This window comes from Xyrauchen texanus, chromosome 26 (assembly GCF_025860055.1).
Source record: "Xyrauchen texanus isolate HMW12.3.18 chromosome 26, RBS_HiC_50CHRs, whole genome shotgun sequence".
NCBI lineage: Eukaryota > Metazoa > Chordata > Actinopteri > Cypriniformes > Catostomidae > Xyrauchen > Xyrauchen texanus.
Window position 1 is genome coordinate 16,778,115 of NC_068301.1, and position 204,073 is coordinate 16,982,187.

The 204,073-nt window shown below is 39.0% G+C and overlaps 9 protein-coding genes and 1 non-coding gene across 12 annotated transcripts; 3 read left to right on the forward strand and 7 right to left on the reverse strand.

Annotated features, from left to right (window-relative positions):
* Positions 1-6,346: 6,346 nt before the first annotated feature.
* On the reverse strand, positions 6,347-66,420 carry LOC127619735 (syndecan-3-like). Its single transcript, XM_052092704.1, has 5 exons — positions 66,148-66,420; positions 26,256-26,349; positions 12,380-13,032; positions 11,205-11,436; positions 6,347-8,120 (listed from the first exon to the last, which is right to left on the reverse strand). Exons 1-5 carry the CDS (start codon positions 66,199-66,201, stop codon positions 7,954-7,956), a joined length of 1,200 nt encoding a protein of 399 aa, XP_051948664.1. The 5' UTR covers positions 66,202-66,420; the 3' UTR covers positions 6,347-7,953.
* Positions 66,421-71,461: 5,041 nt separating this feature from the next.
* Positions 71,462-112,291, reverse strand: LOC127619726 (pumilio homolog 1-like). 2 transcript variants are annotated; one of them, XM_052092683.1, is made up of 22 exons: positions 112,186-112,291; positions 97,834-98,147; positions 97,168-97,236; positions 96,108-96,213; positions 94,576-94,763; positions 94,272-94,441; positions 93,860-94,103; positions 90,553-90,646; positions 90,338-90,439; positions 86,721-86,863; positions 86,449-86,587; positions 86,059-86,184; positions 82,888-83,178; positions 82,419-82,655; positions 81,123-81,390; positions 78,088-78,217; positions 77,589-77,723; positions 77,340-77,477; positions 76,706-76,831; positions 73,511-73,632; positions 72,998-73,190; positions 71,462-72,829 (listed from the first exon to the last, which is right to left on the reverse strand). In XM_052092683.1, exons 2-22 carry the CDS (start codon positions 98,134-98,136, stop codon positions 72,698-72,700), a joined length of 3,456 nt encoding a protein of 1,151 aa, XP_051948643.1. In that variant the 5' UTR covers positions 98,137-98,147; positions 112,186-112,291; the 3' UTR covers positions 71,462-72,697. The 2 variants fall into 2 exon arrangements, with proteins under 2 accessions (XP_051948643.1, XP_051948644.1); XM_052092684.1 differs by lacking the exons at positions 97,168-97,236; positions 97,834-98,147; positions 112,186-112,291 and adding an exon at positions 95,844-95,942.
* Positions 76,966-77,101, reverse strand: LOC127620463 (small nucleolar RNA SNORA5). Its single transcript, XR_007967736.1, has one exon. It is a non-coding gene; the product is annotated as a small nucleolar RNA SNORA5 (small nucleolar RNA).
* A 4,159-nt stretch (positions 112,292-116,450) lies between the features above and the next one.
* Positions 116,451-123,165, reverse strand: nkain1 (sodium/potassium transporting ATPase interacting 1). 2 transcript variants are annotated; one of them, XM_052092710.1, is made up of 8 exons: positions 122,489-123,165; positions 121,080-121,217; positions 120,406-120,486; positions 118,649-118,846; positions 118,463-118,523; positions 118,286-118,367; positions 117,964-118,029; positions 116,451-117,235 (listed from the first exon to the last, which is right to left on the reverse strand). In XM_052092710.1, exons 1-7 carry the CDS (start codon positions 122,540-122,542, stop codon positions 117,999-118,001), a joined length of 645 nt encoding a protein of 214 aa, XP_051948670.1. In that variant the 5' UTR covers positions 122,543-123,165; the 3' UTR covers positions 116,451-117,235; positions 117,964-117,998. The 2 variants fall into 2 exon arrangements, with proteins under 2 accessions (XP_051948670.1, XP_051948671.1); XM_052092711.1 differs by lacking the exon at positions 117,964-118,029.
* A 240-nt stretch (positions 123,166-123,405) lies between these two features.
* LOC127619737 (U5 small nuclear ribonucleoprotein 40 kDa protein) lies at positions 123,406-128,423 on the reverse strand. Its single transcript, XM_052092706.1, has 10 exons — positions 128,193-128,423; positions 127,864-127,993; positions 127,158-127,251; positions 126,858-127,023; positions 126,170-126,292; positions 125,960-126,080; positions 125,671-125,753; positions 125,336-125,397; positions 123,735-123,838; positions 123,406-123,578 (listed from the first exon to the last, which is right to left on the reverse strand). Exons 1-10 carry the CDS (start codon positions 128,301-128,303, stop codon positions 123,529-123,531), a joined length of 1,044 nt encoding a protein of 347 aa, XP_051948666.1. The 5' UTR covers positions 128,304-128,423; the 3' UTR covers positions 123,406-123,528.
* A 543-nt stretch (positions 128,424-128,966) lies between these two features.
* Positions 128,967-133,013, forward strand: zcchc17 (zinc finger, CCHC domain containing 17). The gene is made up of 8 exons (XM_052092708.1): positions 128,967-129,186; positions 129,632-129,712; positions 129,818-129,875; positions 130,035-130,135; positions 130,305-130,396; positions 130,500-130,600; positions 131,009-131,124; positions 131,341-133,013. Exons 2-8 carry the CDS (start codon positions 129,638-129,640, stop codon positions 131,491-131,493), a joined length of 696 nt encoding a protein of 231 aa, XP_051948668.1. The 5' UTR covers positions 128,967-129,186; positions 129,632-129,637; the 3' UTR covers positions 131,494-133,013.
* Positions 133,014-133,181: 168 nt separating this feature from the next.
* Positions 133,182-135,677, reverse strand: LOC127619741 (fatty acid-binding protein, heart-like). Its single transcript, XM_052092712.1, has 4 exons — positions 135,510-135,677; positions 133,988-134,160; positions 133,523-133,624; positions 133,182-133,427 (listed from the first exon to the last, which is right to left on the reverse strand). Exons 1-4 carry the CDS (start codon positions 135,580-135,582, stop codon positions 133,374-133,376), a joined length of 402 nt encoding a protein of 133 aa, XP_051948672.1. The 5' UTR covers positions 135,583-135,677; the 3' UTR covers positions 133,182-133,373.
* A 5,586-nt stretch (positions 135,678-141,263) lies between these two features.
* On the forward strand, positions 141,264-148,429 carry LOC127619489 (serine/threonine-protein kinase DCLK3-like). The gene is given in 6 exon segments (XM_052092330.1): positions 141,264-141,327; positions 142,797-143,652; positions 143,749-144,322; positions 147,392-147,524; positions 147,711-147,878; positions 147,969-148,429. Coding segments are annotated over 6 exon segments (2,256 nt in total).
* A 6,789-nt stretch (positions 148,430-155,218) lies between these two features.
* Positions 155,219-167,162, forward strand: LOC127619736 (zinc finger TRAF-type-containing protein 1-like). Its single transcript, XM_052092705.1, has 5 exons — positions 155,219-155,616; positions 155,708-156,133; positions 161,972-162,210; positions 162,519-162,730; positions 164,743-167,162. Exons 2-5 carry the CDS (start codon positions 155,828-155,830, stop codon positions 165,132-165,134), a joined length of 1,149 nt encoding a protein of 382 aa, XP_051948665.1. The 5' UTR covers positions 155,219-155,616; positions 155,708-155,827; the 3' UTR covers positions 165,135-167,162.
* An 8,114-nt stretch (positions 167,163-175,276) lies between these two features.
* LOC127619728 (cAMP-regulated phosphoprotein 21-like) lies at positions 175,277-199,717 on the reverse strand. Its single transcript, XM_052092688.1, has 21 exons — positions 199,598-199,717; positions 197,561-199,174; positions 194,999-195,328; positions 194,611-194,655; positions 193,790-193,858; positions 192,214-192,331; positions 190,150-190,228; positions 190,008-190,067; positions 189,780-189,917; positions 189,603-189,702; positions 189,380-189,481; positions 189,258-189,295; positions 187,230-187,286; positions 186,946-187,106; positions 185,152-185,262; positions 183,840-183,991; positions 183,462-183,542; positions 180,551-180,784; positions 180,395-180,473; positions 175,742-175,857; positions 175,277-175,640 (listed from the first exon to the last, which is right to left on the reverse strand). The coding sequence occupies exons 3-21, from the start codon at positions 195,131-195,133 to the stop codon at positions 175,425-175,427; spliced, it is 2,091 nt and encodes a 696-aa protein (XP_051948648.1). The 5' UTR covers positions 195,134-195,328; positions 197,561-199,174; positions 199,598-199,717; the 3' UTR covers positions 175,277-175,424.
* Positions 199,718-204,073: the final 4,356 nt, after the last annotated feature.

Here is a 204,073-nt window from a genome sequence, read left to right on the forward strand (position 1 = left end):
ATGATCAATGGATAAAGTATACTATAATATCTTGGTGTCAAAAGACCTCAAGATGGTGTATGTTTAATTTAGAAGTTGGCGACCAGTTTTCTTCTTTGCACTTAACCGTTTTTATCCTTTTTTTTTTTTCTCTAAGCAGCTTCTGGCACAGGAGATTAAAGGTCAAGTTGAGTGCATTGCATTTATGGGATGCAGTATTCAGCAGCAAGCTCTGTTGTATTAATGCACTTTTTGGCCAATGTATTAGGTCATCCAGGTTTTCTGTGCATAGAGAAAGTATAGAGTACAGAACACATACTCCAGAAATAGTCAGAATAGTATGGTAGAATGCTTTTTCAAACATAGCCTATAAATCCTTAGCCAATGAAGTCACAGCAGCTACAGAGGTAACCAGTCAGGATTTTATTTAGAATAGAGTGGCATATTAGTGACAGAACTTTGCCTCTTTATACACAAATAAAAAATAAAAAAATTAAAACAAATTCTTTAAAAAATGAGTATGTATAAAAGCACGCTGGGCGACCATTAGACCAGGACCATGCTGGTCTGTGATTGGCACACAGACACAGGAAGGCCCGCCTCATATTTGGCTATGAATAGAAAGAGTGACAGGTTACAGGTAGAAACGAGTAGAAAAGACAGCAATGCAAACTCAAAGTTCCACTGACATCCATAACATTATCACACAGTGACCTCCAAACATACCCGAGTGGACAGGTGCATGGTTGTTGTTGGGAGGTGGGTGCTTCACAAGGACGTGTGTATGTGTTGGTCACATGTAAAGATTAGACTGTAGGACAGGTGTGGTGAAAGCTGTGAGCAATTTGGTCTAAATATTAACCTCCAGCATTAAAAGCTTGAAAATGCCTATTTATCTTTATATTATAAAAAGGAATCTTTCATTAAACAATCATTATGTCTTCATACCTGAATTTCATACTAATTGTAGGCTTGTTAAGCACAAAAGCATTTGATTAACATTATTCAAGTCTATATTCCAATTAGACACTAATGATTGCTGGGGTTTTGTAAGTACTTGAAGTAACAGTGATAGGGTCAGTTTTCGAAACAACTGAAGACAAATTCTGAACTAAATAATGGAACCATTAGGACAAGACTATTGGGTTTCTCAGTGTCCAGAAAACTAACTCTTAATATAGCATTTTATTCAAAGGTGTGCAGGTCATGAATTCCTCTAGGTCCTAATTAGAGGCTCTATGCTGTGAGGTAATAGAGATTCTCATGAAACTGGTCAAGAAAATGCCCTGGTCATATTTAACCCTAAATTAATAAAAAATATATACATTTTGCAGAAAGAACGAAGCCTACATTAAAGTCTATAAAGATTTATTGAATTGTGACATTATTTTCAGGACACTTCAACACAATGTAACCCCCAATTCTCATTACCGTAACGTGTCCGGAGGTTTCACTTTTACCATTATTTTCAATGATGATTCTTATTAATGCAACACCATCATTGTTTTACTGAATTAAAGTAAAAAAAGATGCTGTTGTACAATGATTTGTAAAAATTTAACTCAGCGAAAAAATTAAAGTATCAAGGGAGTACTACTATGAAGTATAAATACTTTGCAATTAAATAAGATTAAATGTTTCAATTATCATAATGACCATTGTTTTTCGCATTGCTGTAATGAGAATATCAATAACAATCTCTTTTGCATTGCAGTAATGATATCAAAATAACGCAAATTTTTCCATATTGCGTTAATAAGAGTATCATAATGACCATCTTTCTCGCAATGCAGTAATGAGAATATCACAATAACCATATTTTTTACATTATGATAATGAGAGAATTATAATGACTATCTTTTCTCGCATTGTGTAATGAGAATATCACAATAACCATATTTTTTCTAGATTGCGTTAATAAGAGTATCATAATGACCATCTTTCTCGCATTGCAGTAATGAGAATATCACAATGACCATATTTCTTTGCATTGCGGTAATGAGAATATCATAACTACCATCTTTTTCACGTTACAGTAATGAGAGAATTATGATGACTATCTTTTTTTTGCATTGTAGTAATGAGAATTTCATAACCATATTTTTTGCATTGCGGTAATGAGAATATCAGAACAACTATCTTTTCTCGCATTGTGTAATGAAAATATCACAATAACCATATTTCTAACTGGATTGCGTTAATAAGAGTATCATTATGACCACTTTCTCACATTGCAGTAATGAGAATATCACAATAACCATATTTTTTTGCACTTGGGTAATGAGAATATCATAACTACCATCTTTTTTTGCATTGCGGTAATGAGAATATCAGAACAACCATCTTTTCTTGCGTTGCGGTAATGAGAATATTATAACAACCAACTTTATTCTCATTGTGGTAATGAGAGAATAATAATGACTATCTTATATCACATTGCAGTAATTAAAATGTTACAATGAACATCTTTATTTGCATTGTAGTAATATCACAATGACCATCTTTTTTATATTGCAAATCTTAATGATCCTCTTTTCTCGCATTATGATAATGTCAATTTCATAATAATCATCTTTTTTCACATTGCGGTAAAAAGAGCACCATAATTACAATCTTTCAATCAGGTAATGATAATTTCACAATGTCCTTTTTTTTCACATTGTGGTAATGAAAAATCAGGGGGAAAATCTGCAAAACTAATGAAAATATTTTCACAATGTTTAAAAAAATCAGAAATGGCCCTAAAATAGACTATTTTCTATATGCAAAATATAATTTATTTTTTGCTATGATTTTAGAGTAAAATAGGACCAGGACATTTTCTTGACATGTTTTGTGAGAAACACCCAATATGCTTTTAAGTGTTTGTGCAATTGTGTCATAGAGTGACTTAAGTGTGGGGTGAAGGGAATATATCCCCACAATGGAAGAACTGCTTGGGTTTAAACAAGCAATGCATTTAAACAAGCAAATACTCACATATACACTCTTACACTCAAAGAACATGATCATACAGCTTAGAGAGTACAATATTCAAGCTACAAGTACAGTTGCACAGGTGTGACATTACAATCTTAGATTGAAGCACAACCACCCCATATGAATGCAACCCTACCTCAGATTTCCCCCACCACCCCTAAATGATCAAATAAAACTGTGGATTCTTTAATGTTCTCTAGTACACACACTTACTTAACTGATTTATTATGCTCAAGTGTGCCTTATGGGTAGATCTCTCACGTAAATACCGAGGAGCCATGAAAATGTACTTTTACAGACATCACCCTGAGAAACAAATGCCGTCCGAATAGGGCTCTATTTATAAACATATAGCTGAGGGTAAAGCTGACCTAACACTAAATATGACATCAAATAGCTTCCTACTATATCACTAATCATGCATTTAGAATGCATGGTAATGGAGTTGCGCTTGTTAGGCCTATATGGAAAATTAATAAATCCAGACTGTGTCCCAAGTATTTGCGTTCAAATATGTTTGGAATTACGCTAAAGTGAACATGAGGGAACCGTGCTGCAAACATTTACAGTGTACATTTTCACATACGGAGCAAGCCAAAATTCTTACGAAGAGCAATTAAACGAATCAAGAAACTGTAGGGACAAGATTGTTAATCTTGTTGTTTCATCACCCGCATCACCTCAGTTGCGCCGCTTTCTCTCTCCTAAGCGCATGAAGGGGATAGTTCAAATGAAATTTGAGGAGCTATAGTAAAAATTATTTTCTTTTGATTTATCGATCAAAATGACGGACATAATTTGGAATTATCTGTCAGTGTTGAAAAAGTTGAGGTGGAAATTAAACCTTTTAAATAAGATAACCCGGCAACTTTTCTGGGACTACTTGAACCGTATAAACGATTAGTTATGCAAGCACTATGTATAAATGTATTTAGTAAACGTTTCTACATTAAAATGTGATATATTACATTGCTGCCATAATAATATACCGTATTTCGTTTTTCTTTCCTTTCAACTTAAAGAGTTCCCACTAACTCGACGTAATTTTATTATTTAAAAAAATAAATTGTTACCAAATCCTGCGACTTTCGAAGTGTCCATTACCGCCAGAGCTGTTACCAAACGCATCGCAAACGTAGGCCTACGGCACTTAGCAGTGGTCAAAAAAGATTTCCAAAACGGCTTTGAGTATAAACTCAGAGATGTGGATTCGGATGGAAATTAAATTAGGCTACTACACGACCTTGGTGTTTGTCAAAAACAGTAGGTCATTTGGCCGGTAATTTTCTCGCTGGATGTGGGAGAAAAACAGACATTTTGTATTCGGATAAATACAAAATACAATAAAACCAGACAACGCCCTTAAAATGCTGGAATTACATCACGTCCCAATGTAAAATAATTGCAGTCGGAATAGGGCTGGAGAGTTTTATAAATGTCTTTTACAGTGTGAAAGTACATATTGAGGATTCACTGGTTTTTAAGTCTATGTGACTAAGCACACAGCCCATCCCAAATGCTATACATTACTGTTACATGTTTAAATATTTAAAATGATATGTACTAATTGTCAATTTTCGCTCACTTATTGAGCTACAGCTTTGAGTAACGCGACGTCACACCTCATGACATCTCACATACAGGTGAAACTCGAAAAATTAGAATATCGTGCAAAAGTTCATTAATTTCAGTAATTCAACTTAAAAGGTGAAACTAATATATTATATAGACTCATTACAAGCAAAGTAAGATATTTCAAGCCTTTATTTGATATAATTTTGATGATTATGGCTTACAGCTTATGAAAACCCCAAATTCAGAATCTCAGAAAATTAGAATATTACATGAAATCAATAAAAAAGGATTTTAAATACAGAAATGTCGGCCCTCTGAAAAGTATAATCATGCATATGTACTCAGTACTTGGTTTGGGCCCCTTTTGCATTAATTACTGCCTCAATGCGGCGTGGCATGGATGCTATCAGCCTGTGGCACTGCTGAGGTGTTATGGAAGACCAAGATGCTTCAATAGCGGCCTTCAGCTCTTCTGCATTGTTTGGTCTCATGTCTCTCATCTTTCTCTTGGCAATGCCCCATAGATTCTCTGTGGGGTTCAGGTCAGGCGAGTTTGCTGGCCAATCAAGCACAGTAATACCATGGTCATTGAACCAGGTTTTGGTACTTTTGGCAGTGTGGGCAGGTGCCAAGTCCTGCTGGAAAATGAGGTCAGCATCTCCATAAAGCTTGTCTGCTGAAGGAAGCATGAAGTGCTCTAAAATGTCCCGGTAGACGGCTGCGTTGACTCTGGACTTAATAAAGCACAGTGGACCAACCACCAGCCAATGACATGGCTCCCCAAACCAACACAGACTGTGGAAACTTCACACAGGACTTCAAGCATCTTGGATTGTGTGCCTCTCCATTCTTCTTCCAGACTCTGGGACCTTGGTTTCCAAATGAGATGCAAAATTTGCTCTCATCAGAAAATAGGACTTTGGACCACTGAGCAACAGACCAGTTCTTTTTTTCTTTAGCCCAGGTAAGACGTTTGACATTTGAAGCCCATGTCCAGGACCCGCCTGTGTGTGGTGGCTCTTGATGCAGTAACTCCAGCCTCAGTCCACTCCTTGTGAAGCTCCCCACACATTTGAATGGCCTTTTCCTGACAATCCTCTCCAGGCTACGGTCATCCCTGCTGCTTGTGCACCTTTTTCTTCCACACTTTTCCCTTCCACTTAACTTTCTATTAATGTGCTTTGATACAGCACTTTGAGAACATCCAACTTCTTTTGCAATTACCTTTTGAGGCTTTTCCTCCTTGTGGAGGGTATCAATGATGATTTTCTGCACAACTGTCAGGTCAGCAGTCTTCCCCATGATTGTGAATTCAACTGAACCAGACCGAGAGACCATTTAAAGGCTCAGGAACCCTTTGCAGGTGTTTTGGATTAATTAGCTGATTAGAGTGTGACACTTTGAGACTACAATACTGAACCTTTTCACAATATTCTAATTTTCTGAGATTCTGAATTTGGGGTTTTCATAAGCTGTAAGCCATAATCATCAAAATTATATCAAATAAAGGCTTGAAATATCTTACTTTGCTTGTAATGAGTCTATATAATATATTAGTTTCACCTTTTAAGTTGAATTACTGAAATTAATGAACTTTTGCACGATATTCTAATTTTTCGAGTTTCACCTGTACATTCTGAGCACATCAACTACAGAGTCAGGTGACAACACATGAGTGTTCTGTCGTTGATAGCTTGTTATTGCTAATTAATGCATTTCTAGTCATTTTGCTTGAATAAAATAGATGTATCACAAGCCATAACATATTTAAAAAAAAAAAAAAACACTGAGAAAAAAAAAACACACGCAATTATTTTTGTCCTTCCTGCTTCATTAAAGGTTTTCAGCTCAGATACCTTGGTTAGATATTTCCTCTGGACCATTAAGTTTAATGTTTGCCTTGCATCTGTTAACCACAGCGATTATGCTCCAACATAAACCTAATCTCACAAGTACCATATCAACAACTTCCTACATCTAATCTGAAAGAATGCTTGAGCTGACTAAATGACAGTCCATCATAAAGATTTTGTGTGTGACATTTGTGAGAAAATGTGCCATTCTGTGTTTCGGAGTGCATTTTGACAGTGGGATCAATTAACCTTGCGAGTCTGTCAAAACAAAAACCAGAGACTTGAACTAATGACCTTTAAAATACAATCCACAGAGGGAAAGGTTTATGCATTTCACTGGGCTGATTTCTCTGGGTTCAGCTGACAAAAATAGTTCACAATGTAGATTGCAATGGCAATGTGTAGGTGTTTGGGTGGAAATCAATAGCATGTGTGCAATTTATTAGTACAATAGCATGGTTAAAAGCATGATAAAACAAAAAGTTGAATTGATATTTGCACTGATAAAACCTTACTGCACAGGCTAAATAGACTATGAATATTATGATCATCATTTTCCTTCCATTCAGAGCTGCTGATATATTATTGATTATTACTATTGATTACTAAAGTCTTTATACAGAGCAGAGGAGAAGCTAGTCCTCTGAATCTATGCATGCACTCCCTCACAGCAAATCTGCAGTGTTTTTATGTGCTGTGTTAAACATTGTACATGTATTGGGCTCTCTGTTCTAAACAGACGGTACGAGGCCTGTCGTGCTGACACAGACTCTCACCAGCGGAGGGATTCAGTCTTTGCGTGTGAGTGTGCATTTGTGCACGTATGTGTGTGTATCTAGGCTCAGGTCATAAGGGCACCTTAGACATCATCACACGCACAGGCGCAAATATACACGCACACAGATACACATTATTCTCTGGTCGCGCTCGGTCTGTAGCACCAGGGAATTGGAAGGCACCACACAATGCTGGATCACTGACCTTGGTTACTGAGAGCATTTCGAGTAAGCTCTAAAATTCCTCATCTCCGTCTCTCTCCTTTTCTCAAGCAACTCTAATTTTCTCCCTCCCTCCATGACCCCGTCTTCATTTTCTCTCCCTTATTTTTTCATGCTTTTTATTTTGCTCCCACGTTTTCAGTCTGAGAGGAATACTGTGCAGAAACAAATAAGAAATGCAGTGTCTTTACAAAAAGTTTCTGGTCATAATTTCATAGAACAACGATCCTAAACATATCAATAATAACATGTTTTTAAAAAAGCTTTTTTTTCCCTCTGTGTATGTCTAGACTCACCCCCCTTCATTTGCCCTGTCCCACCCAAAACCCCACCTAAAGTCACTTCCGTTTTTTTAACGTTGATCTTTTCAGTTTTTTTTTCCTTTTCTTTTTTTTTTTTTGGAAAAAAGAAAGTTCTGAGTCCGTGGAGTGAGAGGCACTCTCATGGGGAAACCAGGGAAGAAAGTGATCAAAGGAAAAGGGTGAGAGATGAAAGGGAGAAGAGAGGGAGGGGGATCTGATAAAGAGGGGAGAAGGTTGGAGAGATGGAGGGGAGCAAATGTATGGTTGTTAGGCGTAGAATTCCTCTTGCTTGTCTGGTTTCTGGTAGGTGACAGTGGCTTGTTTAGGCTCCTCAAGTGTGTAGCTTCCTTCATCTTTCTTTTTCATCCTGTAGATGAGCAACATGACAAGGAATGCGGCGAAGAGCGCCCCGACTACACCTCCAACAATCACAGCTAGAGAAAGAACGAGAGAGACATTAATAAAAACAGACCAACAAATAGAGACACATAGACACTTAATCAAGGAAGGGAAGGGTTTAACTCTGTATGAAACTAAAGCTTAACTTCTCTGTGAGAGTGAAATGCAAAGTACAAGCTAAAATTAAACTAATTTCAAGCTATAGCCTGCCACTCCTACTTTTTTACCTATGACCAGGAAGTCTGTAAACACAAAGGCAAACAGTCCTCCAATCAGAACAGCTGAGGAGAGAGAGACAGCATATCAGATAACAGGGAGAGAAACTAGAGGGGAGATGGTGACAGAGTAGAAGTTAAACGTGAGCAGGGAAGAGAGACCAAGAGCAGAAGACTCTGTTCTCCAAAGAGACAGCTAAAATGAAGTTCAATGGCGGCTACTGCTTTGAGATTGTAGGAGCTAAGCTGTTCTCTCAACAGATAATCTAATCAGAAAACTACTACTCATCATTCACTGACTTTCATGCCATCTCATATCTGTATGACTTTCTTCTGCAGAACACAAACATTTTTAGAAGAATATTTCAGCTCTGTATGTCCATACAATGCAAGTGAATGGTGGCCTGAACTTTGAAGCACCAAAAAGCATATAAAGGCAGCAAAAAAGTAATCCGACTCCAATTTTTTAATCCATATCTTCAGAACCGATATGATAGGTGTGAGTGAGAAATGGATCAATTTCAGATTTAAGTCCTTTTTTACTATAAATCTCCACTCTCACTTTCAAATTCTAAAAGTTAAAGTGGAGATACAGTATATGGTAAAAAACATTGATCGGTTTCTCACCTAAAGTGGTTGCATTGCTTCAGAATACATAGATTTAACCACTAGTCATATGGATTACTTTTTTGCTGCTTTTATATGCTTTTTGGTGCTTCAAAGTTCAGGCCACCATTCAGTTGCATTGTATTGACCAACAGAGCTGAAATATTCTAAACATCAGCATTTGTACTCAGCAGAAGACAGAAACTCATTCACAACTGGGATGACATGAGGGTGAGTAAATTATGAGAATTTTCATTTTTGCGGGAACTTTTAAAATAACAACTAACTTTGCATTGATATGCAGTAATGGTGTTTTTGGAAAGAGCTCAAACTGAATGACTTAATGTAGTTTAATTCAAAATGAGGTAAACTGGTTATATTAACATAACTATTGCGATGATGTGTCATGCCATTTATATGAAGATGCCACAGGAGTGTAAGGCCTGTTTCACACCACATGCATAAGCAGCGTGTTGCTGCGTAGTAGAAGTGTAGCTGCAAGTAGAGATTTGCTTTCTGCTGAACTCTGCAGAAAACATATTGAAAAATGTATTATAAGCCTATTTTTAAGTATTTAAAAATACAATCATATTTGAAGCAATATACTATAAATGGAGGAAATTACTGTGCCCGTTTAAAAAAAAAAAAAAAAAAAAAAAAGATATCTGTCAGGCTTGATGTGAGTTACACATGCAGTGAAAGGCACAAAAACAGCACTTTCTCTATAGAATCCAGACAATTAAGAAGTTTATAGCTCAATTTTGGGGTCTGGGTTCCATTCTGTGTAGATTAATTACCATATTCATGTAAATTATAGAACTATGCAATAATGCTGTAGAGTTTACAGTTATGTGCAATCTAATCTTACAACCAACAGGCAGACAGACCTGGTTATATGTACAAAAATACAAAATACAGACAGAAACAAGACAAATAAACAGAGAGGTTCACAATCTGAAAGAAAATATGGTCCCGGTACTTTCCCCTTAGTAACTTTATTGATGATAATTCTTAAGATGAATCGCACACCCGAGGAGAATTTTTCCTCTTGCATTCTCACACACAAACGGAATCCCTGTAATGACGTCATCTAGAGTCGATCCATTTTTCTTCTGACGTTTGCACGCGCGATTCAATAGCAACAACAAAACGGACAACACAGATGTAGGACGCCACGACCGGAGTTACACTTTTATTAGATAAAAGTATTTACAACAACAACAAAATAAATAAATAAAAAACGCGACATGAGGTAATGCGATTATCAAACCAAAAGGGCTGCGACTTCAGTAAATAAATAAATGGTCTGCACGCACTGCTCGTAGCGCTTACGGTATGTGTGCAGCTCTGTTCTCTGGACACATCCTCAAAAGGACTTATGCTCAGCTCATTAGACAGATGTTACATTTCCAGCACTCTAGATGAATTAATTGCTAATTTTCCATGTTTCCAAATATGATTGGTTGCTAAAAGATACTATCCTAAATCTAAAGCAACCCCATAACAGCAGGTTTTGTGGACAGATGACTGAATGAGAACATTTCTTTGAGGTAAACGGCCACTGTGAACTCAACTACAAACTAGCGTCTTCCCTTATTTTCCGTCAAAATAAAAGCTTCTCGAATAATATTTAGAATAATTAGAATAATAATAAATATTATTAGTTGTAGTAGAAGTATACTTATTATAAAAATATCTTATTATTGTGTGAAAAGTGGTCTATGACCCTATCACAAGTGGACAAAAACAGGTACACAGTAAAGAGACACAAAGTGAAAGTTATGTGAATATTTTTCCCCCTCTATGTTTCACTGTATTTAATATTATTTGTTTTTTAGTCTATTTTAATTTTAAGAGGACTCAAATTTGAACAGCCTTTCTGAAACAGTATTTTTACTGACAGAAGAGCATGTTTTTCCATGACCTTTGGTAAAAAAAAGACTTGCTATTTTTTTTTTATTATTAATATTAACATTATAATTTTTTTTTAATGTTAATAATCACATACTACTTCAAATCGCTATCGCAATATTTTTCAAAATAATTGAAATTCGATTTTTGTACCTACCCTGGAGTAGGAGCTAAAAAAGCCTCTCTAAATGACTATAGAACTATAGTTCCTCATGTGCGAAAACAACAAAAAATAAAGAGTAAAAAAACCTAAAATGGATTTTAATCCCTGCAGTGGGAAAGGACCTAAACGGTAGGTCCACAGACAGTGATTAGAAAAAAAGTTGGGAGGGACTGAAATGGGTTTTTGGAAGGGAATTCATTTTTAAATTTGACAAGGGGCCTCACCTATCAAAACCTCCTTCCTCTCCAGGATGTTCTTCTGTGGAAGCTGAGCGGCAGAACTTCCAGTTGTATCCAACTCGTTGCCAGTCAGATCTGGTTCTGCTGCCACACCAGGCGCCCCTTTGCCTCGCCCAACCTCGTTGCCTTGGCGACCATCATCCTCACGGATTTCAAAATCACCGCTTGGGTCTGCTCCTGCAACTTCATTATTTACAGTCTCAGCTGGTGTTTGTGTCTAAATGAGGAAGGAAAAAATACGATGACCTTTCACAACTGAAAAATAGATTACGTACAAGTACACAGAAGATTTCCAGGCAAGAGCGACAAAAACTGCTGACTGACTTTTTCGAAGTTCTTAGTTTTATTATATAATAATATATCTGGTTTATGAATAAATCTTGAAACTAGCAAACCAAATTATTATCCTGATTAAAGTGTTATTAAATTAACAAAAAGAAAAATTGTCAGTCATAATTTACTCACCTCCATGTTTTTCCAAACCTGTATGACTTGTTTTTCCATAGAGCAATGTGGTGTTAGGCAAAATAAGCTTCAATCACCATGTACGTGTTTGTTACAAGATGAGGGTGATAAATGATTAAATGTTTATACTGTATATCCAAAAATGTTGCACATATTTAAATTTATGACAAACTTGCAATAGTGGCAAGTTTTGTTGCAAATTTGTGGCAATGTTTGCCAGAAATTGGCCACAAGAATTTGCTAGAACAATATATTTGCATAGATTTAAACATATTGGGGAAAGTTTATATTTCATGTGCTGTAACGGTTAACCATTTCTTTAAAGTTTTCACCATTTTAATTACCTTTTAGCTTTCACTGCACAAAGACAAATGTAAAGTAGAAATACTGAATGTAGTCTCTTATTTAACATTGTTATAAAAATGTATATGCAATCATAATACAAGAAAAGTATTTTCATATGAGGTATTGCATGTCAAACTGCATGGCACTTCTATCAACGCTTTTCCCCACATATATTTAATGCGCATGTATACTGTACAAGAGAATACACATTCACTCTGTATGATGCAGATGGGTATGAGTACACACTTATGGAATGGAACTATCAATGTCAATTGCAACAACGTAATAGCACTTGTACAAATTGTAGATCCCCATATTATATTACTGCTGTTCTTTGAGTAGTATCTAACCTGTACTGTAGAGGTCATCACTGAACGAGAGCCGCTCTCAGCTCTACTGGGGGTGGGGGTGGTCTGTGGTTGTTGTGGCCGTACAGGGGCAGTACTGGGAGTGGTTGGGGCAGGACGTAATCTGGTTGGCTTGGCAGTGGTTGAGGCAACGGTGGTGGGTAGAACTTCGGTGGTTGTTATTTCATCTGTTGTGGTCTCTGTGGTGCTGGTTGGCTCCAACATGGTAATTTCTGTAGTAATGAACAGATCCTCCTGTTCTTCTGTGGTGAAGAGATCCTCCAAGTCACTAGAGGCCACTGTAGTTTCACCCAGAGTTGTAGAGGAATCCATTGCCACCAAGGGAACTTCAGTAAGTCGCGGTGTGACGGTAGCCTTTGATTTCTCTTCTTCTTTTTCTCTTTCCTGCACTGTACCGGCTTCCCATTTCCTTTCTTTCCCAGATTCTCTTTCTCGCTCTTCTAGTTTGCTCTCTCTGTCCACCTCTTGCCCCATATTCCCCTCTCGTTCTACCTCAGGTGGAGGTGGGCTACTGGGCTCTGCAGCTGGGGAGGCCGATGGGGCTGGGCCAGTGGCCTGTGTTGTGGAAAGTGGGAGGGGCTCCTCTGTAGTGACAGATACACCTGCTTCAGTTGGCCAAACATCCATATCTGGAACTGGAAACAAGTGGGAGATCAATACCTGCAGCCATTTTAGATAGTAGTGTTAATGTAACATCTGATAGCTAACACAAGCGCAGGGTTGGGAGGGTTACTTTTTAAATGTAATCTGTTACCAAAACAGATTACTTAGTGAAAATGTAATCAGTAACTTAATTCAGAAACCTCGATAAGAAAGTAATGTAATCAGATTACTTTGTTACCTTTTTTATTACCTCAAAATCGCATATGTGAATAAAGTCAAGAGAAAAGATATATTTTTTATATTTTTTTTAATTATGACTTCTGAATGCAATCTATGAGAGAATAATGTTCTATGAGAGATGGAGCTATTAATATATACAGTATACGAAAAATAAAACGTGAAAAACAGGGACACTGCCACCTTAATAGGAAAATAGAATATGTTCAAATGTAGAACAACTTCCAAATCAGGTGATCTGTTACAGAAAATAGTTTATCTTCTCATCAACAAATACAATTTCAACAGATGCACTGAAATATGTCTTGGTTAACATTAAAGGGTAACTAAACCCTAAACCAACTTTTTTTAGTTAATGATCTGTAAGAATGGGACTTTATTAGTACTGGTCATTGATTCAAGTAATTTTTTTGACATTTGTGTATAAAGTGTTTTAATTCTACAATATATGGTGTAAAAACGTCTGAGTGCTGCCCTCTTCAGGTTGAACGGTGGCTACTGCAGTTGAATTTTCCTATTGGCTGTTTGCGGTACTTCGTGACATAAGTGGTGACTGCTGACTTAAGCAGGTTCCAGCTCACCACGCCCTTGGTACGAGCTACCACGCCCATGGCAGTATAAAAACCAACTCGTTTCGTCAAAACCACTGTAGCGAGTCAGGAGTTGGAATTGCGAGTATTGAAAACGATCAGGATAGAGTATTTTAGCATCTATTTAGCATAGCATTTATATAGTTATTTAGATTATTTCGTGTAGCCTAGGTTGTTAATTAGCATATTTGTTAGTGTAGTAGTTAGAAGCATAGTTAGTTAGTAGCATAGTATTGCGTCAGTTAGGATAGCTTCAAGTTAGTGTAGATTATCTGTATTTAGTACAGTGGTCAAGATGGTACGTAGGTGTAATGTTGCTGATTGCAACAGCACTGCTGGACTGTATTGCTTTCCATATAGACTTGGAAATTAGGCACCAGGGGTTGCACGTCCTTGTTCTGGAAGACCATGAAGTTCCCGCCTAGAGCTGTAGGAGTGTGCAAACTGCATTTTACGCTGGATTGCTTCTCCAACGCAATGGAGGTGGAAATGGGCTTCTCCAAACAGCTCAGCTGAAAAGCAACGCAGTGCCAAACGCTGCTTCTCCTGCATGGACTCCACCACCTCAGCGGCGCCTTGAGGTGAGTGATCATATATATTTGAATCACAATTTATGGTTAGGCTAAAGTTAATCCTCTGGGGCCGACAAACGCGCGTTCGCGATGCAGGAGTGTTAAACGTATTGCACCCTTATACATTGTATTACGATATTGATTACCTGTATAGTTTTATTTGGAGGTATATGGTTTTGTACATGATGACGTTACGCTTTACGTCACATTCTTCTAAGTTGAGAGAACAGCTAACTGATGTTATGTTCAAGTGAAGCTTGCTAAATAAAAATCCTGCTAAAAGGATAAACATCACTGAACAGCGTTTCGTTTGTTTTTCCTGCACGCGAGTGAAGGTGAATGCGCACTCGGATGCTCAACAGGGAGTTAAAACCGCAGTTTGAGCCAGCGGCTCGAATTGATATGGCTCCGGCCCTGTGTCCACAGACAATTCACCCTCCTTCACTTCAGGTGAAGGTGGGGGAGAAAGGTCCTCGACTTCAAAAGACCGCTCCGTGGCAAAGCTACTTGCGTCACTCCAGTCACTCTCCATTTTAGAGTCTGACAGCAGCTGTCAATTAATCTGTCACTACGGGTCTCAGGTGCACGCCCCCCCGCTCATCCCCGCCCTCGGTTCGTCCCCTCTATCCCCGCTGGGGTCTGCCCACTTTTCGAGCATTTTTCAAATATTGCTAGTGGGTGGAGTCAGACTCTGAGCAGGGGTTTAGTTACCCTTTAAACAAAATCTGACAGGATATACCTCAAATTCAAAAACACTCCAAAATTGAATTCTGCTATGTATTGCAGTTAGCATGTAGACTAATTGGCATGGACCATTTATTACCTTCTTTATTAATATTAATGTAGTGCCTCCAGTGTCTGTCCTCCGCTTGCTCATGATCCACAGTCAAACATCACCTGTTAACGTTTATGGGTGAATCTATGTTTATGTTTAAGGAAGATTTTAATGACAAAAATTAATAATAAAAAAAAACGTAGAATATTGTTTTAAAGAATAGCTCAAAATAGATTTAAACCTTTTTAGTGTGTTTTGATTTACTTTATCCTTCTTTCTATGAGTTCTCTTACGAGAGGTTCTCTCGTATTGCGTAAGCTAGCTTACGCTACGGGAAAGATTAATCTTTTCTGAGATATTGAAGCCAAAAAATTATCCTTAATTTTGTATCATTTGTCAACGCAGTGCAGCAACTGCAGACCTTGAGCGGGCTAGCTAGCGAGCTCATTGGTTGCTCTGCGGCAACTGCTGCAGCCTATAGATCTAACTTGGGCTGAACTCCAGGTCCAATGAGAGGCGTCCGCGCTATTGCATCAAAGCCCGCCAAAATGGGCGTGGCTAGAGTGCATATAAGCGTAGTTCGTAGGCTGGAACCCTGATTTTCATCTCTTCAGCGGCTCTCGCATCTCTGAACTGGAAGCCGCCGCCGCTCGAGGGGCATCTAGCAAGCTTGGACAGCCGAAGAAGCCGGCCGCCTCCGCCACCTTCAGCCATCCTGCGAGCTATGCCATCCGGGCGACGTATCCTTTTTAGAGCAAGCTAGTTCTTAACTAACTTCACAAAAGAGTAACGAGCGTCTTTTTAAGATGCCTCGCACCACTTGGCGCTTCATGCCGCCCCTCTCAGCGCGGAGACCGCCACATCATCTGGCGCCTCTGCCTGGGACTGGGGCATGCAGCTCGCCGCTGAAGGCGGATGCGACCTCTGCGAGGAGCTTCCAATGTCGACCCTGCGGGCTCGACCTGAAGCGCCAGAACCGAAGCCGCCAGCCGCCTTCTGTTCCGCCACAGAGGAAAAAGCGCCGCCCCAAAGGCTGCCAGAACCGGTGATAGAAGCGACTGCCTCGCCGAGCCTCTCCTCGAAAGCATCGCCTCACCCTCCCCGCCCCGGATCGCGCAGTTGCCGCCCAGCGGCCGCGACTGCTGCCATCTCGAGGACGAGGCGGAGGATAAGGGCTGTTCCATCATGGCTTCGACAGCAAGGAGTGGTCAGGCTCCCACGCCCTCCTCGCCCAGGAATCCAGCAGGACCCGTGCCGAGTCGGCGGGGAACTGACACGCCTCCTCACACAGGCCGTCGACCGCCTCGGGCTCGAGTGGTCACCGCCCCCTGAGCAGGCTCCCAACAGACTCGACGGCTGCGTTCTTCAGAGCCGTCGCCGCGCAACACCCGCGCCGCTCCCTTCCTGCCGGAACTCCACACTGAGCTTGCAAAGTTGTGGAACGCGCCTTTCTCGGCCAGGATCCGCTCCCACGCCTCCACCTCTCTCGCTCGGTGGACGGCGCCACCTAGAAGGGCTACTCCTCCATCCCCCCGGTCGAGGATTCGGTAGCAGCACACCTTTGCCCGCCCTCCGCGAGATGGTGGTCTAAGCCTGTGCTCCCGTCTAAGGCCTGCAGAGCGACTTCCGCCTATGTTGGCCGCGCCTATTCCGCCGCCGGCCAAGCCGCATCTGCTCTGCACTCCATGGCCGCCTTACAGATCCTCCAAGCGGACCTTCTTCGGAGTGGGATGAGAAAGGCAGGCACCCAGAGGCCGTTGCAGATCTAAGAAGCGCGACGGACCTCGCCTCCAGCGCCACCAAAGCTGCAGCCCAAGCTCTAGGGAAGTGCATGGCCTCGCTGACTGTGACCGAGAGACACCTGTGGCTAACGCTAGCCGACATGGGAGAAGCAGAGCGCTCCACGTTCCTCAACGCACCGCTCTCTCCGACCGGTCTCTTCGGCTCACGGTGAGTGGCATTGTTGACCGCTTTCAGAAGTCCAGAAAGCCACCCAAGCCATGAACCTCTTCCTGCCGCGTCGCGCTTAGCTCCTCTGCAGGCCACCCATGTGACCAGCCTCCTGCACGCAGCCTCTTCACAGCCTCAGCTCAACAAGGTCAGACTTCTCAGCGTCGACAGGGCGGCCACCTCGATCGTGCTCAGACAGCCGCCGCAGACCGCCGCCTCGCGGGCCTCGGTCTAAGGTTGTGCTGAAACCTGAGCAACCGAAGTCCTCCTAGCCTTGTTGAAAAAACGACGGCTCAGTCCTCGCCGGCCGGACCACCGCCAAAGCTTCGCCCCCTGTTAGTCCCCTCTCTCAGGCTACTACAGTGGTGGATTCAGCAGCCAACAAGTCGGGTGATACTGCCCGCTTGCCTGCACTCAAACGCCGCTTTCACGGCGACTCAAAGAAATCTTGTAAAGAGCAAACATGCCTTATGTGTAGAAAATGTGCCCACAATCCAGTGTTCACCCCTACACACAAGCATTACACTTCCCGTGTTCCTATCAGAGCCCACTCACATAAAGCGGACACAAACCGCCGAGTGTTAGAGTCAATAAACGCGCTCACAAATACGCTGCGCTGCCATTCTCTGCCCGCTCTGTCACACGGCCAGCAAACACTTCTCTGTATGTAAGTCCCGTGTCCGTGACTATGCTCACAGCATCACTTAACAGATGTGACTCTTTCCCCATTCACCTCAATCGGAAGTCACTCACAGAACAGCCAGTCCCTGCTGTCTGCGAGCAGTCATGCATAAGCACAGTAAGCGCTCACACATTCTGTTCAGCTGCTGTGTGCGGCAATCAGGGCGATTTGGCCATTCACCCTCTAGCGCTACGCTTCAAAGCGTGGGAAGCTATCCCAGGGATATCCAAATGGGTGTTAAGCACAATAAAACAGGGCTATTTGCTACAGTTCGATCGCCGCCCTCCCGCTTCAGAGCGTGGCTCGAAACTATTGTGAACACGGAAGCAGCCTGCATGCTTCGCTCAGAAATAGCAAACCTTCTGTGCAAAAGGGCCATAGAGAAAGTGCCGCCGCTGAGCTGAGTCGGGGTTTTACAGCCATTATTTTCTTGTTCCCAAGAAAGACGGCGGCCTCAGACCAATATTAGATCTCAGGGGTTTGAACAAGGTGCTTGCAAAAAGACCGCTCAAAATGCTTACAATCAGGAAACTCCTCACGATACGCGCCAGGGGACTGGTTTATCTCTCTCGATCTGAAAGATGCCTACTTTCAGATTCAGATAAATCCCGTCACAGGCCATTCTTGAGATTCGCCGACGGCCAGGTTTATCAATACACCGTCCTTCCGCTCGGCCTGTCTTTAGCACCTCGTACTTTCACGAGCGCATGGATGCGGCGCCGCACTCCCTGCGGAGTCAGGGCTTGCGAATTCTGAACTATTTGGACGACTGGCTGATTATGGCACAGTCACATACGGAGCTTCTGTCTCACAGAACAGTTCTCCTCAGCCATCTGAACAGTTTGGGTCTTGCAGTCAATTGGACCAAGAGCTCACTACAGCCCAGTCAGGCAATTTCCTTCCTTGAATAGAACTAGACTCCGTGGCTATGACGGCTCGCTTATCTACACAGCCGCCGTGTTCAGCTGACTAGCCACGCCCTTACAGATGAACAGCCTCACGCCTCTGAAAAAATTTCAGAGAGTGCTAGGTTACATGGCCTCAGCCGCAGCAGTACTTCAGCTGGGTTTACTGCGCATGCTCGCTTCAGCATTGGCTAAACACCAGCGTCTCGCCGGGCTTGGGCCACAGGCCGCCAGCCGATCAAGGTGACTCAGACCTGTATTTCAGCTCTGCAGCCCTGGACAGTGGCCGAATGGTATCAGCAGGGAGTGACGATGGGAGCTGTATCTCGCCGAAAAGTCATTTCAACAGACGCGCCCAACACGGGTTGGAGCGCGGTCCGCGAGGGCTCTCCGGTTTTTGGCCTATGGTCAGTTCAGGAAAAGCTCCTTCACATAAATTGTCTGGAAATGATAGCGGTCGAGCACGCTTGCAGCGCTTTCTCCCAGTCATTCAGGGTCACCACGCCCTGGTCCGCTCGACAACAGATCTGTGGTATCCTACTTAAACCGCCAGGGCGGTGTCAGATCCAGGAACCTCTTCCATCTGACCTAAACGCATACTGAGTTGGTCCCAGTGCCACCTGCACTCGCTGAGGGCGACGACGCGTGCCAGGCCACCTGAACGACGGCCCAGACAGACTGTCCAGAGACAATATTCCTGCAGGGGAATGGTCCCTGCACGCTCAAACAGTCCAGAAGTTATGGCGCATATTCGGCAGAGCAGAGATAGACCTCTTTAGCGCCAGAAGAGAACTCTCACTGCCCAATATTTTTCTCGAAGCGAGGACGCCGCTGGCCCAGGACTGGCCCAGCCGCCCGCTTTCGCCTTCCCTCCCGTCTCGCTATTGCCACAGGTAATGCAGAGGATCAGGGAAGCAGCGCCACTCGGTGCTCCTCATAGCCCCGCGTTGGGAGAATCAGACATGGTTCCCGGAGCTTACGCAGCTGTCACTGACAGCGCCGTGGCCCATCCCAGTGAGAGCAGATCTCCTCTCTCAAGCTCGCTCTCAAGCCATGCCCGTTGGGCATTAGGGCTCACTCCACTAGAGGCATGGCCTCATCGTGGGCATGGTCCAGCGGGATTTCCATTCATGACATATGTGTGGCAGCGGGCTGGGCTTCCCCTTCCACCTTTGTCAGATTTTACAATCTGGAAGTGCCCGCCCTGCAGGCAAAACTACTAGCGGTTTAATACGCTACAGCTCCCCTGGTGAGCTGCACTGATGGGACTCATTCCACACAGACCGGCACCGCCTCTGTCGCTCCCTTCCCACTATGTGCTTATGTATTACACACACACTGGCCCGCACTCTTGCCGGCCAAATATTATTTCCCCACTCACAAGGGCTCCCCGGTCCCCCCACCCCGGGGCTCATGCAGTGGATGCTTGAGCCGACGGCGTTGACAATGGGTTCCCATAGCTTAAGCTAGCTTACGCATACTGAGAGAACCTCTCGTAAGAGAACGAATCGGTTACCTAACGTAACCTCGGTTCTCTCTAGATGAGGGAACGAGTATTGTGTAGCCGGCGCGTGCTTCAGCCACGAGCAACTTTCGCTTCATTCAATGAAAACCAGGGTTCCAGCCTCACGAACTACGCTTATATGCACTCTAGCCATGCCCATTTTGGCGGGCTTTGATGCAGTAGCGCTGGACGCCTCTCATTGGACGCGAGTTCATCCAAGTTCGTCTATAGGCTGCAGCAGTTGCCGCAGAGCAACCAATGAGCTCGCTAGCTAGCCCGCTCAAGGTCTGCATTTGCTGCACTGCGTTAACAAATGATACAAAATTAAGGATAATTTTTTGGCTTCAATATCTCAGAAAAGATTAATCTTTCCCGTAGCGTAAGCTAGCTTACGCAATACTCGTTCCCTCATCTAGAGAGAACCGAGGTTACGTTAGGTAACCGATTCGTTTTCAAATGGGACATTTGCCACTTTCTCCCTCACCCATACTTTTGAACTATTCTTAATGATACATTTATAAATACCAAAATCAGATAAATTATCAATTGCACTTTCCCCTATGAACTTAATATTTTCAATTAATTTGGTATCCATGTGTACAATTTAGATGTACCAGAATACTGGCTGAGTGGTCGTTTCTCTGCTTCCATTTCTGCCCCCACAAAAACGATCGAGAGACGGTGTGATGGCGAAATTAGGGAACACTTATGACTAATTTTAACTATCCTAGCTAACATGATTTTTGTATGGGTCTTACCTTTAAATTATGCATCAGGTCCTTGGAAAAACACTGTATCTTCACAGCTGGAAGGTATAAATTGCACTGAAATATAAATTGTAATGTTGTTTCCCTTTTCTCCATTTAAGTGACAAGAATGTTGGAATTTCCATAAAAATAATATTTCTCTAGTGGCCACTGCGAAGAAACAGCCCTTTTAATGTTTTAACCTTGTTTGCCTCAATAGCACAGAGTTGACAGATGCTATTTGCGCATGCGACAGTAAGTGTCACACTGTAAAGCGGTCTTTATCATTTTATGTCAGGAGGATCTTAAGTTTTTTATATATATATATATATATATATTAGGCAGGTCTTTTGACGCGTATGCTGCAGCAATAGCGTCCACTATCCATCTAGACAGTGTATATATATATATATCTCATGATTAATTTCTGTTTTTACACAAATTTACGACTGTCCCTCAGCTTGCCTCACTTCCATCATAACCAACAATTTTGCTACTAATACCGGTAATGTTTTTTTTGAAAGTGAATGTACTTGGTTACAAAGGAGACAAAAGTGTCAGTAAAGAGTATGCTTGAGATTAAATATGAGACATGGTGTGAGAAGTAAATAAAAATAAGTAAACATCACTTGTGAACAGATTATTGTAGTAGGCTATAGTGGTCAACTGATATATTGACGCAGAGGCCGATAAATCGGTCAATATTCTGACTTTTTTTGATTATCGGCTGACAAATTTTCCAGTTTGGCCAATTTCTTAAGGGCGCCGAAAATCACCTGCTCGCATATGAAGCAACTGAGACATGTAAAGGACCTGTCACAGTTAATTTTGTTGTTATGTGTATCATGTTACTAATAATAGACTGGTGTGCAACACAGTGTCATTTAAACGGTCCGCATATCAGAGCTGAGACAGAGGCGTTTGAGCTAATAATGTTAAATGCTCGCCTGTTTCTTTCTCCAGATATCTCATTTAAAAAGATGTAATTCACAAACCTCCGGTGTTTTCTTCCCGTCGAGCACTCATCTAATAGTATCTTCCTCTGAAGCGCATATTCCATCAACCAAAATCAAAAACTTCAGGATCAGGATCAAAATTTCCTCATTCACAAATCATGATGACAATCCAATCAGGCAATCCAGGCCTTTTAAACTATCAGGAGATGGATCCGCATGAGCGCGTAAGTACAACTTCAAGGCTGTGTCCGAAACAAGGAAAATGCTGCTTCCGGAGACTGTATACGGAGGTACGATGAAAAGGTGCTTTTCAAACTGTCTGGAGACCAGTTTCCTTATGAGTTCCATTTTTTCAAAACAGATGTCTGTTAACTGATTAGGCAGCAAGGTAGCAAGTCAGCTTGTTGGATTATAAGAGCAGACCGTTTGCTATAAACGAGGGAAGTGCTTCCAATCATTGTGTTCTTGTTAGCAGAGGTTACATCTAAAGAAAGATGTGCAGCCATCATCGATTTGCATCAAAATGGCCTCACATGCAAGGAAATTGTTGCAAAGAATATTGCACCTGAAAGAACCATTTACCGGATCATCAAGAACTTCAAGGAGAGAGGTTCATCTGCAGTGAAGGAGGATTCATGATGTCCCAGAGAGTCCAGCAAGCACCAGGACCGTCTCCTCCAGAGGAGTCAGCTACAGAATCGGGTCACCACCAGTGCAGAGCTTGCTCAATATTGGCAGCCGTTTGGTGTGAGTGCATCTGCACGCACAGTGAGGCGAAGACTTTTGGACAATGGCCTGGTCTCAAGAAGGGCAGCAAAGAAGCCACTTCTCTCCAAGAAAAACATCAAGGACATACTGAAATTCTGCAGGAAGTACAAGGATTGGACAGCAGAAGACTGGTGCAAAGATATTTTCTCTGATGAAGCCCCCTTACCACTATTTGGGACATCTGGAAAATTGATATTCTGGAGAAGGTGAACACTACCATGAGTCTTGTGTCGTGCCAACAGTGAAGCATCTGATACAATCCAGCAAATTGCAGAGGTTATGAAGAACAAGGGTTAACACTGTAAATATTGACTTTGCATAAATTGAATGTTTTTGCCAATAAAAGCCTTTAAAACTTATGAAATGCTTATCATTGTTTTCCAGTATACCATAGAAACATGTAAAAAAAAACATTATCTACAAATACTGAAGCAGCATACTTTGCAAAACACAAATTTTATGTCACTGCCAATACGTTTGGCCATGGCTGTATGTATTCCAAATTATTTTTATTTAGGATACATACATTGCTAGCTATGAAGTAAGGCAAAGGATTATGCACTTTTATTCCAGAAATGTAATTTTGTTTCATTACAGAATGTTATCAAGCACATTACACAATTTGAGATGTGGTGGAAATGTTCAGAACATTTCAGAACGTTCACAAAAATGACAGTTCTCTTGATATGCATGTATACACATTGTTGGATACTGTTATTAGGCAAACTACTAGCAAGAGTGTGAAAATAGTGTTTTAAGAGTTTATTTTCCATTTGGCCAAAAGTGTCCATAAATTGAGAAAACAGACAGACAGACAGAGATTGGCTTGCCACACCCAGATTCCTGCTGATTAAGTGATCTTATTTACAGTAATCTAATTATTTAGGATCAGATGATCACTAACTTACACATGCACGCAGTAAAATATGTTCCTCTTCCTTGTAAATAAAGAACACCTCTTAAATTTGCATTTAAGAGTCTCTAGGATTCAGTTCAGAAAACAGAGGCCAAAATAAATGCATGAAGTTGTGGGAGGAATGTGTGAGAAAGAGGACAGAGAGAAAAGCTGAGAGATAGAAGAAAGAGAGCAAAGTGAGAGAACAAGAGATGAAGAGGGGGATGATGCGTTCAGTTGTGAGAATTGTGCCAGCTGGTGAAGCGATTGAATGTCCAGGCTGGACTTTTAAACAAGGCAGCTGTGAACTCTTAATGACTGATTCACACTCACACATACACATGTTCTCTAACAATCATGCTCTCATAAACACACGTGGTCACTTCATGCTTTTTTACTAATCAGAGCATGAAAAGACCAAGTGTAAATGCCCTACAACAAGCATTCGAGACAGCAATCCGATCCACAAGCATACAAGATGCGACTTGGACGATTGTAAATGCATCTGGTTGTTCCAAATGGAACCAGGTCAGCATTTGGAAGTTTGGAAGCCTAAAGACAATGAAGGAAATGTGGCACAAAACAGCTGTTGCCTTTAGTAACATAATCCTTAACCTCTTGAGACCCGAATGTAACTGCTGTGTGCATTTTCCATTTCCCTTTTGATTTGTAACTAGTAGCACCTAAAAAACATGATAAAATATGTGGACAGCTGTACTAAGTTGTGGAATTTTAAATAATACCAAGCTATATAGAATGTCAGATTTTTTTTCAATCAAATTGTTTATTATGTTTCCAGGAGTGTTGGGTTTTCATGTTTTTGAGACATTACAGACATTACAGCTGATGTTCTGTAAAGCTGCCTTAGAACTATATTTATTGGGAAAAGCACATATAAATCTATACAAATAGATTTTTGAGTTTTATGTTACAATGTTTTTTCTACTGTCAACAACATTTCAGTGTTCTCTATTTGCACTGTCAAACAAACAAGTGATAGCCAGTGCTGAAGCATTTTATCAATCAGAAATTAGCATAATTTATCCTGATACAAGTAATGGCCAGCATCGTTCAATCACTGCCAACATGTTAAAATAAAGTGATATATTATAAATTCTGAATCTATGCACTGATTACCATTGTCCCATGTCTGCCAAACAGTCAAACTAATGTTAACCTAAAACTGAACATTTGGTATGAAGTTTGGATTTAATGCACTCAACTTCACAGGAAAGCTATAGGATGCTCCCTTGCTCCCTATTTAGTGAATGACTTAACCTCCAGTGTGTTGCATGGGGTCTCGGAACGTTTCAAAATGCACCATATTTTCATCCTAACACCTTGTGCTATTGTACACATTAGTGTATAATTTTGATTTTGATTTGACATTTTGTTTATCAGCATGGCATTTCGCGATAAATTGCTCACATTTTAAAAATGGCATATCGTAAAGACACTGGATACCACCCCTGGAGTTCGCTTATTCGAATCCCAGGATGTGCTGAGTGACTCCAGCCAGGTCCAAATTGGCCCGGTTGCTAGGGAGGGTAGAGTCACATGGGGTAACCTCTTTGTGATTGCTATAATGTGGTTCGCTCTCGGTGGGGCACGTGGCGAGTTGTGCGTGGATGCCTCCGTGGATGGTGTGAAGCTTCCACACGCGCTATAGCTCCGCGGTAATACGCTTAACAAGCCACATTATAAGATGCGCAGATTGACAGTCTCAGATGCAGAGGCAGCTGAGATTCATTCTCTGCCGAATTGAGGCGAGTCACTATGCCACCACGAGGACTTAGAGCACATTGGGCATTCCAAATTGTGAGAAAAAGGGAACAAAAAGGCATATCGGATGAAACTAGAGACTAATGAATCAGGTTTCTTACCAGACGTTTCTCCCAAAGTCAAACTCAACTGTAATTGTCACTATGTTATTTAACCCTTTACTGATAGCACAGAGTCTCTTGAACAGAGATCAGTCATTTTAAATTAAATTATGCGTTGCATATAGCGAAGCCAAAATATATTGTTCATGCATGTATGCGCGGTGTTGCACAAGGTTGAAATAATTTTAGCCACCTTCTTATTTAAGAGTTTTATGAGCCACATTAAGTTCAGCAAAATTTCACTGCCCGGCATTAGTATCATCACAGAAGTTATTCAGTTGGGTTTGCATATAACAGGGAATAGATGGAAAACTGATTTATATCTGAATTGCTGAGACACATGTGTACGTGGAATGTGCACACCCAATCAGATAGCAATTTCATCAATCAAGATGCATAAAGAGAGTGACTAAGGGAAACTTTTTCAGTTAAAACTCAGTTTTCCCTTTTCTATTGTCATCATATTCTAAAGCATGGGGAACAATACAGCTTTTTCGAAAGTCTAAATATTTGTTGGAGGAAAAATGTAACTAAATCAATGTGTTTTCAACCAAAAACATAGCCTACGTCCACACGCATTGATTTTGATACGTTTATGCCTCTTCTTTGAAAATGGAGCATTGTAAAAAAAACTCTACATACCTCTACATACCAAGGCTACATACCTTGGAAAACGTTGGGAAACTGGAGTTTTCAAACAAAAATGGATTAACATGGACATGGCCTTCATGTAAACAGGCCCTAACTCATACACACAAATAAATTAGATATCTAAACTAATCCCATACTCACATCCAGAGCCAGAACCAGATAAGAAGTCCTCGTCGTCATAAAATTCATCTCCAGAGCTCTCCTCATCTACCGGTCGAAATGTACGTCGCTGTGCCTAAAAACAGAAAGAAAAGAAGAAAACAAAATGTTCAGAGAAGTACATAGACGTTTTTGTTATGTCAACTTGCGCAGATCCACAGGAAGTAGAACTACAATGATTTATCAGACAAATCAGGTTCATATTTCATATCAGGTTCATATGTGTGTGTGTGTGTGTGTGTGTGTGTGTGTGTGTGTGTGTGTGTGTGTGTGTGTGTGTAGGGGTCTAGCGTGGGGAGCGGTTTCATCGAGAGGCCTGTTGCTAGGGGCAACACTCGCCTTTAACCCAATTTCCTTTTAAATAGGGATGAAAATTCTGCAGAAAAAGAGCTCTACACTGTCCTCAGACCCAATGTATCAAAAAAACATTAAAACAGCTAATTACAATGGATGTATAACTTCACATTAATAATGCTTAACATCAGTTGTTCATGCATATTCAAATTTGAATATACAAGATTGGACACACCTCACCGAATGCGTTTCTAAAGGTATTAAAACATATTTTTAGCGAAAAGCTTGTGCTGAAAGTATTATTATAAACAACATTAATTGTGAAATCATACCAAAACTTGTTTAAGACTTTTCTTTTAATCTAAAATTAAAAAAAAAATATTAAAAAAGTAACAACAAAGACTAGATGTGTCCAAACTTTTGATTTGTCTCATGCCATTTTTTATTATGTACATTTTAGAATTCCAAAGAGATCAGTAGCTACTATAATTGTAATCAATATATAATAAATAACTTTGGTTGTTTTTGGCCTTAGCTTAAGTATGGTCAGCAGCCAAAGTGTGCACAGTGATGCTTTCAAAAACAATATTATGTAACACCTAACCAGGGGTATAAAAACTGGCCTCTCTCCTCCTGTCGTATCCCCACGCTTCCTCTGTCATTCTTAATCTTGTGCACTCCCTCACCCCAGCCACTACCTTTATGATTGGTTTGCACCATCCCAGTAACTCAAACCCATAAACCCATTCCATTTAATCCACCACACATAAACACACACTGCCCTAAAAAGTGCTCAAAGCTACCTTTCATCCATCAGCATTTAAGTACACCAGACACCCTCTACTGTGATTGAGGCTATATATATATATATATATATATATATATATATATATATATATATATATTATTAATTATATCTGCATTGTGTAATGTCTATTTATATTCTTCATATTCTGCACTGTAAGCATGTGTCCCTCTTTTCTCCATTAGCTTTATTCAGAAAGAATGTGTTCTAATGAAGCCTGAGTTACAATTATAACAAAGGATTCATGTCATTTGAGTCCAGTCATTTCATTTACCGATTAAGTCGGGATTGGGATCTCTGTAATAATTTAGAGGTGGGAGTGTCTATTGTTTGGATGTGGTCTTCTGCTGTTGGAGCCCATCAGCCTCAAGGTTCCAGGTGTTGTGTATTCTACTCACTACAATTGTACAGAGTGGTTATCTGAGTTACAGTAGACTTTCTGTCAGCTCAAACTAGTCTGGCCATTATCTGTTGACCTCTCTCATCAACAAGGCATTTCCATCCACAGAACTGATGCTCACTGGATGTTTTTTGTTTTTAAGCACTATTCTGAGTAACTGTTGTGTGTGAAAATCCCAGGAAATCAGCAGTTACAGAAATACTCAAACCGGCCCGTCTGGAAAAAATAATCATGCACCGGTCGAAATCACGGAGATACAATTTTTCCCCATACTGATGGTTGACGTGAACATTAACTGAAGCTCCTGACCCGTGTCTGCATGATTATATGAATTGCACTGCTGCCACACGATTGGCTAATTGGATAATACGTTTACAGGTTTTCCTAATAAAGTGCTCAGTGAGTGTATAATAATAAACAGAGTTGGCTGAAAAACAGTAGATAAGCCATGTAGTTTTAACTAAGATATTTAACACAATACTGTAAAACACAAATGTACCTACACTACTGAGATTAGAGTAGTCCCCTCCCAATATACCATATCCAATTCCAAACACACACACTGGCAAACAATAGATTTCGATTTGTGCCATTTTACCAGCTAAAACCATTTAAGTGCAATTAATTTTTATGACAATCTTCTTTTGTGTGAAATGCATGAGAACACCAGGGAATCGGATACCACTGTGCTTCGATTTGAACAGCTATTAACCACAGGCCATTCACCAAATGTAATCTAGCCTAATGCAATTTCTGCTCCAACCTTTACAGCATTAAAAAAAAAAAAATACGCTACAGATGCACCACATCTGAGAGCTCTCCTTTACAAATATCATGCACCTTTTTAAATCACATGAGACTTTTCAAAATCCAGTGCTCCAGAATCGAGACTCGGCCAATGTGCATATGTGGCTAAATTGTAAGAGTGTGTTTGTGTGTCTGCGTATCCTCCCCTGTAATGGTGGGGTTGGTTTGTGGTGTCATTTGGCCAACGATATGATTAAGGGGTAAAATTGGCTAACACAGCAAGAGTTCTTTCACAAACTGTTTTTGTGTGTATGTGTGTGTGTGTGTGTGTGTGTGTGTGTGTGTAATAGATAGAGAGGGGGTGTAGTGAAGAAAGACAATGCACATATATAGTCCATCTGTTTGGCAGTGCATAATGACAACAAATTTATAGCAATATACGGTGCGATTCAAAAGTTGTGAGTCCACTTGTGAAAATACTTTTATTTAGCATTTTTGTTCATAAAGTATATTTATTAGCATAACAATTTGTGAGTAAAGATGAATTGAAAAATTCAAGAACATCATAGTATTTGGTATGTTCCCTTTTGCTTTCATGACAGCATGCCCTCAAGCTGGCCTGGACAAGTTTGTCCAAAAGCTGATGATCCATATGATCCATATCATCCCAGCATGATTTGAGAATGTTCCAAAGAGCATCACAAGCAGCAACAAAATCAGATTTTCTGTTCAGAGTTAACATGGCCAATCTCACAATTTTTTTTATTAGTGACCTAGAAAATTGAAATAAGTCACCATGGTGCAGAATTGTAAATATATCTTCTTCATTTGCAATCCTAAAACTGTGTTTTTCCGGTTTAAAATAGCCTAAATTTTGAATGTCAGATTTTGAATGTGGACTTTTAAACAGCACTGTTTATCTTTTGCTCTCCTTCCTTTTAACTCCCTCCTCTCCTTGCACAATTTGATGGATTAGTTAGTTGGACTTGCTGGTGTTTGGCACTGGCTTCTTTCCAACAAACTGGACAGAACAGCTGCGAGGAGTAGGAGTGTGTGAGAGAGAGAGATATCACTGTGTGCAAGTAAAGTTGAGAGGTGAGTTAGTCACTAGGTAATGACCTCATTACAAGAGTCACACCCACAGACATGCAAATGCAAATACGCACACATACGCCATATTATTTATCACAATTATATATTTCACCTTCACCTACTGAACACAAAACACTCAAGTTTACACTTTGCCTCTTGAAATGTATGTTATGTATGAAGTGGACAGCTGTTTCAGTGGGACAATCCTTAATCCAACCAGTAAATGATCCCATAATCCCACAGGATTAGAACAATGTCGGATGCCCATATGGGTAAAACGACCTGTGTGTCAGAACAAGTACAAGTTTTTAGCAATTATGATGCTGTGATGAAATCTAACCCTCTTTTAATCAACACAGACAGATTTAATATTTTCTAAGGAATATTTAACGCAATCCTGGTTACCCTTTCTTTCTTCAACAACAAATGGTGTTCGCAATCTAGTTTATTTCTACAAAGTAACGTGAAACAGGTTTTATAACATGAAAACATTCAGCACATATACAGGAACAGACAAAAGCATATGGCATTGTAAACCCCTTATATGGCATTCCTTTGGGTAATATCAAAAGGCTTAAGCAAAAAACAATAGGTACACAACCCAGATTTTTGCCCATTACCTTGATTTCACGTTGTATGAAAACACCTTTACCAGCATTCTTACCAGCTCCAATGTTGTGAACATGCACAACCACACATTGCATTTTAAGCCAAAAGCAGAGATTAACACTGGTTTCAAATCTCAAGTAAACATGGTTTTCTTGCATTATCTGTTTTTTGCTAGTTATTAGCGTATTAGGCTATGTTCAGACTGCAGGCAAATTTCTTCTCAAATCAGATCTTTTCAGGCAGACTGTCCGCACTATTAATTGCAAGGGTTCAATTCAGATTTGCTTGTTCAGACATAACAAGCGTACCCACATGATGCTGCTTTCAAAACAGATGCAGGAAAAATGGAGGTGCATCATCTAGCTCTCCAAATAAGCACCCTGCCCAGTCGCGGTGCAGAACAGAAAGTAAAACTTAGTGGCGGAGGAAACTGGTAAATATTGTGATGTTCCGTGCTGCAGTCACCAATTTATGACTTCATCTTTGTGCGTCACATGAAAAGACAATTTCAAATATGGCTTGAGCAGCCAGAGCGTCCGAACTGACACGCATCTGAAAAAAAATCTGATTTCAAATCGCATTTGAAACCCCCTCCCGATGTGGTTTCAATCAGATTCAGAAAAATCTGATTTCATGTGGTTTTTTTGCTGTCCAGACTATCAGGATATGCAAAAAATCAGATTTTTTTTGTGGCAGTCTGAACAAGGCCTTAGTTTGCAAATAAATGCACTCATTGGAGTGAGGAACATCATTTTATCCATCAGGAATTGTTTGGATCAAGAATATTGGTCTATTCAAAAGGTGGTTTGAGAGGAAGGTTGAATAATAAGAGGGCTTGATCAAAAAGTAATTTCAAAGGTTGAGCAATAGGGGTGGATAAAAATATTGATTTTCGATGCATCGTGATCTTCATTTGAATGATTTTGATGACTCAATATCGATTCTTAATTCCCAAGTTTGATCTTTCACTCTATGCACAACCCTCTTTCACTCACATGTGTGACCAAATCTCACACTATGTGATTATAAATATCTATGCCACTGGCAAGTAAATGTTCAGATTTCACTCACCAGCGATTAAGTAGTATAGTGGATAAGATATTAGCACAGAGGTCATTTCACTGCATGTTGGGAGTAAAAGTTTGGTTTAACTCATTCTGTGTATCCAAAGACAAGATCTACAGATCCATGTCACTGAATTATGTCATTTTTAATACACTTTGGTTTTTTATTTGGTTTTTTACAGTCAGTTGTTGGTTAAAAACAACAAAAAAAAGAACCATTTAATTCTAATCACACACGGATGTGCAACAGAAATCATGCATGTCCTCTCTCATATATGCACTTAAAGAGACAGTACAATTTAGCACGTGTTGTACATATCAATGTAAATACTTATAAATAGTACAAATTATGCAAGTAAACAAAAAACACGTAACAAAAATATATATATGCAACATAATATATGCAATTTCAAGACATTCATTGATGGAATTTGAACATTATTCAAAAGCTTAAATGGGACCAATTTGATGAAAAATTAAGACAAAATATAATTAGTAAAATTAATATTTTAGAATTGTTCCTAGAAGGGTTGCCTAGAAGCTTTAGCAGAGATAGAATTTCATTCACACGTAATTAAAATGGACATTGAAACAGAAATGTTGAATCGATATAATATTGAGCTTGTGAATTGGAATTGAATCAGGTAATGTATCAATAACCAGAGCAAGCTAATACATTTTGAAGATTAAAAAAAAAAAACAACAACAAAAAAAATGTTTTTCTTTGGAAAAACATGCACTGATGAATTGTTCACAGTAAGAAATGTGTAATAGTAAAGTAAATGGGGTCAAATTTGATTGAATCTCAAACATAAAACTGTGCCTCTGTTACTGTTCACAAAATTCTGAGCTGTGAAAGAAATTATTTGTTAGATTCGATGAGCCGTTTTGAGGCCAGTTTGTGTTGGGGAACTGTCTTGAAAGCTTTCTGCTGAAGCGTTGCCATGGAAACACTTTCATGCTATATTAAACGAGTCATGACCACTCTCCCACACAACAACTATAGCCTACAATAACCAGAATCACTGCTGTCTGGGATAGCCCCGCCCACACAGGTGACAGAGCCAAGTCTGTTGTTAGATTTAGAAGACAGAATGTGTTTAACATAACCATGGATTTTCATACAGTTTATATCCAGTGCCAATAAACTCAAGTGTGTCGATCAAGTTGTTTGCTGGGGGTTTCTGAAGTTTAAAGGATGGTATTGTGTGTATTTGTATGTCTGTGTGTGTCGGGTTGAATTAACTCTCTCTCTTTACAGGCAGATGGGGCATTCTGTGGATCATAACTTCTCTCGTGTTCCTAAGAAACATTTCAAAAGGAGCTAAAAAATGTGACCAGAGGCTAGGGAATGGCCTGCCTTTGTGTGTTTGTGGGTTTGCATCTAAGAGTGTGTGTGGCTGGTCTTTGTGATTATGAACGGTCCTCCCCCTTTCCCAGAATCCCCTGCTGTTCTCCATGTGTGTTTGAACTTCTGTTTGTACCCAGAGCTCCTCATTTCCCATATCTTAAAAGGACAATCTCAAATTCAGCACAAATAAAAAGATAAGGTACATAGAACTCTGAGAAGGAATGCAATGAAGGTCTTTCTAGAATAGCAGCAGATGTATAAGGAGTCATTTTGGACATTACACTGGGCTTGACGCAACAAGATTCCAGCGACAAGCAAATCAAAACTGTGTGGATAAGTTCTCTCTGTTTGCATATTTTTTCACACTCACAATGCACAGCTGAAGAGTGTAAAACTAAGAACCTATTTTCATATATTCTTTAAGCTTTTCCAGAAGGTATCTTTACAATGGAGAGATTTATCATATAATATTTGCAGCCTAGTCCCATAGAATGAACGTTACTATAATTCCATTTTTGCAAACCGAGTTCTCTTACGAGAGGTTCTCTCGTATTGCGTAAGCTAGCTTACGCTACGGGAAAGATTCATCTTTTCTGAGATATTGAAGCCAAAAAATTATCCTTAATTTTGTATCATTTGTCAACGCAGTGCAGCAACTGCAGACCTTGAGCAGGCTAGCTAGCGAGCTCATTGGTTGCTCTGCGGCAACTGCTGCAGCCTATAGACGAACTTGGGCGAACTCGCGTCCAATGAGAGAGCGTCCGCGCTACTGCATCAAAGCCCGCCAAAATGGGCGTGGCTAGAGTGCATATAAGCGTAGTTCGTGAGGCTGGAACCCTGATTTTCATCTCTTCAGCGAGCTCTTCGCATCTTTGAACTGGAAGCCGCCGCCGTTCGAGGGGCATCTAGCAAGCTTGGACAGCGCTCGAAGAAGCCGGCCGTCTTCGCCACCTTCAGCCATCCTGCGAGCTACGCCATCCGGCGACGTATCCTTTTAGAGCAAGCTAAGTTCCTCAGCGAACTTCACAAAAAGAGTATCGAGCGTCTTTTAAAGATGCCTCGCACTTCCTGCGGCTCATGCCGCGCTCCTCTCAGCACCGGAGACCGCCACCTCATCTGCGCTCTCTGCCTGGGACGGGAACATGCAGAGCTCGCCGCTGACTGGCGGATGCGACCTCTGCGAGGAGCTTCGATGTCGACCCCTGCGGGCTCGACTCGAAGCATGCTAAAACCGAAGCCGCCAGCGCCTTCGCTTCGCCAGCGCAATAAGAAGCGCAGCTCCCAAAGGCTGCCGGAACCGGTGTTAGAAGCGACTGCCTCGCCGGAGCCTCTCCCTCGAGTCTCGCTTTCACCCTCCCCGCCCCCCCGGGACGCGCAGTTGCCGCCGAGCGGCCGCACTGCTGCCATCTGGGATGACGAGGCGGAGGATAAGGGTTGCTGTTCCATCATGGCTTCGGACAGCGAGGAGTGGTCAGGCTCCCAAGCCTCCTCCTCGGCCAGAGGATTCGGTAGCAGCACACCTTTGCCCGCCCTCCGCGAGATGGCGGTCTAAACCGGTGCTCCCGTCTAGGCCTGCAGAACTACTTCCGCCTGTGTTGGCCGCGCCTATGCCGCCGCCGGCCAAGCCGCATCTGCTCTGCATTCCATGGCCGTCTTACAGATCCTCCAAGCGGACCTCCTTCGAGAATGGGATGAGAAAGGCGGACACCCAGAGGCTTTTTCAGATCTAAGGAGCGCGACGGACAACGCGCCGCTCTCTCCGTCCGGTCTCTTCGGTTCCGCGGTGAGTGGCATTGTTGACCGTTTCACGGAAGTCCAGAAAGCCACCCAAGCCATGAATCTCTTCCTGCCTCGTCGCGCTAGCTCCTCTGCAGGCCGCCCACGTGACCAGCCTCCTGCACGAGCCTCTTCACAGCGCCCAGCTCAGCAAAGCCAGACTTTTCAGTGTCGACAGGGCGGCCGCCCTAGGTCGCGCTCAGACCGCCGCCCCCCCCGCGGGCCTCGGCCTAAGATTGCGTTGAAACCTGAGCAACCGAAGTCCTCCTAGCTTTGTTGAGAAAACGACGGCTCAGTCCCGCCGCAGCCGGACAGCCGTCAAAGCTTCGCCCTCTGTCAGTCCCCTTCTCTCAGGCTACTGCAGTGGTGGATTCAGCAGCCAACAAGCCGGTGATACTGCCCGCTTGCCTGCACTCAAACGCCGTTTTCACGGCGACCCAAAGAAATCTTGTAAAGAGCAAACATGCCTTATGTGTAGAAAATGTGCCCACAATCCAGTGTTCACCCCTACACACAAGCATTACACTTCCGTGTTCCTATCAGAGCCCACTCACATAAAGCGGACACAGCCCGCTCGAGTGTTAGAGTCAATAAACGTGCCCACGAATCCGTCGTGGCGCCCCTTCTCTGGCCACTCTGTCACACGACCAGCCTTGTGTAGAAAATGTGCCCACAATCCAGTGTTCACCTCTACACACAAGCATTACACTTCCGTGTCCCGATCAGAGCCCACTCACATAAAGCAGACACAGCCCGCTCGAGTGTTAGAGTCAATAAGCGCGCTCACGAATACGCTGCAGCGCCCATTCTCTGCCCGCTCTGTCACACGGCCAGCAAACACTTCTCTGTATGTAAGTCCCGTGCCCGTGACTATGCTCGCGCATCACTTAACAGATGTGACTCTTTCCCCATTCACCTCAATCGGAAGTCACTCACAGAACAGCCAGTCCCTGCTGTCTGCAAGCAGTCATGCATAAGCACAGTAAGCGCTCACACATTCTGTTCAGCTGCTGTGTGCGGCAATCAGAGCGATTTGGCCATTCACCCTCTAGCGTTACGCTTCAAAGCGTGGGAAGCTATCCCAGGATATCCAAATGGGTGTTAAGCACAATAAAACAGGGCTATTTGCTACAGTTTGATCGCCGCCCTCCCGCTTCAGAGCTGCTCGAAACTATTGTGAACACGGAAGCAGCCTGCATGCTTCGTTCAGAAATAGCAAACCTTCTGTGCTGAAAGGGCCATAGAGAAGTGCCGCCTAGCTGAGCTGAGTCGGGTTTTACAGCCGTTATTTTCTTGTTCCCAAGAAAGACGGCGGCCTCAGACCAATATTAGATCTCAGGGGTTTGAACAAGGTGCTTGCAAAAGACCGTTCAAAATGCTTACAATCAGGAAACTCCTCGCGCATACGCGCCAGGGGACTGGTTTATCTCTCTCGATCTGAAAGATGCCTATTTTCAGATTCAGATAAATCCCGTCACAGGCCATTCTTGAGATTCAGCCGACGGCCAGGTTTATCAATACACCGTCCTTCCGTTCGGCCTGTCTTTAGCACCTCGTACTTTCACGAAGTGCATGGATGCGGCGCCGCACTCCCTGCGGAGTCAGGGCTTGCGAATTCTGAACTATTTGGACGACTGGCTGATTATGGCACAGTCACATACGGAGCTTCTGTCTCACAGAACAGTTCTCCTCAGCCATCTGAACAGTTTGGGTCTTGCAGTCAATTGGACCAAGAGCTCACTACAGCCCAGTCAGGCAATTTCCTTCCTTGGAATAGAACTAGACTCCGTGGCTATGACGGCTCGCTTATCTACACAGCGCGCTGTAAAATAGCTCAAGGATGGGCAAGGAGGAGGCGAGAACCGGCTTGTCAATATAAATGATAATTTAATGAAAACTTAAACCAAAACACATAAACAAACACACACACGACGGACATGCCCATAATTCTCTCTCTCGAACCATCGCCACCGGCGGCCTTTATCCCTCGCGCCTCATCAGGCCGATTGGGGACCGGGCGCTGATATTCTGATCGGCGCGCCCCCTCCGCTCCACACTCCTCCCGGCGTTATCTCAGGCCGGGTGCCACCGGCATGACGTATACCCCCATCCCTGGGGCGGGTGTATCTTGCGTCCCGCGTGGTCATCCCCGCCTTCCTCACCCTGGGAGGAGAGGAGGTAGAAAAAAACAAACAAACAACAAAATAGGCGAGGGAAAAGGCCAACACGGTGCGAAAGGGAGAGAGAGAGGAGAGAGAAAAAACTCACTCACCGGTTCTCCGATGTACCGTCGCGTGGTCCTCGAACACTCCTCCACACTCAGGCGGACGACAGCCGCTCCAACCCCGGGCAAACCGGTGACACCTTCGACCCCCAGCGGGCAGAAGCGCCTCCGCTTTTCTGGCGGCAAATGGGGACACTCCTCCGCCCCTGGCAGCGGCTCTACCGCTCGGGCGGTCGGAGAGATTATTCCCTCCTCCCCTCGTGGGCGGCGGTCTCCCTCGACCCCTCCGGCGTCTCGGGGATGGCAGGGCACTCCTCCGCCCCAGCAGCGGCTCCCTCACTCCAGGCAGTCGGGTTATCCAGTCCCCATTTGCCCCGCGGATCGACTGACCGTTCCCGCATCCGGGCGGTCGGGCTACTCCGTCACCCGGAAGATGGCAGCGCGCTCCCCAGGGTGGACGGCAGTGTCGAGGACTCTGCGACGGGCATCCCTCCTCCCTCCGGCTTTCGGCACCAATGTAAAATAGCTCAAGGATGGGCAAGGAGGAGGCGAGAACCGCTTGTCAATATAAATGATAATTTAATGAAAACTTAAACCAAAACACATAAACAAACACACACACGACGGACATGCCCATAATTCTCTCTCTCTCGAACCATCGTCACCGGCGGCCTTTATCCCTCGCGCGCCTCATCAGGCCAATTGGGGACCGGGCGCGCAATATTCTGATCGGCCGCGCCCCCCCTCCGCTCCACACGCGCGCGCCGTGTTCAGCGACTAGCCGTGTCCTTTCAGATGAACAGCCTCACGCCTCTGAAAAAATTTCAGAGAGTGCTAGGTTACATGGCCTTAACCGCAGCAGTACTTCAGCTGGGTTTACCGCGCATGCGCCCGCTTCAGCATTGGCTAAACACCGGCGTCTCGCCGGGCTTGGGCCACAGGCCGCCAGCCGATCAAGGTGACTCAGACCTGTATTTCAGCTCTGCAGCCCTGGACAGTGGCCGAATGGTATCAGCGGGAGTGACGACGGAGCTGTATCTCGCCGAAAAGTCATCTCGACAGACGCGTCCAACACGGGTTGGGGCGCGGTCTCACGAGGGCTCTCCGTTTTTTGGCCTATGGTCAGTTCAGGAAAAGCTCCTTCACATAAATTGTCTGGAAATGATAGCGGTCGAGTGCACGCCATGCGCTTTCTCCTGGTCATTCAGGGTCACCACGTCCTGGGCCGTTCGGACAACAGATCTGTGGTATCCTACCTAAACCGTCAGGGCGGTGTCAGATCCAGGAACCTCTTCCATCTGACTAAACGCATACTGAGTTAGTCCCAGTGCCACCTGCGCTCGCTGAGGGCGACGCGACGTGCCAGGCCACCTGAACGACGGCCCAGACAGACTGTCCAGAGACAATATTCCCCAGGGAATGGTCCCTGCACGCTCAAACAGTCCAGAAGTTATGGCGCATATTCGCAGAGCAGAGATAGACCTCTTTGCGTAAGAAGAGAATTCTCACTGCCCAATATTTTTCTCGAGCGAGGACGCGCTGGCCCAGGACTGGCCCAACCGCCCGCTTTATGCCTTCCCTCCCGCCTCGCTATTGCCACAGGTAATGCAGAGGATCAGGAAGCAGCGCCACTCGGTGCTCCTCATAGCCCCGCATTGGGAGAATCAGACATGGTTCCCGGAGCTTACGCAGCTGTCACTGACAGCGCCGTGGCCCATCCCAGTGAGAGCAGATCTCCTCTCTCAAGCTCGCGGCACGATCTGGTATCCCCACCCAGAGCACTGGGCGCTGCACGCGTGGGTGATCAACGACTACCCGTCGCTCTGCCAGAAGGGGTAATAAACACCATCATACACGCTAGAGCCCCTTCCACGAGAAGACTATGCGTCAAAATGGTGCACCGACAGAGACCTGGACCCATGGACATGTGGGACATGTGTTTTTACAAAGAGCTGCTGGATAAGGGCAGATCCCCATCCACGCTCAAAGTGTATGTGGCGGCCGTCGCGGCATTCGCTGAACCCCTACACGGCCAGTCACTGGGAAAAAACGAGCTGGTCATCCACTTCCTCAGGGGAGCTAGAAGGATGAACCCCCGCGCCCCCCATCGGTTCCTATCTGGGATCTTTCTATAGTTCTCGAAACTATGAAAGCCCCCCCTTTCGAACCGCTTCAATCCGTGGATTTGAAATACCTTTCACTCAAAACCGTTTTTCTGACTGCCCTGTCATCAGTCAAACGTGTGGGAGACCTTCACGCGCTGTCTGTCAGCGCTGCGTGTCTTGAGTTTGGACCAAGTGACTCCAAGGTCATTTTAAAGCCTAGACACGGCTATGTTCCCAAGGTGATCGGTACTCCTTTCAGAGCACAGGTCATTTCCCTATCGGCGCTGCCAGCATCCGATAGCGAACGCGACGCCAATCTCCTTTGCCCAGTCAGAGCACTGAGATTGTGTACTGCGCGCTCCGCCTCTTTCAGACGCTCTGAGCAGCTTTTCGTTTCGTTCGGAGGGCGCACCAAAGGTATCGCCGCCTCGAAAAAGACACTGTCTAGATGGATAGTGGACGCTATTGGTGCCGCATACGCGTCAAAAGACCTGCCATGCCCGTTGGGCATTAGGGCTCACTCCACTAGAGGCATGGCCTCATCGTGAGCATGGTCCAGTGGGATTTCCATTCACGACATATGTGTGGCAGCGGGCTGGGCTTCCCCCTCCACCTTTGTTAGATTTTACAATCTGGAAGTGCCCGCCCTGCAGGCAAAACTACTAGCGGTTTAATACGCTACAGCTCCCCTGGTGAGCTGCACTGATGGGACTCATTCCACACAGACCGGCACCGCCCTCTGTCGTTCCCTTCCCACAATGTGCTTATGTATTACACACACACTGGCCCGCACTCTTGCCGGCCAAATATTATTTCCCCACTCACAAGGGCTCCCCGGGTCCCCCCACCCCCAGGGCTCATGCAGTGGATGCTTGAGCGCGACGGCGTTGACAATGGGTTCCCGTAGCGTAAGCTAGCTTACATAATACTGAGAGAACCTCTCGTAAGAGAACAAATCGGTTACCTAACGTAACCTCGGTTCTCTCTAGACGAGGGAACAAGTATTGCGTAGCCGGCCGTGCTTCGCGCCACGGCGACTTTCGCTTCATTCAATGAAAACCAGGGTTCCAGCCTCACGAACTACGCTTATATGCACTCTAGCCATGCCCATTTTGGCGGGCTTTGATGCAGTAAGCGCGCGGACACCTCTCATTGGACGCGAGTTCGCCCAAGTTCGTCTATAGGCTGCAGCAGTTGCCGCAGAGCAACCAATGAGCTCGCTAGCTAGCTCGCTCAAGGTCTGCAGTTGCTGCACTGCGTTGACAAATGATACAAAATTAAGGATAATTTTTTGGCTTCAATATCTCAGAAAAGATGAATCTTTCCCGTAGCGTAAGCTAGCTTACGCAATACTCGTTCCCTCGTCTAGAGAGAACCGAGGTTACGTTAGGTAACCGATTCGTTTTATGTGCAGCCTTCTACGTTTTGCAGTTTCCTGGTGAAATAGACACTAGAGGCTGTGGTTTTTATTCACTTTCACACACACAAATCACAGGTACTATGGCTGTTTACTTTATAAACACTTGTTTTTTTGCTTTATTAATTACACACTGCTATGTTATGATATCGAAACACTTTAATGCATCACTTGAAAAACTATACATTAAGGCTTGTATTACAGACCACCATCATTTACACATAAATTTAAATGTGATTAACTTCCGCGGTAGCTTACCTGATAGTGTGTTGGACTTTGAACACAGAACACGGCCACAAGCCCAGCATAGGACACTCAAAACAGAAGTGAAATTGGAGTGAAAGTTCCTCTCATTTATCCTTTTGAACACTATCGGTTAGGTTTAGGTGTTATAAATCAAGGTTTTAATAGGTTTAGCTGGTAGTCATTCATGGTGACAATGGTTCTGTCATTAATGCTGTGAGGTGACTAGAATGAACAGATGGCGTTTTAGTTTCAAAAGGTAAACATACAGACGCATACTCAAACAAGCAAAGCAACCAATTCTGCCACCTGCACACTGGTAATATTTGTGTATCGTCATCACCCATAGGGCTTTATTTAGCAATAATCACCATCTGACTGTGCATTATTTTACTTATTACATGGCTACTTACCAAATAAATAAATGGAAATTAAATATTGAGTTGAAATTATTTTATCTTTAGAAGAAAAAGACCATCGAGTCAGACAAGAGACATGAAACTAGCATAGCTATGTAGGAAATTGGGTTCACCAATAAGTGCCCAACATAGATTGAAACTCCTTCAATACCGTTTAAAAATCATCCCAGGGTGATACCTCAAGAAGTTAGTTGAGAAAATGTCAAGAGTACATGTCTGCAAATTCTAGGCAAAGCGGGACTACTTTGAAGATGCTAAAATATAACAGTTTTTATTTATTTTAGTCACAACATAATTCCCATAGTTCCATTTATGTTATTCCATAGTTTTGATGACTTTACTATTATTCTAACACACACACACACACACACACACAAGTTTGGAATAATGTACAGATTTTGCTCTTATGGAAAGATATGGGTACTATTATTCCCCAAAGCGGCATTCAGCTGATCACAATGTATAGTCAGGACATTAATAATGTGAAAAATACTTTTCCAATTTGAAAGAAAATTAAAATACTTAAGAGTTCTCATAAAAAAATCCTCCATGTGCAGCAATGACAAATTTGCAGATCCTTGGCATTCTAGGGGTCAGTTTGTCCAGATACTCCAGTGACATTTCACCCCACACTTCATGTAGCACTTGCCATCGATGTGACTGTCTTGTCAGGCACTTCTCACACACCTTACAGTCTAGCTGATCCCACAAAAGATCAATGGGGTTAAGATTTATTTTTTTTCCCCCGTTTCAAAAGTGGCTTTTTCTTTGCAATTCTTCCCATAAGGCCTGTATCCCTAAGTCTTCTGTTTACTGTTGTACATGAAACTGATGTTGAGTGGGTAGATTTCGATGAAATCTGTCAGTTGAAGACATGAGAGACATCCATTTCTCAAACAAGAGACTTTGATAGACTTATCCTCTTGATTAGTTGTACATCTGGCCTTCCACATCTCATTCTGTCCTTGTTAGAGTCAGTCGTCCTTTGTCTTTGAAGACAGTAGTGAAAACCTTTTGTATGAAATCTTCAGTTTTTTGCCAATTTCAAGGATTGTATAGCCTGTTGGGGCCTGTCTAGATTTGGTAAAAAAAATTTAAGAAAATTTTCAAATAGTGATGGTGCTGTTTTTTACATCAGTAATGTCCCGACTATACTTTGATCAGTTACTTTGGTGAATTAAAAGTACCAATTTCCTTCCGAAACTCTACATTATTCCAAACTTTTGGCCGCCAGTGTATATACAGCGCATCCGGAAAGTATTCACAGCGCTTCACGTTTTCCACATTTTGTTATGTTATAGCCTTATTCCAAAATTAATTAATAATTAATTATTTTTCTCAAAATTCTACAAACAATTCCCCATAATCACAACATGAAAGTAGTTTGTTTGAAATCTTTGCAAATGTATAAAAAATAACTACCGAAAAAAAAAACAAAAAAAAACACGTGTACATAAGTATTCACAGCCTTTGCCATGACACTCAAAATTGAGCTCAGGTGCATCTTGTTTCCACAGATCATCTTTGAGATGTTTCTTCAACTTGATTGGAGTCCACCTGTAGTAAATTCAGTTGATTGGACATGATTTGGAAAGGCACACACCTGTCTATACAAAATCCCACAGTTAACAGTGCATGTCAGAGCACAAACAGAGCCATGAAGTCCAAGGAATTGTCTGTAGACCTCCGAGACAGGATTGTATCGAGGCACAGATCTGGAAAAGGGTACAGAACAATTTCTGCAGCATTGAAGGTCCTAATGAGCACAGTGGCCTCCATCCGTAAATGGAAGTTTGGAACCACCAGGACTCTTCCTAGAGCTGGACGCCCGGCCAAACTGAGTGATCGGTGGAGAAGGACCTTAGTCAGGGAGGTGACCAAGAACCCGATGGTCACTCTGACAGAGCTCCAGCGTTTCTCTGTGGAGAGAGGAGAACCTTCCAGAAGAACAACCATCTCTGAACCAGTCAGGCCTGTATGGTAGAGTGGCCAGACGGAAGGCACCTGAAGGACTCTCAGATAATGAGAAACAAAATTCTCTGGTCTGATGAAACAAAGATTGAACTTTTTGGCCTGAATGGCAAGCGTCATGTCTGGAGGAAACCAGGCACTGCTCCTCATCTGGCCAATACCATCCCTACAGTGAAGCATGGTGGTGGCAGCATCATGCTGTGGGGATGTTTTTCAGCTGCAGGAACTGGGAGACTAGTCAGGAAAGATGAATGCAGCAATGTAGAGAGACATCCTTGATGAAAACCTGCTCCAGAGTGCTCTGGACCTCAGACTGGGGCTAAGGTTTATCTTCCAACAGGACAACGACCCTAAGCACACAGCCAAGATAACAAAGTAGTGGCGATGGGACAACTCTGTGAATGTCCTTGAGTGGCCCAGCCAGAGCCCAGACTTGAACCCGATTGAACATCTCTGGAGATCTGAAAATGGCTGTGTACCGACGCTCCCCATCCAAACTGATGGAGCTTGAGAGGTCCTGCAAAGAAGAATGGGAGAAACTGCCAAAAAATAGGTGTGCCAAGCTTATAGCATCATACAAAAAAAAGACTTGAGGCTGTAATTGGTGCCAAAGGTGCTTCAAAGTATTGAGGAAAGGCTGCGAATACTTATGTACATGTGATTTTTTTTTTCTTTCTCTTTTTTTTCTTTTTTATAAATTTCCAAAGATTTCAAACAAACTTCTTTCACGTTGTCATTATGGGATATTGTTTGTAGAATTTTGAGGAAAATAATTAATTTAATCCATTTTGGAATAAGGCTGTAACATAACAAAATGTGGAAAAAGTGAAGCGCTGTGAATACTTTTCAGATGCACTGTATATTAAAAAGAAATATATATTTACATTATGCATTTGGCAGATGCTTTAATCCAAAGCGACTTACAGATCCCTTATTTCAGGGACAATCCCCCCGGAGCAACCTGGAGTTGGAAGTGCCTTGCTCAAGGACATAATGGTGGTGACTATGGGGATCGAATCGACAACCATCTGCTTAACTGTTTAGTCCTTTAGCCCACTACGCCACCACCACTCCAGTGCTGCAGTATGCCGTGATTGACAAATCAGAATCAGGCATTCCAAAGAGCAGTGTAAAATAAATATACACAGTATGAACTGTATATATAAGTGTTAATGCCAATAAAATCTGTTTTCAGAAAACAAACACAATAAAGTATGAAAGAAGAAAAAGATATTCAAATCTAACTGTTACCACAGAATATTATGCACTTGTGACATGCAGTACACTAATTGCAGGAACTGATCCGTAGGGGCAACTTGGGGTTGTGCAATGCTCAAAGGCACAGTAATAATAGGACAGCTCTCTGCCTCTCCAGTTCAGAAATTACACACAACCACCACCCCATTATCATGTGATGTTTTTCTGTGCATGTGCATTATAAATTAAAGTCACATTTGCTTCAGAATTAGCTTCATATGACCAGAATTCAGATCATGATCATCATCATCATCATCATGCCAATTAAAAAACATCAGGTTAAAGCAGGAATGCAGTTGCCTGTTACACAACTCTTTTTCCACATCAACAGATAACAACAGGGGTAATGTAAATTAACTGCACCTACTGATAGCATCATTTAATAGCACATGTTGTCTGTTGGGCTGCATTAATGCACAGGCTTACCTGGGCTTAAGCCCCAGGGCCTGCAGCAGCATGGGGCCCCAAACTCCCGGTGGGTTCCAGTTGTGGTTAGGGTTGCAACTGTATGAGATTTTCATGGTACAATTACAGTCTCAGAAAATATCACGTTATCACAGTATACGGTTACACAATTATTATTATCAGTTGCAATAACACTTAAAGGAGTGTAAATGGAAGGTTTTTATTTTTTTGGTTGATCAAATGCTTTATTAGAATTGAAAATTGAAACTTTTTTAATTGTTTTATTTAAAATTGACATTTTAAGCTTTCTTTAGACACATGTTTCATGTTTGTGTGATAAGTATTCACTGCATTTCAGTTCATTTTTGTGACGTGTTTCAGAAATATGCTCGTGAACACAGAGACTGCTTACAGCTCACCCTTTTTAATTTTCTTTATTTTACAAAAGCACAAGATTTTGTTATTGTGAGTGTACACAAATAAAAGTTTATAGTTTACCCTTTATAGTCTCTAATGATGTCTTACGCTTATCTGTATACCAAAAAATGACGGAGTATTTTAAGTTGTTTCTGCTGCAATGACGAAAATGACGGCGCGTCTGTCGACCCCAGAGGGTTAATGGAAGTAGGTGTAAAATAAGTCTCCCTTTTGAAAATAAATAAGAACGCCAACAGAATTATATATGAATTAATATTAATTCTATAATAATAAACATGATAAAAAAATAGCATATAATTATAACATGTTATATAACTAAAGCATGTTAGTTTACATGTTAGCATAGTATGTTAAATGAACTATTAAATGAAATATAACATCAGCTGCGTGAGCCTTTAAAGAAATGTCTTATGATTATTAACAATTAACGTATGGAGTCGTGACCTCATGCAAGGAGCGGACGTCTGAATGATGAGCTCTGCGCACTTTGCTAGTTTTTAATTATTTTTGTTATAATCCAGTCAGATTTGTAACACCCTGATACTTATCTGTGCTTTGAAGTCAACATGGCAAAGAAGTCAAAATCCTTGGGCTCTGGAGATATTAAAAGACACTTACGTGCTCTGGCCTGTGGATCAAGGACTTGGTTTAGATGGTGCGGCGGGAGGAATCCAGCACCAACTGTCCAACGGTTCACAAACTGGTTCCGTTACAATCTCGCAATCAAGCCTTTAGCTGATTGCAAGATTATCATTAAATCTGCCTCGGCAGTCCTAAATAGGCCATCACTTGGGCAGCCGCCGAAATATCTTCAATGGGAGAACCATGCCATTGTTCTTTCCCTGCTGTTCGCAACCAAGTCCGAATAGACCTGTGCCCCACCAGTTGAGAAACACTGCTTTAACTCTCTCACTCACACACACACACACACACACACACACACACACACACACACACACACACACACCGTCAGACCCCCTCAGACCCCCTCAGACCCTCTCTCTGACATTTTCACCATATGTGTGTGTGGTGCAAGTTGACGAGTCTGACAGACAGTTCAGGAGGAAAGGAGATGAGCATGTGCAAGTGAGATTCTCCATCCGGTTGCATTTTTTTCCCTCAATAACGTAGATAAGCAAATGTACTGTGGTATGCTATGAAACCGGTATACCACTGCAACCCAAGTCATGGTATTTTCCCGTCAACGTTCTCTGTAAAGACACTGATGTTACGACTGACAGGGGCCCAAGGAACAATAAGCCCTGGGGGCCAGGACCACCTTAATGCAGCCCTGGCTCTCTGTGTTGTTTTAGCACCCAATTCATTAAAAGGAATTATGCAAATCAGTTTCCGGCACAAACACAGCCAAAATTTTGTGCTGAACACAAGCTGCATGGCACATTTCCTGATCTTCAGTTCAGAGTGCTAGGTTGTGGAGGATGCAAAAGACTACCGCATTCTGGCATACTTGTAAAGTGAAGCTTTTCTCCACCACTGCAATCTAGGCACTTGAATCGGCTCTTTAAAATGCTGAAAATGTGGTCATCTACACTACGCATATGGATAAACAGAATATGCCCAGTTTCAACTCTTAAATCATTTGATCATGATTGATCATTTGAATACAGTATCAGCAGCCAAGATCAATAGAAATGGTACAAAACATCTTTTTAATAAAATTCTGTTATGCCTGCTTTCTGTGTGTGATTATAACACTAGGTTAATTGTGCCAGACAGGCGCTGAGTTTTGTGAATATGGCACAATCAATAATAAGCCTAATTCACATAGAGAGGAGGAATATTAACACTAATAAGTATGACAATGGTTTTATTTAAATACGGTGCAGTGCATTTAATGAATTTTTAAACTGGATTACAGGTTGTTAGCAAATAAGATCCAAGTTTTTGAGCTGAAATGCTGCATGCAAAAGTGGCACAACCATTTAGAGCAGTCTGATCTCTGAAAATTATGTGATTGTTGTGACATTTTTGCAAAAATATATTAGGCATTTCTTTACATGTATTGTGGCAGTCCCGAAGTGGAATGTTAAGGAGCCCCTTAGAGGACAGGACGGGAATTTTTAGTTCCCTTGCAATAATTTGCATTCACTCACAATAGTTTTGCTTACCCTTGCAATAAGTTTTAAGTGCCTTCGCAATAAATTTACCATGGTTTTACTTCAGAAACCATATTTTAACCATCATATTTGGAGTGAAACAAGTGATAACACTGGGAAAAACTATAAGAATACCATGGGTTAACTATGGTTTTAAAACAGGAATATTGTAGACCTTGGTATAGTTTTTGGTGGAAATAATTTTTCTATAGTTGCCTAATATTGTAGTAACCGTGAATGTTGTAGGCTAGATTTTCTTAATTTTTTTCTTTTTACCGGAAACCAAGTTTTTACTATGGTAATATTTTAGTAACTAAGTTAGTTAAGTAACCATAATTTTTGTGGGGGAAACCTTTGTTTTAATACAGTATACTGTACCCATATAGTTACCATGGTTCATTTACAGCAATGTCTCATTCCCTTCATCTCAGGGAACCGAGGATACATGTGTAAACGGAGACATTTTACTATAGATTAAGCATGGTCATTCTTGGGGGCCCATGTAGCTTAGTGGTAAAGACACTGGAGTTCCCTGGAATTCGCTAGTTCAAATCCCAGGGCGTGTTGAGTGACTCCAGCCAGGTCTCCTAAGCAACTAAATTGGCCCGGTTGCTAGGGAGGGTAGAGTTACATGGGGTAACCTCCTCGTGGTCACTTTATGTGGTTCGTTCATGGACGCTATGTCTCTGTGGCAACACGCTCAACAAGCCATGTGATAAGATGTGCTGGTTGACGATCTCAGGTGAGGAAACTTTAAAATGTATTGTCTTAGAATTTATGCCCTATAGTATGCGTTTAGATGTCATGAGATGGCATTGTGTGAGGAACAAAGCGAAATGTGTTTATGAACTGATCATCTGACTTTTTACTCCTAATTTGTGTAAAAGGGAATAAAAAGAATTGCTTTCTAGTGTTCATTTCACCAGGAAAGTGCCACAAAACATACAACAAGCGATGTATTTACACATTTTGCGAAACTCTAGGTGAAGTAATGTGATGAGACCAGGTTGGTTTATTGAATTCCCCCAGTGTACATATATACACATACATACAGTGAGCTGAATAAATAACGCAATTATGAGAGCGGTGAGCTGTTCTTTCTCCATGTTTCTCTTTCCCTTCCTCTAGTGATGTCTCTCTCCCTCTTTCGGTGTAATATATTGACATGGTTGTGTTGAGCATCCCAGTCTATGTACCGTCGCACAAATCTCTTTAGCGACTGTGTTTAACTCTGTCTCGGTCTCATTCTGCCCTACCTCCAGCAAGTGATCTTTTTTTAATCTTTCATCCCTACACTTGTGGATTAGCAGCAGTGTAATCTGCTTTCCAGCATGGCTTCTTAAGTGGACGTGTAGATCTCTCTTAACTCAGATCGATCAATATCACTTTCCATGCACAAAATGATAAGTGAAGAGATTAGCAAGAAGGAGTGGAGAGAAAAATAGATTGACTGAAGCAGCCGATTCCGGTTTCTGCTTAATCCTTCTCTCGCTCTCCTTTTCACATACTGTCTTTTCCACCTGCTTGTACAAATGCAAAACAATGACAGACAACTATTTAACACATTTACGGCATGTTTAGACTGAGGATTTAGCACATATCCATTTGTTTCTCTTGTGAATTGCACATTATCCTGCTCTACATTAAATTAGTGCATTTTCTTTCAGTATTTTTGTCTTGTATTGCAGTAAAAATACAGTGACAGGAATAAGTGAGGATTGCCTGTGTTGTTAAGGCAGACTGTGTTTATCTATTGTCTTAGTTGAAGATCAGAATTTATGACCAAATTTTGCAGAAAACCACAGTAAACCAAAGAGTTCATACCTAATCTTTTCCCCAAACCTAAATCTGTTTGTAAATATCTAGGCTAACAAATTTGCAACTGTATTTAACCTTGTGCAACCCTGCACAATGCATAATTTCATTGAATTTAAACAGACTAATTAATCTCAGTTCTGGAGATTCGGTGTTGTCAGTGATGGGTCATGTGACTAAACAACATGGTGCTGATCACAGTGGAGTTTGTCTTTAGTTTGGTTGCTGTTTCTCTAAAATGTTAAGAAAGCGAACTCAATTTTTACATGGAAACTTGTTTAAGTCAAAAGATTAGTCTCTAGTTTTATCCGATGTGCCATTGTTTTAAATTTGAGTGATTTATCGTGGAAAAAGCCACGCTGCTAAACACGATGTACACTGATGTGTACAATAGCACAAGGTTCTCATTAGAAATCCTATATTTACTGTGCATTTTCACACTGAGAAAAACATTTACTTTCGAAGGCTTTATATGGAGTTAGGATGAAAATATAGTGCATTTCAAACAGACCAGTGCAGACAGACAGCACACAGGATGTTAAGTCTCTCACTAAATAGGGAGGATCCTATAGCTTTCCGATCAATCCAAGTGCATTTTATCCAAACATCCCATCAAAACTTCAATTTCAGGCTGCAGATGATGTTTGTACCACTCAACATGGTTGGCAGACATATGCAGATAATGGTAATCAGTACATGGTTTCAGAATTTATACTGTATAATTTTATTTTAACATGGTTTGCAGGGATTGGACGATGCTGGCCATTACTTGTAAAGTAATTACAAGAATTGATTTTGCTAATTTCTGATTGATAAAATGCTTCAGCACTGGCTATCACTTGTTTGTTTGACAGTGCAAAGAGAAAACATTGAGATTTTGTTGCCAAATTAGAAAAAACATTGTAACAAATGTAAAATCAGGTAAAATCATTTTTATTTTGTATGGTTTTAAATTTTTTGCTTTTCCCAATGAACATTGTTCCAAGGCAGCTTTACAGGAAATTAGCTGTAATGTCTGTAATGTCTCAAAAACAGACATAACCAACACTCCAGGAAACATAAACATTTAAAAAAAAAAATCGAATTCTTACTTTATTGGAATTATTGACATTTTCACAACTTAGTCCCGCTGTCCACGCAAGTAATTTTTTAGCGAAAGTATTTGCTCTAGAATTTGTTTGTTTATTAGGTGCTTCTAGGGAAATGGAAAAGGCACACCGCAGTCACAGTTGGGTCTCAGGAGGATAAACAAGATACATTTAAATCAAATAAAATGAGACTTCAGAGAATATATATTTAATTAGGTTCAATATATATATATATTTAATTAGGTTCAATATATATATATATTTAATTAGGTTCAATATATATATATATATATATATATATATATATAACCTCATTGGCAGTTTAGTGAGGTCTATTCTTAAAACTGTTGGGAAATGACAAACTTAAAATTGAAAGAAAAAAAATTTAAGGTTTTGCATAAATGTATCTTGTTTTAACTGTTTAAATATATTTTGACAAATATTCCAGCTAAGAAAGATATTTTTTTTGTAATGTGAGAATCAATGCACAGGAAACACCCATGCACGCTCACAGCATGAGTGACGCATTCCTCAAAACACAGATGCAATTATTCCCCGACTTGTCAAAATAATCATACCTTAGTTAACTGCAATTAGCAGTGAGATTTTGAGTGACTCTGACAAACATTTCTTTATGCAAATCAGTGTTAGAAGTTGCATGAGTATTCCTATGTGAATGTATGCAGTAAAATCATGTTTTAATAATTAGGAGTTTTGTTGGTCCTTAAATCTGTGTAAAAGTATTTTTAAACTGTCTCTAACATGTGGAAAGTGCTTACTCTTCCTTTAGTATTGATGTATAGCACTTTGGTGAACACTTCTTGTTTTTAGATGTGCTCTAATAATACATTTTGCTTGACTGAAGTATTTCACAGAGTATAAAACTGTGACAGGAACTGTGCCTGATCTTGGCCTAAGCACTTGACTTGTAGGCCAAAGGACGGAGGACGGGTGAGTGTGAGCCTTGATCTTGTTTAAGTCAGAATCCCTCTCGTCATTAAACTGAGGTGAACTTGACAAGACAGCGGATGTCATGGAGGTTATGGTGGAAGGCAGTTGCTTTATACTGCCAGAAATTCTGTATGGTCAGACTGTTGCAGGAAGATCAGATGCAACTCCTGAAATGAAATTGCATTAACCTCCTGAGACCCTAGAGTGACTCTTGTTATGCATTTTCCATTTGCCCTTTTGATTTGTAACTAGTAGCACCTAATAAACATGTAAAAAAAAAAAAAAAAAAGCTTTCCTAAGAATTTATGTTCACACACACTGGCAGCCAAGATTGGAATAATCTACAGATTTTGCTGTTTTGTTAAGGAAATTGTTAATTTAATTCACCAAAGTGGTGTTCAACTGATCAAATGATCAGGACATTACTGATGTAAAAAAACAGCACCATCACTATTTAAAAAAGTAATTTTTGATCAAATCTAGACAGGCCCCATTTTCCAGCAACCATCACTCCAATACCTTATCCTTGAGTAATCATGATAAATTGATCAGTTGGTTCTAGGAAATCATTTGCCATTATATCAAATACAGTTTTATTTGTTTCAGAGAATATATCTTGAATACTTTTTCTCACCTCATTGGCAGTTTAGTGAGGTCTATGCTTAAAACTGTGGGGTGGGGGTGGGGGGGTGGCTGACAAAGTTAAATAAAATTGAAAGAAAAAGTTAAATCTTTGCATAAATGTATCTTGTTTTAACTATGTTTAAATATATTTTGACAAATATTCCAAATGAAGCTTAACATTGCCTTTGTGTTTGTTTTTGAATTGTCACAGTATGCATTAGACTGGCATGTCTTAAGGTCAATATGAAGTCAAAAATGGCAAAAAAAGAAACCTTAGCTTTCCATAGAAACTCATCAGTCAATCATTGTTTTGAGGAATGAAGGCTTTACAATCCTTGTAATTGTCAATATATTGAAGATTTCATTAAAAGTTGTACACAACAGTCTTTAAAAAGCCCCTTTTGAAACAGAAACACAAAAAGAAAAAGGTTAGAGTGGGCAAAGAAACAGACACTGGACAACAGATAATTGGAAAAGAGTGTTATGGATCTTAACCCCATTGAGCTTTTGTGAGATCAGCTAGACTGTAAGGTGTGTGAGAAGTGCCCAACAAGACAATCACATCTATGGAAGTGTGGGGTGAAATGTCACCAGAGTATCTGGACAAACTGACCCCTAGAATGCCAAGGAACTGCAAAGCTGTCATTGCTGCACATGGAGAACTCTGAAGTTTAAGAAGTTCTGAAACAATTTTTCAAATTGTAATAGTAATTTTTCACGTTATAATGTCCTGATTATACATTGTGATCTGCTGAATGCCAGTAAGAGCAAAATCTGTACATTGTTCCAAACCTTTGGCCACCAGTGCATGTGTGCAGTGGGACTAAGTTGTGACATTTTTAATAATAGCAAGCAATAAAAAGTCAGATTTTTTTAAATTAAATAATAATAAAAAATTCTACTTTGGCAACAAAATCTCAATGTTCTCTCTTTGCACTGTCAAACAAACAAGTGATAGCAAGTGCTGAGTGCTGTTGAGTGGTTCAAACATCATCTGCAGCCTCAAACTGAACTTTTGATAGGAAGTTTGGATATAATGTACTTGGCATAGAAAAGCAATAGGATGCTCCCTTGCTCCTCATTTAGTAATTGACTTAACCTCCAGTGTACTGTCTGTCTGTACTGGTCTCAGAAAAGTTTGAAATGCACTGTATTTTCATCCGAACTTCATATAAGGCCTCTGAAAGAAAAATTCTCAATCAAAATTCTCAAATGCACAATAAATATAGGACTTCTAATGAAAACCTTGAGCTATTGTTCACATTAGTGTACATTGTGTTTAGCAGCATGATATTTTGCAAATAAATTGCTCACATTTATAAAAATAATAATAATAAATGTCAGATGAAATTTGTCTTTCACTGTAAAGTTTCTTATCAGATGTAGTTTTGTTGGCGTTTCCCCCAAAGACAAACTCTGATATGATGGGCGCCATGTGATTGTCACATGACACTGTACGTTGCAAGTTAATCCCTTTAGTGACAACCCAGATTCTCCTGAAGTTGGTTTAAATTATTGCGTTGCATATAGCGAAGTCAAAATACAATGTCCACGCACATGTACGCTGGGTCGCACAAGTTGAAAATGGAAGTGTAATATTTTTGACACTAAAAACATTGTTCTGGTATCCCCACTAACCAATTGCAGGAGTTTGGGGTGGGACTATTTGTTTAACCAACTATGGTCAACTATTTGTTTATCCAATTACATTCAGGTGGAATATTGAAACCTTTTTGAAAACAGTGACTATTTTTGCAATCCCATTTGGTGACGGTAGTGGTGCAGAAATTGCACACTTCACCTTTTATATTTTAATGTTACAAAGGGGGGATATTTGGGCAATGGTATATCAACTTAGTAATAATAAAAGAAAAACAGTTTAAATCGCCTCCTAAATTTCACACCAGAGTGAATCTCTATCATTCATTTGTATTGTGTCAGTGCTCTTGTGCAGAACAGAGATCTCAGTGTTATTTACAGGGTCTCTCTCTGTTAGTCATCCTCCACACTTGACAGAAGTCTGCATTTCAACAGATGTGTGCGCCAGCTCCTTAAAATCTAATACTTAAGGGTCTGGCAGAGCAGAAGACAAGCACTTAAGCCAACGGACTGTTCACTGTTTTAAAAAAAATAATAAAAAATTGTGTCACTGACTGGTACAGACTATTATGCTTGTGTTTGTCAAATAAGTCTCTGATATTTAGGCAGACAACCTACATCTGTTATTCAATACAGAATGCATCTTTAAATGCAGTATTGTCCATTTATAAGTTAGTCAAAACAAGACTCTTAACTTTACAACTCTGGGGCACAATATTCTGATCTGACGATCATTCTGGACTGTTTGTGACTAAAGACTGATATTTGAACAAGTATTGTTTTTATACAAGCCAAGGTCACAGTTATGGAAATTAATAAGCAACCTTGCATGAATTTGTAACCTTCCAGCATACACATCCCAAAAAGTCCTATTTATTAGTATTTTTAACATTACAAATGAGACCCTAAATGGACAGGAAAGATATATTAATTAATAACAAAATGTCTGTTCTGTGAAAGACTTGATTGAAATCATGTAATTCAAGTAACCAATCAGGTAAAAAACAATATTTAAAAACACATATTGGTCTCGATATCAATGGATCTAAATGAGTCTACGGTGGTTACAACCCCAATAAAATGTTGCTATCAACTTGGATAAAACATTTCTGAATTCCAGTAAAACATTTTTATCAATCAACTTGTGGATTTCATATTTTAATTAAAACTTAATCATAGTAACATGTATGAATTTGCATTCATCGAGTAATTTAAATCTTCTAAAAAGGTGTTCTAGATATTGAAATGCAAAGACGGTGTGATCATTTGCACATCAATATGCAAAAAGCTCTGGGCTCCATCACTAAAACGACTCGCAGTATTGAGCATTAAAAAAATGGAAATGTTGAGTGATTAAGCATCAGTAGAGGTTATACTGAAGGTGAGTTTGACCTTTTGTGTGTGTTTGTGTGTACATGGCGAAAAACAAAGAAAATGCAAAGTGGAGGCAGATTAAACTGTGCATAGTGTGAAACCCTCAAGGATGGGACCACAGACAGTTTACTTTATGCATGTGGTTTTGCACATTTTGTTGCCTTTTGGCTGTGACCTATTTTTTTCCCCCCCTTCATCTCTTCTCTGTGAGTTTTGTGACTCAGTAAAAAGAAATCCTTAAAATGAAGTGTCTGTATAAATTTTTTTTATAAACTACCTCACTGCCAGGTGTTAGATAGGCAATTGCAAAGTTTTGGACTACTGTCAAAATCGGTGTTTAAAACCATGTCCTTGTCTTACCCAATTCACCTTGGTAAGGCTACAAAAATTACATTTATTTAGAGTTGTCGGGTTAGATTTGGAACGAAATTGCAGACTTATGTCATTCGTCTTTGCGTGTTTACTTCGTAACTCACGTAACATTGCAAACTGCTTGCAAATTTAGGTTTAAACCACAGATCCCACTAGAAAGCATAGTCCCATATTGCAGCTTTAATATATGTTCATTTAAGATGTTAACTGCTTGTTTTTGCAAAGACAAATTCACTCAGTACATTTACATACGCAGTTATACCTGAGCAACAATGGGTTTTGTATAGTCAAGCTACAGTCTGCATCTGTCTATCCAAGTATACATGACACAATTTGTAAGAGTCATAACTCATTGTGCTTAACTTATGTCTTTTGGAGCATGTGCACAATACAGAGGCCAACTGCGGTCTGATGAATGTGCATACATGCTGGACAAAGCAAAGGGACAATCACATTATCTAGGTCTGCTAGTCTGACATAGCAAAATCTGACTGGTATGATTTCAGTTGGAAAAAGACGCTTATATGACATTTAAAAAAAGCATTATTGTTTAAGTCCGACTGAAATCAAACTTTTAAATTCATGTAAACATACGTAGTGTCAGACTGAATTTTTTAGCAATTAAATTACTATATTTCTTGCAACAGTCACTGTTGTATTTGTGCATCTTCACTGTGCACACCATTTCGTGTCAGCTTCCATGAGGACTGACTACTAAATAATGTAAAGTCTCTATCTCCAGGAAATCCCCTCAGCTCTTTAGAGAAAACACTGAGACTCACATATTCCACATTAAACGGATGCATGTATTCTCTCAAATGAATGAAAGAAAAAAAATGTGCTTGATCATTTATATTTCTTACTAACACAAGCACATTGTTGAATAATGGAAAATTTCTTGCTTCCAATTAACTCTATGTTGTTTCAACATTGTATAAATGCTCTTCTAACACTCACCCTGCCCCGATTCTGGAAAGTTAACGACATTCCAGAAGTCCCAGAAGCGCGCAGCCACGCCCCATTCACTCGTTAAACCAATTATCCTTGTGGATCCGCTATCTCCACGGAAACGTGTCACTACCCCTACTCTTTCCCCAAGCAAGAGGCCATGAGAACATCTGCAGAGCAAACAAATAGTTCGGCAAAGAGGAAAAGGAAGGACATACGCATACACCAGTGGGGATTTCTTTAAGACTGCAAGGGAAGCTCAGCTTCCCCTATAATGTCAAAAAAATAATGGTCAAATATGTACTATTGTGTAAACAATTTATTGACTAAAAATGCGTTAGAACACGTTCATCTCGAAGACGAGTTCGTTCAGAATCAGCTACATTACATATAGCAGGTCGGCTGACTCTATTTACTTTTCATACATTCCTGTAGCGTCAGTGCATTTCCCTGTTGAAGCCGAGCGTCCATTGACTTCAACGGGGCTGCTCTGAACAGTTTTTTTCAGTGCTCCGAAAATAGACGGTCATTGGATAAATGCTGCGATTATGTCCCGCCCACGGACGCTCAGCATCTCTGGGGGTGAATGAGGAGTGGGCTGGCCCGGACTCCGGGCTTCCGCGTGATGATTGGAGGATCAGTCGAAAGACTGCATCTCCTTTTGATTGACAGCGAATCTGTACTATAAGTCACTGAAGCTATTTCGCGCTCAGTCCCATCGCGGATTTCTCAAGTGTAGTCGAAAGACAAACTGCTGCAACCTACTTCTTTATATTTGTTTGGCGAAATTGCTAGTCAATTTGCATAATACATTTCACACAATTATACACCACATTCCTTGTTTCAGTTTTACCAAGTTTAATATATTTTGTTTTAGAGCGTTCGTTCGTTCATTCATTCATTCATTTATACATGGCTAGGCTAGGCTAGCGTCGTACGGGTGAAACTGCGCACGATGGCAGACGGTGCTAATATTGTCGACCTGATTTTGGCGAAGCCATTTGAAAGTCTTCCTTACGAGGAAAAAATTAGAATTAAACAGCAGGGACAGATCAACACCTAAGATTGATTTGGTGCAAAAAATAGGGTAAATAAGTTTATAATGTAGGCCGAAAATGAGCTTCCCCTCTTTGAAAGACCAGCAGCCGCCACTGGCATACACACATTTTCTCTGGGCAAGGGCTGTCCTGCTTGGCTACAATAGCTGTATTCAGGTTTATAGAGCAGCTTGTTAAGGCATTTTAAAATGTATTGTAGTTTTGGAACCCCTCCCACCAATGCTCTCTAATTTAGAGTTTTATTATAGCATGGCACACACACGAGCACACATACATTTGGGACACAAAACCCCTCTTTTTTGAGGGGGAAAAAATATTCAGTCAGGTTGCGGGTTTTCCGAGATACCAGACCACAAACACACCTGTAAAAATAATGTTCTGGCATGTTATAAACAAATACATTAAACCACACAAATGCCCACATTTCAGAGTATAAAATATATCGTTTATATGTCCCTGTCTCTCTTCCCTTGTCGGTCTCACTCTCTCTCAGGTATGGAGTGCTTTCCCCTCCCCCAAAAACTGCTGGAGCTGCATCTTAATTAGCAAGAGGCGGAGAGAGAGAGAACAATAAAGATATAGCAGGAAAAGACATGCAGAGGAAGAGTGGAGTGTGAATGACAGAATTAGAGGGGCAACAAAAGGGGAGAGACCAGAGAACGAGAGAGAAAGTGTTGTGACCGAGATGTGCTCTGCCGTTGTCATGGTGACTCTGTGGAGAACAGGTAGTGGAACATCGTCTCCTAGGAAAAGAGCAACTAGCACTGATCCTCCCTAACTTTCTCTTTGCCTCCCCTACCACATTTCTCCGGCATTCACCATTCCCACTTCTCTCAGCAATTCAGCAATCTCTCACTTTTCTCTTTCCCCTGCTTAATATGAGATCTGAACTTCAAATGCACAACTACAATAACACATCACACTGTAAAAAGTGTAAATGTGCAGTTTTTACCAGGAGCACAGCCACAGAAAAGATGCACACTAATTGCAAAGAGTGCGTTTACATGCACACAAATATTTTGATATCTGACAATGCAAGAGAAATTTGAAATCATCAGTTTATTCTAAGTTTTTGACGTCAAACCATAAGCAATCATGTGTACAACACTTATGCACATTGTATAAGCCAGTTATATTCCATCACAAGTCTGTTATATTATCACCTCACAATGATGGTGTTTAATGAATGAAGGTTTATGATGATCTTTTGAATGAACTTAATAATGAAAGACACATGTAAATAAAGCCTCTGTGACCCAGATTTTACCTACCTGCGTCCATCAACTTCAGGTTATCAGGAAAGAGGCGGATTACGGATGTGGCGAGGTCAAAGGGAGGTGAGCACGACGTGGCTCATTTAGTTTATGTGAAGCTGGTGGGGTGATAAGGAGCACCTCCCAGGCTGACACCTCTAAATGAAACGCTTTCACACCAGGAACTCTGCCATTTGGTTGAGCTGATAATGGTTCTTTTTTTTAAGTGACTCCATGTTTCAGCTGGAATCCTCAGGAAGTGTGGACGTGTATTATGCTTGTTGAAAGACTTTGGCTCAGATATTTAGGGTAGTCAGATATGAACAAATGACTAGCAGTTCTAAATTTGTGCATGACCTGTATTATGCCAAAATAGACTTTGAATAATATAAAATAATGTATATATGCAGACCATGTACGAGACAAAACGGACAAGCTTTATCAGATGCTATTAAAGGTTTCCCGCAGGACAGGAAAAAAATTAAAATAATACAAATCACAAATGAGCTCCCATTTATAACACCTCAATTGTTTCTCCTAGACAGTAATAACATTAAATGGAGAGCTAATGGAGATTTTGCTTCTCAACTTTGTTTCTTGAGAACAAGGACACTCACTAATCTCACACGTTTCCTTCAGAAAAGATCTTAGCAATGTTTGGATATTTGCCAAGATACAATTGTCTTCTTTAAAATGTCTCAATGTCTCAACATCTCAATATGAACACTAATATTTCTCATCAAATTCTTCCAAGATCATTTTATCTAGGCAATCCAGTTTATATTTATTTTATTGCTCTGTACTCATACTGTCTGTAACAATTGTCTTATGTCTATTTTTATTCCACCTGAGGAATTTCAGCCCCCGAACTAAGAAAGAAAAAACCTTTGAGCAATAATATTTCCACTGCATTTGTTTATGCCTTTTGAAATAGTTTTAGCTACCAGTCCAACAGACCAAACATCTTGACTCCAAAACCATATTGGCTTATTTTCCCAGGCAATGCTAATCCAACTTGTGGGCCACACAGACTAAGTCTGAGTGTCCAAATCAAAACGTTAAAACACTGTGCAACTCTTGTGTCTGTGTGAGTGAAACGTTTATGCCAAGTGAGAAAGTCAGCAACAGAAACTTCCTGTGTCAAATTGCTTTCCTCTCTCCTCATTTTCTCTAATTCTCTTCATGTTCCCTCCTCCTCAACTCTCTCCCTCTCTATGGATGTCTTTGTCATCTTCAACACAAAACACTGATTCAGTGCTGAACCCAGGAGTCCAACATGATCCTTAAAACACGCAAATGCACAGCTCTCAGGAGCGTATGTGTCCATTAGCTCAATTCCCAGATCTAAATTTAACTCCATCTCTGGCACACAAAGGCAGAAACGATATGACACCACTGACATGATCCATAAGAAACTTCCTTTTGAAGTGGGTCCCAACAACTCAACCAATCATCCATTATAGAAAAATACAGTACAAGGCTATGTCCAAATATGCATACTACCAGTGGTGGACAGTAACGAAGTAAATGTAATTCATTACTGTACTTAAGTAGCTTTTTTGCATATCTGTACTTTACTGAAGTATTTAAATTTGGGGAGACTTTTACTTTAACTCCACTACATTTCAAAGTCAAATATCTTACTTTTTACTCTACTACATTTTCAAAATCAGTCGTTCCTTTTTATTTATGAGTGGATAAATACGTAACTGGTCAAACGAGCCACCAATCACAGTACAGCGCGTGCGCGCTTTGTTTTGAACTTGCCTTGGCGGCATCTACTAAGCGCGAACCAGGGGTGCGTTTCCCAAAAGCATCGTTAGCCAACTATGGTCGCAAGTTCCGTCGTTATCATCATAGTTCAACGAGTCGGTGTTTCCCGAAACCATCGTTGCAACGAACATTCGCAAACAGCATCGCAGAGTTGTGTGGTTGGAACGACAGCTCTCGACCTGTGGTTAGAAGCAGAGTTTCTTGTTATTATAACATGTGGGCTTAATAAATTATTATCTTGAGCCAAATAAGCAAGATGACATTCAGTACAATCAGTATCTTTTATTTAGAAGACATACAAATGTCCTTTATGTCTTTTAGTTTGTCAATAGATTTAAAGCACCGTTTTTGAAGAGTGCGCATGTGTGAACGTGCTCTAGTGCGTAAGAACGAGCCTATGATTGAATCTGGAAATAAAGCAAATAACTGAGAAAAATATGAGATAGTCCTCAGATGACATGTCCGTAATTTATAGCAAAACATCTAGCATTAATTCGATCGCAAACAGATTCATTAAAAGTAGTTTTTACTCCACCACATGTGTGACATCATTAACCAACGTGGTTGAACAACCAATTTGCGACAATACGGTTTCGGAAACAGTCGTGACTAGCAAGTTGATTTCTTCAACAGTGCATCGTACTCACGGTAGTGGAGCAGCAAGTTACGTCTTTGTATGGGAAACGCACCCCAGAGCCGTTAAATATGAGAGTTGCGAACATAGACGGTTGCGACAGTGATGTCGCCGCCGCTGGTCACGTGATTCGTGTAGCTCTCAATAGTTCCAAACAAATTGCGTTGCCAATGATTTTAAGCGGGCAGAGAGCAGCAGCTATTATTGCAGCAATTATAGGTAAATATTGACGCATAATGTACATTGCTTATTATGTTGACACTAAAATGACTTGCAGCATTTTTTTCTGGGGAGTAGCAGAAACACTGCATTAATATGTTTTTGTGTTTAATTTTGGAGGGAAATTGGCTGCTCCCATAACATAGAATATATATATATATATATATATATATATATATATTCTATGTATGTGTGTGCGCGCATGTGTGTGTGTATATATATATATTTAATGGCGTTGTGCAGGTTTATATGAATGTATCATAACATTAGGATGTTAACAATTATGACCACAGACACTCGAGAAAAAATATATACAGTAAATACATTATACCTTATGGGAACAGTCCCCTTCCCTCCAAAATTAAACACACAAAAAATGTATTCAATTCAAATATATAATATATATATACATCTGACTAATTAATGTCATTTTATTAATAGATTGGTGTGCCAAGAGTGACATTAGTCTTCATGTAGACTGAGTTAAGCAAGAGTCTTGTGACAAATTATAATAGGACATTATGGCCATAAAAAATCATAGTACTTGGATACTTAAGTACATTGGAAGGCAAATACTTTTGTACTTTTACTCAAGTGAATGTTTAAAGGCAGCACTTCTACTTTTACTTGAGTAATATTTTACCTTGACTATCTTTACTTTAACTCAAGTACATGGTATGTGTACTTTGTCCACCACTGCATACTACCAGTATGCCAAAACAGGATGCAAATGAGGTATGATGTCCAAATCCTCAGTATTCGTAAGAGTAGGCGAGAAATACCCGGATGACCTAATATTTCTGGTGAGATTTTGAAGTGCGGATGGATCCCATAATCACTCGGGAGCTGAGGTGACATCACGCTCAAAACACTGGATTTAAGCAAACGTGGTGAATCGCTGTAAGTGATATACTGTGTGTGTGTATGTATATATATCACACACACACACACACACAGTATCCGGAAAGTATTCACAGCGCTTCACTTTTTCCACATTTTGTTATGTTATAGCCTTATTCCAAAATTGATTAAATTAATTATTTTCCACAATTCTACAAACAATACCCCATAATGACAATGTGACAGAAGTTTGTTTGAAATCTTTGCAAATGTATAAAAAAATGAAGAATTTTTTATTTTTTTTTAAATCACATGTTAATAAGTATTCACAGCCTTTACTCAATACTTTGAAGCACCTTTGGCACCAATTACAGCCTCAAGTGTTTTTGTGTATGATGCTAAAAGCTTGGCACACCTATTTTTGGGCAGTTTCTCACATTCATCTTTGCAAGACCTCTCAAGCTCCATCAGTGCACAGCCATTTTCAGATCTCTCCAGAGATGTTCAATCGGGTTCAAGTCTGGGCTTTGGCTGGGCCACTCAAGGACATTCACAGAGTTGTCTCATAGCCACTCCTTTGCCGTCTTGGCTGTGTGCCCCAGTCTGAGGTCCAGAACGCTCTGGAGCAGGTTTTCATCAAGGATGTCTCTGTACATTGCTGCATTCATCTTTCCCTCGATCCTGACTAGTCTCCCAGTTCCTGCCGCTGAAAAACATCCCCACAGCATGATGCTGCCACCACCATGCTTCACTGTAGGAATGGTATTGGCCAGGTGAGGAGCAGTGCCTGGTTTCCTCCAGACATGATGCTTGCCATTCAGGCCAAAGAGTTAAAACTTTGTTTCATCAGACCAGAGAATTTTGTTTCTCATGGTCTGAGTGTCCTTCAGGTGCCTTTTGGCAAACTCCAGGTGGGCTGTCATGTGCCTTTTACTGAGGAGTGGCTTCCGTCTGGCCACTCTACCATACAGGCCTGATTGGTGGAGTGCTGCAGAGATGGTTGTTCTTCTGGAAGGTTCTCCTCTCCCCACAGAGAAATGCTGGAGCTCTGTCAGAGTGACCATCGGGTTCTTGGTCACCTCCCTGACTAAGGCTCTTCTCCCCCGATTGCTCAGTTTGGCCGGGTAGCCAGCTTTAGGAAGAGTCCTGGTGGTTCCAAACTTCCATTTACAAATGATGGAGGCCACTGTGCTCATTGGGACCTTCAATGCTGCAGAACTGTTTCTGTACCCTTCCCCAGATCTGTGCCTCGATACAATCCTGTCTCTGAGGTCTACAGACAATTCCTTGGACTATGTTCTGAAGTGCGCATCCACTGGACACTGTACTATCCTATAATCTGACGGAACAAGACGTCATATCAGAGACTATTTAGCAAAGAAGGGCCACTTCTATTCAAATGACTGGGAGAATTGGAACTCCCAACCAAGGTGCTCTAGTTCTCAGCGGATGAAGAATGGAAGTCCCGCCTTTCAGGTACAAGAGCCAATCAACTTTTAGATACAGACAATGCCCGTCAATCAACTTGAGAATGCGTAAGTGAATTAGCTATACAAGCCTGGAAAATTGCGTTTTTAGTGTAATATGAGATAAAGCACAATTTATGATATCAGTTTTGTCAGATTTTACATCTGATTTAAAATATGTTCGTTGATCGTAATCTTGACCAACCGTTTTTGAGATTTCGGTCTTTCCCCATTCAACTAGATTGGAGCTGCACTCTCATGACTGGAAATAGTCTCCCGGGGGCATTCCAAAGATGGCCGACAGTGGACTGACTTGCTAGAAAAATTTTGGTCATATTCAAAACATGAAATTAAAAAAAAAAATGCAGAAGAACCATGAGTCAGGTGGCTCTTTTCACCATTAATGGAATATTCTGGGATCTATAGAAGTTAAACACAATCGACAGCATAATGATGATTACAACACAATTCATTTAGCACCTTTTCTTTAAAAAATAAAAAATTTAGGTTACAGTGAGTTACTTACAATTAAAGCTAATGTGGCCAATTTCTGGAGGGTTTGAAGGCAAAAATATGATAAAATCACTTACATTCATTCTTCTGTTAAAACGTATGTATTATTTGAGCTGCCAAGTTGTTTAAATAGATTTTACGTTCGTTTAAGGGTTTTAAGGATTAGGGCCTTGCATCGTCATGGCAACAAAGTTGTAAAATTCAATTTAACTTTAAACAGAATAAGTTAAAGGAATAGTTCACCCCAAAATCTTTTACTCACCCTCATGCCATCCCAGATGTGTATGACTTTCTTTCTTCTGCAGAACACAAACACATATTTTAAGAAGAATGCCTCAGCTATGTTGGGCACAACAATGCATGTGAATTGTGGCAAGCATTTTAAAGCTCCAAAAAGCACACAAAATCAGCATAATACAATCCATAAGACTCCAGTAGTTAAATCCATGTCTTCAGAAGCAATATGGAGTAAGAAACAGATCAATCTTTATATCCTTTTTTTACTATAAATTCTCCTCCCTGCCCAGCAGGTGGTGATATGCACGAAGAATGTGAAACATAAAAAAAAAGAAAAAGAAGAAGGTTGAAATTAATAGTAAAAAAGGAGTTTGATATTAATCCGTTACTCACCCTCACCTATCAAATCTCTTCGGAAGAGAAGGATTTAACCACTGGTCATATGGATTACTTTTATGCTGCCTTTATATGCTTTGGACCATCAAAGTTCTTGCCACCGTTCACCTGTGCAGAGCTGAAATATTCTACTTAAATATTCTACTTCCCCAGATCTGTGCCTCGATACAATCCTGTCTCTGAGGTCTACAGACAATTCCTTGGACTATGTTCTGAAGTGCGCATCCACTGGACACTGTACTATCCTATAATCTGACGGAACAAGACGTCATATCAGAGACTATTTAGCAAAGAAGGGCCACTTCTATTCAAATGACTGGGAGAATTGGAACTCCCAACCAAGGTGCTCTAGTTCTCAGCGGATGAAGAATGGAAGTCCCGCCTTTCAGGTAAAAGAGCCAATCAACTTTTAGATACAGACAATGCCCGTCAATCAACTTGAGAATGCGTAAGTGAATTAGCTATACAAGCCTGGAAAATTGCGTTTTTAGTGTAATATGAGGTAAAGCACAATTTATGATATCAGTTCTGTCAGATTTTACATCTGATTTAAAATATGTTCATTGATCGTAATCTTGACCAAATCTCTTCGGAAGAGAAGGATTTAACCACTGGTCATATGGATTACTTTTATGCTGCCTTTATATGCTTTGGACCATCAAAGTTCTTGCCACCGTTCACTTGTGCAGAGCTGAAACATTCTACTTAAATATTCTACTTCCCCAGATCTGTGCCTCGATACAATCCTGTCTCTGAGGTCTACAGACAATTCCTTAAATCTTCGATTGTGTTCAGCAGAAAGACATACACAATCTGGGATGGCATGAGGATGAGTAAAAGAAGAAAGAATTTAAATTTTTTGGGTGAACAATCCCTTTAACTTGGGGTCACCAGTAACCATGAGTTCAATATTGACATTCAATTGTTTATGAGAAGAAAACAGGCTTTGGGCTCATCACAAGGTCTCATTTACATGAACAATTTCTATCATCCATATGAGTGTTTGCTTTTAAAGGATTTCATCGACATCATTATGCATTTCCTCGCGTGCCCTGCTCAAAGGTAAATAAGCGTGTAGAGGGTGGTTCCAGCGCCGCGCGCGCTGTGTGTCTACTTTCACACTCCCACCGTGAAAACCAATGACGTCACCTGCCTAGCGCAACCCTCCCCCCTCCTCGAGCGATCTCCGGTCAAACGCATCCGCTGATCGCCGACACATTTCGTATATTACCTGTCCCATCTCCTTATAACGCAGACTGACTATATATATATATATATATATATATATATATATATATATATATATATATATATATATATATATATATATATATTCCTATAAGGTTGCCCACCGACCACATTTGGTCACAAAGAAAATTACATGTATTGGAATGACCACCGTTAGGCAAACCCATTCCACTTGTTCTTAAAAATGAGGGGCAAAATGTGTACAACTGACGCCTAATTAGATGCGACGCGTTAATTATAGTTTATCCCGACACGCGTAATCACACACAAGCTTAGCCAGAGCTAACGGTGAGACTGACCCACAATACCAACACATGCACAAACCCAAACACACATGAAGACCAAAGGCCATTAAAATGACCCCGGGGAACAAACACGGCAAGGGTTGCCCAGCAGAACCCAGCACCATGGTGGCTAGCTCGTAAGACGTAGATCCCAGCTCAGAGCATTCTTTAACCCACTTGCAGCTCCCCCAGACCGCCAGAGACGCGCAGTCTGCGGTCAGCCGAGAGAATATGGGTCGCGTCCAAGATTTACAACTGAGCAGCAGCAAGTCACATCAGACAAACATTGCTACTGTCTCTTAATTAATTACCTTTACATTCTTACTCTATGTTTATGGTTACCGCAAGCACATGAGCCCGAATGTGAACATTGAACATGCCGAGCGTGCGTGACCGGTGAACATTCGCCCTTTCATAACAATAGATCACAATGGAGTGTCATTCTTACCAGTGTAGTCTGCGCCAGCAAGAGCGCGAGCGCTATCCAGCACGGGAGCTTCATGGTGCTCCAAACGCAGCTCTACGCGGGGCTCGCGCTATCGCCTAGGCTTCCCTCTTTAATATAGCAGGAGTAAACCTTTCGCTCAGTTTTCGGTATCCAACTTCAGGGCAGGCGGCCGTCGGTACATCCGTCTGCCCGTGATCTCGTATGGCACGCGCTAATCCCGCTAAACCACACGATGACCGAGGAGCAGCACGCGAGTACGGCCTCTCGTGATTTCCTCCCCTCTAACTTTAATGGTTATGACCTGATGGATGTGGAAGCAGGGAAGACCATCTCTCTCTCTCTCTCTCTCTCTCTCTCTCTCTCTCTCTCTCTCTCTCTCTCCTCAATTTTCAATTCAAAGTACTTTATTAGCATGATCGTGATCGATGAGAGAGAATTTAATGAATTTAAATCCAACAGATGCATGATGGTCCTCCCCCAGTAACACCTGCATTTGATCTGTTTCTGCTGAACTGGAAAACTGTGGCATGAGGTTTAAGTGTTTGTCAAAGTATTTCTCTCTCACCTCTGAACATTTCTCACAGTGAAGGAGAAAGTCTCTGTCTCGACCTCACCAGTGTCACAGTGAGCACAGACTCGTTCTTCCTTTAGAAGCCATGTTTTTCTGTGTCTGCCTTTTTCTATGTCGAAACTGTGATCACCGAGTCAGTATTTGGTGAGGATCTGTCACTGTTTTGGATCACTTACAGTGTGCAGATATTCTGATAAATTATACTTTGTTTATGGTCCGATTACATTCCAATTTACTTTGGTTTTTACTTTCATTTCCCAATGGTCCAGTTATAAATGTTTGCTTTCGTTTATGCTTTGGTTTATTCTGATATAAATGACAATGTCTTGTCATTATCTATTTTGTGTATTAATGGCGTGTGAAAGAAAAGGACGGGCATTCGTGAGGTTGTGGATGCCCCCTACAGCTCATAAACATCAGCGTTTTCCTTGTCTCTCCCTTGTCGTAAAGATCTATTCACGAACACCTCCATCAGAGCTTGTTGACACCCAGCAAATCATTTAGTTGTAGACACGTTTTGCCCCCCCCCCCAATGTCTCTGAAATCATTACATGCTAATGTTTTAAGTCATGGTATATTTTAAACAAGACATCTAGGCTTTTTCTTTTTAAATAGATCCAGGGGCGGATCTATAAAAATATTTATGGGATGGCGAGAGGGGGCAGGAATTTTTGAGGGGTGGCAACATATGGCAGACTTATATACTTAATTTTATCACGTTTATCACAGTTTGATGAGAAATAGTATGTACACACTACAAAAGGGCACAGACTGCCATTTACAAACTCAGACAGACAAACTTAATCTCATGCAATCAATGTCTTGCATTTGAGGTTTCATGTGAAACAGTTCATATTAGGAATAAGTGACCATACAATGTGATCTCACTTAATAGGATATAGAAGTATGATTGAAGTAAGGGCATTATCACCGGAAAGGCATTCAGTCTCTTGCCGCTCTGGCGTCATCTCATGCTTCATTCAGTGCAGTCGGACATTGGAGATTCGCGCTCGTAAATTGTCAAATTGGCCATAACTTTTAATTCTTTGCTGCCAACTGGGGTGGCAGCAGGGGTGGGAAGGTATTATTTTAGGGTGGCATTTGCCACCCCATTGATCTTTTGTGGGATCAGCTAGACTGTAAGATGTGTGAGAAGTGCCCAACAAGACAATCACATCTATGGAAGTGTGGGGTGAAATGTCACCAGAGTATCTGGACAAACTGACCGCTAGAATGCCAAGGAACTGCAAATCTGTCATTGCTGCACATGGAGGATTTTTTGACGAGTAATCTTTGAAGTAGTTTAAGAAGTTCTGAAATGTTTTAAAACTTTGTAATAGTAATTTTTCAAGTTATTAATATATATTGTGATCAGTTGAATGCCACTTTGGTGAACAAAAGTAACATTATTCCAAACTTTTGGCTGCCAGTGTGTGTGTGTGTGTGTGTGTGTGTGTGTGTGTGTGTGTGTGTGTATATATGCATAGTGAGGATGTCTTAAAAAAATAATGGCATAAATAGTTTAATTTATCAATTAAAATCATACAAAGTCCAGTAAACATAAAAAAATAAATAAATCAATATTTGGTGTGATCACCTTTGCCTTCAAAACAGCACCAATTCTCCTAGATACATCTGGAGACAGTTTTTCTTGGTTGCTGTCAGATATGATGTTCTAAGCTTCTTGGAGAATTCACCACAATTCTTCTACAGGTGAAACTCGAAAAATTAGAATATCGTGCAAAAGTTCATTAATTTCAGTAATTCAGCTTAAAGGTGAAACTAATATATTATATAGACTCATTACAAGCAAAGTAAGATATTTCAAGCCTTTATTTGATATAATTTTGATGATTATGGCTTACAGCTTATGAAAACCCCAAATTCAGAATCTCAGAAAATTAGAATATTACATGAAATCAATAAAAAAGGATTTTAAATACAGAAATGTCGGCCCTCTGAAAAGTATAATCATGCATATGTACTCAGTACTTGGTTTGGGCCCCTTTTGCATTAATTACTGCCTCAATGCGGCGTGGCATGGATGCTATCAGCCTGTGGCACTGCTGAGGTGTTATGGAAGACCAAGATGCTTCAATAGCGGCCTTCAGCTCTTCTGCATTGTTTGGTTTCATGTCTCTCATCTTTCTCTTGGCAATGCCCCATAGATTCTCTATGGGGTTCAGGTCAGGCGAGTTTGCTGGCCAATCAAGCCAATGCAAACAATCCACTCCTTGTGAAGCTCCCCCACACATTTGAATGGCCTTTTCCTGACAATCCTCTCCAGGCTACAGTCATCCCTGCTGCTTGTGCACCTTTTTCTTCCACACTTTTCCCTTCCACTTAACTTTCTATTAATGTGCTTTGATACAGCACTTTGAGAACATCCAACTTCTTTTGCAATTACCTTTTGAGGCTTTCCCTCCTTGTGGAGGGTGTCAATGATGGTTTTCTGCACAACTGTCAGGTCAGCAGTCTTCCCCATGATTTTGAATTCAACTGAACCAGACTGAGAGACCATTTAAAGGCTCAGGAACCCTTTGCAGGTGTTTTGGATTAATTAGCTGATTAGAGTGTGACACTTTGAGACTACAATACTGAACCTTTTCACAATATTCTAATTTTCTGAGATTCTGAATTTGGGGTTTTCATAAGCTGTAAGCCATAATCATCAAAATTATATCAAATAAAGGCTTGAAATATCTTACTTTGCTTGTAATGAGTCTATATAATATATTAGTTTCACCTTTTAAGTTGAATTACTGAAATTAATGAACTTTTGCACGATATTCTAATTTTTCGACTTTCACCTGTATTTGTTTGCACAGTACTGTATATGTGTATATATTATATTACTTTATCAAATTTCTATCACAATTAATATCATCATATTGAAATAGGCCCTATATACACACACATATTATACTCAATAGTGACTTGAACAAATATTCAGCCCAGAACCATTATTTCACACAAATGATTTGCACAACATAAGATTAGTAATTCAACTGATTATTTATTTATTTGTGAATCACTGAACTCTGTAACAGTGCAGCCAAAAAAAAAAAAAAAAGCATTTAATAATAATAAATAAATTGAAATGTCAAGAATGAATAAGTATTCATCCCCTTTAATACTTTGTTAAAAGGTACTGTAAGCGATTTTTTCATGGAAAGGTATGCAAAAATGTTCCTTCTCCCTGAAAGATGTTAATGTAATAAGTGTCATGAGATATCTCACTAGTCTCTGTGACACCACTAGACTCTGGCACTTTCTGCCTGTCAATCATTTTGTGCATTCTCATTTGACCTTTTTCACACTCCAGGTTTTGGAACACAGAAGTAAACGTTTGCAGGGTAAACTTCAACAGCGGTGAATGGGACACCACAGCAAATATTATTTTAACTTACCCCTTTGCTCCAAGATCAAAAGAAAAAACACTATTATGTTTGTATGACTTTCCAGAAGAGGAAAAAAATAGAGAGTGGTGGATTAAGACAGTCAAATGGGAGAAGATGCCAAATTTACTGTCACTGTCTCAGCAGTTGTAATAGTTTTTTAAATCTAATTCCAGGGTAATATAACAATAAGCATAATGTTATAAATGTACACTCAATATTTAAAAAATGTGTAATAAAATAAACGGAGAATTACGCTGCTAAATAAGGCAGAAACGCTTCATCAGTCTGTGACAAAAGGTCTATTGTATTTGCCGCAAATTATTGAAGCTTACTGCCATTTTTATGCAATAGTAGTAATCAGTTGAGGGTGCCATTTTGCTACTGTTGTTTTTGACAACTGTTTCTGCTCTGTGTCGGTCTCAATTAAGCTAATTTGTTATCTTTAAAGTGCAGGGTTTTGGAAAGAGGGGGTGTGGCTCAGCTTATGGAAATTCTAGGATGGCTTAAACAGCTTACAGCACATTTAAACTACCTTTTGCAGCCATTACAGTCATCAGTCTTTTTTGGATAAGTCTATATCAACCTTGGCAACGTGATGGAGCAATATTAGCCCATACCTCCTTGCAAAATTGCTTGAGCTGTATTAGGTTAGTTGGGGATCAGTGATGGACCGCAATGAACCAAACTTTTTGGCCGCCAGTGTACATGTCCAAAAGTCTATGAGGATGGGTGATACAACTTAGGACTACATTGTTTAGGATACATCTGATGATCTTAATCAGACATACCTCATTTGTTGGAAATCTGAAAAAAAAAAAAAAAAAAAAAAAAAAAGTGTCTTTGGATATGGAACATTTCAAGGACTTTTCAAAAATGTTGCTCACTATTTGTTGCATTCTCTAAAAACAATTCTTATTAATCTCGCTGAAAGTGGCTTTTGTTTGCAGTTTTAAAAAAATGCAAGTGATGCAAGTCAAAAATTTCAAAGAAAATAAACAGTTAGACCAGCATTTATGTGAATGCAAGAGCTGTTTACAGAATCGGTCAATTATTACTTTCATCAAGACTTTATCCTCAGGCAACGACATTTAGAGATGTTAAATTACCATTACGAAACAATTCCTTCCCGGAAATGGGATTTGGCATTAAGTGGAGTGAATGTACACTTTAATGCATATTACAAATGCAATCCTAAAGAAAATGAAATTCTTCCAACAAAACAGAGTACTTCTCAAAAGATTATTTAGGATTATGACAGAATAGATTTGAAAAAGCATGGACTTACAAAAGAACGGCCTGAAGACAAAATAATAACATTGAAAGGAAAAGTCAAAGACAATGATGAAATTTATAATTGTTTCATTGTTTTGTTTCAAAATAAAGATCACACATTGTTTAGAGACAATCTACAACTGGAGTTACAAAAAATAGTTGCCCAGGCAGAAAGCACACACAGCATCTGTTACCTATACACATTATGGTTACAAGTGTGCCTGCATAAAGACAATCATAGGAAATATACACAAGGCTGTTTAAATATACACCGGATAGTGTTCCAAATCAAAAAACCAATGGCCAATATGTTACAATCACTTACAAGTAGACAAAAGAATGGCAAATCTGTACACACATCTGACCCAGGGCAGTCCAACGCGTCACACACACATACACACAAATGCGCTTGTTGCTATCCGCCCTGGAGTGAGGGAGGGACTATAAAAGATCTTAAAAAAAAAAAAAAAGGATGAGTGGAGGTCAAAAAGGGGTGGCTGGTGAATGGCTAAAAGCAGAGTGCACATCTCTGTTCTTTGTACATCTATGCAGAAATAATCTAAAGGGCTTCAAAAACCAACAAAAAATATCTGATATTACAATTTACAATATATAACAACTCATAACTCAGAAACCACAACCAAAGAGGTGAGAATTTACACTGAAATGCACAAGATTCTTTTTTCCATTTTCTATTTTTTTCTCATACCAAAAAAGGGCAGTAGAAGCAAGTCCACATTTACATTAGCGAAGGTTTACAAATGTACAATTATACAATCAGAAGTATGTATTCACTACTGGGGAAGATTATAGATACAGATTGGACATCAAAAACCAGAAAACCTACAAAGTTGTATATATATATTATATATATGCAAAGGTCTACACCAAGTATGCACTAAATAGTTTATAGAAGCAAGACCAAAAACGTCTCCCATGCTAAATGTCTGCGTTATGTTAGCAATCAAGTGTTAGCAATAATGTGCGTTATGAAAGAAAATGCGAGTTAGAAAGGTGTAGCTGAGCAATAAAAGGTTTGCGCAAGCCTACATGATTGAAAGTGGGATAAATCAAATATTCTTCCATTACATACATACAGGACCAAAAAAAGGACTGTTATTTAGGTAGTAGAGTGATAAAGAATTGCTAAAAGGGATAAATAAAGAAAAAAAAAACAGTCACAACAACTCGAGGGATGCATCGATGACAGGAAGGTTTCAGCCATTTCACACCAACCTCCACCATATGTTGGGTGTGAACAAATGTGCTCACACACACAGATGTCCTAGGGTGTAATGGAAGGGGTTTACATGATGCCATTAGGGGGAGCACAGAGTGGGCCAAGATCAACACCGTTCTTCATGTAGTACTTCTCCAGCTTAGCCAGGATGTGCTTTCCATACGTATACTTCCTCAGCGTTGCGATATGGGGCCGGATCTACACAGCAATAAACATTTGTCACATAAGGCCTGTACTTGCACACAATTCTTCCCCAAGTGTTAATATGTCAGCATGGAAAGAAAATGTTATACACAAGAAAAATGAAAAGAAATTAAAAGAGAAAGAAAAAAGAATGAGAATATAAAAATAGAAGCTGAGCTGCACCTTGTGCATTACAATCTTGCGCTGGGTAGGCTCGGCTACATCGATCATTTTCTGCACAACGTAGTTAGCGTACTGGTCCTTCATCATGGTGTATAAGGCACTGTGGGGCCCGTCCGCTATACTGCACACCTCATCAATAAGCATCGCTCTTTCCGCACGCAAAGAGTGGGTCACACACTTTTCCACCACGTTACTGAGGAGAGAACAAATATGCCTGAAATAAAACATTTTCTGTGTTCCTGTGGTTACATGCATGCATCGAGTGCTTTGTGTGCATTTATGTTTATGCACACTAGACCGGTGTCGATACAATCATACAAATCACAATTATTTATTTTTTCATTTGTGTGGGCATTCATATTTCCTGAAGTTCAATTAAATTAGTTCATTTCAAAATTAAAGGGATAATTTACCTAAAAATTACTTTATTTTATCACCCTCATGTTCAAATTATGATATTGTCATGTGTATCGTATCATGAGGTAGTTGCCGATACTGATCCCTAATGCACACCTGGCAAACTTATGTTGGCTTAGCCCCAAAACATTTCCTCTGATTTCAGAGACGATCTTGCTCTTGTCCTCTGCGCGGCCGTGCTCCAACACATGCTGAATTACATAATTCCCATACTGATCCTATATGGAAAAGGGAAAAATAAGGGTTTAGATTAGAAGATTGAATAAGACCAGGGGCGTAGGAACCATTATAACTGAGGGTGACATGTCCCGCTCTCTTTTAAAAATAACTAAATTTGAGTTATAAATAATTACAGAAATAATTGAGAAATAATTACATTTTATACACTTTTTTTGAAAAAAGTGCAGCCGTTCACCCAAAACGAAACCTTTAAGACCCAGCAGAAGATTCAGCCAGCAGGTTGCTTTGGCAGTAGGGCTGCAACTAACTATTATTTTTATATTCGACTAATCTGATGATTATTCGACTATTCGGGCAGTTATTGCAACGATTCATCATTATCTCTTAACTGACTATTCAGCTTGTGTCCTGACTTAAAAGGTTGAATTAAACCTGCTTACTAATAATAAAGAGGACAAAATCATCTATTAAAAATACCTCTAAATAACATTCACTGAATTAAAGAAAAAAAAAAAACTACTTGGATTTTTATTTTAATTCAAAATTTCACAGCAAAAAATAATATTAAGTGTTTGTGTCTTGTTTTCCATTTAACATTGTCTAAATATCCTTCAAACAAGATACATTTACTTGAGAAGCAACATATAAGATATTTAGACTTGCTTTAAAGAATTATTCTTAAATATAATTGTATTTTTCACTTGTTCATACTTCTACCAGTGCAGTAAAGAACAAAATATATTCCTATTCAAGATATTTGCTCTAAAAGCAAGTCTAAATATCTTATATGTTGCTTCTCAGGTAAATGTATCTTGTTTTAAGGATTTTTCAATTTTAAATATTTAAATATAAAAATTAATTAAATATTCTCTGATAACAATTTTGTCTTCTGCAGTATAGCTGCTTAAGTAAATGTACATAAGGAGTTTTAGATATTTATATTGGAAAAACAAACATATTCAATTTTATTTGCATTGTATGGGCTAAGGCTACACCCTCTCAACTTTTGTTCACTTGATTTCACTCCATCTTTAGCTCACAAAAAAAACAAACACTTTCTTCTTTAGAGCTCGTATCGCTGATTTTCTTCACCATTAGATGCACACCGTGACACTCAAATTATAATTCACGATGTCGCATCTCATCATATCAGCCGGGAGAAATTTGAAACTCTCTCATGCTGTTTTTCACGCGACTCATGTAAGCGGTCTGACCATACAGACAAATGCCAGTTTTGGAGTTTGTGCTTATTTATACAGCCCGCTTCCTTATTATTTGAACTTTAATAAAGGATGCATTAAATGCAGTATATAACGGCACAGTGTTTCATTTTTAGACACTCTGACAAACAAGTTTTGCTCAAGCATAACACCAGGTACGGCTCCACGTTATTTCACGATGACACTGCTTCTGTATTTACTGATTTTGCATGTTTGTATTATAAAACTCTGTGATCTCCATCACCTTAATCTGTTTGGAAAGTTTGGAGTGCGTCTGGACTGTGATCTGTTCTTTCATCCTCTCCTCAATCAAGTGCGAGCTGAAGTCCTGCTCTCCTGTGTCATCATTTGTGTTTCTAAATATCTCATGTTGTGTTAAATGAAATCAAACGACTATTCGACAATGAAAATTTTTGTCGACAATTTTTTATTGTTGATGTCGTCTATAATGTCGACTAAAGGTTTCAGCCCTATTTGGCAGTGGGTGAAACTAACTCAAAGCGGTAATCTCATTGGATAGGTTTCACATGTTACAGTCCATGTTTTAATTCAGCAAATCAGTTAGGAGGAACACAGACAATGTGATTAATATTAATGAGCCCAACAGCCTGCAAGGCAATCAACCGGAGACAAGACGTAGGCAAAAAGAGAAGTCATCTTTGACTATATTAAGTTAATGTTTTTAAACAGATGATAACATTTCGGTAACTTTCAGTGAGTTTTAAATCTCTGACCGGTCTTATTCACTGAAACACTCTATCCAATAATGTCTCATGTACAACCACCCGCCAAAAAACTGAAGGGGACAAACATTCAGGATTTCTTTCATAGAGTCGTTTGTGACAATAATCTAATGTCATAGTATACATCTAAACAATGATATTGTTCTTTGACTTTTCCAAGTTTTTTGTTTGGCTATTATATTGAATTTAATTTAACGGTAATGGTGATATTTGCAGCATATCCATTTAAAAAAGAAAAGAAAGAAAAGTCAACAGCGGACAGAGAGGTGACAAGCTTCTGAAATTCTTCAGGTAAGATCATATGACTTAGACATTAAGGATTTTTTTATGCATTGTGCTTGATTGACACTTTGGTTCTTGCTGACTGGACCAATGTTTGACAGCAATCATTAAATTATATGATTATTATTTTGTTTAATATGACAAACTTTATTCATACATGGTTTCTACATTTTATTTAAGTTCTATCATCATAAAAATGCTGATGTTTCTTTTCTTTTTTATATTCTCCCAAATTTAGAAAGCCCAATTTCCAATGCACTCCAAGACCTCGTGGTGGCATAGCGACTCTGCCATAGAGTGCCTCAATCTGGGCGGCGGCGGCAGATGAATCGTAGTTGTCTCCACTTCTGAGACCGTCAATCCGAGCATCTTATTTCGTGGCTAGTTGAGCACGTTACCGTAGAGACATAGTTTGTGTGGAGGCCTCACGCTATTTTCCGCAGCATCCACACACAACTCACCACGCGCCCCAGCAAGAACCACACATTATAGTGACCATGAGAAGGTTACCCCATGTGACTACTCTCCCTAGCAAATGGGCCAATTTAGCTGCTTAGGAGACCTGGCTGAAGTCACTCAGCATGCCCTGGATTCGAACTTGTGACTCCAGCGGTGGTAGTCAGTGTCAATACTTGAACTACCCAGGCCCAATGCTGATGTTTCTTTAAAGTTCAGTTGATATGCTTTCTTTCAAAATGATTACATTCTTAAAAACATTCTAGCTCCCCCCAAATTCTTTAAAAATGTCATATTGTGAAGAGAGGCTGATGAGATTTAGGTTGCCAACCCAGTTATCATATCATTCCTACAACCCTGAATAGGACTGGTCCTGGGTCTGTGAAAAAAGGAGGTGCCTCATAAATTACCTGGACCAGCTGCTCAGTGTGTTGATGTATTTCTTCCAGTATCGGTAGAGTCTGCTCAAGCAGGCAGTGCTCCAGAATACGCTGGATCACCCGGCAACCATATGGGTGTGTGGACAGAGCAAACACCTGCGCAACACACACACACACAGTTATTACTTAATCTCTTGTGCGTGTATGTGTAAGTACATTTCAAATTAGGTAGCTCCAGGCACATGCAGCCGATAATGCAGTTTTCTCTCAACATAGGCAGGAAATAAAATACATGTACATAGGTCTTTCTATCCCCAGTATCCACTTTGTAAGAATGTGGGGCCCATGAACTATGCATTTACTGTTGCAGCCGTTTTGGCCAGTGCGGTCCACTGAAGAGGAGACACTGAATTTGACAAGACTGCAGTTGTATTTGACAGGAAATTGAGATGAAAGGAACTTAAAGTTAAACTAATTACAAACTGATTTCAAGGCTTTGATTCTTTAGAAGTACACAGCAGTTGACAAAAAGTGAATGTCTACTCCAGCATAAGCAAATCAAAAAGGAGTTCACATGGTATATGGATAGGAATCCTTTCTTAAAGCCCTTCAATTCAAACAGTGTTTCAAGATGTTGAATAGGTAAGCTGCCATGGAAACCCACCTGTCCTTTGAAGGCATCGATGATGAACTGCAGAGCATGAGGCTGAACACACTCTATACACTTCTGCACCACATGGTTGCCATTTTGATCCTTAACACACTTCAACACGTGTCCATCGAGCTCCCGCACCATCTCATTCTGCATAAGACAGACAAAAACATTTGATGTAAATATTACACTTGTGTAATTTCAATTGGATGCCTACACAACCAGCAGTGTACATGCGCAAACAGTATTTTGTAAACTTACAATGACTTGTTGGTCTGAGGGGATGAACTCCAGAGCTTTCTGGATCACTCTGCAGCCATACATCTGCAGGGCCAGGGACAAAACATGGCCCCTGATGCGCTCGGCCAGTGCCAACTTTTGATCGAGACTGCCAAACTTAACAGAAAACAAATGCCATTTAGTAGACATTTTTTCTCACTGAAAGAAGGGATCTGGGTTTGGGTGGAAGTCCCATTAGCCCCTGCTGGAAGACACCATCACTACCAGCACGTTTGGCATCTTTCTCCATTAATGGCCCATTCAAAAGTAGCAGTATATTCTGAACATGTTTTTTTATTGATTTTTTTTTTAACAGCTGCAACAACTGCAAATATATAATGTAGATGTTTTGCCAGTAAATGAAGTTTAGGGAGGTCTCTCAAAAGCATAAAATACACAATTTTAAACATATTTTGCCCTGTCTGCTTTTTTGACACTCAATATGGATATGAACCAAAAAAAACTAAAAACTTGGTGTTACCTCAAAGAATTTCTGGATGACATAATTTCCAAACACATCAACCATGAGCTGGTACGCTGCCTGCAGTATCTCGTTGAAGACCAACTGCCGCTCTGCAGGACTTGCTCTCTCCAATTTCAGCTGGATAAACCTTTATGCAAACAAACAATTAAAAAAAATTTAAAATTCTGTACACGAAAGTGTGAGCACATTTGGAATGCATTTACATTTAATGCGTTATAGCTTTATACAATTTTAAATAATTCGGAGGTAGATCATGTAAATGACTACAAACTCCGAAATTGGCAACTTCTATGAGTTGCGTGATTGTCTCGATCTAAGGGGGACAGATTGAAACTGCACCCGGCTGAGGACACTCCGTCGCGGGAACGCTCATCCCTTGAGCATGCGCTTGCTGCAGCTATATTATGACATGATGGCTTGCAAGTTATTGAATCATAATATATATCACTGTGCATTTCTTATCCTGAAGAAAATTGGCAATTCACAGCTTTATTAAGAGTGAGTTTTTTTTGTGAGTTAAAAGTGGATTGAAGTGAACAGAAATGTGGTCTTCACCCCATTATACACTGCAAGAAAATCCGCTTTTGATTTGTTTTTGTTTTGGCTTGTTTTCCAATATAAATCTAAAACTCCTTTAAAAAGCTACGTACATTTTCTTTAGTAGCTATACTGCAGAAAAACTGTAATCTGAGAAAGTTGAATATAACATTAAAAATACAAATATTCAAAAATCTCTAATAATCCATAAAAAGATACATTCAACCGAGAAGCAGCATATAAGATATTTTAGGGCTGCCCCGACCAAAGTTTTTCATAGTCAACTAGTAGTAGTTAATTTAAGCCATTACTCGCACGTTTATGATATTAATTTAATTACTTGAATAGATATATTTTGGGGGCATCAGAAAATGGTTTGAGTTCCAGGGCTGAGAAAGAATGTTTTAAGTAACATTGCTAACATTCTTCTACATTACAGAGAAATTCTAAATCGTAATAATGAGCCTTTAAAATATACATTTTACAGGCGCACACACACAAAGCGAGCAGCAGCGCAAAAGCGGTAATGATTCTGAATGTGTCAGAAAAACCAGCAAGGAGACTGCCTGAACATTTGTTAATATATAGAGAAATGCACATTAGGGTTGTGCCAACAGTCGATGATCTCAGGGATCGACGATAGTCAGAGTGATCACCAATAGCTGATGCCTTTGACCATGTCAAGACAATATTTGGCTCGTTTTCCCATCAATATATTCAATTATTATTATAATTACGCTATTATTATTATTATTATCAGATTCATTAAAAAATATTACAAATAATTTGCCTGTAGACACAAAGACGAGCTTGAAGAAACACACTTTATTATATTATTAAGAACAGATGACAGAAAAGCCGTCTGAGCATGTATGTTTGGATGGAGGCGTGCAATCTCGTGGAACACACGCATGCAAAATGTTCTCACACTTTTTGTTTCTGTCGTCCGAATTTGTTGTTTTTATTTTGCAAGAACAGTATCATCTATGAGTGCTGCAAATTACCTCAGATATCTCAGGAGGTGCTTTGAGTTCACTTTATTTCCACAGAGTAGTTCATTGAGACCACGACATTTAGTAATCCAACAACAAAATAAATGAAACAAATGTAAAATTCAAGTCACTTTCAGGAGCAATATCAAAACATTGTGCAACCTCGAGTTTAGCAGTCCAACATAAAATCTCTCCAAAATAAAATTAATGTTGGACTGTAAAATGAAGATTACCATTTAATACAGGGCTATTTTTGTTGCAGAATAATGCCCTGCAGTGCACATTTTGTTTCTTGTACATTTGTTTGTGTTTATGAGAAGATCATTTATTAAAATATTGAAATATTAATGAGACGAGTTTTATATATTTATTTTGGGTTAATTGTTATATTAAATCAAGAAACAATAATAAAAAATCTTTATAAAAATCGGCAAATTAGTAGTTAGATTAATAGACTAATCGAAAAAAATAATCGTTAGATTAATCGATAAAAAAATAATCGTTAGATTCAGCCTTATATATATATATATATATATATATACACACACACACACACACACACATACACACACACACTTATCACTTCATTATTTTAATTGCTTTTTCATTACGTATGGAGTGCATTTTGAATTTAGAAATGTGATTTAAGTTTGTCGTATTTTAAATAAATTCATTTTCAATGCAATATAAAATATATTATAATATATTAGTGAAGGAGGGAACAAAATGAATTTATTCACACACAAGAAGACCACCACACCTTTTAATTGCACTTATTTTTTTCCAGTTTCATTTGAATTTTTAGTTAAAATAAATAAAAAATAAAGTTCTAAGCTTGAAATCAAGAAGTCTTGCTTTATTGTATAGGCTTAACCCTACTTAAATGAAAATTACCCCATAGTACCACCTAGCTTTCAACCAGCACTAACACCCGGTGTTTGTCATTTTTATGTGACCAACCGACCAAATCAAAACTTGGTTGACCAAGACTCTTCTGATCGACTAACATTTAGTCAAATATCAGGGTGAAGCCCCAAGAAATCTAAGACTTGCTTTTAGAGAATAGATCTTGAATACAAGTATATTTTGTCTTAATTGCACTCACAGAAGTATAACCAATAGAAAAATACACTTATATTTAAGATACATTCTCAAAGCAGGATTTTTAGACCATTTTAAATGGAAAACAAGACAAACACTTGAAGGCAGTGAATTTCTTTATTGAATTAAACTTAATAAAAAGTATTTCTTTCCCTTTAATTCAATGAATGTCATTTAGAAGTATCTTTAAAAGATGATTTTGTCCTCTTTATTGTAAGCAAGCACGTTTAATACAACCTTTTCAGTCGGGGCACAAACTGAATAATCGGTTAAGAGCTAATGATTAATCGTTTAAATAATCGGCGAATAATAGTTAGATTAATAAATTATCAAAATAATTGTTAGTTGCAGCCCTAGTCCTGAGTCACCACAATTATGAGCTGTAGCAGACATCCGAATTACCTGGAGCCATGCTGGTCCTGAGAGAACTCCATGACATGTCCTGTGATCTCTCTCAGCTGCAGGTTGGGGTAGCGGTTGTTTCTAAAGTCCTCAAGCAGACGGCTGCGACCTGAAGGCATCACGTCAGACATTCCGTAGCGTAGCCGTGATGAGGGGAAGAGCTGACTGCTGGGACTGAAGAGAGAAGAGCCAGTGGTGGCACTGCGATATTTCGCCTCAGCTCCTGGCGCTGCAGAGATAAAACGGCCACTTCCATTGGTCAGCCCACCTGAGGGGGATGAGCCAGAGATGGGTCAATTAGATTCACTTTTTATGTTTCAAGAAAATGGTGATACGATTACGGTCACACTCTTAGATTATATGTCATGACATATATTATGAAAAATATATTTGTTGCGAGGCTGGGAATGCCTCGAATGCCACTGTTCTCATAAATGTAAGCGGTAGGGCTGGGTATTGATACAGATTTCCTATTTGATTCCGATTCACAAGCTCTTATTGGTATATTTTAGCTATAATGTCCCTTTTGCTGAAATATGAAATGCATTTTCTTCCAACTAATGCTGTTGATTATACAGGAGACCTTCTAACTAGGTACAATATGAAAATATTAAATGTTACTAATAATATTTTATTTGTTTTTCTTATTTTGTCACATTTTGGCTTTTTAAAAAGTCATGCATTTAATCAATAAATATTATAGATTGCATATATATTTTGTTACATGCTTGTTTTATTGCATAATTTGTACTATTTACAGGTATTTCCATTGATTTGTTGAACACGTGCTAAAAACTGGTAACGTCTCTATGGAAATCCGGCATTCCTTTAAATGTCTAACTTGCGTTAACGTACTAAGACACTCATCTGTGCTATGCCTGATAAGAATTAAATGTTTATTTTTTGTTGTCTTTCATCAACAACTGACTGTAGAGAACTGAAAGGGTAAAAAGTTACATTATTCATTGACAAATCAGTTGTGTCAATCTCGCCTTTGAACACACACACATACAAGGAACAACTTTTAATCTCAACATGCAGTGAAAGGATCTTGCTGCTGAATACTGAACACCAATATACTACACAATTCATTCACTGGTGAGTTAAATCTAAACATTTACCAGCCAGTTGAAAAATATATAAATTTTTAAATTGCATGATGCAAAATTTATTTGTAAATTCACTTTCATTGTAGTAGAATTAATTTGTTTCCTAATTATTTTAAATAAGCTTGAGCTGTTAGATGTGCATACATGCTGTTTTTTATGATGAACAGTTTCCGCAACATGCACTCACCAAGGTTGAGACTGCTTGAAGATCCATGGGTTGAGAGCGAGGGAGGCGGGGTGAGAGAGTGGGATGGGCCTTGGTTGGGAAGTGGCATGCCTACTGGGCCAGGGGAGGAGCTAAAGCTGAGGCCATTGTAGAAACCCCCATGGCCAATAGGGGTGAGGCTACTGGGTGTGCGCTTGTACAGTTCAGAGCTTCCCGTCAGAGAATCTCGACGTGACCCACTAGAGCTGGAATTAGCAACTGCAAACAGATAATTATACAAAATTCAACAAACTATGCCCCGAGTCTCACATCATTAAATGCAAATTATATTCCATCTAAAACATTTAGCATTAGCAATAAATATCACTTGGGTTTCAGTCCTGAGGTGTAGTATATGTGTTCAATATTAATAGTTTCACATTGATCATTATGTATAGCATTATACTGTGTGGATTTTAGTTTGCTAATGACAAAAGTTGAGATGAAACACCTGCTGTTCCAAAACCTCCAAGGGTTGCTCCAAGTGTGGCACCCAGAGAGGAAGAGGGGTTGGCATTAAATCCAAGTGAGGTGCTCCCTGGCTGAGCAGAGCCTTGTGAAAATAGTGAGGAGCTCTGTGAGGAAGAGCTTGGGGAGCCACTTCCATAAAAAGAGCTTCCTCCCAAAGCCCCACTCCCCTGCTGCCCAGGAGCTTGCTGAGAACTCAATGCACGGAACGCCCCACTTGCTCCGCCCCCAAGACCGGCATTAGCCCCACCTGCTGAGGCAGCAGCAGCAGCCACTGTAAAACAAGGAAATTTTATTCTAATCAAAAGAAAACTATTTGAAAGTCTAACATCTTCAACTCTGTGTGGACCCATTGACGGGTCCAAAAGGGGGCGCATCAAAATCAGTCAATCTCTTAAATCCTCTTAGCCGTGCAGAATGAGTAACATTCACATACAGCAGTGAGTGACTTCAGTATTTGACAAATAACACAAAGAACAAACATTTTCCTCTCTCACATGGATTTGCTTGCATGTCCCCTCCACGTGTGAATGGAGATCTATTGGTATTTTACTTAAGTTCATCACTGAAAAGGTTTACACACAGAAAATAAACGTCAGACGCATCATCACGAATGGACATGGAGTGACTGCATCACACTTATCTTTGAGCATAATATTGCACTTTTGAGCACTTTAAGGTATTTATCTGAAGAGGAGCACGCACACTCGCATTCATGGTTGCCAGATTGCATTAATCAAGTATGACTTAAGGCAAAATATTTCCTATTTGTGCAAGTATATATCTCTGTTTGGGGTGTTCCATCTATTATCTGGCAACCCTGAGCATATTTTTAATATGCTTATGGATGTGCGATAGGTTCCAAAGCCAGATAAATGAAAAGATCTAATAAAAACGTTCAATATAAATCGTCCCGAAGGCAGCAGTTTGCCCTGGTCTGCAATTGAGGGTGCTCCAAGGTTTGTTTGAGGATGCTCAGCACCCTCAAGCACCCACGTAAAACAGAGCCTGGATGGCATGAGGGTGAGGAAATGATGGGTCAACTATCCCTTTAACATTCACTTATTTTTTATTTTTGAAGTCTTACGTCAGAAAGAGAAAATCGGTATATGGTATAATGACATTGAGAGCTTAAATAATTTCCAAGTAATTGCATATATTGGATATTTTTGCAGTGATCTTGTTTTATTGTTATCTTCATTGCCAACACCAACCCACCTTTTGTAGGGCTGAATCAGGTGTGCTGCACAAGCCCTCAATAGTGAAGCCAAAACATCTTGATCGCCCCCTGGTGACTGATCCTAGTATAGGTCATAAACCCCGCCTCACCATGTTATTCAACAGGACGTGAGACCAACTAAACAATTAAATTACACTTCACATATCTTTTTTCCAAAGATAGAAACTACAGTAAATGACAGAAACTATCACGTTGATGTAATTTCAAGTGTTTGTTTTCAAAATAAGTTTGTTTATAGTTAGTTATTTGATGCTATAAAAACGGTGCTGTGACATCATGATTGACAGCTGTGATTGAAAGGTTCCCGAAATCGCAACTGCACAGACTCAAGTCCCAAGATGTCAGTGCCATATCGGGACACTGGTGGCTTCAGTTCTCACCAATGGAAAAGAGCGAAGGGGCGTCGTCCATCTTTTTTTACAGTCCATGGGCTGAATGGGTATGGTATGGGCTGACTTGGACATGACATCCCGGGCTGAATATGAATACAACTCTGGCTGAAATGATTAGTCGGCATTATCAGCAACGTCGACAACAAAAAAATTACGATTTTTTTTTGTCGTCGAATAGTTCTTTGATCTCTTAACGTAACAAGAGACCACATTAAACTCATGATGGCACACGAGAGCAGCACTGCAGCTTGCATCTGACTGAAGAGAGGAAGAATTACACAGCTCACATTCCAGTTGCACTCTAAACGTTCAAGCTGTGAACAAAACATGGAACATCCACAAGAATAAATAAATGGTTCTACAGTTTAAAAGAGTATCTCAGTTTTTCAGTTTCTACCTTTAGAATCTTATGAAAAAAATCTCTTAAAAAGCACAAAAAAAAAAAATTGGTTCTCCAATACTTAACATACTGAATACTACTACTGATTACATTATTTTATATTTTTGTTTAAGCATTGTAAATCATTTAATAGTATTTCATTATTATTTAAAATTAATCTATACCATGCTATTCATTTTTAAGCACAAAAGGAAGTTGCTGGTCCAGGATGAGAGATATTTCTGCTTCGATGAGATTGCAGATGTCAGCTTCTCACCTGCACAGGTGATAGTAAAGTGGTTTAAATAGCGCAGTTGTTGCTTTGAAAATGAAAAAAGTGTCCGGTATGGACTGTTCCATCTGTGTGCTCCGAGTGTAGAAGATAAAACCTTTATCATCAGGTGTGCGCACTGTCCTGACAAACGAGTGACTGGCAATGACAAAAGCCAATGAAATGGAGAGCATACAAAAGTAGAGAAAGGCATCGGGGGGCATCGTTTTAAATGAAAACATCAACATCTCACGAACCACTACCTAGTCATTATTTTCTTCTGCGTTTTCCCCCGTTGTGTGCAAATCAGTGCAATTATGAGTGCAAGCTCATCTTTCATTGTTCTCTCCCGTTGCTAGGTGCGTGGTTTTGTGAAAGAATTTTGGGATCATAGTTTCATTCAGGCACAAATGGTCATGTGTTTGATACAGCTGATCGGCAAACAGTCGTGTTTGTGCACTTGACTTTAGTGTATGCGCTTAACTCGTGTCTTTGTTTCCACGTCTGTCTTTGGCGGGCACCACTGCTCTGCTGTGATTTAAACTGAACTCAGAATCGACTCAGAATCATTTGAGTATGAATTGTGATGCATCACTCTAAACCCAACCCCCCTATATTTTATATTTTTTACAGATTTACACAATTCACACAGGTCACATTATTAGTCAGAAAAACTGGAATTCTGGACGAATCTAGAAGAATCACATCAGTCTTTTAAATTTGAGTGTGATACATTGCAGTTGACAGCCCAAAAATGCACCAGAGTTGAAGAGGTTAATGGTGGACTCAAAGTCAAAGGTTCTTCTAGAACTTCACTCCGTCTACTGAGCACAAATTAAAGTGTGAAAAGTGTGCAAACTCCGAACATGTACCTGCTGCTGATGGGCTGATGATAACCGATGCAGGGGCCATAAGTCGGACCGGGCCACCACGAGCACCTGTATTCACCACAAGTGCACCCGTCTGGTCATAATATGCTGGGGCTAACATGGGATAACCTGGAATACCACAAATACATTTAAATCAGACACTGTTCTTTGTAACAGTGAAAGTTTAACTGTGATAAAGTGTTTGGTAGTTGCAACACTGTTGTGCATTTGCATAAAATGAAACTCTGCTCAACTTTGCTGCGTAGCCAATGGTCTTTTACTCCCAACCGCCTCAAATCGCTCCCTTTCATTGAGAATTGATGACTTCTAATCAGTTTGATGCTTCAAATCACTGTTAGTGTGAAAGCCCATTTCACACCAGCAGTCTCTTACCGGGTACACCTGCTGCCAGGCCTTGCCCAAAGGCCAAGGCAGAGTTCACCGCTGCTGCAGCGACAAGCTGCTCTGTCTGCTGACTCTGCTGTCCTTGACTAGGGGTCAGAGGTCGTTGATTCCCACCTGCACGCATCACCTGGGGTAAAAATAGTTCCAAAGTTGGTTGATGTGTGTTAACGCTGACACTCAAAGAACTGAATTTTGAGGGATATTAATTGGCCTTTATGACACATTATTGCATCAGTGGTCCTGGTTGGCTCAACTCTCACTTGCTGTTGGTTCTGCTGAGTCTGTGCTGCTGTCTGCTGGTTGGCCGAGTTTGAGGGGGTGGCAGCCTGCTGCTGGAAAAGGTTGGCAGGGTACACACCCCATGGAGTTACACCATAGTACTGAGGCGGCATCACTGCTGGACCTGAAATACGCACGCGCACGCACACACACACACACACACACATATATCTTTTTTCAGATGAAGGGCCAAAACAGACAAATCAGTTTTTAGAGGCGGCTCACATCCTTTGAGGTACAAAAGACTACTGCAGGCTTCAAGACAGTGATGGCAGCAGCCATTTTCTTTGTGCTCTAGGGCAGCAGTGTTTGTGGTTTATCAAGCAGATGCAATCCTAGAGCTAAGGCCCAACCCCTTGGAGGACTACCCAAGCTCCCATGAATAACACCACATCCACTCAATGAGACTGACTACTCAGCATAGCACCTTTAGAAACAGACAGCTTGTAATGCATTGAATAGCGAAGCGCTCACCGAATCTTCTCCCTAAACAGAAATCTAAATTCCTGTACTGTCATGATTCTAATGCAAACAAGGTTCCCAAACTTTTTGACCAATGAATTTCCTGAATCTTTCTTGATGTATCCATGGCCTATCCAGTTATTTGTGATTAATGGATTAGAAATGGGCATGAGTACTTGGAAGTGACAGCAATGACTGATCATGAAAACGATGATCGATAATGTTCATGTGTGAAGTGACTTTTCACTAAATTCGAAATTCATTGCCATCTATACTGTCAGTGGCCTTATTTTAAATTTTGAGATTATGCCATGATTTTCGTGGTACCTTACAGTCTGAATCATCACAGTAACAACACTGTGCACATCATGACTTTCTGTCTGGGGCAGGGATAGTACTTGTCTCTCTAGAGAAGTGCACACACACCAGGCAAGTTCTGCCTTACAAAAAGTTACATGGAGCACAACTGATTGTAAAAGAACTCAAGGTCTTCAAAACTATTTTCAACTTATCACGGCTGGTTAAAAGGGATGGTTAATATGCCGTGATAAGTTGAAAATAGTTTAAGACCTTGAGTTCTTTTACAATCAGTTGTTCTCCATGTAACTTTTTGTAAGGAAGAACTTCCCTGGTGTGTGTGCACTTCTCTAGAGAGACAAGTACCCAGTCAAGACAACCGCGGTTTGCAAATACACATTTCAGGCAGCCATTTTGAAAACAGTGGTGCACGTAGGGTTGCAACGGTATGAGATTTTCACGGTATGATAACAGTCTCAGAAAATATCACGGTTTACGTTATTACACAATTACTATTATTAGTGAAAACAGAAGGGTTATTTTATTTATTTATCTTTATTATAATTGAAACTTGAAACCATTTATTTTATTGATGTGTAAAAAAGTCTCCCTTTTGAAAATAAAACATTTTAAAAAATAACAAGCTAACAGAATTATAATAAACAGAATTATAAACATTATTAAAAATATCATGTAACTATAACATGTTATATAACTAAAGCATATTAGCATAGCATGTTAAATGAACTACTAAATGAAAAATAACATCAGCTGTGTGAGCTTTTAAAGTAATGTCCTCTGATTATTAACAGTTAACATATACTGTAGGTGCATGACAGAGCCAGACAGCTCCTGTCTGTACCTTTAACTCAGTGCTTCTCAACTGGTTTTGCTTCAGGACAGATTTTACATTGGACATCCAGTGTCGACCTGCCATAGATTAAACATAACCTGTATTTAATGTATCCTGGGTTGCATTTCCTTTTATGTTGCATAGTTTTGTTCATGGATTTCCAGTACAAGGACATGCATCAAGTGTCATTATTTCTGTTGATGATGTCAAAATCTACAGGAAGTTTTCTCTCCCCTTTTAAAAATTGAAGAGCATATTTACTTATATGAGCCCATTATTATCCCGTTTGTTACCTAATATTACATATTTATATACACATATTACACAGAAGGAAAGGCTCCTCATTACTATGGTTAGGTCAGTTTGCTAGTCTTAAATAATAATAAATTAATATATTTATATAAAAATAAAAAGCTGAAAACACATCTTGAAAAGTTAACTACAACTGTCACTGTTTATATAAAATTAGGTCTAATAGATTCTACCTTTAGATTATTTCAAATGAAACATTTTGTCAAAATAAGAGTTACTTTTACTCATGTAAAATCCTGAAACAAATTTGTAAAGGTGATGGTGTGATTTTTTTTTTGGGCGCATAGCACAGTGTTGCTCTTTTCCTCCTCTGTGTTGTTTGGCATGTCAGGGCTGCTACTGTTTGAGAGGTTCGAATTGACAATCTCCGTAACACTTTAAACTAGAAAAGTCTCACTAGAATTGAAATTGGTTGCATAAGTTTTGATGTCTGCGCTCCGCAATATCGTGGGAAGCCCAGTTGTTGAACGCGTGGGCCAGAGAGAAGAGCAGATCATGATCGCGAGCTCGTTACACTCGCGAAAGTGCTGATGAGACGCCTTTAACTGTTAGCGAGATTATCATTAAATCTGCCTCGGCAGGTAAATACTCGATCACTTGTGCGGCCGCAGAAACATCTTCAATGGGAGAGCCATGGCATTGTTATTTCCCTGTTGTCCGCGACCCTGTCCAAATAGACCAGTTGAGAAACACTGATTTAACTTACACACACACACACACGTGTCAGACCCCCTCCCCTCACTTCTCTCTGAAATCTGCTGCATGTGTGTGGCGCAAGTTGACGAGTCTGACAGACAGTCAAGAAGGAAAGGATATGCGCATGTGCATTTTTTTCTCAATACCGTAGATAAGCGAATGTACATCGTATGATAACAGTCAATTTTCAAACCGTGGTATACCGTGAAACCGGTATACCGCTGCAACCCTAGGTGCACGATTACCATAATTAAGATAATTACGGTAACTTGAAGGAAGAGCAGAGACACACACTTTAAGCATTCTATCATTGAGCTGGCCAGCGTGTCTTCACATAATGACAAAATATTATGCATTATATTTTGATTATGCCATCTTTTGTACTTAACGTAACAGATTGTTATAACAGTCTATAATAATAAAAAGCAATTTGAATCAGGGCGATTAACAAATGAATCAAACTTGTGGACCAGTTCAACCAATTAAAAAAACAAAAAACAGATTTCCTCAAACTCACAAAAACTTGTTTCTCACAAAACTGACATTATATTTACAATTGTAATCAAGTTTTACTCTACACTCTCTAAATTCAGTAGAGGATAGCAAAATGTGAAAAAATATTCACTATATGAATTTCCATGGCTTTTCCAAGCCAAGAAAACACCATTTCAAATTCCCTGATATTTTCAGGTTTTCATGACTGTGGGAACCTTGCAAAAAAAACAAGCCTCTAGCTATCATATGCTAGACACTTCTATTATTAAATCACTTTCATAATGTGTTTTTTCAATAATTTGCATTATTACTGTGTATTATTCGTTCTATGCTGTTTTCATCCAGGTCTTTGCCTACATATTCCCTTCTAGTTGCTGAAATACCCTCCAAATGTTATTGTATTAATTTTCTGTGATTATCAGACAGACAAATCAATACACGATGGGTTGATATCCAACATAAATGTAAACCATGAGCTCTCACCAAGCGTGGCGGCAGCAGCAAGGCCAGCAGCATATGGATCAGTGCCGGGTGGAGCTGCGCTGATGATGTAAGGGTTTGGTACAAACGCAGCTGGGGCCAATCCTAACACAACCCGGGGAAAAAAAAAGAATTTTTTGATTAAAAAAGGACAAAATGGTGTCCATAGGTAAATGAATGAACAAATCTCTACAATTAATTTCTACACTAAAACTCACCGATGTGTGCCTGTTGAGCTGCGGCGAGTGCATACTGCTGCTGCTGGGCTGCGGAAAGCTGCTGCACTGCCAGAGGGCTGGGCCTCTGGAACAGCTGCAATACATGGAGTCGCATATATTAGGCATGTAACAGATTGAAACAGATGAAACTCTCATGATGATGCATGAGCGCAGCACTGCAGTTTGCGCCTGACTGAGGAGAGGAAGAATTAAAGCTCACAGTCCAGATGCACTCTAAACTTTCCAAACAGCTTCAGGTGATGTAGCTCGCAAAGTTAGAGGGAACTATACAAAAATACCAAATAAGTAAATACAGAAGCACACTTGTTGTGGAATAAGCAGAGCTGGAGCTCTTTAAAGGAAAAACCCCAGCGTTACATCTTAAATGCGCTATAGCTTTATTAAAGTTTAAATAATATGCAGGTCCTATAAATAACTACAAACTCCAAAACTGTAATTTCTCTTTGCAGTCAGCACCTTTTCTATGAGTTGTATTAACTCTCTGGGGTCGATGGACCTGTAAGCTGTATGAAACTACGCGATGTACAGTTTCTCCTGGCTCAGCTAATTATCCCTAATGTGATCACACCCACGGGCAGAGGGCGCTATTCATACAGGAATGTGCTGAGATGATCAATGCAAATGGTAAACGCCCCCGACTGTGCCTTAAAAACATCTAGTTCATTCACTTTTCTGCGCATTTGAAAGATACACAATATACAGGTGAGGAAAATCCTGGATAGTGACAAAGAGTTGACATTTTTCTCAGAAGAAGAGTGGGACTCCGATGAACGTTTGTATTTTGAAGAGACTTGATCCAGCCGAGGATACAATTTCAGAAGAGTAAGTCATTTAGTTTTACTTATATTAGTTGACATGCTATTTTATATAAACATGTACATATTTTACTGAATACCGGCATTGCGATTAATGTCGTTCATTTTTTTAACGCGTTATTTTTAGTCAAATTAAATCGCACTGAATTAACACGTTACATCGACAGCCCTAATTCAAATAGAAAACTGTTCTTTTAAATTGTAAAAAAAAAAAAAAAAGTTCACAGTATCACTGTTTTTACTGCATTTTGGATCGAATAAATGCAGCCTTGGTGACCAGAAGAGACTTCTTTTAAATGGTAGTGTAGGTCTAAAATTAAGTCTTTGTGTAAAAAAAATGTATAGTCAGATAACTTCTTTTAACTTAAAAGTTGATTTTGATCATCAAGTCTCCTCACATTCATTCTCTTTCGGTCACATTCCTCAGTGATAGGCCCAGGGGAGGGGTCTTTGTCTCCTCAGGTGTGAAATACATCCATATTCATGTTAATTCACGTCTGCTCGCATATGACTTTTCTAACACTAAAATTGTCTTCAAAAGTTAAATGGCTAAATTGTTTTGTATGAATGAGTGATCAGGATGTTTTTCACATAATTTTGTAGCAAAAACTCTAGGCTACAAGATCCAATTCTCAAAAGGCTTGTGGAAACATGTTTAGTACGTGTTAAAATGTTAGTTTTTTCAAAAACCACGCATAAATGTTATTTTCTCAAAAATACAAACATGTACACACGTTGCCCACATATTATTGTAGCCCAGTTTTTGTTGAATACAGTGTTATCAGACTTTAGCCATTAATATGTTTTTAAGCAACTGAAAAAAAACACAAACGTCAAGACATGTCAAAACTTCTCCAGGCCCCAAAACACCCTCAGACCCCAGAGGGTTAAGTGTCCTGATCTAAGAGGGAGAGATTGAAACTGCATCTGGCTGATGCACAGCCTGTCGTGGGGACGCTCATCCCTCAGGCATGCACGCTTAATGCAGCTAGATTATAATGTGATGGCTCGTGACTTATTGAATCATAAACAAGACAAAAACACTTTATAATGGAATTTTTGCAGTGAATTTCTTTACTGAATTAATCTTAATATAAAGTATTTTTTTTTAGATCTCTTAAGAGGTTATGGAAAAAAGATTTGAATTTAATATTTGAAGATGGGGTGTGGGGAAGGATAATGAAAAATGCTAAGATCATGTCCAGAGATGCAAAGGTTCGCCTTATGCAATTTGAGATATTACACCATTTCTACTGGACTCCCTCCAGATTATTAAGGCTTGGTCTAAAAGATACACCCAGCTGGTGTAGTAGTTGCCAGCTGGAGGATGGAGATATAACCCATGCTTTCTAGTCTTGCCCTAGGATTCAGGAGTTTTGGTTGACAGTCCAGAATTTTGCTTGCTAGGTCCTGGGCATTCAAATTCTGTTCTGTTCCAGACTTTGTGTGTTGGGTGTGTGTTGGGTGATGGGGCAGTTATTGATATAACCAATAAATATGTAAAAAGGTGGGTCCTCACCAGCATGATGATAGGGAGACCGATAATTCTGAGGGGATGAAAATCAGCGGGCACTCCCTCTTTTTATGAATGGTGCACTGAATTGGGCAAGGTAGCGTCATTTGAAGAGAGGTCACATAGACTGCTTAGCGGTTCGGATGCATATGACAGGAAATGTGGCAGGTTTTTGGCCTTTTTGGAGGGCGCTCAGTGACGGGCAATGGAGAGAGACATATTGTTTTGTTTGGGTGTATATATTTGTTGAATTTTATTGTTTTATATATTCTTAAGTGTTTCCTCTTATCTGTTTTTTACTGTGCATTTACTTTCATTTTGTGTCGGACCACTAGATGTTTGTCGTGTGTGTGGGGTGGGGACATATAATTTTATAATTTGATTCTTTGTGTATGTTCTGTTTGTGTACTCATGTTTTTTGAATCAATAAAATGTAAATATAAAAAATAAAATAAAAAGTATTTTTTCCCTCTTTAATTCAGTGAATGTAATTTCGAGGTATTTTTAAAAGATGATTGTCCTCTTTATGGTTAGTAAGCATGTTTAATACAACCTTTTAAGAAAGGGCACAAGCTGAAAAATCGGTTAGAGCAAATTAATAACCATTGCAATAATCGCTGAACAGTTGAATATTCGTTCTAATAATTGTTAGATGAATCGATTATCAAAATAATCGTTAGTTGCAGCCTTAGTGAGCGCTTAAGATAAAGGTAGCCTAAAGGAATAGCAGAGAAGAGCTTTGAGCATTCTTTAATCGAGTTGGCCAGCAAGTCTTAACATAATGACATGACAAATATGAGACATTATATTTTTCTAATAATTTTTTTTTTACTTTTCGAAAGAGACCACATTTTAATAGCCTATGTTAATGAATATGAAAGACACTGGATCAACAAGATGATAAAATGCAGAAGCCAAAGACGCCTGTCTGACATATATGTATACATCAGATATTTACCTGCTGAGGTGAATTGTAGTCAAACAAGCCAACAGTAGTCGCTGTGGAGTCGAGCGGCAGCTGGCCGCCAGGGTAATCAAACTGCAAAGTTTCCATGGAAACTGATTCCATGTGGTCCAGGGACACATTTTGGGTCTCAACATTGGGGAACTCCTCTGCTGGTTTTGGCCCTGCAACTCCAACCATTTCTGGTCCACCCAACTCCACTTCTGGACCAGTTGGTTGGCAGTTACCAGGTACACGACTGGGGGTGAAGGGAAAATAAACCATCTTAAAAGCTCTGAAAATATAGCAATACTGTATTACAAAATATTATTTGTGTGTCTATAGTTGGCCCTATACAGATCACTGAGGAAGGACAAATTACAGGAGATACGCAGCAGAATAATCTTTTTTTGTTGTTGATATATACCTAAAATCCTTAACATCCATATCAAGTCCATTCTGATTAGGCAGTCCGTTGGGATTATCCAAAGCATCGGTCTCAGTTTCCTTTAGTTCCTTCCGTTCAGGGTCAAATGTTGTATTGAGTTTTGGTTCTACCCTCTTCTCAGGGTCATCAACCTCAGAATCTCTTGGACCCTGCGAGAAATGGAGAGAAAGATTGAAGTGTAAGTGAAAAGTACTTTTAGATGTCAAAACAAACAGAATGTTAATGCTGGAACAAATGAATAAGAAGAGTGCTGTGATAAAAGATTTAAATAATCAAGACTCACATAGGCTCCTTTCCGCAAACAAGAGTCCATTTTCTCAGCAGGTGAGGAGCTCAAAACATACTCCACCATGGAAACCCCTAGTCCACCACTCTCCGAACGTGGCGACAACACCGATCCTGCCTCTCCAACGCCATGAAAGCCCTGACCTGGTCGGCGCTGCACCATGATTGGCTGGGACAGAGAGTGATCTAGAGAAAACAAGGTATTTCATAAATATACCAAATATGGCTGCAACTAATGTTTATTTCGATAATCGACTAATGATTATCTGAATGATTATTCGGGCGATTATTGCAATGATTAATCATTAGTTCATAACCAATTATTCAGCTTGCGTCTTAACTTGAAGTTGTATTAAATGTGCTTAATAACAATAAAGAGGACAAAATCATCTTTTAAAAATACCTCGAAATGACATTCACTGAATTAAAGAAAAGAATTCACTGTTTAATTCAGTAAAAAATTCACTATCAAGTTTTGTCTCGTTTTCCATATAAAAATATCTAAAAATCATTAAAGCAAGATATACTTACTTGAGAAGCAACCTAAGATATTTCAACTTGCTTTCAGATAATGCATATTGAATATAAGTGTATTTTGTATACAAGTGTATTTTTCAATTGTTCATACTTATACCAGTGCAGTAAAGTCAAAATATACTTATATTCAATTTATATTCTCTGAAATAAAGCTGAAACAAACAAAAACAAATCAAAAACGTATTTTATTGCAGTGAGTGTATAATGGGCAAAGACTACACTCTCACCATTGTTCACTTCGATCCATCTTTAACAAAAAAAAAAAAAAACCTCTTAATAAAGCTGCATATCGCTGATTTTCTTCACTATAAAATACACATCGCAACACGTATGTATTATGATTCACTACATCACAAGCCATCATGGTATAATCTAGCTACAGCAAGCACGCGCGAGGGATGAGCATTTCCACGCAAGAGCGTGCATCGGCCGGGTGGATCAGCCGGGTGCAGTTTCAATCTCTCCCCCTTAGATTGGGTCACTTTATGAGTCATAGAAGAGGCGCACACTGAAATGCCAGTTTATGAGTTTGTACTTAATTACATGACCTGCTTCCTTAATATTTGGACTTTAATAAAGAATGCATTAAAGATATAATGCCATTTTTCCCAATAAAGACGCTTAACCTACAAGTTTTGCTTAAGTGAAACAGCGGCTCTGCTATATTTCACAATTAAATTGTATTTGCTTATTTTGTATAATTTCCTGATACTTTGCGATCTACATCACCTTAAGCTGTTTGGAAAGATTGGAGTGCGTCTGGACAGTGAGCTGTGGTTTTCCTCTCCTCAATCTTGTACTCGAGCTGCAGTGCTCCTCGCACACCATCTTTAGTTTCATATGATCTCATGTTACAATCAAACAATTATTCGACAATGAAAATTGTAAATTTTTTATTGTCGACGCTGTTGCTGTACGTTTCAGCCCTAATGTCAAACATTTAAAACTCAACCACCCATAACCACTTACATGAATAATTATTCACACACATACCAGAGGCTCCCCAAGCACTGTCTCTCCACTGGTCCAGAAATATCCCCTTTGGTCCATCTTTCCCAGAATCATCAGTTTCCCAGAACTTTTTCCCAGTGAGGAGTTGCTGAAGAGCAGGAACATCATGCATAAACAATAATAGTAGGGATGCACTGATCGTTCGGCCACGATCTAAACCCGCCGATATTCATCTTAAATCTGTGATTGACGATCTTGTAGAATCAAGGACGATCTTTTTTTAATTGCAGCACACACAAAATCACACATTCACTGCTAGTCTAATGAATGAGCTTAGCCCTTGAGGCAGGACAATGAAGGTTGAATTATAGACAATTCTAAGCATTCGCAAATGTACACTTTCAGACATGATGCAATTCAGATTAATATGTTGGTCTGTTTTAAATATACAATGTTACTTGTGTATGAATTGTAAAATGGCCATTTTCGGTTACGGTATTAATTCTGACTTGCAGTACAGTAAGAGATAAGGACAAAGATGCTGCAAAAGGATATAAAAATAAATTAAATAGCAAATAAAAGATGCAAAACAAACCCAAGTATACTTGATGAAACATGAGCTGTGACAGACACTTTACGCACTCTCGGTTTCAACATACACAATGTCACTTACAGGAATATTTCACCCAAAAATGATAGTTCTCTCATCATTTAGTCACCCTTATGCTGTACAGTACTGTGCAAAAGTTGTAAATATTAAAATGTTGCATAGTAAGGATGTCTTCTATTCTAATCATTTCTATTTGCAAAAGTATTGGGAGTCTAAAATATTTTTTTCCTATTGACACACTAAAGCTGAAGATATAAAATCTTAAGTGCTTAAAATTTTGCACAGTACTGTATCTCTGCTGTGTGTGATGCTGCCATGGTGTTAACTAGTTGCCAATATGTCACAATAATATTTGGTTGTGACTATTCATAAATGTTTTCAAATCAAATGTTAGCATTTCACAATTAATGAAAATAAATTATAATTTAACATTTTGGGGCATAAACATCAGATATCAACATATCAGGCAGAAGATGAGAAAAGGACTCTAACCTCTCCCATGGCTCGGCCCTCCAGAGCAAGTGCTTGAAAGTCATGGTTAAGCTCATCCATTGATCGCACCTGTGTAAGAGGTTATACAGTTATTAAGAGGAAATGTTTCATCAATAAAAATATAGACTCTTTGGGTGAACCATAAATTACTAACCCTCATGTTATTCTAAACCTGTCTGACTTCAATCAATGATAAGGATATCAATAATAATTTACATTATGTTTAAGCAATATTCTCAAGCAAGAGCTTAATTTCTGCTTTCATTAATACTGTGATACTCTACTGTGCAGCATTGTATTTGACAAAATTAATATATAAACAAACTAAAATTTTAGGTTTTGGATTGTGGTGTAAGGATCGGTATATTCATTTGATAAAAATAATGCAATAATATGTTGAAAAATATGTTGTTTTCATTTGATTAAAAATCTATAAATTAATTTGATTAGACAGTTTTTTTTTTTTTTACGATAAAATATAATTAAACTTTAAAACTCTGAATTCAGAGGAACAAAAATAATACTGATTTCATAGGGCCCTACTTTTGTTTTCCATGGAAGTCATACAGTTTTGTAACAACGAGGGAGGGTTTTCATTTTGGGGGTAACTATCCCCTTTATCAAAGTGCCAACGCTTGCTCCTGGTCATTTCTAAACAACTTTTACCTGGTTGTCTGCATGAATGTTGTCACCAGTCGGCCAGCGGTGTTTACAGTTGTTGTAGCCGGGTTGGTCACCATGCTGTCGCTGGAAGAAGTAATCAACCATGGCATCATCTTGAGAGCGGCCCGCTCCCTGTGTTTGGGGAGGGGCCTGCAGAGCAGGGCCAGGTTGGGGGGTGTGGCCCGCAGCACTCAGCACCACAGGCATGCTGGGTAATTGCCTGTCAGAGGGAGGCAGTCTTAGGTGGGGGCTGAACGAATCCTGCCAGAGCACAGCTTTCCTCTTCAATACACACGCTACGCTCATTCCACCAGATACTGGAACACACAATATAACAAACACACTATTAGCCCATATGGTGTTTTGAGATTGCTATGGACAGCTTCTGTTACCATACTAGCACACTTGAAGTCTAAACAAAGGCCACATGAGAAGGCTCACAAATATTGACCAATATGAGGAAAATAGGTTTTGGAATTTGTTGTTTGCTCTGGTGGTTACATAAAATTCAGAAACAATTACAGTACCTAGGGGATGAAATATCTGACATAGAGTTACCAGGCTGCATCTTAAATGACACTTACACTTTGCACTCGGCCATCTAGTGTATGAATTTTCAATAGGTTGTATTGTCCCAAACATGGACAGGGTTTTTCCAGCATTGAAAGTTGTTCTGCTGCCACCCAAGCAAATTCAATGACATTCATCTTGTGATCAGTGCTTAAAGCGCTAAATATGCTTCTCATCCAACACACGTAAATGTGTGGCGCACGCCATCTCTGGACCTCACAAATGCACAAGTCCAGCAGGCTTCCTGATATCTGTGCAACACAGTAAGCTGAGCACAGAGCAGGATCACTCACGCTACTCAACTTTTGACCCAGTAAAACCCTAATGTATAAAGACATCTCCACAGAATGGGAGGACTCCCAAACAAGTCAAGAAAATGACCAAAATCTTGTATCATGATAGTCAGCCATGATGAGCCATCAATAATTTAAGTATTAGAAGAACCACTCTGCTTGTTCATCGCAGCATTCTTCCTTCTGAACAGAGGCACTTTCTAACAATGTAAAATCATGCCTCATTTAGACATTTCTCCCAAAAACACTGCCATGAATAAAGAATGGTATCAAAACGTCCTGCAAGAGCAACTTCTCCCAACGATCCAGGAGCTATTTGGTGATGATCCATGCCTTTTCCCAGCATGATGGAGCACCATGTCACAAGGCAAGAGTAAAAATGAAGTGGCTCGGCTCTTATTACGGAGATCATTGCACTGAAATTTTGAATCTGTGGCCAGGCAACTCCCCGGATCTTGTGGACAAGCAGAAGCCCACAAATTGTGATCACCTCCGAGCACTATTAAGTCAAGAATGGATCGTCATCAGTCAGGATTTGGCCCAGAAGCTGATATCCAGCAATACAGAGCGAATTGCAGAAGTTATGAAAAACAAGGGTCAACACTGTAAATATTGACTCTTTGCCAATAAACCCTTTAAAAATCTGAAACGCTTATCATTGTTTTCCAGTATACCATAGAAACATGTGAAAAAATTAACTACAAATACTGAAGCAGCAAACTATGCAAAACACAAAATGTCACTGCCAATACTTTTACCTTACTTCACTCACAGAAGTATAACCAAGTGAAAAAATACACTTATATTTAAGATACATTCTCTCAAAGCAAATCTAAATATATTATGCTCCTTCTCAAGCAAATGTATCTTTTTTAAGAATTTTTAGACAATTTTAATATGGAAAACAAGACAAAAACATTTGATATTACCAGGATTTTTTGCAGTAATACATTTTTTTACTGAATTAAACTGAAGTATTTTTTCCTTTAATTCAGTGAATGTCATTTAGAGGTACTTTTAGAAGATGATTTTGTCAACATTTTAAGTCGTGTACAAACTGAATAGTCAGGTAAGTGCTAATGTTTAATCAATAATTGTTGTAATAGTCGAATAATCATTCTAATAATAGTTAGATTAGTCGATTATCAAAATAATACGTTGCAGCCCTACTGCCAAATTAATAAATGAAGATTGTACGGTCAACCCCCATGCCCAGGGATCTGTGAATATTTTTGAACACACATCACTTGAACAGTTGATTTTGCTTTAAAAATTGTATTAATTTATTGAAACATGAAAATCTATGGATGCATTGATATATCGGCCCCCTATATAGTTCTGCCAATTAGTAATCAAATAAAAACCCTCTGTTTATCAGTTACTAGCATGAAAACGGCAATATGAAAAACCCAATGGTTTGTGTAATTAGCCTAATTAGTAACACTTTGTAAAAACTCTGAATTCAAATGCACAATTCAGAATAATAAAAGCTACAATATGTAGAAGGGTTGCCATTCCCACTCTTACAGGTGAAACTCGAAAAATTTGAATATCGTGCAAAAGTTCATTAATTTCAGTAATTCAACTTAAAGGTGAAACTAATATATTATATAGACTCATTACAAGCAAAGTAAGATATTTCAAGCCTTTATTTGATATAATTTTGATGATTATGGCTTACAGCTTATGAAAACCCCAAATTCAGAATCTCAGAAAATTAGAATATTGTGAAAAGGTTCAGTATTGTAGGCTCAAAGTGTCACACTCTAATCAGCTAATTAATCCAAAACACCTGCAAAGGGTTCCTGAGCCTTTAAATGGTCTCTCAGTCTGGTTCAGTTGAATTCACAATCATGGAGAAGACTGCTGACCTGACAGTTGTGCAGAAAACCATCATTGACACCCTCCACAAGGAGGGAAAGCCTCAAAAGGTAATTGCAAAAGTTGTTGGATGTTCTCAAAGTGCTGTATCAAAGCACATTAATAGAAAGTTAAGTGGAAGGGAAAAGTGTGGAAGAAAAAGGTGCAAAAGCAGCAGGGATGACCGTAGCCTGGAGAGGATTGTCAGGAAAAGGCCATTCAAATGTGTGGGGGAGCTTCACAAGGAGTGGACTGAGGCTGGAGTTACTGCATCAAGAGCCACCGCACACAGACGGGTCCTGGACATGGGCTTCAAATGTCGTATTCCTCTTGTCAAGCCGCTCCTGAACAACAAACAACATCAGAAGCCTCTTACCTGGGCTAAAGAATAAAAGAACTGGTCTGTTGCTCAGTGGTCCAAAGTCCTCTTTTCTGATGAGAGCAAATTTTGCATCTCATTTGGAAACCAAGGTCCCAGAGTCTGGAGGAAGAATGGAGAGGCACACAATCCAAGATGCTTGAAGTCCAGTGTGAAGTTTCCACAGTCTGTGTTGGTTTGGGGAGCCATGTCATCGGCTGGTGTTGGTCCACTGTGCTTTATTAAGTCCAGAGTCAACGCAGCCGTCTACCGGGACATTTTAGAGCACTTCATGCTTCCTTCAGCAGACAAGCTTTATGGAGATGCTGACTTCATTTTCCAGCAGGACTTGGCACCTGCCCACACTGCCAAAAGTACCAAAACCTGGTTCAATGACCATGGTATTACTGTGCTTGATTGGCCAGCAAACTCGCCTGACCTGAACCCCATAGAGAATCTATGGGGCATTGCCAAGAGAAAGATGAGAGACATGAGACCAAACAATGCAGAAGAGCTGAAGGCCGCTATTGAAGCATCTTGGTCTTCCATAACACCTCAGCAGTGCCACAGGCTGATAGCATCCATGCCACGCGCATTGAGGCAGTAATTAATGCAAAAGGGGCCCAAACCAAGTACTGAGTACATATGCATGATTATACTTTTCAGAGGGCCGACATTTCTGTATTTAAAATCCTTTTTTATTGATTTCATGTAATATTCTAATTTTCTGAGATTCTGAATTTGGGGTTTTCATAAGCTGTAAGACATAATCATAAAAATTATATCAAATAAAGGCTTGAAATATCTTACTTTGCTTGTAATGAGTCTATATAATATATTAGTTTCACCTTTTAAGCTGAATTACTGAAATTAATGAACTTTTGCACGATATTCTAATTTTTCGAGTTTCACCTGTAAGAACATGTAATATTTGGAGTGGTGGCGGCGTAGTGGGATAAAGCACATAACTGGTAATCAGAAGGTTGCTGGTTCTATCCCCACTGCCACCACCATTGTGTCCTTGAGCAAGACACTTAACTCCAGGTTGCTCTGGGGGAATTGTCCCTGTAATAAGTGCACTGTACGCAGCTTTGGATAAAAGCGTTTGCCAAATGCATAAAAATGAATAAAACAATTGTAAATATTTATTGTTTATTCCTTATCTCATGTTAATGTGGAAAAACTGTCATAAATGGATGTGACGGTTGTGAAAGTGGCACTTACCTATAGGCTACAATGGTAAGTTTACCAAACCTTAAAAAGGTAGCATTTTAAAATGGTTTACATTCAGCACTGTGTGAGCAAGCGGAACCCTCTAGCGGTCTGGATGGCATTATCCATTATACCACTATATAAGGCTGAAATGATTAGTCGACATTAAATGACAACGTAAACAATAAAAAATTGTCAACAAAAATGTTCACTGTCGAATAGTCATCTGATTTCACTTAACACAACATGAGATCTTTAGAAACACAAATGATGACACAGGAGAGCAGGACTTCAGCTCGCACTTGATTGAGGAGAGGATGAAAGAACAGATCACAGTCCAGACGCACTCCAAACTTTCCAAACAGATTAAGGTGATGGAGATCACAGAGTTTTATAATACAAACATGCAAAATCAGTAAATACAGAAGCAGTGTCATCGTGAAATAACGTGGAGCCGTACCTGGTGTTATGCTTGAGCAAAACTTGTTTGTCAGAGCGTCTAAAAATGAAACACTGTGCCGTTATATACTGCATTCAATGCATCCTTTATTAAAGTTCAAATAACAAGGAAGCGGGCTGTATAAATAAGCACAAACTCCAAAACTGGCATTTGTCTGTACGGTCAGACCGCTTACATGAGTCGCGTGAAAAACAGCATGAGAGTTTCAAACTTCTCCCGGCTGATACAATGGAGACGCTCATCACTGGCACACACTTGCTGCAGCTAGATTTTGTTTATAGTGATTCACGCGACATCATGAATTATAATTTTAGTGTCACGGTGTGCATCTAATGGTGAAGAAAATCAGCAATACGAGCTCTATAATGAAGAGTTTTTTTTTTTGTGAGCTAATGATGGAGCGAAATCAAGTGAACAAAAGGTGAGAGGGTGTAGCCTTAAACATATTTTTTTTTTTGCATTGTATGGGCTGTTTTTCCAATATGAATATCTAAAACTCCTTATGTACATTTACTTAAGCAGATATACTGCAGAAGACAAAATTGTTATCAGAAAATATTTAATTAATTTTTATATTTAAATATTTAAAATTGAAAAATCCTTAAAACAAGATACATTTACCTGAGAAGCAACATATAAAATATTTAGACTTGCTTTTAGAGCAAATATCTTGAATAGGAATATATTTTGTTCTTTACTGCACTGGTAGAAGTATGAACAAGTGAAAAATACAATTATATTTAAGAATAATTCTTTAAAGCAAGTCTAAATATCTTATATGTTGCTTCTCAAGTAAATGTATCTTGTTTGAAGGATATTTAGACAATGTTAAATGGAAAACAAGACAAAAACATAATAGGATTTTTTTTGCAGTGAAATCTTTAATTAAACAATAAAAATCCAATTAGCTTTCCCCCTTTAATTCAATGAATGTCATTTAGAGGTATTTTTAAAAGATGATTTTGTCCTCTTTATGGTTAGTAAGCATGTTTAATACAACCTTTTAAGTCAAGGCACAAGCTGAATGATTGCCCGAAAAGTCGAATAATCCTTCTAATAATCATTAGATTAGTCGATTACAAAAATAATCGTTAGTTGCAGCCCTACAACTATAACACAGAATTTAAAAGAGAGGTTTGTCCCTTTGTTAAAAACTTTTTATTTTCCATTATGTGGTTGACATTTCCGTGGAACTGCCCAACATATGCATTGGTATGAATTTGTAATGTTCTCTTATAAACAGTACATACTAGGGCTGCACGATTTGGACAAAAAGTCATATTGCGATTGCAATTTGAACTGCTATTATGATGGTAATGTTTTCCACATGTTCAACTGCAAAAAGGCTGCTGGGGTTTTCACACTTGAGCCCTCTTAAAAAGAACCAAACGGAGACCTTTTTTCTGTTCAACCACAAACAAATAAATACATAAACAGTGAAACAAAGTTTTCTTCATATTCAATGGTTACCATCCTCCGTGTACCTGTTTTTTTTCTTCCATTTTGTGATAGGGTCTCAGCCCACTTATCATCATCATTAGTTTTTGAAACACAGTCAACTTGTATATTAGGTATTCAAGTCTACACAAAATATAAATGTTACTCTTTATTCTACGCCTTAAAAACTAGTAGGCTTATGCAAACTAATCTTTACTGTATATAAGATAGTCCTAAAGAATGAGGCTTAATGTCAAACTGAAGCTGAACCGATAACCCATTGGTGTAATTAAATTTAAAGTGAAAATTGACACCATTTCTTTTAATTATTTTATTATATTAAATTTAGCAATGCACTATATTATAGTAACTATATATTTGATATAGATTTATTATATGCATGTTCCTTCCTTTTCATTTTGTTGGATGATGGCAATATTAGTTCCGCTTTCACTTGTTTCCGCAGGGAGTGTAATAAGGGTGACACGCTCTCTCGTGAGGGAAATGAATGACAGGAGCTCAGGCCCTGTCCCAAATGGCACACTCCGGACTTGTGGACTTCCTCAGAGTCCACACTTCGGTGACGTCATGTAGTGCAGACTTATAGGGCCCCTCGCGCAAGTCCACAAGGGCGCATTGAGAAGTATTTTTGGGACAGACTCGATCGTGAAGCGTGGTCATTGTTGGACAGGAGCTGCAGGTTCAATGCTGCCTATTGTTGTTGTTTTTACTATTGTGTTTGCGAGATGTCTTGCCATGCAGAGAAATCACATTTATACGCTCCGACGTCGTAGAAGACAAGATTATTTTTCATGCATACAAATGCTGATGTTATGCACGGAGGAAAGGGTAAGCAAGTAAATGTTATTGACTTTGTAGATAAACATATAACTTGTCAAAAGTCGTTAATGCATTAAGTCATTATTATTTGATTTACTGTTTAATTTTCTTTTTTCTTTATATACATATATATATACATATATATATATGTGTGTATTTTATATTTTTTATGTGTACCTTGTTTTTTTTATGTCGTTTTTAATTTACAGGTTTAAATATCCATACTTCACTTACATATGACTCAGTAAAGCCCTGCCATTCGGTTCTATATAATGAATCGTTATGCGATCAGCCTATTATTCAGCCGCTATTACTATGTTTGAGACATCAACCACTGGTCGATGACCATAATGTTTGTATAAACTGTAGGTAACAACTGGTAAAATGTACACAGTCATAAAAACCATAATGATACTACACTTAAATATTTTCTTCTCAGCCATGTTATCAATTGTCTGTGTCCGTGAGCGAAAGCGCTCTTCACACCAGTTGTCTGATTGGCCTTTCGCAAGGACTCCTGGGTACTTGAAGTGCGTGAAGCCTGGATCTATGCGGGCTTCGCGGAAGACCGCTTCAAGGGTACAAAGGGGGCGCTGCTGAGCACACTTCAGAGCGTTAAAATGCTAAATGGGACGGCCTACGGACTCGGAGACTCAGCGAGCACGCGCAATTTAAGTCCATGAGACCGAAAGTCTGCATGAAGTGCGCCATTTGGGACAGGGCAAATGAAGAGAAGTTTCTGGACTCTACGGGTGTTACTGTTAATGCTGTTTGCTCAGCAATAATTAAATAAAGAGGATTGAATTATATCCAATCTTGTGTTCTGCATTATTATGATACACATGCGCCTTGCGGAGACTGAGATGCTGCTACCGCAGATAATAATAAAAAAAACGCTTCATGCAGGACGTGCCAGTTTAGTGCAAATAAAGCGTTTAGCGCACGTAAACAAACGGAACCGAACTCTGATCACTTCTGTTACTCTAAGCGTGAGAGGGAGTTGTGGAGCCCAGACCCGCTATGAAAACATTGTAACTTAATATAGACTGTGAATTGAGCAGCCCTAGTATATACATGAAACATTTTTAATTCTGTTTTAAATTACAAAAATATTTTAGAAGTTCAAATTAAGATTTGTTTCATATCAATGATAGAGTATATATATATATATATATATATATATATATTATATCTTCTATTTATCTTTCAATGTGGCCCTCTCAAAATGTGGCCTGTTATTTGTTCAACAGATACAATCCATGTTCAATGGAAATTATAGTTAAAACCATAAAAAAAAAAAAAAAAAAAAAAAAGTGTACGTACCTCTTTGACCCCATTTCCACCTGGTATTGTGATGCATTTTGGGTGAGTGCCCGACCGATTTATCCAACGATATTAAACAGACGACTTTCACAGATATATCTGTAATGGCGTATATTTTTTACGATATGCACAGATATGAAAACATTTTCCAGAACATATAATGCAGAAAACAATGCTTGGGGTGATTTAGAGTTAGTGCCATAACGTATTTTGTCCGGCAAAGCGCGCTCCGACGCCACTGTTTCCAGAGCTGAGCTGACAGTGGTTCTGCAGACAGTGCAGAGTTAAGCGGTGTATTCACAGTAAGTTGTTAACTAGTTTGTAAAATAGATACTGGAAAGTTTTTAACTTTCCAGTATGTATTTTAGCCCAGCCCTGCAAAAGGACCAGAGATTTGTTGTTAGACCAATTGTTCAGATGTTTTGGAAATCAGTGCACTACCTGGCTTGAAATTTCCCATGCTAATACATAAGATTGTGACTAACGGTGCTTTCACACTTTGCTCGATTGCTTGGACTGAACCAGAGGTTGTTTCCTCCCCCCTCCCCCACTGATCTCTATTCACATCATATTGTTCGAGTCTGAACCGTGGCCCGAATCAGTCATCATCGTGAGTAAAAGCGGCAGCCGTTTACTACTGTAACTAGGCAACAACTCAAAACGACACAAGCTTCACTGTGTTATTTAAGTATTTATCCCTTTGGATTTACCACCAAAACTTTACATGTACAAAACGACAATTACGTTTGTCTGCCACAGATGCATTGAACGTGCAATGATGTGAAGAATATTAGCATTTGTCTGCCGTGAGTTCACAGATGCATTGCAAGAGATGTGAAGAACGTGAACTGCTCTCTGTAAGGGATTTATCTGGACACGAGCTGGTATGAGAAATTCATTAAACCATAATAATTGCGATTGGGAGCCTACAGACACAAATTATACATCATCAGTAGCAGTTCACTTCCGCGATTTGGTACGATTGCATTCATATTAGCAGCGAACCGCACTGGAGTTCACATAAACCGTACCAGAGACCAACTTTTTAACCGGACTGGGATGCGGTTTGCGGGTGCGCACCTGAGTTCGGCAAACAGCGTTCACATTACCCAAACAAACCGAACTTTGACGCAATTTGACAGCAGGTGCACACCAAATGTGCTATTGTGAAAGCACCCTAAGTCTGACCAGTCAACCTATTTTAAAGGTGCAATATGTAAGATTGACAAATGAGTACTGTAGTCCAAATTAAAAATATTGGGAGATTTGTCTGCCCTTCCTCAGACAGGTTGTTAGAATGTTGACATGCAAATTAGCCAACTCAACATCCGCTTTAAAGGATTTCTGGGCTTTACGCTGTCTCCATCTTCCAAAGGCATCTCCGATATTTATCCTTGTTTTACTACGCCTCTGGTCATGGTAGCTTTTAGACAGATGGCGAGGCTTTTTAGGTCGGGTGGAATCTGTCATCTCTGATCCAGTTCATTTGCTGGCTTACATGGCTGCAGCACGCAGTGTTGTTTGCCTGCAAACTTGTTCAAATCTGGCAACCCGGAGGTGTCGAAATACTACTGGTGAGTGGGCGAGATCATACAGGCCAAAACATAAACAGAAATTTCGGCTCGGAATGGAAAGTTCAAAGTAGAATATACTGGCTGTAGCTTTGTTATCGGAGAAGCCAGTATTTCAAGGTTTCCTAATTCTCTAATGACATATTATGGCAATTTTATGATATAGTACAGTGAAAATATTACATATAGCACCTTGGATTTGAAAAAACAACCAGGGACAAACTGTCTGCCAGATACCCATGTAGATGCAATAAACAATGCACTGTGCAAAATTCCATTCCGCTCCTATTTTAGAATTTGCACACATGGTTTCCCTTGCATCATACAATCATAACTCATATAATTAATATTACTGGTATTAAATATCTAATAAAATCTTCTGAAATGTTATGAATGTAAATAGTAAAATAAAGCTACATGGGCCCACTAGGACCAGCTTGAATAGATACAGGCATCACTTCACTAACAAAACAAGAAAGAAAATACACCTAATATCAGACGTGCAATGTTCACACATGCAAATCTTTCCCAATCAGCAAGTTACCTGAGAAAATAAAAGACAATTTCTAACTTGAACATCAATGGAATGACACTGTAATTACAGTGTAGCTAAATTATACACCTGTACAAGATTAGGTGTAGCCTTAACACACACATAAATATAATGCCCTGAGTAACAAATTAGAGACCATTAAGCTGTTTTAAGAAAATAGAAATAACCATGATCAAGCAAGACTTTAGTAATACATAAGCTCCTCTTCATCATAACAAACCACACAGCACACTTCTCAAAATGATTTGCAATCCATGAAGCAGCAGTTAGGTAGTTGAAGTTGTGATGTGTCAAATGATTTTCTGACTGTGTTTACACTTCTATGAGCTTGTAGTTTTGGTGTGTTCAAGTCCTTACAAGGTTGGAAATTGTAAATGCAATGTGAGTTCATGTGATTTTCCTCCGAAAGAAAAGGACCCGTTTTGAAAAATCTCTTTTTCACTTACTAGAAAAGAGAAGACTTTTTTTTTTTTTTTTTTTTAGCACCAATGCAACAAACACAGAGCCAAGCCACACATTAGGTGTGCAATTACTGCTTTATCTATATATTACATCATTCTTTTGCAGCCACATATAATGATGGTAAATGTAGTTTTGTTGCAAACGCATGTTGATCGTACGATTAAGCTTGTAATGCTTTTAGGAAACGCAGCCTAAAAACTTCTAAAAGCCAAAAAAAATTTGGATGCATTTTTAGTACTTTTAATGAAGAGTGCAAACAACTGTGACGAGGGGGGCAAGAGGATTCACGCCAGGCGCCAGTTGACCAATCAGTAGGAGAGAGATAAGAGCTGTGGATGCCATAGAGATGCACGCAGCAATGATTTGAGTGTGTGCTTTGGTTACGATTCAGTTCACTGTTTTACATTTATGCATTTGGCAGACGCTTTTATCCAAAGCGACTTACAGTGCAATTATTACAGGGATAATCCCCCCGGAACAACCTGGAGTTAAGTGCCTTGCTCAAGGACACAATGGTGGTGGCCGTGGGGTTCGAACCAGCGACTTTCTGATTAACACCCCTGTGCTTTAGCCACTACGCCACCACCACTGTTTTGTTGAATACAAGTCTTTTTGATTGCTAATCATCCTTTTCAGATGAACGAGAGTCTTGTCTGCCACACTGGTGCCGAAACCCGGGACTGGAGAAAGACACGCCGTCAGAGAGCCCTCGCCACTGCTGGAGGATCGCGACGCTAAGGAGTGGTTGGATGGTACTGGATCGGTCCCCCGGGGGATGGAGTTGCTGCTGTCTGCCGGAGGAACCGCTGCTGTCCGCAGGGAAGCGGAGGACCCGCAGCCGGCCATAGGGAAGTGAAGGAGCCCCAGCCGCCAGGGGACGGAATCCAGTGCAATCACCCTTATGTCGTCGTTGGACAGCTGGCTAAGGACCGAATGGCGGTGAGGTCGGGAACCAGAGTTTTTTTTTTTTCCTCTCTCCAACTACCTTTCTCTTTCCCATCCCCTCAATCTACCCAGTTACCCAGGAGGCGGGGAAGACCAGCCGGCGACAGAATGGCCAAAGGAGCAACTCATCCCCTCCAGGAAGGGAGAGGGGGGAGTAAGTCAAACCAGAGGTTTCCCCGGCCTGAATAGAGCAGTGGAGGTATGTGATGAGGAAAAGGGCGTGGCCAGGCCGAGAGGATTCTCGCCCAGCACTGAATTGTCCAATCAGCAGGAGATAAAAGTAGAGAGAGACGTACACACTTTTGTGTGCGTGCTTTTGTTATGTTTCACTTTAGTGTTTTATGCTGAATTAAAGTATTTTTGATTGTTAATCCAGTTCCTGCTTCCTCCTTTCCCGATGAACAAGAGGCTTGTCTGCCACACATTTAGTTGGTTAATTTTGACTGCTTTCCCAAAACCATCACAAGCTCAAGTTGATCATACGATCAACATAAACTTGTAATATTATGAAACGCAGCCCTGTGCAGTCAAAAACCTCAAGTAAAAAGTATTACCAATAACAATTTCTCAAAAATCTCAAAAGCATGTAAAAACATTTTTAGCATTTATACTCAATTGAGGTTGATAATTTGTTTTTATTCGATAAGAAGAAATGCACATAAACCATGATGGAAACACATATGCTGAATAAACTTCAATTTAATAAATTAGGAATACAAGATGCACATAAAAATAAAATCATGTGACTGTTTAGTACAGTTATGAATGAGTTACTCAGAGGAACCAATCATCGCATCTGAAATGTTGCTCTGGTCATCCTGAAATAACGGTTGAGAAAAGCCTGTGTAGAGTTTGCAGATTAAATAAGTCTAATATAAACTTGAACTGTGCCAAAGAGCAGGTTTATTGACACTTTTGAAAAATATATTATAGATCTGCATGGCAAAGACAAAAGGAAAGAGCACACTCCCAAGACATGAGACAAAATTCTTTACAGTGTTTTGTTTGCGTGCTCTAAACCGGGAGTATTTTATTAATAAAAGTCACAGTGGCTACAATTACTCTGGAAGTGGCAATTTTGTTCTTTTGAACACATGGGATGGAAATGCGGCTTTATTTGCACATTATTTTCACACCATTATGGTTTTTCGCATAAATGCACAACTTGGACAGAAACATAGCTACTGAAGGGATGTTTAATCTACGATATTTAACGTTCTAACATTTATGTCTGCTATTCACTGCATCAATATAACTGACTTATAGGCTTCACAGCACCTACATATGGAAGAAGCACACTCTAGAGACCCACACATCAAATCAAATCACTTTATTGTCACACTACCATGTACACAAGTGCAACAGTAGGTGAAATTCTTGTAAACACTTGTTATGTGGTGGAAAAGAAATAAAATCACTAAAACAACAGAAATTACCCAAATGGTGAATCAAACAGATCACCAAAACTCCCTGTCACATAACATAAACACCCTTATTTGCCTCTCTATTGAAACAAACGACCAGCTTGGCTTGTTCTGATATTCCCATCACAGGTAGACCTATTGTCTGAGTCTTTGTCCAAGCCTAATGAGCCCAGCTATATCCAGACAGCATTTTTGGACATTCCATGTGCTCAGGGTGAGCCAACGATGCCCAAACATTATGTCCAGGTTCACAGCTCTCTAGGTTATGAGACAAAGGCATTGTACTGGTACATTACGTGTGACAGGTTCGCCATTACATGGCCTGAGTTCCAGAGACACCCGGAAACAAGCGTCCCTGAGCTCGGGTGGCTGTATGCACATCTCCCGGAAGTAGGCAGAAGTACCGTAACCAGGTTAACCATGACCAAAGCGTGCGTTTCCATAATGATAACACAAGTATTATAATTGAAGACGAATAACCAAAGATTAGCAAAACATATCACCTGTACTAAACGGACAATGCAAGCAGAATGTACAGTCGCGAACACTGTAAATTAACCCGGTAACATCAGACAGTGATGAAACAGAACAGTTCGTTTGATTTGTCACGTATTAATAAGGGCCACGGGAATCGGTGAGGGGCGGAACTGTATACCAATACATTGATGTAACGTTTTAATAAACTCGTCTAACTTTTACAAGGCCTTGTCGCTAAAACATACTGATTTATAATTTAACTCGACAATAACGAGCATATGCAATGCACGTACCGGACTGCCGAATGCACGGTAAAAACGTAACCTATGTGTTTACGAGACGGCTCCGCGCTTATCTGCAGGTCCTTCTCCCGTCACCAAAAGGCCCAAGCCGTCTGGACAGGAAGAGCACTACAACAGGAGAAAGACCCGGGGAAAGGAGGGGGAGCCACTGCCTCCCAATAATGCCATCAAAATCACTCGTTACTCCACACGACGCCAAAATATAAGCGTACGGTGGGCTAAAACGGTTCCGGACGAGTGCTCGGTTTCATAGGGGATGGTTACTCACAGGTGGAGGATGCGGATGGTGATGGATTTCAGCCCCGGTTTACAGCAGCTCCCAAGCTTTCACACCAACAACATGGCGGCCCGATCCAAGCAGACTCGCGAGCGGGGCATCATGGGTAGAACGAGACGGCGCGCGCGTTGTTCATTGCGCCAAGAGGGGAGTGTCGTCCTTTGTTGTGCTCGAGACACACACAACAATGAATGTCAATGTACAGATTAACAGGCGCTCATAATGACTACATGCCAGTGGTGGCTTTGCAGTTGAAACACTAGATTTTTTATTTATTTATTTAGGTACACGTATACTACATTGTATGAACCAATGGTTCCTCTAAGCTCTTTGATTAAATAATTGTGTTTTAACCACTTATCTATATAGATCAGTGGTTTTAACTCTAAAAACACTATGACAATTCCTTTCAACATTTATTCCTTTAAAACGTACATTTATCTATATTTATGTTTCTAGTAATTATTCCACTTATTTTTAATTTGACTAGTTAGATAATATGGATGTGGCCAAATCATATTTTCCTACTTTACAGTACGCCAAAAACAGTATGCCGGTGGTGTAGTGTCCGAATACTCGGATAGCCTACTCCTGTCGAGATTCTGCTGTGCACTGTGCACTTAAATATAACGCAATGCCACGGGAGCTGAGACCACATCATTTTCAAAACGCGGAATTTACTAAAACGGTGGAGCACAGGTTTCAACTATTAATTATATATATATATATATATATATATATATATATATATATATATATATATATATATATATATATATATATATAGCCTAACCAAGACAGTGTGCATAAATTGTTATTGTTTAAAGTAATATTCTGGATGTCAATTCAAGTTAAGCTCAATCGACCACATTAGTGGCTTAATGTTGATTACCACAAAAAAATATTTTGTCTTATCAATTTATGTTTTTTATTTATGTTATAAAATAAGGGACATTACAATGAGGCACTTACAATGGAAGCGAATGGGGCCAATGTTTTGAGGGTTTAAAGGCAGAAATGTGAAGCTTATAATTTTATAAACTTACGTTCATTCTTCTGTTAAAACGCATGTATTGTTTGAGCTGTAAAGCTGTTTAAATTGTATTTTTTAGTCATTTTATGGTTTGTTGAAATTCGTCATGGTAATGAAGTTGTAAAATTGGTTATGACTTTACACAGAAAAGCTTTGCAAGTGATTTTATCACACTAAATATTGGCCCCATTCACTTCCATTGCAAGTGCCTCACAGTAACACAGATTTTGGCTTTTTTTTTTATTTTATTTTTTTAAAGTGACAAGGCAAAATCATTTTTTTGTGGTAATCAACATTATCCCACAAATGCTGTTGATTGAGCTTAACTTGTATTAAACCCAGAATATTCCTTTTAACAAAAAGAAAGTATATTTTTCTCACAGTTGTTGTTATTACGCCATATATTCAATTACGGGACAATGCCCACATTCCAGGATGAATGTGTCAGGGTATTTATACAACTCACCTGCATACCTAAAGAACGTTCTTTCCTATCAGCCGATAAGTGCGATAAGTGTTCTTCATCAAATATAGTACACACTCTTGATAGTGTCATTCCAGACACAGTCTAGTACTAATTATTTTGATTATCACTGTTCAGTAGTGACAAACATTTAGTTACCTTATACCAGTCTAGAAAATGTAAGTACTAGTGCTACATTTTAAATGATAATTTCCTGTTTAGACCAAAGATGTTCCAAAATCACTAGGTACTAGTAGTATTATAATTAACATTTTTGCATAGTGGTCAAAAATTAATGAATAGTTAGAGGGAAAGTTCACCCAAAAATTAAATTCTCTCATCATTTACTCACCCTCATGCCATCCCAGGTGTGTATGACTTACTTTCTTCTGCTGAAAACAAATAAAGATTTTTAGAAGAATATTTCAGCTCTGTAGGTCCAAACAATGCAAGTAAATGGTGGCAAGAACACTGATGGTCCATAAAGCACATAAAGGCAGCATAAAAGTAATCCATACGACTCCAGAGATTCAATCCCTGTCTTCAGAAGTGATATGATAGGTGTGGGTGAGAAATAGATCAATATTCAATTACTTTTCTATAATCAATTCTCCTCCCTGAACAGTAGGTGGCAACATGCAAGAAGAATGCAAATTGCCAAAAATAAAAAAACGTGGAAATTAATAGAATAGCATTCTAACTTCCACGAGACTGAGCTGTTGATTTAGCCACACCAATACCGTTGAAGCGTCAGAGACCACAAACACATATTTGTTTGCTGTTTACAGAGTCTTTCCATGAAGAAAATAAATAATTGCTTACAGCAACTTTAAATATTGATTTGTTTCTCATCCACACTCATCATATCATATAGCTTCTGAAGACACAGATTCAACCACTGGAGTTTTATGGATTAGGTTTATGCTAACTTCTATGGGCTTTTCTGAGCTTCAATATTCTAGACACCATTGCATTGTATGGACCTACAGAGCGGAGATATCTTTCAAAAAAATCTTCATTAATTTTCAGCAGAATAAAGTAAGACATACTCATCCGGGATGGCATGAGGGTGAGTAAAGAATGAGAAAATAAAAATGTTTTGGTTAACTATCACTTTAAACAGTTAAATAATGAAACAGTTACTTGTCATTACTACTAGCAAAGGAAAAAGAGTCACTAGGGCTGCAACTAACGATTATATTGATAATTATTAACGATTATTAGAAAGATTATTCGGTGGTTATTGCAATGATTAATTATTAGCTCTTAAAATTTATTCAGCTTGTGTCCTGACTTAAATGTTGAATTAAACGTGCTTACTATCCATAAAGGGGACAAAATCATCTTTTAAAAATACCTCTATAAGGTGAGCTTAATTCAGTAAAGAAATTCACTGCAAAAAAATCCTATTGTTATCAAGCATTTGTTTTGTTTTCCAGTTGTCTACAAATCCTAAAAACAAGATACATTTACTTGAGAAGCAACATATAATATATTTAGACTTGCTTTAAGAGAATGTATCTTAAAAATAATTGTATTTTTTCACTTGGTTATACTTCTGAGTGCAGTAAATATAAAATATACTTATATTCAAGATCTATTCTCTAAAAGGATGTCTAATATGTTTTGTATGCTGCTTCTCAGGTGAATGCATCTTTTTGTAAAGGATTTTTAGATATTTTTTATATTATATTCAACATTCTCAGAAAACAATAATTTTTCTGCAGTATTGCTGCTAAAAGTACGCTGTTTTAAAGGAGTTTTTTATATTTATATTGGAAAACAAGCCAAAACAAAAACAAATCAAAAGCGTATTTTGTTGTAGTGTATTATCGGGCAAAGACTACCATCTCTTACATTTCTGTTCACTTCAATCCATCTTTAACTCACAAATAAACTAATTCTCTCTTATTAATGAAGCTGCATATTGCCAATATTCTTCACGTTAAGAAATGCAGATGACATATATTATGATTCAATAAATCGTGAGCCATCACGTTGTAATCTAGCTGCATTAAGCTTGCATGCTCGAGGGATGAGCATCGCCACGACAGAGTGTGCAACAGCCGTGTGTAGTTTCAATCTCTCCCCCTTAGATCGGGACACTTCACGCATTGAAGAGGCGCTGAACGCACAGAGAAATGACAGTTTGTAGTTATTTACATGATCTGCTTCTGTATTATTTTAACTTTAATAAAGCTAAACGCATTAAATATAAATGCATTTAAGATGTAACACCGGGGTGTTTCCTTTAGAGCTCCGGCTCCTCTTATTCCACAACAAGAGTGCTTCTGTATTTGCTTATTTAGTATTTCTGTATAATTCTCTCATACTTTTGGAAAGTTCAGAGTGCATCTGGACTGTGAGCTGTGTAATTCTTCCTCTCACTGTCAGACGCAAATGGCAAAATATCTCCCGCTTCATCATTAGAGTTTAATATGATCTCATGTTATGTAAATGAGATCAAACAATTATTTGACAACAAAGATTTTTGTTGACAATTTCTTAAAGTCGAGATACTGCAAATAATGACGTAACAGTGAGATAAAACAGGTCTGTCCATGGTCCTCCTATCTGATTCACAGCCCTCCCAAGGGAGTGCTAGTTGTAGCACTCCCTTGTTGTAGTGGAGATTTAAAACTAAGACAGTGCTTTGAAGTTCGATACCCATGTACTTGAGTGAATGAAAATTATAATTTGTTTCACACATACCCTCTGTGGTGTATTTACAAGTGAGCAGGATAATGAATAATCTAGAAAGAGTTTATTATGCTGAACAACGGTCCTCACCCTTCAGGTGCACCCATCACGCACCCACTCACTCTCTTTTTCCTCACACGTCCTTCCAGAAACAAGTTTTGTATGTTAACATACATTCATTCTAAAGTTGTTTCCAAATAAACATTAATGGCTAATCACATTACGCTTTAGATGCATAAGTACATATCAAAACCTGTTGTGTACATCAACACAATCAGAGACACACACTCATGCACGCTGACATATGAGGGCCACACAGAGGCACAATTCCTCTATCATGATTTTTACATGCACAAAGTCCTACTGCATTCCTCACATACACATCTATCCAACCTAAAACATTCATCTAACACATTACATTATAGCGTCTTATTTCAGAGTATAAACAATCTCTGTCCTCCACACGAATGCGCCAAAAAGAGCTGAGTGAGCAGCTCTGGGATGTGTTCAAAGATTACCTGGGTCAAAGGTTGGCCGACTTGTGAATACACAAACATAAACAAAGGCGTTTGTGCTGGTGCGCACACTTTAACACATACAGAAGATATGTAACCATCTTCAAGTCCTGTTTAGTAATGCTTGTCTCAATAAGGCTTAAGCATTCTGTGGTTGTGTCCATATGCTTATTCTTTCTCTCATTCGGTCACACACGCAGGCCGGTGGTGCACTAAATATTTTCTCCGTTAGAGGGAGACAAAGTTTGAGAGACACAGATGTTGAAGCTGGTAGAACATATCCATAGGACTTCATCTGAGGCAGTCATTTCTCTAGGTTTCTATCCAGCCCTAGATATAAGAAAAACACACACATTTAGAATCAGACACAAAATAGGCTACATTCAGTACAGCATACTTCAATACAAATTAATATTCCTACATTATATGGTATGAACATTTTCTGTTTGTACTAAATACCTGATGACCTACTACATTTATCTCAATGTGCAGAGAGCACAATATGGGGGAAACTGCATCCCACAATACAATCTGCTTGACTTGACCTTTCATTTCCAGTGTGACTAATTAACTACAAGTAACAGCTTCTTTCTCCATCTTGACTGTTGTCAAATGTTAAAACATTTGACAAAATTGAATTAAAAATACAACATTTAACAGTTTTTATTTCAAAGATGATAACTGGATGCCACTTGCTGAAATAAACATGCAACAGGAGTTGCTATTATTGTTGCATAATCTTCGGTTTCACATACCATTTTTACCATTGATACCAACATATATAACATAAAAGGCATTAAAGAAATATTCCGGGGTTAAGCTCAATTGACAACATTTGTAGCATAATTTTGATTACCACAACAATTCATTTTTAACTCTCCCTCCTTTTCTTTAAAAAAAAAAAGCAAACATCTGGGCTATAGTGAGGCACTTACAATGGAAGTGAATGGGGGCCAATCCGAAAATGTTAAAATTCTCACTATTTCAAGGGTTTAGCCACAAGAAATAAACAATATGCATGTTAACATGATTTTTGTTTGATAAAATCGCATACCAACCTTTTCTGTGTAAAGTTATAGCCAATTTTACAACTTCATTGCCATGGCGATGTAATGTCAACAACCCTAAAAAGACAATTTAAACTAATTTACAGCTCAATTAATACATGTGTTTTAACCGCAGAAGTAATACAATTTCACATTTCTGCCTTTAAACACTCCAAACACTCCAAACATTAGAAAAAGTGCCTCACTGTAACATAGATATTTGCTTTTTTTAAAGAAATTATTTCTTGTGGTATTTAACATTATGCTGTTGACTTTGCGTTTTGTAAAGAATACTTTTTCTTAGTCCAGAACACATGTAGATATGTGTACTTACGTATAAAGAGGCTGCAGCTGTAAGTGAGAACTCTTTTGTGGAGGCTGGTAACCATAAGTGTCAAATCCACCAATGAAATCGACTGTGACAGAGAGACATGAATCAAAGCTCAAGCACTTTAATGTGACAATAATTGATTCATAGCCTTTCACATTCAGCGGAAAACAAAATACTTACAGCTGTCCTCATCATCCAGGAAGACTTTACTAACATAGCAGGCATAGACAAATCCAAAGAGCTGAAACAAAGAAAAAATAGTGTACAGTATGTACATGCCAATACGGTTTCCCCCTTCAAACAAACATTCATGTGTATGTACTTTTCAGAGCAAGTGAAAGAATGAGGCAAAATGTGTGCACTCACTGCAAGGAACACTTGCAAGGCTGAGCTGACCACCTCTATGTATTGGTAGTCCAGCAGGCAGCCACTGACAGTGATCACATGATGATCCTGAGGAGCCAATGATGAGTCAGGCACTGTTGTAACTAAGCAACCAGGTCCATTCTCCATCCACCAGGAACGATGAAGTGAAGTGTTAAATGTCATCAAGAAATCACGATCCTGCAAAAACACAGCAAACAAAATTAATCGCATAAGGGGTTTCATAAGAAATTATTGATGACAAAGCATAACAATGCATTAAATTAACATTTAACGATAAAACTTTACAATAAGGTTCCATTCGTTAACATTAATAATGCATTAGGTATCATGAACTAACAATGGACAATAATTTTAAAGCATTTATTACCCCAATTCCAAAAAAGTTTGGACAGTATGAAAACTCCTAATTAAAACCAAAAGGATTGATTTGTAAATTATATTCACCCATTGCTATTTTGAAAGCACCACAACTACACATTTTATGATGTTTTACCTCGTGAATTTTATTGTTTTTTGAAAATGTACAGTCATTTCAAATCAGATGATTGTAACACGCTCCAAAAAGTTTAGACTGGCCGTTTAAAACGAATACAAATTTGAAGAGTTGAAATAACAAGGCGATGTGAAACAGGAGATGTAAAACAGGTGAGGCAATTGTGTCAGAGTATATAGGGAGCCTCCAAATCAGCCTAGTTCTTCAAGAGCAAGCATCATTCAAAACTTCAGTCAAAAACACAGCCGTCATGTATCTGGGCCAAAGAGGAAAAGGACCATCCAAGCTGTTATTAGCGTCTGGTCCAAAAGTCAGTGTCTGTATGGTCCAGGGATGTGTCAGTGCAAATCTTATGGGTAACTCGCACATCTATAAGAACACCATGAATGCAGACAGATATGTACAAATTATGGCGCAACATATACTGCCATCTAGCACCGTATGTTCCAGGGACGTTCCTGCATTTTTCAGCTCGACATCTTCAAACCACACACTACCCAGATTTCAAGTGCATGACTGACTGAGCAGAGAGTGTGGGTGCTAGATTGGCCTGCCTAGAGTCATGACCTATCTCCAATTGAAAATGTGTGGCGCATTATGAAGCACACCGGCAACTAAGACCCCATACAATTGTGCAGCTAAAGACCTACATAATGAATGAATGGATAAAAATTCCACTTTTTAAACAACTTGTGTCTTTAGTGCCCAAATACTTAATAAGTGTTATTAGAAGAAATGGTGATGTTTCACAGTGGAAAACACTTGACTGTCCCAAAAATTTTTTGGAGTGTGTTGCAATCATCTGATTTGAAATTACCATACATAAAAAAAACAAGAAATTCACATGGTAAAACATCATATAATGTGTAGTTGAAGAGCTTTCAATATAGCAAAGGATGATTATAATTTACAAATCGCTCATTTTTGTTTTTATTTGCATTTTTCATACTTTCCCAACTTTTTCAGAATTGGGGTAGTAATATTTTAAATAAAAATACAATTGTTCATTGATGGTTCATAGTGCATTAACTAATGTTAACATAACTTTTGAAAACGTATTACTACATGTAACAATTTATATTAACCAAGACCAATAAATGATTTAGAAATATTGTTAATTTCTATTCATGTTAACTAATTTTGTAACAAATTGAACCATACTGTAAAGATTTACCTATTTAACAATGCCCTATTTTTGCAATGACTTAACATAGATTGGGCACAGTGCAGTTACTTCACCTACCTGTGACAGGTGGCCAACTTCCAGATAAAAACAAATGATGAAAGAGTTCCAGCCAACCCAGACAACAAGCCACACAGCATACTAGAACACATTGAAAGCACATGAGTTCTTAAGTTTTTAAGGTCAACATGAAATTCAAACTGACCTGATTTACTTTCTTAATGCATATTCCTGGTCTAATTGTGAAAGATTAATCGGTGCATGTTATTCCAAAGAAAATAAATTATTTGGGTAACACTTAATTTTACAGTGTCCTTGTTGTACATATTAAATGTAATAACTATAGTAATAACAGTCAATTACGCATAATTACAAGCAACTGATCCCAAAATTAAACTCTTACCCTAAACCTATAGTAAGCACATGTTGTTAATTAGTAATAATCACAAGTAATTACACTGTAACAAGGACACTGTAAAATAAAGTGTAAACATTATTTGTAATTTTTTTTCTTTTCTTTTTTTTTTTTTAATAAATTGCTCTTTCTCTGATGCATCAACTTAAAATACTGGTTCAAACAACCCACCAGTCCCTGTTCAGGGTCATGTAATGCTTTAATAACAACACATGTAATTTTATATGTCAAATCACATATGTGTAGTTACATCAACACTATAATATATATAATAGTGGAAAACAATATGTATTTATACCAGCAATGTATATATGCCTACCAGTATAAGATATCTTGAGCGGACTTGCACAGTTCCAAACACTCCCAAAATGACAGCCATGATATGGAGGAAATTGGCAAGGATGGGAGCCCACTGATATCCCAGAAAGTCAAACACCTGCCTCTGTAATGCAGCAACCTATGAACAAACAAAGAACTGTTTAATTCAACATTACAAATTTGTATGAGGTGTACACCAATATTCTAATGAATAAATAGACTTATAAAAGTTTATAAATGCACCAATAAAGACAGACAGGCAGGTGTATAAACACCCACAGGATGTCTATCTTTCCAGACTTCAAAAGGAGATATGTTGGGTTTATAAGGCAAGTGTCATACTAGCACAACAACCCAGATTGCAGACTCTCATGATGGCAGAAGAATAAATACAAACAAATCTGGTACTGTTGGCTCCTATTCTTACTAACCTAAATTTAGACATGCAGAATATATCCAAGAAATGGCATCCAGCACTGCACATTTCAATCACATACAAGGAGGAATGCAAAGAGCAGAGAGATTTTTACAAGAATATTTCAACTCTATAGATGGGTCAGCATGGTGGCTCAGTGGTTAGCACTGTCACCTCACAGCAAGAAGTTCCCGGGTTCGACACCTTGCTTTTTGGACCTTCAAATTTCTGACCACTTACATTGTATGGATCTGCACAGCTGAAATATTCTTCTAAAAATCTGTTTGTGTTCAGAAGAATAAAGTCATACACATTTGGGATGGCATGAGGGGGAATAAATTATGAGACAATCTTCATTTTTGGGGGAACTGTCACTTTAAATTTGATGGTTAGCATTAGAGGATTTTTATTTTTGTGGACAGATTCCAAAATAAAGACTGTTTAGATTGAAAGGCTTAACCTATTATTACTGGGGCACACAGCTGAAATAGCAAGACGGCTTTTAGTGGACAAAAAACAAACACATTTTAAAACCACTTAGGCCAATAACAAATGAATAAAAACCTATTCTCTTTCTCTAACAAACAGGAGTAATCCCAAAGCTCGTTGCTGCAGCTGTTTCCATGGAAACTGCCTGGAGCCCCAGCCCTATGAGAGAAGAGTCCTTTTCTCTGGAGGCCCCTCATCCACACACCTCATTTATGTGATACATAAACAAATCATGCATGCACCTACATATTTGGGGCATGAAGTTTCTTCGGGAAAAGTTTTGATGCAGATGACTCACTTGGTCCCAAAAGAGATAGGAACCACGACACCTTTATGTCCACTACACGCAAGCCCTTGGCTTCACCCCTCCTAAATCAGAACACCAGGCCAAGTGAAAGTCCTGGACTCTTGTATACACAATCCCACAACATAATTTAATTTTTCAGGAGAGAATTGGCATGTATTGAATAGAAACAGCACCTACAAATTCTCCGGCACAATCTTACCAGCTGCAGGCAGCAGATGACCGCCAGCGTACACCTCCCGTCGCACCGACCCATGCTCTCGCGCTTGAGGCACGGCTTGGGCCCCGCGAGGCGTCGGGAGAAAGCGGAGTCCCCTGTGTGGTCCAGCGCGCTCGTCGTTCTTGCTTCACGGTTTCTGTCATAAAACGCTTCCGAGCGTCGATGCTTTCAGATTGCTGCTGATCATACCGGATCTCCGCCGGTGGTCTGGTTGAATTTTCCTAACCGAAACGTCCTAAGCAGGTAGGGCTACAGCCCGCTGCGGTTCCGAATCTCTCCGGATCTGCCACACCTTCGTTTCGGGTGTCAATAATTCCAAAATAGCACAAAGAACAGATAAAGACTGGGAGCGATGAGAACACGCTTAACTGGCAGAAATGAGCATCATATGATAAGCATCAGACGGAGCGCGAGATGTGGGTGGAGGGGCGCGAGGTAACAAATAACCCAAACGAAATCTGTAGCAAACACAAAACGCGCCTTTGTGACTTTACATGCTCGCTCTTTCTACCCTATGTGGAGGCAATTTTACCATCGGTGGTCTCAGACCGGCGATTTGGCTTGAGGAACGATCGTGCAGCTTCGGCTCTTTGTCATCATCGGCACTTGGTGGACGAGTGAAGAGGGATTTGTGGGTGGAAAGCAGACAACCTCGTGCAAGTCTGTAACCCGCTCGCGCAACCGCATAGAGGAACTTACAGTGAGAGCACAAAGAAAACATCATGCAGCGATAGACACTCTTGCAAAAGTGGATCCCACACTATCCAAATACAAGTCAGTTCTCTCACACACACACAATAATGGTTTAGTTGACTATTTTACATGATACAATTGTTACACATATACATTTAAATATCACATTTTACAAACAAACAGACAATACAAACAAGACATCTGGAAATTTGTTTATTAAAAGCATAGAAAAACAAGTCCAACATGGTCACATTTTCCAACTACATAAAAAAATAGTAAATTCAAATTCCTCTTCTTCCTATCCCATTCAGAAACACTCGCACACACAGTTATTGAATCTCTCCGATGTAGAGGCGCTTATCACTGGATCCAGACAGAACTGTGGGAGGCAGAAATTCATTGAAATGGAATTAAAAAACGAAGCAGAGGGAGGTCAACAAAACGGGAAAATGAAAAGGAGAATGATGCTCTTATTTTTCTACAATTCAAGTTTAAAACATTTGGGGAAAATTATACTTCTAATATATTTTATTACCAATGGGTTCTTCTGGATGGAAAGCCACCTCATTGACAGATCCAGCATGACCAGGGAGCTTATAAAGGATTCTACGAGATGTTGTGTCCCAGATATAAACAAACCTAAAGCACAAACACAATGTTAAAGGGATAGTTCAGCCAAAAATGAAATTCTCTCATCATTTACTCACCCTCATGCCATCCCAGATGTGTATGACCATGGTTGGGAGGGTTACTTTTTAAATGTATTCCACTACAGATTACATGCATTAAAATGTAATTTGTAATGTATTCCGTTAGATTACTGAAGGTCAGTAACATATTGTAAATACTTTGGATTACTGCTTCAGCACTGGTAGATTTTTTTCACTTGTTTAGTCTATAAAAACTGCCAGTACAGTAAGACAAAACACACATGTTAAAAATACATTCTTTACATTCCTAAATATCTTATGCAGTGTTGTTTCTAAAACAAGATCAATCAAATTGATCTTGTTTTAAGGATATTTTTACAGGAAAACAATACAAAAATTATTATCAAGAATACCATTTTTGCCCCAATATCAAAGGTCTTCCTAGAAAAAGAAATTATGATCCAGCGTGAATTTTCTTGATACAAAATTATTGTGTCTGGTCACGCGCATGTAAAATGGCTAGCATTTTAGCTTAGCGTAAAGCTGACAATTTACACAAGGTTTATTTCTATTTCTTCTGCTCCAAACTTACTTCACACTTCTCTATCTGCTCGTATGAATGTAACGCATCATAAGAAAGTGTTTCACCGCTGTTCGAATCCACTTTGGATCGCATCATTTATATGTATAAATGTTTTCCATCTGAAAGGACTAAATATTAAATGAAACAAATGACAATAAAAGTAATCTCTTCAGTAATCAAAATATTTTTTGAATGTAACTATTCTAAATACCAATTACTTAAATTGTAACTGTAGAGGAATGCAGTTACTTATATTTTGTATTTTAAATACGTAATCCTGTTACATGTATTCCATTACTCCCCAACAATGTGTATGACTTCTTCTGCTGAAAACAAAGACGATTTTCTTAGCTCTGTAGGTCCTCACAATGCAAGTGAATGGTGACCAGACCATTCAAGCACCAAAAAGCACATAAACATAAAGCGTAAAAGTAATCCATAAGACTCCCATGGTTAAATATATATCTTCAGAAGGGAAATGATAGGTGTGTGTGAGAAACATACATTTTCTAAAAGTCCTTTTTTCTATTAATCTCCACTTTCACATTCTTTGTCCATATTGCCACCTGCTGGGCGGGAAGGGGAATTTATGGTAAAAAAGGACTTAAATACTGATTTGATTGTCATGCTAAAGATTTGGATTTAACCACTAGACTCTTTTATGGATTACTTTTATGCTGCCTTTATGGTACATAGTACAAACTTTTTGGTACAAGGCAACCATTCACTTGCATTGCATGGACTTACAGAGCAGAGATATTCTTCTAATTTGTGTTCTGCATGTCATACACATCTGAGATGATATGAGGGTGTGTAAATGAGATCATTTAAATTTTTAGGTGAACTATGCCTTTAAACCATACTGCACCAACACTGCATAATCTATACAAACACCACTCTTACCTGTCCGCAGATCCTGCTGCAATCTTACTCCCGTCAGGTGACCATGAGCATCTAAGAAGATTCTACGAATACACAAAACACTTAAAAATCCCAAAACTTTCAAATGAACACTATTGCCCTATAACATCAGTGACAGTAATTCACATCAGTGTCTGTGATGTTTGATGAAATAATTAAATACAGTATTAATTCAACCCTGATGAAAATCTACCTTTAATGAACAAATAAAATAAATAATGAATTGGCACGAATTACCAAGTGGAAATAGAACTTTAAAATAAGAATATGAATGCCAATATATATATATATATTTTTTTAATCTACAGAATGATTACCTTTTCAAAGTTATGAACATTTCCCTGAAAGATCTTCACACATCGCTCCTTGGGTGCAAATGGACGGATATCCCAGACACGCACTGTTCCGAACACATGCAAACATAAAAACAATAAATGCAAAAATACAGTAAGTCCAAAGGTTTTCTTGCATATGAGTTGTGACAGCTGTGTGCAGATCCTGTGTTTAGTATTCTACAACTCTATATCTGACAAACAAACACACGCACAAAGTCATACACACATTAATAATAAACATTGACAAACTTATTTACATATTTAAGCTTACCAGAATTATCCATTGAGTTAGACAGCAGGTATGACCCATCTGAGCTGAGACTCAGGCCTGTCACAGAGTCTCCATGACCTTGCATACTGTAAATCAGTTTGTTCTGCCTTAAGTCCCACACCTACAATATGAGCACATGTGTATACATAAAACAATTAGAATACACTTGATAAAATAATAAGTAGGGTATTAGTACATGTGTGAACAGACCTTTATGTCATTGTCAATGCCTCCTGAGATTATCTGGTCACTGGTGTCATTGAATGTCACACTGAGAACCTGATAGGTGTTCTGGAATGTGTGAACAGAGGCCTTCTTCCTGATGTCCCACAGCTACAATAAGATATGAAAAAATTACTAGTGTTGAGGACACATTTAGACATTTTGCACACTACTTGGCTGTCACACAAACATGTCATATTTTTTCCTTAAACAGTGATAAAGTTTATTTTGACTATGCAAGAGCCTGTGATGATTATAAAAATGAGTACCGGTATATATGAATTATGTGATCTGCTATATTCTCTGTAAACTAGCAGCAACAACTAAAAGGTGGTTATGGCAAAAGATCAGAGCTAGCATCCAGGTCAGAGGTTCAGAAATCCTGAATTGCAAAAACAAGAAACCCTAGATTGCTCCAGAAGAAATGTACCTGTTATAAGTCACTTTGGATGATATCATCAGCAATATGAAGAATAACCCAAATACTACATTCATGTTGTAAGTGTTTGTTTTCAAGATTTAATGTTGATTAATAAAAACAGAACTTCCACTATAATCTGGGCCACATCGAAACTGTGAGTGAAAAGTCTCTCAAGATTCATGAGATCAAGACATGTAATAGACTTCTGGAGAGTTTGGAATCTAGACTTGGGGGGTTAAGTGATGTCATATTTACCTTCACAGTTCCATCATCACTGCCTGTGCAGACCAGCTGTGGGCCGCGTCGAGCTGGAAAACATGAGTTCACAAAGGACGTGTGACCTTTCAGACGCTTCACACGCTCCCCTGTCTCGCTGTCCCAAACGCACACCGTCTTGTCCGTACTGGCTGAGAAGAGCAGACTGAAACACAAATAAACACTGAATAAGTGAGAGAATGATGCATTTATGCAAAAGCACAAGAGCAAAGCTTTCAGCATAGGAGGCTGCAGTGTAAATGAAAAAGAGAGACATTTTCTTTTCCCACACAAACATACCTGCCATCGGTGTTGTAGTGAAGCTCCATAACAGCTCCACTGTGGCCTTTGAGTGTAGCATAGTTCTCACAGTCTCCATACACATTCCACAGTACTGCAAGAACACCACAAATATCCATCAAATGCATACTGTTGATAAATACATCATCATTTAACCTATAATGCAGAAGATCAATGTAAATCTACTTTTAAAGGAATATTCCGGGTAAAATACAAGTTGAGCTCTATCAACAGCATTTGTGGCATAATGTTGATTACCACATAAATGAATTTCGACTCGTCCCTCCTTTTCTTTAAAACAAGCATATAAATTCTATTGCAAGTGCCTCATCGTAACAATGTTTTTTGTTGTAATCAACATTATGCCACCAAAGCTGTTGATTGAGTTTCACTTTTGAAGAAATGGATTTAATCACTGGAGTCGTATGTATTACATTTACGCTGCTTTTATCTGCTTTTTGGACATTCTGATTTCTTGCTGCCATTCACTTGCATTGTATGGACTCACAGGGCTGAAATATTCTTCTAAAAATCTTAATTTGTGTTCAGCAGAATAAAGTCATAAACATCTGGGATGGCATGAGGGTGAGTAAATGATGAGAATTTTCATTTTTAGGTGAACGATCCCTTTATCGTGTTTTGAACCAGTAATAGATCTCTTAAAGTGACACAAAGCCATAAGGAAAAGCACAGTCTGATGGCTTACAGAGGAGGCGGTCATATCCCGAGGAGGCTAAAGTGGCTCCATTGGGATGAAACTTGCAGCAGTAAACTTCTCCTTCATGACCAGAGAGCAGCATTATAGGCGCCTGCAGACTGGAGCTGCGCGGGGGACCCTGATGTAAAGAAACAATATAAAGAAAGAAAGAGACCATGTTTTATGTTTGTAAAAGTGGTGTAGGATAATGAAGCCTCCCTTATCATGAACCCACTACTTTGACTACAGATGGTCATATTTAGAGACAGTTCTCATAATTAACTACCAGAGAGTGTGAGAAAGCAAGAGGGAACTTTTAATTCCGCTCTCACTCTTACCATAGCAGAGAGCTGCTGGGACTGAGCTACGGCCACCAACTCGGTCCGGGGTTTCTTCACACCGGCTGGAACAAGTGCCATCTCTGCCCCACGCTTCTTCGGTTCGATCATTGTTGTGGAAATAATACAACTTGACCTAACTATCAAACCTTAACTAACTACCTAATGCCTATTCTAATGAATGAGTTTTTCAAGCTGTCCACCGACATCAACCTACGCACGCTCGCCTAGTAAAACACATCCGGTTACACGAACCGTTCTGATTGGCTGTTTCCAGAGACGTTATAATGTGATGTAAAAATCTCTGCGGCTATATTATAAGAGAGTGTAACGGTCAACCAGCGTGTTACGACAGTAAGTCACCGTTTGCGGACACCATACAAATGAACGGGGAGAGCCGTAAACTGATACCTACCTGTCTTGAAATTATTCGCGTCTTCTGTTATGAAACAGCAATTTTTTCTAGTTAACGCCACAAATTAGTGTAAAACATGTTGAAGATTAAGTTATGAGATGTTTTATTACGAACTAAGTTTATTCAGCATACTGAAGCATCTGCTCTGTACATTTCCATTACATATGGACTGTTGTATCATCGCCAGTGTTCCACCCATTTAATATCCATGAAGCCGCCGCGTTATGCTATTTTATGCTAAAGTTATGCTAGGGTAAATTTTTATGATAAGGGACTTCTGTGTAGAAGGGCTCTGGTTGTTTCGTACAAACCGCGGTCTTATTGGCTACTAGTCAAAACTGTGACCCGGAAGAAAACATACTCAACTAATAGTGGAAAACTAAACAAGGCGTGCGTGTTTATGTTGGGTATTGTGACTGTTGAGCTTTAGGATTTTAGATCGAATTTAACTTAATTTTGAGATCGAAAGTGCCACCATTTGGCACGAGTGCTCTGTTATATCAAAGCTTGTATCAAAAGTATAGTAACACTGGCACGACCTGATCCCATCTGACACTGACTGCAAAAAACAAAAGAACTGTAAGTTGGCAAGTCAACCATATTTTCATTCACTTACTTGCATGAGATGCTTATAGATTTAGATTAGACGTCATTGTTATTGTTTAGAGTACTAGCTAAGCAAATACAGTTAGCATCCATTTATAGGTGCAAAAGTAATATAGCATATAAAAAATTGCAGATAAGTTAAATATGGCAGTATATATCAAACGATGTACAAAATAGCAGTATAGTGCAGATGCTCATTGTAGTTCTGAAGATAGAATATGGTTGTGAGTAATATGTATAAAGCAATGTAATTAAGTAATATATAAGCATATAGTAATAAGATATGTTGTATATACTGTACTAAAGCAGTAGTGATGGTATCATTTAGATGCAATGGTGAAAGTTTAAAAGAGTGCATCTGTTTTCTGCTCCGGTATGCCCAGTTACAGAGAGATGGAAATGTGTGTTCCCTTTGCAGGTGTGAATGGCTGAGGAGAGGACGAGAGAGCCAGCTGGTCTGGATGGACTGCCACCAATGTACAGCATACTGAAAGGAGAGGTTAGAGCTGAGAAAGAGCAGTGTGTGCAGCTTTTCCAGCTTTTAAAAGCACATAGAACTGTCCTCTCACTGATTAATTTACCTTCTTATCTTTATCTTCTCTAGGTGGTCTCTGTGACGGCATATGGTGCTTTTGTCAAAATTACGGGTTACAGGAAACAAGGTAAGGTTGGACAAAGTTACCCAGGTGTGTGTCTGACGTGTGTGTGTGTGTGTGTGTGTGTGTGTGTGTGTGTGTGTGTGTGTGTGTGTGCGCACACACGCGCATAATTATGAGAAAGCACAACTTTTACATTGTGTCTGTATGTGTTTGCATTGTCAGGTCTGGTTCACAAGAGTGAGATGTCTGCTTGTCGGGTAGAAAACCCAGCTGAAATTGTTGATGTAGGCGAACGAGTTTGGATAAAAGTAATTGGCAGAGAGGTATATTTCATTTGCATGCATCATGCAAATACAAAAATAACGATGTAATTTTAACTTGTTAGTGAAGGCATACTACGCTACTGTTACAAGTGAATTTTTGGTATAACTAAACCTGCAGCACTCACTAAAACTGATTTATGCAATGATCTACTTTTTCTTTTTATTTCAGATTAATGGTGATAAAGTCAAACTATCCTTCTCTATGAAAGCTGTCAATCAAGGAACAGGGCGGGACCAAGACCCCAACAATGTAATGGCAGAGTAAGTGGTTTTATGTTACATGAGTGCTATGTGGCCACTTGTTTGCAGATAGGTCATTCAGAAATATGTCAAATTTGTCTTTAAATAAATATTGTGCATACAGGCAGGATGAACGCAGACGAAGGCAGTTCAAAGATCACACAGGGCAGAGGATCACCTTGGAGGCTGTGCTCAACACCACATGCACAAAGTGTGGATGCAGAGGTGAGAGCAACATGTTCCCACAAGCACCAGGCCATGTTTACCAGAACCATTCCAGTGTACATTAGTATACCCATGGCCTTGAACTACAGACAGCCTAATAAACATTTCTTTTGCATAATTATTTCAGAAAAGGTGAATTGTTTTAAGAAAAGCCTGGCTCCTGGCCACTCGTTTCCATAGAATGAAAGTGAATGAAGTCTGTCTTTGTCTTTGTGTAAGGAACAAACCAAAACTTTACAGACAGAACATATAAGCAGCAGCAGCACCACCATGACACAAGCATTTGAAATCAGCCTCTGATCCTGTTCCTGTTGTCTTCATTTGCAGATTATACTTTTAATCCCTGAACACCTGTTATGACAATGTGTATGATATAAATAATGACGAATAGGTCTTTTTACGTGTAAGGTCACTTTGCAAAGGACTGCTTCTCACAGCCTGGACTGCAGTACAGTTTAGTGCCAGAAGAGGAGGAGGAACCAGCTGTTCAGAGCACCCAGTCAGAGCCTCAGAAACGTAAAAAGGTATGCATACACCCCTTTGAGGCCAACCACTGGCAGCTATCACACATTTAGATGGCATGCTGCTGGCAAGCAGTTGTGCAACTTCACTCTAGTTTCATCTCCCGCTCTATCATCACTTGTTGCCAGTTTTTCAAATAGTTACCTATTGCAAACATCAACCCATTTATCCCTCTTTTCATTTGCTTGCTCAGAGCACCTTTTCCCTTTTTCTTGCAGGAAAAGAAGGCAAAGAAAGAAAAGAAGAAAAAGAAAGACAGGAAGAGACACAGCTCTTCATCTGATAGCAGCGATGACAATGCCAAGAGGCCACGACTTCCACATTCTGAGAAAAAGAAAAAACACAAGAAGCACAAACGCAAAACAAAGTGATTGCAAATCAGGTTCTTACTCAGAAATGTTGACTTGTTTTCCAGCACAAGTACTGTATCTTAACATTCTTATAACAAGACACATTTACTTGAGAAGCACAATGACTTTAAGACAATACGTTTTGTTTTCAGAGAAATCTAAGAAAATCTAGTAGGGTTTATGAGGGTAAGTGCACCCAAAAGTGAAAATTCTTTCATCATTTACTTATCCTCACGTTGTTCCAAACCTATATGACTTTCTCTTCCTTAAACCACACACACGCAAACAATAATGTTAGGCAGTATGTTAGTCTTGGTCACTATTTACTTTCTTTGCATATTTTTTTTTTCTATACAATGAAAGTGAATGGTAACTTCATATATTTTGTCTTAGACAGAAGAAAGAAAGTCATATGGCTTTAGAACAACCTCATGGTGAGTAAATGACACAATATTAATTTTGGTAAACTATTTCTTTAAATCAAGCATAACTATTTCCCAGTGGGGTGAGAATTGAATTTATTGAATAAGTTTATTTCTCTTACCCCAGTGGCATATATTTAATTTCTTGTTTTAAGTGTAAATGTAACAAAATGTGGTTAATTTCTTTAAAAAAAATATATATATATAATGTCATTTTGTTTATCAAGCAAATGTTTCTTATTTTAAAGGAATATTCCGGATTCAATTCAAGTTAAGCTCAATTGACAGCATTTGTGGCATAATATTGATTAATGCAAAATATAATTTTGACTTGACTTGAGCAAAAATCTGGGTTACTCTGCGGCACTTACAATGGAAGTGAATGAGGCTAATCTGTAAAAGTTAAAATACTCACTATTTCAAAAGTGTACAAGATGTGTCCACAAGATGTAAACAGTATCCACATTAACATGATTTTAGTGTGATGAAATCAAGTACTAACCTTTCCTGTGTGAAGCCATGATGATGTAATCAACAAACCCTAAAATGAATGAAAAAACTTTACAGCTCTAATAATACACAAGCTTTAACTGATTACTTAATAATGTAAGTGCTTATATAAAACTATAAGCTTCAAATTTCTGCCTTTTTAAAATCTTCAAAAAATGGACCCCATTCATTTCCATTGTAAGTGCTTCACTGTAACGGAGGGACAGGTCAAAATACATTTTTGTAGTAACAAATGCTGTCGATTGAGCTTAACTTGTATTGAACCTGGAATATTCCTTTAAGGATGCTTGGATTTTTTACTTGGAAACAGGACAAATATGTGTTGTAAGAAAATATTTTTTTTCAGTGCAGTTATTATATTGTATGTAAAACAGTTGTGCATGTATGTGTTTATGTGTGGAAATAAATAGATGTGTGTAGCTGCACACACTTTGAAATGCATTTGTGTAAATTAAAAGTTGAAATGAATATGATCATAAGGGTGACTGGATTTATGGGTGAGAGGTTGTAAAGTTGACTCTAAATGACCCTTTACCCAGAAACACACGAGACACCCATTAGCCCTATTTAGAATACATTCACGTCACCCAGCAGACAGTGGAACATGCTTAAATTAGAATGCTCACACACACGGAAAACATAGACCACACTAAAACAAGCACATGAAAATGGTGTACAATACAGAGTCCTTTGCATTTTTAAGATTACACAACACACAGGGCACAGATGATGGAAATGTTGACATAATAAGTTGTCACATTTATTGTAGACCTCAACATTGACTGTAGATGCAGATAACACACCCAGTATAAGACATCATATACAGACATTTGGTGGTATGAAGCTGGAATTTTATTCAGTGTATGAGGAACGGTGCAACAGAAAGGCACGAAAACCGTTGAAAATTTACATAGCCAGTGACAATAAGGTTGCCAGGACGAGAGAATGGATTGTAACTGAAGTTTCCCTTTATTCTCCCTTCACATAGTGTCGTGTAGAGACAACTTCACCAAGAGTCAATGTCTGTTAATAAAAGAGAGACAACTTGGCCTGTTAGAGTATGCATATCATCATCAGATTTTATTATATATTCACACATATACACATAAAACACTGACCAGAGTGAGGGTGTTGTCACTGACTTCTCGGACAAGGGTCGTCTCTTTGCCCTCCCATTTCTGAACATGAACCAACTTGCTTCCATCCAGGGTCACCAAGGACTAACATGCAGACATAGGGAAAAGATGCAATGAGACAAATGGAAAATAACACTTTAATTCTTGCTACATAGATCAGTGATGACTACCGTTATGTCTACATTAATGATTGACCTGTGAATGTCACGGGATGAGTCGAAGGACATTCAAGGACCCCCTTGTATACTAAAGACAACCCACTCTTATGTGATGATCTAAGATAAACTTATCCATCATTCAACCAATACACAAGATTTACTGATAAAACCCATTAAATGTTAATGCAAATCTAACATGTCAAGAAATGAAATTTGCCTTCATCCATCTTAAAGCATGAGACTTGAAAGACTGACTAATGCATGCTCTGAACACATTGAGATTTATTACCTTGCATTTACGGTCATCAGCAGTGTTCTCGTCAAATTCCTCTCCCAGTTTAAAGTTAATTTCTGTGCTCTTGAAAGTACTGACGGTCTTAAGTGTGATGACATCCCCCTCCATGGAGATGATGGTTGTGGGTTTGGTCATGCCGCCAACTTGACGCGTAGCAAAGCCCACACCTGATCCATACACACAAATAAATAACACACACACACACACACACACACACACACACACACACACACATACATACATACATACATACATATATAAAAATATATATATATATATATATACACAAGTATAAATGCACAACATTTCAACATTGCATGAGCAGAGGAATCTCCATTTACTTTTAAGAGTTGTTAAAGAGGTAAAAATAGTCACATCTGTGTGGGTGTGAACTATATATTATAAAAGCAATTCAACAAATTGTTCTGACAGCAATATTTGAACAAATCTATTCAAATGGGACCACAACTGCAAGTATTTTCTTATTAGTCAAAATGCTAAATATGACAGAGCATCCGCAAAGCCTAAGGGCAGCAGCATTGCAATAATTAAACAAAGATTGCATAAATTTAATGGTTAGTTAGGAATGAACACGTCTCTGCGAATATAGCCAAACTCTGGAACGGTCAAAATGGTCAACTCACAAGGTTTTGGAAAAATGCACCAATTAGTATCGATTTGTTCAGTAAATATTGCAAGGGAGTAGCCTATTTGTGTGAATTTAGACAATGTGAACTACACCTTGACCCTAGATAAAGAGCCAAAATGTAAGTGTAGCATTTTAAAGCTGAATAGTTGGAAGAATAAATTTTTTTTTTCACCCACTCAAATTTGTATCACCCACACACTCCCTCCCTTTTGTTCTTTCCACACAGATGCACATTGATTCATTTGCCCCTCTGTCTTTCTCCATCTTCCTCTGTTAAGCCACAACTCACTAAGCACTATTTTAATATTCACAAATTATCAGCAAAGCTTCCTAGAAAAGGCTGACAATCCTATACGATTGTTGTTTCCATATGCTGTGTCTGTGGAGCAAAAACAACTTGAGGAACCTTACTAATTAACGAAACATCAAGGTTATTTTATAGTTCAAGTAATGCAGGCAATATGTGTTGTAATGCATGCAATCCTCAAAAGGAAGTTCTATGGTCCTTATAATGGGTTCTTTGTATTTCATGAATTGTTTGGAGAACAGCAGCTACTCTATAGTCACACGTGGTCATGGTATGACTGGTGTGTGATAGCACATGCATGTGTTAGCAAATTTAAGATTTACAGCAATGAGATCCTCCCTGCACCACATGCACTCCATCTTAAACACACCCATGCACACACAAGCACACATGCACCTGCACAGTACAAATTTTCCTTTCCCACACTGCACAAAATGCCTAAGGACTAAACACACCCAAATTACAAGTGCTTACATGCATTAAATACACACCCTATGCTTAGCTGTAAAGCATACACACACCACACACATACACACTGTTATGTTCATGCACATACTCACCGAGGGCTTTCATGTATTCATCAAAATTTTTGCTCTCCTTTAAGTTCCATGTGCCAACAAAAGCCTCTACCATGTTTGAAGCTGAGTAAGAGCGAAGAATGAGCACCAAAAATAAAGAGTGAGAGAGGGTAAGACAGTACCACAGAGCTCCTGCAACCTTACTGGCTGATTTATAACTGCTGTTTGTGATGTCATCACTACAAGCTTGGGGGAGGAGGTGGGAGGAGCAACGAAAAACAGATGGATGGATGGGGGGCAAGAGAAATGGGGAATGGCAGATTGTAGTAGAATCTACTGAAAAATTATAGAATAAAGAGAAGACATTGATGTTATATAGCTGTATTAACAGAGGGTGAGAAAGACAAAGGGAAATACAGAAGAGGACAAAGAGAACACTGTAGGATAACAAGTAATGCAAGACATTAAATTATAGAAAAGCATATGTTGTTCTTTATAGTTTTCATATGCATTTGCCTTTCTATATAATTATACACTGTGGCCCCCAAAAGTTTCTGATCTCTATGGACAAATTTAGGGCAGAAAAGTAATAATACACCTTTTGTGCTTGGGCCCCTCATGGTGCATTCCAGAGCTTTGCAGATGTACATTTCTGAAATCCAAAAAACTAGATGTAGGTATCTCACTTACTGACATTCTAAATTTTTGACGTTATTGTTTAAATGTGACCTTCTATGTACTTTAAAACGTTTTTGTTGGATAAGAAAAACTAGCTTGGTTGTTGACCATTGAAAACTGGTAAATTGTAACGATTTGTGCATGGAGCCATATTGAGAGCCCCATATCTTTGGGATTTAACCATATAGGGCCTTAAAAAGATATCCAAAGGACATCTCAAAGGATTCTGAACTAGAATCAAAAATTTTTTTTTCTTAACAATTTTGGACACACCCCATTGGCATATTATGCAACAAGGGGTGCGGAAGTAAACTGATTTTAGGTATAGACCTACCTTTCTCTGTGTAAAAACTAAATAATGACACTGCCACCTTTCTACGGTTATTTTCTGACCAGTGGATTTGTTCCAAAATCATCGTCGGAAATTTGCACTTTGACCCACCTCTGCACAATAGTGGATCCACGGCATTTATTAGTTTGGCTTTCACCATCATTTGTTTATCTTTATCTTCAGAAAAAGTATTAACAGCCAGCGAATCTTCTGAAATTTGGTCGATTTGACAATGAATAGCCCATGCTAATTTCTTTGCATTAGATAACAAATGATCATAAAGTGGCATCTGCAAACAAATAATTTTAACCATTTTTGCAATTATTGTTAACTAACTGTCCCAAGGTTCAAATCAATTCAATTTGGTGTAGTTCATCACATTATTTCTGAGATATGTTCCAGTACATATGAAAAACACAGCGGCCACCTTTTGAATATTTATATTGTTTTATCATTTCAAATATATATAAAAAAACATTTTGCATGAAAAGTGTGATTGTGCTCTCTTTCTTTACAATAGCACTTGGTTCGTATTTTGTTATCTCATGAAAAGACACTCATACAATTTTAACTTGTATGGCTAAAGTGTTCAAATACCAATGTTTTGGGCAAGTGCACAGAGAGAAAGAGAAAGAGCAATGTGGAGGAGGGAATGATTGATATGAGGGCCAGGGTCACGCGATATTCCCTTTCCTCTCTTTGTCTCTCTCTCTCTCTCTCTTTTACAACCACTGAGGACATGACCTTTTGTCAGAGGGCACTTTCTTCCCATCCTTTACACTCTGTGACTGGGTGTTTGGCTGTTCTGCTCGGTAAGAGACGGTGGAGATCTAGCCGTATCAGCTGCTGTTTGTACAATAATCACCAAAACACAGTACAAGTAACACTAAACCATTTCCTCGGCCCATCCTCTGAGCAACAAGGCTGAATCTACAAGCGTTTGTAAGCAAGAGCGCACGGTCTGAAATGAATGATTGTTCAAGTGCGTGTGTGTGTGTGTCTGCAACCTCTTGGAGCAGCTTTTCCCAAGTCGATAGCATGAAGGGTCTGAATACCAGAATTTGTGTGCAACAAGGTCTGAGGCAAACACTGAACTCTTGAATTTTTTTAAAAAGTTTGTAACATTAGGTTAAATATTGTTATCAGAGAGCAGCTGTTTCACATAGTTCATGAACATTAGACATCTGGTGCACACAGCTTCTTTAGATCAACAACAGATTTTGAAAAAAGCCAAATAATTCACGTTACAGCAAACCAGTCTGAAAATACACCAAGAATTGATACATTAATGTATCAATAAAAAATTAAACAAAGAAATCACTCATGACCCTGAAGAAATGAAACAAATCAAATTTTTATGATGTGGGTAGGGATAACCTTGAATTTTTCACAGTGTACACCCAGAATAAAACTATATAAACTTCTAGACTTCCTGTACTTTTCACCCACAACTACCTCAGTAATCATACTTCACACTTCTTTAAAAGGTTTGTTTAGCGTAAAAGTCAAAGGATGTCCCATTTGTACTCATCATTGCTCCTGAGAGAACATGCCGTGATATACTCACTCACATCCTTTGTAACATATGCATCTGTTACACAGACACACACATTCTTATTGTCGCCTTTTCCAGATATAAATATTTACATTTCCTTATCCATATAGATACCTTATCTAATCTGCTGATTATAACTATTAACTTTGATGAACTACTCTTGAATTGTTTTTTGAATGCATGATAAAAGTATACTTTATTGCAGTTACAGTGTATCCTGATGATAGCATAATGCTGATTACCACAAAAAATAATTCTGACTCGTCCCTCCTTTTCTTAAAAAAAAGAAAAAACAAAACTCTGGGTTACAGTGAGGGGCTTACAATAGAAGTGAATGGGGGCCAATCTGTAAACATTAAACTACTGTTAAGTATAGCCAAAAGACATAAACAATATGCATGTTAACATGATTTAGTGTGATAAAATCACTTACTAACCATTTCTGAGTAAAGTTATAGACAATTTTACAATTTTGTTTTCATGCAATACAAAGACGTAAACCCTAAAATAACCATAAAACATTTAAGCAACTTTACAACACAAATAATACAGGAGTTTTAACAGAAGAATTCATGTAAGTGCTTTTATAAAAATGTGAGCTTCTCATTTCTGTCTTTAAACCCTCCAAAAATTGGCCACATTCACTTCCATTGTAAGTGCCTCCCTGTAACCTCTGTTTTTTAAAGAATCTTAAAAGATAAATCTTTTTGTGGTAATCAACATTATGCCAAAAATGCTATCGTTTGATTATAACTTGTTTTGAACCCTGAATATTCCTTCAAGGACCATATGCAAAGCCTTTCTTTGACAGTTAAGAGTTATGCTATTCCAGCACATTTGCTTTTTCCATTGACAGGAATTCATGTTATCCTTGTAAACCACATGTTGTGCAATACAGTATACCCCCATTCTCCCAAAGGTATATATATATATATATATATATATATATATATATATATATAATATTTGTGTGAATGTGTGTGTGTTGTGTGTGTGTGTGTGTATGATATAACTTTATGTGTTAGATAAAACAAAGACTCTTCCAAGTTGATTTACACATTCAGTTTTCACCCTTATACATACACGGTATGTGAACACACACTGGACTATCACTGTGTCTAACCCAACACAAATGTGTGACTAAAAAGGGTATGCAGAGTTCATGTGTTTGACATTTGACACAAACAGGTGCTGGAGATAGACAGGGAAAGAGAGAGAGATATGGGGGAGAGGGATAGAGAAAGAGAGATGGTGAGGGAGAGACTAGTTTTAGAGAAATAGGTGAAATGTCAAACCCCTTTTCAAGACAGCGCTCTGGTCACAGATCTAAAACACACAACACACAGATCATGAAATCAGTCTAAGTCGCAGAGACAAAACACACAAAACACAGGACACAAATCTAACTTCTGTCAAATACCAACATATCTTTTCTGGCTGTTCAATTCAGATTGGCAGTATTTGAAATCAACTTTTGCTCAGTCCTGTCTTTACTGATCACAGTAAACTGTGTGTCAGGTATTTGTGCTCAAGTGTGCCTCCATGTGTGTAAGAAAAAGTTCACCCAAAAATGAAATTTCTCTAATGTACTCACCCTCATGCCATCCAAGATGACTCCATTGGTTTAATATATGTCTTCTGAAGCGCTTCAGTTGGTTTTGGTTGAGAACAGACCAAAATATAACTCCTTTTTTACTATAAATCTTGACATCAGAAGTCTCCTTAGCGATCATAATTTCATGCTCGATTAAATTTCCTATGGCGCCATCTAGCGCTCTGTGCATGCGACAAGCACTAGGCAGTGTAATCATGCTTGAAATCATGTTAGAGACTGCAATGGCAAGATGTAAAAAAAAGGAGTTATATTTTGGTCTGTTTTCACCCAAAACTGATTGGATCACTTCAGAAGACATGGATTAAACCACTGGAGTCTTATGGATTACTTTTATGCTGGTTTTAAGTGTTTTTTGGAGCTTCAAAGACCTGGTCACCATTCACTTACATTGAAAGGACCTACAGAGCTAAGATATTCTAAAAATCTTCGTTTGTGTTCTACAGTAGAGAGAAAGGCATACACATCTGGGATGGCATGAGGGTGAGTAAATGATGAGAACATTTTCATTTTTTGGTGAACTATGGCTTTAATTCTCTTTTATCCCAAATTCTTCCATGCCCCTCTCCCATTTAAGCCACATTGCCCTCTAAAGGACGTGACAACGTCTTAACGGTAACCATGGTGATACAGCTGTATGAGATACTTACAAAGACAGAATGAAAAGTCTTGAGAAGTTTAGATGAATTATATCTTAACCCAAGGTAAGGAAAGAAAACGTGTTCTCTAGGGTGGAGTGGAACTGAAATGCAGTGAACATGAGAGAAAATGAGGACATGCTATTCATTTCTTTAATTGCATCTATTACAATTTCAACTTGACACTGAAACTTACAAATGTAAACACCTTGACACTCATATCAGTTATGATAAACATCATATTCACTTGAGCTGTTTCAATGTAAAGAGAAGTTGAATACTTTTTTATGCTTCATTCTCTGTCTCTCTCTCTCTCTGAAAAACAATAGAATACTATGATATAGTATGTTAGAGTATACGTGTGTGTGTGTGTGGGCAGGTTTAAGTGGTTTACGAGGGCATTTTTTAGGTTACAAACTGGTAATTACAAGGGTATTATGCTGTAAATGTGTTTATGAGGGCATTTCTAGTGTCCCTATAATTCAAATCTCTATAAAAAATCTCTGTAACAATGACGTTTTTTGTGAGGATTAGGTTTAGGGGTAGGGTTTGAGGATATAATCTATAGTTCCTACAACATAAAAATCATTATGTCAATGGAGAGTCCTCATAAGGATAGCCGCACCAGCCGTGTGTGTGTGTGTGTGTGTGTGTGTGTGTGTGTGTGTAAAAAGGTGAGGGTTACCGGGGAGACGCGCGTGCAGCAGGATGCGGAGTATCCGGTAACGCGCTGATAATCTGTCCAAAAGATGCGGCTTCACGATATCCCCGTGTTACCTCGTCTGATAGACGCAGATTTAATATAGGCTAAGTGTACACTTTATTAAGTACGATGCTGACTATCTAAATCTTTAAAATGATCTAAATCTAATTATTTAAATTGTGCGCGTGAATATCACGATGATTACCTACTTTTTAAAGATGTGGGGTAGCTTTGGGACACTATGGCCACTGAAACAGACTCTTGGGTCACTGTAACAGAATGACACCGTCGTGGAACCAGCGACCAGGGCGAGATCTACCAAGACCTAGATGGGGACAGACAGGTGCGTTCAAATAATAGTATAAACACAAAAAAAAAACTTATATGAAACGAAATGGAGAACATATCCTAACATGTATATGCAATTACTTTAATTAGCCTACTTCATTCTTATGTTGAATAAACCAATGAATTGACATACAACGTTATACATTTATTTAAATGGTAGGCTACATTATACATTTTGTAAAAGTAAAACTATATTTACTATTTCACTGAAGAAATAGTAATCTTCTTAATTCAAATACTTTTTTATATGACTATGTATTGTGCTCTGAGTTCAAAGGGATTAAATAATTATGTATGTACTTGTTTGCTTATATAATTAGTTAGTTTTGCAGTGGCTTTTCTTTGCTAATAGTTTTGTTAAAAAATACGCCCATTTGTGTATCCTTCCCCTTTCAAACTAACTGTTGCAAGAATGTGTTAGTGTTGTTAGTGAAACAGGATCTTTGCTTTTGATGTTCAATTTGAACATGCTTCTTTTGATACACTAATAGACTTGTGTGAGTGTGCGCATGGATAGAAAGAAAGAAAGAAAGAAAGAAAGAAAGAAAGAAAGAAAGAAAGAAAGAAAGAAAGAAAGAAAGAAAGAAAAAACAAACTACAGCCAAAGTAAAGTGATCCGGCATGATCAGATTTGATCCTTTTCCGTTACCCCTGGAGCATGAGATGCAATTTGAGGATCTGCATGTCTCGGCATTGCTTCTCAATACGCACCTGCTCTTAATTATTTATGTTGTGCACTTCCTTTTTGATTCACTTGTATAAGCTTGTTTTTCTAATCTAAACAAGAAACTTTGTGTGCTGTACTCTTGATGAACAAAGCATATCTTTGAACGAAAAGCTCTGATAACAGAAATTTCATAATGATAATTCAGATCTACACTAACGGTCAAAGGTTTAGGGTCACTTACTCATTCTTTTTTTCACATTTTAGAATAATAGTAAAGTCATCACAACTATATGGAATAATAGAAATGGAAATATGGGAATTATGTTGTGACTAAAAAAATCCAAAATAAATCAAAATTTTAGCATCTTTAAAGTAGTCACACTTTGCCTAGAATTTGCAGAAATGTACTCTTGGAATTTTCTCAACCAGCTTCTTGAGGTATCACCCTGGGATGCTTTTTAAACAGGGATGCTTTTTTTTTTTTTTTAAGGAGTTCCCATCTATAGTGGCTGCTTTTCTTAATTATTTGGTCCAATAACTTTCTTTATTTTTTTTTTGTTATAAAATGTTAGTTTTGTAATTAAGTAAATTAATATATAGGCACAATTATTTTTTTGTCTACAAAACAAATTTCAAACATTTAAACATTGCAACTTCAGATCAAAAGGTTTTTAAGATCATGAGAAACATTTCAGGCAAGTGACCCCAAACTTTTGAATGGCAGTGTAGTCAGATGGAAGGTAAAAACCAGCCTCTCACCATATGGTGTTGAATATATATTTGCTTATGTGTTCCAGATCAAAGGATTAAAATTCCTAAATGCCCAAATTCTTCCCCTCGGCAACCTCTGCCCTCTTACCTACCCAGATTAAGACCCCGAAGGCCCCCCACAGACTTTGGGCCTTTAGAAAGCTTAGTGAAGGGTGTGTGTCATTGGAAGGAAACTGGAGTATCCACGGCAAGTGGCTACCATGCCAGACATGCTGAATCAAGCCCAGTGCGGCCACGAATAGTGACCGTGGTACGGCCTTGCAGAAAGGACAGTCTGCGTAAAATCTCCCTGCTATTAAACCGCCGTGCGGTGCAGACATTTGAGCAGCTAATGGCAGATGTTTCTGAAGCACTCGGTTTCCCTTGCTGGAACAACGCTCGAATACAGCGCCTCTTCAGCCCTGCTGGCCGAGAGATCCACAGTCTTTCTGACTTCTTCCTCTTTGACCATGCCTTCCTGGCCTTTGGAAACAGCCGACCATCACTTGATGAGGTCTGTGCAGCACTGGATGAGTTATATCCTGAAAACCCTGACTACTGTGAACATCTACTCAGGATATGGGAGCGTATATTGAGACCCAAGGCCACCAAGGCAGATAGTGGTTTCCATGATGATGACCCTGGGGCTGAGTTGTCTCTACCTGCTGTAACTGATCAGCAGGTAAACCGACTAGCATCCAACAACTTGCAGCCTGTTGGAGTGCAAGGAAGGCAAAGAGGGGCTAAGAGAGAAAGACAGAAAGGAGAAAGAGAGCTGTGGAGAAGGAAAGGTGAGCTGCAGAAAGACGAGAAGGAGCCAAAGAAGGACGAGAGAAAGAAAGAACCTGTTTACTGCAGGAGCTGTCAAGGATGTGGCCCACTTTTACCTCCAATCAGAAGCAAAATATTTTCTCAACTGGACAAGCCAAATAACCACAGTAATAAAAGTAATGCTTCCCTGAACATCAGGGCTCCTTCAGAAAATTCACCATATAGACCACTAACAGCAGACAAACATGTTGCCAACCCAAACTCTAACCAGTATAACACTCAGAATATGAAAACAATAATTGAGACACCAGCTCAGCAGGACATTAATAAGCAGGAAGCAGCAGAAGAGAGGGTCATGCAGGGTGATCTACTTCCTGATGGTGCTGAAGTGTCTCTGGAGGACATTGAGCATTGCTATGACATGGGCCGCGTGGTAGGAGATGGGAACTTTGCGGTGGTAAAGGAGTGCCGTGTTCGTGGCCTAGCTGAAGCTTTTGCTATGAAAATTGTGGACAATGCTAAGCTGCAGGGACGCGGGCACATGATCCAGAATGAGATTGCTCTGTTACGCAGTCTGGAACATCCCCGCCTCATCCAGCTGTTTCGTTCACATCACACAGACACTCATGTTTACCTGCTAATGGAGCTGGTCACCGGTGGAGACCTGTTTGATGCTATCTCTCAGAGCGGCAGGTTTAGTGAGCCAAGTGCTGCATGCATGATCAGGGACATCAGTCAGGCTCTGCAATATATCCACAACAAGAGCATTGCACACAGAGACATCAAACCTGAAAACCTACTGGTAAACTGCTCAAAATAGAATTCTACATTCTACATATTTTATATCAATATTTAGAAATTTAATTACAATAAAATAGTAAATTTTATAAAAGTGTGCTATTACCTTTCAAAACAATCAGACTTGGCGGACTATAACATAGGCTTAAAATCTTTTAGACTAACATTGAAGGAGGAGGATATCATCAAAAGACTTCACCAGGCAGACAATAAAAATGGCGAAAAACAATCTCATAGATATCATAGAGACTTGGTGGTGGCAACTAGGAAGAAAACCCTAGCAACTACAGCAACATGTCAAAAACACTCAGAACACCCCAGCAACTGCATAGCAATGCCATAGCAACCACACCATACCACCTTAAAGGAATATTCCGGGTTAAGCTACACCGACAGCATTTGTGGCATAATATTGACTACCACAAAAATGTATTTATTTAAAAAAAGCAAAAATCTGGGTTACAGTGAGGCACGTACAAAGGAAGTGAATGGGGCCAATCTGTAAACATTAAAATACTCATTACCACACAACATAAACAATATGCATGATTTTAGTGTGATAAAATCGCTTTCTAACCATTTCTGTGTAAAGTTACAGCCAATTTTACGACATCGTTGCCATGATAATGTAATGTCAACAAACCCTAAAACCGTCAAACAACTTCACAGCTCAAATAATACATGAGTTTTAACAGAAGACTGTAAGCTTCATATTTCTGCCTCTAAACTCTCTAAAATTGGCCCCATTCACTTCCATTGTAAATGCCTCACTGTAACCTCAATAGCTTTTTTTGAAGAAAAGGACGATGTAGTCGATTGATAGTTGGGTAGACGTAACAATAGCTGCTGCTGAGGTGTGTGTTTTCACAGTCCTTAAAAGTTTTGTCTGCATTTCCGTTTGGAGACGTTGACAGCATCGTCCATCAACGGTTAAATCTAAACTCTAAGGTTACAAGTTGTTTTTCCAAGGGTTATTTGCACTAATATGAAGGTAAGTCAATAAAAATGAATTATTATTGAGAGGTTGTGTGTTAAATCAGAAGGCATATATTTATGTATTAAAGGAATGATCTACAAATCTGTCACCATAAATTGCAAAAATGAAAAAAGAGGGTAAGGATAACAGATCTGTGAGTTGTACTTGGTGAATCTAATACCTGATGAGGGCCAACACAGTATGTGAAGGAGTGGAGAGACCGATGTCCCACTCCATCTGACTTCTAACCTGTCAAACACACTCTTGTGTCAACTGTGATGTGTTATCATTCCAATGAAACCATGACGGTACAGCTTAGATTTCAAAACGTTTCACAATTCCAACTGTGAGTGACTGCTGTAAGTCCTCATCTTGAAAATACTGTCCACAGACGAAAGTGCTTCCTCGTTTAGTAACGAAGTTATCTTCTTCGCGTTTAATTCCCTGAACCCACCGAGCTCGTACAAAGTTCAGCATCTTTCATGGAAACGCAAACCTGGACATTTTTAGAATTTGTTGAAATAGGAACACTGTAGTGGCACTGGTTATTACCGTTCTTCCCAATTGCCACCACACTGTAAAAAATGTCCATGTACTTCAACGTAAAAACTTAAGCTTAACTGCTGCCTTTTACATCAACATGACTTTACAAATCATTTCAAATCATTATTTTATGATTTGTTTAAAAACAGTCTAAATTTGACTCCAACCAGGTCTCCTAAACAACCAATTGGACTAGTTGCTAAGGTGGGTAGAGTCAAGTTAGGTTAACCTCTTTGTTGTCGCCATAATGTGGTTCCCGCTCTTGGTGGAGCGTGTGGTGAGTTGTGCGTGGATGCTGCGGAGAATAGCGTGAAGCCTCCACATGCGCAAGGTCTCTGCGGTAACGTACTCAACAAGCCACGCGATAAAATGCGCGGATTGACGTCTCAGACATGGCGGCAACTGAGATTCATCCTCCACCACCCAGATTTAAGTCACTACACCACCATGAGGACATAGAGCACTTTTGGGCATTCCAAATTGGGGAGAATTTTTTTTAAAATAATAATGAAAAAAGTCTAACTGTAAAATAATGAGTTGAAATGATCTGTAAAACCACACTGATTTAACTTAAAACTTTAAGGCAGCAATTGAACAAAAGTTATTAAGTTTTTTTTTTTTTTTCAATTTAAAGTATTATTATAATAATTATTACTACCTATCTTATATTTTGTCAATATTGTATGTAGTTCAATGCCAGATAACATTTACTGATAACATCTTCTGAGACTTCTTGGTTAAAATAATGGCTTTTTGATGACTGTTTATCTATACTTGTAAGTTTAAAGAGTTTGTTAACCCACAAATTTAAATTCTCTAATCATTTACTCATTCTCCTGCCATCACAGATGTGTATAACTTTCTTTCTTCTGCTGAACACAAATAAATATTTTTAGAGGAATATCTCAGCTCTGTTGATCCATACGATGCAAGTGAATGGTGAAACTCCAAAAAGCACATAAAGTCAGCATAAAAGTAATCCAAAAGACTCCAGTGGCTAAATCCATGTCTTCAGAAGCTATATAATAGGTGTGGATGAGAAACAGATCAGTATTTAAGTCCTTATTTACTATAAATCTAGACATCAGCAGTCTCATTGCCGATCAAGATGTCAAGCAGAAGACATGGATCAAACCACTGTAGTCGTATGGATTACTTTTATGCTGCCTTTATGTGCTTTTTTTGGAGATCTGGTCACCAATCACTTTGTATGGGCCTACAGAGCTGAGATATTCTTAAAAAAATCTCTTTAAAATTAAAATCTCATTCATTTTGAGCTCTCATCCTCACGACAAGAGTGTTATTTCCTATTGAAAATGCTCTCCATAACCACATACTTTGGAAAAGTAGTTTTTAATAATGTAGCCTGAATCTAATTGTATTCCAATGAACAAATTAATAATGTAGTCTTTCTTTAACACAAAATTTACAGTCCCTGAAAAATAATGTAAAATATGTGTATCATGATTATGCATAAAATAAAAAAAAATTAAAAACAGTGAGCTATCTAATATACTGTATATAACAGATATTTGCTCTTTTACTGGTTTCAAGGTCCAGCGCCATGACAATGGAAGTTTGAATCTGAAGTTGGCTGATTTCGGATTAGCCATGATAATAACAGAGCCAGTTTTCACAGTTTGTGGCACACCTACATATGTAGCTCCAGAGATACTTGCTGAGACAGGTAAGGTCCTCTGCTTTACCCATTCTGATTAACTGTGACTGGTAAGACACAACAAACCTGAGCTACAACTCCTAAAAATGAAATGAGGTGAAAACATTCAGGTGTAAAATGCATGATAAGTGTCAGATATTTCCAATTTATTGTGCGTGATGTGTAGGTACAGTATGTATGTCAATGCATGAACAGGTTATGGTGTTGAAGTAGACGTTTGGGCAATGGGTGTTATCCTCTTTGTGCTGCTGAGTGGGTTTCCCCCATTCCGCAGTCCAGATCGCAATCAAGAGGAACTGTTCTGTCTCATCCAGAGGGGAGAGGTCCACTTTCTGTCCCCTTACTGGGACAACGTGTCTGAGGGTGAGACACTTGAGAAATTATTCTCTTAAAATCTCATGTATTTTAGCTGCTGTAACCTTTAAGACAAAATTATGTATCTGTTTTTCACAGGGGCTAAAGCTCTTGTCAGGGCTCTGCTGGAGGTAAACCCTACAAGGCGCTTGACAGCTAGTCAAACTCTGCAGCATGACTGGCTTCAACATGTAACAGCACAGTAAGACCATAAGGGGGCGACAAAGACTACGGACTCAACAATTGAGAGAGCCAATCAGCAGACACTAAGTAGACCAGAGAAACATGTCAAAAATCAGAGGGAAACTCACAAATCAGAAATGGTGGCAGAGAAATGTAATGTAGTACAAATCAATGAGAACAAAATGAACAATAAATATGAACCAGATATTAACACACAAGACAGAAACCAGCAGACTCAAGACAGACATAAAATCTCAAGTGACAAACAAAATTCTTCCCACAAAGAAGGCACCACCATGACCGCGCAATATCCCACAGAACAGCCCAAACCTGAGAAACCAGCACAACGAGAAGACACTGGAAAAAAACAAGAGTGACCTGCTAAATAATGAGTTAGCACGAGTAGTGACCTGCTGAGTAATGAGTTAGCAAGAAGGATAGTGAAGATCAAAGATGCCAGTATAAACAAGAAAGTATAAACACACACAGTAGACAACATTTAGTCCTTCTTGCTCTCTCAAACCTTCACAGGAACACCACAGCACTGATAAAGACTCAGACTGCTCTGTTTTTGACCTGATTGCTAATTAAATTATCCAAATTTCAGACCTCCAGTGAAGGAACTACTATCAGGAGACTTTTCATTTGTTCTTAAATAACTGCAGTTTTATGCCACATTAACACTAATCCATTTTTGGTTGTCTCCGTTTTTAACATTATAATTTTCCAAAATATGTGGTAACTCCATTTTCGGAGGAGAAAAATGCTGTACTAGTGTGTGGATGAGAGTCTTAAACATAGCGAATTTAATGCGTTTTCGAACTAAAATGGAGGAAGGCTCAGGAGGCGGAGCCGAGGAAGGGGGCGCCGTGGGAGGTTTCAGAGGCGAAGACCTGGTAGGCTCTGGAGTTTCTGGGGGCCGAGTTTTAGGAGGCTCGGGAGTCTCTGGGGGCGGAGCCGTAGGAGGCGGAGCCCTAGAAGGCTCAGGAGACTCTGGGAGCAGAGCCGTAGAAGGTTCTGGAGGCGGAGCCGAAGGAGGCCCGGGAGGCGGAGCCGTAGGAGGCTCGAGAGACTTGAGAGGCGGAGCCCTGGAAGGCTCGGGAGGAGGAGCCCTGGAAGACTCGGGAGGAGGAGCCCTGGAAGACTCGGGAGAAAGACATTAGAAGGGTTTAACGGGTAGGAGAAACAATGACGGCGAGCACGGAAACAAGCATCCACAAACATTAAAGACTGACAGGGGAATGGAGAAATAAACAGGGTTATATACACAGAGGTGATGGAACTAAACGATACGCAGGTGAAAACAATGAGTGAGTGCTGGCAGGTGGTGAGGGCAAGGAGAGTTGGGAAGTGTAGTTTTCTAGACAATGACTGGTGAAAACACGGACCGGACCACAAGGAACGTGACATGGAATGTTACGTGCTGAGTGAAACAGAAAACACGGGGCAGACAACACAGGAACGTGACACCATTATTCCCCATTATTGAAATTGAAAAAATTGAATTGAAGAAATCCTGAAGAGAAATGCTTGATATGCAAATAAACTTTCTAAATTCGCTTAAAATTGTATTTAATGCGCTAGGAGTAGGTGGATTATCTAGAGGTCTGCATTAGTTAAAATGCGCATTAAGGTGGTGGAAATGGTTTATTTGCAAACCGATGATGTGTTTTGACCATTCGTGCATGTGTTATGAGTTTGCGATAGCTTGAAGGTCTGACCTTGGCACACAATTCTTTGAACATAGTTCTTGTCATTCAGAAGTGTTTAACACACAGCTGGTCGATAAAGTGGGTCCTCACAATCCGCCTGAACAGTTTTGAGAGCGGGCACTTCCAGATATGCGGACACATATCAAACTTATTCTGCAGTGTCTCGTGGATACATTTAATTAAATTAGATACTTCCTTCAATCTTGCAAATAAAGCTGTCCCCAAAGCAGAGAGAGGTCATTCAGCTGCTGTATCATGACGAGGCGGCTCCATCATGATAATGCACATTACGTAGTGCAGGGGTGCCCACACTTTTTTGTGTGATGATCTACTTTAAATGACCAACTCAATAAGATCTACCAACTAAAAAAACAGTTTCATTTAAAATAAGACAATGCTTGTTGGGACTACTGCATGTAGGCCTATCCCTAAATGGAATTCATCTTCTAATTAATAAAAAAATATCTAATAATGTTCAATGTTAATATCATTCAGTTTTAAAACTAAACCCAAAACACCTACAGCACAATAGATTACAATAGCCAGAGCATTTACCTTATTCTGATGACGAGTAAATATTGACCAGGCGAGGTTTTGTTTATTCAGTTGCCATGACAACTAGGTTTGCGCATACGTGCCTTCCAAGGACTTCTGAGAACAGAGCGCAAAATTGCGATGCTACTGCCCGGATTAGGCAAAACTGTCTGATTCCATTCCGTTTTACCTAATCCGGGCAGTAGCATCGCAATTTCGCCAGCATATGTCAGCTCGAACCAGACTGGTCATTCTCTATTGACCTCTCTCATCAACAAGGCATTTCCATCTGGAGAACTCTCTGAGATCACATTTTCCCCCATTACGATGGTTGATGTGAACATTAACTGAAGCTCTTGACCCATATCTGCATGATTTTATGCATTGCACTGCTGCCATGCGATTGGTTGATTAGATGATTGCACGAATCAGTAGGTGTACAGGTGTTCCTAAGAAAGTGCTTAGTGAGTGTATCAGTCCCGTTTGTGGAGACAGCATGTGGAGGCTTCAAGCTATTCTCCACGGCATCCACGCACATCTCACCACACGCCCCACCGAGAGCGAGAACCACATTATAGCAACCACGAGGAAGTTACACCATGTGACTCTACCGTCCCTAGCAACCAGACCAATTTGGTTGCTTAAGAGACCTGGTTGCTAAGCACGCCCTGGTTTCGGACTCACGACGCCAGGGGTGGTAATCTGCATCTTTACTTGCTGAGCTACTTAGGGCGCCCTAGAAGAAATAACATTTCATTTTTTTTTCATTGAATAAACTATATTTATTAATCACTCCATACAAACTCCAACCACTAGGTGGAACTATCACGAAACGAAACAAAATGTGCCCAGCTTCCTCAGACAGTCAAGTGTATGCTCAGTGAGACGAACTTACTCGGGGGCCACATGAATATAACCAAAAGGCTTACACACCCCATTGTCTCTATGAAAAACAATGCTTGCTGTGGGCATGTAAACATTTTGCGGCCATCCTTAGTATCTATTCTCAGTTTGGCCAGAATCATCAGTGCAAAATGGATCTTCCATTGATGTAAGAGTTTCTTGCATTCCTTGAGTTGATCATGTTTCTCTCTTGTTGAATTTGCAATGTCTGGGAACAAGAAAATGCTGTGATTCTTCCAATAAAGCCTTCCTTTACTCCTTAACACAAGATCTTTATTGGATGATCTCGCCATTTACATTTCCAGACTTTGCGAATTCAACAAGAGAGAAACGTGGAATGTGAATGTCAATTCGGAGTCTTGGGGAAAGATTTAAACTTGATATTGGAGGAGGAAGTGTGGGATTGGATTCTAAAAAAACGTGCAAGGGTGCACCTTATGCAATTCAAGATTTACATTGATTCTATTGGATGAGGGTGAGGGCCAGATGGAGGGTGGTGGCGATGGCATCGTCTGTTGAATGGTTTGGACGATACGCAAACTTCAGTGGGTCTAGCGAGGGGGGTCTTAATGTGCCTCATGACGATGGAACGGTAGTCGTTGAGGCAGGACACTAAAGACTTCTTTGGCATGGGGACGATGGTGGTGGCCTTGAAGCACGTTGGAACGAAGGCACTGCTCAGAGAGATGTTGAAGATGTCGGTAAGAACATCTGCCAGCTGGTCTACTCTGCACATCCTCTGAGCACTCTGCCAGGAATGTTGTCTGGTCCAGCAGCCTTCTGTGGGTTGACTCTACTTAGAGTTTTCCACACATCAGCCGTGGTAAGACAGAGCACCTGGTCGTTGGGAGGAGGGGTGGTCTTCCTCGCCACCACGTCGTTCTGGACTTCAAACCGAGCGTAGAAGTCATTCAGTGCATCTGGAAGGGAGGCATCTTTGTCACAAGCAACTGATGTTGTCCTGTAGTTGGTGATGGCCTGGATGCCCTGCCACATGCACCGCGTGTCACCGCTGTCCTGGAAGTGACTGTGGATTCTTTGGGCGTGTGCGCGCTTTGCCTCTCTGATGGCCCAGGACCGCTTGGCCCTCGCTGTTCTTAGGGCTGCCTTGTCGCCTGCTCTGTAGGCGGAGTCTCGGGTCCTCAGCAGCGCGTGCACCTCCGTAGTCATCCATGGCTTCTGGTTGGAGTGTGTGGTGATGGTCTTGGAGAAAGTGACATCATCAATGCACTTGCTGATGTAGCTGGTCACTGATGCTGTGTATTCCTCCAAGTTGGAAGAGTCACCATATGTTGCAGCCTCCCTAAACATTTGCCAGTCAGTACACTCAAAACAGTCTTGAAGAGCAGAGATGGCTCCTGCTGGCCAGGTTTTCACCTGCTTCTGGGGTGGTTTTGTGAGTCTGACGAGCGGTCTGTATTCTGGAATTAGCATAACAGAGATGTGGTCTGAGTAGCCGAGGTGGGGTACGCGTCCGCCCGGTACGCGCCTGGGATGTTTGTGTAAACAAGTTCAAGCGTGTTCGCCCCTCTCGTTGCAAAGTGCACATACTGATGGAATTTAGGGAGCACTGTCTTGAGATGGAGAGGCAGTGGAGAGAGAAGTATAGTTTTAAATATGTGTGATTATATATATATATATATATATATATATATATATATATATATATATATATATATATATATATATATCCATCCATCCATCCATCGTCAACCGCTTATCCTGTGTACAGGGTCGCGGGGGGCTGGAGCCTATCCCAGCTAACATTGGGTGAAAGGCGGGATATATATATATATAAAATAAAATATTTTAACCAGAAAGAAAAATAACCCAGAAGGAACCCATGGCAAATATTCCTCTGGGTTATTGGAAAACAAGCTGAACAGCTATATTCCATTCAATAACCTGTCAAAAAAATTATGTTTTTTTATTATCATTATTTATTCAAAAACAAAGAATACAACAGTATCCAAAAATATATAAGTTTATACACAAAAAAAGACAGTGTACAAAGTATTCCTTCAATTATCAAATATTCTATATTCATGAAAAATAAGAAAAAGTCTTCCTTGCTTTTTATTAACAATGTTCTCCAAACAGGTGCTATAGTCCTTGGTCTCCTGGACGAAGTGAATAAATAAATAAAAATATACATATGTGTTTTATTATTATTATTTTTAATAAAAGTTATAAGATGAATGACGTCTCAAGATGACGTTGTAATTTTGTCACATATCAGGGGTGTTTCAGTGGTGACTTGGCTGAACAGAAGTCAAATGAGAGTAATGTTATTTGTAAAATTGTTAGTCTTTTAGCTAAAAATGTGGATGATATTACTGATTTTGAAAAAGCTGAACTTGCTGAACAGCAACATCAACTAGATAAAATATATAAATATAAAGCTGAAGGAGCTTACATCCGATCACGCAGAAAGTGGCTTGAGGATGGTGAGCAAAGCTCTGCTTATTTTTTCACATTAGAAAGACAACAAGCTAAAAATTGTAATATAGGAAAACTTATGATTGATGGAATAATAAGTGAAGACCAGGAAATCATTGGAAAATGTTGTGCTAAATGTTACAGTGAGTTATATAACTCAATATTTTGCCACCAAGATGCAATTGATTTCTTCAAGTCTCTTCAGAATGTACAGCAATTGAATATAGTAGATAAAGCTTTTTGTGATGCTCCTATTACCCTGAATGAGATTGTAGAAGCGATTAATTCACTTAAAAATGGAAAATCTCCAGAGACGAGATTTCTTTCAGAATATAATATACCAGTAACTCCTAAAGAGTTTGCCACAGTTATGGATGCTATTCCATCTGGAAAACACATGATTTTCAAAAATAACACTCTCTCTTTAGGTTCATTACTCTCTCCTGAACCTGTAAGCACACCTATTGGTGAGATATGTTTCACTGGAAAAAAAAGGAAGGTATCATAAAGTAAGAGCTCTATTCCTTGAGAACATTGTCTCTGCCCCTTCTATAATCTCATATTGGAATGGACTCTAGCTCTTTTTGTCAGAATGACACTGAAACCTCTCTTCATTTGTTTTGGTCATGCAGTTATTCTTTGCAACTTTGGAAAGATGTTAGTTTGTTTATCTCAAACAATATTTTGTAGAGTTTTTCAATGAATCCTAAAACTGTTATTTTTGGATTTGTTGAAGCAGATCCAAATGCCTGGTTTATAATACATTGAATTATTTTCCTATGTACATTTTATATTCATAAATGTAAGTTTTTGAAATGTAAACCTATTTTTTTTTTTTTTTTTTTTAGTATTCTTACAAGAGATAAAACAGTATTTGATTACAATTTCAACAACAAAGCACTCAGAACATGTACAATTTGCAAGGCCTACAAACGTTTTACTTTAATGTGTAATTTTCTTTTAATTTAAGTAATACCCTCTTTCTTTCTTTCTCTTTTTTCTTGTTTTTGATTTTAGTTACTTGTTAGTTTTGTTTCTGTTTTGAGTTATGGTGTTGGTAATGTAGTTTCCTTAACTATTATTATTATATTGCTGTTATTCTTAATACTTATTGTTGTGTATTCATTTTTTTTGTACCACACTGTAAACTGAATGTTCAAATAAAGCATAAAAAAAAGAAAAGAAAAACATATCAGGGGTGTTAGGGGGTTTTGCCCAAGGTGTGAGTGCTGCATACCTTTCTCTCTTTCTTTATGACGTAATTACCATAACAATAATACGGTGTAATAACACAATAGAATATATTTAAAAAAAATCTATGAAACAAATCCTAGCATCACGCTATGCAGATCACCTAAGTATTTAGTCACCTTTCTAATACAATAGCTTCTGCCATGACACGCAGGAGGCCGATGCGCATGCGCAACGCATAGCTCTTTAAATATCCCCAGTCATCTGATGAAGCGCAACATTTGTTGCAGCCAATCAGGGAGGCGGAAAGAGACGGGCAGGGCGGCCATTGCTGATACTGGCAAAGCATTCACGGACCACCCTACAACGGATGACAGTATTCGCCTGTTCTTCAGCCCAGTCGGAGTAAACAGATTTCGGATAGGCATAATCAGGGAGGGACAAGTGGACAGGGGGAGAGGAGGAGACAGGGACAGGAAAAAACAAAGATGGCAGTGTAGATTAAGGGACGGACTATCGAAGAGACTCTGCATCAAACTGATAACTTTTTGGTTTTCGGGCGAATCCGGATCGTGTCGTAGTGGTTCGGTTTTGTTCGGAAGGTGGCCCAGATGCGAAGATCACGGCCGGGTAGCGAAGAGTCGCCGTGCGCGTGCTGTCACGGCGAATAACGGCACCAAGCAACAGCCTGTTGTTTTTTGTTGAGGCTTTGGAAAGCATTTTTTCTGTCTCTTTATAAGCTGTGAGCGAAAGCTAACCTGTGATATATCCTAAAAGAATATCAGGTCAAACTGATCCCCTAATCTAGTATAATATTACCCAATATAATCTGTTTGATTTGAGTGTTTACAATTGAATGCATTGTTGGTTCCTCAGATCCACCATCCTTACAGGCCAAAATAGCTTGGAAAAAACTGGAAGTCTCACTGACAATCAGCGAATCCTGTGCTCGAACAGCCCAAGAATCCCTCTCTGATAAATTTGGATCGGCCTTGGATGTCTTCGATGGAAGAGAGGATGGAATTAGGCGTCGCAGCCGCCCCGGGCTCATCTTCTGCGGGTCTGGGTGTCGGACCGGTGGGGGGCGCCTTGGATGCGGGTCCGGGAAGCGCAGGACTGGCAGGGATTCAAGAGGAGTCTGTTTTGCGGAGAGACGGTTCAAGTACCGAGGCCGACCCGGACGCGCCGCCCAAGAAGCGCGTGAGACATCTGGAAGGTGAAGCGGGGAAGCTCGAGGAGCGGCTATACTCTGTGTTGTGCTGCACGGTGTGTCTGGACCTGCCTAAAGCCTCTGTGTACCAGGTAAACAAGCACAATGTCATAATGGAGTTCACACTTTTTTAGGTATGCAGCGATCAAAGCATGCCCAGAGATGTAGGTACAGCCTGTAATAATAGATACGAGGGGCGTTCAATATAATAGCTCAAATGTTTAGGATCTCTGGCATTGTGATTATTTACTTTTTACCTATTTGAATTTCTGATAAAATGCGACAACTTGAAAACTGTGACGCAACCTTTTACACATTTGCCGAACCCCATAGTATCCTCTTGAAGCTTTTTTTTTTTTATTATTCTTTTTGACCATGTTTTAGTATTATTTAAGGTTTAAGTGGTTATACAAAGAAGCTTAATATGATACTGACCTAAACATCTGTTTTTTTTTTTTTTTTTTTTGTCTTCAAAGGCAAACATGACAATCAGGGTGGTCACATGTTCAGTTTAACCCAATCACTGCTGATCTCTTCTAGTCACCCCTCCCCTAAATACACTGCCTGGTCAAAAAAAAAGTGGCATACTCTAATATTTTGTTGGACTGCCTTCAGCTATGATTACGGCGCACATTCATTGTGGTATTGTTTCGATTATCTTATGCATCATCACAACATTTATTCCCCCAATGTTGCATACATTTTTGGCCAAGATACTTGTATTGATGATGGGAGAGTCAAACCACTCCATAAAGTCTACTCCAGGACATCCCAAAGACTTTCAGTGGGGTTAAGGTCAGGACTCTGTGGTGGCAAATTCATGTGTGAAAATGATTCCTCATGATCCCTGAACCACTCTTTCACAATTTGAGCCCTATGAATCTTGGCATTGTCATCCTGGAATATGCCATCATGGAAGAAAAAACATTTCAGTACATTCAGGTATTCATTTTATTGCTGCATAATGTTGCTGAGCCTAGACCTGACCAATTGAAGCAACCTCAGATCATAACACTGCTTCCAGATGCTTGTACAGTGGGCACTATGCATGACGGGTGCATCGCTTTGGAATGGTGTAAATCTGGACTCATCAGACCTCATGATCTTTTTCTGTTGCTCCACAATCTTTATTCTCCCTAGTAAATTTAAGTAATTTTTTCTGATTAGCCTCACTAACAAGTGGATTTTTTGTGGGCACACAGATGTTTAGTCCCAATCCTGTAAGTTCTCGTAGCAGTGAGTGTGTGGAAAAAGCTCTTACTTTCACTATTTAACATAGCCGTGAGATCTACAGTAGATTTTTTTGCGATGTGACTTCAAGCATTTGTGATGCTCATGCTACTCTCCACGATCCACACACAACTTACCACGTGCCCCATTTAGAGCGAGAACCACTAATCACGACCATGAGGAGGTTACCCCATGTGACTACCCACCCAAGCAACCGGGCCAATTTGGTTGCCTAGGAGGCCTGGCAGGAGTCACTCCGCTCACCCTGGATTCGAACTCGTGACTCCAGTGGTGGTAGTCAGCATCAATACCTGCTGAGCTACCCAGGCCCCCTCAGTCATAAGCTTTTAAGTATCTGCTTTTTTAAATCCGATGCGCGATTTGGCCAGGCAGTGTATGTACCCTGTTTAATTCCTCTGAAGGCACAGCCTGTAAACCAGCTGTAAAAGAACTTCCTTTTGACACTTTTCTCACGTTTGATCAAAACTTTTGATGTTTAGGTTTGCCTCACCTCTTTTAAGTCTTCTTTTATAACTTTATAAGGCCATAAATTATTTTGTATAATTTGTTATCAGCAGTCCTCTGCCTCACACTCCTATATCCACAACTTTTTTCCAGGGATTCTCTATGTGACGATTGCTAGATTGTTGAAATCCAGAGAAGAAATATGACATATTCTAATGACACGGGGCATGACAAAACCAATGAAAAAAAGAAAAAACATCCATGTGTACTTTTCTAGTGAACACAGACATCCTCTCACACTGACCAATGAAAGTAGCATGTGATTCAGGCAGAATGTTACACCACATGCAATATAATCCGTTTATCACCGAATGGGGCTTTGAATCCCATCAAATGCAACTAACATTTACAAGAACTGAAGCAAAACAAATAAGTCAGGAAGAACTACACTCACTGAGCACTTTATTAGGAACACCTGTACACCTACTTATTCATGCAACCAAATTTTTTAATTTTTTTTTATTAACTTATTATAATTTTTTTTATCAGCCAATCGTGTGGCAGCAGTGCAATGTATAAAATCATGCAGATACGTGTCAGGAGCTTCAGTTAATGTTCACACCAACCATCAGAATGGAGAAAAAAAAGATTGTTGGTGCCAGATGGGCTGGTTTGAGTATTTGTGTAACTGCTGATCTCCTGGGACTTTCACGCACAACAGTCTCGAGAGTTTACTCCGGTTCACCTGGTATTACGATGGGTCTCGTTTGATTCGAACATATGTGGTCAGGTGAGACGCATAGCTGTTCACACCTGGTCATTTACTGTAAATGCATCTCCTGTGACCACTTGTGTTCAGATTTGGAGGGGAGGTTCTCTGTTTCGTGATGACACATCAATCAGTTTGTCAGTGTGTTACTACATGATATTAAAGCAAGACAAAATCTGAAAAGACAAAGAAAGTGTAAAAAAAAAACCAATGCACTCTTTCTCCCAGATGCAAGTTGAAATTTAATCTAGGCACAAATGCAACATGACAAGCAAATTTGTCATTATTTTAGTGGATTACCTGAATTAAAGGAGCATCAGTTGTCGTGCTTGTCATCTGTGTTAATATCAGACACACTAAAGAAGATCCGTGAAGCTCTTGTGATTGTGCATGTATCTGCGTTTTTCAGATCAGACGGTTATTTCCTTTTAAAGCTGCTCGTAAACTGTAAAGTTTAAACTCTTGTTTTAGTGCAGTGGTTGATTGACAGGTGAGGGGTGGTGCTTCGCTACGGCCTGAATGCGTACAGGACTGATTAGCGTTTACACTTTAAATGCGATGTGGACATGTGCTTTTTTTACCACATTCGTATGTGGTTTCTGTGATCCAATCACAAACTGTTTTAGACCCTGTTTAGATCTTTATTTAGGGCTGACCACATCTTAATACCAGGTGGAAACGGGGCCTCAGAATGGTGCCAAAAGCATCCAGTGAGTGGTAGTTCTGCTGATGCAAATGCTTGTTGATGAGATAGGTCAACAGAGAATAGCCAGACTGGTTCGAGCTGACAGAAAGGCTGATAACTGCTCTGTACAATTGTAGTGTGAAGAATAGCATCTCAGAATGTACAACATGTCGAACCTTGAGGCGGATGGCCTACAACAGCAGAAGACCACGTCTGGCACTTTATTAGGACCATAGTGTTCCTAATAAAGTGCTAAGTGAGTGTAAATAAATTCCTTATCAAATTAATCAAACACAGATTCAACAGAGGAGCGTATCTCCTGTGATAGAGATCAGTTTGGTGAATTAGTAAACCAGTAACAGATTTATTCAAAAGATTAGTTAAACTTTAAACTCATCTTTAAATTGGTAACATTCAACATAATTTTTCATCACAAATAATTAATAATGAATTAGATTTGTTCATCATTTAAACATACATTAATAGTTTTATGTAGTAATTTATAAGCATGTTATAACTGGTTTATAACATTTATTTGTGACAGCTAAATTTCTTTTAGGTGCATAAATTGTATTCATACATTTGTAATGTGCTTTTATCTCACTTACAGACAGTGCTGGTAGATTACTTCTGAATTGTAAACAGGTACTGTTTAAAAATTACGTTACAAAAATGGCAATCGGTAATGTAATCTTGCAGATTACATTGTTGATGTAATCTAATGTGATTACTTCCAACCTAACTCTTTTATTTGATGTTACTTGAATTTGAGTAGGATAATCCATTTTAACATAAATATACAAAGAAGGAATATATATTCCATTCTTTATTGCTAACAAAAAGAACCTCACAAAAACAGCTTTTCTAGACTTTGTCTACGTTTACATGCAGCCTCATTATACGATTACAATGTGATTAAGGCAGTACTGCGATTAAACTGTTGCTAATGTAAACAGAATATTGCGATTATGCTAAAAATCAGAGTAGTGACAATCACAGTAAGATATGAGGAGTACTCCTGTTTTAATCGCTTTATACAAGCATGTAAATGCTTTAATCGCATTACTTCCACTCTGACCAAAGTGCGCCTGCGCCATTGCTGCAGACGGATGATGTCAACTCGAGCACAGGTTTCGAAAACATCACAAAACAATAGAAGCTGCACTTCTCGGCTTCACATGAAACATCAGTTTCTTGCACTGTTTTCCAGCAGTGGTGCTCCCCGTTGCAGAATCTACAGCCCCACGGCAAAAAAAACGAATGAATCTTTTGAACGATTCTTTTCAGTGAATCAAAACAGACAGTCAATCAGTGTAGTTCGACAAACAAATGACTCTAATGAACAGGTACATTTTAGTGAATCAAAAACAGACAGTAGTTCAAAAAGACACACAAACTTACTAATTTTCCTTATGCCTAGTATTTGAAGATACATATTAGCAACAAGATGTTTTTTGTAATAATTATAAAGCATTAAAACATAAATGTTTTTGGGCCTGGGTATCTCAGCGAGTATTGACGCTGACTACCACCCCTGGAGTGGCGAGTTTAAATCCAGGGTGTGCTGAGTGAATCCAGCCAGGTCTCCTAAGCAACCAAATTGGCCCGGTTGCTAGGGAGGGTAGAGTCACATGGGGTAACCTCCTCGTGGTTGTGATTAGTGGAGTCTCCGTGGTGTCATGCACAACGAGCCATGTGATAAGATGTGCGGATTGACTGTCTTGGAAGCGGAGGCAACGGAGTCTTGTTCTCCGTCACCCGGATTGAGGCGAGTAACCGCGCCACCTCGAGAACCTACTAAGTAGTGGGAATTGGGCATTCCAAGTTGGGAGAAATGGTGATAAAAAATAAATAAATACAAATTAAAAAGCATAAACATTTTCAGTATAAGAATAATCATGGTATTGACAAGTTGCATGTAAACGGGATTGAAGAGATTTACATAAATCATGTAAACGTCTTAATCTAATTATTCCCTATATGTTGATTATTGTAATATTCAGAGTATTGGTGTACATGTAAACATAGCCAATGTCTAAAAGTCCATTAAACATTACACCAAGACAACAAGATAATTTTAAGTGCATAAAACAAATGCAACATTACGAACATTAATTAACATAAAATCAAAATTAAATTAGTGGAAATTAATGATCATAAAACCAAAAGCAATTGTGTTTGGGTCAAAGCTTTAATCTAAAAACACTTTTAACCTTTATTGCTTACTGATAGTCCATCACCTATTCCAAACCTAAGGTATAAGATTATTACTTTTGAAAAAAATAAATAAAAATTAAACACATTACTGTGATCAATAAATTATAAACAATTGTTTATGCCATTGCCTAATTAACATGCAATCCATAAAAAGTAACTGTAGTCTGAGTATGAGAATTTTAAACTGTAATTTAATCTAATTAAAAGAACTTTAAATTTGTAATCTGATTACATAATCCAGATTACACGCAATCTGATACGACCCAGAACTGTTTACTGAGCATGAAATTGCAGGCTTTTAAAATTTTAAACAATTTCACTTTTACTGAAGACAGTGAAATAAAGGTTACTTTCTCGCATATCCCCTAAATCATTCAGGAAAGTCCTAGCCAGGGTCACTCATGGAAAACAGGGAAATTCCATCCTAAATCATGTAACAAGAACAGTACATTTACTCAAACAGCACTCTTTGAGAAAAAAACATTACATTGTGCTTATCAAAAGAAAAAGTTTCAGCTCTGCCCTCTGTGCTATGGACTGAAATCGTTTGCTCTCATTTCACAGTGTACAAATGGGCACCTGATGTGCGCTGGCTGTTTTATCCACCTGCTTGCTGATGCACGTCTAAAAGAGGAGCAGGCTACGTGTCCTAACTGCCGCTGTGAGATCAGTAAGAGTCTGTGTTGCAGGAACCTGGCGGTGGAGAAAGCCGTTAGCGAACTGCCCTCTGAGTGCAGCTACTGTCTCAAACAGTTCCCTCGCTCCAACCTAGACCGCCATCAAACAGAGGAGTGCCAGGACAGGTACTGGTAAAAATAATAATAATAAATACAAATCTGACACCTGAATGAAAGTGCTAAACAAAGATTATGCTCAAAACATGCAAACTCATAGTCCCATTTTAATGGACACACAAATATAGATGCTGAGTTAGGACTAATACACATCACACACATTCACTTAACAGCTTCAAATTTGGTTTACTCTTATTCACATAAGCTTGGACACTGAAATACTGTGCAAAATATTTACATATTTGATACTCTTAACTGCTAGTGATGAATTTGGTTGGTCATTTTGTTTCATTATTTCTGATTTGTTCTGGAAATAGAGTGACACATTGTAAGTACAAGCGGATTGGCTGCCCATGGCAGGGGCCTTTCCATGAGCTTAGTGCTCATGAGGCAGAGTGCTCCCACCCCTCTAAGACTGGCATGGAGTTGATGGGTATACTGGACGAGATGGACCATAGCCATCGCAGAGAGCTACAGCTCTACAACAGCATATTTAGCCTGCTGTGCTTTGAGAAGATTGGTTTTACAGGTATACACACTTAAAAAAAAATGAAATCTTGTATAATTAAGTATTTAGACCCTTTACTTTGATTACAAATGGAGCTCAACTTATTTAATTTCTTTTGCTCATCTTTGTTATGACTCTAGAACCTGATGATGTTGTACGCCTACTAGAAAATCACTCGATCACACATGATTTAGAAAATAAAAGTCCATGGAAGTGCATGGTAGAGCAAAAACCAAGCCATGAGCTCAAATAATGCTTTGTAGAGCTTTTAGTTAGGATCTTGTGAGTAAATGCATTTATAAAAGTGTACAAAAAAAGTGCCAATGCACTAAAGGTATCCAGGTGCACAGTGGCCCCTATCCTTATCAAATGGAAAAAGTTTGGAATAACAAAGGGATCGTTTCTGCGCCAAAAACCCCAATTTGGAATTCCCAATGGGCTCCAAGTCCTCATGGTGGCATAGTGACTCGCCTCAATCCAGGTGGCAGAGGATGAATCTCAGTTGCCTCCGCATCTGAGACCGTCAATCCACGCATTTTATCACGTGGTTGTTGAGCGCACTACCGCGGAGACATAGCACGTGTGGAGGCTTCATCCACGCACAACTCACCACACGCCCCACCGAGAGCGAACCATGTTATAGTGAACATGAGGAGGTTACCTCATGTGACTCTACCCTCCTTAGCAACCAGGCTAAGTTGGTTGTTTAGGAAACCTGGCTGGAGTCACTCAGCACACCCTGGATTCGAACTCGTGACTCCAGAGGTGGTAGTCAGTGTCTTTACTCACTGAGCTACTCAGGCCCCCCCCGCCAAACAAGTTTTTTTTTTTTTTTTTACAAAGATTACAAGGAGGCATTTTGGAGCAGGGCTGGAATTAAACTCTGCAGGGCTCTGGCCCTTCCGGAACTGAGTTTGACAACCCTGGTCTAGCTGATCCCATAAAAGCTCAATAGGGTTAAGATCATAACACTCTTTTACAATTATCTGTTGTCCAATGTCTGCGTTTCTTTGCCCACTCTAACCTTTTCTTTTAGTTTTTCTGTTTCAAAAGTGACTTTTTCTTTGTGCAATTCTTCCCATAAGACCTGCACCCCTGAGTCTTCTCTTTACTGTTGTACATGAAACTGGTGTTGAGCAGGTAGAATTCAATGAAGCTGTCAGCTGAGGACATGTGAGGCATCTATTTCTCAAACTAAAGTCTGATGTACTTACTTATCCTCTTGTTTAATTGTACATCTGACCTTCCACATCTCATTCTGTCCTTGTTAGAGCCAGTTGTCCTTTGTCTTTGAAGACTGTAGTGTACACATTTGTATGAAATCTTCGTTGTTTTTTTTTTTTTTGTCAATCTCAATCATTGTATAGCCTTCATTCCTCAAAACAAAAAGCTGTTTCTTTTTTCCCATTTTTGACCTAATATTGACCTTAAGACATGCCAGTCTAATGCATACTGTGGCAACTGAAACACAAAGACAATTCATTCTACTTCATTTAAGGAACCAAATAGCTTTTAGCTGTGTTTGATATAATGGCAAGTGATTTTCTAGTACCAAATTAGCAATTTAGCATGATTACTCAAGGATAAGGTGTTGGAGTGATGGCTGCTGGAAAATGGGGCCTGTCTAGATTTGATCAAAAATTACTTTTTTCAAATAGTGATGGTGCTGTTTTTTTACATCAGTAATGTCCTGACTATACTTTGATCAGTTGAATGACACTTTGGTGAATTAAAATATAAATTTCCTTCTGAAACATCAAAATCGGTACATTATTCCAAACTTTTGGACGCCCGTATATATAGCCATATTGAGAACTGAGATTAGGTACTGCCACAAGAACACACGTTAAGCATGTTTAGCCAGACCAAATGGTTCTTAACGGATTAAGAGAGCTGTACCAGGTTATTGTATCTCATCAATGGGAAAATAAAGTCTCTACCATAAAAAGTATGGAAAAAGTGACAGTACTTTCTGAAAGTGCTACATACTTTCAAAAACATTTAACGTTTTTATACTCAATATCTCATTTCAGAAGTGCAGTTCCGGCCGTACCGCACCGATGACTTTATCACGCGACTGTATTACGAGACACCACGCTTCACAGTGCTCAACCAAACGTGGGTGCTGAAGGGACGGGTCAACGACTCAGAACGCAATCCCAACCTGTCTTGCAAACGCACACTCTCCTTCCAGCTCATCCTGAAGAGCAAAGTGAACTCTGCACTGGAGTGCTCCTTCCTGCTGCTGAAGGGCCCATACGATGATGTGAAAATCAAACCTGTCATCCAGCACCACGTCTTCTCCAATGATGCGAATGAAACCGAATACGCTCTGCTGCCCATCAGTGACAGCGTGGAGTGCAATAAGCTACTGGCTGCCAAAAACATCAACCTCCGCCTCTTCATCTTTCAGATCCAGAAATAGAGGCTTGAGATGATGGAACGGTAGAAATGGATCAGACGAGGGAAGGAGGGCATAGCGTGAACAAAGAAGAGGAGATAGAGGCAAGACAAGCACCACTGAACCACAGATACCTCTACAGGAGCAAGAAAGGAGACGGATGAAGACATATGGCCCATCAGTTCTGCAGTAGATTGTTTGTTTGTGTGCGAGTGTGTGTTTTTGCTGGTCAGCTTTCAGACCCTCTATGGCCAAAAAATCTGCCTTTTTAATCCACAATCTCTCCCAATTCCCTGCTGATCTCTCATTGGCAGAGGAAAACAGGCCTGCATGGACAACACAAAAGAGTCGGTGACTGTATTGTGTGTTTCCTTGAGCCTGTTTGTCAGTCAAGACCAATGATGATCGGGAACGAGCCTGCTGTGTGCCTGAATGAGTGAGTTTACTTCTGTAACCGAGATGGGGACAGGTTTGTCAGAGGTGTAATACAGCCTATCATTCAGGCAATGTAGTTTAAAACTGTATCCACGCAGTGTTCTGTCCCGATCGAAACCTTACCCACACAGACACTGCAGCACAGAGGCTGCAAGCAACTGCTTTAAGTGTATTTTTGTATGTGAAGGTAGCCATTTTCATGGAAGAGCAGCTATACAGTTAGGCTGAATAAAATGGCTGCCAACCACATAACCTGAAAGCGATTTTGCATGATTTTAGTTTTTCACACTTTTTGTTGAGTAGCATTGTAGCCTGTAATGTATCTTAAGTTTGACCTTATTAACAAATTTATTTAAAAAAAAAAAAAACCTGTGAACCTTTTTTCCTGCTGTGATTTTTCCCTCTTATATGATGTGTCCTTTTTAACCCCCCAGCAGTTTGTGAACACAAAGGTACATTTCTCACATTCTGATGTCATAATGCCATAAGCTAAGCCATCAATATTTATATTTATTGCTTTTATTTAACCTGTGTTCATTAATAAGGTAACAAAGACTTCACACTCACCACAGTGATACTGGAAGATCTGATTGTGATCCACTGTTACAGATCCTTCCCATGTTCTGCACCCATACACACACACACACACACAAAAAAAAAATCTTATTTTATACCTTCATTAAAAATACACAAACACAATGACACAGAGCTGAGGGTACACATGAGCCAACAGGGGTAATTGGATCTCATTTCAGATAAACTGGGCTGTGAGTGAACAGTTTAGACACTTGAATTATGAATGACAGAACAACAAACACAGTTGGGCTGATCAAGCAGAGACTGACTTCTGATTAGAGGAGTTTAGTTTAAAACTGTTTCTGCATTTAAAAGCTTTTAATTCTTACATTAACCTCTGGCTGTTTATGTGCCTTTCTATTAAAGCTCATTTAAACTTATGACACTGAATTTTGTAAACTTTCTTGACTGAGTTGACACAAATTAGTTTACTGTAAAAACTTGTGTTATTTACTGACAAAAGCTCAGTTATACATGTTTAAAATAGTAATTTACATTATATAGTTTATGACAGCAAAATCAAAGCACACTCAACATAATGGACATTTTTACATGTGGTTAACGAACAGATCATACAAGTTAAAGGAATATTGCAGTTTCAATACAAGTTAAGCACAATTGACAGCATTTGTATCATGTGATTACCACGTCCCTTGTTTCTTTGAAAAAATAAGGGAGAAATAAAATTATAAACAAAAATCAAAGTTACAGTAAGGCACTCACATTGGAAGTGTACCGACCAGTCTATAAACTTTAACAATAGAAAGTATAGCCACAAGATGTAAACATAATGCATTTTAACAGGATTTTAATGTTATCAAATCGATTGCAGGGTTCACCTCCGTTGATATGGCAACAAAGTTGTAATACTGGATATAACCTTATATTAATAAGGTTAGTGAGCAATTTAATAATACTAAAATAATGTTAGCATTCACTCTAGGAAGTGTAATTGAGCTTGAAATCATGATCGTGTCTAGATTTAGAGTGAAAAATGTGTTCTCACCCAAATTCCGATCTGATTGCTTCAGAAGACATGAATTAAACCACTGCAGCCTTATGGATTGCCTCTTAAGTTCTTTTTTGAGCTTGAAAGTTTGGTCACCATTACTTGCATTGTATAGAAAAACAGATTTCATATCTCCATTAAAATATCTTCGTTTGTGTTCTGCAGACGAAAGAAATTCATGCAAGTGACGACATTAGGGTGAGTAAATGATGAGTGAATGAATTATAATTTTTGGGTGAACTATTCATTTGATTCACAGACTCACAGTAGCACCATCTTTGAATTTTGACAGGAATGAAAAGGAGGCTGTGAGGGATAAACTTATCATTTCTCCAATTACATGCACTGTACAACCCCTGACAAACATTATGGAATCACTACACTTAGACGATGTTCACCCAGCTTTTTTACTTCGTAGCAAATAAACAAATCACAGATATGACAACATTTTTATTATTATTGAACAGCTGAACATTATGGCTTTAAACATCCCTCAAACATATAAGATGAAGTTATTTTAATTAATGGCATATTTTTTCAAGATCAAGAAGAATTTGAAAAATTAATAGAAAATTATGGAATCACTCAATGTTGAGGAAACAAATTATGGAATCACCTTGTAATTTGCATTTCTACATCAAATACCTAGTCTTAACAAGTCTAAAAATGCAAATTAGTCTGCAGCTAAAAGAGAGCTTACAGACCTTAACGAGCTGTTGGACTTGGCTAATTGAAAGGAAAAATGGCCCCATCAAGAGAGTTGTCAATTGAAACAATGGAAAGGATTATAAAACTCCATGAAGGAAATCGACTCGGTTACTAACGTAACCTCGGTTCCCTGAGAGGAGGGAACGAGTATTGCGTAAGTAGCTTACGCTATGGGGAAAACTCCGTTTCTCGAGAAATATTGAAGTCTTTATGTAAAACGCATTGCAGCTGCACAGCAGACAATAATGAGCGAGGCAGCTCGGTCATTGGCTGTGCTGCGGCAACTTGCTCGAACCAATGGCGGGGCGACTCTGAACACGCGACCAATGGGTTCAGAGCCCGCCAAGATGGGCGTGGCTAGGGCTATATATTAGGCGCCCCGTCATAGTTCTTTAGGTTCAATCGACTGAAGCGAACTGACCAAGCAGAAGCACGGCAGCTTACGCAATACTCGTTCCCTCCTCTCAGGGAACCGAGGTTACGTTAGTAACCGAGTCGTTCCCTCTCGAGAGGTCTCTCCTATTATTGCTTAAGTAGCTTACGCTGTGGGAACAACATGTAAAACGCCGTGCGTGCTGACTTCGCTCTATAAAGCCGGAGGCAGATGCCTGAGCCTTAAAGCAAAGTGATTATTCAACGAGCCGGCCAACGGCGAGCTATATAATGGGATAATACAGAGCGCCTTTGCCCCAAGGTGGCCCATGGTGGGGCGCTCATTGTAAAAACATAAGCACATATCTTATGTACTGATTTTTTACTTACTGATATGCATAAAAACCCTCTAAGTCAGTCAGAGACGGACCTTATAAGGGAGGAGATAATGCTCAGCAAATATATACTCCAGTTCATACTACAGTCAGGCTGATAGAATGTTGGAATGCCATGAGGGGACCTGTAGGTTATAAAACCTGATAAATGTCGGCGCAGGCCCAGCCTGCCGCCGACAAATATCTTCAATGGGTATCCCACTCGACCACGCCCACAAGGAGGCCATGCTCCTCGTAGAGTGAGCTCTGACGCCTAAGGGGCATTTAAGGCCCTTGGCTTCATAAGCCAGCCTATAGCATCCACTATCCAGCCGATATTCTTTGCTTTGAAACTGCGAGACCTTTAGTGCGGCCACCAAAGCATACGAATAATTGTTCCGCCTGTCTGAACGGGGCAGAACGCTCCAAATATACTCTGAGCGCCCTGACCGGGCAGAGTAAATTAGCGTCGCTTTGCCTGCTGGAGACGATAGGCTGCCAGAGATATAACCTGTACTCTGAAGGGTGTGGAGAGCACTTTAGGAATATACCCGTGCTTTGGCCTAAGGACAACTCTGCAGTCGTTAGGTCCAAATTCCAGGCAAGCAGCGCTTGATGACAGCGCATGCAGGTCGCCCACTCTCTTGACTGAGGCGAGCGCCAGCAAGAGTGCAGTTTTGAGCGAGAGCTGTTTAAGGTGCACGGTTCGGAGAGGTTCAAACGGGGCACTCTTGAGTGCATCCAGGACCGTGGCCAGGTCCCAGATCGGCACCGAGGGGGGGCGAGGAGGGTTCATCCTCCTAGCGCCTCTTAGGAAATGAATGATTAGGTCGTTTTTCCCTAGTGAGCGTCCCTTGTCAGGATTGTGTGACGCCACTATGGCAGCCACATAGACTTTGAGCGTGGAGGGTGTGCGGCCCGCCTCCAGCAGCTCTTGCAAGAAGGCGAGTACACTTGGTATCTCGCACGATTTGGGGTTCAAGCTCTTGGTATCACACCAGTCACTGAACACTTTCCACTTTTGGGCATATAAGCGCTCGTAGAGGCGCTCAGCGCCACAGTGATGGATCTCAACACTCCACTGGGGAGGTTCTCGGGAACCCGTTGAGGGGCCATGCATGAAGGGCCCACTGATCGGGGCGGGGATGAAGAATCATCCCGTTGGCCTGCCTGAGGAGGTCCAGCCTCAACGGAATCGGCCATGGGGCAGATTGCATCATCTGCATCAGTTCTGGAAACCACATCTGGTTCTTCCAGATTGGGGCTACCAGGAGCACTGCACATTTCACTTCCCTGATCCGACTGATGACCTGAGGTAGCATCGCGATCGGGGGGAAAAGCATACAAGGGGCGGTTCGGCCAGACTTGGGCGAGAGCGTCCGTGCTTTTTGAGAAGAAAAGAGGGCAGTGCGCATTTTCCCTAGAGGCGAAGAGGTCGACCTCTGCCTCGCCAAAGGTTTGCCATAACCACTGAGCCATCAGGGGGTGGAGAGACCATTCCCCTGGGAGAACTTTGTCTCTGGACAGCATGTCCGCTCCCTGGTTCAGGACGCCTGGCACATGCGCTGCTCTCAGCAAGCGCAGGTTGTGCTGTGACCATAAGATGAGCTCCCTGGCCATAGAGTGCAGGGAGCTCGACCTGAGTCCACCCTGGCGATTTATATACGATACTACCGTCATGTTGTCCGTTCGGACCAGGGCGTGTTCGCTTTCAGGTACGGAAGCAGGGCTCTGAGAGCCAAGGCGACCGCTTTCATTTCCAGACAGTTTATATTTAGGCACTTTTCCGGGTTTGACCAAAAGCCGGAGACAGGCCTGCCCTCGTAAAGGGCCCCCCATCCTATTTTGGAGGCATCTGTCGTGATCATTTTTCTCCGTGTGTTCACGCCCAGACTCACGCCGGTTTGATACCAGTCGACGGCTTTCCAGGGCGTCAGGGCTTTTATACAGCCGTGATTCGCTCTGATTAAAAAGTGGCCCGAGCACCACGCGTGAGTGGGGACACGGCTCTTGAGCCAGCGTTGGAGAGGACGCATGTGCAACAATCCTAGCTGGAGTACAGCTGATGCCGAGGCCATGAGACCGAGCATCCTTTGAAATCTTTTGACGGGGGCATGCGCGCCCGCTCTGAATGATGTTTTTAGGCGCCGAATAGCGAGCAGCTGCTGATGAGAGGCGCGCCGGCATCTGCACTGAGTCTAGCACTATTCCCAGAAAAGAAATATTCTGGCTGGGGGATAGCACGCTCTTTGCAAAATTGATTCTCAGACCCAGGCATTCTAGATGGCTGATAATCCAAGATCTGTGCGTTGTTAACTGACACTCTGATTGTGCTATGATTAGCCAATCGTCGAGGTAATTCAGTATTCGCACTCCCGGCTGTCTCAGGGGGGAAAGTGCTGCGTCCATACATTTCGTGAATGTACGGGGGGCCAATGATAGGCCGAATGGTAGTACTGTGTACTGGTATGACTGTCCCTCGAAAGCGAATCTCAGAAAAGGCCTGTGATGAGGCGCTATCGGGATATGAAAGTAAGCGTCTTTCAAATCCACTGATAGGAACCAATCCCGGGGCGAACTTGCGCGAGGATATGTTTGGTCGTTAACATTCTGAACGAGCGAATCATTAAAGCTTCTAGGATGGGGCGGAGGCCACCGTCCTTTTTCGGGACGAGAAAATAGCGGCTGTAAAAACCCGCCTCGCTCATAGAGGGAGGGACAGTTTCTATAGCGCCCTTCTCTATCAGTTTGAGCACCTCGGTGCGTAGAACATGTGAAACATCTTTCCTCACTTTCGTCTCGACCACCGCTGAAAAGCGGGGTGGTCTGCGAGCGAATTGAAGCGAGTAACCGTGTTTTATTATGTTCAAAACCCATTTCGGTATGTCGGGGATTTTTTCCCAGGCTTTTGCTCGCACAGATATGGGCTGAATGCCAGAGAACTGTTTGAAACTGTATGGGCAGCGCTTATGGGTGGGGATGCATATACTGTAGTAGGCACGCGCGCCACTTTCATAAAGCCTCCCGCTCGCGGCGGGGGGTTTCTGGCCATGCATACAGCGTTTGTGTGTAAGGGTGCATGCATGACAGCAGGCACGCGCGCTACCTTTGTAGTATTTCCCGCTTTTACTGGGGAAGTGTTTATAACTGTGGGAACAGTGCTTGTGTGTAGTGGTGCATACATGACAATAGGCACACGATCTACATTTATGGGGCGTCCAGCTGGAGCTGGGGAAGTATTCGGCACTGTTTGGACAGTATTGATATGTGGGAATGCGCACTTTAGTGTGGACACGTGACCCCTTAGTGACACAAGCAGAAAACGACTCTTTTTGTGATTTTTGTGTGTCGCCGTTAAAACGGCGTTTGATTGCAGGTGAGCGAGTTCTGTGACTTGCCCATTGACTGCTGTACAGACATTTCCAGCCGCCTGTAAGGGGACTGGGTAATGTTTTACACGTTGGAGAGAGTGGTCCGGCTTTTGCGAGACACGCACTCTCTCTTTTTCTTCCTATGGCTAGGAAGACTTACGAGGCTCCGGGTTCAGCACGATCTTGGGCCGAGGTCCCCGACGCTCAGGCGGCTGCTTTCGGTTAGCGGAATGCGAGCGGCGTCGAGCGTCTGTTTCAGGTCTGTTTTTTGGCTGGGAGACGGGAGGCGCCGCTCTGGCTCGCTGATGCTGCTGAGGCGGTCTCTGTCGGCTCTGTGACGAGCTGGAGCGCTTGGGCAGGAAGTGACGCATAGCCTGCGAATCCTTCCGAGCTTCAGTGAAGCGTTCCGCGAACTCTCTTACCGCCGGTCCGAACAGGCCGCTTGGAGTGATAGGCGCGTCGAGGAAAGGCGCCTTATCCGCGTCCTTCATCTCCGTTAGCGTCAGCCACAGATGGCGCTCAAGAGCGGCAAACCTTTGCTTTTCATTAGTGAAGTCCACGCCTCAAAAGGATTCAGGCCGTCATAAAAGTCAGAGAGAAGTACTAATTGTGATTTATTATATATATATATATATATATATATATATATATATATATATATATATATATATATATATATATGTTTGTTGTTTATTCCATATATATTCCATCTGAACATTGCGTGATTCCATAATTTTTTCCCTCTACTTGATCTGGGAAAAAAATAAAATAATAATAATAAAATATATATAGCCTATGCCATTGTAATTTAATTTGTTTGAGGTTCACTAAGCCAGAATGTTCAGCTATTATACAAAAGTTGTTTTGGGTGTCATATCTGTGATTTGTATATTTGCTAAGAAGTAAAAAAGCTGGGTAAACATCCTTTAAGTGTGGTGATTAATTATTGCCAGGGGATGTATAAAGCTATCAAAAAGCTCCTAGATCACATCTAATTTTCCACAACTCGTGTTGTCTGGACTTTCCTGAAATGACTTGGAAAGATATTTTTCAATGCTTCATTAGCGGAACGATCATAAACCTTTGAAACAACCGTTAAACCCATTAAACAGACTATAATACCCCTCACAGCCCTGTTGTCATTCACGTCAAAAATCAAAGATGGCGCTGCTCTGAACATTTGATATTGTAGTGCATCTCATAAACAACAGAGAGCGCCGTGTTCTTATCAAACCTACATCTAAATCAAAAGCACATATACACAAAACTTCTCAAACTTAAGTCTAAATAGAATATGTAAAAAAAAAAGCACAAGACCAAAGTTATATGTTTGCAAAACCCCAGGAAAAAAAAGCCTATGAGAACATAGAACACTTCAAAAAATGTAAGTAGACAACCCAACAAGTAAATCAAACTGTTAACTACTTAAAAGGCCATATATTTAAGAAATGCCACTCAGATACTGTCAATTTCCTGCAAACGTTACATCCTAATACAATTTTGTGAACCAAAGAATTACTTTAGAATTGTTTCAAATGTACATAATAACAGACAAGGAGAACTCAAGTGCATTTCCTACATCACTAATGATATAGATCTCTATAAACAAGATAAATATAGTATCATATAATATCCAAATATAACATAACATAATCTTATGAATATCAAGAAAAAACACCAGGAAAACTATAAACAGTACAAATTATGGTCTAACAGCAAATTAAATGTGATGCAATCATCGTTAATGTGCCTTTAAAATACAATTCAATTCAAATTTGTGACAAACAAACAACTTACAGTAGAAAAGGATGAATGACGCTATCAGACTCGAGTGCTACTGTATGGACCAGTATTTTGTACAACCTCAATTCCGAAAAAGTTGGGACAATATGAAAAATACTAATAAAAACAAAAATGAGTGATTTGTAAATTATAATCATCCTTTGCTATATTGAAAACTCTTCAACTACACATTATATGATGTTTTACCATGTGAATTTCTTTTTTTAATTATTTTTTATTTAAAGTAATTTCAAATCAGATGATTGCAACAAATTCCAAAAAAGAATCTGCAAAGAGTTTTCCACTGTGAAACATCACAATTTCTTCTAAAAACACTTATTAGGCATTTGGGCACTGATGACACAATTTTGTTGAGTTTAGAAAGTGGAATTTTCATCCATTCATTATGTAGGTCTTTAGCTACACGATTGTACGGGGTCTTAGTTGCCGCATGGTGTGCTTCATAATGCACCACTCTTTCTCTATTGGAGACAGGTCATGACTCTAGGCAGGCCAATCTAGCACCCAGACTCTCTGCTCACACAGGCATGCACTTGAAATCTGGGCAGTGTGTGGTTTGAAGATGTCCTGCTGGAAAATGCAGGGACATCCCTGGAACAGACTGTGCTAGATGTTGCTCCAAAAAAAGTTTTACATATCTGTCTGCATTCATGGTGTACTCACAGATGTGCAAGTTACCCATGCTATGGGCACTGACACACCCCTGGACCATACAGACACTGGCTTTTGGACATGACGCTGATAACAGCTTGGATGGCCCTTTTCCTCTTTGGCCCAGATACATGACGGCTGTGTTTTTGACTCTTCAGATCAAAAAACACTGTTCTACTGTTCTATTTTCTATCTAAGATGAGACCGAGCCCAGAGAAGTCAGCAGCACTTCTGGACAGTGTTGATGTAGGGCTTCTGCTTTGCATAGTAAAGTCGTAACTTGCATCGGTGGATGCAGCAGCGAATGGTGTTGACTAACATAGGTTTACTAAAGTTATCCCAAGCCCTTATTCATCATATCCATTACAGATGAATGATGTTTTTTAAGACAGTGATGTCTGAGTCACAAGCGTTCAGAAGTGGTTTTCGTCTTGCCCTTTACGCACCAAGATTTGACTAGATTCATTGAATCTTTTAACTATATTGTGCACTGTAGAGGGTGAAATGCCCAAAATCCTTTCAATTTATCTTTGGGGAACATTGTTCTCAAAGTGCTGAATCATCTGTTGGCAAATTGACAAGTCTTGAACAATCCTTGCTCTAGAAGAACTAGGCTGATTTTGGAGGCTCCCTATATACTATGACACAATTGCCTCACCTGTTTCACATCGCCTTGTTATTTCAACTCGTCAAATTTTTATTAGCCTTAAACTACCCCTGTCTCAACTTTTTTTTGGAGCAGGTTGCAATCATCTGATTTGAAATTACTGCAAACCATTAAAATGTACAAGGTGAAACATCATATAATGTGTTGTTGTAGTGGTTTCAATATAGTAAAGGGTGAATATAATTTACAAATCACTCCTTTTTGTTTTTATTAGCATTTTTCATACGTTCCAAACTTTTTCAGAATTGGGGTTGTAGCTATACAGTAAATACTGAATGCATAGGAGCTTGTTTTTACACTGGGTCTGTTTGGCTTTCACAGCTGAGCTGTAGGTGCGAATAGTTTATTTTAGTTCCAGAACTGGTTCTGATTAATATTACAGCTGTTTTTGCAGCCACTTGACTGGAAGGAGACTCCCAGCATACTGAGTGGTGGAGGGGGAGAAGGGGGCATGGAGTTGCAGTACACTTGAACTCCGGCAGGGGGCACAAAACACTGCATCTGCCCACCTTGCCCCAGCATTGCAGATGGAAAAGACTGTTGTTGTTGTTGTTGTTGTAGTACCTTATGGGAAGAGAGGATGCACATATATTAATTAATACATATCAGTCACTTAATTTTACTGATATTTGCATGTTGAAGTATTTGTTTATTTGCATCTATACCTGATAGGAGGGTACAGATGGATAAGATCCCATAATGCCTTGCTGTGTTTGGGGTAGAATCGGACTTCCCATCATGCCTGGAGAAACTTGTTGGTTAGATATGACAGCTGGGTATCCTGTTGAGTGAGATGTTGATAACTATGTGTGAGATTTTACTGTAATATTTTATTGTAAGATCACTATATACTCTACATGCACTACATAATCTTTATGAATTGTAAACTCAAAATGATAACCGACACAAAGCTCACTGCAATCAAAACATATAAATGTTTATATAAGGTTCATCTCCTATTTTTATCATGTTCACTTAACAAATGGATATCAATATTACCAGAACGAAACTTTAAACTAAAAGTGTGTTATCACAAAAACATTTATAAATATATAAATAAAATAAAATGAAGTATTGCCTACAGTAAATGCTTTTTGCTTTGGTAAGTTCAAATGCTTACATATGTATGTTCATTTTCATGTTTCTCTGTACTGATGAGACTAAACATCATCTTGACATAACCTGTTCTTGCATCTTTTGGTTTTTATCAAACTGCTCCTTTTGGACAAGACATACCATCTGTTTTTTCTCTTTTCTTGCACGATTCCTCAATATTTAACATTAACCCATCATCTCTCACAAAAACAAATGTTTTCTTCTCCTACAATGGATTAAACTTGGGGTTTTGTTGCTAATTAGCTAGCTAAATCAGCTAACTGGAAATAAATGTCTAGTTTGATTAGAGCTTGACCTCTGAACCCTGAGAATGCACACTTATATTTTAATAACCTTAAAATTCTCTCTCAGATAACAATAAATGTGAATTTTCAGACAAAAGTACTTTATCAGGCTTTATAATTAGACATTTAGGGGAGACCAAAGCTAGTTGTCAAAAGGAGAATTTATTACAAAGGCTATACAGTATCTCAGTAACAGTAAGATTTGTAACATTTTCTAAATGTGTGTTTGTGATAGCAGAGGATTTGTATGTTGGTTTGAAACAACTAGTTCAAAACCCTCTTAAATTAGAATAAGTTTTGTTATAGCTGTTGGGTAAACAAACTGGCAAGGATCAACTAGCCTAAATTATGAAGATTTTTACTGAAAGGTTTAACCCACATGCGTGGATATTACGTTTTGGCTTCGCTATAGGCTATGCATAATTGAATTTAAACCAACAGATCTCAGTTCAGGAGAATCTAGGCTGTCATGAAAGGGTTACAGATTCAACGCACAGAGTCATGTGACAAAACAACATGGTGCCGATCTCAGCTGAGTTTGGCTTTGGAAGAAACAGCAACATAACTACATCTGGTAAGAAACCTCATTAAGTTTTTTTCATTAAAAACTATCTGAGTCAAAAGAGTAGAGTCTCTAGTTTCATCTGTTAAGCCATTTAAAAAAATGTATCAATTGTTCGCAAAACAGAACACTGTTACACACAATCAGTGGTGGAAAGAGTAAGGAAAAATCATACTCAAGTAGAAGTACTGTTACTTCCCAAAACATTTAGTGTGAGTAGACTAAAAGTAGTTGTCCTAAAAACTACTCAAGTAAGAGTAAAAGAGTAGCTCATTTAAAAAACTCATGAGTAGTGAGCATTGAGTACAGAGTTGCAAAACCTATGACCCATTATAATGAACACTGTATGCCAACCTTTAAAATACATCACTTATCTATGATAAATACTACATGAATCTGATTCCAAAAAATAAAAGGGAGACATGATAACAGAAATGAAAAGATTAAAAAGTTATTTTCAATACACTGATCACCATTTTAAATCGTAATATATGAAACAATTATATTAAAATCAGTTTATGTGTAGGGTCTAAATTTCCCTTAATGCCAACAGAGCATTTTTTGTGCATAAAACATGTTCAAACAATGCAAGGAATGCAAAAAAATGCTAAATAAGCAGGATCACTAGGCACATCATGTCCTGCACAATAGAGGAGGTAGAGCAGACATGGGAAAAGTTGTTTGGTACATTAAAAAGGAATAATTCACCCACAAATTTGAATAATCTCAACATGATTATTCACATTTTTGGGTGAATTATTCCTTTATATACATACCAAACAACTTTTCCCATGCCTGCTCTAAAAAACGCTCTGTCTGTCTTACTCACCCTCATGCCATCCTGGATGTGTATGACTTTCTTCTGCAGAACACAAATTAAGATTTTTAGAAGAATATCTCAGCTCTTTTGGTCCATACAATGAAAGTGAATCGGTGCTAAAATGTTGAAGCTCCACAAATCATATAAATCAGCATAAAATTTATCTAATCCATGTGCCTCCAATAGTCAATGTCTTCGGAAGAGATATGATAGATGTGGTGAGAAACAGATCAATATTGAATTCCTTTTTTTACTATTAATTCTCCTCCTGCTCAGTCAATCTCCACTTTAACTTTCACTTTCTCCTTGTGTTTTTAGTGATTCACATTCTTCATGCATATCACCACATACAGGGCAGAGAGAAGAGTTTCTAGCAAAAATGGACTTAAATATTGATCTGTTTCTCACACACCTATCACATCAAGTCATGGATTAAACCACTGGAGTTGTATGTATTACTTTTATTTGCTTTTTGGAGCATCAAAATGTTGGTTTCTTTTTACATTCAGTACCGCCACTCCCTATAAACAGACTACGCAGTCTGCGTAGGCATCAACTCACTAGGGGCGCACCATCTACTTCATATCACGTGATATGATGCACAATTTTCTGAAGTTTGTGACTGGTGGATTGTTCTGCTGAAGTATTCCTCTGCAAATGTTGATACATTTCTATCTTTTCTATAAAGGCTAAGGATAATTATAAATTATAAACTTTCCTGGTAATTTAATCATTAACACAATCTCTACATCTGTGGTCAGTATTATTAAAAAACAAACAATATTTAAAAAAATATATTATTATTAAAAATGTCACTGTTTTATTCTATTACATTAATACTTTTAAAGCTACTCTGGTTATTCAGCCAAACATAGTGAGTGATTTTCTCATTTCCTTATGTTGTTTGATTAATAGCCTTTATATGTCATAGACTACTAGACAGTGCTCAATTTGGTTACATGTAGTTCAAGTCCAACATTTTGATGCAAATACGCTTTTTGTCCCACTGTTTAAATTCACTTTAGACATAACCGACTGTGTTTACATTAAATCCTCACCAAGACAGGCATTGGCAGAATTATAAAGTGTATTTGACCATTTAGGCGTGTACCCGCATTAGCGCTCAAACATTAGCCACCTGTCAATCAAAGAGTACGCAGCTACAGACATCAGGAAATAAAAAGTCAATCTTTTATATTTCATCTAGATCAAACAACCAGTGGTGCTCTTGCTATCACGACTGATGTAATGAACACCCCTGTTCTAGATGTATAATATAGACTAAATATAGAAAACTACTCAAAATTTTGATTGAGGACATCTCACTTTTTTCAGATAAACATCTAGATAATTTTATTGCCCAGCCCTATTGATAACATTGCATTAATCTCTCACAGCAGCCCAATAATCTCAGTGATAGTTTAATTACAGGCTACGTTATAGACACACAGAATCTAGTAAGCAGAAATATTAAATTTACCTTGATATGTTTCTTAAAATTAGAGGCAGGATTAATGCTGATATTTGGCTTGAGCAAGTTAAACTCGCATGACACGATCAAGCAATTGGCCTTTTTCACGGCGCAAAGCCATTTCAGGTGCTGCTGTGATGTTCAGCTGTAAACTATGCTTGAGGCATTCTCCACAGTTGGCGTTGATCTACAGCTGACGTTCAAGTTGTTTTCACCTGATTTGAATTGATGGGTCACTAGACTCTCTCTAGCCAATCATGTTGATAGATAAAAATTTAATCAGGACAGGGACGTAGCGAACACAGACGTTGGGAAAATAGCACACTAAAAGTAGTTTCAGCACTTAAAATGTACTCAAGTAAAAGTATGCAAATTTTTAACTACATAAAGTAAAATTCTTTGGAAAAAGTAGTTAATTACATTAACGTGAGTATTTGTAATTCGTTACTTTACACCCCTGCACACAATCACCACATAAGTGGACTATAGGCTCATTTTCCTCAAAATATCCAATATTCACTGTGCTTTAACACACTGAGAATAATAAAACATTGAGAATATCATATTGTAATCATAAGTTTTAGGGAAAGTGTTTGGTTTAATTTTTTTTAATTTATGTTTATTAGGGGCTAGTTACAAATCAAAAAGGGGAATGGAAAATGCACACAGCTTTTCATTCAGCTTTTTTGTAGCCAAGACTTCAAAGTATGTGGCTTTGTAGAAACTGACTTTCAAAAAATAAATCTACTCTGAGAAATATTTACTGGAGTAAAAAGTGTGACAACTAGCCCCGGTCTCCACTATATACTTTTACCTACACATATATTTATTCTCTCAATTCTAATATGTTTTCCACACATGAGTACGGACACATTGATGACCCCTGGTTTACATTTATGTGTACACACAACACAGAAAGCTGTATCATATGAGGGCTGAGGTGAATAGCAGGAAAAGAGACCGGTTCACTGTGAGACCAGTGACACAATCTCTTACAGTGTAACGGCCCCATCCCCTACTACTGTAAGACTAAGGCATAAGGCACTCAGAGGTGCTTTAATGTACCTGTTTGTGTGCTATAACTGGCTGCTCCATATTGTTGGGATGCACCAGAACACTGAACAGGGTAACTGTACACTGAAACCTAAGAGAGGAGAATAGTGTTAACTCATAATTAGACATATGACATTACAAGTATCTCTTCATTACTAATTTATGTACCTGATTACTCTGCTGATTATGGGTATGAGGGGGAGGGGCTGTGGGAGAAGCCAGTGTCATTCCAGGATTCACGTAACTATCTGAATGGTGAGAGGGAGCGTAGCTATGGTGAGGTGGGGCATAGCTGTGTGTTGGCGGAGCACCTTGGAAGTAATAAGAGGGCATATCAGGAAGATCCCCCGATGATTGGGGGCTCAAGGTCATGTGACCAGACTTGGAGGTGAGATCTTCCCTCTGAGAACCAAAAATAGTTTTCAACATGCTTTTAATGACTTCTGTAACCATATGGTCTCATAGAATCACGTTACTATACCTACATTTTCACTATGATTTTTATGTGGCTTTTTGTACAAATTTCACATTTTCTTTTAACACTATCGATTAGGTTTAGGTTTCAGGTTTAGGGTAGGTAGGTTTTCTTAATTTAAAACTCGATAGAGCATTAACCTTAGAGGCATATTCAGGGTTCAATACAAGTTAAGCTCAATCTACAGCATTTTTGGCATAATATTGATTACCACAAAAATTTATTTTGACATGCCCCTCCTTTTCTTTAAAAAGAAAAAGCTAAAATCTGGGTTACAGTGAGGCACTTACAATGGAAGTCAATGTGGCCAATTTGTAAATGTTAAATTACTCACTTTTTCAAAAGTACGTTTTCTCAAAGAGCTTAGATATTCATCTGTCCACAGTTAGACAAATTATCTATAAATTAAGACAATTTATTACTGTGGCTACTCTCCCTAGAATTGGCCGTCCAGTCAAGATGACTCAAAGGGCACACTCAATGAGGTAAAAAATGCTCAATAAGGTAAAAAAGAGCCCAAGAGGGACAGCTAAAGAATTAAAGGAATTGTTTGAACTGATTAACATCTCTGTTCATGAGTCTACTATATAGAAAACATTAAACAGGCATGGTGTCCATGGCAAGACACCATGAAGGAAGCAGCTACTTTCCAACAAAAACATTGCTACACCCCCTGAAGACTGTGTATTAACCTGATTTTATTGTGATAAAATCGTTATTAACCTTTTCTGTGTAAAGTTATAGCTGATTTTACAATTTCGTTGCCATGATGATGTAATGTCAACAAACCATAAAAACACCTTTAAAAGTAATAATAAAATATAATAAAAATAATTCACAAGTTTTAAGTATGTAAGTGTTTGTATAAAATTGTATGTAGGGATGTCCCGATACCGACACTGGTATCAGCATCAGGTCCGATACCGCACTCATTTTCTGGAACTCGTACTCATAAAAATGCTTGTTCTGTAAACATTCAGCGCACAAATTAAAATAACGTCATGACCTAGTGAGATAAATTAACAGCAAAAGCTGCGATTTAATTAGATAAATACATAGTTTTCACATGCACCATTTTAAATGTAATTGCTTGTGAAGGTGTTTTGCAGGCACAGAGACTCAAACTGCTCATACCTTTAAGAGATCCTTGGCTCATACATTCAAAACATTATTATGAGCATTGCATGCTCTGGTTGTAGCAGATGACAGCAGGCAGAGCACTAATTCACTTTTTAGCATTTACAGACTACATATTTATTTAAATAGTAGCTTTTTGCGGTTTAATAATGACTGTGATTCCTGTAGTGACCGGTGTTCTGAAATATTCTATTATTACAAATAATAGAACTGGGCAGAGCATATTTAATATTCATGAGTTTTGTGGTAAAGCAACACTGAAAATATTAGAGCTTGCTTGGATTACAATTAATCTAAACTATGTTTTTGGAAAGGTAATTAAGTTTCAGCGTCAAACGAAGTTAAGATTAACTGTTCATCTTTTTACAACAATGTATATAGATTGTGCATGCACTAATATTTTCAGTCACTTTAACACAAAACAGGTAACTCATGAATATTCATGTATGCTCCGCCCAGTGCAATCGTAAACTTTAGAAAATGAATATTTCAGAACACCAGCTTTTCCGGATTGGAAATCTACCATCATTACGTCAGAGCTCCTTGGTCTAACAACTCAGAAACACTTGAAAATAAAAGCTCAGACAAAAAAAAAATAAAATGTAGATCACTACTGTAAAGTTATGTAATATTCACTGTTATACTACTTCTAATAAAAATAATAAATCAATAGTAACAGTATTATATTTTAGCAATATCTCACATCTTTGATGCTCTGTTATGCAGCACAAAAATAACTCCAATGCTGTGTTTAGGATTGTGCAGTGAGGTTCAGTGTAAAATCACTTCATTTGATAAAATTAATACAATATTAGTTTGAAAATTAATTGTTATACTTTCATTGTATTACATTTTTATGAATGTATTTATTTAAACAATTTTTTTAAGATAAAATTAACTGCTGATATGGACTAAAACAATTATCATACTCTGTATCGGCGAGTACTAAAAAAAGAATTGATACTCGTACTAGTTTTTAAAAAATGGTATTGGGACATCCCTAATTATAAGCTTCACATTTCTGCCTTTAAACCCTCCAAAATTGGCCCCCCATTCACTTATATGTTTCTCACTGTAACCTCAATTGTTGCTTTTTTTGAAGAAAAGGAGGGACGAGACTAAATACATTTTTGTGGTACTTAACATAATGCCACAAATGCTGTGGACTGAGCTTAACTTGTATTGAACCCAAATCATCTGTTTTGGACTCAACTGGGATTTAACTCACTTTTAGCGCCACTCATTGGACATTTCACCTCAGAACTGGCACAATATGTGTAATGAACCACGTAATGTCATTTTGCATAAATGTAGCCACGGTCACATCATTTTCATGAGGTCAGACTGATTTATCCACAAGTTACATAAACACTTCACCAGTGGCTTTGGTTATACCTTCAGTTTGTGCAGTTAAGGCAAAACAAAATATTTTTTCACTAAACCAGATACGGTTAAAAACTCACTTACGGTATGTTCTATTGGGTGTTGCTGAGAGGTAGAGACGTTTGACTGCTGAGATGGAAGATAAGTCACTGAGGAGTATTGCACCTTAACCAGAAATAAGAGGACAAGTGTTAAAACACTTCACCTGTATTTTCTCTTTATAATGCATCAATCATTGTGTAACAATACAGTGTGCTCTGGTTGCACAATATACATTCTATGCATACATATATTTCTATAATGTGCACAGTATGCATACTACATACTGCAACCCAGAATGGGGATTATGGTTCCTTTCTAAACCTACCCATAGCATACACACTATAAAATAGTGCTACCAACACATTCAGCTGCTTCTAGTGCCCAGTCCCACATATTGTCTCTGCTGTATGTTTCACTTACCTGTGGGACTCCATGGCTTGCTACATGCTGCTGCTGAGGTGGAGGGGGCGGGGCTTGATGTTGTACCGTGTTAAGTTGGTTACTGATTGGCTTCTGACTGACTGGTGGGTTGTAAACAGCTGGAGTTCCATCAGGATTCAGAAATGGCTGGCCTAAAAGGACACTTCCATATTTAGATGGATGACAGAAATGTCTACTCGGTTTGATAACAAAATATTTGTGATGCTGAGGTGTGTTCTCAGTGTTTCCCATTAAATTCCTAGATTGTGGTGGCCCACCATAGTTTCATAAAGAACCGAAAATAATTTTACACTTCTCATAATAACATAAAAGATCTCTAAGGTTGTTTTTTGCGCCATTGATTCGGCAAAGCATCTCTCAATCCCAGTCAGTCCCATTGCTTTCCTTTATGTTTGACAGCAACAAAACAAATGCTTGAAAAACTTGTTGCAGTCGCAACATATCCAAATGCTTTTATTTTCTTGCATTGTGTAAGGCAGAAAATTTGAATGTAAAAATAATTCAGGGTCTTTCAATATCTACAGGTTTCACCTAAATGTGTAATATTTTGGTGTAATTTATTTTATATTAGATCTTTCTTTTTTATACTTGCTAACTGCAAATTCAGTTATTATGCACTAAAATATTTATATGTAATTAACACAATTACAGAGGTATATAATGATTATTTGTAAGTTTGCATCGCAAAATCTGAGAAAAGCCACAGCAAAATCAGCCATTTTGCATCGCAAAAGTAAAAAAAAGTGGAGCGAAATCCTATTGGGACTGATTATCAATGTACTTCAGCAAGCACATAACGTTATTGCAGAAGTTATCATTGATAATTAATGTTACTCTAACGTTAGCCATGTTAGGTAAAGTTAATGTTAACAAACGACATTAGCTGTCAGTCTCCTCGCTTATGTCAACTGACATATCTTAATATTTACTAATCAAGCTGAAGAAATGCTACTGTTTTAACTCCGTCTCCTTTACCATGCTTTGTGGGTGTGACTTTTTTACCGTGTCATCACATTCATATCTATACAAGCAATGTGTTAATGATTAAATTACTACTAAAGCACAGAATTGTTTACAAGAGCACAATGTTTTTCATAGATCTAAGCTCTTAATTTTGCTCTCAAAGTGCACCAGATTGATGCATTTAACTTTAAAATGTACAACATTTTCTTATGGGAGTGGATGCCTGCGGACACCCTTAGATGGTCAGAGGTCCACCCACCACAGTCTCACAAAATCCTGTGGGAAACACTGGTTCGGTTGTATTGGGAGTATGCAAGTGAGTGTATACCTGTATGTGGGTTCAATAAGATACTCCCAGGAGGTATCGATGACTCTGCAGGCACAAAGATGTAAGCTGGGCTGTTATTGGGTGGAGCGTAGGACAGAGCTGACTCGGACACTATTTGAAAGGTCAGATAGAGAGGGTGGCAGATAAGACATGAACAGAATGCAGTGGCAAATTCTCAGGGCCAGGAAAGCCTTCTCTGCTGGCCTAACATGCCAAATAAATAAATATTTTTCATCCTTTCATTCTCAATCATCTTTTTGCCTAATGTATTTTTAACCGCATTTCACTCTTAATTAATCTACAAACAAATAGAGAAAAACTAAAAGTTTATCCAGTTAATTTATTCCTTGATGCTTACAAGCAAAGAGTGACAACTGTTTCACAAATCGCATGCTGCTTTGCCGAAGCAGCACGTGAGTCTTAGCTCCACCCCATCAAGCTTTCAGAATTTCCACAGAATCCCTCAACAGTGCAAATGAATGAGCAACTGAAGTCATATTGTCAGTTTCTTCAGCCAATCAGATTGATTTATTTGTTCTTGGTGGGTGTGATCTTTAGAATATGTCCCGGTCGAGGCCTTCTAGCTGGCCTTGAGTGACATGCTTTAAGTGATGTACATAATTTGAAAGCGAAGAGCATAAGATCAAGCTGTCTGACAAGTCGGCTGTCATCACTGCTTGTATTACCATTGAGAAAGAGATCCTTATGGATTTAAAAACATGATGTGCCTGTCATGGCCGTTTGATTACTTAATTTATTAAACATGAAGGGAGGGCTGATTTTCACTTCCAGTAAATTGGTAAGTGCTTTTTGCATTGTTATAGCAACATCAGGAGTTTTCTAAGTGTAAATTAGGCTGCTTGAGCATTCAGTGTTGGATCATGTTTTGAAAAGTAGAGCTGTGTTCCATTCAACTCTGATAGTCAGATTTTACAACATCCTTCTAGGAGAAGTGCAATGAAATGCATCTTTAAGTCCGAATTATAACTTGCAGGCTCATGCAGAAATTCTCAACTCCAATTTTTCTGAGATGCAGGGGCATGATGTCACACAAACATGTCGACACTCAGGGAGAAAGTAAGTGATAATCATTCACTTTATTAAGTAATATCGATAAATGAGTTTGTTTCCACATTACACAATATTAAAGCTTGTTTAACAAACACCTGTATAAAACATTATAATCTCTTTTGATAATCGTAAACCTGAAGCACAAATACTAGCGCTGCAGTATTGTTTATCAGTTGGGTTGCTAGGAGACATCTCTAATGAAAGTCAAACCCCTGCTAATCTAACGGGAGCGGGGAATGGAATGCATTTATGGTTGGAGATTTCAAGTAGGAATATCCTCATCCAACTTGAATGGAATGCAGCATAATTGTGTACTCTTACCAAACGAAATTTATTGCAAGCAACATTTAAATCACAAATATTGTTAAATAGATTTTTCCAGGTATTATAGACCTCCTTGTTTGGGAGACGTTCATTTTTGAAAACAGTCATGCTGCAGTTAAAATTAGGCTTGCTTTATCATTAAGTGTCATTTCATGTTCTGGCTCTCATGTGTGGACGTGTTTTTAAATTGGTATTTCTAGTTAGCTGCAACATCATGCATGATGCCCAAAGTCTTATTCATTGTGAAACTGTGTTGTGGCATGAATCACACTGAAGGCCTAGACTTAAAATGCACGGCCCACCACTAACAGTATGTGTATGTACTGACTGCATATATAAATAGCCATTTTTTATCTTTATCTAGTTAATTAATCATGGTGGGTAGTGCTATTTTTGCACCTGGTTTGCAGAGTTTGGAGCTGCTGTGTGTAGATTTAGAGGTCCAAGTCGGACTGTCAGAATCTGTGCTGCTCCAAGGTTGAGGGTCATTCCAATGAGAGTCCAGCTCAAAGCTGCTCTGCCTGCTGCCGGACAGCTGACCAGAATTGCCCCAGTTACCCCTGCAGAACAGGACACATACCTGTATAATAAGCTTATTTATAATGAATAAATAGACCATTTTGGACTGAAAAGTGTTTAAGTAGTTACATAATTTCAGTTCAGAAATCTGTAGCATTTCTTACCTAAATAGCTGTCGTCTTTTCTGGGTCTCATTGAGAATACCACCATCTTCAAGGCCTCTGCAAAATGATAAGATAATTTTTGGCACCACTAAAAATAATTTCAATTATTTTGCAACTGCCATGGTTTCACTGCCACAAACTTGTCAAATCATAGTCAAATTGAGTTTTATTGCAATATTTTCTTTTGCCTTCCTAGCTAAAAACTTAGTCCCACCCCAAACCCACACCCGTTGTTCAGCCAGAATTTGACATTTTAGAGTGCTCAAACAAAAAGAGCATTGTTTTGAAAGCACCACAGTATTACACTCTTCAGGAAATCAGCCTACTAATGGTTGACCTATAATTGTCTCTGGTCACTAAACTGGTGTAGGCGAAAGTATTTTAACATAAAAAACAATTCAGGTGCAACCTATTATGTTTAATAAATATATTGATACAAATGCATCTATACATTTTATTGGCTACTAGCTCCTTGCCAGCCTAGCAAAATCTGCAATACATCTTACAGGGATAGTTCACCCAAAAATTCAGAATTTCTCATCATTTACTCAATCCCAGGTGTGTATGACTTTCTGTCTTCTGCTAAACACAAACAAAACATTTTAGAAGGATATTTCAGCTCTGTAGGTCCATACAATGCAAGTGAATGGTGGCCAGAACTTTGAAGGTCCAAAAATCACATAAAGACAGCATAAAAGTAATCCACATGATTCCAGTGGTTAAATCCATATCTTCAGAAGCGATATGGTAGGTGTAGGTGAGAAATTAACAGATCAATATTTAATCTACACTTTCATCTACTCTCTTATGCACGTTCACAAGAGGTGATACACATTCTTTGTGCATATTGCCACATATTGGGCTGTTGTGTGAATATGATTTATTTATACTTTTCCTTTTTTATACAATCCCTCCTTTTTTTATTTCTCCTCCTTGCCAAGTATTTGGCGATACACACAAAGAACGCAAATCGCATAAAAACAGAAGAAAAACTCGGTCCTCTAGTGAACGCACATAGGAGGGCTGGTTAAAGTGGATATTTATAGTAAAAAGGACTTATTTATTGATCTGTTTCTCTCCCACACCTATCATATCGCTTCTGAAGATATGGATTTAACCACTGGTGTCATATGGATTTATTTAATGCTGCTTTTATGTACTTTTTGGAGCTTCAAAGTTTTGGTCACCATTTACTATCTTTTATACAGAGATATTTTTCCTTAAAATCTTTGTGTTCTGCAAAAGAAAAAAGTCATAAATATCTGGGATGGCATGAGTGTGAGTAAATCATAAGAGAATTTTGTGATTTTTGAATGAACCACGCCTTTTAAGTTGCTGTTCAACTTCTTAATGCTGCCAACAGTTTTAATCCCTACAACTATCAATTCTTCATCAAACAATATACCCAAGCCATCATCAAAGCTACTATGATCAAACTTCTGGTCTCTCTCCACATGAAGGGATTCTACTTGGGTAAGTGCAGATACGTAATCTTTCCTTCTCAATGGCGGACAGGGCAACCTCACAGTAACTGTCAGAACAGATGACTCTCCAGCCACATACAAAGCGTCAAAACACAACTCTTTAAAATGTACCTAAACAAGATCTCACATTGAACTCACATCAGTCACACATATTTAAATCAAATCCACATCTGCACTTAAATGCAATGTGCTTGCTGTCATGACAACACATCAGTTACCACTGTATATACATGTACTGTAACCCTTGATTTCTATATAGTTTAGAAGTGACATTATTAAATATTCTTTAAATTAGAATTATTGTTTTGTGCTTCTTCACGGTATCTGAGGCTTAACTTAGCACCCATTGTGTATTCTTTGCTACCTATATCAGTAGCACTTTATTGTAAGTCACTTTGGAAAGAAAGTGATTGAAAAATATATGAAGGAAATGTATATATATTGAACGTTTACATTTTAGTATCTAAATATTGTATAGATGATACTCAAACACTTTATACATGCATTTAGCATTTTGAAATATTAATTATCATGAGATATTTACCTGGTCTCAATGTAAACACTCTGTGAAACACAAGAGGACTGAAAAATGGAAAGATAACAAAATTTAGAGCCCAAAGCTTTAATGTACTACTCTGTGTGCATTTACTATTTTTATTCTCTTACATCCTGAGAGAATATGCTGTCTCTGACTCTATGGTACTCCTCCTCTCTCTCCTCTATTGACTTGCTCCTCATCTGTTCTTTGAGCAATGGAACTCTGAGCCTCTAAAACAACAACAGATGTGCAGACACAAGTTAACCAACCACCAAGATCAGAGCTATAAGAAGAGCCTTTCTTTGCTCTTTTGCAATATCAATGGTCAGCAAAGTGTGTATTTAACCATACCTGACCATCTTCTTTGTCTTGACTGATGTTCCTCTTCAATATTATTCTTCTTTCCTCTATCTTCTCTTCTTGAACATGTTCAGCAAACCGATGTTCTGGTCTGAAAAGCATACACACTGTTATACCTACATCTATTATTTCATAAATCCACATTCACTCACTGTAAGACAGACATACATCCTAGAATTGCAGGTTTTGTTGATGATAACAGCTTTTCCACTGTGATCCACATTGTGTTCCAGACCAAAATAAGCTGCGACCCTGTGAACCAGCATCCTGTGGTATGATGACATCTGAGAGAATTTCTTATAAGAGCTACAGAGAGACAGAGAAAAATAAACAAATACATTATATTTCATTACAGAAAATAAGCCTGTTTCTAGACTGTGAAACATGTTATCTTACCTGTTGTCTGTCATAAAGTCAGTCATATCCTGCTCGAGTTTAAGGAGCATCAGTCTGTCCCTGTAAAACACAAAAACAGCATGAATGAAAGGAGCTGAATTAATGAATAAATGCAGAGGGAATTTTTAAAACTTTAACTCACCTGGGACTGCTCTTCAAAGTCGTCATTAGAAATTCCTCCAGATCAATACCTGTGGAGTCTGTGTACTCCAGACTAGGCTCTAAAAGACACAAATACACATACATGGTTGTGCAAACAATTGGAAATATGTAATAAAAATTTTTTTTTTATCATATGTTAACATATTTTGTGCACTTACATTTAAGGGTGGGTAGAAACATTTATCAAAATATGGATTTAAAAATATTGCAATCTTTTACCTCACAATACTGAATGGACACACACATACACACAAACTATAATAATAAAAAAAATTGTATCTGAATATTTTTGGGGACAGAATGATGAATTTCGTGACAGCGGGTCGAAATTTCTTCTGCTGAAATCGGTCTGTGCTTACCGAAATCTGAGCCACTGCCCCCAGTGGCCGAACCTGGAAGTGTTTTTGAACGCACAATTTTCTGGATGAAATGTCCACAGAGTTGCGCCAAAAGCAAGTTGTAAAGTGAGTTGTTGTTTTTTTTCCGTAAATGGTGTTATACAGTCAACCGGAATGCATAGTTTATTTTTTTGTGATTTAACATTTTTTATTTATTCATACTTTAAACAAAGAAAAGCAAAACATATATACATAGAATCAACACTTAATCCCCACTATTACCTCTCCCAATCCCCAACCCCACCACCGACCTGACCTTCAACAAACATTCCTGTGGTCACATATAAGTATATACATGTGGCAGGGCGGAAGGCGAGGCCAGGTCGTGATCCTACACACGTATTAGGCTAATCAAGCCTTCGAGAGGGATAAAGCTTGACTGCAGAGGATCCTTCGGGAGAGAGAGATCGTTAACGGACATGTCCGTAATATGTGTGTGTTTGTCTTTTGTTTCAGTTTATTATTAAACTATTATTTATATTGTCAAGCTGGTTCTCGCCTCCTCCTTTTCATTGATTGCTTTACAATACAAAACAATTCTCTCTCCACTGCCCCTCCCCTGAGAGCCCTCCAAGAACGCCAAACAATTCCCCATAAACAAGTCCAAATTCCGTAGTCTTCTAGATGACCCTTCTTCAAAAAAGCCGCCACCCTCCCCATCTCTGAGCACCACTCCTGAAATGGGGGCGCACCAGCCAACTTCCATCCACTGAAAACAGTTTGTCTAGCAATCATATGATTGGTTACGATCCAATAATTTTATGTTTGTTCCCTATATTGATGACCGCCCCATCGCCTACAGATTCAGAGCAAAATGAAATTTGAGTTCGCAACACATCACACATAAAACTCTGAACATTAAACCAAAATTCTTGGATCTTAACACACCACCAAAAAACATGGGTTGTGTCCCCATCTTCTGATTGGCATCACCAGCAGGTGGGTGTGTCTTTAAAACCAAGCCTATACAATCTAGAGGGGGTCCAATAGAATCTATGTAAAATTTTTAATTGCATAAGGTGCACCATTGCATCTCTAGATACAGACTTGATGTTTTTTAGATTCCTAGCCCACACTCCCTCCTCCAATATCAAGTTTAAATCTTTCTCCCATAATCTCTTGATAGAAGGAATGCATATTGTATTAACCATACGCCCTTACTCAAACCCTCTTACCTAACTGTCAATTTACAATTTATAAAATGCAATCTCCAAATTGCACTCATTATTTATTAGGTGATTACTTCCTGGCTTGCACAGGACCAGAACCCATCTCTCTGAGGCTGCTCCCTCAACATGCTAACAGCAGTGCCACAGGAAAAGGTAAACACTTTTGAATTGATGCAAAAATGTCTGATGGGGAAATGTCAAAGATGGCAGATTTGGATCAATGTCAGTGTACCAAAATATATGGTAGCAAGATTTCGATTTCCCATGTGATCATGTTCAACCAAAAGTCAGTAAATTATATCACAGTTTTGAAAAACTACCCAAAAAACATAAATAATTGCAATACTGTTGTATATTGACCTGGGTATTGATAAAATATCATATCACTATGTCTCTGTTGATTCTCTCCTCTACTTGTGACACAAAGTTGCATACAGTATATGATACACACATGTGCATATGTGCGAGGTTAATCACCTTTAGATAAACTTGGCTTTTTGGTTGTGGTGCCCACTTTGCTGTTCCCCTCTTCCTCCTCATCACACTCAGGGCTGTTTCCATGGTTACTAGATATAGTTGTCTTGCTGTCTTTTTCCTACAAACAGATCACAATCTATATATTCAATTCAAGGATGTAAAAGATACCACATAACCAGGGCCGGTGGGGCCTAAATGAAATAATTTAAGAATTAACCACTGAAAACCACATTTCGGTCAGCCAATTCTTTAAATAGACCCTCAATGTCTGTGATGGTTTCAGTGAGGGCCATAACCACAATATATTTTGAGGGGGACCAGTCCAGTCCCATGTGTGTATATTGTAAAGGAATTGAATGAATGTGTTAATCTGGCAGGCTTTTGAAGTTGCTTTTCAGCAAATTCTCTTGACATTGTCAAAGAATTAAATACAATTATAAAAAATTAAAAAAAAACACACACACACGCAAAGTAGAGCATTATCTCCCAGATCAGAACTAGACCTGGGACTTCCATTGTGCTTTTAGGTTTTGGCAAGGACAGTGTCATATATTCTTAATGCAAATATTATTAGGTAATAGTTTAAAATCAATTTAAGATTTCTTTCTTTATATTTTTAATTAATTCTGAAATTTGTGCAGCATCTCCTAAGAGTCTAATTTGAAAAGAGATCATTTTATTTTGAGTATGACTTGTCAGGTTTGTGCTCAAAAAATGAGCCACCAGTTTAAGTAATTGACCTAAAAATGGAAAATGTACTTTTACTCACTCATTAAAAAACAATAAAATCATTATAAAAATACCAGATAAGTAGTTCATCCAACAAAAACAAAAAAAAAAAACACTCTTATGTTGTTCAAAACCTATATGCTGGATTTCTTTCTAGGAACATGTAAATATAGATTTTAAGCAGCTCTATTCCATAGAAGAACAGTTTATAATGAACAGGAGCTGTCAATCTTCATAAAGTACAAATACTATAAAGCATTATTAACGTTCAGTATAAAAACTTCATATCAGTAGTCCATATGACAAGTGCACTATATTCCAAGCTTTCTTTTTTGTATGGACTACTTTTATGGTATTTTTAATATGATTTCTTTTTTCTCTTTGGACCTTGACAGCAGTGGTGAATATGAACTGTTTTTGTATGGAAAAGAGCTGCATTAGGATTCTTGAAGAAATTGTTGTGTTGATATTCAACTGGGGAAAAAACTCAATGAGGGGACAGCTTGAGGGCAGTAAATAATTTTGTGTATTTTATTTTTGCTAGCCAGCTGACTCAGTCTTGTCATTTTACAGATACATCAATGATGAAAAGAAATTCATATTATATTAATCTTTTCTTTGACAGCACAAAAAAGAAAGAAAAGATGACTGAAACAGGCATACATAGAATTTGTCATGTACTGCATTCAGCGCCTTTACTATATTAAAGGACCAAAGAGGATCATTATATTTGTGACCTCAACATACGTTTAGACCCCCCCCCAGATGATCAACAACAACATGCATTTAGGTTATAGAGAGATAGAAAACAAAGAAAATGGATGGAATTAAATGGATAGATTCTTACATTGCTGTTCTCCTCAGTGGGAAGTGAGATGTCACATACTGCTGTACTCCGCATTAATTTCCCTTTGACCTGTGACACATACATTCAGTCACCCAATTTCATCATTCAGTAGAGTAAATTTTTTTCCCAGAGGAAAAGTGTTATCAGCGCACATTTTTACTGGATTTTGTATTTCTACCATATGATATTAAGGACCAAAAATTTTAACCCTGTAAATATGCACAATATTTTCAAATTCAGCTACTGACCTGAACTGTTATTTAACTCACTAAGAAATATTATGTGATTTATGTAATTTTTACTTTCTAAGTACGTAAAAGGCGAATTTTATTTCAGTATAAAAATAGGTATGTAAATGACCATGAGCAATAAAGAGACAAGGTATCTGACTTTGGTATGATTACATTTGACTATTTTACCTTGATGCCTCAGTGATTATATTCAGCGATCATTGGATCAACAGTACAGTAAAAAGTGCAACTATGCTATTTTTAAACTATTTGGACCTGCTCCCAGACTGTCTGAAAGGCTGTTGATGTGATTTATATTTTGGAGTTGGGTAACTTTGTACTCTCAATGGAGTGAATGCAATGTTTACTACTGGCATTTTGACTCAGCCACATAACTGTTTGTGACAAGAAAGCAGCAGCACAAGCCATTTCTCCACCGAGGAGAGGAAATGACTCAACATGCAATATCCAACTGTATAGACCTCCAATCTGACCAAACATATATCTGGCAAAATGGTAGGTAAGGTGCAAGTTCATACTCTCCAGCAGTCAAATAAGAAAGGTAAATATATGTAATCAATGTAATCATACCTTCAGATTCTTTTTAAGTCCTCCATGTTTACCATCTGAGTTTGGCTGCTCAGGAAAAAACATACAGAATAAAATAAACAAATCAAATGAGAGAAAAAAGAGATGGAAGAAGTGCTCTGTAAACATGTGAAGAATTTGTTACCTACAGGAACCATTTCTACATGATCTAAGCCTTACAATTTAGTTTTGTAGTTTTACCACTGTAAACAGGTTAACTCACTGATGTTAAAATAATATATATATAGTATACTGTATATTGACATTAATAAAAGTAGTTTATGTTGCTACATACTAATTATTTTAGGTTAACTTTTTTTTTTTTACAGGGTGGAAGAAAGCTAAAAAGAGAGTAAAATGGAAGTAAGATCATGGAAGGTGTGGAAATTACCTGGCTGTTGTTATGACAGTCCTCAGTGTCCATGGTACAACATGGAAGTGGCATCTCATCATTCTTAGTGCATTCTTGAAGATTTTGAGATTCTCCTGTTTCCGACATCTTGAAATGTGCAGATTCAAAAGTCATATCAGTTGTAGGCCACCATATGCCCCATGACCATCCAAGCCAATTAGTACCAAGATATGTTCCTTCCTCTTTTTTCCACACTCTTCTCTTCTCTTCTCTTCTCTTCTCTTCTCTTCTCTTCTCTTCTCTTCTCTTCTCTTCTCTTCTCTTCTCTTCTCTTCTCTTCTCTTGCCAGAACAGATGGCTGGACAGATTCTTATTCGATAAAGGGAAGAAAAAAAAAGATTTCTTGCTGTGGTGTTTCACTCAATACACAACAGAGCAAAAATATTCTTAGCAAATCTGCAAAACATTTTTGGTCCCACTTTACAGAAAGTGTAATTAACTACACTGAAAACATTACTAGTAAGATTTTTATTTTACAAGTTTTTCCAAGTAAAATCTACTTCATGACATAATATTGATTAAAGTGAGTGTGCAACTTAAATGTTTAACTTAAACATTTTAGTTAATACAGTTACTTTTACTTACAATTCTAATGTACATGGTACTTAATTAAACTAGGTAACATTTTACATGAACATTTCAAATTTTGAAATTTCCTTACGTTTATTCATGTACCACATGACATATTGTATGGAAGCCTTCCATAGGGAAGTTTATTTCTTGCTATGTAATCTATTGGACAACATCGCCTCACGTTTCTGTTGGCATTAATGTGATCCAGAGCTGCGCTCACAGAACTAAACACAGTGCACGAAACACAATGATGGAAACAATCAACAGATTTTTTTAATCATTAACAGTGATTTTGAGTGGAAAATGAACCTCAGACCTCACTAAACAAGAAGTCACCGAGCATAACAACAAAATTAATAATAAAAATGGTGTAAATAAACTTGCGAACAGTGAAAAAATTTAAGCTATTTAATTATTCAAGCAGGTGCATGCTGGGAACCCCAGCTTCAAAAAATTACGAAAAATGTACTTATTTTATTCACTAGTGAAATTGACTCAAATTAGAGGATAACATGACAAGGTTTCATTTTCATTTGTACATGCTTGAATTGAGTACAAATCTAGAATTTACTTAAAATGTTCAAGTTCAAGCTGAAACTAAATTATTTGTTGTAGGAAATACTTCATCTTTTCTGCTATATTTACTTCACCACAAAATAAGTTTTGTTCAGTGTAGCCTACTTTGTACTTACACCAAAAATATATGTATATTACATGTGAATCTCTCGAGACATTTTGCTGAGTGGGGACCATACAAACTGTAAAAAGGGGTTACCTTAAAGGAATAGTTCACCCAAAAATTTAAATGATCTCATCTTTTACTCGCCCTCATGCCATCCCAGATGTGTGACTTTTTTTCTTCTGCTGAACACAAACAAATATTTTTAGAAGAATATTTCAGCTCTGTAGGTCCATACAATGCAAGTGAATGGTGGCCAGAACTTTGATGATCCATAAAGCACGTAAAGGCAACATAAAAGTAATCTATAAGACTCCAGTGGTTAAATCAATGTCTTCAGAAGTGATATGATAGGTGTGGGTGAGAAACAGATCAATATTTATGTCCTTTTTACTTTAAATTCGCCTCCCTTCCCAGTAGATGGAGACATGAAAAAATCGGCAAAAGAAGAAGAATGTGTAAGTGACAGTGAATGTGGAGTTTTATAGTAAAAAAGAACTGGTTCTTGCCCACACCTTTCATATCACTTCTGAAGATATAGATTTAACTACTGGTGTATGGACCGGCAGAGCTGAAATATACTATATAATGTGTGTGTTCTACAGAAGAAAGAATCTCATACACTTCTTGGGTGGCATACGTAAATAATGAGAGAAGATTTTCATTTTTGTGTGAACTGTCCCTTTAAGGAGCTATTTCTACCTGATCTAACCCTTTTTGCTAGTTTTATTTGTGCAACCTTATTTATTTTAGGGACCCATTACTCTGAGCAATATATAGTGTATACTTCTCTGCATACAAAATACTTATCCATTGCACTTTTGATAATGTCAGTGTCAAAAATGCTCATATGTGTGTTTAAACCCTATCATGCTTCAACAGTGTCAAAAGTAATGAGATATCTTTATTTTGTATCAATCCATCAACTGACTAGCCAATATTGTGCTAATATTAACACAGCTACATGGCTTTGTGGTTTACAGTCCGAGTCCGTCCAGCAACGGCTGAAGATTTGGATCAAGTACCTATGCTTGTATGTGCGATGAGTCAGCAGTGTTCATAAACATGAGTTTGTATGCGTGAGCATTGTGTGCATGAGTATAATGTGTGTTTTAATGCAGTGGCAGGTGTTGTAAATTCTCTTCCCAGAATGACTCCTTGAATTGAAGCCGCCCGCACACACACACACACAACCTCTGTTTAGATAAAGTGTATCTAGCATCCTTATGTCATCACTCTCATCATGTTTTAACTTGTCTTCATGTCTGACCGCTGAGTCACAGACTTACTTTCACCACCGTTAAGCCCTCGCCTACACACGCACAGACACCACAGTCGCTCTTGGCATCACGATCAAGGTCTAATCTGGGTTAGCTGACAGGTGGCTGTAAAATAATGGTGTGAAAGAGATGTCATCTAACCAGCTCAAAGGAACAGCACATTGGTCTTTTATTTCTGCCTTTGACCCACCTTTACAAGTATTAACGATGACACTTTATTTTTGCGTAACACATATTACACGTTAATATCTATTACTATAGTGATAACAATATAACAATATGCAAGTATGAGCAGCTCAAAAACTGCTGATACAATAAGTTTATGTAGCTCATTAATATTTCCTGGTAATTACTTATGTAAATACACAGTACCATGAAAGATTGTAAAAGTGTGACCAAATTTAACCTGGTAACTGTAGTTTCTGCCAAAGACTAGATGCAGTTATAGTAATTATTATTATTTTACAATTTCTGTTTTATATATAGCCAAACCCATCATAATAAATTCATCAAATTAATCACAATAAATGTAGTTGACCTTCAGCAGTGTAATAATCTTTCTATATATTTCTTTGTATTTTTCTTTCTATAAATTATTATTTATTTATTTATAATTTTATTTTGTTAAAGGAATATCCCGGGTCCAATACAAGTTGAGCTCAATTGACAGAATTTGTAGCAGAATTTTGATTAGCACAAAAATTATTTTTACTCATCTCTCCTTTAAAAAATCAAAAATGGAAGTTACAGTGAGGCACTTACAATGGAAGTGAATGGGGCCACCGTTTAGAGGGTTTAAAGACAGAAATGTGAAACTTATAATTTTGTAAAAGCACTTACATGAATTCTTCTGGTGAAACTAATGCACTATTTGATCTGAGATGTTCTTTAAATCGTCGTTTTAATGTCTTTTTTTGGGTTTTAGGGTTTGTTGACTTTACATCGTCATGGCAACAAAGATGTCAATCTGCTTTAACTTTACACAGAAAAGGTTAGTAAGTGATTAATCACACTAAATTCATGTTAACACACATATTGTTCATTTCTTGTACAGTAGCTATACTTTTGAAACAGTGAGTATTTTATTGTTTACAGATTGGCCCCCATTCACTTCCACTGAAAGTGGTCTGCTTTTGTTTTTGTTTTTAAAGAAAGGATGGGCATGTCAAAATTATTTTTTGTGCTAATCAATATTATGCCACAAATGTTATGCTGTTGTAAAGGCACCTCCTCTTAAAAGGGCATCTTCACATTTGTGAAGGGCACCTTTAGATTTGAGAACGAAAGGGAATGGGCTTGCGCCCCTGTAGCCCCCGTTCTGCGCACGTCAGTGCCCCTGACTAATGTAATTTTGGCAGACATTAATGCGTAAACAGCATTTGGGGAAAGTCGCGCGCACACACACAGACGCGCGCGCTGCAGCATAGCGCAAAGATCTGTGTTCAAGATTCATTCTGTCTGTCAGGACGAAGGAGTAGCAGCAGCCGAGATGGTGTTCGGTTTCGACCACTAGCTCGCATTCCGATCTCAGTCTGGCACGGGTTATATTTGGAGCGGCTGTTTGGGGACTTCAGGCTGCTGTCACTGACGCACACGGTGACGGCGCAGGAGCAGCTGTAGTTTCTAAAAAGGAAACCAAATCTCGCGTTATAGCTCTGTTGTTAAACGAGCCGATCTAACACTATATAAAACTACAGATGCGTCCTTATTAAAATAGCGTTAAATTAAGCGTTAGAGAATAAATAAAGTGATTTGCAACCAAACTTCCACTAGTTTGGTGTCAAGAAAATTAGTGCCAACATCCGTATAAATCAGAATATGTCCTTAATGTGCGATATGATATAAAGATACACGCAGACTAAATCTGGTCAATTAGCTTAATAAATAAAATTAATAGGGCCACCGTGGGGTTACACGCAATATAAGCGCAAAACTCACAACAGCCGCACAGAAAATGCGCTCACTTACCACATTGAATTTCTTAGTCTGCTATTATTCATTCTAATTAAGAGCAAAGGCATAAGCGAGGTAACCAACTTTGCTTACCTGTATGTTGTTCTATCGGAATAAAGTAACCGAAATCGTTATAAATGTTTAAGATGAGCGGTTTTGCCGCCCGGTAAGCTTGTTCAACATCTTCTGTTTCTGCCAGCAGAGCGCGTGCAGGTTAACGCCAGCCGCTTTCATCACAGTCAATTAAATGCGCGCGCAAGCACGCGTGCGCTCAGCCTCTTCTTACACGCGCACACTAAAATAAACACACTAAACAAAAATCCTAGACAGCCTCCTCGAACGTTAACTGGATTAGAGGAAATTACACGACCAGCAACTATCGATCAAAGAAAATGAAACAGAGAACCCATACAAAATGTATAATGTTAACCAAAGTTGCTGCAAAAATGCCATTCGTTACTACAGGTATTGTTATAAATGTAAAATCATAATTAAATAATATATTCAAACAGTTTAAAGGAATAGACTAGTTCACCTCAAAATGAAAATTCTCTCATCTTTTTCTCACCCTCATCATGCCATCCCATCATGACTCTCTTTCTTCTGCTGAACACAAACAAAGATTTGTAGGAGAATATTTTAGTTCTGTAGGTCCATACAATGCAAGAGGATGGTGACCAGATCTTTCAAGCACCAAAAATCACATAAAGGCAGCATAAAAGTAATCCAAGCAATTTAATCACTTTGGGTGAGAAACAAATAATTATTTCAATTGTAAAAAAGGATTTAAATATTGATCTGTTTCTCGCCCACACCTATCATATCGCTTCTGAAGACATGGATTTTAACCACTGGAGTCATATATATAATGTTTTTGCTGCTTTTATGTGACTTTCTGCTCACCATTCACATGCATTGGATGAGGGTAAGTAAAGATCATTTTTAATTTTAAAAGAACATTCCTGTCATTAAAAGTGCTGGCTAATACCAAGTTTTCTACAGTTTTATTGTATTCAAAATAATTGAAATACGGTGCTTTAAAGAAAAAAAAGAACCTACCATGGTATATTTATTTATGATTTTTTTTAGGATAGGTTATTAATTTAATAGCATTGAAGTATAAACCTATATAATCTAATAAGATAAAATATTATTTTATTTTCTCCCAAAACACTAAACAGCAACATAAACTACCACATTACTTTCCTACAGCGGTGTAGCCAATAATTTTTTTTTTTTTCTGAAAATGTGAAAGAACTGTTTGAATGTGCTGCCTTTCTGTTGATTAGGAAAATTTGGAGAGCAACAATTGAGGCCCACCCAAAAGTAATTTCCTGCCTACACCCTTGCTTTCCTAAACACCTGTTTGTCACTATACACTGCAAAATATTCCTGATTCATGAGATCATCATGTGCAAGAAGTCTAAAGTTTTGATTTTTAGGTAATTTGATCTAACATTTAATATTTTGAAATGTTGCAAATTTATGTAGCTAATGATCACATTCATTTTGAGACAAAAGACTTATTTGTAATGTTTTATTCGTTTTTTTTTTTTTTTTTTTAATAACTCTAATAAGTGAAAGGATAGTATTTGGGGTAAAAAGCCCCCCTGTTGCAGGGGCTAAAGGTCCCCATAAAACACATTGTTTTTCTTTAGTGGAGCAAATCGACTTGTTAAATATTGAATAAAAATTCAATCTCTATACACTTTGCGATCAGAAGAAGCACATTTTCCTTAAGATGTGCTTTTCAGAGCCATTGTACCCTACCGATAAAAAGGCAGTTTAATAGTCTCAACAGACTCTACAGATACAAACACACTGTGTTTTTGTGCATCAGCATACAAAGAGAAGCCACCATAAACTGCAATGAGCACCTGTTAGATGAAGAGATTATGTAACACTCATAGACACACATGTGTGGCTGATTATACCACAACTTCACTTTACAACTGCACATTGCTCTTTCTGCCATGTATCGCTTTGCTATTTCAGAGAATCTTTTTCAGTTTTGGGTGAATTATGGGAAAATTAGCTGTTTTATATCAATTCTCTTTCAATAGTATTAATTGCCATTGTGCTTATAAAGAAGCTTAAGCAATGCAATATAACAACATTTCTCCCTTTTTACCCCAGTGACTCGTTTGATGTGCCTTGGCAATGTATTTATTTTGTGTAGGATGTTCGACAGCAGCTGCCACTGTGCGGTTGACAGGTACGAGTGAGAGACAGCAAAAAAAAAAAAAAAAAAAATGGTCGAAAGATTGAACAATTTTATGTCTAAATATGTTATGGCCTCTAAAGATTTTTTATTTATTTTATTATTTAAACCCAGTTTCAGATCATCTATTGGCTCTGTCATGACAGCAAAAAAGAGGAATGTTGTTGTCTCTGTGGTTAAATTGTGTCTTTCTCATGTAAAAAGGCTTATTTGCTGATGTCACAGTATTTTACTGCTTAGTCCATTACAACAGCAGGTCTGCTTAATAGGCAAAAAAAATATTATGATTTATGTACAGTAAATCTTATATAGGCCTATTCATCCAGGTATCACAATAATTCTGTAAACCTTATCAAGACAAAATAATTTTATAGCTAAACTGGCACTTTAAAAAGTGTCCTTTCTTTTCCACTGACCATCTGCCAAATGTCTACTTTCTCATCCACTCAATAGTGCATATGCATTTGCACATTGGGTCTCTATAGAATGATTAAGAAATACACACAATTAATGTACAATTAGTTCACTACAACTGCTAAATGTAAATGTTGTTGTGGCCACTCAGTTCATTAAAAGCTTGATTAAAGGAATATTCTGGGTTCAATACAAGTTAAGCTCAATCGACATCATTTGTGATATAATGTTGATTACTACAATAATTAATTTGGACTTTTGTCCCTCCTTTTCTTAAAAAAAAGCCAAAATCTGTGCTCCAGTGAGGCGCTTACAATGAAAGTCAGTGTGGCCAATCCATAAACGTTAAATTCTCACTGTTTCAAAGATACAGCCACAAGAAACAATATGCTTGTTAACATGATTTTAGTATGATAAAATCACTTACTAACCTTTTCTGTGTAAAGTTATAGCTAATTTAGCTATTGACAGAAATGTTGCCATGACGTAAAGCCATTTAAAAGCCATTTAAAAACATTTCTGCCTTTAAACCTCATTCACTTTCATTGTAAGTGCCTCACTGTAACCTCCACATTTGTTTTGGGGATTGACGAGTCAAGATATTTTTTTTTGTAATAAACATTATGCCACAAATGCTATCAATTGAGCTTAACTTGTATTGAACCCGGAATATTGCTTTAACCCTTAAATGCATCTTTAGTGACCCAGGACCTAATTCCACCCCCTGTACCTCATCCATTTTTTGGAGTTGTACCGACACCTCTTTAGTGCTCCTCATTCTCTCTCTTATAAATAGTGTAACACACACACACACACACACACACACACACACACACACACACACACACACACACACACACTACCTATCATTATGAGGACTTTCCATAGACATAATGATTTTTATACTGTACAAACTATATATCCTATCCCCTAAACCTAACCCTACCCCTAAAACTAACCCTCACAGAAAGCTTTCTGCATTTTTACATTTTCAATAAAACATAATTTAATATGTTTTTTAAGCTATTTAAATTATGGGGACTCTAGAAATGTCCTCATAAACCACATTATAATAACCAGCATAATACCCTTGCAATTACCAATTTGTAACCTAAAATTTTTTCCTCATAACCCACATAAACATGCCCACACACACTTGAGTACCAAACATGTATAGAGTCATGAAAGACCCTCTGTAAGTGTTTGTTTGTTATTTTACTTCCAAAAATTATATATTTATGATTATTTCATATCTATATATGTTTTCTATCATAGGATATATATTTATTAAAAGAGAAATTAGTAATTTATTCATACAAATTAATACTATTCATGTTAATTTTCTGTGTGACAATGGTGAATTATGAGTATCCCATATGCATGTAGACACATATTATACAAGCTATTTCTTATTTAAGGTGGTGTTGTTGTATCGGTGACTGACTTGATTTACATTTGACATTGCTATTTGATGAAGAAACAACATGTAAGCAAACTATAGCAAGTTTAACACATGAACAGTGTGATACAGTATGACTATTTTCAGTTGGGTGTACTACTGAAATGATGTAAGTTGTGCATCTATTTACACTCAATAAGTGCCTGAGAAAATACATATGTGTAGATGATGTGTTATGTGTAGGTTTTGTGTAGGATATGTGTAGATGATGTGTTATGTGTAGGTTTTGTGTAGGATATGTGTATATTATGTGTTATGTGTAGGTTTTGTGTAGGATATGTGTATATTATGTGTTATGTGTAGGTTTTGTGTAGGATATGTGTATATTATGTGTTATGTGTAGGTTTTGTGTAGGATATGTGTATATTATGCGTTATGTGTAGGTTTTGTGTAGGATATGTGTATATTATGCGTTATGTGTAGGTTTTGTGTAGGATATGTGTATATTATGCGTTATGTGTAGTTTTTGTGTAGG

Excerpts from the sequence above, each read along its gene's own strand:
- zcchc17 (XM_052092708.1), top strand. The coding sequence starts at position 129,638 with ATGGCTGAGGAGAGGACGAGAGAGCCAGCTGGTCTGGATGGACTGCCA. Across the intron at positions 129,713-129,817 it reads ACAGCATACTGAAAGGAGAG|GTGGTCTCTGTGACGGCATA; the intron begins GTTAGAGCTGAG and ends TATCTTCTCTAG. Across the intron at positions 130,136-130,304 it reads TAAAAGTAATTGGCAGAGAG|ATTAATGGTGATAAAGTCAA; the intron begins GTATATTTCATT and ends TTTTTATTTCAG.
- LOC127619726 (XM_052092683.1), bottom strand. The coding sequence starts at position 98,136 with ATGAGCGTAGCGTGTGTATTGAAGAGGAAAGCTGTGCTCTGGCAGGAT. Across the intron at positions 97,237-97,833 it reads ACATTCATGCAGACAACCAG|GTGCGATCAATGGATGAGCT; the intron begins GTAAAAGTTGTT and ends CCTCTTACACAG. Across the intron at positions 82,656-82,887 it reads TGGAGGTTTTGGAACAGCAG|TTGCTAATTCCAGCTCTAGT; the intron begins GTGTTTCATCTC and ends ATCTGTTTGCAG.
- LOC127619735 (XM_052092704.1), bottom strand. The coding sequence starts at position 66,201 with ATGAAGCTCCCGTGCTGGATAGCGCTCGCGCTCTTGCTGGCGCAGACT. Across the intron at positions 13,033-26,255 it reads ATCTGGTTCTGGCTCTGGAT|TTCCAGATATGGATGTTTGG; the intron begins GTGAGTATGGGA and ends ACTTGTTTCCAG. Across the intron at positions 8,121-11,204 it reads GAGGAAGGAGGTTTTGATAG|CTGTGATTGTTGGAGGTGTA; the intron begins GTGAGGCCCCTT and ends TTCTTTCTCTAG.
- LOC127619737 (XM_052092706.1), bottom strand. The coding sequence starts at position 128,303 with ATGATCGAACCGAAGAAGCGTGGGGCAGAGATGGCACTTGTTCCAGCC. Across the intron at positions 127,994-128,192 it reads CCCAGCAGCTCTCTGCTATG|GGTCCCCCGCGCAGCTCCAG; the intron begins GTAAGAGTGAGA and ends TCTTTACATCAG. Across the intron at positions 123,839-125,335 it reads GCAGCAGGATCTGCGGACAG|GTTTGTTTATATCTGGGACA; the intron begins GTAAGAGTGGTG and ends TTTGTGCTTTAG.
- LOC127619736 (XM_052092705.1), top strand. The coding sequence starts at position 155,828 with ATGTCTTCGATGGAAGAGAGGATGGAATTAGGCGTCGCAGCCGCCCCG. Across the intron at positions 156,134-161,971 it reads CTAAAGCCTCTGTGTACCAG|TGTACAAATGGGCACCTGAT; the intron begins GTAAACAAGCAC and ends CTCATTTCACAG. Across the intron at positions 162,211-162,518 it reads ACAGAGGAGTGCCAGGACAG|AGTGACACATTGTAAGTACA; the intron begins GTACTGGTAAAA and ends TTCTGGAAATAG.
- nkain1 (XM_052092710.1), bottom strand. The coding sequence starts at position 122,542 with ATGGGTCGGTGCGACGGGAGGTGTACGCTGGCGGTCATCTGCTGCCTG. Across the intron at positions 118,524-118,648 it reads CCTTGCAAGTGTTCCTTGCA|CTCTTTGGATTTGTCTATGC; the intron begins GTGAGTGCACAC and ends TCTTTGTTTCAG. Across the intron at positions 118,030-118,285 it reads CAGCTGCAGCCTCTTTATAC|GGTTGTTGACATTACATCGC; the intron begins GTAAGTACACAT and ends TTGTCTTTTTAG.
- LOC127619741 (XM_052092712.1), bottom strand. The coding sequence starts at position 135,582 with ATGGTAGAGGCTTTTGTTGGCACATGGAACTTAAAGGAGAGCAAAAAT. Across the intron at positions 134,161-135,509 it reads TGAATACATGAAAGCCCTCG|GTGTGGGCTTTGCTACGCGT; the intron begins GTGAGTATGTGC and ends TGTATGGATCAG. Across the intron at positions 133,625-133,987 it reads CTGATGACCGTAAATGCAAG|TCCTTGGTGACCCTGGATGG; the intron begins GTAATAAATCTC and ends TCTGCATGTTAG.
- LOC127619728 (XM_052092688.1), bottom strand. The coding sequence starts at position 195,133 with ATGACTTTTGAATCTGCACATTTCAAGATGTCGGAAACAGGAGAATCT. Across the intron at positions 189,918-190,007 it reads GACTTTATGACAGACAACAG|CTCTTATAAGAAATTCTCTC; the intron begins GTAAGATAACAT and ends GTCTCTCTGTAG. Across the intron at positions 183,543-183,839 it reads CAAGCCATGGAGTCCCACAG|GTGCAATACTCCTCAGTGAC; the intron begins GTAAGTGAAACA and ends TTTCTGGTTAAG.